The following is a 209467-nucleotide window of genomic DNA, read 5'->3' as shown; positions in this document are numbered from 1 at the left end:
GTATTCGAATAACATTAAACGTTTGTTTCACATTACATTACATTTAGATAGGAACATTGTTTCCAGACATTAAGTATAGGAGAATCAAATATATTTAATGGATATGGTCAGATAACTCGATAAAGAAAAATTAAAAATGGCGGATAAAGCTGAAATAGTTGCTTTGAAAGAAGAAGGGAGACTATTGGAATTAGAAGGAGCAGAGCTGAGAAAATATGTACAAGAAAGATTAATAGAAAGAGAGAAACTAGTCAAGGAAAAGGAAATAGAGAAAGAGAAGTTAGCCATGGAAAAGGAAATAGAGAAAGAGAAGTTAGCCATGGAAAAAGAAAGAGAGAAAGAGAAGTTAGTCATGGAAAAGGAAATAGAGAAAGAGAAGTTAGCCATGGATAAAGAAATAGAGAAAGAGAAGTTGGCTATCAGTAAAGAGAAATTAGTTACGGATAAAGAAATTGAGAAAGAGAAGCTAGCTATGGAGAAAGAAAGGTTAGCCATAGAGAAAGAAAAGTTGGAAATAAAAAAAGGAAAAGCTAAAGATGAAGGTACTGGAAAGAAAAATGACGTGTCTGGAAACAAATTGGCAAAATATAAAGGTACAATGTTTGATGAGAATAAAATAGACATAGATATTTTCTTAAAGAAGTTTGAAATTGAAATGAAAGAATTGGCTTTTCCTGAAGATAAATGGACATTTTTGTTATCGAAGTCATTTGCAGCGGAGGTACCGTCAAAGATCTGCATGAATCAGAATAATTACCAAATAGTAAAGGAGCAATTACTACGAACATTTGGAAAAACTGAGGCGTTTTATCGTCAACAATATGTTAATTGCACCATTGAAACCAACGAGGATCCCCAAACATTTTTAGACAAGATGAATAGCTACTTTGACAATTGGACAGAGTCATCAAAAATAGAGAAGACGTTTGATGGACTAAAGGTATTTCTTATGCTGGATAAAGTCATTTATGAGAGTCAGGACGAACTAAAAATATTCCTGCTGGAGAGAAAGCCAAAATCTGTAGATGAGATTGTAAAATTAATAAGGGCTTACAAAGTGGCGCATCCTGAAAAAAAGTTAAACAGAGGTAGCGATATTGAAGAAATAGTAGCATTTAATAGAGCTAGAGAAACACAAGACAGTTATAGCAACAATAGAAAATTTAGATATGAAGGACAGAATAGGTTTAGAGGACAAGGAATGAGCCAAATAGATAGTAGACAAGGCCAGTATAATAGCTACAGATATCAAGGAAGATATCAAGGAAACAGACAGGGAAGATATGACGGTAGAAGAAATGGAAGAGATCAAAGTTTGTCGTTATTGTCGAGTTCGGGAAGTCTAGATTGTTTTCAAACATTTGTAGGAAATAAGGCTGCAAGAACGATAAGGGACACTGGGAGCACTATTGTTGGAATAAACCGAAAATTGGTTGAAGATCATGAATATACTGGAAAAAACAAAGCATGTATTATGTTTGATGGTAAAACAGTTCGATTACCCGTGGCCCGAGTGAACATTAAAACACCGTATTATACGGGGATCGTAGAGGCATGTGTTATAGACCATGATCAAATTGATTTGATTATTGGCAATATACCAAACATAAAGAAGTGCACGGAAAATGAGATAGCAGTTTGGAAAAATTGTTGTGGAATGGCCACTACTCGATCCTGTAGTAAAGATGTGGATGAAGGAGATTTGGCAAAGTTGTTCGAGTTATCAACTAAGGAAAAAGAGCAAGATGAAGAACAACATGAAAACACAGAAACAATTGAAATCAAAGACATAGGATTTAACAAAGAAAAATTTATCACAAAACAAAAAAATTATCCAGAGTTACGCCAACTAGCAAAGAAAGGAGGTAGAGGAGGAAGATTCTATGTAGAAAGAGGAACTCTTGTTAGAGAGATTGAATGGCATGGAAAAAAAGTAATCCAGTTTGTGGTACCCAGAGAATTCAGGCAACTTGTAATGGAAAATGGACACGATATAGCACACACAGGACATCTGGGACTACACAAAATGAAACTAAGAATATTTCAGAATTTTTATTGGCCATCAATTAATAAGGACATAAAAAGTTATGTGACTTCGTGCCAACTATGTTCTAGAAAAGGAGCAAGAAACATAAAAGCACCATTCCAAAGGGTGGATGTACCAGATAGACCATTTAGTAAAATAGCGATTGATTTAATCGGTCCAATGCCAGTGGTATCAAATAGGGGTCACCGTTATATCCTAACTGTGATAGACGTGTGCTCCAGATGGCCGGAAGCTATCCCACTCAAACAAATTGAAGCCAGAGATATAGTACAAGCATTATATACGTTGTTTACAAGATTTGGATTTCCTAGAGAAATATTGTCGGATAGGGGGACTCAATTCAACTGTCAATTGGCTACAACATTCTTGAACATGTTTGGGATCCAGCAAAGGTTTACAACCTCGTATTATCCACAGAGCACTTGTGAACGTTTTAATGTCAATCTAAAGAAATCATTATATAAAGTAATGGATGATAAACCCAAAGAGTGGGATATGGCAATACCGTCAATACTATTTGCATACAGGGAGAGTCGTAATGAAACAACAGGGTTTTCACCATTTCAAATGATTTATGGAGGAAATCCACGAGGTCCAATGACAATATTGAAAGATTTGATAATCCCACATGATCATATAGTAACTAATGACAGTTATGATATTGTGACAGAAACTAGAAATCAGATTATAAAGGCATGTGAAGAAGCGGATAGACAGATGCTAGAGAGAAATGAATTAACACATTCCAGAGTGAATGAACATAGAAAAATGACGGAATTAGAGGTAGGACAAGATGTTTTGGTCTTACATAAGGATAACAATAATGCTTCGGGCACAAATTGGCTGGGACCATACAAAGTAGCAAGGAAAATTAGCGATATGGATTATGAAATAGACATTGATTCGATGTTAAAAATATTTCATGTGGATTTGTTAAAAGAATTTACACCAAGACAAAGAAGTGAAGAAAGGAGTAAGGATGAGTCAATGACAATGAGTGCCTGTGTGACGGAAGAAACGGAGACAGAGGAAAGGTTTAGACCAATAGAGACAGTGGCAACAGAAAGTAGGCAAACATGGAAGGATGTCATGGTGGATGGAGTTTCTCTTGATAGAGCTAAAGAAATCAAGGCACTAATTGAGGATTATAAGAATATTTTTACGGATTTACCTGGGAAAACAAGTATTATAGAACATGATATCAAGTTAACCGGCAAAGTACCGAATAAACTGCCACAATATACGATCCCATTACACCATAGAGAAACATTACAGAAGGAAATTGACGAGCTACTAACACTTGGAGTGATAGAACCATCTAGTTCACCATGGGCTGCACCAGTCGTGCTTGTTAAAAAAAAGTGTGGCAACTTAAGATTGTGTGTGGATTATCGACAGTTGAATAAAGTCACAGAATTTGACCCATTTCCAATGCCACAAGCAGAAGAAATGTTTACTAATCTAAAAAATGCAAAGATTTTTAGCACGTTGGATCTGTCAAGAGGATACTGGCAAGTACCTCTAAAACAAGAAGCTAAACCATTATCGGCATTTAAGACACCTTCGGGCATATATCAATGGAATGTGATGAGCTTTGGCTTGGTAAATGCTCCAGCTACGTTTAACAGAATGATGGCCAAATTATTCAGCCATAGAAGAGACACAATTTGTTATTTAGATGATATATGCATTTTTAGTGAGCAATGGGATGAGCATATACAAAGCCTTGGGGAGGTTTTTAAAATTATCAAAGAAAACAATTTAACATTGAAACCAACAAAAATAAAAATTGGCCTAAGTGAAATTTCATTTTTGGGGTATAAGATTAAAAATGAGTACATTACACCATTAGAAGAAACTGTATCAAAAATATTGGACATTAAGGTACCAAAGACAAAGAAGCAAATTAGAAGCCTTTTGGGTCTATGCAACTTTTATAGAAAATTTATCTCAAATTTTTCAGAAATAATTGAACCCTTAACAAATTTAACAAAGAAAGGAAAACCTAACAATATAGTGTGGACGGAGGAATGTCAAGAAGCACTGGACATAATTAAAACTTTCTTTTCTGGGGCACCGATTTTGAAATTACCTGACAATACTAAGGAATTTATTTTGGCTACTGATGCATCAGCCATTGCAATAGGAGGCTGTCTAATGCAAAAATGGAATGGTGTCCCACATCCTGTTTTATATGTGAGTAGAAAACTGACCGCAGCTGAGTTGAAATATGCCACCATTGAAAAGGAAGGACTAGCCATTGTATGGTGTATAACAAAATTAGGGTTCTACCTAATGGGAGCTAAATTTGAACTATGGACGGATCACGCTCCCTTGGCCTTCATTAATAGAAATAAACTAGGGAACAACAGAATAGCCAGGTGGGCATTGCAAATTATGGATTACAACTTTGAGGTCAGGACAATACCAGGGAAAGACAATGTGATAGCTGACACATTATCACGTTGTACCTAAGGAGGAAAAGAAATGGAAGTAAGGAAAGGAGCTAGGCCACGTCAATTTTGTTTCTGTTGGTTGGTCAAAAGAATAATGTCAGTAAAATCATTTTGGTGAGAACACAATGAATAGCAGTGTAATGAATAGACATCTATAACAGATTGGAACATTTTGTAAATATACACATACTACATGTATATGTAATCGAAGACTGTATGGATTGACGAAGCTTTGTTACATGTGTGAGGTGTCGAGATATTAATATATGGTGTTATATTGAGAATTTGATGAAACCATTGTTAGAAATGTAAAATATAGTATTACAGTTACATAGTTAATTATAGTTTATAATTGTGAATTATGAGATTTACTCTGATTGGTTCGTTGGGGAAGTCTGGACATTATACATTGGGATGGATGTAAGTAATTTTGAACCTAAAATAATAATGTAGAGAATGGTGATATGTAATGTTGCTGTTGGAGGTTGTTGTTGTTTTTTGTTGTTGGCTTTTACCTGGTTTAAAGAATGAGAATTAATGAAGATAATATAATTATATTGAACAGTGATTTATAATTTTATTTGATATTTAAAAGACGTTCGATGTACATCGAACTTGGCAAACAAGGGGGGTGTTACGGTCGTAGCGCAGCACGGTGTGCATGAATAATGGTGCGAATTTGTGTAATGAATGGAAGTGATGTTGAAAAAGGGAAGCCGGCAGAAATTGACAGGAAGAGAAATGAAATGTTCGTATTTACATAACTTGTTGTAATATTAAAGTATTTATAGAGTAATAACCTGAGAGTCTATTATTATTTCGAAGAGTCTTGTGTCGTAACACAAATAAACCCGTAATATAAAGATTCATTATTCATTATTTACACCCACACATATATAGTTTTTTTGTGCCGGAGGGGGGGGGGAGGAACGTAAAGCATTTAATTGTAATTTTTTTAAGGACAGAATTTATATTGCGCTACCACGTGACCTCATGAGTTCTATTCAGTAACCACGTGACCTCATGAGTTCTATTCAGTAACCACGTGACCTCATGAGTTCTATTCAGTAACCACGTGACCTCATGAGTTCTATTCAGTAACCAACGTGACCTCATGAGTTCTATTCAGTAACCACGTGACCTCATGAGTTCTATTCAGTAACCAACGTGACCTCATGAGTTCTATTCAGTAACCACGTGACCTCATGAGTTCTATTCAGTAACCACGTGACCTCATGAGTTCTATTCAGTAACCACGTGACCTCATGAGTTCTATTCAGTAACCACGTGACCTCATGAGTTCTATTCAGTAACCAACGTGACCTCATGAGTTCTATTCAGTAACCACGTGACCTCATGAGTTCTATTCAGTAACCAACGTGACCTCATGAGTTCTATTCAGTAACCACGTGACCTCATGAGTTCTATTCAGTAACCACGTGACCTCATGAGTTCTATTCAGTAACCACGTGACCTCATGAGTTCTATTCAGTAACCACGTGACCTCATGAGTTCTATTCAGTAACCAACAATCTGAAAATTACTCCCTTAGACAACGTGAAAGAATGCGGCCAATTAGTTTTTAGGTCATGTTGTCCTCGGTAATTAAATAGCTTCGTTGCCGAACATGGACAAGCTCTCTCTCTCTCTCTCTCTCTCTCTCTGTCTCTCTGTCTGTCTGTCTCTCTCTCTCTCTTTTTTAATACGATGTGTATTTAGATTTTATTTAGAGGTTGTTAATGATGGTATAACAAAATAATGTTGGCAACGGATCTCCACTATTCCAGGCACTCTTCAAACTGCACCAAACGACACAACAAACTTAAAGAACCTAATAAGTCAAGGCTCCAAAGTATCAGTAACAGTTTAATTTCAAATTCATCCCAACTTTGACTGTACAAAAAAAAACTAGCCTTGCTGGCTCTGACTTCGCCTCGAACTGGTCACCTTGCGAGGTAACGTGAAGTGAAGTCTTGATTCTGACACACTCGCTCTTATATAGCGTCTCGACTGGCCTTTTCGATCCTTCTTCACTACTCCAGTTGATCACTTTCGCCGTGACTTGCGTGCGTAATATTTACGACACAGGCCCTTGCCGAACTAGCGTGTACTGTCACTGGTAACGGTTTAGCAGTGGTCCTGCGCTAGACTAATGCGGTTGTCGTAGTCTAAAAACACACAGCACTAGCTCCATCTGTCTGGCCACCAGGTTGTTTAAAACAGTAGAACTATATTGTGATCAATAAAGATCGTCACAAACGATTCATATCTTACTGCTTAAGATTCCAATCCTACTACGAATCTAGGACTAGTCAGTATCCGTCGTCATCTAAATTTGGCTCCCAGTAACACAACATTGGCACCCTACAAGAAATAAACTCAAAACTCGTCCTCTACTCTGAGACTAAAAATAGTAACTACAACCTCATAAATATATATATAGTTCGTCCATCGTGGTTCCATGATGACCACTTTGTCATCCAGGGGGCTGAGGGCTTTGCACTGGGGTTTTATGCCTCCTCATGTGGCTGGTGAGACCTATGTGAGCCCGGAATGTTCGGCCGCACACTTGGGAGGTTATTCCAGCTGGAGTTAATGTCATTGGCCTTGCTTTTCTTCTCTGGCGTTTTTCTTCTAACAGCGTTGTTTTTTTTTCCTCAGCAACCTGTGCGCCATTTTTCACAGCGCGACGCCACGATGCTCTGTCATGTGCCTCTGTCTCCCAGGTGGTTGGGTCTATGCTGAAAGCCTTCAGAGAAGCGGTACAACAAACAAAGTAACTCATTCTAACTAGGGCTCCAAACAAATACATCCAATAAAATGTAACTAAGTTTAAACAAAGAATCTTTTACGGACCTAACACGCGGTCATTTAAGTTAACTTCCAGGGCGGACTGGGTATCGAAATCGGTCCGGGCATTACCATCTTAACCAGCTCACAAATAGCATGATATATATGTTGTGGTCAGGATTTTTTCGGGGGTGGTAGTGAATTTTTTCTCCTCCTCACCCAAAAAAAAAAATATTAAAAAGTAGAAAGTAAGGCGTATGTATGTATGTATGTATGTATGTATGTATGTATGTATGTATGTATGTATGTATGTATGTATGTATGTATGTTATGAAACATACTCAGCCCCAAAGATCACAATAAACGTACAGCCCCTTAACGTGGTAGAACACTTCACATATCTAGGTAGTATAGTGTCAAATGAAAGGGAAGTTGATAACCGGCTAGCCAGGGCTAGAAGCGCTTTTGGAAGCCTTCAGGCGAGAGTCTGGAATAACAAATATCTCCGCTTGCCTACAAAATCAATGTCTACAAGGCGGTGGTTCTCTCAACGCTTCTATATGGCTCTGAGACATGGACACTATATAAAAAACAACTAAGACTTCTTGAGCGCTTTCACCAAAGATACTTGCGCTCCATCATGGACATACGGTGGCAGGACCGCAATACAAACAGCGATGTCCTTGCGAACGCCGGTATGACAGTACAGAGGGACTTCTTGTGGTCCAAAATATGATGGGTACAGTGCAATTCAACGGCTCCGGTTCCAAAAGTTTCAATATAAACAGCGGAGTCAAACAAGGATGTGTCCTGGCCCCAACACTCTTTGGAATACTCTTTTCAATGCTAATCCACCACGCGTTTGACAAATCCACCGAAGACATATATCTTCATTCCAGATTCGAGCGCAAACTTCTAAATATTGCCAGACTGAGGGCTAAAACTAAAACCAGAACCACCCTCATAAGAGACACAGACTTAAAACGCAAAATACCTAGGTGTTATAATAAATGAAAAACTGACATGGAATCCACATATTGATGAAACTATAAAAAAAAAATCAAACAAAGCAGTAGGGTTTATTAAAAGAAATTTCTATAAATCAAATAAGAACATAAAACTAAAATGTTATTTAACCTTGGTTAGGCTCATAATTGAATATGCATCCTCCGTTTGGGACCCCTCAACTCAAGAAAACATTAAGAAACTGGAACAGACACAAAATAGAGCAGTGAGATTCATAACAAACGAATATTCACATTTAACCAGAGTAACACCTTTAGTAAAATCACTAAATTTAGAAAGCCTTCAGGACACAAGACTCAAAAGTAAAGTAGCAATTATACATAAAACACTGAACCATAATCTTCAAATACAAAAACAAAATTTAATAAAATACTCTGAAAGACACAAAGATAAAGGTACATTCCTCGTCCCATATACTAGGACAAATTTGTACAAATACTCCTTCTTCCCTAGTGCTATTAGAGCATGGAATGGGTTGCCTGAGCTAGCCAGGAAACCTGTGACTTGGAAGAATTTAAGTCATTGGTTAATATGCATGACTAAATGCATGAGGCGTAGGACGTAATCATCATCTTTTTTTAAAGTAACGTCTGTATTATATAAGATAAGATAAGAGATATGCTCTTCGCGGACGACGCAGCGGTAGTAACACACTCACAAGAAAAGCTTCAGTGATTAATGAGCTACTTCTCTAAGGCTTGCAAAGAGTACGGCCTAACCATTAGCACAAAGAAAACTAATGTTATGGGACCATCTGCAACAGCACCACCAAATGTACTCATAGACGATAACAAGCTAGATGCCGTAAACGAATTATGCTACCTTGGGTCTACAATTCAAGGTGACCTGTCACTAGAAGAGGAGATCAAAAAACGCATTGGAAAAGCCGCATCAACCTTCGCTAGACTCCAATCAAGAGTTTGGGAAAACCAGAAGCTCACAACAGCGACCGAAATAGAGTTCTACTGGGCATACGTTCTTAGCACACTACTGTATGGCAGTAAGTCGTGGACAACCTACACAAAACAAGAGACGAAACTAAATTCATTCCACTTGATCTGCCTTCGAAGGATCTTAAAATAACATGGAAAGAACAAGTGTGTAATACTGAGATCCTCGCAAGAACGGTGTGACAGGTTTTCGCGTGTGACGTGTGTTTGGCTTGTTTAATGTCTAGGTGATGATTATTTTTGAAGCTATCACACACCGACCCGTCAGCATATAAATCGGGAGAAGGCACGCAACGAGACAAGCAATGAAAGACAGATACAAAGTTAAAATTGAAGAATATTTATTTACATAAATATTTACATAGAAGAATAAAAAGGGGAAGGGTTTGCATCTATCTCTAATCAATACTATATTTAATCATTACTCTTGCACTTATTAAGAGAGTATGTCACTTTGTCTTCTGAACTTAGCTGGTTGTCCTATTGATGTCGCAGCTGGCTGTGTCCTAGCTTGAGGTTCTGCAGCTGGAGGTGGCGCTCTAGCGGACAGAAGGACGCCGGTGATTCAGTTCTTGTGGAGTCTCAATCCAAAGTTCTGATATCTGTAGTGGACACAGTAGGGAGGGTGGCCGGCTTCCGTGGGCACAAGTGTACTGCGGGCAGAGCGGGGCAGCGTAGTTAACAGGATAAGTCAAGTGAGTTGCGGAGATCTGGCCGAGCTATGAAGTTGTGACAAGTCAAAGGCTTGATGTCAGATTCACTCATACTTATCACAGCATTAATTATATTTTATTATTATTTATTTATTTATTTTATTTTAATTCTTTCCCCGTTCTATCCCCAATTTCTCCACCCGCCCCACCTTTGCCTCTTCAGGCTAGACTTGGTCCACCACCTTGGCGTCCTTTCATTTATCTGCCCTTGATCGGGAAAAGGTAAACACACAATCTCTTTTATCTTACCCGCCGGATGTCTGACAGTCGCAGTTGACACCACCTTTGGTGGAATGCAAGTCGATCTTTCTTCCCCCCCCCTTCCTCCCACATCTCTCTTTGATCAAAGTGATTACTCGAGTCAACACGCCTCTCGACTCTCCAAGGTGCGACTCCAATCTAAAGTCTAATTCAACCACGTGTAAGATAATTCTTAGCCTAGGACATTTCCTGTTTCCGCCCACATTTCCCAGGCCTTTATAAGGTAAATTAAATCAAGCCAGACCCTCTCATTTTCTCGTTCGAGCTGAGCTATCGAGTCTGGACTGCTTCATTTATTCTTTCTCTTAGAACAATACCTGGTGGTAAGCCGAACTTAATCACAAGTTCCATCTTAATTACTTTGTGAATATTCCTCACTGGATATTATCATATGCATTTTATTATTTCATTTATATTTAATTAGTGCATTGTGTATTTCTCACTGTCGTAAGTAAGAAACATAAACATGGCATATGTATATATTTATGTATTTCATTAATCTATTAATGCTACGTTGCTCGATTGATCGTTGATGCAACCATGTATATATTTTTACATCTTATTTTATTTCATTTATCTCGTCTGACCGCCTTGATAATTTTACTAGCGCACTAATACTGCGTCTAGAAAAGAGATATGAATTATCTCCCCTGTAGTGAATTATCTCCCCTGTAGTCATTTTACTAAAACGAGAGTTGCGCCCCTTGAACGGACACCCTCTCCATTCAAGCGCGCTCCATTGTTCTCGGCCGACGGTCGTATGTAAACAAACCGTAGTGGTCGCTGACTATCGCGAATTCCCCCACCCTTTTTTTCTCTTCCTACTTGTGTTCATTGTAGTCATTTCACTCTAACGAGAGTTGCGCCGCTTAAACGGACACCTTCTCCATTCAAGCGCGCTCCATTGTTCTCGACGGTCATATGTAAACAAACCTTCTTGGTCGCTGACCACCGCCCAATTCACCGCCCCCCCATCTCGTTCTCTATCCACCTGTGTTATTTATTTGAGATTATTATTTCCCCTTGTATGTACATTTTTTATATTATTATTTCCCCTTTTATGTACGTTTTGTATTGCTACTATCACCCATATGTTTTCCATATCCGTTTTGTCATCATATACCCATTGTGCTCTAAAGCAACTTCACCTATCTGACGAATGCACCTCAGTCGAGGGCATCGATAAGATGCATGGGAGACATGTCCTAACTTGTCTGTATTTATCCGCAGCCTCCCTCAGGTGTCTGCCTATTTACATGCCTATTCATTTGGCATTGTCTGCCTAGTCAACTGCCTATTAGCTGTTGAGTATCTTCTACTATCTACGTGGATCTACTCAACTCTACTACTTGTTTCTATCGGCTCTACTTGCCCGCCTATTCGACAGCCCACCTGTCAACTTATTAGGTTCGACGTCCCTATAGACCCAGATCTGTGCGAGACGTCATAGCTACGCTAAACCCTCCGCAACTCACTGGACATATCCTGCTAACTACGCTGCCCACGGCAGATCCGCTCTGCCCGCAGTACACTTGTGCCCACGGAAGCCGGCCACCCTCCCTACTGTGCCCACTACAGATATCAGAACTTTGGATTGAGACTCCACAAGAACTGAATCACCGGCGTCCCTCTGTCCGCTAGAGCGCCACCTCCAGCTGCAGAACCTCAAGCTAGGACACAGCCAGCTGCGACATCAATAGGACAACCAGCTAAGTTCAGAAGACAAAGTGACATACTCTCTTATTAAGTGCAAGAGTGATGATTAAATATAGTATTGAATAGAGATAGATGCAAACCCTCCCCCTTTTTATTCATATATGTAAATATTTATGTAAATAAATATTTTCCACTTTTAACTTTGTATCTTTCTTTCATTGCTTGTCTCGTTGCGTGCCTGCTCCCGATTTATATGCTGACGGGTTGGTGTGTGATAATTTTAAAAATAATCATCCCCTAGACATTAAACGCGCGAAACACACATCAGATTCCCCAACCTGTCACAGACGTCTTGCACAGACGCGTAGTCTATAGGGACGTCATACCTAATAGGTTGACAGGTGGGCTGTCGAACAGGCAGGCAAGTAGAGCCGATAGCGCCAAGTAGTAGATCGCAGTGCTGGATAGCACCAAATAAAGAAGTTGATTGATGGGAAATAAGTAGGCAAGTGATCCGATAAATAGTTGAGTAAATCCCAGTAGGCAGGAGATGATACTCAATAACAAATAGGCAGGTGATCCAAACAAATAGCAACTTGGCGATGCTCAATAGGCAGTCGATATTAGAAAGGCAAATAGGCAGACACCTGAGGGAGGCTGCGAATAAACAACGACAAGTTAGGACATGTCTCTCATGCATCTTATCGATGCCCTCGACTGAGGTGCATTCGTCAGATTGGTAAAATTGCTTTAGAGCACAATGGGGAGATGATGACAAATGGGATTTGGAAAAAAACTGGCTGATTGTAGCAATATAAAAAGGTACATAAAAGGGAAAGTAATAATATAAAAATGTACATAAAAAGGGGAAATAATAATCTCAAATAAATAACACAGGTGGATAGAGAAAGAGAGGAGGGGGTGAATTGGGCGGTGGTCAGCGACCAAGACGGTTTGTTTACATATGACCGTGGGTCGAGAACAATGGAGCGCGCTTGAATGGAGAAGGTGTCCGTTCAAGCGGCGCAACTCTCGTTAGAGTGAAATGACTACAGGGGAGATAATTCAATACAGGGGAGATAACTCATATCTCTTTTCTAGACGCAGTATTATTGCGCTAGTAAAATTATCAAGGCGGCCAACCGAGATAAGGGAAATAAAATACGATGTACAAATATATACATGGTTGCATCAAAGATCAATTGAGCAACTTAGCATTAATAGATTAATGCAATACATAAATAAATACATAGGACATGTTTATGTTTTCTACTTACGCCAGTGAGAAATACACAATGAACTAATTAAATATAAATGAACTGAGCAAAATACACATGATAATTTCCAATGGAAATAGCACAAAAGTAATTAAAATGGAACTTGTGATTAAGTTCGGCTTACCACCAGGTATTCCTCTAGGAGTGAGAGTAAATGAAGTAGTCCAGACTCGATTGCTCAGATATAATGAGAAAGGAGATAGAGTCTGACTTGATTAATTTACCTTATATACAGGCCTGGAGAATGTGGGCGGAAACAGGAAATGTCCTAGGCTAAGGATTATCTCACACGTGTGTGACTTAGACTTGAGATGGGAGTCGCACATTGGGAAGGTCAATGGGCGTGTTTGTCCTCGTGGTCTCCTAGATTAAAGAGAGACGTAGGAGAAAGGGGGGGGGGAGGAGTGACTTGCATTCCACACAAGGTGGTGTCCACTGCGGCTGTCAGACATCCTGCCGATAAGATCAAAGAGTCTGTGTGTATCTTTGCCCCGGTCAAGGGAAGATAAATGAAAGGACGCGCCTTAACTATCTCCAATGTGGTCAACTAAGTCTAGCCTGGAGCGGAAAAGGTGTGGCGGGTGAATAATTTAGGGGTAGGATGGGGAAATAATTAAAATAAAATAAATAAATAATGAAAAATAATAATTAATGCTGTGATAAATTTGAGTGACTCTGACAGCGAGTTTTTGACTTGTCACAAGCACAATGAGGAGATGATGACAAATGGGATTGGGAAAATAGATGGCTGATAGTAGCAATATAAAAATGTACATAAAAGGGGAAATAATAATCTCAAATAAACAACACAAGTTGGAAGAGAAAAGGGGGGGGGGAGAAATGGGCGGTGGTCAGCGACCATGACGCTTTGTTAACATACGACCGTCGGCCGAGAACAATGGAGTGCGCTTGAATGGAGAGTGTCCGTCCAAGGGGCGCAATTCTCGTCAAAGTAAAATGAGTAAAGGGGGAGATGATTCACATCTCTTTTCTAAGCGCAGTATTAGTGCGCTAGTAAGATTATCAAGGTGGTCAGCCGAGATAAAGGAAATAAAATAAGATGTACAAATATATACATGGTTGCATCTACGATCAATTGAGCAACGTAGCATTAATAGATTAATGCAATACATAAATATATACATATGCCATGTTTATGTTTTCTGCTTACGACTGTGAGAAATACATATAAATGAAATCATAAAATACACATGATAATATCCAGTTAGAAATATACACATAGTAATTAAGATGGAACTGTGATTAAGTTCGGCTTACCACAAGGTATTCTTCTAAGAGTAAGAATAAATGAAATAGTCCAGACTCGATTGCCATCGAGAGAGAAATGAGAGGGTCTGGTTTGACTGAGTCTAACTTATAAAGGTCCGGGAGAGGTAGACGGAAACAGGAAATGTCCTAGGCTAAAGATTATCTCTCACGTGGGTGAATTTGACTCGAGATAAGAGTTGGACCTTGGAGTGTCGAGGGGCGTGTTGATCCGAGTGATTTCTTTGTTCAACGAGAGACGTGTGAGAGGGGGTGGGGGTAAGAAAGAGTGGTTTGTATTCCACCCAAGGTGGAGTCAACTGCGACCGTCAGACATCCGGCGGGTAAGAAAAAGAGGCTGTGCGTTTATCTTTCCCCGATCAAGGGGAGATAAGTGAAAGCCGTGGCCTAGTTATCTCCAAGGTGGTGGACAAAGTCTAGCGGGTAGAGGAAAAGGTTAGGGTTGGTAGGGAAAAAGGGACTAAAATGAGAAATGATTAAAATAAAGTAAAAAAATAATAAATAATAATAATTAATGCTGTGATAAAATTGAGTGACTTTGACAGCAAGCTTTTGACTTGTCACAAACGGGCCTTCACAGCATCTTACGGTCCTCAGACAACGCCACCAGCTCTGGCTCGGACATGTTCTCCGGATGAAGGACAATCGCATCCCAAAAATCATTCTTTAAGGACAACTTGCGGCTGGCTCTAGAAAAACTGGTCGCCACCACCTCTGTTACATTAATGTGATAAAAAGGGATTTAAAATCAGTAAACATTGATACTGACCTTTGGGCTTAGACCGCACTAGTTGGAGAGAGACGATGACCAAGAAAGCTATAGAAAGCGAGGAAACATCGCCCTCGATTCTAGAAGAAAAGCGTGCCACACGGAAAATGGCCAGCTCCTCTACCACAATGCGAAATCAACCTTGACATGCAATATATGTGGACGAGAGTGTCTCTCCAAAATAGGGTTCCACAGCCATATGAAAAAGAAATGATACATAGTCGTTTCACGACTGAAGGAGGCCAATGAGTGATACTTTCAGAGATATGTACATTTTTTTTTGAGGGTCTTAAGTTTGTTTCAGGGCTACTATACATATGTCACGGTTCCAGTTAATACCCAAGGAACATTTATGCCAAGTTTTATTAAGATTGGTCAAACGGTTTGATTTTTTATTCGTAACATACATACATACGCCTTACTTTCTACTTTATAGTATAGACTAGCCATATGTTACCCGCGGGTCTTAATTTGCGTATCACTTTTGATATAGTCACTGAGAGTGTTTTGTAATAATTTTATAAGTACAGCGAATGAGGAATGCGGGAATGTAAAAATAGTAGCCTATAAATGGAGCTATCAAAATAGCTAATCGACTTAAATCCATTTTTTCAAATGAAAATATTTGCTTGTAGGCCCAGATATATTTAATTAAAATTTGAAATGAACTTAAGGCTTAATTTTGTATGTTTATGTGTTAAAGTATAAAGTAGATCTATCATCTTTGAATTATATCTAGATCTTGAGTTAGAGATAGATCTAGATCTAGACTAATCTAGAGTTAAATATTGTTCGTCTCTGCGCGTGCGTGTCCTTTATTTATAAGATTTACGCGACTCATAAATGGAATGATTGTTAACACGGCATTGCAGCTACAGCGAAAGAATGTATGAAAAATAGTTAATAAAAAAATTTCAATGTTAATTTGACAAACATATGAAATGAATGGACTATAATTAGTATGTCCATGTGTTAAAGTATAATACTATTTTTGCGAAGAGAAGTTCTATCATCTTAGAGATGAATTAGAGTTATAGACCTAGGAAAAGAGAGATGTGTAACGTTTCGGGTAATGTCTAATGAAAGAATGTACGTCAGAAATTCTAAATTCACAGATATAAAGAACGAATATTTGTAAAAATGCTTTTGAATTACAAATTTCAACGTTAATTTTATTAAATAAAGAAATCAATAGACTTTATTTTTGTATTTTCATGTGTGTAAGTAAAAAACTGTCTGCACAGTTGTAACGTAGTTTTAAAAATCTAGATATAGATCCTTTCAATGTATACATTGTAAACATGGCCTAGATCGATGAAATTATAATGAATTTCATAGAATTGGTCAACTTTATTTTTTTGAGGGTCTTAAGTTTGTTTTAGGATTACAATACATACACTAAGTCCCAGTTAGTACCCAAGGAACATTTATTCTAAGTTTTATTAAGACTGATCATACGGTTTTGATTTCTATTCGTAACATACATACATATGCCTGACTTTCTACTATATTATAGAGATAACTACTTAACAAAACAACGCATTGTTTCATTTTTTTTTCATTTTTTCATATTTTTTTGGAATGTCCAATCTGGGTATAATATATCCATGGATGCATATTTTCGACTAAACTTTGTGTTTTGAAAAATAGGTCGTTGGAATCATATAATTGTACATAGTATCACCATAGACATAAATAAATATAGGCTGGAAGTAGGAAGTTATTTTTATTTGGGGGAAGTCAAATATGTTTTATGTACTATATCTATGTGAGAATTGAGCTATAAATTCTAGGACTAACATTTCAGCCAATATATAACTTTGATCTTTAGTTTTGAAAAGTACAAAACTGCCACATTCCCATTATTTTGCCTTTGTTTCATAATCATAGACATAGGCAAATATATATAGGTTTGTGATGTGGATCTATGTTTGTTGACATGGCTTCTTTATTAATGTATGGCGGTCGTCTTATCGATTCAAATTGTTTGAATTAGTTTTTAGTCAAAAAAAGTCAAAGAAAATGAGCAGAACGTGCTCTAATGTTCATAGTACGATAGGCCAAGGCAAGGGATAAATTCTAAAGGTTGAAAAATCATTTTCACCTTTGCTTCAATAAATTGAATATTATACACAGTAACTTTCAGTTTCAGTAAGTGAAGTCCACCAAGTGAGTAAGTCAGAATAATTCATTTAATTCTGTATAGTTGTATGTATTCACTAGTAATTGTCACTAATATTGATAGATCTAATATGACTAATATTTGTAATAACTAGGTCTAATACTTTTCATACTTTTACTACTATTAAACTAGTCAGTCTATCATCTATGCATGCTGTCTATACTGTCTATACTTCTATACTAGTCATAGGCGTAGCCAGGATTTTTTTTTCGGCTCTCCCCCCCCCCCCCCCCGCGAAAAAAAAAATATATGTGCGTGTGTACATAATTAATCTTTGTTACATTCTGACCCTTTCGGAAGACGTTTATTGTTTATTGTAGACTCCCCTCCCTTGCTGGCAAGGGGGCCTGGGGAGAGTTCGCAGCTCTCCCCCAGCGCGGGGCGAAGCCCCGCCGCCGAGCACTATTTCTGGTATTGAAAGCCAACAAAATGCATATTCTGAGGTATCTACAGTCATGGGCGTAGCCAGGGGGGGGGTTTGGGGTTCAAACCCCCCCCCCCGAAATGAAATCCCCCCCCTCGGAGACGGACATTAGTGACTGATTTTTTGCTTTGATTTTCTTTATTTTAGGTGAGATTTTAATACTAAACCATCACTTGCCCCAGCGCAGCCAAAGGAGTTTTGAGTTTAAAACCCCTACAATGGGGTTTTGAGTTTGAAACCCCTTACCACGGGGGGGGGGGGGAAGACGGACTTTAGTGACATGTTTTTTGCTTTGATTTTGTTAATTTTAGGTGAGATTTTAATACTAAACTATCACTTGCCCCAGCACAGCTAAAGGGGTTTTGAGTTTAAAACCACTACCTGGGGGTTTAGAGTTTAATACCCCTACCAGGGGGTTTTGAGTTTAAAACCCCTAACAGGGGGTTTTGAGTTTGAAACCCCTCTACCAGGGGTTTTTGCAGTTAAATCCCCCTCTTCTATAAAACAAACACTCAAAAAATGCAAACGATAATCCCCAAATTCCAAGTGCACAGTTAAGGAAGATTTTGATTTTAAAACCCCCTCCAAAATTTACGATAGACCCCCTCTTCAATATGAAAAAAAATCAAATTATGCACTCAAAATGATATTAGCGTAGCTAAATGGGTTCTGACTCAGTTTTAAGTTTAAACTCCCCTCCAGTGGAGTTTGAAGCTAAAAAATACAGCTTCAATAAAAAAAACCCAACAAATTACACGCTCTAAAATCTAAGAGCGTAGCCATATGGGTTTTGAGTTTAAACCCCGCTAGCGGGGTTTAAAGTTAAAAAATACATCATCAATGTAAAAAAAAAAAGCAAATTACGCACTCAAAATGCTATGAGGGTTGCCAAAAGGGGTTTTGAGTTCATATCCCCCTTCACAAGGGTTTGATGCTAAAAAATACCTCTTCAATATAAAAAAAAAAAGCAAATTACACTCTAAAATTATTTGAGCGTAACCAAACGAATTGGGGGTTTTGAGTTTAAACTCCTTTCCTCCTGATAGTTTTGAGTTTAAAATCCCCCTACAGAGCGTTTTGAGGTAGAAAACCTCTATCTTCAATATTACTCTAAAGCGTTGACCCCTTAGTAAAATTGTGACAGAGCGTCGAATGAGGTTTGCGGGACATGTTCTCCGACAAAATAAATTACGCATAATAAGAGTTGCGATGACATCCTAGTACAACTTGGCGCCACACATTCATGGAGGTCCTCGGAGCAGGTGGGAGGAGACTTCAGAAATTACCAGTGACAGATTTTTATGGAAACAGCTTGACGGCAAATGCGCCGAACGGCGCGGCAGGGTCTTAGTCAGTAAAAATAGCACATAAATTTTTGAAATAAGACTTTTTAATAGCAGGAATATGCATTGTAGATACCTCAGAATATGCATTTTGTTGACATTCTATGCCAGAAATAGTGCTTGGCTCCGCCCCGCTCTAGGGTGAGCTCCAAGAGCTCCCCCAGAGCCCCTTGCTGGCAATGGCGGGGAGTCAACAATTTTTTCACTAACTCCAGGAAGAACCTATTCTAGGGCACAATAAACGTGTTCCAAAAGAATGAAGGGTCAGAATGTAATAAAGATTATGAACACACACACACATACATATATACAAATATTTTTTTTCGCGAGGGGGGGCAGGGGGGGGGGAGAAAAAAATCCCCCCCCCCCCCGAAACAAAATCCTGGCTACGCCCATGTCTACAGTGCATTATCTTGCTATTAAAATTTTTTTTTCAAAAACCTAATGTGCTATTCTTACTGACTTAGACCGTTCGGCGCATTTTCCGGCAAGCTGTTTCCGCAACTCTTATTTTGCGTAATTCATTTTGTCGGAAAACATGTCCCGCAAAACCTCATGCGACGCTCTGTCACAACCTTACTAAGGATTCGACAGTTCGGCATATGATTTCTTTGATTTAGACCCGATCTCTATGACTGACTCCTAAAATCTGTCTTAGCCATCTTTGTTGAGACACATTTAATGATTTTCAATTTCGGCAGAAGACTATTCACACTTAATTAATGGAGCCCAAGCCACTGGTAGAAATTTGTAACCTTTCTTGACTACGCTCTTGGAATTACATGCCTGTATTTCGCTTTAGATTTTATATCGAAAAGGAAAGTTTTTTCGTCAAATCATTTTTTGAGGGGTTTTAAACTAAAAAATCTCTGTTTTTTTTTTGTTTTTTTTTAATTCAAAACTCCATATAGCTATGATCATAGAATTTGGTGACTGTAGTTTGCTTTAAAATAATATTGAAGAGAGAGGTTTTCAACTCTAAACGCTCTTTAGGGGAATTTTAAACTCAAAACCATCTGGAGGGGTTTTAAACTTTAAAGAAAAAGCCATCTGGAGGAGGGGGATTTAAACTCAAAACCCCTTTGGCTACACTCATAGATTTTATAGTGTGTAACTTGCTTTTTTTTTATATTGAAGAGGTACTTTTTAGCTTCAAACCCCAACTGGAAGGGGGAGGGGGGTTAAACTCAAAACCCCTTTGGCTACGCTCATAGAATTTTGAGTGTGTAATTTGCTTTTTTATATTGAAGATGGGGTTATCGTAAATTTTGGAGGGGGTTTTAAAATCAAAATCTTCCTCAACTGTGCTGTTGGAATTTGGGGATTGTTGTTTGCATTTTTTTTGTTTTGTTTTATAGAAGAGGGGGATTTAACTGCAAAAACCTCTGGTAGGGAGTTTAAAATTCAAAACCTTCTGTAGGGCGATTAAACTCAAAGCCCCCTGGTAGAGGGATTTGTATCTCAAAACCCCCTGATAGGGGTTTTTAAAATCTCAAAACACCCTGGTAGAGGGATTTAAACTTAAAACCCCCTGGTAGAGGGTTTTTAACTCAAAACTGCCTCGGCTGTGCTGTGGTAAGTGATGATTTAGTATTAAAATCTCACCTAAAATAAACAAAATGAAAGCAAAAATCACTCACTTAATTCCGTCCCCACCCCCTGCGGGGGGGGGGGATTTCATTTCGGGGGGGGGGGGTTGAACCCCAAGAACCCCTCCCCTGGCTACGCCCATGATACTAGTAGTATTACTACTATAGACTATAGACTAGAACTAGATTTGACTAGATCTAGTATCAGTATAGAAATAATAGTATAGATCTAGAATCTAGATTATAGATCTAGTCCTAGACTATTTATACTATATTAAAATTATATTATAGTTTATAGTAGTATTATTAGTATAGTAGTAGTAAAAGTAGTAGTAGTAAGTAGATCACTTAACACTCTTTTTAAACAATAGTGAAACAATTTAAAAGAAACGCCATATTTCGTTTCATCATCAATTTAGTGTCGTGATTTTAAACTTTGAATATTTAGAACATCCATCCAATGTTTTTGTTGACTACCAAAGAGTCTCAAAGACGCTTTTCTTAGTTATTTAAAAAATACTTCAAGAACGAAATGAATCCGTTACTTTTACTTACCTGTGTTACATGGGCTAATGGTAAACTATGTTATAGGTGTTCTAAATGAATGAAATTATATGAATAAGTCCAAGTATATCAGAAATACGACCAACAGTCTAACTAGATCTAGATAATAAATACTAGATCTATATCATAATACATATTACAGTTACAATTAACAGTCATAGTGTAGAATCCATGTTTTTTTTTATTAAAAAGTATTATCGGAAAATATGTTTAACCTAGACATTTTTTCCGTAAATAGAAATAAATAACTATACAAAATAAATATTGAAAGTAAAAATTATAGATCTTTTTATTTGTAAAATTTGACAATCTATATGTCAATAAAATGTACATAAACTCATTTTTCTATTCGGATATGAATGATAACATTAAATAACAATTTTTATATAGATCTAATTATACTCTAACTATATTTCCCAAAATCTTAATGTTATAGACTTATCCTCCCACGCAGTTCGGCACATTGGGCTGTCTTCATAAAGATTTGTCACTGCCTACGTCTGCAGCCTCTTCTCAGCGACTGTTATTGGTCTTGAGGTATTTCAAGACGGTGTGGCGCCAAAATATAGAAGGACGTCCCTGTATTATAGTCTAAATAACTTCGATGTAGATGATACTATGTGTTGTAAATCATTGTCATGTAAATAACGTAGATCTAGTTTTGATGTCGTCTAGACTAGATTGTGGATATGTCTTAGCTTATATTATATAATACAGACGTTAATTCGAAAAAGAAGATGATTACGTCCTACGCGTCATGCATTTAGTCATGCATATTAACCAATGACCTAAATTCTGCCAAGTCACTGGTTTTCCTGGCTAGCTCAGGCAACTATTCCATGCTTTAATAGCACTAGGAAAGAAGGAGTGTTTGTACACATTTGTCCTAGCATATGGGACGAGGATTGTGCCTTTATCTTTGTGTCTTTTAGAGTATTTTATAAAATTGTGTTTTTGTCTAGATGGGGTTATCAGATCTTTGTAGATCTACACCATATATTATAATCCACTTTATTTAGATTACATATAGTAGCATTCTCGAACTAAGTCTAATATGGATTTTAGATTTAGGAAAGATTTCCAGTATGATAGACATTATTGAGATTAAGATGTAGATTAGGTCCAGCTTTTGCATTTAAATACACAAAATTGAAAAGAGCAACAAGCTTTGAAACTTGAAAAACTAGTCACACACTATCGTTATATAGAAATCATCATCTATATCTAGACTTTCGTCGTAGGGATGCGAATCCAAATCCCTCAACTTTTCCAGTCAAGCAGCCAGCATTTCTTTGGACCACGCTTTCTTCTTGTTCCCACCACTAAACTTTAAAGAATGATTTTTGATTAGTGATGAGAACTAAACTAAACTAATTTAACTAAAACTAAGTATCAAATAGTTAAACTAAACGTTTATCATGAATTTCATAATAGAGTTAAACTAAATTATTAAGAAAAAGTAATTAAACTATACAAACTTTTCATATTTTTTAGGGGGGGGGGCGATCTAGACCTAGCTAATCATCTGACTTTATGCGTAAGTACATTTTATCTAATTCTTTTAACATTGCAGAAATATTTCTCATCAGTAATAAGAAAGATGTTTCTTACATAAAAATTTTGACAAAAATATGTCTAAATAAATATATGTGTGATTGTATTTTAGCTTTGAGTTAAACCTTTAGAAAATAAGGATACTTTAATTTTTTAAAAGTAGATTAAATTATTATATATCGGGAATTTACTTATACCGGTAATGTTTAAAATCTTATTAGATAAAATACATTTAGAATTTTACAATGACATGAAGTAAACAGAGAATATATAAAAACGAAATTGCTAGAGTTTTATGAAACATTTGACCTGTGTAACTATTTTAGTGTAAATACATGCTTGACTAACCAAGCCAATGTATTATTTTCTTGCTTGACTAACCAAGCCAATGTATTATTTTCTTGCTTGACTAACCAAGCCAATGTATTATTTTCTTGCTTGACTAACCAAGCCAATGTATTATTTTCTTGCTTGACTAACCAAGCCAATGTATTATTTTCTTGCTTGACTAACCAAGCCAATGTATTATTTTCTTGCTTGACTAACCAAGCCAATGTATTATTTTCTTGCTTGACTAACCAAGCCAATGTATTATTTTCTTGCTTGACTAACCAAGCCAATGTATTATTTTCTTGCTTGACTAACCAAGCCAATGTATTATTTTCTTGCTTGACTACCCACCATACAACTAACACAATTGCATAACCGATAAACGCGCTAGGAAAAAAATGCGGAATAGTTTTATTCTTATAGACTGCACACAATACACTAGGCCTACATGTGTATGTTTATCTAACTAGGTTGGTAAAATCGGTCGGACACATGTACAGTTGATTTACTTTTTTTAGTTACAAAAATAGATCTACGTACATGCTTAACTAACCATCCAAGTGTGTTATTTTTTTTTTCTGGCCACTCAACATTGAGCGAACACTATTGCATTATACGCAATTAAAAAACAACAACACAGTCATCGACTACACATCTACTGTACACTAGGCCTACACGTGGTCGTCTATCTGACCATGTTGTTAAACTCAGTCGGACAGTCTATTTACTTTATAAGCAGGGAGTGTGTGGATTTAGATGTTTTTTTTTTACTAGAGTTAGTTATTGTGACAGGTGGGGAAATGTGATGTGTGTTTGGCGCGTTTTATGTCTAGGGGATGATTATTTTTAAAGCTATCACACACCAACCTATCAGCATATGAATCGGGAGCAGACACGCAACGAGACAAGCAATAAAAGATAGATACAAAAGTTAAAAAGAAGAATATTTATTTACATAAATATTTACAGATAATAATAAAAAGGGGGAGGGTTTGCATCTATCTCTGGTGAATTCTATGTTTAATCATCACTCTTGCACCTAATAAGAGAGTATGTCACTTTGTCCTCTGACTTAGCTGGTTTTCCTGTTGATGTCGCAGCTGGCTCTGTCCTGGCTTGAGGTTCTGCAGCTGGAGGTGGCGCTCTAGCGGATAGAGGGACGCCGGTGATATAGTTCTTGTGGAGTCTCAATCCCAAGCTCTAGTATCTGTAGTGGGCACAGTAGGGCGGGTGGCCGGCTACCGTGGGCACAAGTGTACTGCGGGCAGAGCTGATCTGCCGTGGGCAGCGTAGTTGACAGGATATGTCCAGTGAGTTGCAGAGGGTTGGCGTAGCTATGACGTCTCACACAGATCTGAATCTATAGGGACGTCGCACCTAATAGCTTGACAGGTGGGCTGTCGAATAGGCGGGCAATGCCGATAGCGCCAAGTGGTAGAGTTGAGTAGATCTCAGTAGGCAAGTGCAGTGCTGAATAGCAATAAGCACATAAATAGGCAGGTAAATAGATCGTTGATCCAATAAATAAATAGGCAGTAGGTGATTCTCGATAGCAAATAAATAGGCAGACACCTGATGGAGGCTGCGGATAAATAAAGACAAGTTAGGACATGTCTCTCATGCATCTTATCGATGCCCTCGACTGAGGTGCATTCGTCTGATTGGTAAAATTGCTTTTGAGCACAAAAGGGGAGGTGATGACAAATGGGATTTGGAAAAATAGATGGCTGATAGTAGCAATATACAAACGTACATAAAAGGGAAAGTAATAATACAGAATGTACATAGAAGGGGAAATAATAATCTCAAATAAACAACACAAGTTGGAAGAGAGAAAAAGGGGGGGGGGGAATGGGCGGTGGTCAGCGACCACGAGAACAATGGAGCCGAGAACAATGGAGCGCGCTTGAATGGAGAGGGTGTCCGTTCAAGGGGCGCAACTCTCACTATAGTAAAATGAGTAAAGGGGAAATAATTCATAACTCCTTTCTAAGCGCAGTATTAGTGCGATAGTAAAATCATCAAGGCGATCAGCCGAGATAAAGGAAATAAAATGGATGTACAAATATATACATTGTTGCATCAACGATCAATTGAGCAACGTAGCATTAATAGATTAATGCAATACATAAATAAATACATAGGGCATGTTTATGTTTCCTACTTACGCCAGTGAGAAATACACAATGCACTAATTAAATATAAATGAACTAAGCAAAATACACATGATAATATTCAATGGAAATAGCACAAAAGTAATTAAGATGGAACTTGTGATTAAGTTCGGCTTACCACCAGGTATTCCTCTAGGAGGGAGAATAAATGAAGTAGTCCAGACTCGATTGCTCAGCGATAGAGAAATAAGAGGGTCTGATTTGATTTGGATCTACTTTATATAGGCCTGGAAAATGCGGGCGGAAACAGGAAATGTCCTAGGCTAAAAATTATCTTACACGTGGGTGAAGTCCGACAAGAGTCGCACCTTGGAGTATCACGCGGTGTGTTGACCCGAGTAATCGCTTAGATCAAAGAGAGACTTAGGAGAAGGGGGGTGGAGGAGTGACTTGCATTCCACACAAGGTGGTGTCATCTGCCCCGTCAGACATCCGGCCGGTACGATCAAAGAGAATGTGCCTATCTTTGCCCCGGTCAAGGGAAGATAAGTCGAAAGACGCGGCCTAGCTATCCCCAATGTGGTCAACTAAGTCTAGCCTGGAGGGGAAAAGGTGGTGCGGGTGGAGAATTTAGGGGTAGGATGGGGAAATAATTAAAATAAAATAAATAAATAATGAAAAATAATAATTAATGCTGTGATAAATTTGAGTGACTCTGACAGCGAGTTTTTGACTTGTCACAGTTATCCTAACGTTTTTAGATCATATATACTGTAGATTTAGACCTAGATCTTTATAAATAACTAGAGTCTATTACTTGATGTTCCTGCAGTTAAAAAATTATTGTTTGCTGCACATAAAAATCACTCAATTTTGACCCAACACGCTTATCAGATTCTCACTATAAATAAAAATAGACATCAAACACTACCACTTGACTAGTTCATTAAAAAAAAATTAGACTTGGTGCGCACAGTTGTTCAGTCCTGTGTATTTATATGATATAACACATAAAATACTCAAGTATTATTTTTTCCTGTATAGTTCTATATATTTTTCTTTTCTAGAACAATAATGAAAATTGTGTCTATTTTTACACATAATTATTTTAATTATGTAGTAATATAAAATATGCATTTAATTAACACGATTCGTCAATCATAATGAAGCTAAGCGATTTTTTATTCATCCATATATAATATTTAGTATTATTTTTGACCAATGTCTCACAAAGGCTGCTATAAGAAATCAGGTATAAACATTAGGAGAAAACATGACCCTTTAATTCAAGAAAACATTAAGAAAATAGAACAAACAGAATCTAGGGCTGTGAGATTTAAAAAAAAACGAAAATGCACGGGTCCAATTTTACAGGTGGTAAAATAAACACATTTTAAAACATAATTTAAAAATTATTTTAGAAATTTAAAAAATCAATACAATGTTTATTTCTTCATTTATTTTTTTGTGTGAAATTGTGTATCGAAAAAAATGCCGGGTATTGAAATTAGTTACACTTGAAAAAAATACAAATAAGGCAGTAAGATTCATAACAAACTATTATACCTGCATTTAATTAGAGTAACATCTTTAAAAAAAAAATCATTAAATTTAGAGACCCTTCAAAAGTAAAGTGGCAATTATAAATAAAACACTGAACCATAATCTTAAAATGCTAAAACGAAACCTAATTTAATACTCAGAAAGACAAAGGCCCATTTCTTGTTCCATATGTTAGGACGAATTTGTACAAATACTCCTTTTTTTCTAGTGTCATTAGAGAATATGTGTTTCCTGAAAAAGCCAGAATAACATGGATGACTAGATTGAGCTAGGACACGTGTAAGACGTATTATAACATGCATGACTAGATTGACCTTGGACACGTGTAAGACGTATTATAACATGCATGGCTAGATTGAGCCAGGACACGTGTAAGACGTATTATAACATGCATGACTAGATTGAGCTAGGACACGTGTAAGACGTATTATAACATGCATGACTAGATTGAGCTAGGACACGTGTAAGACGTATTATAACATGCATGACTAGATTGAGCTAGGACACGTGTAAGACGTATTATAACATGCATGACTAGATTGAGCTAGGACACGTGTAAGACGTATTATAACATGAATGACTAGATTGAGCTAGGACACGTGTAAGACGTATTATAACATGGATGACTAGATTGACCTTGGAGACGTGTAAGACGTATTATAACATGGATGACTAGATTGACCTTGGACACGTGTAAGACGTATTATAACATGCATGACTAGATTGAGCTAGGACACGTGTAAGACGTATTTAGGATCTTTTCCTTTTGAACTAGTTCGTGTGTTTGATAACATAAGGAAGGACATGGTGGAAAGGAAGAAATGCCATAAAGAATTAGCTGGTAGTGTCATAGAGGATGCCATGATAAATAATACTTTTGTTTAGGTCTTAGTTATATAGTTTAACTATACGAATGTGTGTGAACTTGTGTATCAGAAAATGGCTGTTACTTGGAATAGCTAGTCCTAAAAAAATACAAGTTTGGGTGAAAAATGTGTCAAATAAAGTACAGTAAATGTTTCACACGCCTGTTTCAGGTCTTTACTTTTTACGGCTCGGGTTTGACCACTACCCTTATATGTGCATTATATTTCTTCAATATACAGTTTGAATGTGCCACTAATGTATATACATTTAATTTGTTTATTTTCTAAGTGCACTACGTATGTCTGTAGGACTCCATCTTCTAGTATCTTCTTTTCTTGTATCTTTACAATTGGGCTGATATCTTCTATGTTAGTTTTTCTTTGTTCGTTACATTTTAGCGGCACCCAAAAGAGGAAAAAAACGCTATTAGTTTTGTGTGGTATGTCTGTCAGTCCGTTCGTTTAGATCACGTAAACTAGAAAAGATTGACTCTTTGCAAAACAATTAGATCAATTTGATAATTATTTTATACATTTAGATCAATTAGATAATCATTATATGAAATTAGTTAGGCCAGGTTTACATTTAGCTTGACCTTCAATTTCAACTATCCTTTGGTCTGCTGGACCGTTGGGGCACGACACAGGATCTGTCAAATTTCTTTGTTCATTCTGTCTTAAGCTTTTGATAGAATAAAATTCTTATATTCTTTCTAAAATATTGAAACCTGCCATTTAACCTGACTGGGTGGACTAATTCGGGGGTCCATTTTGAGTTTGTGTTTCCACAGACACTGTCATTGTAACTCTGTTTTAGATTTAAAGTTGATTTCTTTTGAGTTATTCTTAAATGATTTTGAATCAACGAAAGATTTTATTTTTAAATTTATTTCAGCTCAAAATACGCTGCAAGCTTTCCTTTCTAAATCAGTTGTCATGGAAGGTGATCCCGTCACTATTATCTGTGGTACAAGGCACTTTGAATCTCCTTCGACAACACTTATATGTACATTAGAGATTGCACTTTTCAAACTGAATGCAACGTCAGGGAAATTTGTTGAGCTGTTTTTCTATAATAGCATAGGACCCTCAGAGAGTCAAAAAAATATTGTAAGTTGATCTCCAATATTGAGTTTTTCCGTTTGTCCATCGGTCACTATGACATGTAGAAGTAGTGCAAAACTTGGTTTACCTGCGTCTGTTTCTTTCTTTCATTACTTGCCACTGATCCTTGAGTCGGACTTTTCAATCCATAACTTTTATTTGTTTAAAGTCAATACGCAATTTCGTTTATTATACAAACATAAACGTCATCTCATATACTTTCCCTCAAAACGTTCTATCGGAGGGATTATTTTCTCGTGCTTGTTAATTAGAAATTTAAATTGAGCCAAGTGATCGTTTTTCCTTACTAATTCAGGCAACCATTCGAGGCTCTAATTAATTAAGGATGGATCACCTGTTTTAAGTTTTTCAAGGATATGGAAAAAGACAGAAGTGGCAGTTGGCAGAATGTATGTGACCCTTTACCTTAATGCACTTAGCCGGCCTGAAAAAAAAGGGGGGGGGGATGTTCTTCCATGAGATAGCTAACGTGACAGATACCGTTTGCAGGGTTTAAGGCTAATGGCGAATTGTACAAGGTCTCTAGCATCGTGTATCGTTATTTAGAGAACAGTAAATGAAATAATTGGATAATAGGATACCTTTATCATATTTTATTTTATAGACTACAGACGTTATTTCAAAAGAAAATATGATCACATCCAACGCATTTTATGTGTCAATCAAGTAAAGTATCTTAATCATTGACGTAAACATTGGTTAGTCCTTGATTTTCCTGGCTATTTACGAAAGCCCATTCCACGCACTAAAGAAGAAAAAGCACTTGTACGAATTCGTCGTACCATATAGGATAACAATTGTGCCTTTATCTTTGCGTTTAGATTTTATTTGTAAATTATGTTTTTTTGCTATTCTTGCTATTACTTTAGTTTTATGTTTCTGCTTTATTTGTAAATTTTTCTTCTAACTAAATGTTTGTTTAATTTCTTCGATATAGTTATTCCAAGATAACTTTACATTTACTCCAATAATAGTACTCCATGTGTCCCTAATGGTCTTGGCTGTCCACAAATGTCTGAAAAACCTCCAATGTTCTAGTATCAGATGACAATGATATTCCACCATTCCCCCAGTCCTTTTTTTTTTTGCTGCTTGTTTCCTTAATATCGACCGTTGCGGTTATCATATTGTCTTTCATATGTACCTCGTCTATAATGTCTATCTTGTGTCTTCCTTGTTCTGTGAGAGTTATTCTGTGTCTCACATGATCTGTTAAAGGCAACTATTTCTTCTATATCACTGCCTCTAGATAATTATTTCTAGGGATGTAGCACTTTATACGCCCTTAGCAGTCTTACTATGTTTTCTATGGATTTCGGTTTCCTCTTCAACAGAAATATCTTTAATTCCTCCTGACACTCGTAAATGATTTTGTCCAGCATGAGAAATGTTTTAAGACTGTCAAAGGTTTTTTCTATTTTAGCAGTTTCTATCCAGTTATCGAAATGGCTGCTCATTCTGTCTAGGAATGTCTGCGGGTCATCCTCTGGTTCTAATTCACAATGGACAAACTGTTGGCGATAGAAAGCCTCTGTTTTCCCAAAAGTTCGAAGCAGTTACTCTTTCACAACATTGTAGTTATCCAGGTTCAAAATATTTTAGAATGAACCTCTACTGTAAATGATCTAGACAATAAGAATGTCCATTTGTCTTCAGGGTATTCCAATTTTCTTACTTCTATTTCGAACTTCTTTAGAAAAATGTCAATGTCCATTTTGTCTTCGTTGAATATCACACCTTTATATTTTGCCAGTTTATTCCCTGTAGTGTCACTCTTTCTTTTATCACTTTCTTTTTCTTGGTCTGTTTTTAACTTTTTCTCTGCTGTCTCTTTTTCAAACGCCAATCTCTCTCTTTCAATGGCAACTAGTTGATTTTTCTTTTCCCTTTCAATGACAATCAATTCATTTTTTTTTCCTTATCAATTGCAATCTTTTCATTTTTCTTTTTTTTTTCCTCCCTGGCTAATCTCTCCTTTTCTTTTTCTCTTTCCATGGCAATTAATTCGTTTTTCTTTTCCCTTTCAATTGCTATCTTTTCCTTCTCTATTGCCAATCTCCCCCTCTCCATCAACATTTCTTGAACGAATTTTCTGAGTTCCGATCCTTCTATATAAAGGGAGAGTAATTCTAGAAGGACATGGCCTAAATTGTGCCGATGTGCCAAAACTCAAATTGTACCTGAAATCTCCAGGAAAATGAAGCCCCCCGTATTTGATGGTTCAGTGTCTTGGTTCGTGTACAAGAAGCAATTCAATACTGCAGATAGAGTGAATAAATGGAACTGCGAGAAAGATAAAGCTACTGCTCTTGTGTTAAGAGGAAAGGCCTCCGAATTGCTTCCGTCCCTAACAAACCATCAAAACTACGCCTCTCTCATACAAACTATGGAACATTTGCAAACAGTTCTTCGCGTGCAACTAAAGACCCGACAACAGGAGCTAGAGACAGACATCGAAAGCCTTACTTATTTGGCCTACCCAACAGCTGTACAAGGTTTTCTCTCAGTTTCCTTATACCCTTAGGGATAAGACAGAGCCTATTCCGGTATTGCTGGCATCTGTGTCAAGTATAAAAGTCTCACTTGGTATCGGGTAGGCCTAAATGTGTGATTTTAAGTCTCTAAAAGGCTTCTTGACATTCCGGTGACCAAATAAACAATTGCTTTGGCTGTCAATTTATGAAGGGTACAACAGAAGCTAGAGAAGTTGGACCAATCGTCTGAATACGTGCAGAGGCCCAGAAACTTCTCAACACATGAATGTTGGCGAGAATACAGCTTGTCTGTGCTGACTCCCTCTCTTGATACAATGTGTCCAAGGTACTTGACGCTCCTTCTAAAAAACGCACTTCTTTGGATTCCATTTCACTCTAGCGTTTTGGATCCGTTCAAACACTTCCCTTAGATTTGCAAGATGTTTCTCAAAGGTTTTGCTTATGACGATAACGTCATCTAGGTAGACAAGACACTTGATCCAGTTGAGTCCTCTTAGCACATATTCCATCAGACTTTCAAAGGTGGCTGGGCGTTGCAAAGACCAAAGGCACCACGGTAACTCGCCAGAGGTCATTTACACGAGAGTAGGCCGTTTTATCTTTGTCCTTGGGGTGCACTCCCACTAGCCAAAAACCGTTCTTCGGGTCAAGGGTGGAAAATATCTGTGTCTAATGTGTAGTCAATTTTAGGAAGCGGATAATTGTCTTTGTGCGTGGCTTCATTTAATAATCTATAGTCAACACAAAATCTTTTTTCTTTAACACGACAATGGGTGAAAACCATGGTTTAATAACCCCTTGGTGCCTCATTAGTTTTATCATGTCCATAGCTTCTTGATGTTTTTTTAGCTTCAGGCGACGTGGTTGCTGCCGTATAGGCCTTGTATTTCCTGTGTCTATTCGATGCTGATTTGTCCGCCCACAATCCTTTTCATCAGTTGGCAAATTGTCAGAAAACTCTCTGAGGAATTGTTTTGCTTTGATGAACTGTTCTTTTGATAAGATTGTTTCGATTTCTGCCAGGTGTTTAGTAATTTGTGGTTCACTAGGTTTGAGTATTCCGTCAGTTTTCATCAGTTTTACATCATTTCAAGAGAATGGTAACCAGCAATGATTGGATTTGTAAAATTGTGAACATATAATATTTATAAATATTTTTATTAAATTATTAAATTTTTACTATCCTTACTATTTTAACTGTGAATAGACCTTGTTTTTTAATGACTTAACTAAATAAAATTTAGCTCTTGTGATATGAAGGGAGAATTACCCTTTAAGGATTACGGGCACGACATGGCCTAAAGTGTGCCGATGTGCCAAAAACTCAAAACTAAATTTCAAGAGCACTGCATTGCAAAGTGCCTTCGCCGATGTTCAACAAAAAGCCAAATTTCAACATAAGGTCGACCCCTAATATGGAATCATTGGTGATATCAGCGATAAGGACTTCGTGTTTTAATGACTGATTTCCAAGCTCCACTGTTATGTTAATCAAGCCTTTTATGGATGCCAGTTCTTCACTGGCTGTTTTCAACGAGTAGGCCCTTAACTAGAGTTGCCTTGCTATTGTCCACCTTATCTGACTGAATGACTTGTCATGAAGCACCAGTATCTAGGAGGAAGTGGTAGCTCTGACATCCGATTTTCCCGTTGACTTTCAGACTCTTACTTTGCCCTAGCACGGCGACATGAATGACTTTTGCAGGAGCTCTCTTTCTCTGTGTCGCAAGTTTCCACCACTGAAGCCGGCGATTGCTAGTTTCCCTGGTAGTTCCGGTAACCCGATCGTGCATAGATTTCTGGTCTGTGATGGGCTCCGGTTTGTTGATATCTTCTAGAGCAGCTTCTTTTTTATATGGCACAGTTCGCCACAATTCCAACATCGTACAGGGGCCTTAGATTGATCTTCTGGTATTTATGTCGCTCGCCATTCGTCCAGTACCTGTGTCACCTTTCTGACATGTTGTGCAAATTTTTTACTACCTTTATTACTTTAAATGCTTTAATGATTTAATTGTATGGAGTCTAGCTCTGGTAGTAAAAAGGGAGAGTAATCCTTGAGGGATTGCGGGTACAAAATGGCCTAAATTGTGCCGATGTGCCAAAAAGTCAAAACTCAACTCTTTCTCTTTGACATCTTGCCTTCGGCCTTGATGAGCGCTCCCAGGTGTGTCTTTAGTGGCTTAGTTTGAGACAGCGTAAACTAGGGCTTCGCTGGCGTTTACCACTAAATCTGGTGACTTTCTTCAACTCAGGGTTTTGAAGCACATCAATGAAAGCGTCTGTGATGATGGTCATGTTGATAAGATCTAGGTTCACAGTCAGCAATAAGCAAAAACTGTCATTAGTGTCATGGCGGAGAACTACATTTATAATCCTGAACGAATGCACATATTGTACATATCAGGTAGATGCTATGCCGTAACGTGTAATATCTATTTATCAATAACAGGCTCTTAGTTTGTAACCAGTTTGTTATTAAAAAGAGAGCAATGCCTAATCGTGCGTTGATTATCTCGGCAGTTCCTTTTTGTTTGTTTGTTTTACATGTTTCGGATGTTCCTTCAGAGTTAAAGATAGTTTACTCTGAGTTTGTGTAATAACACATACTCTCTTTGTTATCTTATTTTAAAATATAGAAATATGCATATAGAGATTTAGATTTAACAAAAAAGATATATACAAAATATCAATTAAAGATAAAGATATATATATATATATATATATATATATATATATATATATATATATATATATATATATAATGTCTATCAAAGATGAAAATATATACAAAACATCACTAAAGATTTCAAATGTATTTTCTTTCTTTGTTTTCATTGTTAGCTGGTTAATAATAATCACTGGGAAATTCAAATGAAAGGGTTTCCTGAGTACTATGAAATAGACCTTGATGAGTGTATCAATAGAGGTCTCATAGATGGCAATATAACAATCAAGATAGAAAAAGTAAAGCTTCAGGATGCCGGAATGTATCAATGCGCCTTGCATGAACAAAATGACCCCAAAGAGAGACGTTACAGCCAGAAATCTACTGCAAACCTTACCGTGAAATGTAAGTATAAGTTTACCTTAAAACCCTTTTGTTCCCCTGGTAATCAAATCATAAAATAGAAACCCATGCATGTTAACCAATGACTTAAATTCTGACAAGTCATTGGTTTTTCCTGGCTAGCTCAGGCAACCCATTCCATGGTCTAATAAGTAGCACTAGTGATGAAGAAACGTTTGTACAAGTTTGTCCTAGTATATGTGTGAGCAGGTCAAGCAGGCGGGAGTGGGTGAGGCCTATTCTCTTCTGCTGCTCAACATTAACTTATTTATAACAGTAGGCAGGTGGTAGCTCTACTGGGTGGGCCCAATCTGTGCACCTCGGTCTGCGACCAAGGGGCTAGAGTCGCCTAAGCAACCAGACAGCACAATTAAACTAAACTACACTAATCTAGCTTACTAAAGGAACAAACTAAACTAAATTTATAAAACAAAATATAAATACACTTTATTTACAACAAACTTACAAAGCCATAAAAATATAGATGAATACAAAAAAATAAACTTAGAAATAAACAACTAATCCACCTGACTATACCACTACCAACACTAACAAACTAACCAAACCAGCTATCTAACTAAATCACTACAATTACTACCCTAGACCTATATCTACACAATTCTACACTAACTGAACACACTACAATAAACTAGTCTACATATAACAAAAAAAAAAGGTACAAGGAGGCGATGGCAGACTAATGGCAGTAGTACACGTAACAGCAGCATACAGTAGATGTAAGGACAGCAGGAATTATAGCCTGCAATTACAAATATAAACAATATTCAGATAAGAAAAATAAAATAATAATGAACTACTTGAATTAGACTGGTCTAGACCTAGTCTAGCGCATACTCCCAATACAAGCATGAGGTAATTTCAATTACCTACATGTAGCTAATAAAAGCAATACATGAGTTTCTAAGCCACAACCAACACAGGTCAGGCTAGACTACCATAAATAAGCTAGATTTGGCTCTACAAAAGCCGCCATGACAGCGATGCTTAGGGCGCAGCCATCTTCTACATTTAAAAAGTAGGACAAATTGCCAACTTAATAGAGCGGCTATCCTAACAATAAAATATTAATAAAAATACATAAGAAACATAAGATAATAAAATATTTACAAATAGACATAGTATAGAAAAACAATAAGGGGATTATTAGGGATAGCTGGGGGGGGGAAGGAAGGGGTAACGCTATCCAGCTTAATGGACCTTCCGGTTCCATCATAGACAATGGCTAACTAAGTAATTAGCCTGAGATGCACGGCACTAATCCGTTTACATCTAAACAATCTAACAGCAATCTAACAGCAATCTATCCTAATTAAAATATATTAAGTAAAAATAAAACAATTTCTCAACTTACAGGCGGTCCCAGCTGAATATAAGCACAACAATTAAATACTTATTTCTTCTACATGGTTGCACTGACCAACGGTCAACACCGGAAAAAGAAAGAACTGACCGCACCCGTTCTATTTATAGAGCCAGGTCATGACTCGTACAAACTAACTTCTAAAGTAAAAGAGCTGGCGGGAGACATGCATGCGCTCAGCAATAGCCTAGATAGTTTACAAAACTTAAAATACAGATAAAAATAGATAACAAATAGACCTGGGGTCGCACGCTCACATATGGAACGAGGAATTTTCTTTCTCAGTATTTTATTTGGTTTTGTATTTGAATGTTATGGTTCAATGTTTTATATATAATTGCTTCTTTACTTTTAAGTCTTCAATCACAAAGGCTTTCTAATATTTAGTGATTTTACTAAAGATATTACTTTTGTAAAATTTGAATATTCCTTTGTAATGAATGTCACTTCTTTATATTGTTTCTGTTTCAGTTTGTTTCTGTTTACCTAATAGGTCCCAAACACAGGATGCATAGTCTATAATTGCCCAACCATAGTTAAATTTAATCTATCTATTTATTTATCTATTTATCTATCTATCCATCTTTCCATCCATCCATCCACCCATCTATCTATCTTACATATCTGGGGAGTATAGGGCACTGGAAAGAGTAGTACCTTTGATTTTCCGGTAGCTGCACCTTTGGGTGGACGGCCTCAACGGTCCCCCTTCCAACCCCTGAATGCCTTACATGGGGTACTAGAGCCATGCATTGGTCAGCTGGCGGACTAAACCATGTAAGGGGGTAGTGATAACATGACACCACTGGGCAAAAGGTATTGACGACTAAAGCCACCGCCTTTTTTATTTATTATGGCTATTTGTTACCTTCGTTTAGACTTATTTTGCACATGACACAGTGCGAAGACGCCTAAGAAAATATATGTAAATGCAGGAAGGAAAAGAATACCCCCGCTCCCGAAAAAATTGGCTACGCCAACGGCAGGTATTTACGGTATTACACACTAAAAACATTTCTTTAGAGCAGGGTTGGGCAAATTACTATACATGCGGACCATCATGGTGTTTTATGCGGTCCGTGGATATCTACAGACATAAAATGTGGCCACAGATTACACTTGTATATATAAAAAAAGGAAAAAACCCAAAATATCTATATAAATTTAAGAAACTTCTTATTACATATGATGAAGAGGCTAAGGACAATTTGTCCATGTCATTTCAAAACGTGAAAGTGAACGAAGATTATTCTTATAGGCCATATTTTTAAACTGAACGTCAAAAACGCAAACTCAGACGACTGTTTAGTCAATGCTATGAAGAACTGTTTCGAAAGTGTTGGGCTGGACAAAGATTGAAAGTGTAACAACTGATGGAGCCTGTGCTCTGACTGAGAAAAACAATAGTTTTAGAATTAAAGAAAAAAATCAAAAAACAAAAACCCTTAATGGGATATTTTGTTTAATGCTGCACAGAGTAACAAACTCAATAATGGCCCAATTATATGTTAAAACTTATCAGAGCGTAACCACTGCCATTTTTCAAGACGTACTTGAAGACTAGGAAACAAAACATTTTGATCATCAGAACAAACAGTAGTATCCTCTGGCTTAACAGTAGTATCCTCTGGCTTAACATGGGCAATATGTTGAGAAGATTATGGAAAATCAAGGGGAAAAAAATGTTTCTTGAAGGACATTCACAGTGACTTTGTAAAAAAAAATTTGTAATGAAGATTTGCAGACCGACGTGATATTTTTAACTGGAAGTATCGCAATAAGTTATTGGCACATGAAATGTATGTGCATGAAACACTAGTGGATCAACAAACATTTGAGTGGGATGGTGTTTCCCAACCCTACCTCTAACGCCCTGTAAACCCTAATCATATGCATAAGCGCACATCTGGCATTTATAAAAATGAAAGCAGTGTTTCTCAACCTCCGGCGAAAAAAATGTTATGTTCAGGACTTTCTCTTGACAGCAATGGGGTCTAGGAGAGAGCTACAAGCTCCCACAGTAGGGTTCATGGCGAAGCATCGACGCCAAAAGAGTTTTTAATGATTTAACTGCATAGAAATTAGCCCTTGTTATATAAAGAGAGAGTGATGTTTAAAGGATTACGGACACGACATAGCCTAAATTGTGCCAATGTGCCTAAACTCAAAATTCAAACTCAAACTGCTGACATCTACAGCTCATTTTTAATCCTATCAGAAAAAAACTGTTTTTGAATAATGTTTTACTTGAAAAATATTCTAAATTGAATTTAAAGGCCCTCATTACATTGCAAATACAACCAATTTGTTCCTTGAAAAGATAAGATACCCCACAGATTTAGATTAAGGCTTTAAGGATCACCGCCTAAAAAAATTATTCGAAAAATAATATTTAAAAAAAAAGGTTAATTTGTTCAATAGTCATGTTTGTAACTTTGTGTTGTTACAAAGTTATAATTCAAAGCTTTAAAAAAAAATTTCGGAAGCGAGAGGAAAAATTATTTAGACCAATTAGATTTTACTGTAATTATTTTTTTCATATTTAGGATTTAAGCATAAATTGTGTGAAATAGTCCCAAATCTATTTAACTAGAAAATCACCAGATGGAGTTAAGGTTGGAAAAAATGCGAGTAGGAAAAGAATATTTGGGTTCAAAACTCATCTCAATTGTAACTCATACTGAAAAATTTCCTTTGAATTCTAAATTTTCCTAAACAAAGTCCTTCCTAAGAAATTATGATAAATTCATGAACAGTTACATAAACACTTTCTACATATTTTAACAATAACTATTTTAAAACGTCATGTTTTCTCTCCGGAAATGGGATTGGGTGGTAGAGTGGAAGCCATTAATCTACGTTCCGTTTGAAAAATCTGCTACTGATTGTATTTGGTATTTAAGAATAGGTGAAGGGGCGTCTCAATGTGTAGAATTTAATTTATAGCATAAATAAATTATATCAGTTACAGATTTTTCTTAATTTAGTAATTTCTTAACTAAAATACAAAAGAAGAAAGTATTGGTTTGTCTGATGGGTGGAAAGCAAATGTATGTATCGCCCATCACACCTCGTACAACCCTCTTTCATTTTATATTTCCTAATCATAAAATTTGAGATCTGAGTTTGTGGGCGATATAATATACAATTGGGTTAAAACATCAAAATGTAGATACTATTATATGGATATGTGACAATAAGTTTCAGCTCACTCAAGGTATCACTCAGATCCAAGCATTTAATTATTTTAATTCAATATTTTAATCATCAATTTTTCTTAAACTTAGCCCATCGAGCGCTATAAACACCACAACCACTCCTCCAATCCAACCCCAAATCGGGCACTGATTTTACCTTGACATTTCCCTCTTGACACATGTCATACTAGGCTCTTGACGGGAATACCATCCCCTCAACCAATATGCTTGACCGTCCCTGACTTTTATGGCTAAATGTTCAAAGTCATCCCCTCTCTCTGGACTAGAATATATGTTGCTGATTCTCACATTTAGCTCCGTAGCTGATAAATTATCGCTCAATACGAGCCCTTAAAATATTATCATTGATTAATTCCTGGCAGGGAATTACCATAATATTCCTGTAGCATGTCATGTTAAAAGATTTTGCATAGTCGCGCCGTAAAAAGTATCTAGGATCTTCTTGTTTAGTTTAAAGCTATTGAGTTTGTATAGAAAAAAAAAGTCGCTGGGCTGTTTTCTTTGTCAGACATGAAAGTTTGTTATTAATGATAACAGTGGGAAGCGTGGTCGAGAGGCTAAGTGCGCTTGAACTTGGCCTGGCTTGGCTACCTAGAAGGGGGCTCGAGGTTTGACACCCGACTCGGGCAGAGTTGTGTTTACTAATCGTCTAAAGGCAGCACAGAAAACCAACTAGATACCCCCTCCCCCCCTCCCCACAAATGAGATTGGACCAAAGCGCTCTGAGTATGCTTTAAGCATGAAAGTAGCGCTATATAAAAGCTATAAATATAATGATAACGCCTAGATATTTATATGCCTTTACTTGTGCTATAGATGTTGTGTTTACTTGCAGTTCACGTATAGTTTGTTTTTTCTTTCTGAAATCTATAATAAGTTCTTTAGTTTTTGTGACATTCAGTTCTAGAAAGTTGTCGGTGCACCAGTTTGTCTTTGATAGTGAGTTTCGTCTCCTGAAATAAAACCGACTATGGCAGTATCATCAGCAAATTTAATGAATTTAACTAAGTCATAGATGCGTCTTATGTCATTAGTGTAAAGAGCGTACAGTACAGGAGAAAATACACAACCTTGTGGAGCACCCGTACATAGTACTCGAGTATCGGCAAAGATACAAGAAAGGGAGCGACATAATATAAAAATTATATAGTAATTTTACTAAATTTGTTCACAAACTTTGATTCTCCATAAAACTGGGACCGCTCCCCCCCCCCCAATCTAAGGGTATAGGTGGAAAAAGCAATAGATGTATTAACACCAACCCACCCAATCGGCCAACAGGGGAACGACTACTATAAAAATTGGTTAAAATATCAATAACAAGTTTTAATCATATAAATATTTAATTGATTCTGTTAACAAGCTGTGATTTCTACAAATAAATTGAACCCCTCCCCCCTCAATTGGAAGTTTAGTTGGGGCGTGATTTTAAGATGTCAAGAATGTTGTTATGTAAAAATACAATAACAAAAAAAAATATTTGTAAAATTAGTTCAGAAAGTGCTAACTCTTTAACTCTTGGTGTAATTCTTCATTTGGGAGTGTTAAAAAAGGAATGTAAGTGTATAATACAATACACAGGCAATTTAAAAGACAGCGAATTTAAATACCATTTTACTTTAGAACTAGCGGTAGGTTTAAAGTAAGGATATTGAGGTTTATAGTTAACAATAACAATACGGTTAAATGTTGACAGCTGAGATAGAGGAACTTAGAAGATCAAGACAAAAGCAGGCATTGCCAAACTTGAACTGTGATAAACTTGACAGTCATAAATGGTACTAGACTTTTGAGGAACCACCATTGGGAAGAAAACATACAGAGTACAGGTCAGAGAAATACAGTTGTTCTCACGACTACAAGGACTGCAAGGAAAACGAACGTTTTCAAGCTTCCATGAAGGAAAACTTGAGGCTAGAACTTCAACCACTTGTCTAGTTGTTCTACAAGGGAATACTTATTGCTAACGATAAACGATTCTCTAAACTATTGGCTTTACTTTGTAATGGATACATGTTTTTCAGTCTTTCGACTAAACATTGTAAATTAGAAACAAGAGAAGCGATGCTCTTTAAAGAATGCAAGTAGTGAACTGATTACAACAACTGTGCTTTTGAATAAGTTAATATACTAGAGTATCTAGTCACTAACTTACATAGTGAGGGTTTAGTTTTATGTAGACACTTTTAATTTTTCTTTAGCATCAGTGGAGGCACGTTTAAATTTTATGACGTGGAAACTTAATAAATGATGAAAAGCTGGAATGTATCACAAGAATAGAGGAAAAACCACTTTTCTACAGTCAGAATCTCTATATATTTACCTTGATGCAGTTGAAAAAAGACCAGCTACCTAATAATGATTGATGGAAATTGTTTTGCAGAGTCTTTATTGAACCATGTGCCTTGTCTACTCGATTGATGTTATCGTCATCGGTAAGACATTTGAGAAACATCTTAGAAATCTAAATATGTTCATCCAACAAAAGAACTATTTTATACAGTAAGAACGGTAAGCACCTTAGTTACCATATAGCGAAGAATGGAGTCGACTTTGATCCAAATAAAGTTGGGTTACTAAACAATTCAAGCTTATCTCCACGACTAGAGAGGTTTTCCATGACTACAAGTAAGTCCTTTCTAATGGAAACCTCAATGACAAAAGCTTTCAACAGACTAAAAGACTCTCTCGACTCATTACACATTTCTCTTGCATGACCTTCATACTCGACACATATGCAAGAAAATCATTTATGGATAAAGAACTATCACAAATGATGGATGAAATTTAACGAGTCATCACAATTTTCAAAAGCTGAGAGAATCTAAATCTATTTGTAACTGTGTTAGAACTGCTGTTCACTGTGAATGCAACTTAGTTCAATTATTTCCACAAACACTTCAATACAAAGATCGTCCTGAAGATCAAACTTAGTTCAATTATTTCCACAAACACTTCAATACAAAGATCGTCCTGAAGATCAAACTTAGTTCAATTATTTCCACAAACACTTCAATACAAAGATCGTCCTGAAGATCAAACTTATTTCAATTATTTCCACAAACACTTCAATACAAAGATCGTCCTGAAGATCAAACTTAGTTCAATTATTTCCACAAACACTTCAATACAAAGATCGTCCTGAAGATCAAACTTAGTTCAATTATTTCCACAAACACTTCAATACAAAGATCGTCCTGAAGATCAAACTTATTTCAATTATTTCCACAAACACTTCAATACAAAGATCGTCCTGAAGATCAAACTTATTTCAATTATTTCCACAAACACTTCAATACAAAGATCGTCCTAAAGATCAAACTTAGTTCAATTATTTCCACAAACACTTCAATACAAAGATCGTCCTAAAGATCATTGTTGGTCATAAGGAACTCTCTGTGTCATGGTTGCTAAACTCTATTGGCTGCATCTTGTGCTTTTAAAATGTCTACCTTTAATAAGGCATTAGGCAAAAGTCTTACACGTAACTAACAATACCCTTCGCGGCTTTATTTCTCGTAATTGTTTGAACGATAAAACTTTTATTAATTGTTAGAAATTAACGCGAACTAAGGTGTGTTTTTTTTGTGTTCTAGCAACTAGTCACCAAGGAACTAAAAATAGCTCGATTAGAATTCCTCAGGAAACTAAAGGGGAGAATGCAGTAGGAAGTTGTTGTTAAGATTTGAAATTTGAGACGTTACAATCTTTATACTAAATGATAATGACGAAGAGCATTGTTGAATTAGCAGAATTCTGTTGACAGAAGAAAATGAGTTTAGGAACTCAGCTTCAGTCAATAATTTGGATTGGTTTAGACGAGACACACATTTAACTAAGAGAATCGTAAACATAAGAGTAAACCATCTACAAGGAGACAACACTATCAACGTATACAACACTATCAACGTATACAACACTATCAACGTATTCTCTATGACTGACCAGACCCGTAAATGTAACACTAAAGTTTATATGCCGATATTGTCACAAACCGCTTTGAGCCCACACCCGTTTGTGTGTGTGTAGCAGAACAACCGCAGTCCACTACCATGGCCTTAGTTATTGTGGAAAGTTTTACGTTTGTTTACTGTTATTTATATTTTAGATCTAATGCAATTATTTATGTTTTTAATATATTTTAATTAGTTGAATTAGATTTATTTTATTATTGGAAGGGGAAATAAGTATTTTTTTTTGTGCTTTTATGTTTATTTTGTTGTCACGTGACCAGGGGACCTAGGTTACAACGAGGGCGGGGTGACCTGGGAAATTTGGGGAAAAAGGGGCAGTTGGCGCCTTGGAGATACAAAGCCTTGGCTCTGACCAGATCGCGGCCTACGTCATCACTGGTCAGCGGCCAAGCTTATGAGTCACTGATGATGCATGGGAACGTAACGAGTGTGTTGCTGTGTAGTCCACATTGGAGGGATTTTGCTCTTGAAATGAACGGACAGTTAGCGTGGGTTTTGTAGAGCGGACGGTCGCATTTCCCGCTTCTGCTTGTCTTCCTAATATTGTACGAGAAAACTATATTGAAATCTAACGTTCATAGTCATAAGAGATCTGAGTTTAGTCGTCAGTTTTAGTGATGTACCTGTATGTAAATGTTTTATCTGGAAGATTCTATATTGTGTGTAAATAAAGTGATATGCCTACGTTTTTCTAACTATATTCCGGTGTTTAGTTTTATATGTTAATTATATAGACAAACACCAAAATCGTGACAGGGCTAAAGCCACCAAAGTTCCAGCGTCAACAGTCGGGCCTCCAGAATCATCCTAGACTACGACCAGTTCAAGCAGGCGCCAGCACACTGCTAGCGTCTTGTGACAGATATATTGCCAAGACACTACTAACAGATTAAACATAATTAACCTTTTGAGATGGATATTTATTGATATTGTGTGTGAATATCTTTGTTGTGAGACAATGCGGTTGGACAATATTGTAAGACATCAAATATACACAAAAACATCAGAACAATCTGACATCCCACACATTACCTGTCACTAGCAAAATACGAATATGAATGAACACGAATAATGCTAACTGTAAATGAGAGAAACTACATGTGGTGTCACTATAACTACACATAAGACTGGTCACTATAAGTCTGTCGTGAATGCTGGGTTCATGCTTCCTAAAGTCACACTTGACACGTGACAAACATAGATATTACAGATTGACATATATGGTTCGTCCATCGTGGTACGATGATGACCACTTTGTCATCCAGGGGGCTGAGGGCTTTACACTGGGGTTTTGTGCCTCCTCATGTGGCTGGTCAGACCTATGTGAGCCCGGAATGTTCGGCTGCACACTGGGCAGGTTATTCCAGCTGGAGCTAGTGTCATGGGCCTTGCTTTTCTTCTCTGGCGTTTTTGTTCTACATGCGTTGTTGTCTTTTCCTCAGCAACCTGTGCGCCATTTTTCACAGCGCTACGCCATGATGCTGTGTCACGTCCCTCTGCCCTTCCCCCCCCCCAGGTGGCTGGGTCTATGCTGAACGCCTTCAGAGAAGCTTTGAGGGTGTCCCTGAAGCGCTTTCTTTGACCACCTTGCGAGCGCTTTCCTTCGCTTAGTTGGCAATACAAGAGTCGTTTAGGGATGCGGTGGTCTTTAATTCCGCACACTTGTCCCGCCCATCGCAGCTGGGACTGCGTCAGGATTGTTTGGATGCTTTGCAGACCCACTCTTCGAAGGACTTCAGTATCTGGTATTTTGTCTTGCCATTTGATATTCAGTATTTTTCTTAAACATGTCATGTGGAAGTGGTTCAGTTTCTTTGCATGTTTTCTGTACACTGTCCACGTTTCCATTAAATCTGTATGTTATATTTATCCCGATGTTTTCTCTATTTGTGAATGCATCTGTCAGCATAGCGGAGAACATGATACTGAACAATGTAGGTGCTAGGACACAGCCTTGTTTTACCCCGTTTGATACTTCGAAGTGCTCTAATGGTTATCCATTTTCTTGAACACGAGCCTTTATGCCATCATGAAATAATCTCACCATGTTTATGAATTTTTGTGGACAACCAAAATTTTTTGGTGGTGCACTTGCAATCCCATGGAGACTAAATCTACGTCTACGTGATAAAAGAAAAACAGATCTTCAAGATGCATTTCATTATAAAATATAGAAGAAAAAAGATAAAACGTGGCTACTCAGAATTAGAAAGGGGCGCACTTACATTGTTGGTCATCCATTTCATGCGCCTAGGCTAAACTACTACTACATTAACCAGTGGAAGCATTACTTTGTTCAGATGCTACTTAGAAGAAATTATTTAATGATGCGAAAAAATGGCTAGGATTTGGCTACTCAGAATCCAGGGGGGTGCATGTGCACCCCTTGCACCCCCCTGCTGGCGCCCATGTGAATAGAAGCCAAAATGGGGATAAATTTAAACAAGACATTACCTATTTTAGTAGAAGCTTTTGAAAAGCTGAGAGAATATACTTTGTAATTCTAGTAGAACTGCCGTTCATCGTGAAAGCTTTAAATTCAAATATTTTATTACAAAGATCACGAGCTAAAAAAACAATTAAGACATTAAATTTCTTCAATCAAAACCTTTTTTTTTTCCAAAATGAAGAGTGACTTATAATTTTGTTACGTTCTATTCCACCATTGTGTCATGGTTGTTAGACTGAAGACTTCATTGGCTGTATGCTGCCCTTAAAAACAAACACTACTCATTAAAGTTCATACCTTCAATAACGTTTTCAAGGCAATAGTCAACAGTCTGACACATGCCCTTCAGGGCTTCCTTATCGGTAAAGTTGGAACATGAAAACTGAATTAATTGTTTAAGTCGTACTAATGATACTCGATTTTTTTCAGCGCCTGGTCCAGAGTAAAATACGACTGGACAATGGCAAGACAGGAATTCCTCAAGAAATTCAAGAACAAGAAAAGTACATGTATTGATCAACACTCTCTGTGTATTTATTTCTGTCCTAATTATTTGCTTTATCTCTGTAGAACATTTCCAATTCATGATGTTCAATTAGTTTATTATATAATCCTTTCTGTAGAAAGCGATGAATCTTAAGCATTTAACTAGTTTTGAAAAACAATTACGACAATTGTCGGGGACCTTTTGGGATAAAGACTTGCTATGGGTTTAATTAAACGATGATATCAAGAGACTTCATTATGAACAGAACAATAATTTAGAATAACTTTATTGTTACTTTTTGGGTGACTATGACAAGCCGCCCAGTAACTGATGGGGTAGTTGTTGTTATGATTTGAAATGTCCTTTTTTATCAAGACAATATTGATTCTAATCCAGTCTTACAAATTAACGCTACGAATAGCAATAATTGTGCCACTGAAGGAGAAATAAAGTAATTGGGAATCTCTTAAAAGAAATGTTTTTACGCTTCAACAAGTTTTTGCGTATCGGGTGTTCTTATCAACGAAGGCAAATCTATAAATAAGGTAAAACATAATTATTATATATTTTTTTTAAATGTTCAAAGATGTTTTTCCTCTGTTTAATACCGTAGCATCAAATGTCTATCTAATTACGTTTGAACACATCGCAAGTTCTATATATTTGAAGTAATGTTTTTGGCCTGATAAGCAGGAATTTCATTATCTAGATTTTGTGTATATTCTACATTTCATGTTTTCACTATCTCAACTTGTTAATACATAACAAAGATAGCCAGTCCCGATACTTTTTTCTGTGAAAAATTTCCATTTCTTCGTTGTGCTAGTCTGGGATTGTGTAGCTGCATATATTGGATATATTAACAATAGTAGAACGAGCGGTATCTTTGTCATTAAACAAACCCAATGGTTGTATCATAAATAAAACACAAAATAGCAAGCACTTGTTGAACGTAGAATGAATGTAAATAATTTTAATTATCTAGACTTACAATAACAAAAAATTGATTGGAAAAGTTAATTAATTGTTTTTTATTGAGCATATCTTTCATGCTTCTTATAGTATCTTCACAGTGATAAGGTCCATTCACTTTTGTTGATCGTTTTGGAGGAAGGGACTATCTGAGAAGTTTCCAATCATTTGAATTTACGTTTTAGGTATTGACATGCTAACCACTAACTACTCATGTAATTATTAAGGTTTTATAAACTAGTGTTACTTTAAATTTTTGTGTGAACGATATATTTATCTACACATTACATTTCTCTAAATATAAAAATAATAAACTACTTCTAAGTGATTATCAAGTTGATTACTTTTATTGATTCATGTGTTGGCTTAAATAATGGAAATAAAATTCAAAATGGAAATAAAATTCAACAAAACAAAAATGCAGACTGAAGTTTTAGGCAGACAGACAGACAGATTTATATTACCTACATCTTCACGTAACCATTAGTCTGTTCAACCACTGGGGCACCACACAAGATCTGTTGACAGCCTTTTTTATTTATCTCTCAGTCTTTTGACGTGGCTAAAATGTCATTCCATTACCGGCCTTTCCAATCTTTTCTTCCAATGCGTTTTCTTTCTGCGTCTTCTTCTTTTTCTTTAGCTCACCAAAAAAAGACTGCCTTCTGCATAAGTTCGTCCCCATACGGGATACGTGCCATGTAGAAGCGTAAATATCAGACCATTAGAAGTCCCTCTATACCTTCCATACCGGTGTTCGAAGGGACATTGCAGTTAGTAGTGCGGTCTTGCCACCGTATGGCCACGATGAAGCGCAAGCATCTTTGGTGAAAGTGATCAAGTAGTCTTTTTTTTTTTCTGTATCCATGTCTCAGATCCATATTAGAAGGTTTAGAGAACCACCACCTGGTAGACATTGATTTGTGTAGGCAGGCGGAGCGATTTGTTCCGCCAAACTCTCGCTTGAAGGCGTCCAAAAGCATTACTGGCCACGGCCAGACAGTAATCAACTTCCCTTGAAAGTAAGGCGTCATTTGTTACTATACAACCCAGATACGTGAAGTGGTCTACGACGTGATGTTTGGGGCTAACTAGGTTTTATGGAGTGACTTCTAGAATATTACTTCTGTTTTCCCGAGGTCACTAGATAAACCAAAAGAGGCGGAAGAGTATGCAAATTCGTTGACCTTATTCTGGAGATCATGTTCATTGAGTGCTAGCAGGGCGCAATCATTGGCATAGAGAAACTTCATTCTGACCATCTCCTTTGTTTTTGTATGGACTTGTAGACGTCGAAGATTAAACACATTTCCGTCCGTACGAAACCTGATGTCGATGTTTTCGTGCAATCGCTGCCTCATTTGACCCAGAAGTACGCAAATGAAGATAGCGAATAGAGAGGAGCAAGTAGACAGCCCTGCTTCGCGCCATTTGTAATTAGGAAGTGATCCGATAGGTGTAATATCTGGCCTATTTGTTCCACGTGAAACTGCTTGAGAAGGATAGTAACGTAGGTGGGCATCCCAGCCTGGCCAAATCCTCCAAAAACCATCGCATCTGACCGTGTCGAAGGCCGCGTTGAGGTCCACAAAAGCAGCGTTTAAGTTTAGGTTCTGGTCTTTGCATTTTTCTTATAGTAGACTCAGAACAAATATCATGCCAGATGTACCTCTACCGGCTCTCTCGTCCACTAAAATGTGGGTTAGTCGGTCGAGCAATACTCGAGCAAAGATCTTTCATGCTACTGACAGAAGTGTAATGCCTCGATAGTTGGAGCAGTTAGACTTGTCACCCTTTTTGTATAGGGATATGATTACGAAATCTCGAAGTTCAGGTAGGACCACGCACTTTTCCCAGCATAGAGCGAACAGGTCGGTTAGCCTCTCAGTTATGGAAAACCTCCCATTTTAAATATTTCATCCGGAAGTCCATCATGTTTTTTTAGTTAAAAAATTGCTGTTTCTACTTCCTCAATTATTGGTGAGTCACCGAGCTCCTCTCTCATAATTTTCTTAAAAATATTGGTTATCCTTCTATGCATACCTATAGCAGACTATAGTGTTCTGTCCAGGGTTTAGTATATCGCCTTGCTAGTTTATAGGTTGGAATTATAGGAGGATATTAGCGGCGTTGTAGTCTGGTAAGTTGGGCCATAACCACATCGACCTTTGTCTGCAGAATGTGACAAGACTTAATTTTAACAAAATATAGATCTAGAATGTGTGAAGTAATATTTTCGACAAACAATATGTTTGAAAAAAAAATTCTTCGGAATTGTATATTATATAGTAGTAATTAACAATATCTTAAAATAAACAAGAGTGAATCATCTCTCTATATATATATAATTCTCTTCTTCCCTCAACAGTTTAAACGAGTAGTAAGGATAGTCCACGAGAAAACAAGAGGGGGGGGGGAGAACACGTAGTCACAACATAGCAGGGGAGGACCGTTGCAATAGCACTCTTTTTGTTTTCATTTCTACCTCACGTTAAAAAAGAGGGGGGGGGGAGTAATCTACTTTGTAGTAACTATCGAAGCGACAGAACTCGCTCAACAAGAGTTTGGACACAATGGAAAAATCACTCTTTTATTTTTGCAACTTGGACGGAGGGAGTTATCCTAGGTAATTTAAATTAAGAGTGAAAAAAAAAGACAATTTTCGTCAAGGAACATTCCTGCCAAGTTTTATCAAGATTGGTCAAGCGGTTTTGATTTCTATAAGTCACATACATACATACGCCTTACTTTATACTTTACTAGCCGGACATTACCCGCGGCCTGCGGGCCTTAGTTTGTGTATTGCTGATGTAATCACTGATATAGTGCATTTGAAACGATTAAAGACAATAATAATGCTATAAGTAAAGTGAATGCATGAATGGAGCTAAAAATAGCTAATTTTTTAATAAAAGCATTGGATTGTGTAAAGATCTATATTTAGAAGCACGCGATATCAAGATTAGAGTTGCACTAATGACGAACGAATGTATGTAAAAATGCTTTAGAAAAAAATTAAATGTTAATTTGATTAAAATATGAAATGAATGAACTGTAATTAGTATGTTCATTTGTTTAATTATAAAACTATCTTTGCTAAGAGAAGTTCTATCACCTTAGAGCTGAAATAGTTTTTTAGAGCTAGGAAAAGAGAGTTTCATAACCTTTTCTATTAGATTACGCGAATGAAAGAGAGTGTAACCTTTCGGTAATGTCTAATGAAAGAATGTGCGTCAGGAGATCTAAATTCGCAGATATAAAGAACGAATTTGTGTAAAAATGTTTTTCAAACACAAATTTGAAGGTTAATTTTATTAAATAATGTAATCAATAGACTATATTTTGTATATTCATGTGTCAAAGTAAAAAACTATATGTGCAAAGTGTACTTCTTAAAATTAGATCTATATCAAAATCCTTTCGATTTTTTCTCATGTCAACATTGTAAACAAAGCCTAGATCCATAAAATACTTATAGCTTTAATAGAGTTAGTCAACGTTTTTTTTTGAGGGTCTTAAGTTTGTTATAGGGCTACAATACATACACTACGGTCTAAGTTAGTACCCAAGGAACATTTCTGCCAAGTTTTATCAAGATTGGTCAAGCGGTTTTGATGTCTATAAGTCACATACCTACGCCTCACATTCTACTTGATAATATAAGATAGTATAGATAACTTTAATGCTTATTATGGAATACTCAGAGTGGTTTGGTTCATTCACTTTGTGGATCATTGGGGGGCGGGGGGAAGCAATTATCTGCGAGGTTTCCGTGCATTTGAATTTATGTATTAACCTGCTAACCACTACTTATTAAAGTATTTATAAAGGTTTTAGAAACAATTGTGATTTTTAATTTCTATGACAACTATATATTTACCTACACATTTCATTCTCTAAATAAAAAACTTCATAGATTACTAAAAATAAAAGGCAGGAAAAATGTTATAATAATTTCGGCCAATGACAAGGCAAGCTTTTGGACCTCAGAAAAAAAATACAACTACTTAAGACAATCGTCATCCCAACTGCTACATATGCATGCGAGACATGGAAGTCATCTTTCGAAATTGAAAAAAAAAAGACTAAATGTGGCACAACAAAAATGGATAACACAGAATTAAGAAGTCAGTTACAGATATCGTGTCTTAAACAAGGTAATCGTATTTCGAAGTGGAAGTCGAACTCATATTGAGGTTGTCACATATTGAGGTTGTCACATATTGAGGTTGTCACATATTGAGGTTGTCAAAGAGCGTCACATTAAGTTTGCCGGATATATCCTCCAACGGAGGGAATGTCGCGTACCAAGAGTTAAGATGATACGGAGTCCAGTACGAGGAAAGCACACAAAAAGTACGTTCTCTTATAACTTGGCGCAAACTTTCATGGACAACCTCAGAATAGTGGACACCAGGTGGGAAGAGGTTTCAGACATTGCCAGTGAAAGATCTTTGTGGAGACAGCTTGCCGTCCAATGAGTCGAACGGCGCGGAAGCATCTAAGTACTTAGTAGCAATGTCCAAATCTATGGTGTAAAGTATATCATTTTACAAAATGTTTCTCTACATGAACGTTACAGATGTGAGACTTCAATATGGTAGACCAAACTGGTAGAAATGTTTACGTTTATAATAGTTATATTCACTACTACTAAAGCATCTTAGAAATGTCATTGAAACATTCAATAATCAGTTTAATCTAGCAGCATAATTTTAAAATGAATTTGTTCATCTTCTGGCAACTATAATTTATATTGAACAAATTGTAATATCAAACGAATAAATATAAATAAATATTTCATATCCGTTATATCTTTCAGAGAACAAATGTTGAAAGTCGTTAGGTATATAGCATACAATTATATATTATATCTACACTACATTATCTACATTATACCTATAAATAAAATTTAAAGAAACTAAGGAAGAAAGAGTTTACAAAAAGTATATAAAAATTAAACACCTAATTCAAAAAAATAAGCAGACAGCTTCAGAGTAAATACATAAGCAATGTAATATCTAAAGATAACAACAAAAGTCTATGGACATACATTAAGTCAAAGAAAATGAAAACAACAGGCATAGCGCCATTAAAAGATGAACATAACATAATACATAATGATAATGAAACTAAAGCAAACATCCTAAACAAATACTTTGCATCAACATTCTCAGACAGGAGACAAAGACATATTACTTAATTTGAACCAAGTAGACAACATAGAAGTTATAGTAGTACAGGAAAATGGAATTCAAAAACTATTAGCCAACACCAAACCAGATAAAGCTTCTGGACCTGATGGTATTCCAGCTAAATTACTCAAAGAACTAAGCAATGAGCTAGCCCCAGTGTTTAAAATACTCTTTCAGGCATCGCTTAACCAGGGCAGAGTACCAAAGGACTGGAAAGAAGCTTATGTCACCACCCTATTTAAAAAAGGAGATAAATCTGACCCAGGAAACTATAGACCAGTATCACTTACCAGCATCACATGTAAAATCCTAGAACACATAATATGTAGCAACATCATAAACCACTTAGACAGACATAATGTCCTCACACCATACCAACATGGCTTTAGGGAATATAAATCATGTGAAACACAACTAATAGGACTAATTGATGATTTTTCAAAAGGTTTAGATAATAGTGAACAAATAGATGCTATCTTACTAGATTTTTCCAAGGCTTTTGACAAAGTTCACCACCATAGTTTGCTTAAAAAAATTAAAATATTTCGGCATTAATGGTCCATTGCATCAGTGGATTAAAGATTTTCTGATAGGGAGAGAACAAACTGTAATAATAAATGGCTCTAAATCAACACCGATAACAGTAAACTCAGGTGTACATCAAGGAACAGTCTTAGGTCCACTACTATTTTTAATTTACATAAATGATTTACCAAATTGCATTACTTCAGAAACAAAAGTCAGATTATTTGCAGACGATTGAATAATATATAGAACAGTAAAAACAACACAAGACACAGATATTTTACAAAGAGAATTAGATGAATTACAGAAATGGGAATCAAATTGGAGCATGTCTTTCCACCCAGAAAAATGTCAGTTGTTAAGAGTAACAAAAAAACTAAAACAAATTAATTCCACTTATCTTATTCATGGCAAACCAGTAACACAGACTAAAAACGCAAAATACCTAGGTGTTATAATAAATGAAGAACTCTCATGGAATCCCTATATTGATGAAACTATTTAAAAAATCAAACAAAGCATTAGGGTTTATTACAAGAAATTTCTATAAATCAAATAAGAACATAAAACTAAAAAGTTATTTAACCTCTGTTAGGCCAATAATAGAATATGCATCCTCCGTTAGGGACCCCTCATCTCAAGAAAACCTTAAGAAACTGGAACAGACACAAAATAGAGCAGTGAGATTCATAACAAACGAATATTTACATTTGACTAGAGTAACACCTTTAGTAAAATCACTAAATTTAGAAAGCCTTCAGGACAGAAGGCTCAAAAGTAAAGTAGCAATTATACATAAAACACTGAACCATAATCTTCAAATACAAAAACACAATTTTATAAAATACTCTGAAAGACACAAAGATAAAGGCACATTCCACGTTCCATATGCTAGGACAAATTTGTACAAACACTCCTTCTTCCCTAGTGCTATTAGAGCATGGAATGGGTTGCCTGAGCTAGCCAGGAAAACCAGTGACTTGATTAATATGCATGACTAACTGCATGACGCGTAGGAAGTAATCATCTTCTTTTTTGAAGTAACGTCTGTATTATATAAGATAAAATAAGATATTACAAATACGATCGAATCCAAAATAATAATAATAAATATACAATAAGAAAGTACAACTCATCCTAAACAGGGGTCAAGATAATTCTTTAGAATATATCCAAGGCAAATGATAAGGCTATCCAGTAACATAAGTACAAGGAGTAATTCAAGAGCTCTCAAAACATGTCTTGACTTTATATAGTACAAAATGGAGCGAGTGCAGCAGCCGATCTATGACGAAAGTCACACACACACTCTCGCTACGTCACCCAAATGCCGTGACAAGCAACAAGGGGAGATCATTCCCCTATACCACACAAAAATTAATTATCGCAAATGACGTCATCACCTAGTGATGAACGCTGCGCTATTAATTAGATAGAGAAATAATTCCACTATACAACTACATAGATAACTGCGACACATATAACCGATATATATATATATATGCGATAGTAGAATTAGCGGTACCTTTGTCATTAATCAAACCCACTGGCATAATTAAAAAACGAAATAGCAATCACTTGTTGAACGTAGAATAAATGTAAATAATTTTAATTATCTAGAGTAACTATTACAAAAATTGTTTGATTGGAATGTTCATTAATTATTCTTATTAAGCACTAGCCCTATGTTACCAACAGCCCGCGGGCCTTAATTTGCGTATCAATGTCGATATAGTCACTGTGAGTGTTTTGGAAACAATTAAACGAAATAATAATGTTATAAGTAAAGCGAATGCTTGAATGTAAAAATAGTAGAAATGGAGCTATCAAAGTAGCAAATCGACCTAAGTAGATTTTTTTTCTTCAAATAAAAACATTTGCTTGCAGGCTTAAATATATTTGATCTTTGAATTAGATCTAGGATTACTAGAATTAGAGATAAATCTAGAGTTAAATATTGGTTTGGATAGATTTCGTTCTGTGCGTGCGTGGAGCCAACGCTCAGCGCATGTGTGACCTATCTGTCTTCTCTAATGAAGGAATGAATGAAATGGTTGTTAGACTATTATACATACGTCACGGCTCCAGTTAGTACCTAAGGAACATTTCTGCCAAGTTTTATCAAGATTGTTCAAACGGTTTTGATTTCTCTGCGTAACTTCTCTGCGTAACTTCTCTGCGTAACTTCTATGCTGTAACTCCAGTGGCGGCCTGTCCATTATTTTTATGTTTTCTTCCAACGCGTTTTATTTCTGCGTCTTTTTCTTTTTCCTGGTACTGTTTCTTAGAGGACGGTCTTTGCAAGTACTATGGACATTGTAATGTGGCCATACAGTTTGCTTTTTTTTTACATTGTTAACAGGTCTTTGTGGGGTCCGATGTCTATAATTTCCTATTTCTAATCTCTTTATTTGGGATGCTGTTCCTATAAGTGATACCTAGGATTTTTATATAGCATCTTAGTTTCATGTTAGGATCTTCTTCTCTGGATCTGACGTCAGTCTCCAAGATATGCAAGCCTAAAAGAAGGTTAATCAAAAATGATTTTAATGGTATAATTACTTACAATCCAATATTGTCTTTGCAAGATTTTTTTTTTTGCACTATATGCTTTTTATATTTTTGTTGTTGTTGTTGCAAGATATAACGTAGAATCTTTATTTCCTGATGTGATTACTGCATCTCACATATTAATTGTTACTTTATAAGAATAATAGAATTCTGTAAATATAAAACACAGTAAAAATATTACTTTAACATGCGTGAGATACCGTATCAGAAAGACAGGTGGGAAATAGGGCTGCAGCTTGCTTCCCTTCTCACTAGCCATCAACTACATAATAAAAGCTATGAATCAGACTGCCTTCAGAATTTCATGGCGTGAACAGAATCTAATGACGGACTTGGACTTCAACGAAGACCCTAAACTACTCGAATCTACAAGCAATGAGGGGAGAGCCTAGATACAAAGCTATCAAACATTGGACATCTGCACTAACTTTGATAAAACCAAAATTGTGCTAGTGGGATATAAGGCTAATGATGCCCCGTCAGACTTAGCAAGTCGGAACTTCAAAGAGTTGGAAAGGTTCACATACCGAGTGTAACGGATGCATGTGTAACAACATGTACTGGAAGTATTTCTAACTAGTCTTGATTATACTAGATGCGTGCGTACCTTGTAGGATGCATTACAATTGCAAGCTCGCCACATAACATCACGTCACATATATTGAACAGGTACCAACAGGTTCAATAACCAAGTTCACTCAAGATGAAAACTTCAAACAATGTTTAATACAGAATGAACCACAGTCTAGTCCGTCACTAACACGATGTTAACCCCTTGGAAGTCTAGCAGTAACTGATTTTAAATGTCTATCCTAACCTCTAACCCCAAAGTCTATGTCGTCACTATAAAATGTATGTTCACTGTCAGTCTAATAAAGTGCATAACTAAATTAACTAAACTAGTTATCTAACACTAGGCAGCATCATAGCAAACTGGGATTCTTATCAGGACGTAACTTGCCGAATAGAAAAGGCAGGGGGGGGGCATTTTCTAAAGACCGAGGCATATTTAAACAAGGCAAGCTCTTAGACCTGAGGCAAAAAAAAAACACACCTACTTAACACAATCTTTATCTCAACAGCGACTTTTGCATGCGAGAAAATTGAGAAAAGACTTGTGGCACAACAAAAAATGGCTGAGAGAATAAAATAATCAGTAGCAGGTACAAGGAAATCCTATGCTGAAGTGGAAGTCGACCACATATAAATTTGTGACAGACCGTCGCATGAGGTTGTCAGGACATGTCCTCCGACACAGTGAATTACGCATTTAAAGAGTAGCGATGACATTGAGGCTAGTACTAGGAAAGCGCAATTATCCGGAATCAAGCCAGCTTGTAGGTGATATATTAATAGTATAAGCAAGCTATAAACTGCTTACTATCACCTTAGCCAGAATTTTGACAGCAATGCGTAGGAGGGCTATACCACGGTGGTTATCGCATATCTGTCTTTTTCCCTTCTTGTTGTAGAGCTTAAAAAAAATGGAGGTATCTTTTTTTGTTGTTCTCACATTATCTAGTAGGTCTCTTTCAATTTAGCTGTCACCTTAAACTGACCAATTTGTATACTTCAGTAGGGATGGAAACTTATTCCTGTCCAATACTAGTTGAAAGGCTAGATATTTTTCAGTCTATGGTTTTGGGCGCTATAGCTTGAAGGGCAGTTGAGATCGATGCTGAAGTGTTCAGCCCTACCCCTAAGAACGTCTATTTTCAAGTTATTTGAAAGAAGTTTGTTTCCCTCGGCGCAAAATATTGGACATGAGTGTCGTGCGCATCTAAAGCTGCTTCTTGTGTGATGTTTCTCGTTTGTGCACAATAATGATTTGTGCGCTTTAGTTTCTAAGGACGCGCTTTGTTATGTCATTGCTTTCCTTGCCTCTGGTTGTGCTGATGGCGAATCTTTTGTTGGAGTTTTCTTTGGTGTTTTCTTCCCCACTGTTGGGTAGGTTAGTTGATTTTACGGTATTCTTCGCGGGGTAGTTTTGAAAACGTTATTAATGTAATACTGTAATGGCGGTCTCAGGAATGCGTATTTTCCTTGTTTACGGACGCAGGCTTGCGGCTCTGTTGGAGTCAAGCCTGATGGTATGGTTTGGTTCTTGCATTCATGTCGTGGTGAATGATTGTGTGTGGGCTTCGCGAGCACAGATCAAATTGTGGCCTCGAGTTTAAGGTGTGCTATATTTCATTTGTATAATATGTCTAGCTTGTAGTTGCTTTATAAATACTATTGATCTTCATTCATCATTATGTCATAATGTTCATACATTCATTCAATTGTTGAACCTGCATTCTTGTTGTTAACTCATGTAAGTTAACTGAGCGTTATGTTCAACCATTGTTTTTCAGTTGAATAACATCTATTCAATGTTCAGTAAGCCATGGTTCTAAATGATGTTACTCTTTGCTAGGGTTTAAACTGTCGAGGTGGGGGAACCTGGGAGTTCAAGGAACTTATGTCTACCCCTAAATCAACGAGCTGAAAAACCCACCTGACAATTAGCACATTGAGATAATAGTGAACAAATAGATGCTCTTGTTTGATTTTTCCAAGGCTTTTGACAAAGTTTACCACCATAGTTTGCTTAAAAAATTTTAATATTTTGGCATTCATGGTCCATTGCATCAGTGGATTAAGGATTTTCTGATAGGGAGAGAAAAAATGGTAAAAAAAAGCTCTAAATCAACATCAATAAAGTAAACTGAGATGTACCTCAAGGAACAGTCTAGGTCCACTACTAGTTTAAGATGCATAATGATTTACCAAAATGCATTAGTTCAGATTATTTGCAGACGATTGCATAACAAAACAGACATTTTACAAAGAGAATTAGATGAATGACAGAAATGGAAATCAAATTGGAATATGTCTTTTAACCAAGAAAAATGTCAGTTATTAAGATTACCAAAAAATTAAACAACTAAAAACAAATAAATTCCACATTCAATATTCATGGTAAATCAGTATAACAGTCTAAAAACACAAAATACTAGGTCTTATAATAAATGAAAAAACTGTCATGGAATCCACATATTGATGAAATTATAACAAAATCAAAGCATTAGGGTTTATTAAAAGAAATTTCTATAAATCAAAAAAGAACATAAGACTAAAATGTTATTTAAACTTGGTTATGCCTATTATAGAATATGCGACCTCTGTTTGGGAACACTGAACTCGAGAAAGCATTAGGAGGCTAGAATAGAGCAATGAGATTCATAACAAACGAATATTCACATTCAACTAGAGTAACATCTTTATTAAAATCACTAAATTTAGAAAGCCATAGGGGGAGAAGACTCAAAAGTAAAGTAGCAATTATACATAAATAATTGAATTACAAACTTTAAATACAAAAACCAAAGCTATTAAAATACTCAGTAAGAAACAAAGATAAAGTCACATTCCTCGTTCCATATGCAAGGAAAAATGTGTACAAATTAAATGCTTTTTCTTCCCTAGTGCTATTAGAGCATGGAAAGGGTTGCCTAAGCCAGCCTGGAAAACTAGTGGTTTGGCAGAATTTAAGTCATTGGTAAACATGCATGACTAGATGCATGAGGCGTAGGACGTAATCATCTTTTTAAAGTAACGTCTCTATTCTATAAAATAAGATAAAGAACTTGATTGGAACATATTTGAAGAAAGTTAAATAGAGAGGAGTGACACAATGGGCTAACGCACCAGGTGACAGCGACAAGAGTGACGCCACTGTCTGGGAGGTTTCCATGCTGTACTTAGGTGACCAGTTAACGCTACTCTTCTTATTCCAGAAGAGTTAAAAGGATCTTATCAAAGACGACGTGTCGTCCTGTTTGCTTTTGTGTGAAAAAATAACGCCAAATGATTTAAAAAATTGTATTACTTTAAATGATTAAAACAAGATTATGGCTGGAATATTTCTGGTCCATTGGTGACTTCGATGGGGTCGCCTCTCTTCGTGATCTTGTTTAAAATTAAATTTTTTAATAGTTTTTTGTACCTCACAGTTTGATGTTTTTGGCATCAGTCTTTTACTATGTAGAAACTTTTATTTAAACAAAACATTCCAGTTAAAGTTGGCAAGAAATGTAATTATTTATAAAGAATGAATAATTAGCATGCCAATTATGCTGGTTTTTTCAGGCAGTAGTGAAAGTAGTAAGTTGTTTATCGAATGTGGACAAATTGAAATGTGTGTATCTGTTTTTAAATAAACATCAACTTCCTTCCTGTTTCACTTTTCTTGTTTTTTTTCCCTTAGTTTTTTAGGTAAAGGATTTTTTTCAGGGGCATGGATTGAGTGATAGACTCTATACCGACACCTCGATCAGAAGATCACTCATCTATGATCATTCGATCATTTTATTTCTGTGGCCAGGCTGGAGAGAGAATCCCACAAGGAAGTCCTTCGTATTCCTACAAGGTACACACACAGCAACCATGAGAAAGGCACCACTACAGCGTACACAACGAGAAACGATGTCTATAAAGGACAGGACAGGCGTTAAAGAAACTTTCTTTCCTTCTTATCGAATGTTTGAAATAATTCAATGAAGAGACAATATCGACGTAAGAGTAAATGTTTTGTTTTTTTAATTTGTTTATTTTACACGTTATTGACATCGCGATCATTTAATGAGTTTCAATGACATCATGCTGACATTGGTTGTTTCCATATATGACATTTCTTTTCCGGGTTCATGCAGGAGCCAACTGGACACAAAAAGACATTTGCAAACCTCTCCAAGTTCCGCAGTGGCCCAATTACTCTAAAAAATTGCCAAGAAATCGAAAATTTGATTTTTAACGTCATTTTTAAATAGAGAAATGAACGTATGCAAGAAAAAGTCAAATATTTAACAATTTAATTGACACAAGGTTTGAATGAAGGCAAGTTTCATCCCAGGCACCTACTTCCCCCCACCCACACCGCTACTTCTCTTCATATCAGTTTGTTTTACTTTACAACAATAGTTTCCCTAGAGGCTTACCACTTATAGAATGACGTAATCGAATATATTTTTTTTATATAGGCTAAAGGATATGATTTATATATAATAAAGGCATTGTCTTCCATTCCGAATATTTAGGATGAAGGCATTGTTTCATATGACTATGCAAACCTAGTAGATTTATCATGCTCACATCTGCAATACTTTAAGTTTTAATATCACTGCCCCTTGTATGGCAATCTGAACACTAAAAAAAACCCTTCATGTTGCTGGTAAAGTCATTAGCAAAAAAAAAAAAACATTTTGGCAGCTGTTTGAGAAAAACATTAATAAAAAGCTAAAGAGATTCACCCTTTGAGCATGGGCGCCAGCAGGGGAATTGAGACCCACTTATCTTGGAGTTGAGACCCTCTTATCTTGGAGTTGAGACCCACTTATCTTGGAGTTGAGACCCACTTATCTTGAAGTTGAGACCCACTTATCGTGGAGTTGAGATCGACTTATGGTGGAGTTGAGACCCACTTACCAGGCACCTGTACAACAATGCGAGGACATAAAAGAAAGACAAAGCCTTTTAACAGAGAAAATACTACAAGACATAAAAAGAGTAGATTGAATTTTAAAGAAATATGAGGTTTTAAACTAGATCGAATTGAATACAATTTGCCTATGCCTATTTGATTTGAAGTATGCACATTTTTTTAAGTAACCCGAGTCCCTATAATATCCTGACCACTGCATCTAGTTTTATCCTAATTTAATCCGCTCAGCAAATCAAACAAATTTTCAGAAGAAAAAAAATCTTTATAAAACCAAAGAATAACGTTATATCAACTAATGCTACTGTTTTCTCGCGTGCACTCCATTGGCTTACTGTGAATACAAGAATCACCTACCCGCCACACTCAGTGATCAGGTCATCTTCAATAAAGAAATACCCCTGTGAAGCAAACATTCTGTACAGCGCTCTAAGGATTCTTTTAGTTGTGCTACGTTTCTCCCTCAAAAGGTTTTCGGACTTTTTCAGTGCATAGACCTAAACACGCTCCATATGAGCTCGGTCTGACAGCATGCTTCATTATATTCAAGAACATTTAGACCTAGAATTATCTGCTTTAAACTTTGTTTAGATCATTTTGTCTTTTTACTCTCATGTAATATACTCAAATACCATCGTAGCATGTCAATGCGACATTATGTTAACAGCGCCATATAAATAAAATTAGTATTATTATTATTAGCGACTTAACTCTTTCTCTCCGTAATTATTTTTCCACGTTTTGAAGGAATTCTTCATTATGCTCATTACTATTTCACTCCCCTGTTATAATTAATTAAGCTTTAATTGTTTTGTTGTTTGTTATCATAAAATGTTGTATTTGGTATAGAATTAAAGGGAAATGAATTCTCTTTTTATATAACACAAAGTAAAGTTTAAGAAATGAAACATTTAATTTAATCGGGTCAATTCAACGATGGTATCGTCGATTAGGAGAGAAAGACTTAAGTACTGGAAATAAAGTACAGAAAATAGCGATGTTTCAACCATAACAAAAAACTTACCATCATTATGAAAACCATGCACCATCTCATGTTCCATCAGAAAACCAATGGCGCCGTAATTCATTCAGCTAACAGAAATATTGAGAAATGACTAGAATTTGTTTTTCTTAAAAAAATATCCTTATAATAATAGACCTGTTGTTTGCAATAGAGACCCATATTCTATAGCTTTAACAGTTTTTCTAGTGACGCCCCATGCTTTAAAAATAAATTCTCACCACCCCCTCCTCACACAGCTAGAGGTCTTGAGTTTTCACCCAACGCGACCTGGAGAGAAGCAAAGATTCAAGCGTTTGTTTAGCACTCCTAACTTTAGAATTTCTTTCAAGTTGCGTTTTTAACGCACTTTTTGTTGTAGTAAGAAGAAACAGTTGTTCTTTTTTTTTTTTAATTTTACCCCTTCCCCGCCCCGACAACCCCACTAAAAAATCATGGTTAGGCGAATGTATAGATCTACTGTACTTTCTAATATTGGGAGGCGCGGTGTCTGAGCGGTAAAGCGCTTGGCTTCTGAACCGAGGGTCCCGGGTTCGCATCCTGGTGAAGACTGGGATTTTTATTTCGGGATCCTTGGGCGCCTCTGAGTCCATCCAGCTCTAATGGGTACCTGACATTAGTTTGGGGAAAAGTAAAGGCTGTGTGTCGTTGTGCTGGCCACATGACACCCTTGTTAACCGTAGGCCACAGAATCAGATGACCTTTACATCATCTGCCCTATAGACCACAAAGTCTGAAAGGGGAATTTTACTTTTTACTTTCTAAAATTCCAACTTTTAGCCTTTAGATCTAGACTTCAAAGACGTGGCTCAAAATATGTTTCCCAGAACCTACGTCAAAACTTTCCGGGGGTCTGTTTCATAGAAGCTTTGCAGTCAGCTTACTTTCCTCAATGCCAGTGAGAGCGAAATGGCGGCTGAGTTGATCTTTGTAGCGCTTCTGAGACACCTCTTTACGTGGTTCAACTTTAAGCTCGCCAAACAAATCGCACGCGATAGTCTCACTTATGGGATAGGTGTCTGACTAAACGAAGCTGTCAAATGGTCAATTGTTTACGCCAGCCTCCAGCGGAAGACGGTTTTGGGTAAGACAGTCTTACCAGCGCATGCACATTATGGAGCGAAGGCACCTTTAATGGAAGCGTTTGTAGATCCCTAGATATATATAGAGCAACAAAGTCTCAGAGCCTGACCAAAAGTTTGTGAGAACCACTACTTCATACTTAATTAGTTATTGGTAATAAATTATTTTGTTTAGTATCTCTAACAATGGATATTGTACTTGACTGAAGTGGTGGTATAAGTTAAATTAGCCCCCTTTATAAATCGCCGTCTGAGGAATACAATCAGGAAATAGAAATAATAGATAACTTTACAATCTTTCATGGTTAATCTTTTCGCTATCAGAGTTGTTTACCACGTTGGCTTGAGAAGCCTGAGATAACTTTAGCCCACAAGTTCAAATTCAGGTATATAAAAAAAAAAGATATTAAAAGCGATCATCCAGATACCCTGTTTCTTTTTCCTCCTACCCCTTTTAAACTGGTCCAGACAATTGATAGGATCATATCGTGTTGAGAAAGCTAAAAGCATCTAATTGCGCTTAACAGAAACAGTAAAGAAATATTTGTAATCGCACAGATTTAGTATTTGTAGTCTAGTTCTATTGCAATTCAAATTTCATTACATGACTGATCCAAACTAATTGATACGGTGACACGACAAAATAGCGTGGACAAAATAGTGCCGACAAAATAGCGTAGACAAAATAGTGCCGACAAAATAGCGTGGACAAAATAGTGTCGACAAAATAGCGTGGACAAAATAGTTCCGACAAAATAGCGTGGACAAAATAGTGCTGACAAAATAGCGTGGACAAAATAGTGCTGACAAAATAGCGTGGACAAAATAGTGCTGACAAAAAAACGTGGACAAAATAGTGCCGACAAAATAGCGTGGACAAAAGAGTGCCGACAAAATAGTGCCGACAAAATAGCGTGGACAAAATAGGCCGACAAAATTGCGAGAAATTTCCCAACAAAATAGTGCAAGCCAAAATAGAGCTAATATATATATATTGTAGAGACGCACACCTATCATGACATTAATCCAAAGCGAGACTGTAGATTTGATAGATAAACGGACTGTTGAAGGCTAGACTTTCGTAAAGGTACCATCGTCTATTAAAGTGACTAAGACTAGGCTGTTTCCGTTATGAATTCAACAGTTATATTCTAACATACACCTGTTGATTGACTTTATTGTAGAGTGTCTTGATCTGAACTTCTGTGGTCATGAACTCAATAGTAATACAACGCGTACATCAACAAGCAATTTATCTTCTGATCAGTGCAAATTTGACAAACCCAGATTAGATATCTCCTCTACCACATGATGTGTCTAAAAGTACTGGATTCTTGTCAGAGAAGGTCCTGATTGCATATTTTCTTGAGGCACCTATCTTCTTCCATATTAATAGATCTAAAAGTATGCCAGTCTCAGCAGCTGTTTGACAACTCTATTGGTAGCGAGAGAAGAAACTAAGAGTGACTGCAACATTTCTGATAGCATTGTGGAATGTTTAGAGATCGAGTACAGGACAATCTACAGCAAACAAACAATTCAGTGGAGAGATGGCAGTATGCATTTCAGCTGTCTATTGACTGTCATAACCCCAATGTCCCTAACCCTAATCCCCAATGTCTACAAGAACACTGAGAACAAGATTCTGAGGTACAATGCTGGAGAACGAAGTAAAGCTGCAAGCAAGACAAAGTAACTCCAAATTAACGTTTTTTGTGTTTTTCAAATGCACTTTTGGAATGAAAATAAATGATATTTGATATATGTTGAAATTATTAATTAAGATTATCATTCGTGCAAAAAAATTCTTAATTTTAATTTAAGATGTGTAAAGTATTCCTGCAAAATGACTGAAAAATATTGATAACATTAAAATAAAAAAAAAATGTATTGTTTCGATTCATATTTTGCGATATCTAAAGTATTTCCTGTAAAATGATTGAAAAATATTTTTTCCACGCCATTTTGTCGGCGCTATTTTATTCGCGCTATTTTGTCGGCGCTATTGTATTCGCGCTATTTTGTCGGCGCTATTGTATTCGCGCTATTTTGTCGGCGCTATTTTGTCGTAGAACCAATTGATACACTATAAGCTTGTTCATTATAAAATTATTTTTGTTGTATTTTGTTTCTGAGTTTCAACTTCAACTGACGACCTCGGCAGCTCACTGACTGGAGACTCAGTACCCGTAATTACGTTTCTTTCAGTCCATTTTCCCCCCATGTTGTATCCGTGAGTTAGGAGCAGACGTTGGATCCATTCTTACACGGCTAGTAGGCAATGCGCAGCTGCAGGATAGGGCTTGTCTACATCTCCAGGTCTTCATGTTCCATCTGTTGGTATTCTTTCAATTCTCCCTCTTTTAGAGCCGAGAGATAAATGTCGTAATGACACTTTTTATCCCTCTTATATTTACAAAATAATCTCCAGTAGATCTAGACAACAGTTTGAGAGAGTCTTTCCATCTCTCTCTCTATATATATATGATCTTTCAGGGTTTTCGGCACATCGGCACAGCTTAGGCCATATTGTGCCCATAATCCAGGAGATTTGTAAGAAAAGGAAGCAGAGTGATGGGTAATGTAGGCAGAGTGATGGGTAATGTAGGCAGAGTGATGGGTAATGTAGGCAGAGTGATGGGTAATGTAGACAGACTGATGGGTAATGTAGGCAGAGTGATGGGTAATGTAGGCAGAGTGATGGGTAATGTAGGCAGAGTGATGGGTAATGTAGGCAGAGTGATGGGTAATGTAGGCAGAGTGATGGGTAATCTAGGCAGAGTGATGGGTAATGTAGGCAGAGTGATGGGTAATGTAGGCAGAGTGATGGGTAATGTAGGCAGAGTGATGGGTAATGTAGGCAGACTGAGGTAAAGAGCAGACGTAATGATAGAAAGGATATTGAGCTCCTAAAGTGCTTAGCAAAGAGGAGCGCAGTTTAACGTCTTCTCTCTCTCTCTCTCTCTCTCTCTCTCTCTCTCTCTCAAATCTTGTAGTACTACATGCTAAGTTAAGACTGTTCATAAGGTCTAAATATATTTGAATTAAAATATATAGGCCTACTAAGTTAGATTTTACATCTAACATATATTCTAAAATTCGTAATTATAGATCTATCTGTGTAATTTGTAATGTAGATCTAGAATCTAGATTCTATAGTTGGCAATTATCTACATACTTGTTTCTTGCATTACGGAGGACTTGGTGGTATTTCCAGCTTCAGTCACTGATTTAAAAAGAAAATATACATAATTAATTACTACAGATGAAAAAAATATTATATTAAAAAAACGTTTACTTTTGAGAATCAAAGGAATGTATGTTTGGTAAAGTATTGCATACACTATATGTAGCATGTGAACTGCTTGTGAACTTGTGACGACACATGATAGAAAACAATTACTTTGAATAAAGTTTCAGCTTTATTCACAATTATTATTTTAATGACTATTAATTTAATTTGAACTCTCTTCAAATGGGGTCTGTAGAGTCATAACATGTTCTCACGATCCGAATTAAAAAGTTGCCAGAAATTTTGTTTTCAACAGCTCTTTAGATTATTTACACAATACAATCTTCATTTGATCTTTCAATACATCCAGTTGTTAATCCCAACAATACAATCTTCATTTGATCTTTCAATACATCCAGTTGTTAATCCCAACAATACAATCTTCATTTGATCTTTCAATACATCCAGTTGTTAATCCCAACAATACAATCTTCATTTGATCTTTCAATACATCCAGTTGTTAATCCCAACAATACAATCTTCATTTGATCTTTCAATACATCCAGTTGTTAATCCCAACAACACAATCTTCATTTGATCTTTCAATACATCCAGTTGTTAATCCCAACAATACAATCTTCATTTGATCTTTCAATACATCCAGTTGTTAATCCCAACAATACAATCTTCATTTGATCTTTCAATACATCCAGTTGTTAATCCCAACAATACAATCTTCATTTGATCTTTCAATACATCCAGTTGTTAATCCCAACAATACAATCTTCATTTGATCTTTCAATACATCCAGTTGTTAATCCCAACAATACAATCTTCATTTGATCTTTCAATACATCCAGTTGTTAATCCCAACAATACAATCTTCATTTGATCTTTCAATACATCCAGTTGTTAATCCCAACAATACAATCTTCATTTGATCTTTCAATACATCCAGTTGTTAATCCCAACAATACAATCTTCATTTGATCTTTCAATACATCCAGTTGTTAATCCCAACAATACAATCTTCATTTGATCTTTCAATACATCCAGTTGTTAATCCCAACAATACAATCTTCATTTGATCTTTCAATACATCCAGTTGTTAATCCCAACAATACAATCTTCATTTGATCTTTCAATACATCCAGTTGTTAATCCCAACAATACAATCTTCATTTGATCTTTCAATACATCCAGTTGTTAATCCCAACAATACAATCTTCATTTGATCTTTCAATACATCCAGTTGTTAATCCCAACAATACAATCTTCATTTGATCTTTCAATACATCCAGTTGTTAATACCGACAATACAATCTTCATTTGATCTTTCAATACATCCAGTTGTTAATCCCAACAATACAATCTTCATTTGATCTTTCAATACATCCAGTTGTTAATCCCAACAATACAATCTTCATTTGATCTTTCAATACATCCAGTTGTTAATCCCAACAATACAATCTTCATTTAATCTTTCAATACATCCAGTTGTTAATCCCAACAACACAATCTTCATTTGATCTTTCAATACATCCAGTTGTTAATCCCAACAACACAATCTTCATTTGATCTTTCAATACATCCAGTTGTTAATCCCAACAATACAATCTTCATTTGATCTTTCAATACATCCAGTTGTTAATCCCAACAATACAATCTTCATTTGATCTTTCAATACATCCAGTTGTTAATCCCAACAATACAATCTTCATTTGATCTTTCAATACATCCAGTTGTTAATCCCAACAATACAATCTTCATTTGATCTTTCAATACATCCAGTTGTTAATCCCAACAATACAATCTTCATTTGATCTTTCAATACATCCAGTTGTTAATCCCAACAATACAATCTTCATTTGATCTTTCAATACATCCAGTTGTTAATCCCAACAATACAATCTTCATTTGATCTTTCAATACATCCAGTTGTTAATACCGACAATACAATCTTCATTTGATCTTTCAATACATCCAGTTGTTAATCCCAACAATACAATCTTCATTTGATCTTTCAATACATCCAGTTGTTAATCCCAACAATACAATCTTCATTTGATCTTTCAATACATCCAGTTGTTAATCCCAACAATACAATCTTCATTTAATCTTTCAATACATCCAGTTGTTAATCCCAACAACACAATCTTCATTTGATCTTTCAATACATCCAGTTGTTAATCCCAACAACACAATCTTCATTTGATCTTTCAATACATCCAGTTGTTAATCCCAACAATACAATCTTCATTTGATCTTTCAATAAATCCAACTGTGAAGTAGTAAGATTGACGCCAATGAAGATTGTACGTCACTTGAGAAAAAATTTTTACCGCACTGATGGATGTGTGATTTTGTAGATAAATGCTTGGCTAGCTATGTTTAGGAACCTCGAGGTCGAATCCTAACTCTAAAGAGAGTTTCTAAACTTTCTTTTATATAACCACTCTCTTCACATAAAAAAGAAATTGGTCCAGAGCGCAGAGAACGTACTATAAACATAAGCTTCTAAAAAATACGTATTTTAACGTTCCAGATGACACTTCAAGTGAGTTGTGCTGTAGAAATCTACAAGACTACGTCATCTTTTTACATTTCATGATATGACGCAGTATGTGACTGCTTTTTTTATATTTGCGCAGAAGTAACAATACTAATAGTAGTACTCATTTTTTGTTGTGCTAGATGAAATTGGTCTAACAAATGTGCATAGACATAACCAAACATCGTCCATCGTGGTTCAATGATGACCTCTTTTGTCATCCAGTGGCCAGAGAGCTTTGCACTCGGTTCTTGTGCCTCCTCATGTGAGCCCGAAATGTTTAACTGCACACTACATACATACATACATACATACATAGATACATATATACATACATACATACATACATAGATACACACACACTACATTCATACAAAAAATGCTTCTGTTTTGAGATCTTCGTTTAGTATAGTTACATGTTGTTTTTTTGTTTACTAGATCTGGGCTTATTTTCTGATTCTTACTATTGTTCCTAGATATTAGATTATATCCATAGAGACTGGCATTCTCATCTCTCATTGGGTTACGTCATACGTGCATGCATACAATCATACACACATACATACATAGATACATACATAGATACACACACACATACATACTTACATACATACATGCATACATTCATCCATACACATTACAAACAAACATACAGACATCATTTATATACACTCACACACATACAAACATGCATTTAAACATACACACACATAAATAAATACAATCAAGCATACATGCAAACGTAGACACACACAATTTACATACATATATACATTACATAAACATACACACAAACATACATACACACACATACATACATACATCCACACATATCCATACATACTTAAGTGCATACACACACAAACATGTATGCATACACACATACATACATACATGCAAACATACATACATACATACATACAGGCACAATACATACATGCATACATACATACATACATACATACATACATACATACATACATACATACAGGCACAATACATACATGCATAAATACATACATACATACATGCATACATACATACATACAGGCAAAATACATACATGCATACATACATACATACATACATTCATACATACATACATACAGGCACAATACATACATGCATACATACATACATACATACATACATACATTCATACATACATACATACAGGCACAATACATACATACATACATACATACATACATACATACATACAGGCACAATACCTACATGCATACATACGTACATACATGCATGCATACATACATGCATACATACATACATACATACATACATACATACATACATACATACATACATACATACAGGCACAATACATACATGCATACATACATACATACATACATACATACATACATACATACATACAGGCACAATACATACATGCATACATACATACATACATACATACATACAGGCACAATACATACATGCATACATACATACATACATACATACATACAGGCACAATACATACATGCATACATACATACATACATGCATGCATCCATACATGCATACATACATACATACATACATACATACATACATACAGGCACAATACATACATGCATACATACATACATACATACATACATACATACATACATACATACATACAGGCACAATACATACATGCATACGTACATACATACAGGCACAATACATACATGCATACGTACGGGCATACATACATACATGCATAATACACATATGTAAACATACATACATACTATTTTGAACACCTGGCCTATGACTTTGACATGAACACACAACGTATGTAACAGTTCAAGAAACACCAGGGATGCATTAGAAATAAGATATATTTAATAAAGCAATAGGAATAATTGTTACTGTAGATAACGCCTGGTAGTCTCTCGGGGCCTCTGGTAGTCTCTCGGGGCCTCTGATAGTCTCTCGGGGCCTCTGTTAGTCTCCCGGGGCCTCTGGTAGTCTCTCGGGGCCTCTGGTAGTCTGTTTTAATGTTGTCTTTTTTTTATTCAGATCTATCAAAGGTTTAAAGCATTTCTGAACAATTAGGGATGACTTGGCTGTAGAAATTAACTGAACTAATTACTCTTAATGTATTCATGTTCTTTGTAGTTCATTTCGTTGTGCTGTGTTTTTAACTTATTGTTGACTGCCCATATCTTATGTTGTCACCTAGAAGTTCGATTGTATCTGTACTCACTTCTAGCCTACTAGTTCGAACATTTAAATCATTTATTGTGCTCAAGATTGATTCTAAAATGTTCCTGTTAGTTTTCACTGTACATCCATGGGTATTCAAAACATAAATAAGTCGGTCAGTTTCGCTTGTTTCTGTTCTAAAGTTCTTTTTTGTTTTGTTTCTCCTCTTTGCGTTTGACAACTGTAGAAAGTTGAGGATGTCATTGCTTACTTCAGTTCTTGGCGTCTGACGTCATCGTCGTTTCTTCCTTTTCCACGTCCATAATCAGCTCGAACAAATTCTCAAATTCCATGGACTGCCCCATCCGTCGCGGAAGCCATAGTATCTGTTGACTGGTGTGCTGCCATAGTTGCGTCTGTAACAAGGTCTACGTCATTGATAGCCTTGGTATCTTTGAGGTTGAAATTCTCCTTGGCCCTCTGGATGCTGCCACCTTCCTTCATTGCCATTTCCTCTGTACCATAGATACCATCCACTAAAGCTACTTCGGTCAGCAGCATCTCTACTGCCCCGCACATTAGAACCACCTGGACCAGTTCCGTTTGCTGTTTCCTTTCTCTACTTCGACGATGCCAAATTTCTTTTTTCCGCCTTCTCTTACATTCATACATACATACATACATACATACATACATACATACATACATACATACATACATACATACTCTTGCAGAGTATTTTCTTATAGCCGTCTGGTGCACAAAGAAATCTTACTTACTTCCGTTACTGACGACATGATCATCACTTTCTTGTTCTGGTGTTAGTTTTTGTTGTCTATCTTTGACTTGTTGTATCGTTTCTTAAACCCAAGATTCTCTCAAGTGTTGTTTACATACATACATACATACATACATACATACATACATACATACATACATACATACATACATACATTCGTACATACATGCATGCATACATATACGCATGTACATACTCACTCTATACCATCAGTTTTATATATTTGATAGATGTTCATACCAGGCGCGCCGTTCAAACTTTAAACCCATAGGATTTGAACCTTTGGTTCTTAATGAGAATCGCTATAAGCTCTCTTTCTCTCTCTCTCTCTCTCTCTCTCTCTCTCTCTCTATATATATATATATATATATATATATATATATATATATATATATATATAGTTCGTCCATCGTGGTTCGATGATGACCACTTTATCATCCAGGGGGCTGAGGGCTTTGCACTGGGGTTTTGTGCCTCCTCATGTGGTTGGTGAGATCTATGTGAGCCCGGAATGTTCGGCCGCACACTGGGCAGGTTATTCCAGCTGGAGCTAGTGTCGTTTGCCTTGCTTTTCTTTTCTGGCGTTTTTCTTCTGCCAGCGTTGTTCTTTTTTCCTCAGCAACCTGTGCGCTATGCTTCTCTCTATCTATCTATCAATCAATCTATATCTATATAGCTAACAACGGGCTCTCTCTCTCTCTCTATCTATCAATCTATATCTATATAGCTATGCTAACAACGGGCGTGGTGTCTGAGTGGTGAAGCGCTTGTCCCCCAAATCGAAGGGTCTCGAATCGACGGGTCTCGTGCTAAGCCTTTTGAGTCCACCCAACTGGCATTAGTTATCGCTGGCTGCATGACACCCTGCTCCTTAACCCTTGACCCCAGAAACAGATGCCACCATAGATCTCAAAGTCTAAGGGCGAGTACTTGGCAATATCTAGTATCCAAAGCAATAGCTAACTATAATCTCCTTACTTTCATGTGCCTGGGCAGTCGTATTCTCAACAGAAGGATTGTACGCATTTCCTTGCATGGCAGTCATCTCCTCAGAAAAAGGCTTGGCCGTATCTGGTTGCTTGAAAGTGATCTCCGCTACCGAAGGCATGTGTGTTTCCTCTTGACCCATACTTGTCTCATACATAAAAGGCCTGGGCGTTCCTGTTGTCCCCATTTCATCTTCACCTGGGTCAAACATTTTGAAAAGACTAAGTCCAGTGTATAAAACAGAAAAAAAAAACAAACACACCTACACCTATCAATAAACAAATTTTAACAAGTTAAAAATAAAACAGCAAAAAAAAAAAACACTGATATCACAGTCACATAATAGGACTGGGAATGTGATCTAGATAATTCTGTAGAATCAATTGATCAACCATTTCAGTTTTCCTATTACTAACCTGTAACGTGGAAGATTTAGCTATGTGAGGATTATTTGTCCATGTTATGGAAGGCGTGTGCGTGCTTATTTAGGTTGACTAATTCGAATATAACCCCCTTGTAAGACTATCACAGTGAGATTATATATAAGGTAGAAGACACATAATTGATAGAGGGAGTCTTAAATCAGAGGTTGGGAGATATACGATCAATTGTTTTGTGTAGATTTAGAGTGATTTGTATTTTTATTAAAATTGTTAAATATCCTCTGTTTCTAGATAAATCTATCCTGAAGCTTAAAGTTGTATATATACTGTCCATTTTTTTAGCAGTCAAATACCTCAAAGCAGTTTCTCTGTACTAAGGTGCTAATATATAAAACCCAATAACAGTTTCTTTGGACTAGATGTCTGTGTGTAAAACATAATAATAGTTTCTTTGGACGATGTCTGTATGTAAAATATAATAACAGTTTCTTTGGACTAGATATCTATATGTAAAACATAATAACAGTTTCTTTGGACTAGATGTCTATATGTAAAACATAATAACAGTTTCTTTGGACTAGATGTCTATATGTAAAACATAATAACAGTTTCTTTGGACTAGATGTCTGTATGTAAAACATAATAACAGTTTCTTTGGACTAGATGTCTATATGTAAAACATAATAACAGTTTCTTTGGACGTCTGTATGTAAAACATACTAACAGTTTCTTTGGACTAGATATCTGTATGTAAAACATAATAACAGTTTCTTTGGACTAGATGTCTATATGTAAAACATAATAACAGTTTCTTTGGACTAGATGGATCTGGATTAAAAACCCCAATAACTGTTTCCCATCGAGAAGATCTCAAGTTATGGATCCGCCCCTGGTTAGGACCAGCTTGTGGTTGGGAGAACTAGACTTCTACATCTAGTTATCTCTCGCTTACCTTGGCCATGAGCTTTAGTACTGTTTGGAGTGGAAGACAGCATGTACTTTTTATCATCCATAGGAGTCGTGCTCTTGGTCTGTTCTTTAGTAGTCGCTGCAGTTGTAGCACTTGTGGTACCTTCTTCGCTCTTTGGTAGTTTGAAAACCAGAAGCAGGACAGCGTTCTCCACCGCAACAAGGGCGATAATGACAAGAATAATGCACAGTTTTTTACCGACACTAGATTTTCTGGAAACAATGGGTTTTAGGTTAGTATTTTTAGCGGTCCCCCGAGAGGGGAAAAGACACTATTAGTTTTGTGTGCCCTTTGCTTTAGTTATAAGTTTTAAAATAACGAAATACTTTTACAGCGCGCATTTTCGACATATCCTTATTAGGGTCCTACACTTGACAGTCTAATTAAGTCTAAATATAGCCCAGATCCAGATATATTCATAATATATATTTATTATAAATGTATTGATAATTTGAACAAAATTTTAATTATTAAGGCAATAACTTATTTTCTGACAGCTTAGAGGTGCAGATTTATTTGTTATATAAACAATAGTATCGCATTAAGGAATGAATCGGACACGAACAGCATAGTACAGCATTAGCCGGTAACAAAATGCCTACTATCCATGATCATAACATTGGCCTATGTTTAGTAATTTCAAGATTTAACGTGTAAATTCATACGAGTTCTAGTCTAGATATAATTCTATATTAAGATTCTATATCTAGTTCTAGATATAGTTCTAGACTTAGATCTAGATATAGACTTAGGTCTAACTCTAGATCTAGATCTAAAACTAGGGCTAGTTCTATGTCTAAAATGTATGACAAATAACAACGGAAATATTAATGTGTCTTTGCGAAGGGGAAAGTCTTGTAAAGTCATTTGTACACACTTGTTGCTTAAAGAAGGTCAACACATTTTTTTCGTGTTGCCAATTAATCTAACTTTGGAAGAAAAATAAATATGTTTTAGTTTCTTATTATTACATGTAATATGTTATTAATTTTGAATTTATGGATAAGGTTAATAATTAATTTTTTTAATATATATATATATATATATATATATATATATATATATATATATATATATATATATATATATATATATATATATTTCGTCCATCGTGGTTCGCTGATGACCACTGTCATCCAGGGGCTGAGGGCTTTGCACTGGGGTTTTATGCCTCCTCATGTGGCTGGTGAGACCTATGTGAGCCCGGAATGTTCGGCCGCACACTGGGCAGGTTATTCCAGCTGGAGCTATTGTCATTGGCCTTGCTTTTCTTCTCTGGCGTTTTTCTTCTGCCAGCGTTGTTCTCTTTTCCTCAGCCACCTGTGCGCCAGTTTTCACAGCGCGACGCCATGATGCTCTGTCATGTGCCTTTGTCTCCCAGGTGGCTGAGTTTATGCTGAACGCCTTCTGAGAAGTTTGAGGGTGTCCCTGAAGCGCTTTCTTTGATCACCTTGCGAGAGTTTTCTTTCGCTTTTTGGCCATACAAGAGTCGTTTAGGGATGCGGTGGTCTTCCATTCTGAAGACGTGTCTCGCCCATCGCAGCTGGGACTATATCAGAATTGTATGTATAATTTGGACACCCGCTCTTCGAAGGACTTCAGTATCTGGTATTTTGTCTTGCCATTTGACATTCAGTATTTTTCTTAGACATGTCATGGGAAAGTGTTTCAGTTTCTTTGCATGTTTTCTGTACACTGTCCACGTTTCTGAATCATAGAGCAATGTAGGGAGGATGACGGCTCTATAGATCCCTAGCTATGTATTTGTGGTGATACCACGTCTGTTTTTAGACTGTCTGTCATAGGATGCGATACGCAGATCGATTTCATTATCAATCTTTCCGTTTCAGGAGATTGTGCTGCCAAGATATATGAATCTGACCACTGCGTTTACATCATGTCCATTTATCTTGATGCTTGGATCCGAGTAGGCTTTCCAAGGAGAAGGTAAATATAAGCTTCAGTCTTATTAGTGTTAATGGTAAGGCCAAAGTCTGAGCATGCTCTTGAGAAGTTACTGACGATGCTCTGCAGATCATTTGCAGGCATTTAGGGCACAGTCTTCGGCAAATAACAAGTCCCTGATTACTGCTGAATTTGTTTTTGATTTTGTATGTTACATTTATTCCGATGTTTTCTCTATCTGAAAATGCATCTGTCAGCATAGCAGAGAACATGATACTGAACAGTGTAGGTGCTAGGACACAGCCTTGTTTTCCCCCGTTTGATACTTCAAAGGGCTCTGATGGTTCTCCGCTTTCTCAGACACGAGCCTTCATGTCATCATGAAATAGTCTCACCATGGTTATAAATTTTCGTGGACAGACATACTTTGACATAATCTTCCAGAGTCCTTTTCTGCTAACAGTGTCGAATGGGGGTGTATGGGGTATCTAGAAGGGGTATAACCTCTAGTGGACAGGCAGTCGTACCCTCTTTCTGAGGGTAGCTTGGCTCACTCTTGGTCCCCACTTGGTACCCAATGCTCACCTGTGGCTCCCAGAAGCTGTAGCATGCGCAGCGGCTACACCCCGGAAATGGCTATGACTGGCCGGCTAAACCAGGTATAGAGTATCTGACGTGTCCATGGCATTCAGTACACTGAGGATCTGTCGAACCTAGTATGTGAAGTCTGGACTTGGCGGCCTGTGCGTAACGTCACAAAACTAGACAAATCGGACAGAAAGGCAAGTACCAGCACAGTGCTGTGGAGCACTCAAGAGCAGGACGAGACACACACAAAGTCTCTGGTCATCCACTGCACCCAAACTTGTCCCCGGACGTCTTGACCTAATCTTGCTTCCGGAAAAGGATGGGCTTTAGGGCGAGAGAGTGAGGTCGACGTGTTGCGCGAATCCTCCTCACTTTAATCCAAATTCAGCGCAAGTCACTTGTCATCCTCCCCCCCCCCCAATACAAACCAAAGCATTGTTGCGACAGGCAAGCAGCGAAGTGGTAGGAATGGGCACACTGGAAGCCGTAGCTGCAGTCCTGCACACAAGCGGCTCAGGCCATATGGTCGTTCACCACTGACACAGAGCAGCAGTGAAGTCCGTCAGACACCTGAGTGGCTAAGCAGCCCTATTTAGGAGTGCACTGCTCACCTCCATAGCATGAAAATAGGGCTAGAAAAGTTGCCCCAAAAACTTGCCTGCTCTAAACTACCCCTAGCCAGCCTACCGCAGTTGGCGGGAACCCTACTCAAGCAGTCGAAATTCAAAGAAAAAGACGAGGATAGTTCCTCTTACCATTGGCGCATGGAATGTGCTACACTATATATGGAGATACTGTGGCTGAGGAGTAAAGCACTTGGAACCGGAAGTCCCGTATTTGAATCCTGGTGAAGACTCTAGGTGGACCACTTCGGGGGCCGATTTTGTGTTTGTGTAACCCTGTTTAATATTTAATTTTCATCAGAGGTTCTAAAATCTTTAATACAACACTTCACATAATTATATAAAGAAAATTCTCCTATAAGGCATTGTACCAGGCAGAAGTAGAAGAAGACGCGAAAGTTTCTTTGGAATATCTTCGAGAAATAACAAGTCAATAATGATTTTTTTTATAGTGTCCATGATCATTGAAACATCCAAGCATATGAATATGACCTTAAATATCTACAGCATACGGACATGATCTTTGAATATCTACAGCATACGGACATGATCTTTGAATATCTACAGCATACGGACATGATCTTTGAATATCTACAGCATATAGACATGATCTTTGAACATCTACAGCATACGGACATGATCTTTGAATATCTAAAGCATACGGACATGATCTTTGAATATCTACAGCATATGGACATGATCCCTGAATATCTACATCATACGGACATTATCCCTAAATATCTACAGCATAAGGACATGATCCCTGAATATCTACAGCATACGGACATGATCCCTGAATATCTACAGCATATGGACATGATCCCTGAATATCTACAGCTACGGATATGATCCCTGAATATCTACAGCATACGGACATTATCCCTGAATATCTACAGCATACGGATATGATCCCTGAATATCTACGCCATATGAGATTAAGTTTTATTGTAATCGTAGAATAACATTGTTCATATTTAGCGCTACTCCTGTAAGCACCAAGTGAATATAGTTTCCAACCATGGATATACATTGTATTCATTATTGGAAATGTCTATATGTTTCTATTTTTATTTTTACAAATCTTTTGTTAACTAATTCTGTCTGGCTGTCTGTCTGTCTGGTAAAATTAGGTTTACGTTATTTCCACCACATCCATTCTTGGATTGAATCTTCGCACAACTATTCATTGTCAAAAAACCATACATGAATCAATTTTAAAAAAAACAACAGTTTGTTTGGAAACACAAACTCAAACTCGAACCCCGAAGTGGTCCACCCAGGCAGGTAGTAAGGCAGGTTTCAATATTTTTAGAAAGAACATCAGAATGAAATTCTATCAAAGATAAATGACAGTGAAGAATGGAGAAAGAAGGTTGACAGATCTTGTGTGGTGCCCCAGCGGTCCAGCAGATTAAAGGATAGTTAAAATGTGATGTTAGATGTGAACCTGGACTAACTAATGTCTTATAATGTATATCTAATTGATCTAATTGTTTTGTAAAGGGTCAATCTCGTAATCAAATCCTCAAGAAAAAAAAAAACATTTTCATAAAAAAAATCCTTTAGTTAGGTGTAGTATAGTTGTGGAACAGTGCTGCAGTTTACGCGATAATAGGAAAAACTAATTATTAATTGTTGTTTTAAATTATGACCAAGCAAAACTAATAGCGTCTTTCCCCCTTTTGGGGGCCGCGCAAAATGAATAGTCAATTAATTACTGGCAATTAATTACTTTTTGTTGCTACTAACAAGGGAGTTTTATCTTTCAGTATGCGCATAAACGGCTAAATATTTAGTGTTTTGTCCCACTTAATAATTGTACACTGGTACCTATGGCTAGTCAATGACCTGATTATTCTTTTAACTTTTAGTTTCTTAAAAAGTAAAAAAAAATTCTCATTTCAGACCTTGTGGTCTATAGAGTAGATGGTGTAAAGGTCATCTGTTTCTTTGGCCTACAATTAACAAAGATGTCATGTGGCCAGCACACCGATCAACCGCTTTTACCTTTTTTTCCAACTAATGTAAGGTAGCCATTAGAGCTGGGTGGACTCAGGGGCGCTCGAATGCCCTGAAATTAAAAATCCCCGTCTTCACCTGGATTCGAACCCGGAAGCCAAGCACTTTACAGCACAGTCACCGCGCCTTCTTTTTTAGTTTCTTGATAGATAGATAGATAGATAGATAGATAGATAGATAGATAGATAGATAGGTAGTAGGTAGGTAGGTAGGTAGATAGATAGATAGATAGATAGATAGATAGATAGATAGATAGATAGATAGATAGATAGATAGATAGATAGATAGGTAGGTATGTATGTAGATAGATAGATAGATAGATAGATAGATAGATAGATAGATAGATAGATAGATAGATAGATAGATAGATAGATAGATAGATAGGTAGGTAGGTAGGTAGGTAGGTAGATAGATAGATAGATAGATAGATAGATAGATAGATAGATAGATAGATAGATAGATAGATAGATAGATAGATAGATAGATAGATAGTCACTGCATATTCGTTTAATTATATGTGATTGTGTCTTATACTAATACAAAGACAGAACGATTTCAGATTTCTTACCCAGCGGGAGGTTTTTGTAGGTTTTCAGACTTTGTTTCTCTTGGCATCTGGGGGGAGGCGACCTGCTTGCTGGGGACGATTTGTAGTTGTTTGTAGAACTTAATCTAAGTGACACCATTCAACACTGACCTGCCACGTCACAACCTGTGGGAGTGGAGACCAATAGCTCGTTGCCACGTCGTACAGGCCTGTGACGTAGTAACAAGCTATTGGTCTCCAATCCCACACGTTGTGACGTTGCAGGTTAGTGTGCAGGCCTTCTATAACAATTGGTCTCGACCTACATTATTTCTGATCAGAATAAAAAGTCCGAATCGTAATTCCAAACGCCTTTTCTTGGTCACATTTTAGTTCACACATTAGTTCTAACATGTTACTTCTGACATGCTATGTCCTACATTGTACGTCTGGCACGATAGTTCTGACACACGCAATCTAAAAAGTAACTTTTGACAAGTTACTTCTAACGGGTTACTTCTCATAGTTTATATCTCAAACGTTACTTGAAAAAGGTTATTTGTGCTGACAAATTATTACTACTACTATTATTATTAATATACATTATTTCTGGTAGATTACTTCTGACAGATTATATAAAACAGTTTACTTCTAAAAAAGTAATTTCTGAAAGGTTACTTTTGACACAATATTTCTGACCACTTTTAAAAGGTTACTTTATACAGGTCAATTCTGACACTAGTTAATTCTGACAGGTTCATTCTGACACTGGCTACGTCTGACAGGTTTCTTCTGACACAGGTTGCTTCTGACAGGCTCCTTCTGACACAACTTACTTCTAACAGGCTCCTTCTATCGTAGGTTGCTTCTGACAAGCTCCTTCCAACAGTTTGCTTCTGACAGGCTCCTTCTAACACAGGTTACTTCCGACAAATTTCTTCTGGTAGTTTTCTTCTTAATGTACTAAATTGTTCACTGAATTTCTTTTTAATTATATACGCCAAAGAAAAAAATATAATTAAATCAAACATTCTTGAAAAAAAAAACATCGTAGAAAAAAACAACATTGCTAGAAACATCGTGGAATAAAACAGCCTAGGTTGATAAAATGTGGAATAAAACATCATTATTTGAAACATCATGGTTAAAAACATCATTGCTTTAAACATCTTGGAACGAAACATTATAGAAAGAAACACCATAGAATGGGACATTGGAAAATGAAAATTATCACTATACATATATTTCTAAAAAAAAAACTTTAATTGTTTCACTTACGCATTTCGTTTGTTTTTTGCTTCCACTATTTCAGCGGCCATATCAAGATCAGAAGGCAGGGGTGGACTTACTATAGCAGACTCCATGACCATCGGGTAGTGGCTGAGACAAATGTGTCAGATTCTGAGCGAAATAATGCGTACTGAGCTGTCACAGAATTACACTGACTTAAATCAATGTCGATCAAGGTTTAGATGTAGATCTAAGTTCAGGCGTAGATCGAGATCTAGATCTAGTCTGCGGTAGAGTTTTACGACTCTCTATTCGACTATTCGGCTGTATTTACTATTTTTAATACGGTAGATTCAGGTAACACAAAATACTAAGCCTAGACCGACTCTCAGATATCCAGATCGGACCAGACTTAACCAGTGTTTAATTATATTGCAAGCTTTGATGGAAAAGGCTTACAGATGGTAAAGTCTTTTGGTCTGTTGTTTTGTGACGTTCAAAATAGCTTACATTTGGATCAAATGTGGAATGTGCAAAATTAGATGTGCAAATGTGATTTCACGCTTCTTTGTTTTAAACCTTTTTGTTGGGCTAAAAGGTGTTTGACGTAACAGAGGTGCCCCACAGAAACGCTTCAAAGACCAGCTTAGGCGCCAACTTGCCTTAGCTGACATAAAAGAAAGCACCTGGTTGCATGCGGCCTCAGGACGAAACAGGTGGAGGTCACTCACAAAAGCCGCTGCACAGACATTTAAGACCAAAAGAAATTCAGCTGCCGAGGACAGACACAGACGGCGAAAAGAAAATCTTAATAGACAAACCGATGGACAAAGGTTATGCTTGCCCTGGATTTGAAAAAAATATGTAGGTCACAGCTGGGGCTGCGTAGCCACGGGAAATACTGCATTCCTCATTAATCTTTGGACTCGAAGACAAGCCTTATGTTATAAACCATAGACCTACTTAGACTTAGATACTCTCGAGCCGTTCGGCGTTTTGGGTGGCAAGCTGTCTCTACAAAGATCTGTCACTGGCAATGTCTAAAGCCTTTTCCCACCTTGTGTCCTCCATGAAAGTGTGGCGCCAAGTTCTACGAGGACGTCCCTGTTTGCGCTTTCCTCGTATTGACCTCCATGTCATCGCAACTCTTGGTATGCGTAGTTCCTTTTGTAAGAGAACATATCCCGCAAACGTCACGTGACGCTTTGTCACAACCTAGATAAAATACTTATTAGCTAATACTTTAAATGAATTCTGCTTTGATGGAAGTGTATGTATGGTACATTTTCAAAGATTTTAAATGTCTATCTGTTCTATCTGATTACCCCATGTTCAAAGTATGTCAGATATGTTTGCTTAGGTAAAGAGATAATAAATATTCTTTTTAGGAAATAAAACATTTTCAAATAAAAAAACAAGAAAAATAAATAGAAAAAAACTTTAAAAAAAAATAAAGTTTATCAAAGGGGAAGAACTCCACGCGTACAATTATATCACTCGAGAATGAAAAAGTAATTTCTCTTCTTCGATTTCAAACCATAGACATAAATAAATATAGACTGGCCGATTAAAGAGTTTTATGAAACGAAAATGTGTGACTTGCAATTGTGTGTACTTTATTATACAGCATTTACGAGCAGTATAAAAGTTAAGTATTAATATCTATTTCAGCCATAACCTATATAAGTATTACAATAGTTTTGTTTAATCTCTAAGAATGAAGATCATGCAGCTTTTCATAATTCGGAAATCCGAATACAATAGATATAGAGTAGAGTCACTATTGCGGAACAGTTTGCAGCTACTTTTAGTTTCATTTTTTTGCTCCGTAATGGTTAGACCTATGGAAAAACTAAAAGTATCTAGGCATTGCCCATCCATTTTCCGATAAAAATAGACGCTTTGTTTAGTTTTTCAACAGATATTTAAATTTTACATTCAATTCGACTGAGATATGGGTAGTCACAATTACGGAACACGGAAAAATGTCGGAACAAAGCCTATATAAAGCATATATTTTATTAGTCTAATACTTGAACTCCTTATCCTTTACATTAATTTTATTTTATTAAAGCTTAAGACAACACAATGTCACTTTTAGACTCTCTACCTCTTCTTTAATTGTATTTGACGTCACACTACCCTGATTTTCCTTACAAGGTTTTTTTTCCACTATTCTTTTATTATTTTTTGTTATATTAATATTATATATATATATATATGTATATATATATATATATATATATATATGGTATTATGATTTGTCTTCTTTTTGCTGGACGTATGGTAATCATAAATTATATATTATATGTAATATTATTCTCTAAATGTTTTTAAATTTAAATATACTAATATAAACTCATATTTAAATTCCGATATCTAAATCACTAATTAATATTAAGCTAAATGCGCAGGTCAAATAAATAACATCTATAGTGTTCCACAATTGTGACTATCTTTAAAAAGGTAAAAACTGGGTAAATACCTTCTAATTTTTTTAAAATTGAATTTCTGGTAGATAGCTATGAAATGAAGTTTTCCCTCATCCATTTATAAACCGAAAAATATGTGTATCATGCAGGTGATTTGTCATTATCATTTTTAAAAAGCCTTAAACCATGGCCTATGCGGTTCTCCTGGTACGTGAAAAATAATGGACGATTCCACACCTGTCAACTTTAACCTGGAGTCAAAATTAATTTTCTGCTGTGAAAGGAAAACCCTTATATTGGAAATGTAGAGAAATGGACCATGCGCAGTACCGTTACAGTAGTTTAGCAGAAAATTTCAAAATAAAGTAGATTTTAACTAATTTCGACGAGCTGTTCCGCAAACATGCCTGCTCCGCAATAGTGACTCTACTATACATGTTTTCAAGTTACATGAAGTTACTTCCTTCGGCCAGTCTATATTTATTTATGTCTATGTTTCAAACATAATAATTGATTACTGTCACAGGTCACTAATGGTGTCAGATGTCACGATGTCTAAGATGGCGCCACTGTCACAATCAGACTTGAACTATATTGCACCATCAATGATCGTGATTGCCGAGGATCTTGAAATGATCCTTCGATAAGATGATCGTATAGAAGTAGACAGATCTATGTTGATGATACGATCATACAGAATGTTGCCAATTGATAAGAGGATCATCTAGGTCTAGGAGTTACAACTTGACAAATATGATCTAAGTACGATCTAAATTCAATGAAGAAACTTCTCTCCGTTCAAAAACAATTACTTTAATTAATAACTTGAAAACACTATACACCAGCGATGCCCAAACTACGGCCCGCGGGCCAGATCCGGCCCGCGACGTGCTTCTATCCGGCCCGCCAAAGCATTGGAACAAAATGTAAAAAAAAAAAAAAGAAATTAAAAAATTAGAATGTTGAAAAAAAAATTCTATTTAAGTTAGGATTCTCAGTCATTCTTTGATGAATTCCATCTTTAGGTTTGGTATTCTAATATTCATAGAAAATATTTTTTTTTATTGTAAGAACACAAGTGCTTTTTTTTTCAATAGCGATAAAACTTGACAGCTATTTTTAAATCTAGGAATATTCCGCTACTGTCTTGAGCTAGCCGTGTCCTTGACACATTGTGTGTGCAACACAGAGCATCATTGATGATTCGTTTTTGGTCGTGTTCTTTTGATATCATAGCGATTGGTACCGTAGTGTTTAACGTTTGTGATTTAATAAAGTGGGAGAGCCTAAGAAACGAAAAGTAGACTCTGAATGTAGAAACTTTCAGGAAAAGTGGATAGTTCTTTGATTTGTAAAGAAAGTGGGGGATCGACAAGAATATTAGACAACAAGAGACAAGAAAATGAGTCTGCGATAAGGGCCAGCTACAGAGTTGCTCACAATTTAAGTAGAGCAATGAAGACTTTTTCCGATGGCGAATGTGTAAAAAAGTGCTTGCTAGCAGTGATGGAAGAAATGTGTCCTGAAAAGAAAAATACAGTAGAAGCTGTCAGACTTTCTCGCATGACAATTACAAGCGAGTGGAAGATATGGGGGTAAATCTTCATTCACAATTAAAAGACAGAGCAGCACAATTCTAAATGTTTTCTATTGCAGCTGACGAGTCCACTGACATAACTGATACCGCGCAACTCTTGGTATTTATTCGCGGTACAAACAGCAATTTTGATATAACAGAGGAGTTAGCAGCTATGAGGAGCATGCATGGGACTACAACTGGAGACGACCTGATCAAAGAAGTGTCAACCATCATAGAGGGCCTTGCTCTTCCTTGGAATAAATTAGTTGGAGTGGCTACTGATGGCGCTAGAAATATGGTTGGATGTCACCTCGGAATGGCAGCAAGAGTTATTTAAAAAGTTGTTGAGTCAAATGGAACTGAATCCTTGCGACTTCACTGCATCATTCACCAACAAAATCTCTGATGAAAGGTTTTGAATCTGGACAATGTGATGATGATTGTGCTCAAAACTATAAATTTAATGAAATCACAAGAGCGTTGAATCACAGAACTTTCAAAGACACAAATAGAGTTTCAATATGCAGACGTTGTATTTCACAGTAAAGTGGGGGGGGGGGGGCTGGATAAACCGAGGACAGGTGTTAAAACGTTGTTTTTTTTAAATTTGAGACACGAAATTGAAATATTTATGACCGATAAATCAAAACAAGTGCCACAACTGAACGACCCCTCATGGATGTGGGATTAGGCTATTTTAAGCGATATCACATCTAAATGAACTGAACACCAAACTACAAGGGAAAGACAAATTGATTTCGCAAGTGTATGCAGACATATGTGCTTTCCAAACAAAATTGCAACTCTTCAGTCAACAGGCGGAAAAGGTGCATCTTGTCCACTTTCCAACCTGTACCACTCTACAAAATGATAAGCAGCTAAATATGTCTCTCCCAAAAGAAAGAATGATCCAACTTCTGAGGCTCTTGATAGATAATTTCAGTGAAAGATTTGTGGATTTTCATAATTTAAAAAATGAAATCCGTCTTTTTGAAAATCCGTTTACTGCCGATGTGTCAAGTGCCCCGACAGATCTGCAACTGGAACTGATTGACTTACAAAGCCAGACATCCCTGCTTGACAAATTTCAAGTGATGCAGACCATTGACTTCTACTCCATCATACCTGAGGAAGCGTTTCCAAATCATCGAAAACAAGCGCTAAGGATGATCACAATGTTTTTAAGCACTTATTTGTGTGAACAAACTTTCTTCTCAATGTTGAAACGGGCGAAAACCATGCTTCGTAATCGCCTCACTGATGAACATCTAGATTCAGTGCTCCACTTGGTGTTTCCTTTATGCAGCCAGATATTCAGAAGATGGTTTTGGATAAACTTCATGCATCACATTAATTTATGAAAGTAGGTCAACAAATAAAACTATTAAAAATAGCTCATTGTATGTTTAATTTTTTTTTCTTTTTGGTGATATGGCCCGCGACACGAATGCTGAAAAATAAAATGGCCCGCAGACCAAATAAGGTTGGGCATCACTGCTATACACAAATAGTTACAATGCTTAAATGTACTTGAATAACTGATCTATTCAATAATATATCTGAGTCTTCATACGAATAAAATATATATTCTTAACTACATACAAGTTAGATCTTATCTCTACAAATATTTACGTTCAATAGTGGAGTATCTAGTTTCGGCTGGTGAGAGTTTCCTGCTGATAAAAAACACAGGATGTAAAGTCCCTTGGTAAACCTGCATTAAACATGCTCCAATGGCTGATGAAGATGCGTCAGTGGCGAGATGAAAAGGCTTTTCTCGGTTCGGAAGTTTGAGTATACTGTCTCTGGAAAAAGTTGCTTTGATATTCTCAATTGTGTCCTGTAGTTCCGTAGACCATGGAATCTTGATAGGTTGACCCTTCTTGGTGAGGTTGGTCAATGGTGGTGTGAGTGCTGTGTAATTAGGAATAAATGTTCTGTAAAAATTACACAGTCCCAGAATGCTTCTAACTTGTTTCTTAGTTGTGGGAACTTTGATGTCTAAAATGCGTTTGATGATATCTTTTTGTGGTCTAAGTGAGTTGTAGCTAACTCTATGACCTAGGAAAGATACTTCAGTCATGGCTAATTCTACCTTCGTAGGTTTTATCGTGAAGCCGTATTGTTGTATTATGTTGAATACTTCATGTAATCCTTTCATGTGTTCATTCCATGTTTTATGGAATATGCAAATGTCATCTATGTAAGATACTGTGTCTTTTCGTTGGTTCAGTATTCTATGTATAGCTCTGTTAAAAGTGCTGCTGGCGTTGACCAATCCGAATGACATGTAGTTGAACTGGAATAGTCCGAATGCTGTTGTGAAGGCTGTAAATGGTTTTGATTCTTCCTTTACAGGAATCTGGTAATAACCTCTAGATAAATCTAGTTTGGTGAAGAATCTTGCCTCTGAAAATTGTGTCATAAGATCTTCAGGGTTAGGCATGGGGTATGAATCGAGGCGAGTTATTTTGTTTAATTGTCTGAAGTCGACACATATTCATGGAGTTGATGCTTGTTTACGTTTGACAAGTACAATTGGTGCGGCATATGGTGAGTTAGAATGTTCTATGATGCCTTGTTCTAAAAGTTGGTTAATTTCTTGTTGAAGGAAATCTCTGTAGTGTATTGGTAAAGGATAAGGTCTTGATTTTGTAGGCTTGGAATCTGTAAGTATGATTTCATGTTCAACAATAGAAGTTTTTCCTGGAATATCTGTGAATATTTCTGAATGTTCTTTTAGAATGTTTGTTAATTCTTGTTTTCTCTGATGTGATAATTTATCAATTTTGATATCATGCCAAAATTCTGTTTGCTTCGGTGGTGTATCTGGCATTATGAAATCGTTGAAATCATTCATATCATTTTCTTCTTCTTCAGGTATGACTGCTAAACATGACATAACTGTTTCTGTCTGTTCTGTACTCGTATCATCATCTGTTTCAGTGTTGTACTTTTGTAGCATGTTGATATGGTATATTTTCTTCTTGTTATGAATGTCAATTTCATAGTCAACATCTGTGATTTTTCTTTGTACTGGGAATGGACCTTGCCATTTGATAAATAGCTTGTTGTTCTTGTCTGGTAACAATAAACATACTTTGTCTCCTGGTTCAAACTATCTGAGTTTTCTGGTTTTGTTGACTCTAGCTTGAGTATTTATGTTTGCTTTAGCTGTGGCTTCTTTAGCTTGCTCACATATGACAAAGTTTCTGATATCTATAACATGCTGGCATGCTGTTTTTGATTCTGGTGAATTGGAATCTGGTGGTATTAGAGATTCTTTGAGTATTGACATGGGTCCTCGTGGGTTGGCGCCATATGTCATCTCAAAAGCAGAAAACCCTGTAGTTTCCTGTTGACATTCTCTATAAGCGAATACAACTTACAACTTCTTTTTTCCCCCGTAGATTGACCTTAGATTTTTAGATAAAAATTTTTCCCCCAAAGTCAAGGATTTAAGGTTAGACTCTATACCGACCCCTGGGTCAGAAGGTCATACATACATAACCATTTGATGAGTCCATTTCCGTGGCGAGGCTAGATAGCGAATCCCAAAAGAAAGCCCTCCGTCTTTCTACAATGTACATACATAGTAACCACGAGAAGGCCGCCACGTATACAGTGAGAGGCCATGTCGAGATAGAAAATGGCAGGCGTTAGGGAAACTTTCTTTCTTTCTCATCGAATGTTTGCAATAATTAAATGAAGAGACAAATGAGGAGGTGTACATTGTGTACATGTTTATTTAACATTTTATTGATATTGTAACAATCCATTTGATTACTTTAAATCAGATCATTTTGACATTTGCCATCACCATATGTGACATTTCTTTTCCGGGTTCATGTAGGAGCCAACTGGACACGAAAAGACTTCTGAAAACTCCTCAAAGTTCTGAAGTGGCCCGATGACTCTATAAATGCACAAAAGTGATACGTTGAATTATTTATAACTTTTTTAAACAAACAATTATATGTATTCAACTATATAGTCAACTATTTAACAATTTTATTTAAACAGGTTTTAAATGAATTCAGTTTTTATGTTCTGAAATCAAGGCCGGCTCTAACAATTGCGGGGCTCTATGCGAAATGGATTGCACGGGGCCCAATCTTATTTAAGTTATTTAATAATTTACACCTTTTAATTAAACAAAAAGTAAAGCAAACGATAATCAACGAATTCCATGAGCGTAGCCAATGGGTGAGTGGTTGAGCTTTAAACCCCCCTCTAGATTTTTTTTATTTTACTGAAAATTCTTCTTCAATATAAAACTAAAGCTAACAAAATTCACCGAATTATATAAGCTTAGCCAAGCAAGGGTTTTGAGTTTAGAACCAGCCTACAGAGAGTTTTAAGGCTAAAAAAAACAGCTTCAATATTAAACTAAAGCAAACTATAGTCACCAAACTCTATGAGTTAACAGGAGAGCCGCTGGTCGCCCACTTTTACGGTTTACTGATGAATGCAAACACGACATGAAGCTCTTCAAAATCGACAATACAGCTGGGAAAAAGTGGCACTGGATAGATCCACATGGAGAGAGAGCATACTGGAAGGGTCTCGGATTGCAGATGCCATACGCAACAGTAGTAGAAAGAAGGGTGAAAAATACTACTGCGTCTGGTGATTACAGATGTCCAACCTGTGACCGCATCTGTGTATCAAGGATTGGCCTCTTTAGTCACACAAGAAGTTGCAAAGGGAAAAGATCGTCTCTCGAGATGTTCTTCAGTGCACCTCCTGCAGACATATTTCTTTTTTTCTTTACCCCTTCCTTAAACTAGCTAAACCTACCTAAACCTAGCTAAACCTACCTAAACCAACATAAACCTACCTAAACCTAGCTGGACTGTGTGTGCTGAAACTTATAAACCATTGTGATAGGTCTTTATCTAATAAGTCTTTATCCATGACGTGACACCAACTCTGTCAAATGATAAAAAATTAAATATTTGTAGTCTCACTATTGAAGACATAGTACATAAACGGAAAAAAAAAGGAAATAAAACAGACATGGCTAATTATTTAACAAGAAATTTTTAATAAGAATGGATTTTAAACTGTAGCTCTAATAGCATTACCAACTGGCTACGCCCATTGATGTGTTTCCAAGCTCTATAGTGTTTATTTCGCCATGTACCCCATCTTTTTTTTATTTATAACTTGGACAAGTCCCCCTCCCAACTCTTCGTTTTAACAAATTGTCTTCTTTACACTATCAGACAAATTGTCTTCTTACACTATCAGACAAATGTCTATTTTACACAATCAGACAAATTGTCTTCTTTACACTTTCAGACAAATTATCTTCTTTACACTTTCAGACAAATTGTCTTCTTTACACTTTCAGACAAATAGTCTTCTTTACACTTTCAGACAAATTGTCCTCTTGACACTATCAGACTAATTGTCTTCTTTACACTATCAGACTAATTGTCTTCTTTACACTATCAGACTAATTGTCTTCTTTACACTCTCAGACAAATTATCTTCTTTACATTATCAAACATCGGCTTTTAAATTCTTGTTTCGAAATACTTTATAGGCTCTATGATATTTTCGTCCTTGGCCCTATTTACTTAAAAATAAAAATCGTAATGCCGACGTTGGACCCATATTCCATAATTTTCGTGCACCCTCTTTTAGGCCAGTGTATTCTACGTTTAATTGGCAATGCCCTCCTAAACACCCTAATTTCTGTGAATTCCCTTTTCTCTATCTAACGATTTCACTTCGCCAACGACCAACCCCCTTCCCTTACAAACTTGCATTTTGCATGGTTCAATCTAATTGGTACAGCCCACTTTATAACGGCAACCCTCCCTCCCAAACAGTGAATTCGATGACCCCATAACTTTCGCTTTAGGAAATAGTCCCTCCTATGGAAATACGCTTTATCTTAAAACTATTTATGAACAAGACTTACACATTAGCATTATGTAAGGATAACGTCCAGACCGTAAGATACTTCAATAATGCTCAATGTCAGGTCTCTGTCCGTAACAAGATGTTTGTCACCTTGAATTCCTAACACCAACTGACTACCAATAATAGGAATAAGCACTAATATCTGTGACGTCACTAAATGTCGCGTACAAAGACTGTCAACTATGGTGCGTCTCTAACAGTATTCTATGACTTTTTAACTCTCTGTCGAAATATTTTGAAAGGATTTCTGAGCCCTCTTTTCTTATTGTATCCTGCGCATTGAACGCTCACGTAATACTTGGGCAGAAACCCCACACACACACCTTTTTTTAACGCTTCTTTAATAAAAGTTTGTTACGTTGAATTGGAACGGCGCGTCTATATCGACATACTTCTGGTCTGAGAATTCTAGTATCACTTTCCTAACTTTGATCATCTGATTCTGTGGCATACGGTTATCGAGGGTGTCATGTGGCCAGCACAACGACCAACCACTTTTACTTTTCCCCAATAATGTCAGGTACCCATTAGAGCTGTGTGGACTCAGAGGCGCCAGCAATTAAATATCCCAGTCTTCACCAGGATTCGAACCCCGGACCTCGGTTCGGAAGCCAAGCGCTTTACCACTCAGCCACCTTTACAGACCTTTACATCATCTGCCCTATAGACCACAAGGTCTGAAGGAGGAACCTTTTCCTAAATTTGCCCTGTCACCACCCCCCTAAAAAATATTTCACATAAAATTAATCTCTTTTATTCATCTTCTTAGTTCAATCTTGAAGTATTTCATAAGTTTTATGTTGCTTTTGGTCGGACTCCTTTATTTGCTATCACTCTGTCTGTCACCCAAGAATTCTATGATCTTTTATTACCTCCTTCACCCCAAGCAATCAAAATAATAAAGTTGTACCAACATTTCATTCTGTTCTGTATGTATCTTTACTTACATACCAACATTTCATTCTGTTCTTTATGTATCTTTACTCACATACAAAAACACATATTCAAGTAAGTTTTGGCTTATTATGACGAAGAAAAAATTATGCAAAATTTACAAAGCAAGTTTTGTAGCAAGGAGTAAATTATGCACACAAAAAGTTTAAATAGTGGAAGGAAGTTCAAACTTTAACTGTTAGATAAGTCGGCCTTATAAAACATATTGGGTCTAAAATGCAAGAAAAAAATTGTTTTGATACATATAACCGCTTCGGTTTCAATCATGAAAGGTGCTTAGTTGTACTAGGCACATGGAAATTTATAACAGGTTAACTCTTTCTCTCCGTAATTATGTTTCCACATTTTGAAAGAATTCTTCATTTTTCTCATTACTATTTCACTACCTTGTTATGATTGGGCTTCAATAGCTTCGTTGTTTGTTATCAGAAAATGTTGTATTTGGTATAGACTTAAAGTGGAATGCATGCTCTTTTTATATAATTCACAAAGTCAAGTTTAAAAAATTAAACATTAATTTAATTTAATGAGGTAAAAATCAACGATGGTATCGTCGATTAGGAGAGATTGAGTTAAATGTTTTTTGGAGAAAGAATTAGTGATGATTGAATCAAGGCTATTGCATTCATAATATAGATTAATTAAATAATATATTACGCAGCAAAAATTAATAAAAAAGAAAGTGATATTTAAAAAAAAATTGACAAAGACTCACATGTGCAAAACTCAAGAAAAATATCTGGTTGTGTGTGAAACTCAAAGATTGTAATGGAGTCTCTTCTTTTCCTTCTGATTCTACCCACAATCTATAAGCCTGAACAATTACAGTGTAGAGTTAGCATTGAATTTGTCTAACAGACTTGGACAGTTTTAGTATAGAGTTAACATTGAATATCCTGTGGCGTCCTCTACATTTAGAATAAAGTATAATATGTTTATAATATAATTATAATATAATATTGTAACTTTTTAAGTCATGTGAATATGGATAATAGTGTGTGTTTAGCCAGCTGACAAAACGTACACAGATTAGCGCTAGACAAGCGGTCCGATGTGATGAGTGACGACTCGCCTACGTTTCTGGAAAGATCTGCCACGTCATATATATTTATACAGAGAGAGAGAAAGGTCGAGCGATGTTCTCTAGGGTTCTTGAAAGGGGGAGGGGATCTTAGGTGTCATCGACACGTTTGGCCGACAAAACGGCTCGGCTCAATGCAGTGTGGTTGCGCATTACGACGGTTCGGTTTGAGTAAAGTCAAGACACCTTGTGAGTACGAGTGAAAGTGACGATGTACAATCAAGTCTGGTACAGCGAGTCCAGTGTGTGAAGTCAAGACACCTTGTGAGTACGAGTGAAAGTGACGATGTACAATCAAGTCTGGTACAGCGAGTCCAGTGTGTGAAGTCAAGACACCTTGTGAGTACGAGTGAAAGTGACGATGTACAATCAAGTCTGGTACAGCGAGTCCAGTGTGTGAAGTCAAGACACCTTGTGAGTACGAGTGAAAGTGACGATGTACAATCAAGTCTGGTACAGCGAGTCCAGTGTGTGAAGTCAAGACACCTTGTGAGTACGAGTGAAAGTGACGATGTACAATCAAGTCCGGTACAGCGAGTCCAGTGTGTGAAGTCAAGACACCTTGTGAGTACGAGTGAAAGTGACGATGTACAATCAAGTCCGGTACAGCGAGTTCAGTGTGTGAAGTCAAGACACCTTGTGAGTACGAGTGAAAGTGACGATGTACAATCAAGTCCGGTACAGCGAGTTCAGTGTGTGAAGTCAAGACACCTTGTGAGTACGAGTGAAAGTGACGATGTACAATCAAGTCCGGTACAGCGAGTCCAGTGTGTGAAGTCAAGACACCTTGTGAGTACGAGTGAAAGTGACGATGTACAATCAAGTCCGGTACAGCGAGTCCAGTGTGTGAAGTCAAGACACCTTGTGAGTACGAGTGAAAGTGACGATGTACAATCAAGTCCGGTACAGCGAGTCCAGTGTGTGAAGTCAAGACACCTTGTGAGTACGAGTGAAAGTGACGATGTACAATCAAGTCCGGTACAGCTAGTCCAGTGTGTGAAGTCAAGACACCTTGTGAGTACGAGTGAAAGTGACGATGTACAATCAAGTCCGGTACAGCGAGTCCAGTGTGTGAAGTCAAGACACCTTGTGAGTACGAGTGAAAGTGACGATGTACAATCAAGTCCGGTACAGCTAGTCCAGTGTGTGAAGTCAAGACACCTTGTGAGTACGAGTGAAAGTGACGATGTACAATCAAGTCCGGTACAGCGAGTCCAGTGTGTGAAGTCAAGACACCTTGTGAGTACGAGTGAAAGTGACGATGTACAATCAAGTCCGGTACAGCGAGTTCAGTGTGTGAAGTCAAGACACCTTGTGAGTACGAGTGAAAGTGACGATGTACAATCAAGTCCGGTACAGCGAGTCCAGTGTGTGAAGTCAAGACACCTTGTGAGTACGAGTGAAAGTGACGATGTACAATCAAGTCCGGTACAGCGAGTTCAGTGTGTGAAGTCAAGACACCTTGTGAGTGCGAGTGAAAGTGACGATGTACAATCAAGTCCGGTACAGCGAGTCCAGTGTGTGAAGTCAAGACACCTTGTGAGTACGAGTGAAAGTGACGATGTACAATCAAGTCCGGTACAGCGAGTCCAGTGTGTGAAGTCAAGACACCTTGTGAGTGCGAGTGAAAGTGACGATGTACAATCAAGTCCGGTACAGCGAGTCCAGTGTGTGAAGTCAAGACACCTTGTGAGTACGAGTGAAAGTGACGATGTACAATCAAGTCCGGTACAGCGAGTCCAGTGTGTGAAGTCAAGACACCTTGTGAGTACGAGTGAAAGTGACGATGTACAATCAAGTCCGGTACAGCGAGTCCAGTGTGTGAAGTCAAGACACCTTGTGAGTGCGAGTGAAAGTGACGATGTACAATCAAGTCCGGTACAGCGAGTCCAGTGTGTGAAGTCAAGACACCTTGTGAGTGCGAGTGAAAGTGACGATGTACAATCAAGTCCGGTACAGCGAGTCCAGTGTGTGAAGTCAAGACACCTTGTGAGTACGAGTGAAAGTGACGATGTACAATCAAGTCCGGTACAGCGAGTCCAGTGTGTGAAGTCAAGACACCTTGTGAGTACGAGTGAAAGTGACGATGTACAATCAAGTCCGGTACAGCGAGTCCAGTGTGTGAAGTCAAGACACCTTGTGAGTACGAGTGAAAGTGACGATGTACAATCAAGTCCGGTACAGCGAGTACAGTGTGTGAAGTCAAGACACCTTGTGAGTACGAGTGAAAGTGACGATGTACAATCAAGTCCGGTACAGCGAGTCCAGTGTGTGAAGTCAAGACACCTTGTGAGTACGAGTGAAAGTGACGATGTACAATCAAGTCCGGTACAGCGAGTTCAGTGTGTGAAGTCAAGACACCTTGTGAGTACGAGTGAAAGTGACGATGTACAATCAAGTCCGGTACAGCGAGTCCAGTGTGTGAAGTCAAGACACCTTGTGAGTACGAGTGAAAGTGACGATGTACAATCAAGTCCGGTACAGCGAGTCCAGTGTGTGAAGTCAAGACACCTTGTGAGTACGAGTGAAAGTGACGATGTACAATCAAGTCCGGTACAGCGAGTCCAGTGTGTGAAGTCAAGACACCTTGTGAGTACGAGTGAAAGTGACGATTTACAATCAAGTCCGGTACAGCGAGTCCAGTGTGTGAAGTCAAGACACCTTGTGAGTACGAGTGAAAGTGACGATGTACAATCAAGTCCGGTACAGCGAGTTCAGTGTGTGAAGTCAAGACACCTTGTGAGTACGAGTGAAAGTGACGATGTACAATCAAGTCCGGTACAGCGAGTCCAGTGTGTGAAGTCAAGACACCTTGTGAGTACGAGTGAAAGTGACGATGTACAATCAAGTCCGGTACAGCGAGTTCAGTGTGTGAAGTCAAGACACCTTGTGAGTGCGAGTGAAAGTGACGATGTACAATCAAGTCCGGTACAGCGAGTCCAGTGTGTGAAGTCAAGACACCTTGTGAGTACGAGTGAAAGTGACGATGTACAATCAAGTCCGGTACAGCGAGTTCAGTGTGTGAAGTCAAGACACCTTGTGAGTGCGAGTGAAAGTGACGATGTACAATCAAGTCCGGTACAGCGAGTCCAGTGTGTGAAGTCAAGACACCTTGTGAGTACGAGTGAAAGTGACGATGTACAATCAAGTCCGGTACAGCGAGTTCAGTGTGTGAAGTCAAGACACCTTGTGAGTACGAGTGAAAGTGACGATGTACAATCAAGTCCGGTACAGCGAGTTCAGTGTGTGAAGTCAAGACACCTTGTGAGTACGAGTGAAAGTGACGATGTACAATCAAGTCCGGTACAGCGAGTTCAGTGTGTGAAGTCAAGACACCTTGTGAGTACGAGTGAAAGTGACGATGTACAATCAAGTCCGGTACAGCGAGTTCAGTGTGTGAAGTCAAGACACCTTGTGAGTACGAGTGAAAGTGACGATGTACAATCAAGTCCGGTACAGCGAGTTCAGTGTGTGAAGTCAAGACACCTTGTGAGTACGAGTGAAAGTGACGATGTACAATCAAGTCCGGTACAGCGAGTTCAGTGTGTGAAGTCAAGACACCTTGTGAGTACGAGTGAAAGTGACGATGTACAATCAAGTCCGGTACAGCGAGTTCAGTGTGTGAAGTCAAGACACCTTGTGAGTACGAGTGAAAGTGACGATGTACAATCAAGTCCGGTACAGCGAGTTCAGTGTGTGAAGTCAAGACACCTTGTGAGTACGAGTGAAAGTGACGATGTACAATCAAGTCCGGTACAGCGAGTTCAGTGTGTGAAGTCAAGACACCTTGTGAGTACGAGTGAAAGTGACGATGTACAATCAAGTCCGGTACAGCGAGTTCAGTGTGTGAAGTCAAGACACCTTGTGAGTACGAGTGAAAGTGACGATGTACAATCAAGTCCGGTACAGCGAGTCCAGTGTGTGAAGTCAAGACACCTTGTGAGTACGAGTGAAAGTGACGATGTACAATCAAGTCCGGTACAGCGAGTCCAGTGTGTGAAGTCAAGACACCTTGTGAATACGAGTGAAAGTGACGATGTACAATCAAGTCCGGTACAGCGAGTCCAGTGTGTGAAGTGACGATGTACAATCAAGTCCGGTACAGCGAGTCCAGTGTGTGAAGTGACGATGTACAATCAAGTCCGGTACAGCGAGTCCAGTGTGTGAAGTGACGATGTACAATCAAGTCCGGTACAGCGAGTCCAGTGTGTGAAGTGACGATGTACAATCAAGTCCGGTACAGCGAGTTCAGTGTGTGAAGTCAAGACACCTTGTGAGTACGAGTGAAAGTGACGATGTACAATCAAGTCCGGTACAGCGAGTTCAGTGTGTGAAGTCAAGACACCTTGTGAGTACGAGTGAAAGTGACGATGTACAATCAAGTCCGGTACAGCGAGTTCAGTGTGTGAAGTCAAGACACCTTGTGAGTGCGAGTGAAAGTGACGATGTACAATCAAGTCCGGTACAGCGAGTCCAGTGTGTGAAGTCAAGACACCTTGTGAGTACGAGTGAAAGTGACGATGTACAATCAAGTCCGGTACAGCGAGTTCAGTGTGTGAAGTCAAGACACCTTGTGAGTGCGAGTGAAAGTGACGATGTACAATCAAGTCCGGTACAGCGAGTCCAGTGTGTGAAGTCAAGACACCTTGTGAGTACGAGTGAAAGTGACGATGTACAATCAAGTCCGGTACAGCGAGTTCAGTGTGTGAAGTCAAGACACCTTGTGAGTACGAGTGAAAGTGACGATGTACAATCAAGTCCGGTACAGCGAGTTCAGTTGATGAAGTCAAGACACCTTGTGAGTACGAGTGAAAGTGACGATGTACAATCAAGTCCGGTACAGCGAGTTCAGTGTGTGAAGTCAAGACACCTTGTGAGTACGAGTGAAAGTGACGATGTACAATCAAGTCCGGTACAGCGAGTTCAGTGTGTGAAGTCAAGACACCTTGTGAGTACGAGTGAAAGTGACGATGTACAATCAAGTCCGGTACAGCGAGTTCAGTGTGTGAAGTCAAGACACCTTGTGAGTACGAGTGAAAGTGACGATGTACAATCAAGTCCGGTACAGCGAGTTCAGTGTGTGAAGTCAAGACACCTTGTGAGTACGAGTGAAAGTGACGATGTACAATCAAGTCCGGTACAGCGAGTTCAGTGTGTGAAGTCAAGACACCTTGTGAGTACGAGTGAAAGTGACGATGTACAATCAAGTCCGGTACAGCGAGTTCAGTGTGTGAAGTCAAGACACCTTGTGAGTACGAGTGAAAGTGACGATGTACAATCAAGTCCGGTACAGCGAGTTCAGTGTGTGAAGTCAAGACACCTTGTGAGTACGAGTGAAAGTGACGATGTACAATCAAGTCCGGTACAGCGAGTTCAGTGTGTGAAGTCAAGACACCTTGTGAGTACGAGTGAAAGTGACGATGTACAATCAAGTCCGGTACAGCGAGTTCAGTGTGTGAAGTCAAGACACCTTGTGAGTACGAGTGAAAGTGACGATGTACAATCAAGTCCGGTACAGCGAGTCCAGTGTGTGAAGTCAAGACACCTTGTGAGTACGAGTGAAAGTGACGATGTACAATCAAGTCCGGTACAGCGAGTCCAGTGTGTGAAGTCAAGACACCTTGTGAATACGAGTGAAAGTGACGATGTACAATCAAGTCCGGTACAGCGAGTCCAGTGTGTGAAGTGACGATGTACAATCAAGTCCGGTACAGCGAGTCCAGTGTGTGAAGTGACGATGTACAATCAAGTCCGGTACAGCGAGTCCAGTGTGTGAAGTGACGATGTACAATCAAGTCCGGTACAGCGAGTCCAGTGTGTGAAGTGACGATGTACAATCAAGTCCGGTACAGCGAGTTCAGTGTGTGAAGTCAAGACACCTTGTGAGTACGAGTGAAAGTGACGATGTACAATCAAGTCCGGTACAGCGAGTTCAGTGTGTGAAGTCAAGACACCTTGTGAGTACGAGTGAAAGTGACGATGTACAATCAAGTCCGGTACAGCGAGTTCAGTGTGTGAAGTCAAGACACCTTGTGAGTACGAGTGAAAGTGACGATGTACAATCAAGTCCGGTACAGCGAGTTCAGTGTGTGAAGTCAAGACACCTTGTGAGTACGAGTGAAAGTGACGATGTACAATCAAGTCCGGTACAGCGAGTTCAGTGTGTGAAGTCAAGACACCTTGTGAGTACGAGTGAAAGTGACGATGTACAATCATGTCCGGTACAGCGAGTTCAGTGTGTGAAGTCAAGACACCTTGTGAGTACGAGTGAAAGTGACGATGTACAATCAAGTCCGGTACAGCGAGTTCAGTGTGTGAAGTCAAGACACCTTGTGAGTACGAGTGAAAGTGACGATGTACAATCAAGTCCGGTACAGCGAGTCCAGTGTGTGAAGTCAAGACACCTTGTGAGTACGAGTGAAAGTGACGATGTACAATCAAGTCCGGTACAGCGAGTTCAGTGTGTGAAGTCAAGACACCTTGTGAGTACGAGTGAAAGTGACGATGTACAATCAAGTCCGGTACAGCGAGTCCAGTGTGTGAAGTCAAGACACCTTGTGAGTACGAGTGAAAGTGACGATGTACAATCAAGTCCGGTACAGCGAGTCCAGTGTGTGAAGTCAAGACACCTTGTGAGTACGAGTGAAAGTGACGATGTACAATCAAGTCCGGTACAGCGAGTCCAGTGTGTGAAGTGACGATGTACAATCAAGTCCGGTACAGCGAGTCCAGTGTGTGAAGTCAAGACACCTTGTGAGTACGAGTGAAAGTGACGATGTACAATCAAGTCCGGTACAGCGAGTCCAGTGTGTGAAGTCAAGACACCTTGTGAGTACGAGTGAAAGTGACGATGTACAATCAAGTCCGGTACAGCGAGTTCAGTGTGTGAAGTCAAGACACCTTGTGAGTACGAGTGAAAGTGACGATGTACAATCAAGTCCGGTACAGCGAGTCCAGTGTGTGAAGTCAAGACACCTTGTGAGTACGAGTGAAAGTGACGATGTACAATCAAGTCCGGTACAGCTAGTTCAGTGTGTGAAGTCAAGGCACCTTGTGAGTACGAGTGAAAGTGACGATGTACAATCAAGTCCGGTACAGCGAGTTCAGTGTGTGAAGTCAAGACACCTTGTGAGTACGAGTGAAAGTGACGATGTACAATCAAGTCCGGTACAGCGAGTTCAGTGTGTGAAGTCAAGACACCTTGTGAGTACGAGTGAAAGTGACGATGTACAATCAAGTCCGGTACAGCGAGTTCAGTGTGTGAAGTCAAGACACCATGTGAGTACGAGTGAAAGTGACGATGTACAATCAAGTCCGGTACAGCGAGTTCAGTGTGTGAAGTCAAGACACCTTGTGAGTACGAGTTAAAGTGACGATGTACAATCAAGTCCGGTACAGCGAGTCCAGTGTGTGAAGTCAAGACACCTTGTGAGTACGAGTGAAAGTGACGATGTACAATCAAGTCCGGTACAGCGAGTTCAGTGTGTGAAGTCAAGACACCTTGTGAGTACGAGTGAAAGTGACGATGTACAATCAAGTCCGGTACAGCGAGTTCAGTGTGTGAAGTCAAGACACCTTGTGAGTACGAGTGAAAGTGACGATGTACAATCAAGTCCGGTACAGCGAGTTCAGTGTGTGAAGTCAAGACACCTTGTGAGTACGAGTGAAAGTGACGATGTACAATCAAGTCCGGTACAGCGAGTCCAGTGTGTGAAGTCAAGACACCTTGTGAGTACGAGTGAAAGTGACGATGTACAATCAAGTCCGGTACAGCGAGTCCAGTGTGTGAAGTCAAGACACCTTGTGAGTACGAGTGAAAGTGACGATGTACAATCAAGTCCGGTACAGCGAGTTCAGTGTGTGAAGTCAAGACACCTTGTGAGTACGAGTGAAAGTGACGATGTACAATCAAGTCCGGTACAGCGAGTCCAGTGTGTGAAGTCAAGACACCTTGTGAGTACGAGTGAAAGTGACGATGTACAATCAAGTCCGGTACAGCGAGTCCAGTGTGTGAAGTCAAGACACCTTGTGAGTACGAGTGAAAGTGACGATGTACAATCAAGTCCGGTACAGCGAGTCCAGTGTGTGAAGTCAAGACACCTTGTGAGTACGAGTGAAAGTGACGATGTACAATCAAGTCCGGTACAGCGAGTCCAGTGTGTGAAGTCAAGACACCTTGTGAGTACGAGTGAAAGTGACGATGTACAATCAATCAAGTCCGGTACAGCGAGTCCAGTGTGTGAAGTCAAGACACCTTGTGAGTACGAGTGAAAGTGACGATGTACAATCAAGTCCGGTACAGCGAGTCCAGTGTGTGAAGTCAAGACACCTTGTGAGTACGAGTGAAAGTGACGATGTACAATCAATCAAGTCCGGTACAGCGAGTCCAGTGTGTGAAGTCAAGACACCTTGTGAGTACGAGTGAAAGTGACGATGTACAATCAAGTCCGGTACAGCGAGTCCAGTGTGTGAAGTCAAGACACCTTGTGAGTACGAGTGAAAGTGACGATGTACAATCAAGTCCGGTACAGCGAGTCCAGTGTGTGAAGTCAAGACACCTTGTGAGTACGAGTGAAAGTGACGATGTACAATCAATCAAGTCCGGTACAGCGAGTCCAGTGTGTGAAGTCAAGACACCTTGTGAGTACGAGTGAAAGTGACGATGTACAATCAAGTCCGGTACAGCGAGTCCAGTGTGTGAAGTCAAGACACCTTGTGAGTACGAGTGAAAGTGACGATGTACAATCAAGTCCGGTACAGCGAGTCCAGTGTGTGAAGTCAAGACACCTTGTGAGTACGAGTGAAAGTGACGATGTACAATCAAGTCCGGTACAGCGAGTCCAGTGTGTGAAGTCAAGACACCTTGTGAGTACGAGTGAAAGTGACGATGTACAATCAATCAAGTCCGGTACAGCGAGTCCAGTGTGTGAAGTCAAGACACCTTGTGAGTACGAGTGAAAGTGACGATGTACAATCAAGTCCGGTACAGCGAGTCCAGTGTGTGAAGTCAAGACACCTTGTGAGTACGAGTGAAAGTGACGATGTACAATCAAGTCCGGTACAGCGAGTCCAGTGTGTGAAGTCAAGACACCTTGTGAGTACGAGTGAAAGTGACGATGTACAATCAAGTCCGGTACAGCGAGTCCAGTGTGTGAAGTCAAGACACCTTGTGAGTACGAGTGAAAGTGACGATGTACAATCAAGTCCGGTACAGCGAGTCCAGTGTGTGAAGTCAAGACACCTTGTGAGTACGAGTGAAAGTGACGATGTACAATCAAGTCCGGTACAGCGAGTCCAGTGTGTGAAGTCAAGACACCTTGTGAGTACGAGTGAAAGTGACGATGTGCAATCAAGTCCGGTACAGCGAGTCCAGTGTGTGAAGTCAAGACACCTTGTGAGTACGAGTGAAAGTGACGATGTACAATCAAGTCCGGTACAGCGAGTCCAGTGTGTGAAGTCAAGACACCTTGTGAGTACGAGTGAAAGTGACGATGTACAATCAAGTCCGGTACAGCGAGTCCAGTGTGTGAAGTCAAGACACCTTGTGAGTACGAGTGAAAGTGACGATGTACAATCAAGTCCGGTACAGCGAGTCCAGTGTGTGAAGTCAAGACACCTTGTGAGTACGAGTGAAAGTGACGATGTACAATCAAGTCCGGTACAGCGAGTCCAGTGTGTGAAGTCAGGTCGGACTAGTTGAACCAAGTGCAAGTCCGGGGAGAGGCAGAGAGGCCAGTAGAGTTTGATACAGTGATACAAGATTGATACAGTGATACAAGATTGATACAGTGATACAAGATTGATACAGTGATAAAAGATTGATACGGCGGCACTTTTGTCAACGATGAAACATGTGTACAGTCAGTGTTACATTTTGCTAATGGCACAGTTTTGGTTTTGATTTATTGGACATTAAGGTGTTACGTTACTTTGGAGCCCTGAGTTCTCAAATTCTTTGAGTTAGTAGTGTCGAGAGGTGCAATTTGCAGAGATCCTGGTTAGAGAGTCGTTACAATATATAATATGTATTTGACAATCTAATGAACAGCTGCAGTCTAAATTGCAAACTTTGACCCTCATTTTGTGATGGTTCGTATGCACGTTCCTTGTGGCCCTAACTTAGCTTTCAGCCCTTTATGTTTAAGTAACCATAGATGTCTATTTCACTACGCTTAAGCTCCAGTTCCTTTAGACCATTTTTTTCTCACTCCATAACAAACTAAAAATCTCCCGAATTGCATGTACCATCGCTTTGTTCTTTTACGTGACCAAATCTGGCAAAATAGGACGCATAGGGCGGCAAGCTGTCTCCATAAAGATCTCTCATTGGCAATGTCTGAAGCCTCCTCCCACCTGGTGTCCACTGTTCTTAGGTCCTCCATGAAAATGTGACGTCAAGTTATACGAGGACGTCCTTTTATGAGCTTTCATCGTATTGGCCTCTATGTCATCGCAACTCTTGGTATGCGTAGTAATAAAAATTCTGACAAAAATTGTAAAACAATCCAACACTTTTGGAAGTTAATAAGCATCAGTTTTGTCGTATCTGGTTCATATTCTTTTAATTTACGTGGCAACAGTGATATTATAGTGACATCACTTTATCGTGAAACTACATCTGAGTGACTGACCAAGACATCACTTTATCGTGACATCACTTTATCGTGAAACTACATCTGAGTGACTGACCAAGACATCACTTTATCGTGAAACTACATCTGAGTGACTGACCAAGACATCACTCTATCGTGAAACTACATCTGAGTGACTGACCAAGACATCACTCTATCGTGACATCACTTTATCGTGAAACTACATCTGAGTGACTGACCAAGACATTACTTTATCGTGAAACTACATCTGAGTGACTGACCAAGACATCACTCTATCGTGAAACTACATCTGAGTGACTGACCAAGACATCACTCTATCGTGACATCACTGTATCGTGAAACTACATCTGAGTGACTGACCAAGACATCACTTTATCGTGAAACTACATCTGAGTGACTGACCAAGACATCACTTTATCGTGAAACTATATCTGAGTGACTGACCAAGACATCACTTAATCGTGAAACTACATCTGAGTGACTGACCAAGACATTACTTTATCGTGAAACTATATCTGAGTGACTGACCAAGACATGACTTTATCGTGAAACTACATCTGAGTGACTGACCAAGACATTACTTTATCGTGAAACTATATCTGAGTGACTGACCAAGACATTACTTTATCGTGAAACTACATCTGAGTGACTGACCAAGACATTACTTTATCGTGAAACTATATCTGAGTGACTGACCAAGACATTACTTTATCTTAAAACTACATCTGAGTGACTGACCAAGACATCACTTTATCGTGAAACTACATCTGAGTGACTGACCAAGACATCACTTTATCGTGAAACTATATCTGAGTGACTGACCAAGACATCACTTTATCGTTAAACTGTATCTGAGTGACTGACCAAGACATCACTTAATTGTGAAACTATAACTAACTAATTGACTAATTGACCAAGACTTGATGTTATTACCTTGTAAGCGAGCTTGATTCCTCCATTGTCAGCAATATTTTCTAGCTCATTGTTAACGCCTTCAATCTAAAAATAGAAAGTTACGCTAAATGAAGAGATCTACTAATATTTATGTTCCTGTTTTAGTAAGTGTAGAAAAGTTATAAGTCTCAACATGTTTTTGGTCAGACTTAAATCAGAATTTATATTGAATTTTAATTCCACGTGCATCTGCTGATCAATCCCAGAATGCTGAGTCAACAGATGTTGTAGAAATTCGGAAAATGTAGCATCTCTAGTGAATGTCAGACTCTATATTTGTGTTTTAGCATCTAATACTAACTAACTCCAAGTCTAAACTGACCATATACTGGGTCTAAAACAGCATCCAAACGGGGGTTCTAAGAAAAACTAAGTCAAGCTATTATGTATTGGGCGAATCAAAGGGATTATACATAGTTATAATTATGGTCGTATGCATTATGGACCAACAATTAAATGGATTCGAACTACTCTGGGTTGAACCAGTCCAGAAACCACAAAGTAAGCATTAAATAACTTAAATGTTAACAGATCTTTTAACAGAGTTGTGACTCTGCAAGCATCTCACAATGTTGGGTTTCTTTCTTGTGACAGTAGTTCACATCTGGTTTTGTTTTGAGTTCCACATAGACCTATTTATTGTTCCGTTTTAAAAACGTTTTATTTCAAGTTCTACAATTAGACCAAGATTTTGCAAGGCATCCAGTCAACAGAGTCATTGTACATTTGGAAAGTAAAGCACACTTTTTCTTTTGTTTTGGTCTCTATATTAACGTTAAGGAGAGTCAAAGCACTTACTGTCGCGTTCATCTCTTTAATCCAGAAATGACTAAACTCGTCATTGAGGCATTGCACTTTTTCGATTAAATTGTCTCTAGAAGAATTGGTCCACCAGTTGGCCAGGTGTCCTTCCTTGTCATACCTACTGCCTGCCACAGTAAGTACAAGGTAATATACAGTATACAACCTTTGAAACATTTATATAGGACGAAGATGGCAAATAGAGAAATGTTCATTAAAGTCTGTTGGGGTGGTTTATTAGATAAGCAGTCTTGATGGTGCCTAGTCAATGGGATTAGCAACAACAATAACAAGGAAGGTCAGACAATAAACAGGGCATCGCCTCAAAATAAAACTTTGGTCAACTGAAGACTGAGAAAACAGTGAGAACACGCTCCAAGGACATTGTTGTTACCACCGACTGACCCCCACATGCAATGAACAGAAGTGTGTGATTATTCTGTTTTTAGGACGAACTGCTTGAAGAATGGAACAATGTTGTAACTGAGTTTGAGTTTCAGTTTTGTGTTTTTGGCACATCGGCACAATTTAGGCCATGTCATACCCGTAGTCCTTCAAGGATTACTCTCCCTTTATATCACAAGGGCTAAATTCCGTACAGTCAAATTATAAAAAGCAAGGTCTATTCACAGTTAAAATAGTAAAGCTAGTAACAATGTAATAATTTTGTAAAAATCTTGTGTAACTCTATTAAATGTGTGTGTATGTTTCGCACCAGCGCACGACTTAGCACCAGACCCAGACATGATGGTTGTGAGAGACTTTATTCTAAAGTCAAAGGAAAGAACGGTACTTCTTGCTCCCCTTTTGATTGAGACCCACTGACCAAGCACCTAGACAACAATAGAAGGAACAACAGGAGGACAAAGTCAGAGAACTACTTCAGAACAAGAAAAACATTATCAATAGTTGTTGTTGTTTAAAACTATAGAGTGCTTAATTCTAATTACTAGTTAGTGAATTTTAGATTTTAAAACAAGGAACATATTTTACCCTGTATCTCTTTTATAAAAATTAAGATCTAATTTTAATCAACAATGTTTTATCACGTGATCGTTCGTTTTGGTGAATGAGGTGCATTGAATGTATAGATCTGCTAGACTTTAGAACATTCCAATGATGAGCCTTTAGATTAGATTTAGAAGTGGATGAGCCAAAGGTTCCTAAACATTAATTCATTTAAACTTTTGAAAGCATGCGGAAATACCCGAAGACGTTGGAATATTAAGAAATGTTTGTTTTTAAATCATTCATTAGTTATCAAGAGAGCAAGAAGAACATTAAAAATACAATTTCAAAAAAAAAATCTATACCTCCCATGTATCAACTTATACTAAGACTAAGACTAAGACTAAGACTAAGACTGCTTTATTGATCCTTACGGAAATTTGTTGTGATTACAAGGACTCTTTTCTCATATAAAGACAACACAACAGAAACATACACATAAATACAACAGACAACATAAAGAGTTCATTCAGCGACTACACACAGCGATACAGCGATTGTTTTCTCTTAATAAATAAAAGTATTATTATTGTTATTATTAACTATTGGTATTGGAAATAGAGTACAGAAAGTAGCGATGTTTCTATGGTAACACAAAAACTTACCATCACTGTCAAAACCATGCACCATCTCATGACCCATCAGAAAACCAATGGCGCCGTAATTCATTGACCTAACAGAAATATTGAGCAATGACCAGAATTGTTTCCCTTTCATACTATACTTGAATAAGAGATTTGATTGGTTGATCTCAACGTATCTTTTGTCATTTAAAACAATAACAACAACGAAAGACAACCTCGAGCCCCACCTCTTTGAGTTTGAGAACTTTGGAATATTGTTTACATTGCATCTTAAATGAATTTATAGTAAAAATCATTATAACTATGTTTATGCAACAAACAATGTTTACCTTGGAAAGTTTTTGTGAAAAATTGGTGGTCTCAAAACACCAGCAGGTATAACTGAATGGACATGAAAAATGCTATTGAAAATCAATTTGACAACGTTAATTATTTAGTAGCAATCGTTACTTCATGGAATAGTAACATTTGTGAAGATGCAAACTATTTGACCGCTCTCTATCTATTCTCGAGACACATTTTGATGACATGCTATATAATAAAGCAAAATGATGTAAAGTTTATCTGTTTGTGTGTGGCCCACGGTTGTACGAGGGTGTCATGTGGCCAGCAAAACGACTATCCGCATTTTCTTACCCTAACTAATGTCAGGTACCCATTAACCCGGGTTTCGCTGCCCTGCCTCATCGTGGCGCCCGGGTGGAAACGGTCGTATAGAGGGGACGACTAGGCCAAATGGGCGGCGACAAAAGGCTCCCGTGGGAGTGCCTAAGGTGGTGTGAGAACATCATCATTGCACTGAGTGGGGATGAAAGAAAGCTCCCGCAAAAGACCTGTCAATATCCAGGCGCCGTCCCTCAAGGGTCCGTTTCATAAATGGCGTGACCCGCACGGTAAACCTGGTATAGCATACGAATACGACTGGGGAATCCAGTGGGGTGGCCTTCGGCCGCATCTCTAGTCCTCTAGTCCGGAGTGTCCGTGTCCATTGGAAGTGAACGCATAAACAAACTCAAAGTTTAACCCCCGAGTGTTATCCACCGTCGGACAGGGTGGGTGGAAAGGGGAACCCGCAATCACCCAATTCAGGCTGGTGAAAGGGAGCTTTTGTTCGCTTTTGCTGGCTTTGGTGTTCCAAGTACAATGTACAACACCAGTAGGACTCTTTAAGATGGTACCCATTAAAGCTGGGTGGACTCAAAGACACCCAAGCCCCGGAATTAAATATCCCAGTCTTTAGCAAGATTCAAATCCGGGACCTCGGTTAGAAAGCCAAGCGCTTTACCGCTCAGCCACCGCGCCTCCGACTTGCTATATATGTCAAATATGAATATGTCAAACTTTTACATTGGGATTCTAAGAATAAGTTGTAACTTTGTTGCAATCAGTTTTCTAGTTACATTGGAAATGAAAACCTCTTCTTTTAAATTTTTATTTTAAAAAATTACAAGAAAAAAAAAGACCTCAAATGTATTTAAATGTGTATAAAAAGTAGAAGCTACAATCACATTTATACTAGAGATAAAGAAAAGCCTCAATAGAGGTGCATTCGGAATCGGCCTCCAATAAAGCCTCGATAAACCCAAAATTGTGCGTATTGATAGAAATGTTAACTAATGTAGACAGAGCCATTTACAAACTAAGCGAGACCTAAAAGTCATCCGTAATGGTCGAAATAAGGCTCGCAGCGATAGATGCGAAACACCCTAGAGACTTTTTCTCCAAAGTCAACCATAACATAGAAGCAAAAAAGAGGAAAACTAAAATAGGGTCTTCTCTCAATAACATTGTGTAGCACTAGTTGGGAAGAGAATGTAGATGTCGCTAGAGATTGATCTCTGTGGATATAGATTGCCAAATTATGCAGCGAACGGCGCGGGAGGAACTAAGTCCTTAGCATTAAGTGAGGATTTCAATTGCAATGAAATTTCGATCATACTACACTTACTGATTTGGTTTTTTGTCTGTAAATTTAAAGCGTTGGCTTCTGTTATAGACAGCGGCCAGCTGAAAAGACATGCAACAACAATAACAGTGAAAGAAATGTTTCTTTTTCTTAAAATAAACATATACGTATATAAAACTGTGTTTTTCAAACTTTATTAAACAGGTACCGCTCGGTGAGGATCTTTTAATTGATGAACCACTGACAATGAATCGTTCAGTTTGTGTCCGCGTTCTTTTAAAAAGGAAACCATTATAATTACTTAAATGAAGATTTGAAGAGATATTGAGCATACTATGCTTTAAGGTGTGTAAATATGTCTAATTATGTGTAAATGTGTGTGACTATGTGTAAATATGTGCCAATATAAAATGTAAATGTTGATGAATATGTGTAATTATGTGTAAATATGAGTGTAATATGCGTAAATATATGTAAATATGTGTAAATGTATATGAATATGTGTAAATGTGTGTAAATATGTGTAAATGTGTGTAAATATGTGTAAATGTGTGTGAATATGTGTAAATGTGTGTAAATATGTGTAAATGTGTGTGAATATCAAACGACTGACGTCATGATGGCTTTACGTGCAGATGTGAGTGGAGATAAAACACACAGTCAGTCTACGGGTGTCTCTTTTAATGCACTAAGAACTCCAGTTCAAATAGTTTTCATTATACCTGCGATACGGTCCGGCAGTCAATTTCTTTATCTGTGTTTTCCACATAGTTTATATCAACTCACTATGTCTGTCTGTCTGTCTGTCTGTCTGGTAAAAAGTTTGAACATGTTTTTTCTCCCATTTTCCATTTCCGGATCAAGTGAAAACTTTGAACATTCCTTGAACCTAACAAGACAGGAATCTATTTTTTTTTAAATTAAAAAATTAGTTAATTAACTGCTTGTGGTTAATTATTTTCTAGGATTTCGAAATAAGGGGAATACATGCTACTTAATGAGATATGTGGGAAAATATATATGGATCTAGCCCCTTATTATGTTTTGTCCCTTTTTTTTCTCCCACTTCCCAGTCTCGGGTCAGGTAGAAATTTTTCGTTTTTATTCATAGTCGATAACAATACACGAATCAATCAAATAGTTTTGAAGTCTATTTACTAATTCTACAAATGCTGTGTTATGCATTTCAGAGTATCAGCATTCATTTTAGTAGCCGAAATTGTTATAAACTCATGAAGAGAGGGAAATTATTCTACTTCTCCATTACCAACTCTCTATTGCCAAAAATTTAGTTTTAAGATGGAAGCGTTTACTTTATAATGAATATACACGCATAAAATGAAATCTCTTTGTCTTGTAACGATAAGTTGAGGCAATTTCAAACAGAGAATATATATGCAAGTTTGAAAATCCCTTTTCAGTCATTCAAATAATTTCTCAACCCAAATCTTTCATTAAAAAAACATTGTATTACTCATAAAAGGCCAAACAAATCGATTCAGAATTTGTCCTCCAGATAGCCAATGACTACTTTCCATTTCTTCACATTTTTGCGAAATGTCGAGCATATTTTTAAAAAGTCATCATAGTTAATAAGCTGCAACACGTACCCTTAGGGGTACGCATAACCCAGTTTAAGAAACACTGATGTAAAGAAACGATGTAAGAAAATGAAACAGAAAGTTCTTTAACAGTTTGTATATTCATAACTAAATGTCAGTATATGGCCATATTATTATTATTAATGACACTCCATTGACAAGAATGTTATGCCAATTACCATTGGTCATCTTTACTTACCATTGGTCATCTTTACTTACCATTGGTCATCTTTACTTACCATTGGTCATCTTTACTGCCATTTGTCATCTTTATCTACCGTTGGTCATCTTTACTTACCATTGGTAATCTTTATCTACTATTGGTCATCTTTACTTACCATTGGTCATCTTTATTAACCACTGGTCATCTTTACTTACTATTGGTCATCTTTACTTACCATTAGTCATCTTTATTTAACATTGGTCATCTTTACTTACCATTGGTCATCTTTATCTACCGTTGGTCATCTTTACTTACCATTGGTAATCTTTATCTACTATTGGTCATCTTTACTTAGCGTTGGTCATCTTTACTTACCATTGGTCATCTTTACTTACCATTAGTCATCTTTATTTAACATTGGTCATCTTTATTTACCATTGGTCATCTTTATTTACCATTGGTCATCTTTACTTACCATTGGTCATCTTTACTTACCATTGGTCATCTTTATTTATCATTGGAAATCTTTACTTACCATTGGTCCTCTTTACTTACCATTGGTCCTCTTTACTTACCATTGGTCATCTTTATTTACCATTGGTCATCTTTATTTATCATTGATCATCTTTACTTACCATTGGTCATCTTTATTTATCATTGATCATCTTTACTTACCATTGGTCATCTGTATTTACCATTGGTCATATTTATTTACCATTGGTCATCTTTATCTACCATTGGTCATCTTAACTTACTTTTGGTCATCTGGCTTCTTCCTTAAAGAACGTAATTTACTATATAAAAGTTCCTTTTGCACCTCCAAAAATGAGAACAGGAAAAGGTCGTTTGTGAAAGTAAACTGCAATCGAAAACAAGCAAAATAAAAAAACAATCTTTTTTGAAACAAAGTTTATCTAAGGGATAGAAACGCAAAATTACTACCATGTATCTCAATAATGTAGGAATTAGCTCCTTTTTTCATTGTAAATAAAATTAATTAATTTCCACTAATTAAAAAACGTGTAAGAACGTACTAAAGGTACTAACTCCATATATACAGCTACATCTTTCAATATATACTATTTATTTTCTTTTTTGAAACCAAACAAAAAATAATGTTTAATAATTAATTAACTAATTGGTTAGGAGTTTGATTGAGACATGATTTGTGAGGTAAAACTAATAACAGTTTTAGGTTTCAACGTGATCTGAAAATGGGTGTGGGAGAAATGTGCAAACAATGTGCATCCACTGTGAGGTGATCTAAGCTTTGTAGCCAAAATACTCCTAGAATAAATACTTTTTTTTTACATTAACTGAACTACAGACTGAGGTAAACATTAAACAAAACGATAGGGAGTTCTTTTATTTTTCAGGACATAGATTTGTATTTTCTAAAAAAGATTCAACTCTACACATTTATAAGGATATATTTACATTATATGTATTTATGTATGTATTTATTTTATTATTCTTTTAATTACCTTTTATACGATCCTGTAATGATTTATAGTATAGGCCAACATGCATAGGTACCTAAAACTTTGTATGTATCTTAGACGGAGTTTCTGTTTTACACAACTTTTATCAGACAGACAGACAGACAGACAGGGTGAGTTGATATAAACTTTGTAAAAAGAAATACCTACATTCACATATATCTGTTCAAGATAGTTGTCGTTACCGAGCGCCTCCGGGTAACCAACTTGAAAATCTGTACGTTTGTTCTGAATGGAAAACAAGACCTCATTTCAGATGTATTCCAAGTCAAGTCATATTTGGCAAAGATTAAAGAAGATTAATTTTTATTTAATTAGCTTCGCAGATCTTCACAAATCTGGTTGAGAGCTACACAGTCTGTGACATCTGAAGAGTTGTACATTCGTTGGTTAGTTAGTTCATTTCAGTTTATAATACAAGTTTGGCAGAAACGAAATGAAATGCCATCTGATCATGCTTACAGCATACAAAAGTAATTATTACAATTACAAAAGTTTAAAAACATCAAATCGTTAGTTTTTGTGAATATTTTGTGGTGAATTCCACAGAAAAGAATTCCATTCATTTCCACGTTAAATGCTAACATTTTTAAAATGGAAAAACGGCTTTTAGTTTCATGTAGTCTGTCACATCTTATAAACTAAAGCTCTATGTAAAGGCTGACTTCAACATATTTTGTGGCTCGCTAGGGGTGCAACAGCTGCTATTTGTTTGTCTTCATTTAACAAACCGAATCAGAAACCCCATTAGTAACGAACCATGCTGAGAATTACTCCCTTAGAGCACGGAAGAGGAAGCGGGCAGTGAGCTGTAAGGTCGCCTTATCCCTGTACAAAGATAGACCTTTTGCAACACATAAACCAGTATTCTCTCTCTCTCAATTCCTTGTCCCAAACGTCCCTCATGCAGAGCTCGGCATTTATAAAGAATGTGCTCTATTGTCTCGTCGTCCTCGACGCAGTGGCGGCACCGTGTGTCGTAGTTCTCCTTCCACCGTCCAAAGTACGCGCCTATTGTACAGTGCCCGACTCGGAACTGGGCTAGGACGGCCTGTTCCGCACGGTAGAGCTGCCACCATGCGTCCTTTCGGTCTGGTCTACTCATTTGCTTATGTAGCTCTCGGCCCTTGTCGGAAGCATCCCAACTGTTGAACCAATGTACCGACAAACGGGTGTCGGCTAGGGATCGTACACTCGCAAGGGTGCACGGTTCATTATCTTTGGTGCACGTCGCCGCCTTAGCTAACAAGTCAGCCCTCCGATGACTGACCAGACCACAATGGGATGGAACCAACTTTATAAAACTATGTACATTGAACTATAGAAGACGTACCACCTCCGCGAGGAACACTTCTACCCTCCCGACACATGCACTCTGCCCTTTGAGGGCATCGAGGGCAGAGATTGAGTCGATGAAAATGACCACGTCCGCTGGGGCCGTGGATCCATTTCCAACTCTTTCCGCTACCCACTTCAATGCTACGAGCATTGCTTCCAGCTCAGCTTCCGTGCTGCTTTTCCCATGGCAGGGTCCACTCAGCTCCACACTTTCGGGATTGCCAGAGAGTCGAACCACTGCCCCACACCCATCTCTCACAGTGCCCTGGTCGATAACTGGGAGGGCAAGAGACGTCTCAAAAACCGGCCCTGCTTCATGCATGTGGCGCGTGGGCAGGTTAGAGAGATGAATCTACCGGCAGAGCTGGCTGCTCTTTCCCCGTCCGGTTCCTTCCCCCCTGACAAAGCTTTCGGCATGCCGACGGTACAGAAGAGCCAACTTGACCCGGAGGTGACAAAGCGTTGCGATCCTGCACGGCTACTACATGCAGCCATAGAGAATATCGCTTCGTATCCGGCTGGAGTGTCCACTATCTACACGAACGGTTCTGAGCAGACGCTCGAGGGCACTGTGAGAGCTGGTTATGGGTCTGTGGTTCGACTCTCTTCAAATAAACCAATTTGCTGTTAAAAGTAATTTAAAAAGTAGTTCGGTTTTTTCCCATAAAAACACACTATTATTACAACAATAAATTATTGTCGGATAGAGAAAGAGAAAAAAAAAGAGAGAGAAAAGTTAGAGATCGAGTGTGTGTAAGAGAGAGAGAGAGAGTGAGAGAGAGAGGGTAGAGGAAAAAATTGGAGATTAAACAAAAGAAAATGAATTCAAATTTTACTTTTCATCTTAAAATTTCCTGTTCAATACCTTGTCCTGTGCAGCCATCTTTGTCTTTGTGTCCATCCAATCATTAGCGTCCAAACGTAAATCCATAACCGTTTGCAGTTGTCTCAGCATGTTTAGTATCTGACATCATAATAGTATACATCTATAGGCTTTCATATATATATATATATTTAGTTCACAGTGGACAGTACTTTCTGTCCCTAAGAGAGGTTAACTAAGCAGGTTAAGAAGGGAAATAGATATTCAAGCTATAGAAGACCAAAACCTTCACTATCTGGTTGTGATAAAAATCTTCTTGAAAGAAACGATCTCAAATTTAATTCTAATCTAAACTAAGCTTATATCAAGGTCTCTGTCAGTTCTATAGTGAACAGACCTGTGACGCGGTAACGAGCTGAAGGTCTCCACTACCTAAAGTTGCGATGTCGCAGTCTTGAGGTTTACTATCACGACTGGTCTCGTTTCAAATGAGTTCTAACAGTCAGTTGAGTTCCATTGCTGTCAGATGATTAAACGAATCTATACAAGCTTGCCAGAAAATTAATATAGCCTTTGACATATGGTCATCCCCCACACATGTTAGGTGCGTTTTCTAGATCATCTATCGTGTAATAGCCAATGACGGTTACTATTGGAGAGCAATAAAAAGAAACTAAAACGCAAAAGTAAAATAATTGCTTGAAGACTTGCTAAACGCATTGAGTGTCAAGTTGTCTCACTAGAGATCTGTCTCTGGCAACGTCTGAAGCTACTTCCCACCTGATTTCCACCGCTCTGAGATCCTCCATGAAAGTGTGGCTCTAAGATATACGACGACATCCTTGTTTGTGCTTTCTTCGTCTAGGCTTCAAAGTCATGGCAACTTTTCGTATGCGTAATTCATTCTGTCGGAGGACATGCCCCGCAAACTTCAAGCAACGCTCGGTCACAGCCTTGTTAAGTGGTCGAGTCCCAGTTTGGCAAAGGATTTCTGACTCCAACAAACCCGTCTTAGCCATTTCTGCTGAGCCACATTTTTTTTTCTCGATTTTGGCAGATGACATCCACGTCGCTTTTGGGATGATGTCGCTGTTGGGATGACGTCGCTGTTGGGATGACGTCGCTGTTGGGATGACGTCGCTGTTGGGATGATGTCGCTGTTGGGTTGACGTCGCTGTTGGGATGACGTCGCTGTTGGGATGACGTCGCTGTTGGGATGACGTCGCTGTTGGGATGACGTCGCTGTTGGGATGACGTCGCTGTTGGGATGACGTCGCTGTTGGGATGATGGTATCTTGAAGAGCTCTCCTTATTTCAATGCTAGCAAAATGTTTGTAAACTTCAATATCGACATTCAAAGAGCCACTCACCACAACTTTAGAGTCCTGGTGGAAATACTCTTTGGCGTACATCATGTCCACAGCATACTTCATCGCCGCCTTCGTGGCGTCAAAACAAACTTCCGAACGCTGAGTACTTTCATTCATGTAACTCAAGTGTGTCTGAAGTCAAACACATTTCTTGAGTAGGTTAAGTAGTTACACGTATTTCAAACTTAAGTAGAATTTATGAAAATAAGTTCGAACTAAATCAAATAACATTTAATAAGGAAATTTATTATATAATTATAAGAAAGCGTACAACGGTAAACATCAGAAAGTACAAACTCTCACCATGTAACTTTCTAAGGTTGTAGCATAGGTTTTTAAAGTTTGAAAGCTCAATGAGAACTATGTCAAGTATTATTTCTTAAATAAAGTTGGCAATTATTGCAAGATGTCTTACAAAGTCTAGAACATAAATATAATGTTTACACTTGACATTCTATTGAGCTTCCAGTCACACGTGTCCACCCAACTCGGTTTTAATCAGCCTTCTACCTCTGACATTATTATTTTTGGAGGGAATTGTTTAAAAAAGCAGTCTACGTTACCAACCTATAGATCTTCATCTAGACTAGACCTATTTATTATATATAATACCGTTGCACGGTCGTGTAGTATATGCACTGGACTGTGGTCCTAATGGTCAAACGTTTGAATCCTGACAGAAATCAAGACAGAAAGAGAGAAAGAGAGAGCAAGAGAGAGAGAGATTTAACGAGTCAGAAAACATAAGTTAAATATAATAAGAAAGAGATGAGTATATATACAATATAATATAAGCGCAATGGGCCCTGATTGATTCACTGACTGACTTATCACTAATTCTCACTCTTGCGTGAACGAAAAATTTCGAAAAATTGAACCAATTACTACTTTCTGTGTGCCTGTATCAACTCAAAACATTTCACGATCAAAACCGCAGCCGTTAATTTTACCGACAACGTCTTTTTATTCCCAATTTCGACCCAACCTTTGTTTTTGTAAATCCGACAGTTTAAACAAATTACAAGATTATACTTCCGATTACTTTTTGTGCGTAATTTCCACTGATTTTAATAACGTCTGGTTAGCTCAATCGGTTAAGTATCAGACTCTAGATCAGTGGTTCAAATCTCAAATTTAAAAAAAAAACATATATCCCCCTTTGTATAGCCTTGCATTGCGTGTAAGTATTCTATTAAAATTGATGTTCCTTTATGAATAAAACGGATTAATTAATTTATTAATTAAATTTAAGTTCTCTAACCGAAATAAAAAATAACCGCTGCTCCAGAACCTTGCAAGTTGCAAAATATCAATGAAACGGATTTTATAATAACTTTGACTGACCGACAGTTTGACAATACATAAGTAAATGCGGCTTAACACTTTTCAGTGGTCACTAATTAGGCATTTAAATGTGTTAATCTTACCAGATAAAGGTCCAAGTATTTCCTGGGCAGCGTCATCTGTTTTATACAGTTCAAAATAAATTTCCAAACTAAATAATTGGCAACTGTTCTGATGGATTAAAACAAAGTAAATATATATATATATCTATATGGGAAGAAGACTGTTCTTGACAGCAAAGCCCACACCATGTATTCGAGTCTCATCCTGTGCTTTCCCTTTCCAAAAGAAAGTGTAGTCAGTCTCGCGGAGCATGCCGTTTTCGGCCAGTCGGGTTTCTTGCAAGGCTGCAATGTCAATATGTAGCCTTTTTAGCTCGTTGTTTATAACTGCCGTCTTCCTTGCGTCGTCGATCTGCCTAAGATCATCGGTGACATTCCATGTGGCCAGTCGCATGACAGGGATTTTCTTTTTCAGTTTAATTTTTCTTCTTTTATTGCTTGGTGCAAGTTTCCAGCCTACTTGTCGTTTTAAACTAAACTCTAAGCACCCATTAGAGCAGGCAGGCTGTGGCGGATCAGCACCTAACTGACTGGGGGCTGCCCAGGTTGAGGCGGGCGTTAGCTGATCAGTGAGGCGCGAAGACCTCTCCCACCGTCAGAGACAACCCCTACGCCAATCAAGTTGGACTTATAACCCGTAACTGTTGTCTCCCGTGTTGTTTTAGCCACTTTGCAGCAGCACCAGCGTTTCCTCTCCGGGGCGCATTCCTGGGCCTTGGATAAAGGGGTCATGGGTGGCCCATGCGTCATGATCCCTCTCTCGACCTTGCTGATGTGATCCAAAGGAACGCATCGCGTTACATTTGGCACCAACTCAGTTGCAGAAGCTGCCGGAGGGAATTTCATAGCTGATACTTCCAACACCTAAGGGGCTTCACTCCTGATTTCTCCTCGAGGTTGTCTCCTGAAGCCTCAGTACCGCAAGGCAGCGGGGGTTTGAAGTCAGAGTACCCCTCTCCTAGATGAACTGCCTTACTAGACTGACGAGCTCCATGTGCCCGAAGCTCCCGGTATTGTGGCGCCAGGTATCCGCCTTCACCCCTTCACCTGTTAGTAAGAGCAGTTTCGCCGGGCTTAATATCTAAGCCACAGGAGCAGGCCAGGTGCACGACTTAGTTGTTAGAGGCTATTTGAGACGCATGCCCTTAGGAGTATTGTATAGACAGTTGAAACTTAACCCCATTGACACCCCTGGCCATGACAACCTTTGAAACCATATCTATATAACTTGTTTGTGTACATCAGGTTCAATACACTGACCGATGTGTGTTTGTGTGTTTGTGAATGTGTGCATATATATATATATATATATAGATATATATAGAGAGAGAGCATTCAATAAATAGAAAATACTAAAACTAAAGAAGATAATTTTTGGGTTTAACTTCTTGTCCTTTGAACTGTAATTAAACGTTGTCTCATCTCATGGTGTTAGAGAGTTGGTGGATGACAAATGAAACGTAAACAAATGAATAAAATGAAAGTAAACATTTTTGTCCCGATCAGTTCAGTGACATTCTAGCATCACTTCAGGGTCTTTATACACAGCTTTAACTCTTGCGTGTTTAAGTCTTGAACACTTTCAAATGACGTTTCTCCAGGTTCGAGGCGAGCTCTTCCGAGTAACATAAGATGTCTCATGAGGAATTAAGGCGTTGTTCTGAACACGAGTCAGATGTTAAGACTATCAAACACTCAAGTGCCTATCCCACTTCCGTATCAGCCCATCCTATGCTTTAATTTTCTTTTCAACCTTCACTTTTTCGTTGTATACCCCAATAGAATGAATTTCTGAAGCTCAGAAGTCAAGAAAACATGAGGTGCCTGGGGGCTCCGTGGAACTCCTAACTGGCAAAGTTTGGAACATAACTTTGTTTTATATTTGGAAGGTTTTAGCTGTAAAAGTTTAAGCAACACTGTCTAACATATGTTTATAAAATATGTATATATTTTTTAAAAATATGTATTTAGTAATAATTTGTTTGTAGAGGAAGCAAGCTTGCAACTTTTGTCTTGGATTGACTTATACTACCCTCGGACTTCAAGTTAGAAAGAGCAACGTTTTTGGTGTTCAACCTACACTTTTATTAACATACGACTATAATATACACTCTTGAAAACGCTGGTATGGAAAGTATAGAGGGACTTCTTATGGTCCGACAGTTACGCGTGCAGGGCACGTATCCCATATGGGGGACAAACGAATGCCAAAAGCAGTCTTTTGTTTTTTTTTGTTGTTGTTTTTTTTTTTTTTGGTGAGAAGAGAATCTAAATCGACCACCGGCGGACAATGGTTATTGCCTTCTCTGGATGTGTCAACTTGGGCTGCGAAGTCTGCGAAATACTGCACTCGTCATTAATCTTCAGACCCGAAGGCACGCCTTATTATACTTATCCATTTTGAATATCAAGTAAATTAGAAATTCTTTTTAATGTGGTTTAAAAAATGTTTTCTAGACAAGGTAGAAGTTTATGTTTTCTAGAAAAGGCGTGAAATGCATTGCAACATATTTGATTAAGTTCTTTGCACACACACACACACACACAAAGGACACTACACAATTGTATCGATGTATAGATAGCATTACCTGTGAGAAGACTTAGCTATCACATTTGCCATCTTTTTGAAATACTCAGGATAAAAACAATAAATTTCCTCATTTTCCGTGACGTCATTCACTCCTATTTCCGGCGACGTCATTACCAGCGTGATAAACTTCATCCAATCAAATGCCTTTCAATTGTTAAATAGTTGTCAAATGTTTACACATATACCAAACAAGAGTATAAAATAAAATGTACTCTTCAAATAACTCGTCACTTGACTGATGCTTGCTACATTAAATCCATAATAGCTCCGGTTCCTCTTCGCTTTAAGTAGTACTCTTTTTTTTCTGCCGGTGAATGGTGATTTTTGCTTCGAAAGTCTACAACATTTGACGAATAGGTTTGAGACTATTTTCTATTTTGACTTTGATTTTGTTTTTATTACCACACGGCACTGGCGGATCCAGGGGGGGGGGGGCGGTAGGGGCGATCGCCCCCCCCCCACTCGGTCGACCCCCCCCCCGGGGGTGGGGGCGGACGAATTATAGTATAGAATTCACACAATTTGTATGCGAATTTATTACTTATGTTAATAATATATACTAATTATTTATATTTCAACCTATTTTTAGATTATTTCGCCCCCCCCCTTTCTAGTATTTTGGCCGATTTGGTAGGGTCGGGAGGGGGCGATGGCATCAATCCGCCCCCCCCACCTTAAACTTTCGAGTGGGGGGGGCGGTCCTATTTATTTGTAGAAATCACAGCTTGCTAACAGAATCAATTAAATATCTATATGATTAAAACTTGTTATTGGTATTTTAACCGGTCTTTATATAATTTCGTTCACATGTTGGCCGATTGGAAGGGGAAGAGCGAATACCTCCACCACCCTTCCCATCTAAACCTTTTGAGTGGGGGGGGCGGTCCTACTTTTATGGAGAATAGTATGTGAACAAAATTAGTCGAATATATATATAATATAAACAGGTGGAAGTGCGATACATGCAATCCCCTTCCCCCCATCGGGCAAACGAATACTTTTTCTTTTTGTATTATAGTAAGAAATTACAAAATTTAAAAAATCTGTCACTAATATAATTTATATATGCTATAAAGTAATTTCTTATATCGAGTCGCCCAACCCCTAATCTTTAATGCAAAATGCAATCAATAGCAGAAATTATAAAAAGGAGCGAGAATTAATAGTTTTCATTTTACAGCCCTTGCCCTTTCCAGACAGAGTTTGTGTAATTTGACATGAATTTATCATAACTATTTTAAGAAAGACTTTGCTTTGGAAAAGTTATAATTCAAACGAAATTTTTCAATATAACAGTCACGGTTGAGATGAGTTCAAAAGCCAGATAATCTTTTCCTAGTCAACTTTTTCCAACCTTTACTCTATCTCATATTTTTCTAGTTAAATAAATTTAGGACTATAACTCACAATGTATACTAGAATTTCATTGAATATTATTAATCAAATTTTTTTTTTTCGGCGGCGATCCTCAAAACCTTAATCTAAATATGTGGGGTATCTAATCTTTTCAAAGAACAAATCGGTTTTATTTGCAATGTATTAAGGGACTATAAATTCATATTAGAATATTTTTCTCATTATTCAAAAGGCACTTTATAATAGAATGAATAATAAGCTGTAGGGCACGAGAATGCGTTACTGCAGTGAAGAATGCCAGAAAACGCTTTTAGCGTCGAGGCTTCGCCCCGAACCTCACTGATGAATAATAAGCTGTAGATGTCAGGAGAATGCGTTTCTGCAGTGAGAAATGCTAGAAAAAGCTTTTGGCGTCGGGGCTTCGCCCCGAACACCACTAACAAGTAATCAGCTGTAGATGTCAGGAGAAGGCGTTTCAGCCGTGAAAAATGCAAGAAAACGCTTTTGGCTGTACGCACGTTTATGCATAGGGTTAGGGTTTACTGGGCGTTAGGGTTAGGGTTTGGAAAAAAATCGCCCCCCCCCACTCCAAAATTCTGGATCCGCCAGTGCCATACGGAGACATTTTTAACCATCTTCTGAAGTTCTTTGTCTTCTAAACAAGAAAACTCAGCACAAACAAAAAATGGTGATGCTTTTAAAAGTTGTCTCCCTAGATTTTGTTTCATTTTTGCTCTTTTGTGTTTCAACCTTGTTTTTTTATTCTTACAATGCATATAACTGAATTTAAGATAATAACTGAAGTAAAGTCTATAGTCTAAATATAGGCTGTTACTTAATACATTTAACTTAAATATTTTCTATAATTTAATTTTAATTTAACTAAACATAAAACGTAAACAACAATCATTGAATATTGGTCCAATTAATGACTCTTTCAACATTGTCAAACACATCACATGTACGACCTTTTCGCGAGGTCCACAGGGCTCACACAGACATCTTTAGATGGGGCAGTTCCAAGCAAGACAAGAAAAGGCAGAAGATAAAAACCGATGAGAAGGAATGGACGGGTCTAAAAGAAGACTCTTATCCTGGCAATAGACAGTCAGGAATGCAGAGAGAGGCTTGACACATCATGTGTGGTACCCCAACGGTCCGACTGATTACAGGACAGAACAGAACAGCTTAATTAATTCTTACAAAATACTTATCTAGTGCAACTTACGTAACCAGTCATGTCTTGTAAGTATTTAATCGTGTAATAGTTATTATTCTCACCAACATTCTAGAAAACAGATAACATATTCATGGCATATTCATTAGACATCTTTTTTTCTTAAATAGAATCAGTTCAATGAGCTGAATATAATAGACTCTACACTTAAGTTTAGATCAATGAGCTGAATATAATAGACTCTACACTTAAGTTCAGATCAATAAGCTGAATATAATAGACTCTACACTTAAGTTCAGATCAATGAGCTGAATATAATAGACTCTACACTTAAGTTCAGATCAATGAGCTGAATATAATAGACTCTACACTTAAGTTCAGATCAATGAGCTTAATATAATAGACTCTACACTTAAGTTCAGATCAATGAGCTGAATGTAATAGACTCTACACATATGTTCAGTTCAATGAGCTGAATATAATAGACTCTACACTTAAGTTCAGATCAATGAGCTGAATGTAATAGACTCTACACTTAAGTTAAGATCAATGAGCCGAATGTAATAGACTCTACACTTAAGTTCAGATCAATGAGCCGAATATAATAGACTCTACACTTAAGTTCAGATCAATGAGTCGAACGTAATAGACTACACATATGTTCAGATCAACGAGCTGAATATAATAGACTCTACACTTAAGTTCAGATCAATGAGCTGAATGTAATAGACTCTACACTTAAGTTCAGATCAATGAGCCGAATATAATAGACTCTACACTTAAGTTCAGATCAATGATCCGAACGTAATAGACTACACATATGTTCAGATCAATGAGCTGAATATAATAGACTACACTTAAGTTCAGATCAATGAGCTTAATATAATAGACTCTACACTTAAGTTCAGATCAATGAGCTTAATATAATAGACTCTACACTTAAGTTCAGATCAATGAGCTGAATGTAATAGACTCTACACATATGTTCAGTTCAATGAGCTGAATATAATAGACTCTACACTTAAGTTCAGATCAATGAGCTGAATGTAATAGACTCTACACTTAAGTTCAGATCAATGAGCCGAATGTAATAGACTCTACACTTAAGTTCAGATCAATGAGCCGAATATAATAGACTCTACACTTAAGTTCAGATCAATGAGTCGAACGTAATAGACTACACATATGTTCAGATCAACGAGCTGAATATAATAGACTCTACACTTAAGTTCAGATCAATGAGCTGAATGTAATAGACTCTACACTTAAGTTCAGATCAATGAGCCGAATATAATAGACTCTACACTTAAGTTCAGATCAATGAGTCGAACGTAATAGACTCTACACTTAAGTTCAGATCAATAAGCTGAATATAATAGACTCTACACTTAAGTTCAGATCAATGAGCTGAATATAATAGACTCTACACTTAAGTTCAGATCAATGAGCTGAATATAATAGACTCTACACTTAAGTTCAGTTCAATGGGCTGAATGTTATAGACTCTACACTTAAGTTCAGATCAATGAGCCGAATATAATAGACTCTACACTTAAGTTCAGATCAATGAGCCGAATGTAATAGACTCTACACTTAAGTTCAGATCAATAAGCTGAATATAATAGACTCTACACTTAAGTTCAGATCAATGAGCTGAATATAATAGACTCTACACTTAAGTTCAGATCAATGAGCTGAATATAATAGACTCTACACTTAAGTTCAGTTCAATGGGCTGAATGTTATAGACTCTACACTTAAGTTCAGATCAATGAGCTGAATATAATAGACTCTACACTTAAGTTCAGATCAATGAGCCGAATGTAATAGACTCTACACTTAAGTTCAGTTCAATGGGCTGAATATAATAGACTCTACACTTAAGTTCAGATCAATGAGCTGAATATAATAGACTCTACACTTAAGTTCAGATCAATGAGCCGAATGTTATAGACTCTACACTTAAGTTCAGTTCAATGGGCTGAATGTTATAGATTACACTTAAGTTCAGTTCAATGAGCCGAATGTTACAGACTACACTTAAGTTCAGTTCAATGAGCTGAATGTTATAGACTACACTTAAGTTCAGATCAATGAGCTGAATGTTATAGACTACACTTATGTTCAGTTCAATGAGCTGAATGTTACAGACTACACTTATGTTCAGTTCAATGAGCTGAATGTTATAGACTACACTTATGTTCAGTTCAATGAGCTGAATGTTACAGACTACACTTAAGTTCAGTTCAATGAGCTGAATGTTATAGACTACACTTAAGTTCAGATCAATGAGCTGAATGTTATAGACTACACTTATGTTCAGTTCAATGAGCTGAATGTTATAGACTACACTTAAGTTCAGTTCAATGAGCTGAATGTTACAGACTACACTTATGTTCAGTTCAATGAGCTGAATGTTATAGACTACACTTAAGTTCAGTTCAATGAGCTGAATGTTATAGACTACACTTATGTTCAGTTCAATGAGCTGAATGTTACAGACTACACTTATGTTCAGTTCAATGAGCTGAATGTTACAGACTACACTTATGTTCAGTTCAATGAGCTGAATGTTATAGACTACACTTAAGTTCAGTTCAATGAGCTGAATGTTATAGACTACACTTAAGTTCAGATCAATGAGCTGAATGTTACAGACTACACTTAAGTTCAGTTCAATGAGCTGAATGTTATAGACTACACTTAAGTTCAGATCAATGGGCTGAATGTTATAGACTCTACACTTATGTTCAGATCAATGAGCTGAATGTTACAGACTACACTTATGTTCAGTTCACGTGTCGAGCGGGTAGTTCTAATTCACCTAACATCTGCGCTACATAACATACACAATGCGCAGGGTGAGATCAAAACAAACCAAAAAAAAATAAAACAAGAAGATTCCAGAAAAGTAGATAGAGAAAGAGAGAAGAAAAAAGAGAAAGAGTGGAGGAGAGAGAAAAAGGAGAGTAGGCCGTTCAAATTCAATGTATATATATATAGAGAGAGAGAGATAGTCTGAGAAAAATGAGTGGGAGTAGACGGTGTATTGCTAGTAAATAGATTCTTCCAAAAATTGTAATTCTCTGTTTCTCTCATTAGTTTAATGTCACAATATAGTTGGAAAAGAATTGTAATCGTTTTGTTTATGCATATGTGGAGTACATACACACCCTGATTGCCTTCTTAATAAATAATTCTTAAAACACACAACAGAATTTGAGTTTTTGACTTCGTACATACATGCGTAAGATTCTCATCAAATTCTTCCGTTTCTTGAAAAGAAAAATTGTTTTTGTTTTGGTCTTGAATCTGGAAGAAATTCACTTTTTTTTTTAAATTTACAATTTAAAAATTTAAAATAGAGATACGTTAAAATTCACAGCTTCTACTGATATCTTTTATAAAGTTTGTGACGATCCATCTACTTAGCAAAAACAATGAATGTCAATAAATTAGGCAGAAATGTATTTTATTTGCGACATATTTAAAGTCGTAAAAACATGTGTATGCCAAGACTTCCCCCCCCCCCACCTCTCCCCTTCTTTTACCCCAGACATCTTCCTACACCACAACATCGTTACAACACCAAGGCAGACAGATGAGAAGACAACCCCTAAACGCATGGACATTAGCGCCATGTGTATAAAACAATAGGGCAATCACATATTCGTACAATCAGCAGTCAATATGATGATTTCATTCATTCACTTATCTGTATTCTTGTTCTCCACACCATTGTTACCCCTTCTCTTTTATCTTTTGTTACATTAAACTTTTCGTATTTTTTTAACGAAAGTAATTCTTTCATTATTGTACGCTTCCCGTGTTCTGCATCCTGACTTCTAACGCACGCTGGTCTATTGTGTCGCTAGAAACTCCTATACCTAACGTCACCAAAAGTAAGTTATTTTAATAATTAATTGATTTTACTCTCCCGAGAGGTGCATATGAATGGGGGCTTTTCCCAGTGGCGCATCACAAAGCTACAAGTATTTACATTATCATTAATTGCATCTAGATGTAGCTTAAATATGTTTGAAGTACGAATAAAGAAATAACATTCACCGACAGACTTTAAAGAAATAACATTCAACGACAAACTTTAAAGAAATAACATTCAACGACAGACTTTAAAGAAATAACATTCAATGACAGATTTTAAAGAAATAACATTCAACGACAGACTTTGAAGAAATAACTTTCACCAACAGACTTGACAGAAATAACTTTCACCAACAGACTTTAACGAAATAACTTTCACCAACAGACTTTAACGAAATAACATTCACCGACAGACTTTAAATGCTAATATATTTTAAAAAATGAAAAAAATAATCTATACGTAATGCAGATAAACTATCAATAGACAGCCCTTAGAACATTTTATTGACTTTAATAATGTACTTATGTATGCAGTTCTGAACTACAGATCCAATATTTCATAAAGTACAATTCAACATTGGACTCTAGAGAACGTCGTGTAGTCTACTTACTTCCGCTAACTCTAATTCAAACGCCACCATTTGTTGAATCTCATTCATGACCACAGTTTCCCTGTCCGTATACAAGCCCAGCAGTTTCCCAACTTCAAAGATAAAGAGTTCATAACTGTCCAACTGTCCATCTAGGTTGGACACATTCATGGAATCTAGAGCTGAAAAATCTCCGCGCTCAAGCTAAGGAATAATGAGAACAAACCAAATAGACTTGTAGACAGATACATAGACATGTAGAACTTCAAAATGTTTTTATTATGTATGATATTTTTTTTTACCCTGTGCTACATGGCAAACAAAATTCTTTAGTTTTAGTCCTAACGCATGACATTTAGAGAAACAAGAGCCCTAGACTTCTACTAAACTACTAAATGCTTATATTAAAGAACTAAATATCTATAATAATATGGAATATGGAATATTTCCTTCTTGAGTTGACTGCTAGATAACTTTCATCATTTTCATAGCAACCTTTTCTCTATTGTTAATAAATGAAAATTTGTTAATTTTCTACAACAATAACCGAAAAAGTAAATAGATCTATGTACAAGTCAATTAATTCTTTAAATAATAATATAGTTGTTTAATAAGTGATTTTATTAAAGTGCACTAAATATTAGTAAATCATTTTTGGCAAGGTCTTACTACACAGTTAGTTCAAAAATTGGTTGTAAATTTCCCTTTAACTCACATCAACACATCCAACGCTTTGCTTTTTCCCTACCAACAAAAGTGTGCTAAATGTGTAATGAGACATAACCAAAAATTTCGTTTTAAAATACGCGTTGTTAGTAAATTATATGTCATTACTACTTCTTATTTTGGCCTTTTAAATCTTAAAAATCTTAAATCTTAAAACTTCAACAATCATTTTCTCCCACTAATGTGATATTGTTCTCTTCTGTTTTCCAATTGTCTAATTCTTTACACAAAGCTTATCTCCACATAGTTTAGTACCTTTTCAATATAACAAAAAAAAAAAGATAAATTACGCCTAATTGATTAATTATGCGATGGATTGATAATGTGGAAGCATATCTGCATTAGGTTAGGTTAGGGCGTGGAGAAGAAGGGCCCAGGAGAGATCTGAATGGAAGGATGTGTTGAAGCAGGCCAGAGCCCTCCATGGGCTGTAGCGCCACTGGGATGGATTTGATTAATTTAGTTGATAATGCTTCCACTGATTTGTATTTTGCCAACCAGCGTAAAGATTGTATGCAAAATTTGATAACATTAGGATGGGTAGAAACGGTAAAGAATTCAATCGCAACAAATCGAAGCATATCAAAAAGATACAGAGCGATTTAATGTTAGCGTTGTAAAAAACAACAACTCGTTTCACTCTTCCCAAATGTTTTTTTTTCTTTACTTACAAACAAGACATACTTTGTGTTGTCCTCTAGTCTTTCAAGGGCGAAGAACTTAAATAAAGCTTCAACACCACTGGCACTCAAGTTTTTGACTGTGGCCTCAAGATTAAATTGGCTCTCATTCCACAGTCTGTAAGTCAGAGGCCAGCCACCAAACAGCTGGATGAGAATCTCATTGATTGCACTTCCTTCCATAGTATTGATTAAATCTATACTAACATTGAGATACAAAGTTCTCTTTTATAACACATACCAACAAGAAGATTCTTTACATTTTAAAACATTCGCTGATTTTTATTTATAGAAATGTGTACAAAAATCTGAGTAACCGTTTTGATAAGAAAAAAAATGGCAGAATACATTTCTAGACCTGCGCTGTACTGACCGTCAGGACCTGCACATTAGCCCCTGTTTAGACCTCAACAGTACCACCCATCTTTACTTGCACAGTACCAATCATCTAGACTCGCACAGTACCAACCATTTAGACTTGCACAGTACCAACCATCTAGACTTGCACAGTAATATCCATCTAGAACTCAACAGTACCACCCACCTAGGCATGCACAGTATAAGCAATCAAGAACTAGAGAAGAGCCATGGTCATCTTACGACTGAAGTCGACCAACAAATGTTGTAAAAAACAAAAAAAAAAGGAAAAAAAAACATTGATATAATTTTTTAGTATCGTATTCAGACCCAACAAAGTATTTCCTAACAAAATTGTTCTTAAACTGAAATCTTTTAAAGAAAAAAGAAAACGCCCATTGAGTTTCCAGTTTGTTTGTTTGTTTTTTATTTATATCTAAATATTGTTTCATCTGATTAGCCCAAACTTTTGCAACTTTGAAAAGTAGAACCTGGATTCGACCTTTAAAGTTGTCATCATAATATCTATTATATTTTATTGAGACTTAAAACGAGGCTTGGAGTCGTTTCAATGCCACTTCTCTGTGACCAAACAGAAACAAATATCAAGCCTTCACAAATTTACCTTCATTCATGCAAGAGCTGTAGTAGAACTTGGCATTCCTTATACTGGGATGTTCTTCTTCTTTCGCTGGGGCTTTCAGCAATGCTAAATAGAATGTAAGCATGTTACACACATTTTGGTTGAGATGTTCAGTAGACTTAAAATATTTTACTAGACTACTCATTAGAATCCTAGTTTTATTGTTGTGCTATTTATAAAATTTCAAACAATAATTCTCCAAATGAACATTTGATAAGCACAGCTTATTTTTTTTAAATACCAGCTTTATTTTGTACAAATTGTGGGACAAAGTGTTTGTGTGATTCTAGTTTTATTTACCACAAAGTGTTTAAAATACCAGCTTCATTACCACATAGTGTTTGAAATACCAGCTTCATTACCACATAGTGTTTGAAATACCAGCTTTATTACCACAACGTATTTACCAGCTTCATTACCACAAAGTGGTTAACATTCATTGGTAAAAGCTTGTAGAATACAAGCTATATTTACACAAGGTGTGTTAAGTACCAGCTTCATTTGCACAAAAAAGTTTGAAATACCAGCTTCATTACCACAAAGTGGTTAACATTCATTGGTAAAAGCTTGTAGAATACAAGCTATATTTACACAAGGTGTGTTAAGTACCAGCTTCATTTGCACAAAAAAGTTTGAAATACCAGCTTAATTAGAAGACATTTGTCAGCACAAAGTGTGTTATATACCAATTTTTTACAGCGCAAAAGTGTAAAATATTAGACTTACCGTTACAATGTGTTTTTATTTTGATCGATATCTAAACAATGTGTATTAAATACCATATTTATTAGCACAAACTGTGTGAAATAAAAGGTGTAACAGCACTTGATTAAAAGTATAAAACATTAACTAGGTTAGTTAAAAGTATGGGAAATACTAAGTAAAATAGCTGGAACCTTTGACTATGCTGTTAGTTTCCTCGCTTAATATTTCATATTGATTGGTTTGAAATTTTCCACTCGGTATCTTCTGTCTCTTCATCCAACTTCCACAAGCAAACTGGTAGAAGTCATCACACGGATTCACGCTGTAGTCAATACTGTCATTGACGAGAGCAGCCATAGAAGAGTAGTCGTCATCTATGTCAATTGTGAGAGAAGAATAGTTGTCATTTACATTTGTTTATAGAGTCTAGGGGTATGTATGGAGAGATTGAATGTATTGTTTAGTTGTTGTAACTTGGGTATGAAAGAGTTGAATCCCTTTGTTTATGTACTCCCATTTCATAAATGTGAACAGTCTACGTCTGGTGTGAACTGAATGGTTTTAGATTTTCCTTGTATGTGAGAGAGGCTTTGTTTAGTCAGTGGGGTCTTGGTTTCCGGTGTTTGTGTGCTGTCATGGGGTTGTTTTTTTTTGTTTGTTATAGTCATTAAACTTGTTATTTTCTGCTAGATGTTCGGATTTTTTTTGTTCATTAAGTATATATTTTCGTATGTTAAGTTTGTAAACAAACAAGCTTGATACCCGACTCGAGCAGAGTTGTGTTTACTGAGCGCCTAAAGGCAGCACGGAAACCTTTCTCCCTGACATTCTTCCACGTTGGTCTTCAAGATTCGATTTATTCTCCCTGACATTCTTCCACGTTGGTCTTCAAGATTCGATTTATTCTCCCTGACATTCTTCCACGTTGGTCTTCAAGATTCGATTTATTCTCCCTGACATTCTTCCACGTTGGTCTTCAAGATTCGATTTATTCTCCCTGACATTCTTCCACGTTGGTCTTCAAGATTCGATTTATTCTCCCAAACATTCTTCCACGTTGGTCTTCAAGATTCGATTTATTCTCCCTGACATTCTTCCACGTTGGTCTTCAAGATTCGATTTATTCTCCCTGACATTCTTCCACGTTGGTCTTCAAGATTCGATTTATTCTCCCTGACATTCTTCCACGTTGGTCTTCAAGATTCGATTTATTCTGCCTGACATTCTTCCACGTTGGTCTTCAAGATTCGATTTATTCTCCCAAACATTCTTCCACGTTTGTCTTCAAGATTCAATTTATTCTCCCAAACATTCTTCCACGTTTGTCTTCAAGATTCGATTTATTCTCCCTGACATTCTTCCACGTTTGTCTTCAAGATTCGATTTATTCTCCCTGACATTCTTCCACGTTTGTCTTCAAGATTCGATTTATTCTCCTAGACATTCTTCCACGTTGGTCTTCAACATTCGAGTTATTCTTATTGCTGTTTTTTAGATAATGAAATAAATATGATATCGAGTATTGAATTTCGATGGGGATTTAATGGAACCCAGTGAAAAAAGAAAATGAAAAGAAGTTTTAGATTATTTGACACATTAGCAATGATGTGTCCTTTAACTTTTCAAGGATTCTCTTTCTCTGTGCAGTCAATACAAACAAGATGTTGAAATATTTATAATTGAAATATATTAAATTCTAGATCTAGTTTATAAACAAATAATGAAAATTCGTTGTAAAAAAATACCCAGAGCAACATTTAAAAAAAAATCATTTTTAAACACAATACCTTCATTACATGATTGAAAATATAATACAATATTTTTAAAACATTACATAAAAAATGTACATTTTAAACCGGGTACTGAACCCATCATTTTGATATCGTCAGACACTTGAAGGAGCGATGCTACCGATTCGGCCAGTGGCGATGCAGACTTGTGGCATTTTCGAGTGGTATTTTCATTATGTGTACATCTAGATCTAACACTAGACCTAGACCTCTGAATGGGAAAATCGTTTAGATCTAGAATCTAGATGTAATCAATAATAGATTTATTTAAAAATATAAGCAAAACTTAGATAATCTTTGAATAAACTTCAAACAAATTTAATGTTATTAAGTTATCCCATAATATCGATACACTACGGTTGTCTACGCCATGTTTGTTTTTATTATTATTGAGTAACTTCAATGATGGACCTTTCTATCTAGACTTAAAGACGATGCGCAAAACTTTCCTGAACATCAAGCTATTAAACTCTTGAATCAATAATACCTTACATTCTGAAATTCCTGAACGCGATAGCCCTTTCAAGAACGCGATAGTCCATTCAAAACCGATGTTGGCTCTACATCTAAGTCTAGTATGCGAGCTAAATTTGCATTTATTTATTTTTAGTTTAAAAAATTATAACGTTCAAACTGCACGGACCACTGAGGACTAATTTTATGACACTCTACTAGTCCTACAATGATACATTTGGTGCGATTGATAATACGTTTCAACATCCTTTAACAATGTAAGTTATATTAGTGTATTATCAGTTTGAAACATGTATCAAATAACCTAATTCTGCTATAGACCTAGGACAGGAGTCGGCAACCTTTTGAGTCAGAAGAGCCAAAAATAACAATTAACAACGTTTCTAAAGAGCCACAAGATTGTTTTCTTCCGAACATTTCGTTAAGAATTCTTTAAACTGACGATGGTAGAGCGCTTATAACAAGATGCTGTTAAAAATCTTGATTAACAAATTCATAATTTCAACTATTTCGTCCGGAAATGTTAGGACACAAAGCGCTTCTTGGTATATTTTGCAGTGAAACGTAAGAATTTCATGATTTAATTGCACCAAAGAATCGTAGTTGCCCCTTTAATTTTCCTGTCATACTTCTGGCTCCATCAGTTACTATTGAAACGATTTATTTATATCGATTTTATTGTCTTCAATGTATTTTCGCACGACATTAGCTCTATCTTTTCCTCTGGTTTGTCACGAGAGCGGTAGCAATCCTAGAAGTTCTTCATTTGGAACTTGAGAAGACATATACCTGATAAAAAGGCCAACTTGTGCCGTGTCTTTTATGTCGTAAGACTCATCCATATCAAGTTGATGGCTGCCTGGTCGTGCGGTTTGCACGCTAGACTGTCGTTCGGATATATCGACGGTCGAGGGTTCAAACCCTGCCCGCTCCCATCCCCCGTCGTCCTGCGGGAGGTTTGGACTAGGAAGTAAACTATCTTCAACTCTGAAGGAACATCCGAATTATGTAAAAGAGAAAAAAAAAAGTGATAAGGCAGAAGAAAATTGAATAGCTTCCACCTGCAAATATGTTACATTTCAAGACATGGAGAGAGGTGCGCTAAAAAGCGAGTACAACTGGCTGTGAGTTAAAATCAAATCAGAACATTTTTAAAGTTTGTTTTTTTTTTTCAATAAAATAAATAATATCTGCGCATGGAACTAAAGAGCCGCAGCTTAACATTGAAGGAGCCGCATGTGGCTTGCGAGCCACAGGTTGCCAACCCCTGCTAGTATAATTCATCCCTGTACGTTTAAATTATTCAATATTACTGTTTTTGTATTTATTTTTTTTTAGTTGTATTTTAGCTTTGCTTATATTTCTGCATAGATTTGGATCTAATCTAGATTATATTCTGGATCGTGGTGGAGAAATCCTTTACTAGTCGGATTGACTTTGGAAGATGAAAGAACACGACCGAATAGATTGATATAATAATAACAACATTTCGCGTCTCTGCCGCGCTGTATCTTAGGATTATTTTAATGTTTATTGTTTTATAATTACTAAATTGTTTTCGAATTATTAGTGAACTTAGATTTGGGATCCATTTAGATTGGTGCCAGGTACATATTAACATGCAAGGACTGCGCGGTAAAAAGAAGAAAAAAAAGGTTATCCCCTTTAAAGAACTCCACATTTACAACTATATCTCTAAAAAATGTAGAGCTTATTTCAGTTTTTCGATATCAAGCAAAATAAATAATTATAAATAAAGAAATTAGTTAAGTTTGAACTTGTTTAGTGCATTGTAAGGTACAATTAAAAAATTGTTTAAAGTTTAAAATTTATCTGAGAATGGGTATGGGAAAAAATAAACAAAACTGTTCATTTACGAAAGGAAAAGAAATGGAGCCATGGCACCAGAGCAAGATATAAACTATCATCATATCTGATTTTCAATGTCTTTTCAAGTATTGGCGATCTAAACGCGACGGCCACACAAAACTAATAGCATCTTTTTTTCACTTTCGGAGATCGCTAAGAAGTAGTGAAAACCATTTTCTTTAATGTATTCACGATTTGTGAAATAGTTCACTCTCACCTACAAATGTGTTGGACTCAGCTGTTGTTGATGGTACGGGAAACATTGAGGCTGTTATTTGATAAACAGCAAACATTACACTGACGGCAGTTGTCGAGAGAATAATAACTGCCAAGATAGTTCTGGAATATTTTTCTGAATGAGACTTCTGCCTTATAGAAAGAAATAAACAATAGTCAGGTAATGATGGTTTGTAGGCTTAAAATGAAATATTTGTTTTTAAATTTCTCGTGGTTGTTTGAAGTATCCAGCATTTAATTTATACCATTCAATGAATACTCGAAATTAAATATATAACTATTGTTTTTTTTTTCATTGCTTTTATAAAGCGTATCTTTTATGCACAGATCGATTTTATGGATCAGTGTGTGTGTGTGGGGGGGGGTGAAGGGATATCTGGGAGAAGATGTCCATGCTAAAAAAAATAATAAAAAAATTGAGCTATAATTTCAAACCATGTGTTAAAGAGTGACAGTTGATTTTCATATCACATTTCTCCTTTATCACCTCTAGTTCCCCCCCCTTTTTATTTTTGGCAGGTTCCAACTAATAGAGTGAAAGTTTAATCATTCTTACATATTTAAATAATTTTGTTCTAAAAACAGAAGCGCTAAGAAATTGCTTAAAAGTACACAAAAATTGTCATAAACTTTTAAAAAAAAGAGACTACAATGTAATCTATCTAGAACACGGCCTATAGGGATATCGATCTATTCAAATTTAGATCTATAGATTTGATTGATAACATTTAAATATTTTATCGCGTCATTAACTCGAATAGTATTTAAATTACCCAATGTCTATTGATCGTATCGATCGTATTTTTAAAATCAAGACTTCATAATCAATATTCTATTGTCATTGGCTACTATTTCATTGAGCCACTACGAGTCAAATTTCTGTCATCTTACCCCTCACTCCGATTGACACCTTCCTTCTCACTGTCGTCGACACCTTCTGTGACACGCTCCTGTTTCTCCATTTGGCTTTTATTTAAGTTCATCGCTGACGCCGCTCCTGTAGTTTCTTTCTGGACTGAAATGTTCCTAAAGTAAACAGAACAGAATACAAGTTAGAAGAGAAGGGGGCAAGCTAAGGTAAACAGAACAGAATACAAGTTAGAAGAGAAGTGGGTAAGCTAAGGTAAACAGAACAGAATACAAGTTAGAAGAGAAGGGGGTAAGCTAAGGTAAACAGAACAGAATACAAATTAGAAGAGAAGGGGGTAAGCTAAGGTAAACAGAACAGAATACAAGTTAGAAGAGAAGGGGGTAAGCTAAGGTAAACAGAACAGAATACAAGTTAGAAGAGAAGGGGGTAAGCTAAGGTAAACAGAACAGAATACAAATTAGAAGAGAAGGGGGTAAGCTAAGGTAAACAGAACAGAATACAAGTTAGAGGAGAAGGGTAATGGCAAGCTAAGATTTCTGAGTGACCTAAGCAATGGGTAATATGGCATCACGATGACTTTCTGGTCATTGCCCAAAAAATGCAAGCCAAGACTCTACAGCCATATCACAAGATCTTAGTTTGAATTTGTGTCTGAGTGCTTTCATTAGTAACTGTTTGTGTCTGTGCTTTTTTTTTTAAATAGCTTTTATCTCTCTGTGGCATTTTACGTCTCGAGAGACGATCTTTTCCCTTTGCAACTTCTTGTGTGACTAAAGAGCCAATCTTTGATACACAGCTGCAGTCACAGGTTGGGCATATGTAATCACCAGGCGCAATTGCATTTTCACTTTTTTTTCTTTTACGGTTGTGTATGGCATCTGCAATCCGGGACCTTTCCTTTATGCTCGTTCTTCATGTGGATATCTTTTATATGGCTCAACTTTCATGCTAATGGTGTGCTTAACCAGTGGTGGCAGGGGTTATCTGGGAGAAGGTTTTCCGTGCTGTCTTTAGGTGCTCAGTAACCACAAATCTGCCCGAGTTGGGTGTCGAACCTCAAGCCAAGCAAAGCTCAAGCGCACTTAGCCTCTCGCCCAAACATCCAATGTGTAAGTGTTTTGTGTCCGTGTGTTTCAATGATTAAGTGTTTGGGTCTTTGTGTTTCAATGATTAAGTGTTTGTGTCTGTTTGTTTCAAAGACTAAGTGTTTGTGCTTTTGTGCGTGTTGGGTTTTTATTTGAACTAGTCTCAGCAGTTTGTGTATGTGTTTGCAGTTGTGCTTTTCTAGGTAGTCTTTTATACACTCTGATGATAAATAGTAATTTATTGTGTAAGCAATGTTTTGGAAACTGCACAGTGCAGTGGGAAACTACAACGAGTTTGTTTCTTTTGGGTTCTTTTTTTTTTTTTGTTGTTTTTTTTTGGTACACAATTTAGAAATCATTTAATCATTTTTACCACTGGAATATTACATTCGTAAGCACCTGTTGAGATAGTAATTTGTATTATTTGATTGTTAACGTGAATCCTTTTATTTGGTTCATTTAGTTAGTCCTTCATTTTGTAATGTCCCCAACATTTATTATTTCTTCCTTTTTCTTGATGTTTCATTACAATGGCTCTAGGGTTGTCAATAGTGCACTCTTTTTTAATGTATTTTATTGTGGATGTAAGCCTGTTATCAAATATCCTAATGCAAACAATATGACGTTTATTGTGCTTATAATTTATCATGTACATCTTCAATTAAGTTACACATTTTTATTAACAGACTTTAAACAACGTTTAATGTTAATGCAGACAAAAAGACAGATTTTCTAACTCTAATACCAAGGGGACTTAATACAAGATTACGATTTAAAGTGCTTTGCGTGATTGTCGTTCCTCTTAAAGGCACTGTTAGGGTGTATGTGTGTGTGTATGTCTGCGTACTGGGTTTGACTTTTATTATTGCAGTGAATTCAAATATTCTGACATCTATTTAGTGATGGGAACTAAACTAAATTTTTTTAGTTAAACTAAAACTAAGTTTGAACTAAAAAAAAGTAATTAAACTTTTAGTTAATCACAAATTGAAAAAATTAGTTAAACTAAACTAAGAAACTTTAGTTAAACTTTTACTAACTATTTTGACCTTTTTTAAGGACGAAACAGCCAAACATGAAAAATATAAAGCACAACCAATCTCTTTAGCAAAATGTAATAAACATTTATTTGTGCACATGAAAAAAGATGTGTTTATGGGATAGATGTAGATCTTAATAGAATCACTAGAATGATACTATTATAGAAAGAGATTAGAAGTAACTGTCCAAGTTCTAATAAAAGTTACCTTTAGAAGTAATGATAAAACTGCATGTTGACTCTCTAACTAACTCTAGATTCTAGAATATTCTGGATCTAATATCTTGTACAAACGAAATGATCAGAAATATAATCTGGATCTAGAATTAGATCTAGCTACTAGACCTAGATCAAAAATTAATATTTTACTCTAAAAATAATCTAAGAAATACTAAGTACTAGATCTAAAATCTAGATAGAGTCTAGTAGATATCTTAGAAACTGTAGATCTAATGATTTTAGATTATTATAATTATGATTATAACTAGATATGGGTATTTAGATCTATATTTTTTTTTTTTACTATATACTCTATTACTACTAAATAATACTAGATCTAGATCTAATAGATCTAGATAGTAGATTTAAGTAGATATAGACTATAGATCTAAGATTAAGATTCTAACTATAAGATAAGTACAATTATAATAGAAGTAGGCCTAGATGTAGATCTAGTCTAGATTTAGTTAATTTAGTATTAGATTATTAGATCTAGTATAGTGACGACTATTATTAGTATTATAGTCATTATAGATCTATCATCTATGCATCTTAGGTTTTAGTAGCCTATAATAACTTAAATAAGTAATCTAGATCTAATCTAGACTCTAATTCTAGAATAGTAGAATCTCTAAACTAATAGATCTAGTATCTAGTCTAATAAAGTAAAGTAATATAGACGATTTCAATTAATAGATCTAGATCTAGATTATTGACTTATAATTTTAAATTGACATCTAGATCTAAGAGTAAGACTACTAAGAGTTCTTCTATTGCTGTATGTGTGCGGGGGTGGGGGTCGCAGCAAAGTGGTGGATTGCAAAAAGAGGTCGCTGAACTTAAAAGGTTAAGAACCGCTGCTCTAGATCTATCTAGATCTAGTAAAAAAAATTAAAATTAAAAGAGTCGACATTTCTTTTAGATCTATAGTTAAGCAAAATTCTTTGCAAGAACACACTGGTGTTTAATAAAAAGCAGCAAAATGTAGATCTATAGAAGCAAGGAATTATCAGGATTTATCAAGCAGCGAAACTTGCTAGAAATATAATGAACACGTTTATTTTTCTCGCCTTTCAAATACCTTGAATTGGCGGGAATAGCGACCATTATAGGGTAATGGTCAAAAGGCTTTCTAGTGACCTGTGCACCCTCTAGCTTATTCTCCTCTCTATTATTCACCATATATATTCTCCAAATTACATAGATCTAAATATTTATTGGTATGTATATTTAAAAAGTTTGTAAAATTTGTTATTAAACTTTTTAGTTTGTAACTAAAAAAAAATAATTAAACTAGGATTTTAACTAAACTTTTTTTTTTAATTAAACTTTGGCCTTAACTAATTTTTTTTAGTTAAACTAAAAGTTAGCAACTTTTTAGTTAACTTTTGCCCATCACTACATCTATTAATATATTTTTTAGAACGTCTAATGATTAATAATTAAAAATTGCTCAACATTTAGTTTTAGAAGAAACCATTCACATAAGCAACATTTGTTTTGTACAGATAACCAAATTTCTGAATAATATAATAGATTTAAATATTGGCCTCATTCAATCGCGAAGTGTCTGTGGATAATCTTAAGGTAATGAGATGAATGCCTGGGCATCAGCTGTGGTCGAAATGATAAAGCCCACACAAAAGTTACCCCTGTCCACGCAGCTGGTGTGTCCAATGGAACGGCAAATGCCATACAGTTTAGGGTCAGCGGCATAGCAGGCTCTGTCAGAGTGCAGCACTGAGTGATACAAACAGCCTAAGGGTCGCCGCTCGTGATTTAATCAAATCTATGTTATAAATATATTCCTTCTAATTTAATCATTTAAAATAAAAATTGCTTTCGATATTGATTAAAGAGTATATTTTTATTTCAATGTGTAATGCAACTTGCTGTTCATATAAATCAAAGATCTATGTCACAATCACGTTATCACATTATAGATCTTGATCGAGACACGGATTAAATTAATGCGTGTATGTCAAGATACAGATAAAATTTAATAATCATAGTAAAATTAAATAATATAGAAACCGTATGAAAGCCTTACCCTTTTGCTTTGATATATTAAAAACTATGATCAATTGTGTCAGACAAAAAAATTACAAAATGCAAGAAAACTTAAGTTGAGGACATTGTTTTAAACAGTGCAATGCTAAGATTAACGAGAGAATGTGAACATGTTTGCTGTGAAAATTAATGAATGGCGAAGAAATTATAACACGCTAGAGTTTCAGTGTACCAGTTTTAGAGAATAAAGACATGGTTGCTAAGTAATATTTTTTTTAAAGTATATATTTTTTTTTTGCTCTTTTTAGCACAGCAGATTTTTGTTAGTTCTTGCGTTTGTAAAACAAAATAGTTTCAGACTTGAGCACAGGGTCGTCATGGCTCCCAAAGACCTTCTTACAGGGAACAGTGTCTGACAAAAGTAGGAGAGGCAGACAAAGTGATGGGGGAGTCAACGTTAAAGAATGGATGTGCCTGCGTTGTCCTTTCAACAACAAAATAGAAAGTGAGAAGGGACAAAGACGGCCGACAGATCATGTTTTGCGTCATGCATTTAGTCATGCATATTTACCAATGACCTAAATTCTGCCAAGTCAATGGTTTTCCTGGCTAGCTCAGGCAACCCATCCATGCTCTAATAGCACTAGGGAAGATGGAGCACTTGTGCAAATTTGTTCTAGCATATGGAAAGAGGAGTGTGCTTTTATCTCTGTGACTGAATCCCCAAGATAGAATCTGGTCTCACCTTATGCCAGTTTGTGTAGACCGCTTCCTTTCCACGGAACTTCACTGGGACCTACAACCTTGAGTTGAAATCTTCTTCTTGTATTTTCCACTCCTTTTACTCTGTCACTTTGTTTACTCTGTCACTTTGTTTACTCTGCCACTTTGTTTACTCTGCCACTTTGTTTATTCTGCAACTTTGTTTACTCTGCCACTTTGTTTACTCTGCCACTTGGTTTACTCTGCCACTTTGTTTACTCTTCCACTTTGTTTACTCTTAGACTTATATAGAGATGTATGTCTAAATCTACAGTAGACCTATCATGGGCGTAGCCAGGGGGGGGGTTGTGGTTCAACCCCCCCCCCCCCCCCAAATTAACTCCCTCCGCCGGAATTGGAATTTAGTGACTGATTTTTTGCTTTGATTTTGTTTATTTTAGGTGAGATTTTAATACTAAACCATCACTTGTCCCAGCACAACCAAGGCGGTTTTGAATTTAAAACCCCGTACAGGGGATTTGAGTTTAAAACCCCGTACAGGGGGATTTGAGTTTAAAACCCACTAACGGGGGGGGGGGGGTCGAGTTTAAAACCCCTACCAGGGGGGTTCGAGTTTAAAACCCCCTACCAGGGGGGTTTGAGTTTAAAACCCCCTACCAGGAGTTTTTACAGTTAAATCCCCCTCTTCTATAAAACAAAACAAAAAAATGCAAACGACAATCCCAAAATTCCAAGAGCACAGTTAAGGAAGATTTTGATTTTAAACCCCCCTCCAAAATTTACGATAAACCCCCTCTTCAATATCAAAAGCAAATTACACACTCAAAATTCTATGAGCGTAGCCAAAGGGGTTTTGAGTTTACCCCCCCCCTCTCTCTTCAGTAGGGTTTGAAGCTAAAAAATACCTCTTCAATATAAAAAAGCTAATTACGCACTCAAAATGTTATGAGCGTAGCTAAATGGGTTTTGACTCAGTTTTGAGTTTAAGTTTAAACCCCCTTCAGCGGGGTTTGAAGGTAAAAAATACATCTTTGAAAATAAAAACAAAGCAAATTATACGCTCAAAATGTTATGAGTAAAGTCAAAGGGGTTTTGAGTTTAAACCCCCTTTCAGTGGGGTTTGATGCTAAAAAAATACCACTTCAATATAAACAAGATTACAAAGAGAGTTTGTGTTACACAAACTCAGAGGCGGCCCCCGTCGAAGTCGGATCCCTGTCGGATCTGCATATTCGCAAATAATATTCAAGAGGTGATTTAATTTTGATGTAAAATGTTTTACACGTTTCGGATGTTCCTTCAGAGTTGAAGATAATTAGTTCCTAGTCCAAACCTCCCGCAGGACGACGGGGGATGGGAGCGGGCAGGGTTTGAACCCTGGGCCATCCATAAATCTGAACGACAGTCCAGCGCGCAAACCGCACGACCAGGCAGCCATCCGATGGTCAAAAGTAATAATGTTTCAAAGATTCATTTGCCGTAAATTTAAATTTAAATTTAATAAAAAAATAGTAGATTAGTTTTAGTATATTAAAACATTACAATATTGATCAAAACGTTTGGAAATGAAAATCTACACTTTTTTTTTACACTTTAAGTTTAGAAATTGAAGTTCTACATCTTAATCTAGTCTATTTTAGTCTAAACTAGATCTAGAAATTCTAGATCTAGACTCTAAAATAATTTTAATTAGAATATAAATCCAGATCTAGATATACTGTAATAAAAATCTAGATCTAGTTTAAAAAATCTAGATTAGATCTAAATCAAGATATCATTCCTTTTTTAAACGCGAGTCACATAACGAGGCTTAATAAACATTACTATACCGAGTTCTTTTTTCATTTCATTTGAAGAATTAATTCCATATAACGTCAGAGGGAAAAAAAACACTACGTCACACGGCCTAGCTAGACTAAAAATCGCCTTCATCTATAAGAGCCATTTATCGAGTGTTCATAGACTTTGGTGCACCGAGTGCGTTCTTTAAGCATTTCATTTAAAGAATTCATTCCATATGACGTCAAAGGAAAAAAAAACACTACGTCACACGGCCTAGCTAGAATAAAAATCGCCTTCATCATTACGAGCCTTTTATCGAGTGTTCATAGACATTGGTGCACCGAGTGCGTTCTTTTAGCATTTCATTTAAAGAATTAATTCCATATGACGTCAAAGGAAAAAAAACACTACGTCACACGGCCTAGCTAGAATAAAAATCGCCTTCATCATTACGAGCCTTTTATCGAGTGTTCATAGACATTGGTGCACCGAGTGCGTTCTTTTAGCATTTCATTTAAAGAATTAATTCCATATGACGTCAAAGGAAAAAAAAACACTACGTCACAAGGCCTAGCTAGACTAAAAATCACCTTTATCAACACGAGCCATTTCTCGAGTGTTCATAGACATTGGTGCACCGAGTGCGTTCTTTTAGCATTTCATTTAAAGAATTCATTCCATGTGACGTCAAAGGAAAAAAAAACACTACGTCACACGACTTAGTTAGACTAAAATATGTTTTCATTAATACAAGCAATTTTTTCGAGGGTTAATAGACATTGGTGCACCGAGTGCGTTCTTTTAACATTACATTTAAAGAGTCCATTCATATGACGTCAAAGAAAAAAAATTTCATTACCTCACAATAGGCTAGTACCGGTACCATAAAAAAATGTCTTTATTTACACGAGATATTTAACGAGGGTTCATAGACATTGGTGCACTGAGTTCTAATAGATATTATTTAAAAAGGATCAAAGCCACATTGTTTTTGCGTTTTGTCTGTCAGTCGGTCTGTCCGTTATCTTGATATAAAAAAAACAACTAAAAGTTATTAAAAATTGATTAATTTTTATTTTACGTTTCAAAACATCGCAATAATTTTTAGGTATGAACACAATTGAAAAGTTTATATAATAGATTGTTCCGGATGTTTGTATAAATAGTAAAAGAAAAAGAGAATTTCAGATAAATGTAATACCGTTAATTAAATTTTTTGGATGGTCTCGTATAAAAATTAGATGTACTACAGCCACGTGGAGAGATTTTCATACCTTACTTTGGTGTTTGGATTCTGTTTTCCTTAAAAATCGGAACATAATATTAACGATAATTAGATTTTTTAATGTTTTAGGTAGAAAGTTAAATGTACTGTAAGAGAGTAGTGAGTTAAAATATTTTTCATAAAAATCCGTAAAAACATTATTTCGTAAATGAGAAGATTATTTGTTTATTAATTAGAAGAGGGAGTTCAAACAATTATTTGGCGTTAGTAGATTTTTAAATAAATTCGGAAATTTCTGGCGACGATTTGTAAGAAACAAAATCCGGAACTTTCTTTATCGATTACAAAACTTCTATGTTATGTTTTACAAGAAAATTAAATGTCTAAAAAGTAATTTTCAGTAATCAATTCTAGTAAATTACTTTTTTTAAAAGCCTTATGCGATTTCAAACAATCATTAGACATAATTCATGTTTTATAAAACAATATCCGGAACATTTTTACAATTAATGAAATATAAGTCAGTATAGAGATTATGATTTAGCATTAATATGCTATTTACATAAAAAACGGAACAACATATTATTGATAATGTGTTTTTGCAACGTTTAAGCATGGAAATTGAATGTAATATAAGTTAGAAGAGCAAACAAACATTTGTTGGCGTTGATTAGTTTTGCACAAAAAAATCCGGAACAATCAATTTTAGATACTTAAAACTATTGAGATGTTATGGGAGGAACATTAAAGGGTAAATCAGATTTTCAATAGCTTTTAGAGTTCTAGTTTTTTTAAATCTAATCGTGACGGACAGACCGACCAACAGACAAAACGCACAAAAATAAGCTTCTTTTATTCGGATGGGGGCACTAAACAAAAAATAAATAAAATCTGATTTTTAAAAAAAGTTTAAGGAATTGGTTTAGCACCTGATCATGTTGCGACGTTACGCTACTGCACGAAAATCGCTGCATAAAAAGTCCATTTAAAAAAATGTGCGTGATATTTACATACAAAGTGCATTATTAGCCTTTATAAACAAACAGAAATGTTTTCTTTTAATTTTAGCAGCTAGTTGACCAGAAAAAACGTCTTTAACTATTATTTGTATTTGTTGTAAACATTTCCTGTACATTTTAAAAATATATTTGACTTAGTGATACTGAAAATACACAAAATTTGTCCATCTTTGTTAGCATATTGTAACATTGCCTCCCTTACATTTACGTAATTGTTTTAGAATTGGTGTATTTTTATGAAAAAATCGCTTGCATAATTAATTTTATAAATTAAACGGTTTGCTTTTAGAAAACCAAAAGTAGCCGTTGCACCTAAACTTTTCAAGCCGGATTTAATGATGAAATAATATTTTTCATATCTCTTCTAGTTTTCGAGATCTGAGTGTGACAGACGGACAGACGGACAGACGGACAGACGGACATTTTGAACAAACCTAATAGCGGCTTTTTCCCCTTACGGGGGCCGCTAAAAAAGCAAAGTACACACCAAAATTATTTGAGCGTAGCCAATCCTATTGGGGTTTTTGAGTTTAAACCCCTCTCATACAGATGGCTTTTTTTTTAACTTTAAAACCTCTCCAGATGGTTTTGAGTTTAAAATTCCCCTACAGAGTGTTTTGAGGTGGAAAACCTCTATCTTCAATATTATTCTAAAGCAAACTACAGTTATTAAGTTCTATTACGGTAGCTAAATGGGGTTTTGAATTTAAAAAACAACTCCAGAGATTTTTTAGTTTAAAACCCCAAAAGATGATTTTGACGATAAACCTTCCCTTTTCGATATAAAATCTAAAGCAAACTACAGTCACTTAATTTCAAGAGCGTATTCTGGATAGGTTACACATTTGTAACAGTGACGGGGCTCCATCAATAAAGTGAAGTGTATAGTCATCTGCCGAAATTGAAAAGCACTAAATGTGTCTCAACAAACATGGCTAAGACATATTTTAGGAGTTAGTTATAGAGATCGGGTCTAAATCAAGGAAATCTTATGCCGAACTGGGAGTCGACCCCTTAGTAAGATTGTGACAGAGCGTCGCAAGAGGTTTGCGGGACATGTTCTCCGTTAAAATGAATCACGAATAAGAAGAGTTGCGATGACATTCTATGAAGTACAACTTGGCGCCACACATTCATGGAGGTCCTCAGAGCAGGTGGGAAGAGGCTTCAGACATTACCAGTGACAGATTTTTATGGAAACAGCTTGACGGCAAATTCGCCGAACGGCGCGGGAGGGTCTAAGTCAGTAAGAAAAGCACATTAGGTTTTTGAAAATAAACTTGTTAATAGCAGGAAAATGCACTGTAGATACCTCAGAATATGCATTTTGTTGGCTTTCAATACCAGAAATAGTGCTTGGTGGCGGGGCGCCGCCCCGCGATGGGGGAGCTCCTAGCGCTCCCCCAGACCCCCTTGCTAACAATGGCATGGAATCTACAGTTTTTCCACTAACTCCAAGAAGAACCTATTTTAGGGCACAATAAATGTCTTCCGAAAGAATGAATGGTCAGAATGTAATAAAGATTATATACACACACACACATAAATACATATTAAAAAAAAATTTCGGCGGGGGGTATCGGGGGGGGGGGGAGAACATCTTAATCCACACCCTCCCTGCCCACTAAGTAAATAGACTTTGTCCGACTGATTTTAACAACCTGGTCAGATAGACGTCCACGTGTAGGCCTAGTTTAATGTACATGTGTAGTCGATGATACAAGACTAATCTGTGTTTTTTTGTTGCGCGTTATGCAATAGTGTTTGCTCAACATTGAGTGGTCTGACAAGAAAATAGCACACTGGCATGGCTAGCCAAGCACATTTACACTATAATAGTTACATTGTTACACAGGTCAAATGTTTCATAAAACACCAACGCTCTGTCACGATCTGACAAAGAGGTCGACTCCCAGTTCGGCATAGGATTTTCTGTGAGTGAGTAAGAAATATAATTATTTCATGTGTACATATTTATTTATTGCATTAACTCATGTCCACCATTATTACTGCCATATTGCGCAATTGATCCTTGTCGCAAACTTGTGTATATTTGTATCTTATTTTAGTTCTTTTATATTGACTTGATGATTCTTCTAACACTCTGAGACTTAGAAGAAAGTTGTAAATTATCTCCCCTTATCCATTTTACTTTGATTAGAGTTGCGACCCTGGAACGGGCACTATTGACACTTCAGTTTCATTCCATTGTTCATGGCCGTATGTAAACAATGGTGTCATGGTCGCAGACCACTACCCATTTATCTTGCTTATTAAGGCTGCTATAGTACTGTTAATAGTGTGGTGTGGTGTATGTGTTTACATATTTTTCCAGTGATTCGAGTATTGATCAAGAGTTGGGTGCACAAAATGAGAGATTTGATCAGTTTTTACGTAAGATGGTTTCATTTAAATATTCCCATTTTTCAATTTTTTCTGAATTCTGAAATGATTTTCAGACAAATAGTTCGTTTAAAAAAATGAAATCCTGAAATATAATGTTTTTTTTCTATGAAAATATTTTCTTTTACTTTTGTTTGATGTAAAATGCAAAGGTATTCCTTTTTTTAAATAGATGTGCACATGTTTAGTTTTCCTTGATTTAAGTTGTTAAATGAAGCTTGTCACCTGAACAAGAACTAAGATTTCCTTCCACAGGAGTAGCACAATTAAAAAGAAGAAAATAACTTAAATGGAAATTCAGATGGTTTTTCAAATTTGAGTTACTGACATTTTTAAATTATGTGTAAAAAGTTGTAATAGTAAACATCTATATTTAAAAAATAACAATAACTTCTTGACATCTAAAAAAATGATTTTTGTTTTTGAGATTTTGATTTTAGGTTAGGCATACGTAATTGCCTTTAAAATACTAAAAGTGAATTTTAACCAATTTTTAACCATGGTCATGGTTATCCCACCCATCTACAAATTATTAATGTAACTAAGGTAAACTCGGCAAGTTCCATTTGATATTTCTTTATTGCATGTGAAAAGAAGATAGCCCTGCTCTCTCCTATAACTTTATTTAATGTCTAGAGGTCTACCTATTTTATCTCTTTATATTTATTAGCATTTTGAAATATATTTCTAAATTTATTATTATACATAAATACAAATTAAAGTATAGTATTCTAAATTATTTTCTTTTAAGCGTTTTATTATGATCTCTATATTCGAGGCGCAGTGGCTGAGCGATAAAGCACTTGCCATCTGAACCAAGGTCCCGGGTTCGAATCCAGGGGTAGATTGGGATTTTTTAACTTCTGTATCTTTAGGCGCCACTGAGTCAACCCAGCTCTAATGGATACTTGACATAAGTTGGGTAAAATTAAAAGTAAAGGTAGTTGGTAGTCTTGCTAGCTACATGACACCATCGTTAACCCTAGGCCACTGAAACAAATGACAATGAAATCATCTGCCCCATAGATCAAATGATCTGAAAGGGGAACTTTACTCTATTTATGGTTATTTAATTAATTTTATTTGTATATTTTTTTACATTTATTACTCAGTCATGACATTTGCCTTCCCACCCAAATGATCAGATCCTTAACGCCGCTACAAAATGTTTGTTGCACCAAATCAACTGGACACGGTTCACTGAAAGACTTGGAGAGCTTCTCTATCAAAGACCTGCCACAAAGTTATCAACATGTTGAAATGTTCAACTTGATCAAAGCTGTAGCTGATCTCACCGTCATGGTTCAATTACCTTATGCTCTAAAGGAAGGTTCATTTCTTCAAGGGACTGGCAAAGTGGAGGATGTGTTTAGTAACACTCATCAGACTCGACCGTGCACCTGCCCAGGGTGTAAAAACTCTAAAACTCCAAGTATTCAGTGGGGCATGGTTAGAATAGTCACTTCTGCAAACTTGCTCAGTGGTAACAAAGATGTATCCAAGTATAAATGTACTTTATTTTTCAACAACCTATCGGTGAACAGTAACACATTTATATGGTGATTGTATCATTAGCCAAAATAAAGAACAAGATATTTGTAAATTTACCTGCATATCCTGCAATATGCAGGTTCTAAAACAGCAGGATGACTATGTTGATGTTTTTGATGATAGCTGGTCTGCAGCTTTTTCAAAGTATTACTCAGCAGTGAAAAGTGAAAAGTGAAAAAGATAGATTGTTAGTGATGGTGGCACATCCCCATTCTGGTCCTAAACATATTTCACTGGGACAATGGAACAAATTAAGACCACGTGTTGAGTATGTGGCAGCCACATGTCCAAGGTCATCAGAATCCTATCTACTGATCCCCAACTTTGATGTGAATGATGATGATTTTATGTAATTTCATCAATTTTTTTTCTGTTGTTGATAATTTCAGTTAGTTTAGGGTTAGGGTTAATTTAATTTGAATTTTTATAACCTACTGGTACCTATTGCGGCAGGATGTGTATTTAGGTTTTACTGCAGTGGAACACATTGGGATGCTATTATTGATAAAACCTTCCTTCAAGAAGTGTCCAGCATGTCTCTATGAGTACGAGAGCATGGAGAATCCTTTTTTTTTTAGTGAAAACCAAATGTTTAGTCTTTTTTAAAATAAAAATTGGGATAACTTTTCATTTCGTATAACACTAATAGCTTAGATTTTTTAAAAAAAATTGCATTCGAAGCACATGTCATAAAACCAGTTAGCCAGTACAAAGGAAAACAAATACCTACAATATATATATATATATATATATATATATATATGCTTAGTTCCGCTTTTATCGCCTGGATAAAGTATTATATTTATGTTTCTAATATAAAATGTATGTCTGTAAAAGTCCGCATTGAATCGCATCTGAAGCGAACCAGAAAGATCGTGGTATCGGTGATAGTACCGTATAGGTGAGACATCATGCGTTCAACATCTGGCGCTTCCCTGATCACATCCTTGAGATAACATGTTACTTCATGTGAAAAGAAATAAATGAGTTGTAACACTACGGAGCTATATATGTATTTACATTTCTTGTAGCTCTGTTAATTAGCATTGACACCAACTTGACTAATCAAATGTCAACCTTTAATTGTCACGATTGAGAACAAGCAGGTGACACATAAGTTGTAAAGGAATTAACATTTTTGTCTAACTACACCACTCACCACCCCCTCGTACACACACATGCCAGAGAAAAAAAAAGAGATATGAATCATTGGAATAAAACATTGGATATTAGGTGGATATAAACTCTTTCATGTTTGTTTGTAGTAGACACTGGCGTTGGACTACATTAGACCCATTCGCCGTAATCTATATGCAAGGTATTGTTACAACATTCTGAATGTATTCGTTAAAACTGGTTGTTTATTTTTTTTTTATATCTGCAAACCAACGGGTAGGCTAGTTTTTATTATATTCTTACTAAAGTAATTTTATTATATAAATGATTTGATGTGTCTTAACAAAGTATGAGTAACTGTTTCTTTAAAATGAATCTCTAAAGTCACAAGTTCTCTCTATGAAATAAGTCAATGTCATTCTGCGACAAAAATAATATTTCTACAGGGCGGGGCGGGGCATAAAGATCTCCAACATTTTGAATGTATCTAATAAAAGAGCCCAACTATGTAGAAAAAAATTGCTTACAAGAAAAACATTAAAATGTTATGACATGATTAGAATTTAGTATTTGTTTCGGAAATAAGGGGAAAGTTTGACTTAGCGACAAGTGACGTGACAGATCTTTAAAAACAAGAACGCTCTAAGTGACGCTACAAACAAGACGCTTTGTGTAGAACAGTAGGAATAACAAGTAATAGATATACGGCTTTACTGAAAGACATTTGATGGATCCCTTCTTAAGTATTAAAGTGTTTATTATTGTTTAATACTAGCGTCGACTACTTATATTGATTGTTTAATACTAGCGTCGACTACTTATATTAATTGTTTTGGCATTTCGGCGGTGTTCCTGATTTGGTTGAAGGTTACTTCCTGTTTATTTCATTGATTGGATTCGACACCGCGGAAGAGCCATTAAAAAAAATACGTTTATAATAAGACAATACCTCCTTTATACAGCATATAGAGCACTTGTTTTTCTCTTACTAACAAATGAATGTTAAATTAGCAAGATTTAAAAAAAAACATCGCGCGGAAACACAAACTAAAAATTGGCCTCCGATGTGGTCCGCTATGGTAGGTAAAAATAGACTGGTATATAATATGTATAATATGAAACACTACTTATTAATTTATGTTCTGTTTATCGGTATACTAAATGTATAATTTTTAAATCTTTTTAAAGAGTGATGATGAGTGAGTGGGTCAAGGGCTTACCAAATCTTGTTGAAAATCTTAAAAAGAGGTTTTATAATTGTTTTCTCCACCAGTCGTCTGTAGTTTACCAGGAATGGGTTCAACTCAGATTTTCCCCTTTTTAGAGCTTTCGCTGCTGATGCTACTTCCGAGCGAAGAATAGGATATTGGTCGATGTTGGATACTGCTAAGACACTTAGTATCTCTGTATCTCCTGAGATTTCAAAGTTATACAACTCTGAACAGTATTCCGTCCATCTTCGTATCACGTCTTTTTCCTCAGTTCAGCATCTATTGTTTTTATCTTGTATTGTGTTGGTTCTTCCATGCTTTGAGGTAGTGAGGTCCTTCACTAGTTGGTACCGGTACGCTTTTTTTACTGTCATTCCTGTTAAGTCCCTGCTCAATTTCTTGACACGTATTCTCTATCCACTTCATCTTCACTTTTTTTCAATTCTTTTTAACCCGTATGTTGATACGTTTATATTTGTGGACAAATTTTGGTCGGACAACATTTGTTCCCTTTGAGCTCCCGCCGCTTGTAACATATTTGGAGTATATCCTCGGTTACCCAAGCTTTTTGTTTGGGGGGTGGGGGGAGCTTTACTAGTACTTCCAAGGCTGTATCTGTGACTGATGTGTTTGGCATAGTCATTGGAGTCCAAGATATTGAGGGCTGCAAAGCATTAAGTTTCGACGATTTGATTGTTATGAAGACATAGTTCAGTGATCTGATTGTTATGACGATGTGGTTCTGTGATCTAATTGTTATTAAGATATGAGTGAACTGATTGTTATAAAGATATAGGTTCAGTGATCTGATTTAAGGTATAATGATTTATAAAAACGCGACATGAACCTTTTCAAAATCGACACAAACAGCTGGGGCAAAGTGGCACTAGATAGATCCTTATAGAGAGCGCGCATACAGGAATGGACCTATCTTACTATCTTCAATGCGGACCTTTGGACTTCGGTGGGAGCTTGAGTTTCGGTGATAACATAATCTCTCCTTGCACTCTTGCTATTATTATGATGACGAAAGAGATGATGAGAAAGGTAAAAACAACCGGTTTAACAAAGAGGTTCCTGCATTTTGTCATATTCTTAACATAACAGTTCTACTAGACTTAATTTATATTTTGGCTCTAGTAAAATGAAATCACTTTATAAAAGAAATAATATGTTACTGTTGCAGATACGTACAAATGTTAACGCTGGTCACACTTGTCTGTATCTACTGTTCATCATTAGAAGTTACTGGTAGGTCTCTATGATATCTAGATGAACACATACACTTTGGAGTGATACTAAATTGTGACGTTGATTCTATTTAGGAAACTACATTAAGTATTAATAAAATGCAGAAATGTTAAATTACGAAAATTTTAATGATACCGTACTAGAGTATTTTCTTATTGAATACCTATGTGACGGGAAAAATCGTGTATATATATATATATATATATATATATATATATATATATATATATATATATATATATATATATATATATATACACACAAGCCATATATTACCCGCGGGTCTTAATTTGCGTATTACTGTCAATATGTTCACTGAGAGTGTTTTGGAAACAATTAAATGAAATAATGAAACAATAAGTAAAGCGAATGTGAAAATAGTATAAATGTAGCTATCAAAATAAATAGCTTATCGACCTAGACCTAAATCCATTTTAAAAAAAATATCTTCTTCTGAGCTCATTAACAAATACATTCAAACTTATCTTATCTTATATAATACACGTTACTTCAAACAAATATATTAATTCTACAACTGACAATATATGCGACTTGTCTCTAAGTTCCGTCTGAAAACTGCTAATACCAATCCCACAATTCTCAGACAAAATCACGCTCCAATCACGTGTTCAGATGACGTCAGAGCTCTTACGGCTTTAAATATTTTAGAAAAAAAAAAGTGTAACTAATTACTAAGTTCAATTTAGATGCAGCCAGACTGGTACGTGACAAGTGGATATTTATTTGTAAAGCACATTTTTGCGCCGTGATCTCTGTGGAGACACTTGCCACCCTATGCGACGAACGGCGCGTGAGTATTTAAGTACTAAGTACATTTTTGCGTTGAGTAAAAGTGAAGGTCACACTATTTGTTTCGACTTTGTAGAAAATTGTTCTCCATTCTTTTTTCTTTCTCATATTTTATCATTACCTTTTTTTTAAATGCTAAAAAATTATTTTACTTTTTTTTTTTAAGGAAATGGTCTAAAACTGGATGTTCAACCAGGTCACATTGAGCCAGGTAGCACAAGAAACTTGGCCATCAACTGTTCCATGTCTTCACTCCAACAGTCCGCTATGTTGTATCTCAACTCTCTGAGTGTGTTCAAAGTGACCAATGAGTCTCAAGCCGTAGAGATAGCCTCTATAAGTGTCTTTGGCGGATACATTGACGCGAACAACAGTGACGGTTTTGGCAGTGGCGTTATCGACAACAACGGTGGGTAATACGTTAGCTTCAACTGGTTGTTTCCAAACTGGCACATGACAGGGGAGTATCTGTGTGAGGCTATCGGGGTGGGTCAGTCTAGGAAACCCTCAACCCTCTCTGTTAGGGCCAATGTTGTTGGGGGTGAGGTTTCCTTCCTTGCTCTTAGCGATATTTTGAGAAGTTATCAAATCGAAAACCTTAAAAAAGATGAAAAATTAAATTCTGTTTTACAAACCTTATCCAAGAAAAGTGAAGATTGGAGAATCTTCAAAGAAAATATAACAAAACAGACATCAGAAAACTCGCAGAAACTTGCGTACATTCAGTCTGCTTCAACTAATCTAACAAACAGTTTTCATGAGGCGAAATCTCGGGCGCTAGAAACTTTATTTTTTCAATCTTCTCCCTACCAGGGGCGCCGTTACTTTTTGACCAAACAACTCATTCTCTTCACCTTAACATCCGCACAGGCATCCTGCCAGGAGTATGGCGGCTACTTGGCGGAGATAGACGATGAAGATGAGCTCGATTTTCTTAGAAGATTTCTAAGTAGCTACAAGTATTTAATTGGAGTCTGGATCTCGGGCTCGGATGAACAAGTTGAAGGTCACTGGGTCAGTTCTAGAAATAATAACGCCCTAAAATATTTAAAATGGGGTGCTTCTGAGCCGGACCAAGGACGATCTCAAAATTGTCTAAATCTTTGGGCGGATTATAATTGGTTCATGGGATCCTATTTTTGTAGCTACGTACGGCCAGAATTAGATACTGCCTATCTGTGTGAAATAGAAGACACATTATGACATATTACTTAGGACTGCAGTCAACAAATCTTTCCGTAGCATTATCTTTTGTGTATCCATTTAATTGTATTTAATATCAACAGTTTTCTATATGTGTATGTATATGTTATAAATGTATTAATTAAATTTTGGTATGGAAAGGACATAATGAGGGGCTTAAGGCTCAATCAAATCATATTTTATAATTCTAAAAAAGACTCCACTTAATGAGAAGGGTATCATGTGGGCAGCACAACGACCAACCAACTTTACTTACCCCAACTTAAGTCAGGTACCCATTAGGGTTGGATAGACTCAGGGGCGAACTAAAAATCCCAGAAATTCAAAATCCCAGTCTTCACCACTCAGCCACCGTGCCCCCTTCTATCATCTTTGTTTTACATTAAATGCATTCCTACTTTAAATAAAGCTTGTATACAGTTGATTGCGTCACTTAGTTGATAAGTCTTGAACATAACCGAGATTAAGAAATTAGAACAACTATTTCTAATGTTGAATAAGAAAGACCTGCAGGGGCCACCGACAAGTTTGTGTGCAACTTAAACCTAATGTGTGAGTACAATGAATCTTTAGAATAATAGGAACTGCTTTTTTTTAAACATAAATATTAATTAGTAAACTTTTCATGGGTTCAAGAAACAAATTCATGGAAAGTCGAACCTGTACACTGGACTTGTATTTCTGAAATTTGGACCAAAAAAAAAATGAATAGATAATTGAGCACAAAGTAAAAAACTCAGATTTGAAAGTTATCTTTTTTTTTATTGATCTTACAATTAAATGTAGCTTAGGTTTATTCTTTGGAAAACACTTCAGTTTGAAGTCGACGAAGCAGTTTCGTTTTGTTCAACAAACAATGCAACAAATAAATGAACTGTTTGCATTGTTCTCCATTTCTCAAAGCTCGATATTGAAACAAAAAAACTTTTTTTTTAAATGTTATTAGACAACTACAACTTCAAATAAAATATATATTTTAAAATATTTTTTTTAGAATTTCTAGCTCAAATGAATATCAAACTAGTGATTTTGGCAGAGTCAGCGGGCAATGTATAATCTAGTAATAATTTATTGGTATTTTCATTCTATAGACAACTAGATCTAGACTTCTGATTTAGAACTCTTAAGATCTAGTTGTTCCCAAGTATGTGAATTTTTGCACCATATATTAATATATATATATATAACCTATAAATAGATAGATAGATAGATAGATAGATAGATGGATAGATAGATAGATAGATAGATAGATAGATAGATAGATAGATAGATAGATAGATGATAGATAGATAGATAGATAGATAGATAGATAGATAGATAGATAGATAGATAGATAGATAAATAGAAAGATAGATAGATAGATAGATAGATAGATAGATAGATAGATAGATAGATGGATAGATAGATAGATAGATAGATAGATAGATAGATAGATAGATAGATAGATAGATAGATGGATAGATAGATAGATAGATAGATAGATAGATGGATGGATAGATGGATAGATAGATAGATAGATAGATAGATAGATGGATAGATAGATAGATAGATAGATAGATAGATAGATAGATAGATAGATAGATAGATAGATAGATGGATAGATAGATAGATAGATAGATGGATGGATAGATGGATAGATAGATAGATAGATAGATAGATAGATAGATAGATAGATAGATAGATAGATGGATGGATAGATGGATAGATAGATAGATAGATAGATAGATTGTTATGTACGTAACTCTTTTTCAAGCTGTAACGGAAGTAGCCCGAATATACGAAAATCTTTTCTGTCTTAGAAAAAAAATAGATCTTTAGTTTTCAAAGTTTAGAAATAATTCAATGCCATTTTCGAATTGAAAATAGAATGGGCTATTAATCACAGAACTATATATTCAAATGTATGAGATAAAACCATTTCATATTAGTTTTTATTGAGATAATGTTTCTAAAATCCTAGATCGAAATATTTCTAGTCTGTTGATTTTAATCATGTTCTTTACATTTAAATAGACTGATTTTCTAAATCTTTCTAGATCTGGATTATGTATCTAAAAATTGCAAAATAATAACTATGAGAAAAAGTGCTTTTTTTTTTTTACGATTTTCAATTACTAGATCTAAACATTAAATTATATTATGCATAGGTTACAAAACAACACCTTGTTTCAGCTTTTTTTGGAATTTTTCACGGCATTTTTGTATATGTGTTTGAGTTTTCCATATTTGAGATTTCCATTTTTAGTCTATGTATAATATATGTCTGTGGTAAAGATATGTTTTAATATTAAGTAGATCTTTATAAAGTGTAAGAGATCACATTGACAAGACAGTTTGCAAAATGAAAAGATTTATGTCGATTGCACTACACAGAATTTTGTTTTAGAGACATGTCAACAAAATACAAATTTGTCAGCAGATTTGCTCTCGTTTTATTAATATTTTAAAATGCTAAACTTCTTCTCAAATGTGAATGCATGCCATCTTAGTGCAAATAGTTAATTGTCCATTTTGACACAAGCAAGTGTTGCAGCCATCAGCCTTTGGTACACTGGTTCCACTTTCATACCACTGTTGGTACAAAGAAATAAATGCACTTAATTGGTGTAGATTTACATATTTCAAAGAGAAAGTCTCCAAAAAAATTACAGTTATAGATATATAAAAATCACGACAGATAAGATGAAAAGAGAGTAAGAGAGAGTAAGAGTGAGAAAGAGAGAGAGAGAGAAAGATCCAGGTGGTCTTAGCGGTGCGCAAGGTCCTGGCCAGTGTTATATGTGGGTATACGTGTACCAGACCACATTAAGCTAACGGGATCGTTCGCCTCTAACAGCCGTGCCTTTATTTGATTACAAACCATAGCACCATACGTAGGCACTGTACTATTGGCTCTATTTTAATTGTCATAATACAAACTACAGAAGAGCTAAATCTAAACTCATAAGTCTCCAATTAAAACCCCAATCTGTAAGAAGTAGAGCGCAGAGCTCAAACCAGTTTCAGAGTCGGCCGATATGATTTGTGGCTTGTTGAAGGACAAGTCGTCCTTACCAGTGACATAACATGTGACCAGCTTTATGATAAGTATTTAGCAGACACCAGGTACGCAATAAAAAAAAAAGTAAAGTTCCCCTTTCAGACCTTGTGGTCTATAGGGCAGATGATGTAAAGGTCATCTGTTTCTGTGGCCTACGGTTAACGGGGGTGTCATGTGGCCAGCACAACGACCAACCGCCTTTACTTTTCCCTAACTTACGTCAGGTACCCATCAGAGCTGGGTGGACTCAGAGACGCCCGAAGATCCTGAAATAAAAAATCCCAGTCTTCACCAGGATTCGAACCCCGGACCCCGGTTCAGTAGCCAAGCGCTTTACCGCTCAGCCACCACGCCTCAGGTACGCAATAGATGCCAAGTAGCCAAGTATTTGTCAGAAAACAGGTACTCTACAGATGTCCGGCCCTCACTAGATGTCAGATGACCTTGGAAGCAAGGGAAAGTCTGCAACTCTCAAATAAATCGACACGATTCCTTCTAGTCTACAACGCAAGGCATCGCACCGTGCAGCAAGTTTTTCCACAGTCAAACCTGCCATGTTTATATTATTTATTTATTAATACAAGAAACTTCCGAAATAGACATAGATGAATGAATAACTCATCAATTATTGAAGAACGGTATTAAAAAAAACAGGGCATTAGTTATTAATTACTGACATGACAACATTTTATTATAATTATTCAAATGGATTGGTATGAACGAATCAAAAAGCTGTTAGCATTCTATTAGTTCCAATAAAATGAGCCTTGTGAGTTGTCAACATGTGTTATAGCTGACTCTTTCGTATAAACGAATTGAAGAAGCACTAAGATGACTCAGTGACTTTAACCAATTGGATGTTTGCCTAAGCAGTGAAATTAAAGTAATAGATACTTCTAATCAGATAGAGCCTACGATGACCAACTACAGGACTTGATGAAAGCAATAAATAATAATAAAATCTCCTCTGTTTGCCATTTCCCGACATTTCACAATGCAAAGCCCAAAGCTCTGCAGATGAACAAAGTGGTCCACAGTCTATGTGTCACATAGAACACGTTTAGTTTGGGGAAGAAGTGCTTTCCTTTAAAGACAAGTTTAGGTTTCAAATAGACATGTTCCTATTAGAAGTCAAGTCTTAACGTTTAAAAACAACAAACAAAAACATGTCCTTACCTTTCCATTAACATAACATCTGCCCGAGTTATCAGGGCATGCCATCAGTGTACACATGATACCATAGACACCACATTTACAGATGTTACAGCTGTCATAGGGGATTATTTCTCCAATTTCATATGTCTGAAGCACATCATTTTCAAAAGTGTATAGCGCCCCTTGACAACGAATGTTACCAAACAATGAACTTTAAAATATGCCCTGTTCTCATTAACTACTCTCAAACACTGGAGTTTACAATATCCCCTCACATTGCCCTGTTCTCATTAACTACTCTCAAACACTGGAGTTTACAATATACCCTCACATTGCCCTGTTCTCATTAACTACTCCCAAACACTAGAGTTTACAATATCCCCTCACACTGCCCTGTTCTCATTAACTACTCTCAAACACTAGAGTTTACAATATCCCCTCACATTGCCCTGTTCTCATTAACTACTCTCAAACACTGGAGTTTACAATATACCCTCACATTGCCCTGTTCTCATTAACTACTCCCAAACACTAGAGTTTACAATATCCCCTCACACTGCCCTGTTCTCATTAACTACTCTCAAACACTAGAGTTTACAATATCCCCTCACATTGCCCTGTTCTCATTAACTACTCTCAAACACTGGAGTTTACAATATACCCTCACATTGCCCTGTTCTCATTAACTACTCTCAAACACTGGAGTTTACAATATCCCCTCACACTGCCCTGTTCTCATTAACTACTCTCAAACACTGGAGTTTACAATATCCCCTCACACTGCCCTGTTCTCATTAACTACTCTCAAACACTGGAGTTTACAATATCCCCTCACACTGCCCTGTTCTCATTAACTACTCTAAAACACTAAAGTTTACAATATCCCCTCACACTGCCCTGTTCTCATTAACTACTCTCAAACACTGTACTAGTCAGTATGTAGCTAGTCAGTTTGTACTAGTCAGTTTGTAGCTAGTCAGTTTGTAGCTAGTCAGTTTGTAGCTAGTCAGTTTGTAGCTAGTCAGTTTGTACTAGTCAGTTAGTAGCTAGTCAGTTTGTACTAGTCAGTTTGTACTAGTCAGTTTGTAGCTAGTCAGTTTGTAGCTATTCAGTTTGTACTAGTCAGTTTGTACTAGTCAGTTTGTAGCTAGTCAGTTTGTACTAGTCAGTTTGTAGCTAGTTAGTTTGTAGCTAGTCAGTTTGTAGCTAGTCAGTTTGTACTAGTCAGTTTGTACTAGTCAGTTTGTAGCTAGTCAGTTTGTAGCTATTCAGTTTGTACTAGTCAGTTTGTACTAGTCAGTTTGTAGCTAGTCAGTTTGTACTAGTCAGTTTGTAGCTAGTTAGTTTGTAGCTAGTCAGTTTGTAGCTAGTCAGTTTGTACTAGTCAGTTTGTAGCTAGTCAGTTTGTAGCTAGTCTGTTTGTACTAGTCAGTTTGTAGTTAGTCAGTTTGTACTAGTCAGTTTGTAGCTAGTCAGTTTGAACTAGTCAGTTTGTACTAGTCAGTTTGTACTAGTCAGTTTGTAGCTAGTCAGTTTGAACTAGTCAGTTTGTACTAGTCAGTTTGTACTAGTCAGTTTGTAGCTAGTCAGTTTGTAGCTAGTCAGTTTGTACTAGTCAGTTTGTAGCTAGTCAGTTTGTAGCTAGTCAGTTTGTAGCTAGTCAGTTTGTACTAGTCCGTTTGTACTAGTCAGTTTGTAGCTAGTCAGTTTGTAGTTAGTCAGTTTGTAGCTAGTCAGTTGATACTAATGTCCTTTAATTGCTAACCCCGTTATTAATAAAGTCTTACCCTTGACATAATATTTTTCATTTTATATTCATTTCAGCTTGACCATTTGAATGACTTTGAGTAGTTCTCACTTTTGAGAATAAACGGTTCGATTGTTAGAAAAAAAAAAATCTTCCTCAGTTTTTAAGTTGATTGAAATTGTTATTTTAAGTTATTTGAAATATAAAGTTAATGGAAATTATTATAAGTTGCAATCTACACTGGAAAACAATGTACCCAACTTACACGATTTAATTATGTAAGTTATAATTTTCAAGAATTAGAAAGTATTATATTGTATAGTGCTTTGAATGCACTGATAATTATGAGATAAGTTTGTTAATGTCTCAGCAGAATTGCTAATTGGTGCGTAACCTTGATCAAAAAGAAAATTGTTGTAGGAGTGTTTGACGTAATGGCCATTTCATTCCGTGACAATTTTCGGGAAGCAACCACCTAAATCCGGAAAGTTGTTTTCAGCGCTCATCCCACCAGTATCAAGCACTAAATATGAACTATAAGCTATAAGGCATGAGGTCCACCACCGATCCCCTAAGGCTGATCTTTGAAATAAGGTGGCAAGATAAAATAACCAATGAGAAGATGCTGCGAAGAGCAGGTTGCCAGGACATCCGCTCTCTTACCAGCAGCAGACGCTTTGGTTGGCTTGGTCACGTTCACAGAATGTCACAAGGTCGACTTTCGCAAGACATTCTGTGTGGCGATCTAACAGAAGCAAGAGATCCGCTGGTCATTCACTTTTAAGGTAGACTGATGTATATTGATGTAGACTGATGTAGACTGCTTTATTGATCCTAATGGAATTTGTTGTGATTACAAGGACTCTTTTCTTATATACAGACAACACAACAGAAACATACACATAAATAGAACAGACACAACATAAAGAGTTCATTCAGCGACTACGCACAGGCATCTTTGTCCTTGTCATGTTTCCTGATCAACGAGTGGCGGTGATATAGTCTGGCCGAGTAAGGTACCAACGAGAATTTGGTCCTCTCTGTTCTTGTCTTGATTGACAGAAGTTGCCCACTTCGCGACGACTTGACGTAGTTATGATGGAGCGGGTGGCTGTTGTTTTCCAAGATTTTTTTTCAATTTTTCTTAGACATTTCTGTTCAAAAAGTTCCTTCAAATATGATAATGTTGTGCGTGTGATTTTTTATGCCCTTTTTATAATGTTTTCAATGCGCGCAACAGTTAGATGAAGCGTTGCCTTGTTATTCCATATGTTAGCAGATTTTGTATAGTCGCGCGTAAAAATTATCTAGGATCTTCTTATTTAGTTTAAAGCTATAGAAATGGTCCCTTGAGTTGCTCAGTCCCGGAGGGACATTGATCGGTGGATAATATTTCTACATATAGCGTTACTCTAACCAAGTGTAGTATCGACCATGTCAGAATGTCATGACAACACTGAAGACGAATATTCGTTGCTTTATACCTGAGCTCTGTAAGAATATTTGCTAATGGGTTTTAATGGGTCTTACTTTAGCTGACTTGATCCAGGTAATTAGTCTAATCAAGAGACAGTTTCATTTTTTAAGAAACCAATATTTTACAAATATGTATTTAAAATTAAATACGTAAATAACTTGGTTATTGAGAGATATGAATCTATTTAGTCGAACCGTGAAACATTTTCACAGTTTTAATGTTCTGACTGACTTGATCTGTTTAATCAGACATCTAGATTGAGCAGGATTGAAAGCTCTGTTAGCTTTTTAATTGTATTGATATAAAGAACCTACCTGTCCATTGTGTTTACAAGATGAAACTGGTTCAGGCAAGCCTTGGGCAACAAAACAGTGAAGACTGGCTACTGCCACTAATACAATCACTGCTTTCATTTTCCTGGGAAAATCTATTTTGTCATGAAATTGTCATATTTTAGTTAGCTTTTAAATTTAAAATGATTTTTTAAAACGTTTTTGGTATGTGTTATGTTATGTATTCAGATGTAGTGTTTACAATATATAGCTATATATTACAGAAAATAAGGTTGCTTTTCTATACAAATTAATATTGTGTCGCTGTCTGTTAGCCAGATTAGGAAGTTACTTTTTTTTCGTATTTTACGACATTACATTTTACGTCTACAGATTATGTTTGAATGTAAACAAACGAATGGAACTAAAAAAAATAGGTGGCTATTGAAATGTTCAAGAAACAAAATGTGCTTACCAGACAGAAACACAAACTAACTAAACAGCAAGCCAAGCCAAGCTGGAGTTTAGCAGATTTTTTTAGCTCTGACTGGTTTTATAGATACAAGTTTGAAGCATGTGACCTTGAACACATTCACCCCACTTTTTGCTCCGATCATTAAAGTAATTTAAAACAACAATACTGCTGAGCGGCCAATTAGTCTGCTAAAGATGTAGACTTTGTTTAAATTGACAACGTATCCTAGCTTTGTACTTTCTCACATAAACACACACACAACAAAATTAAGGAAAGTTAAGTTGTTACTTTCGTGTCTACTTACCGAATGCTGTACCATGCTCAGTGAGCCATGTCCCAAACACTTTGTTGAAGGCAAGGGAAAATGTATCCGTGCTGCCTTTATGTATTGTTAGACACTTGGTTAGTCACTTAGTTAGTATTGTTAGACATTTAGTTAGTATTGTTAGACAGTTAGTTAATATTGTTAGACATTTAGTTAGTATTGTTAGACACTTAGTTAATATTGTTAGACATTTAGTTAATATTGTTAGACATTTAGTTAGTATTGTTAGACAATTTGTTAGTATTGTTAGTCACTTAATTAGTATTGCTAGACATTTAGTTAGTATTGCTAGACACTTAGTATTGTTAGACATTTAATTAGTATTTCTAGACACTTAGTATAGAGACGCACCATAGTTGATAGACTTTGGACGCGACATTTTGTAACGTCAAGACTTAGTGGATATTGTCCTTATTGATGGTATTACTAGTCCGTTAGTGTTGGAATTCAAGGGGATAACTTCGTATTACGGCCAGAGACTCGACTGTGGCCATTACAGTATTAAACTTCACTAGTATATAACGGTTTGGACTTAGTCTGTCTACGTGCTACATGTGTAGGCTCTGCTCTGTTGTAGGTGAAGTGCATCTAATACACCCGTACAAGAAAGCCAGACATGTTCAGAGTCATCTGTCGAATTCGGTCAGCCATCAACAAGTACAACTCACATGCGCTAAGCTAACACACAATTTAGTTTGATTGGGGATTTGAACTTGTGCTACCTCTATAGGTAGCCCAGTGGCTTATGTCCCTCAGCCACGCGACCTACATCAGGTTAGAGAGATGATATCAATACTAGCTATTGTGCCCGTCAAAAACAAATAAAAAAAAACAAAAGGATTTGCCAAAGTTTGAATCTGTTCCCAATAACAGAATGGCAATGTTTTCCTCACGATATGTCTCTATAGACTTCACTTCTTAGAGGTAACAAAAGAGAAAAGCAAATACTTTAAAGTCATAAATGAAAAAAAAAATTTGAGGTCTCTAGTACACACCGAGAAACACACCGTTCTATTAATTTGTTATTTAACAAGCTTATATTAACTAGTTGTTATTTTACCTAGCATATATTAACTAGTTGTTATTTTACCTAGCTTATATTAACTAGTTGTTATTTTACCAAGCTTTTATTAACTAGTTGTTATTTTACCTAGCATATATTAACTAGTTGTTATTTTACCAAGCTTATATTAACTTGTTATTTTACCAAGCTTATATTAACTAATTGTTATTTTACCAAGCTTATATTAACTAATTGTTATTTTACCAAGCATATATTAACTAATTGTTATTTTACCAAGCATATATTAACTAATTGTTATTTTACCAAGCATATATTAACTAGTTGTTATTTTACCAAGCATATATTAACTAATTGTTATTTTACCAAGCATATATTAACTAGTTGTTATTTTACCAAGCTTATATAAACTCACTCAATGATTTTTTTTCCAAGCTTATATGATCCCACTCAGTCTGTCTGGTAAAAAGTTTGTACACGTTATTTCTCCCACACCCTTTCAGGGATTAAGCTGAAATTTAGCACATTCTTTTACCTGACAACAAAAGAATCAATTTTAAAAAAAGCAATTATTTAAATATTGGTAATTAATTTTTTTGTTTGGTATCTTGAACAAGGGAAAGAAATCGTTGTAGACGAGAAGTTGAACCAGTCCCCTTAAGGACTCTTGAACCCATGGTGAACATATTTTTTAAATGCATTTAAAAAACAGTCATGTAAACATTCGACAAGATACTCACTTCTTCCTTCCCTAACTGAATCAGACAAGTGCTAGCGCATTGAGAAAGCTAAAAGCTAAACAAAGCAATTGGTAAAAATATTTTTAATCACACAGATTTATTTTGTATTAGTCCGATTGAAGTGTGACTACATGACTGATCCAAACTAATTGAAACATGTACACTTAATATAAGTATTGTTTTTTTTATCGGCCCCCGAAAGGGGAAAAGACGCTATTAGTTTTGTGCGAAATGTCTGTCCGTCTGTCCGTTCGTCCCGTTTAGATCTCGTAAACTAGAAAAGATATTAAAAATCCGACATCACAATATTTTAGACCATTCAAAGTTCTGATGCAACGGCTACTTTTTTTTTCCTGAAAGCGAAAAATCTAATTTTTAAAATCAGTTATGCAAGCAGGTTTTTTAAAGAGAAAAAGCTAATTAGTATGCATTATAAGAATCTAAGGCCCAAGGATTCCTATGATGATAAAGCGAAAACTGAATAGCGCAAATTCTGAGGTTCCTTTTTTTTTTTTTTTTTTTTTTTTTTTTTTTTTTTTAAATAAAAAAAAATAAGCCTATTCTAAACAATTACATTATGAAAAGACCAGGAGAGGCTCGGTAAAGCGCTTAGCTTCCGAACCGATGGTCCCGGGTTCGAATCCTGGTGAAGACTGGGATTTTCAACGTCGGAATCCTTGGGCGTCTCTGAGTCTGCCCAGCTCTAATGGGTACCTGACATTAGTTGGGGAAAAGTAAAGGCGGTTGGTCGTTGTGCTGGCTACATGACACACTTGTTAACCGTAAGCCACAAAAACAGATGAACTTTATATCATCTGCCCTATAGACCACAAGGTCTAAAAGGAGAACTAATTAGGCCAGGTTCACATCTTACTTTGCATTCACTTGCACCTATCCTTTGATCTGCAGCACCATTGGGGCACTACACAAGATCTGTCAACCTTCTTTCTCCATTCTTATCTCTCTTTTGTCTTTGATATAATTTCATTTGGATGTTCTTTCTGAAAATATTGAAGCCTGCCTGGGTGGACCACTTCGGGGACCGATTTTAAGTTTGTGTTTCCACACAAACTGTCTTTGTAACCTTGTTAAAGTATCTCTATATGTTTTTCATGTTTAGAGTTTACTTTTGTAGCAGTCTCCGAATGTTCAAGAGTCGCTGTTAGTATTGTTTTATCTGTTTGTAAAGTCTGGGTCTACGAAACTAGAAAAACTATTAAAAATTCAATTACACTATAGTTTTAGCTTGCGTTATAATATTGAGATAATTATTATTTATACTTGAGTGTACAACACGCAAATAGGTTGACATTTTGGTGTTTTAATTATGCAAATGAAATTATTAGGTATCGAATTGAATTTTTCTGTGTTAGGATTGCAAAAAAAATAGCATTGACGGGGTGACCACTGAAGATCAGTCCTAACATTGACGGGGTGACCACTGAAGATCAAATGACCACTGAAGATCAGTTCTAACTTTGACGGGGTGACAACTGAAGATCAGTTCTAACATTGAAGGGGTGACCACCAAGATCAATCCTAACATTGACGGGGTGACCACTGAAGATCAGTCCTAACATTGACGACTGAAGACCAGTCCTTCTTGCTCATTGTTTCACAAACACACACACATTGGTAAAGTATTTATTAGTACTATTGGTGCCCTTGAATCTACTATCTTCGACACCTTACTATCACACAGTGGCGTATCTAGGGTAGATGATAACTTGAGCGGCAGCTCCTCATGATTTGATAAAAAAAGAAAAAAGAAGTTTTGTTGTTGTTGCTTTCAAAATAATGTTTTATTTATTGTTCAAGTATTGCTTAGTCGACAACAAAAAATAAATACATTTTACAAATTTAAAATACTACGAATTATTGTTGAGTGTTTTCTTGCTGCCAAAACTATAATTAATCTTTTGAACTCATTTTTTTCACCAGCTCTTGTTCAATTGAGAAAATTGCCGAATGAGTGAGTCGTAAGTTTCTCGTTGATGATAGCACTTGATTCTTGGTGATTTTTAAATTTGAAAAAATTCGCTAGAGTGTAGGCTTGTGAAGTAACGTCGACAAACTGTTAAAGAGCTGTTGATTGTGGCAAGTTATCATTCCATAATTATCAATTATAGTTTTTACATTACTTGATTTATTTTTAATATCAGGTGACCGAGCCTCGCTCGGATGAATAATTTGTGAAGGAAGGATATATACCCGAAGTAATTTTGGGAATATTGTTGTAATTACGGAAATGAACGATCGGGTAAAGACTATCAATCCGAAGAGTTGCTTTTTCGTTCTGTCAGTTCTCAATGTAATTGTACATGGCGATTTGAATAGAAAGTCCCCCCAACAGTAGGCCTATAGAAAACCACAGCTTACGTCTTAACGTTTTACATTGCTTCTTTCGCGTAAAACTATTGGGCTATTGTTGTAAATAAGGAAAATGAACGATCAGATAAAGACTACTAATCTGAAGAGTTGTTCTGTTAGTTCTAAATGTAATTCCACATGGCGATTAAATATAAAGTCTCTTAAGTCCTCCTATAGTCTAGACCAACCACATCTCACATCCGTCTTATAGTTTTACAATCCATCTTTTGCGTAAAACTATTGTAGGCCTACTATTATTGGCTTGGAAGAAAGTCTTTGCAGTGTTACTTCTCAGATGGTAACGTTCAGACATTTAATTATGGAATTAGTATATATTCATTATGGCTTTAGTACGAAACATCAAGTGACGCAAATCTCTACGTTATAGGGTAAAACAGGCACTTTGTGACAATGTAAAATGGCAAATTTTTTCTTAATAGACTTAAATCATTGCATTAGTTTTCTAAAGAAACGTTTCCGTGGGGCACCTCTGTTACGCCGAAAAATATGTTCGTCCCCCATACGGGATACGTACCCTGCCCAGCCTGACTGTCGGACTATAAGAAGTTCATAACGGCTTTTGTCATCCATCCATCCATCCCAGTGGTGCTACAGCCCGTGGAGGGATATGGCCTGCTTTTACAGATCTCTCCATTCAGATCTCTCCTGGGCCTTCCGTCAACACGCCCTAACTCCAAGCTTTTTACCGAGGTTTATAATTAAATCAAAAGAGGCTGCAGCGTACGCAAACTCGTTGACCACTAGATGGATATCATGTTTAGTGTGAGCAAGTAAGGCGCAGAGAAGCTGTGTTATGACCATTTCCTTTGTTTTGGTACAGGACAGTAGACACCGAAGCATGAACACATGGTAATAACTCACCAGCAAAATAATAATAAGGCTTGTCTTCGAGTCCGAAAATCAATGAGGATTGCAGTGTTTCCCGTGGGTACGCAGCCCCAGCTGTGACCTACATATTTTGCCACAGACAGGGCAAGCATAACCATTGTCCGCGGTGATCGATTAAGATTTTCTTTTAGCGTCTGCGTCTGTCCTCGGCAGCAGATTTTAGTTTGGTCTCAAATGTGTATCCGCGTCCTTTGTATAGATGGAATTCTTTAAGTCCGACAGTTACACAGGACAGAGCAGTATCCTGTATGGGAGACGAATCTCAGACGAACGCATGCCAAAGGCAGTCTTTTTTGGTGAGCTAAAAAGTGGTCGACGTAACACCGTAACGCTTAAAAGACCAGTTTAGGCGCCAACTTGCCTTAGCTGACATAGAAGATAGCACAGAACGAGACAGCTGGAGGTCACCAGCAAAATAAACAACAATGTAAAAGGTATCTACACCACTCTACACAATTAAAGAGTAAACAACTTATTAAGCACTTAAAACACAAAATAACTAATCATACGTCGGCACATTTAATTTCATTACTTTTCTTTCATAGTTCTTTAATAAATCAATCTACAGTAAGATGGTGCGCAAATGTTTAATTAGGTCTAATGGTTCTTTAAAACTCGTTCTTGTTTGCAAAGAAATATTTTAGTGTACTGCGATAAGCCTAGTGACGTAAGCAGCGTTTTTCCCGTTTACGTCATGGAAAATTTTCATTCATAAAACATTCTAGCCAAAATTAATTTTTCGATAATGAGGCATTTTCAAACCGATATAACGGTCGACCTCGAGTTTTCCCGATGTGGCCAATGAGTTGAGAATTTTTTTCTCACTAATATGCACATACCTTGAAATTTTAAAGAAAATCGTTAGAGCCGTTTTTGAAATAAAATTTATATATATATATATATATATATACATACATACATACATACAAGAATTGCTCGCTTAAGAGTATAGGATACAGAGATATCACTCTGACAAGACATTTTGCGAAAAATGAAAAGGTTGTGTAGATTACAGTAAATAGGATTGTCAACAAAACACAAAATAGCAGATTAATTTTCGTTTCGTTTAATTTGTTCCAATGTGTTTTTTTATGAAACAAAATTCGAAACTCAAATGCATGCCATCTTTGTACAAGAAACCTTTTCTCCATTTTCACACAAGCAAGTGTTGCAGCCATCTGGAGCTGGTATGTAGGTCCCACTGTAATACCACTGTTTGAATAAACACATAAATGCACTTAGGTTTAATAATTTAATTTTTGAAAAAAAAACAAAGTATAAAAAAAATATATTAAAGTTACAAAAATATAGACATGGCTGATTTTATTAAATAATAATAGCAGTAGTTCAGGTTTGGTTCCATCCTCTGAGACAATAGCTCCAAGGTATTTAAACCTCCTGACATATTTAGGTTGGGATTGATGAGATGTCTTTTATAGACATATTTAGGTTGGGATTGATGAGATGTCTTTTATAGACATATTTAGGTTGGGATTGATGAGATGTCTTTTATAGACATATTTAGGTTGGGATTGATGAGATGTCTTTTATAGACATATTTAGGTTGGGATTGATGATTTGTCTTTTATACACATATTTAGGTTGGGATAGATGAGATGTCTTTTATACACATATTTAGGTTGGGATAGATGAGATGTCTTTTATAGACATATTTAGGTTGGGATAGATGAGATGTCTTTTATAGACATATTTAGGTTGGGATAGATGAGTTGTCTTTTATAGATATATTTAGGTTGGGATAGATGAGTTGTCTTTTATACACGTATTTAGGTTGGGATAGATGAGATGTCTTTTATACACATATTTAGGTTGGGATAGATGAGATGTCTTTTATAGACATATTTAGGTTGGGATAGATGAGATGTCTTTTATAGACATATTTAGGTTGGGATAGATGAGATGTCTTTTATAGACATATTTAGGTTGGGATAGATGAGATGTCTTTTATAGATATATTTAGGTTGGGATTGATGAGATGTCTTTTATAGACATATTTAGGTTGGGATAGATGAGATGTCTTTTATAGACATATTTAGGTTGGGATTGATGAGATGTCTTTTATAGACATATTTAGGTTGGGATTGATGAGATGTCTTTTATAGACATATTTAGGTTGGGATAGATGAGATGTCTTTTATAGACATATTTAGGTTGGGATTGATGAGATGTCTTTTATAGACATATTTAGATTGGGATAGATGAGATGTCTTTTATAGACATATTTAGGTTGGGATTGATGAGATGTCTTTTATAGACATATTTAGGTTGGGATAGATGAGATGTCTTTTATAGACATATTTAGGTTGGGATAGATGAGATGTCTTTTATAGACATATTTAGGTTGGGATAGATGAGATGTCTTTTATAGACATATTTAGGTTGGGATAGATGAGATGTCTTTTATACACATATTTAGATTGGGATAGATGAGATGTCTTTTATAGACATATTTAGGTTGGGATTGATGAGATGTCTTTTATAGACATATTTAGGTTGGGATAGATGAGATGTCTTTTATAGACATATTTAGGTTGGGATTGATGAGATGTCTTTTATAGACATATTTAGGTTGGGATTGATGAGATGTCTTTTATAGACATATTTAGGTTGGGATAGATGAGATGTCTTTTATACACATATTTAGGTTGGGAAGTAATACAAGTAATACACGTCACAAAGTTTAAAAACAAAAATATTTGTTTACCTTTCCATGAACCAAACATCCGCCCAAGTGTTCTGGACAAGCACGCAGTGTACACATTATACCATACTGACCACAAGAACAAGTGTTACAACTGTCATAGGGGACACTTTCACCACTGGCATAAGTCTGAAGCACATCATTGAAACAATGTCTAGCTGTCTAGAAAAGTCTGAAGCACATCATTGAAACAATGTCTAGCTGTCTAGAAAAGTCTGCTACCTAATTCTCGACTTATAAAATATTGTTTTTGTATGACTCCTACATGCCACTACATAGGGCGATGAGCCTAGCAGCTCTATGTGTACATTGTGATTCATAATTTAACCTCTATGTTATACTTGATAAAGCTTGCTTTATATCTCATCCATTTCTTTAAGTCACTGGGATTACAAACAATGTCTAAAACACAAGTTGAACCCCTGCAAACAAACTATTCATTTTCCGTTCAACTTAACTCTTTCTCTCAGTAATTTTTGTCAACGTTCCGACGGAATTATTCATTTTTCTAATTGTATTTCACGAGCCTGTTATTAGTAGGCTTCCATAACGTGTTCGTTTGTTCACAGAAAATATTTTAAAATTCTAGTTTAACTAAAAAAAATTAATTAAGGCCATTGTTTAACTATTTTTAAAAAGTTTAGTTAAAATCGTAGTTTAATTATTTGTTTTAGTTACTATTTTAAAAGTTTAATTGAAATTCGTACAACTTTTCAACATGTGGTCAGTGTTTAAACACACATCCCTGTTTTCTGTTCACGTGATATCAATAACTTTGATTATCAAAAACAAATGATGCAGTTAACAACTCTCTAGTCAGTCTGCATTTGAAGAGGGTATAGTAAGATGCTGGTAGAAGTTATGGGAGTCTCGAAAGTAGCAGTATTATAAAATGTTAAACATTTGATGTCAAAAGCTTCTATGCAATATTATAAATGGGCTTGTTCCGAATCTTTTGTAAGCCACGTGGAGGTGTTTCATTTCTGTTTCCAGTGGGAATCTGATAAGTGAGTTAGATCAATATTTAGTGGTTTTAATCAATTGATTTGCGGCAAACAGTCATATTTCTAACTGCAGGAACATCAAGGACACCCTTTTTATAGTCTTAAGACTTATTATTGAGTTCTAAGTCTAAATCGACAGCTAGGCCTATATAGATCTAAAAGCATTAGAATAACCAACACTAGAAAAAAAAATCTGTATCCACACCCTCTCTGACCAAAAAAATAAATAGACTGTGTCCAACTGATTTTGCCAACTTGGTCAGCTAGACTTACACATGTAGGCCTAGTGTACTGTACGTGTGTAGTCGCTTATACTACAAGACTACCCTGCATTTTTTTCGCGTTATGCAATAGTGTTTAATGTGGAGCGGTCAGACAAGAAAATAACACACTGGCGTGGCTAGTCAAGCATGTTCGTAGATATATCTTTACACTAAAATAGTTATGCTCCCTCCCTGCCCATAAAGTAAATAGACAGTGTGTCCGACTGGTTTTAACAACCTGTCCAGATAGACGTACACGTGTAGTTCCATGGGCGTAGCCAGGATTTTTTTTCGGGGATGGTTTTGGGGGGGGGGGCCCCCTTGCGGAATTAATTTTTATTACATATGACCCTTTAGGAAGACGTTTATTATTCATTATAGAATCCCCGTCCTTGCTAGCAAGAGGGTCTGGGGGAGTTCGCAGCGCTCACACAGCGCGGGGCGAAGCCCCGCCGCCGAGCACTATTTCTGGTATTGAAAGCCAACAAAATGCATATTCTGAGGTATCTACAGTGCATTATCTTGCTATTAAAAAGTTTTATTTTAAGAACCTAATGTGCTATTCAGCAGAAATGCTAAAATATGGGGGACAGTGCATTGTTAACAGAATGACTGATCTCTTAAATCTCTGTTGGCGAACTTCAAAAGTCCCAGAGGACTGGCAAAAGGGAGTGATTGTAAAGCTTCCAAAAAAAGGGCAACTTGGCAGATTGCAACAACTGGAGGGGCATTACTCTCCTCTCTGTCCCAGGCAAAGTTTTCAGCACTGTTTTGTTGAGACGGCTTCAACAGTCTGTAGATGAAAGGCTCAGAGAAGAACAAGCAGGCTTCCGAAGAGGCAGATCATGTACAGAGCAGATTTTCGTTTTACGAAATATCATAGAACAAAGTCTTGAGTACCAACAACGGCTAATGATCAGTTTTGTGGACTTCAAAAAAGCGTTTGATAGTGTCCACCGAGAATCACTATGGAAAATAGTTAGAGAATACGGTATCCCAGAAAAATTCGTCCAGATCCTACGACGCCTTTACAGTCAGTCTAGTTGCTGCATTAAAACAGAAGAGGGAACAACAGAGTTTTTTACAATCGAGACAGGTGTGAGACAGGGGTGCATCTTATCTCCCTTCCTTTTCCTCCTAGCCATCGACTACATAATGAGGAGAGCAATGAACCAGACTGCCTTTGGTATTCCATGGCATGAACAACTCCGATTGATGGACTTGGACTTTGCTGATGATGTTGCACTACTCGGGGCTACAAATAAATGCATTCAAGAAATGACGGAGAGCCTAGACAGAGAGGCACCCAAAATTGGCCTCCGCATAAACTTGGATAAGACTAAAATTATGCGAGTGGGATATAAGGCAAAGGGTGTCCCCATCAGACTTGGCGAGTCAAAGCTTGAAGAGCTGGACAAGTTCACGTACCTTGGCAGCATCATAACAAATGATGGAGATGCTTACCATGATGTAGCATGTCGAATAGGAAAGGCAGGGAGCATTTTCCAAAGGCTGCAGCCTATTTGGACTAGCCAAGCCATTGGACTCGAGACAAAAATACACCTTCTCAACACAATCGTCATTCCAACTGCTACATATGCATGTGAGACGTGGAAGTCATCTGTCAAAATTGAGAAAAGACTAAATGTGGCTCAACAGAGATGGCTGAGACGGATTTTGGGAGTCAGTTACACAGACCGGATCTCAAACAAGGAAATCCTATGCCGAACTGGGAGTCGAACACTTAGTGAGGTTGTGACTGAGCGTCGCATGAGGTTTGCGGGACATGTTCTACGTCAAAATGAATTACGCACACCAAGAGTTGCGATAACCTGGAAGCCAAAACGAGGAAAGCGCAAACAGGGACGTCCTCGTATTACCTGGCGACACACCTTCATGGAGGACCTCAGAACAGTGGACACCAGATGGGAGGAGGCTCCAGACATTGCCAGTGACAGATCATTATGGAGACAGCTTGCCGCCCAATGCGCCGAACGGCGCGGGAGGACCTAAGTCTAAGTCTAAGTAAGTAATGTGCTATTCTTACTGACTTAGACCCTCTCGCGCCGTTCGGCGCATTTTCCGGCAAGCTGTTTCCGCACCTCTTATTTTGCGTAATTCATTTTGTGTGAGAACATGTCCCGCAAAACCTCATGCGACGCTCTGTCACAACCTTACTAAGGATTCGACTCCCAGTTTGGCATATGATTTCTTTGATTTAGACCCGATCTCTATGACTGACTCCTAAAATCTGTCTTAGCCATCTTTGTTGAGATATATTTAATGATTTTTTAATTTCGGCAGAAGACTATTCACACTTTATTAATGGAGCCCAAGCCACTGGTAGAAATGTGTATCCTTTCTTGACTACGCTCTTGGAATTACATGCCTGTATTTCGCTTTAGATTTTATATCGAAAAGGAAAGTTTTTTCGTCAAATCATCTGTTGAGGGGTTTTAAACTAAGAAATCTCTGGAGTTTTTTTTTTGTTTTGTTTTTAATTCAAAACCCCATTTAGCTACGATCATAGAATTTGGTGACTATAGTTTGCTTTAAAATAATATTGAAGAGAGAGGTTTTCAACTCTAAACGCTCTGTAGGGGAATTTTAAACTCAAAACCATCTGGAGGGGTTTTAAACTTTAAAGAAAAAGCCATCTGGAGGAGGGGGATTTACACTCAAAACCCCTTTGGCTACGCTCATAGATTTTATAGTGTGTAATTTGCTTTTTTTTTATATTGAAGAGGTACTTTTTAGCTTCAAACCCCAACTGGAGGGGGAGGGGGGTTGAAACTCAAAACCCCTTTGGCTACGCTCATAGAATTTTGAGTGTGTAATTTGCTTTTTTTATTTTGACGATGGCGTTTATCGTAAATTTTGGAGGGGGTTTTAAAATCAAAATCTTCCTCAACTGTGCAGTTGGAATTTGGGGATTGTTGTTTCCTTTTTTTTTTTTTTGTTTTGTTTTATAGAAGAGGGGGATTTAACTGCAAAAACCTCTGGTAGGGGGTTTAAAATTCAAAACCCCCTGTTACAGGGGGTTTTAAACTCAAAGCCTCCTGGTAGAGGGATTTGTATCTCAAAACCCCCTGATAGGGGTTTTTTAAATCTCGAAACCCCCTGGTAGGGGGATTTAAACTCAAAACCCCCTGGTAGAGGGTTTTTAACACAAAACTGCCTCGGCTGTGCTGTGGTAAGTGATGATTTAGTATTAAAATCTCACCTAAAATAAACAAAATGAAAGCAAAAATCAGTCACTTAATTCCGTTCCCCCCCCCCCTGCCGGGGGGGGGATTTCATTTCGGGGGGGGTTTGAACCCCAAGAACCCCCCCCCCGGCCACGCCCATGTGTAGTTCTATATAGTGTACTGAGTGTGCAATCCATAATGACAAGATCACCCAGTTTTTTTCCCTTGCGCGTTTAACGGTTATGCAATAGTGTTAGTTGTATTTGTAGTGGTCAGACAGTAAAATAGCACATTTGCATGGTTAGTTAAGCATGTATTTTACACAATAAAATAATTATACAGGTTAAAAGTTTCTTAAAACTCCAACAATTTCGTTTTTATTTCTTTGGTTACTAGATCTAAATTTGAAATTCTGTATCCATGTTATTTAATGACATTTTAAACTTTACCAGTATAAGTAAGATTTTCCGTTATATAATAAGTTAGTATAATTTTTAAAAAAGAATACTATTCTTTTCTAAAGGTTTTAATTCAAGGCAAAAATACAAGCACATATATTTACTAAGACATCTTTTTTTTTATTTTATTGTGCATTAACGTTTATGTAAGAAACATATTTCTTATGACTGATTTTATTAGCGGCCCCCGAAAGGGGAAAAGACGCTATTAGTTTTGTGCGAAATGTCTGTCCGTCTGTCCGTCCGTCCCGTTTAGATCTCGTAAACTACAAAAGATATTAAAAATCCGACATCACAATATTTTAGACCATTCAAAGTTCTGATGCAACGGCTACTTTTTTTTTCTGAAAGCGAAAAATCTAATTTTTAAAATCAGTTATGCAAGCAGGTTTTTTAAAGAGAAAAAGCTAATTAGTATGCATTATAAGTTAGACCTAAGGCCCAAGGATTCCTATGATGATAAAGCGAAAACTGAATAGCGCAAATTCTGAGGTTTCCTTTTTTTAAAAAAAAAAATAAAAAATAAGCCTATTCTAAACAATTACATTATGAAAAGACCAGGAGAGGCTCGGTAAATCGCTTAGCTTCCGAACCGATGGTCCCGGGTTCGAATCCTGGTGAAGACTGGGATTTTCAACGTCGGAATCCTTGGGCGCCTCTGAGTCTGCCCAGCTCTAATGGGTACCTGACATTAGTTGGGGAAAATTAAAGGCGGTTGGTCGTTGTGCTGGCTACATGACACCCTTGTTAACCGTAAGCCAAAAAAACAGATGAACTTTATATCATCTGCCCTATAGACCACAAGGTCTGAAAGGAGAACTAATTAGGCCAGGTTCACATCTAACTTTGCATTCACTTGCACCTATCCTTTGATCTTCTGTACCGTTGGGGCACTACACAAGATCTGTCAACCTTCTTTCTCCATTCTTATCTCTCATTTGTCTTTGATATAATTTCATTTGGATGTTCTTTCTGAAAATATTGAAGCCTGCCTGGGTGGACCACTTCGGGGGCCGATTTTGAGTTTGTGTTTCCACACAAACTGTCTTTGTAATCTTGTTATGGATAAATATTTTTACAATGTTAAAAGAATAAAATCGAACCGCAGGCATACAGTCGGATGATTATACCTATATAGGTCTAGTTAACCCCCCTCCCCAAAAGAAATTATGAAAAGTTTAATTAATTTTCTTTAGTTTAGTTTAACTATATTTTGATATTCATGATAAACCTTTAGTTTAACTACTTTATTTTAGTTGAAAACTAGTTTTAGTTTAACTTTTAAAAGTTAGCTTAGTTCCCATCACTAGATATATTTAGGTTATTTCCAGAAGACTAAAATTCATGCGTTAATTTTCTTACGTCAGAACGACAAAATGTCTTCTGAGTGGCGTACCAAAGTGGCGTACCAACGTGGCGTACCAATGTGGCGTACCAACGTGGCGTACCAATGTGGCGTACCAACGTGGCGTACCAACGTGGCGTACCAATGTGGCGTACCAATGTGGCGTACCAACGTGGCGTACCAATGTGGCGTACCAACGTGGCGTACCAACGTGGCGTACCAAAGTGGCTTACCAAAGTGGCGTACCAATGTTCAGCTTTTTTTGGATAAGCCTGATACAAACAACTGCCTCGAATGTATCTCACAATTCAGTATCAAACTTTATCAAGCGTTCTAAATTAAACTTTATTTCTTACTAAGAGAAATAGTGTGTGGTATTTGTGACAAGTCGGATTAAGATATTGGCCGTTTTGGGTGTCTAGGGGATTTTATAGTTTGAGAATCCTTACTTGCACATATAAACTATAAGCACAGCGTTATAATGCAGGCAACAAATACTATATTTAGATGTAAACTTATGTACAGTTTATTATACAACATAAGATAATGAAAGGTGAAATGCTGTACAGATGCTAGAATGGGATCTAGCGTATTTACATTAGGAGACTATCATCATCAGATATTAGAACCAAGTGGTCTGAGTGTCATTAGGCTGGTTGCTTAGCTTTTGGTCCGGTGCTGCACTGGTGAGACTGGTGTGGCTGATACTGATGCTGTCTGCTGGTGGGCTGGCGTAGTGGATCCAGGCTCCGTGTGCAGTCCAACTTGTATGGTTGCAGAGCTAGGCTGCGTCTACCAATCAGTTAAGCCAGTGACGAGTCTGTGGCTAGCGTTGTTGCTTGGACTCTTGAATGATGAGTAGGTCTGATGTCTACAGATCTGGTGCCAGCAAATCTGCTATCAGCTTTAGGTTGCTAAGATTTCAGGCGGGTGTAGCCTATAGATAAAAGCTGCAACGATATGATGTATGCGTCGGTTTAGCCATAACGATAACACTGGGAGGTAGATGCCTTTCCGTGAAGGACATCTTCAGACTGATGTATAGAAACCATAAGCTAGTTTCATATTTATCAAAGGGACCTAACAAATGAATAGTGTCCCATCAAGGGAGATAACAATAATAATGGGGACTCCCATAAAGGGAAATAACAAACAGTAATAAGTGATATATGATAAGTAATACAAGTGTCGTTCACCAATCACGGTGAGTAGCAAGTACCTATATCGCTTAGATAAATGAGATGAAAGGGGAAGGGGAGATCAACGTCTGATACTCGCCCATGCTCTCATATAAGTAAACATAGAGCATAAGTAAATACATACTCAGTAATAAGACATGTTTACATAAATGTTTGGATAATTCCCTGCCAAGGAATTAATCAATGATACTACGTTGAAGGCTCGTGCTGAGCGCTAATATATCAGAGTTAAAACAATAATAGTTAAAGAGCTAAATACATCTGGTAAGAATTGTTAATAAACTCTAGTCCAGCTGGTTTGAACATTTAGCCACAAAAGTCATGATATAAAATATAAGTATACAGTAATCTACTTACATTATCCATGATAAGAATGCACAAATAGGTACACAAATAATGTAGTAATAAATGCACAAATATATATATACATTACTAAGTAAAATGGTTCTCAAGCACTTTACAAAGTTACATACCACCAATCCAAAGTGAAATAAGGGAATGAAAATAGTCTAGAGCTCAAGCAAGAGTTAGATGTGCTCCCTGTGGGCTTTCCAGCGTGAATGAGATCGGACGATGAAGTTTGTCCATATACACGTGGATAAAAGGGGGGGGGGGTGAGTGGCGGGAGATAGGTGCAAAGGTGGTCTAGACTATCTGACGTCTTTGACAATGGGGGTCCACGCTTGACCGTGACGAGAGTTTCCGGGAGATAGACATTGCGCGAAGGCGCGAGTTGAAAGTCCAGGAAATCAGCCCAGGTGGCCAGGTGGATTATGAAGGGGAGATTATCGGAGCTCGGCCAAAATCAAGGGAGATTATACCTTGATAATGGCTAGTGCTAGACGAACAGCGTTGCCCGAGGCGTTAAGTTGAATGGGTACTTTGAAGTGACCAGCCGCTCCCGGAAGGGGGGGGGGTCAACGGATGTTTGCCACGATAGATGGAGGGAGTGTACTCTTGTCGAGGGTCTAGTGTGACACGTGTCAAGGCGGGGATAGTAACATGTGACATCGATGCCAATGGGGTGGGGTTGGATTGGAGGGGTGGGGATTGTGTTTTTAGCGCTTGATTGGCTAAATTAATAAAATAGATGATTAATAGCGAGTAAATAAATTAATTAAATGCTTAGACCTGAGTGATACCTCGAGTGAGCTAAAACGGTTCGTCACAACCCTCCCTGCGTAAGATAGGTCTTTGCTAAAAGATCTATAAAGTGCTCACGTTGGTATCGCTCAAGTTTCGTCTATTGTCGGTCGTAGCATTTAAGAAAATTTTCCCAGTAGTTAAGAGGTTGCCCAGGTCCAGAGGGGTGTCCGTCCTAAGAGTCCGCTGTCGCCTATGTTCTGTCCGCAGGCGGATTGCCACGTGGAAGGGGCAATTCTGGAAACCTGGGGAAATAGGCCGGGTGGATAGGATTGGGTACATCTCCTTCTTGGGGCAGACCAGTAAGTGGGATGGACGTTATGGCGGAGGGCCCAATGCGCGTATGTTGGACGGGGCTTATCTCTAAATCCATAGTGAGGCGTTTCTTCGTGAGTGCGATTTATCGGCTTACCTCTAATTTTCCAGACACGGTCAATGTCAGGGAAGAGTGGCCTTATAGTGTGGGTGGAGCCGTGATGAGGCCCACTTTCACGAGAGTGCAAGTTCACTTTCCTCTGTGACTTCCTGGCAGGATCAGTGCCAGGCATTAGTGGTTTGATAGCTGAAGAGCGGGAGTTACAAGAACTCTCACGAGTGTAGGTATTTCGCTTACCTCGTGACTTCCTAGCAGTGCCAGTGCCAGGGTTGAGCGGTTTGATTGCTGAGGAGCAAGGGTTAAACGAACCCTCACGAGTGTAGTTATTATGCTTACCTCGTGATTTCCTGGCAGTGTCAGTGCCTGGGTGGAGCGGCTTGAGCTTGGCTGAGGAGCCAGTGAAGGGTTGGTTAGAGTGGCGACCAGGGCTTCCCACCGGCTGGTAGCTGCCACGTTTCTGCTTTGTCATTCTACCGACAGGCAGAGAGAAGTATGGTTTATTGACAACTCCTAGAGGTATGTACCTGGAGCCTAGAACAAAGTCGTATACTGGCGAGTCCATGACTACTGCATCAATGGTGCCATGTACATACTTGCATTCTACGTGGACCCGAGCGATAGGATACACCTTCGGAGGAATGCCACGGTCTAGAGATTGAACCGTCACTGATCCACCAGTGAGATCCGATGGGTCGACCAGTGCTTTGCTGATGACAGAGCTCACCTCACATCCGGAATCGAATAGTGCCTGAACAGGAGATCCGTTAATCAGAATAATCTCTACCCCAGGGGGTGATACGATGGGGTGAGGCGGTATCGGTTGGGTAAGGCCACATGCATTGGGTTCAGGGGCCACGGTCAGCGCTGATATGACGTAATAGTCCTCCTCTTCCTCATCAAGAGGCGATGGCTGATTATGCAAAGAGGGTTCAGGGAGCTCAGTCATGGCTGACACAGTACGTGGGGCCTGATGCTGTCGATTGGGCCTGTGATCACTCGTGCTGTTCCGGTCACGGTGATGGTTATTGGTCTGGCCATGTCGAGGCGGGTGGCTTCGTCTGTCGTAGCTAGTAGGCGTGGCTGGTCGTTGGATTGGTGCTTTTTGGTGATGAGGTTTAGTAAAAGGAGAGGGTTGGCTAGAAGGAGCGTGTTTGTTGGAAGAAGTGGGCTGGTCCTCTGGTTTGTCCGAGGCTGAGGTCTTTCTTTTGATGTCCTTAACGTCTTTGCGGGCAGTCGCGTACCGGTCTGCAGCTGACGCTATGTCAGCGGGTGTATTGGCTTGCTGCTCCTTAACAAAGATTTTGACTTCGTTCGGCAGGCACTCTAGCAACTGCTCTGCGAGTATGAGGCTCATTAGGCCGTCCAAGGTCTCTGGCAGTTCGCTGAGAGTGTGCCACCTCTTCAGGTATTTGTCCAACCTGTCGCAGAGATTACCGTAGGTCTCTCGGCGCTCTAGGCGGGATGTCCTGAATTTCTTTTGGTAAGCCTCGGCAGTCAGCTCGAATTGGACGAGTAGCGCCTGTTTGAGGGCTGCGTAGTCTTCTCGCTGGCCGGAGTGGAGTTTAGAGTATACTTCGTAGGCTTTGCCTCGGAGGCATTGGGATAGCCGGAAGCACCATTTCTCCTCTGGCAGACCGTAGTAGCTCGCAACTTCTTCGAAACGGACAAGATAAACTTCGATGTTCTCTGTCTTGTCGTCGAAGTGCTCCATTGGCATGTGGGGTAGGCCGTTTGAGGAACTTTGCTGGGAGGCAGGGCTAGCCGGGCGAGATCCGGAGGAAGCTTGACTGGCGGTTCCGTTCTCTTTCTCCGCGGCTATCCTTTCTCTCTCAGTTATTTGTTTTTCTTTTTCCCTTTCTCGCTCCGTGATTTCCTTTTCTTTAGCTATAGCTATAGCTACTTCAGCTTCCCTTTTCTCTCTTTCCATAGCTATTTCATGTTCCCTTTTCTTCTCCTTCTCCAATTCTGCCCTCACATATTCTTTCTGCTTTGCCTCATCGTCATATATGACGGCCGCGAGTTCTCTGAGTTCAGCTATTTTTTGTTTCATGTCAGAGTCCGCTTTAGAGCGTGTGCCACTTGCCATGGTGGTGAGGGGTGCTAGGATGGTGAGGGGTGGGTAATGAAGGGGAAAAGCGGAAGGTAGAGTAAGAGGTGGAGATGATGATGGAGATGCTGAAAGCAATTACTTAAGAGTTACAGGAAAGGTGGTATTAACCTTTGTTTGGTGCTTAAGAACCTGTAAAAGAAGTACAATTACAGCAATACAAATTTAGAAAATTAAATAGCTCTAAATGACACTCGATAGACTTGTACTCTAACAATGATGATAGTTAAAATACTGGGGAGTTGCCTGCTGTGCTTGCAGTATTAGTTGGGTAAATCCCGGACGAGGCTCGCCATTGTGACAAGTCGGATTAAGATATTGGCCGTTTTGGGTGTCTAGGGGATTTTATAGTTTGAGAATCCTTACTTGCACATATAAACTATAAGCACAGCGTTATAATGCAGGCAACAAATACTATATTTAGATGTAAACTTATGTACAGTTTATTATACAACATAAGATAATGAAAGGTGAAATGCTGTACAGATGCTAGAATGGGATCTAGCGTATTTACATTAGGAGACTATCATCATCAGATATTAGAACCAAGTGGTCTGAGTGTCATTAGGCTGGTTGCTTAGCTTTTGGTCCGGTGCTGCACTGGTGAGACTGGTGTGGCTGATACTGATGCTGTCTGCTGGTGGGCTGGCGTAGTGGATCCAGGCTCCGTGTGCAGTCCAACTTGTATGGTTGCAGAGCTAGGCTGCGTCTACCAATCAGTTAAGCCAGTGACGAGTCTGTGGCTAGCGTTGTTGCTTGGACTCTTGAATGATGAGTAGGTCTGATGTCTACAGATCTGGTGCCAGCAAATCTGCTATCAGCTTTAGGTTGCTAAGATTTCAGGCGGGTGTAGCCTATAGATAAAAGCTGCAACGATATGATGTATGCGTCGGTTTAGCCATAACGATAACACTGGGAGGTAGATGCCTTTCCGTGAAGGACATCTTCAGACTGATGTATAGAAACCATAAGCTAGTTTCATATTTATCAAAGGGACCTAACAAATGAATAGTGTCCCATCAAGGGAGATAACAATAATAATGGGGACTCCCATAAAGGGAAATAACAAACAGTAATAAGTGATATATGATAAGTAATACAAGTGTCGTTCACCAATCACGGTGAGTAGCAAGTACCTATATCGCTTAGATAAATGAGATGAAAGGGGAAGGGGAGATCAACGTCTGATACTCGCCCATGCTCTCATATAAGTAAACATAGAGCATAAGTAAATACATACTCAGTAATAAGACATGTTTACATAAATGTTTGGATAATTCCCTGCCAAGGAATTAATCAATGATACTACGTTGAAGGCTCGTGCTGAGCGCTAATATATCAGAGTTAAAACAATAATAGTTAAAGAGCTAAATACATCTGGTAAGAATTGTTAATAAACTCTAGTCCAGCTGGTTTGAACATTTAGCCACAAAAGTCATGATATAAAATATAAGTATACAGTAATCTACTTACATTATCCATGATAAGAATGCACAAATAGGTACACAAATAATGTAGTAATAAATGCACAAATATATATATACATTACTAAGTAAAATGGTTCTCAAGCACTTTACAAAGTTACATACCACCAATCCAAAGTGAAATAAGGGAATGAAAATAGTCTAGAGCTCAAGCAAGAGTTAGATGTGCTCCCTGTGGGCTTTCCAGCGTGAATGAGATCGGACGATGAAGTTTGTCCATGTACACGTGGATAAAAGGGGGGGGGGGGTGAGTGGCGGGAGATAGGTGCAAAGGTGGTCTAGACTATCTGACGTCTTTGACAATGGGGGTCCACGCTTGACCGTGACGAGAGTTTCCGGGAGATAGACATTGCGCGAAGGCGCGAGTTGAAAGTCCAGGAAATCAGCCCAGGTGGCCAGGTGGATTATGAAGGGGAGATTATCGGAGCTCGGCCAAAATCAAGGGAGATTATACCTTGATAATGGCTAGTGCTAGACGAACAGCGTTGCCCGAGGCGTTAAGTTGAATGGGTACTTTGAAGTGACCAGCCGCTCCCGGAAGGGGGGGGGGGTCAACGGATGTTTGCCACGATAGATGGAGGGAGTGTACTCTTGTCGAGGGTCTAGTGTGACACGTGTCAAGGCGGGGATAGTAACATGTGACATCGATGCCAATGGGGTGGGGTTGGATTGGAGGGGTGGGGATTGTGTTTTTAGCGCTTGATTGGCTAAATTAATAAAATAGATGATTAATAGCGAGTAAATAAATTAATTAAATGCTTAGACCTGAGTGATACCTCGAGTGAGCTAAAACGGTTCGTCACAGTATTAACCAAAGAATAAGTTTTGGATGCTTGCAATGCAGGAAAACGCTTTACCCTGAAGCTTACTGCGCCTCCCCTCCCCCCGACTCATTAGCATCCTAGCTCTATTATGGGGGGGGGGGAGCAAACGTTATTTAGGAAATAATAACTTCTAGGTGTGGGGGAAAGCCACATAAACAAAGTTTAGAGAACAATTCCTTTAGGCCTGCACTTTACTTATTTGAAGAAATAGTGCTTTATACACATCAACCTTGATGTTGAACTTGAGAAAAAGAGATTTATGTTTTCGAACAAATAACTAAAACAAAATGTTACAAAGATTGAAACAGCTAATTTAGCAGACATTTTACACAAATTATAAACAATGCTTTATTATTTTTTTCGAACTTTTGTAAATAATTTTCGTTGAACGCCAGATATGTCATTTGACATCAGCGCAGTATCATTATCATGGGCGTAGCCAGAGGGGGTTCTTGGGATTCAATCCCCCCCCCCCCCCGAAATGAAATCCCCGGGATTAAGTGACTAATTTTTGCTTTCATTTTGTTTATTTTAGGTGAGATTTTAATACTAAATCTTCACTTACCACAGCACAGCCGAGGGGGTTTTGAGTTAAAAACCCTCTACCAGGGGGTTTTGAGTTTAAAACCCCCTACCAGGGGGTTTTGAGATTTAAAAAAAACCCTAACAGGGGGTTTTGAGATACAAATTTCTCTACCAGGGGGTTTTGAGTTTAAAACCCCCTACCAGGGGATTTGAGTTTAAAACCCCCTACAGGGGATTTTGAGTTTTAAACCCCCTACCAGAGGTTTTTGCAGTTAAATCCCCCTCTTCTATAAAACAAAACAAAAAAAAATGCAAACAACAATCCCCAAATTCCAACAGCACAGTTAAGGAAGATTTTGATTTTAAAACCCCCTCCAAAATTTACGATAAACGCCATCGTAAAATAAAAAAAGCAAATTACACACTCAAAATTCTATGAGCGTAGCCAATGGTTTTGAGTTTAAATCCCCCCCCCCCTCTTCAGTTGGGGTTTGAAGCTAAAAAGTACCTCTTTAATATAAAAAAAGCAAATTACACACTATAAAATCTATGAAAGTAGCCAAAGGGGTTTTGAGTTGATGGCTTTTTCTTTAAAGTTTAAAACCCCTCCAGATGATTTTGAGTTTAAAATTCCCATACAGAGCGTTTAGAGATGAAAACCTCTCTCTTCAATATTATTTTAAAGCAAACTACAGTCACCAAATTCTATGATCGTAGCTAAATGGGGTTTTGAATTAAAAAAACAACAAAAAAAAAACTACAGAGATTTATTGGTTTAAAACCCCTCAACAGATGATTTGACGAAAAAACTTTCCTTTTCGATATAAAATCTAAAGCGAAATATAGGCATGTAATTCCAAGAGCGTAGTCAAGAAAGGTTACAAATTTCTACCAGTGGCTTGGGCTCCATTAATAGGCCTAAAGTGTGAATAGTCTTCTGCCGAAATTGAAAAACATTAAATGTGGCTCAACAAAGATGGCTAAGACAGATTTTAGGAGTCAGTCATAGAGATCGGGTCTAAATCAAAGAAATCATATGCCGAACTGGGAGTCGAATCCTTAGTAAGGTTGTGACAGAGCGTCGCGTGAGGTTTTGCGGGACATGTTTTCCGACAAAATGAATTACGCAAAATAAGAGTTGCGGAAACAGCTTGCCGGAAAATGCGCCGAACGGCGCGAGAGGGTCTAAGTCATTAAGAATAGCACATTAGGTTTTTGAAATAAAACTTTTCAATAGCAAGATAATGCACTGTAGATACCTCAGAATATGCATTTTGTTGGCTTTCAATACCAGAAATAGTGCTCGGCGGCGGGGCTAAGCCCCGCGCTGGGGGAGCGCTGCGAGCTCCCCCAGACCCCCTTGCTGGCAAGGTCGGGGAGTCTACAATAAACAATGAACGTCTTCCGAAGGGTCAGAATGTAATAAAGATTAATTATGTACACACACACACATATATATTTTTTTTTCCGCCGGGGGGGGGGGGGAATCCCCCCAGACCCCCCCCCCCCCCCGAAAAAAATCCTGGCTACGCCCATGATCATTATAATAATGATATGAAATATAATCGGAATTTTGGTGAAAACAAAATTAGTGTTTAATTCATTACATTCCCCCTCCCTCGAAAACAAAATTTCTTGGATCAAAATATTTCTGTTGATAAAAGCAATATCTACAGTTTATTACAGAAATATGCTCGGAATTTCTCATATGAAATTGATAAATTTTTCTTTAGTATGTATTTCAATAAATCCCCAAAACTATACTTTGAAAACATTTCTCTTAGTTAAAACAATTCCTAATGACTTTACAACAATAGTTTCCGATGGGAGGTAATAGAAGTCAAATCAAATCAAAGTTCCTAATATGTATTCGATGGATGTTACTTGTTAGTGGAGTTCCAAAGGCGGATCCCAGAATAGAAATACATGGAGTTTAAAATTCGTTTCCATGAGGTTTAAAAAAAAGTGATGGATCCAATTCAGTTTTCCTCCTGTGTAGCCCTACCACCTCTTTTAACGCCCATGCAGAGAAATGGATTCTATAGTAATATGCTTCATGCAAGTTCATATTCGTTGCAATAGATTTAGGCACCGTATGAAGAATGAATTTTTAGAATCGATTTAAACAAAGCTTTAAACATGAATCTGAAACACGGAGCACCAGTGTCCCAATTTAGCCTGTGAAACAAAGCTAGGTTGTGGCTAATCGTAATACAAGTTAGGACTATATTGTAGGCCTATTACATTCTTAACTAGCCGGATATGACTCGCGGCTTGCGGGCCTTAGTCTACTTTGGGTATTGAGTTTGGATTGAATTTAGATCTATATCAAACATGGAAAATGTTCCCATCACATTTTTAAATATTTTGTCACGAAAATAACATGAAAATGGGTTTACCCGTTCAGCCCACATATTTATATACAATATAAATTACTGTGAAAATGGATTGTCTAGTTTTAGGGCCTTCCGGTTGTGAGAGAGACAGTAAACATACACTACCGTCTCCGCCATGATCTAAGGAACTTTTATGCCACGTTTGATAAAAATTGGTCAAACTGTTATGATTTGTATTCGGAACATAAAAACATACATACATACGCCTTACTTTCTGCTTTATATATTAGATATAAATACTTTATCTATGTATTAGCCTAGATAACTAAGTCTGTTTCTGAAAAGGGTGTGCCGAAAAAATTGACGTACACCGTGGCCAGTTAATGCTCACTACGCCACCAAAATTCGAACAGTTGCTTCGAGCAATCTTTTTGGCATGAATCTGTCAAGAACTGAATAAGATGTTAAGTATTAGGTCCTGTAATGAGGCACAGAAATAAGATGTTAAGTATTAGGTCCTGTAATGAGGCACAGAAATAAGATTTTAAGTATTAGGTCCTGTAATGAGGCACAGAAATAAGAACAATTCTGGTGCCATTGTCTGATCTTGTACATAGAGCACTGAAAGAAACGAGTTTGTGTTCAATAGAATTTTGAAGAAATCCCACGGGAAGCTTAGTGTCCAGGAGCGATATGGATCGATGGGTGACACCTCAACAGATTGTGTAACCCAAACCCAGACAGGTGTCGACCATCTAGAAATTCAGAGGAGGAGTCGAACATGCTCTGATTCTTTCTGAAAGAAATCATCATCAAAAGCCAAATATTTTCACTCTGTTTTACGATAGCACCAAGTCTTACCAGACTTTATCAAGCTAACTGTTCTAACCGAAAGACAAAGTTTTTAAAGCAACACATTTTAAATATGTGCTTATAAATACCACAATCTTGATTATATATTTTTTAGTCCAGCCTTGCAGTGTTTTTACAGAGCTATTAGCTCTTTAATTGTAGTAACAGTAAGAACTTACCACGCCTTTGTGTACACAAGATGTAACTGGTTCATGCAATACTTTGGCAACTAAACAGTGAGGACTGACTAGAGCCATTAAAACAATCACTGCTTTCATTTTCCTGGGAAAATAAATGTCTTTATGAACTCATCTATAATTTACATTGAAAAAATGTTTTGGTGTGTTCCGATGTAATGTTTACAATATTTAAAACAATACATAATAATAATATTAAGGCTTGTCTTCGAGTCCGAAGATTAGTGACGGATGCAGTATTTCCCGTGGCTGCGCAGCCCCAGCTGTGACCTACATATATACATCCAGGGCAAGCATAACCATTGTCCGCAGTTGGTTGATGTAGATTTTCTTTTCGCCTTCTGCGTTTGTCCTCGGCAGCGAATTTCCTGTTGGTCTCAAATGTGTATCCCTCGACCTTCGTGAGTGACCTCCAGCTGTCTCGTTCTGATGCCGCATGTAACCAGGTGCTCTCTTCTATGTCAACCAAGGAAAGTTGGCGCCTAAGCTGGTCTTTGAAGCGTTTCCATGGCGCCTTTGTTACGTCGACCACCTTTGAGCGCACAAAAAATAATACAGGAAAAAAGGGTACTTTTGAATACTCATTAAATGTGTCTGAGCTTGTGTAACTGTTTGTTATACATATTAGAAAGCTGATTGTTACTATTTCTACAACAATATATTACATCTATAGATTGTGTTTTAAGTTCAACAAAAGAATATAATTTAAAAAGTAGGGACTGTAGAACTTTGGAAAACCTCACACAATAAGCAAAAAAAAAAGAAAGATTTTGCCAGCAGCTGAAGACTATTTTGTACACAAACGTGTATCTGATATTATTAAAGAATTAACCAAAGCAACAAAACAACGGAAAGGCCAATTGTTGACATTTATTGTGCCATTGAAAGTTTCTTACGTAATTATTTGCAAATGACTTTATTTCTTGATGCAAGTGGACGAATCAAACGTAATGAAGTATTGTTATTGGCATAGTCACGTTTTATTAACGATCACGATATCCAAGAAAAACATCTTTGTGTGAAAACTGATGATTGACAATAAAGGTATATCAATTTTTAATGTTTGAAGGCCTACGTTAAAGAGACATCAATCAAATATAATATCAATAGCAATGAATGGAGCACCTTTCATGGTTGAGTCCTGTTGTGGGTAGTGTACCTGGAGTGTTAGAAATACCATGAGTAATCCTTCGACAGCTAAAAATCTGAGTGTTGGATAGCATAAATATCTTTAATTTATGAGCACTGCAGTTAACACGTTGAATACACTATTCTTGCTCCAATGTGTTCAGAAAAGGGCAATAACTTTCACCAGTTGATCCTTCACACTGAAGTTCGATGGTTGTCATAAAGCTTATGTCTGAATTATTATTTTTTTTGACACTATATCTGAGTTCTTGAATACTAAAGATCTCATTTGAAAACAAAATTTAATCAAAAGGAAATTGAACATTGCTTATATAACAGACTTCTAACAAAGCTTATATTAAGCGTACTTGTGTCAATTAGTTTTGATCAGTCATGTACTAAAATTTGTAATAGATCTAATCTTCACATTATTAAGCTAGAAATCTGTCAAAATTACATTTGAAGTTGATGAATCAGCGATTTGCAATATTAGCTAAACAGTGGTCAACCAAATATTGGTAACCATTGCAAGGGGAACCACTGGTTTAGGATTGTTACGCGCACAGCATAGTCTGAATGTAGAATGCTGCGAATGCGTGTTTAAAGGGGTAAATAGTGAAGATTTCAAAAATGAAATAAAAGAAGCTATTATTGATATATTATTAGTTGTTAATAAAGATTAGTATTCTGGATCTACTATATATGAATCTGTTGGTGTATGATTAAAAGTCTCGTCTGCTCGTAACAAGGATATAGGTTTTATTTAAATTTACAACAAATTCAAACTTTGTACTTTTAAACACACACACACACATACAAGAAAAACAAAGTGTTTCTCCCATCTTCTACAACTAGAACCTGCTCTATGATCTAATCTTTTTTATGAACGGAGAAGGTTTCCTTGCTGCCTTTATGCGCTCTGCTAACACATCTCAGCTCGGGATTCAAGTTTAAGACAGTCACCTATCAAACTGTTGTCTAGTTACACAGCCAAGTTGTGGACAAAGTACTTATTGATAGTGTTGTAACTAAACTGCTGGTCAGTGTAGTCCTATGGGTCATCTGCCGACACATGCCACACTGGCCTGTGTACTTAAAAAGAATTGATGTAAACATTCTCTGTGTAGGTCAATGGTGTTTTGGTTATCTGACTATGGACTGTGTGTTGTTTGCAAGAAGGGTTAAATCAGTTGGACTCAGAGACGTTTAATGCGTGTAAAGTATTTGATAGTTTTCTATTCATTATTTATTATTAACCCTAACCCTATTCATTATTTATTACACTCATTAAAGTGTCTCTTTATATCAGAGCCCAAGTTGTCTGGTTCTTGACTTAGCCACATTGTTTTGTCAAGGGTTGATAGATAAAAGGGACTATACGTATTACTAAAGTACATATGTATCAGCTGCTTCACATTTTCTGTTCTACTCTTAGTCCACTAACTAATTAACGAATCAATGACTTTCTACCTAAACCTCGGAACTATTTCATCAGTTTCGTAATTGAACACAAGAATCAATAAAGTAACGAGTTTTATACAGTGATATTGAAAGTCTTTGCGAACGCCGGTATGGACAGGATAGAGGGACTTCTTATGGTCCGACAGTTACGCTAGGCAGGGCACGTATCCCGTATGGGAGACGAACGTATGCCAATGGCAGTCTTTTTTGGTGAGCTAAAACGTGGTCGACGTAACAGAGGTGCCCCACGGAAACGATTTAAAAAGCAGTTTAGGCGCCAACTTGCCTTAGCCGACATAGAAGAGAGCACCTGGTTGCATGCGGCTTCAGAACGAGACAGCTGGAGATCACTCACAAAGGCCGAGGTTACACATTGAGACCAATAGGAAATCCGCTGCCTTGGACAGACGCAGACGGCAAAAAGAAAATCTTAATCGAAAACCTGTGAAATTCCCGAACGCGATAGTCTTTTTAAGAACGCAATAGTCCTTTCTAAACCGATGTTGGCTCTAGATCTAAGTCTAGAACTCAAGCCAAATTTACAATTTTTTTTTTGTACTTTGAGAAATCATAACGGTCAAACTAAAGGTTTCCCCATGTGACCAACGAGCTAGTAATTCTTTTCTCAGCGATATATATTAACTATTAAATTTCTAGAAAAATCGTTAGAGCCGTTATTGAGATCAGTGTCCAGGTTCCTCCGCCCACCCACCCTCCATGAAGTTCTCTATGAAGTTCTGACTTAAAAAGATGTATAGTAAAATGTAAGATGTAAGAGAAGCTAATTCTAGTAGCATATTATAAGAATTGGAATCGATAGTTTATAGTCTACTTTTGTAAATCTACTATTGAAATTTAGTTATAATGTGAATGTTTAGAGTATGAACATGAAAGATTGTTTAGTTTTCTATTGTTTCTATTTCATGTTTGTGTTCACTAAGCTTCAGACAATGACCTACAAAGGAAACTTATTCAGCTTATACCACTGCTTCAGTCAAGTACACTTTCTTTCCCTTGTTCGAGATACAAAAGAAAATAATTACCAATAGTTAATTTAATTAACTAATTATCTAAAATGGATTCTTGTGTTGTCAGGTAAAAAAAATAATGGTGCGAAAGTTCAGCTTGATCCGAGATTAGGTGTGGGAGAAATAACGTGTACAAACTTTTTCACCAGTCAGACAGAGTGAGTTAATAGAAGCTTTGTAAAAAATAAAAAAATAACTAATACGGGGAAAAATTGTTCTCTTTTTTATTTAAATTTAACATTCATTAGTTATTAATGGCAAAATACTCCCTCTGTAAGTTGTATAAACTAAGAATAGTGGGGTTTTTTTGTTTCTTTTCTGTCCCCTTTTCTTGTGTTTATATACAAAGTCATGTCTTACACTTACATTGGTAGTAAGAAAGAAGAGCCTGGACAAAGAACTTGTCCATCCCCCAAGCACTTTGCCTCTAATGGTGGCTGGCCAAGGTGCTGCTATGGCGAGCCTGTTTGACAGCCTCAGGCTAACATTAGACCAAGAGAGCCTTTGCAGAGGAACTATCAAGGACACAGCTTGGCTACTCGGACAAGTGGCTCGAAAAAAAGTCTGAAAACACCCCCCCCCCCCCCCAACTTCTTCACGTTCTCCAACTTAAGTATGAGAATGATCCAAGGGCATACACAATCCCCGTGACCTTTCCGGGACGTAGGTAAAGGTGATGGCGCTGCGAACAAGAGTAGCATGTGTCCATTCAATACCCTAATAGGGAAACCAAAGATGCATTAAAATCTCGTGATGCCAATTGAGGCAATGGTCCTTAAAGGTAATGAAAAAAAACACCACCTACGGTTTGAATCTAGTGTGAAACAAGAACAAAAAGAAAAAACCACCACCTACGGTTTGAATCTAGTGTGAATCAAGAACAAAAAGAAAAAACCCACCACCTACGGTTTGAATCTAGTGTGAAACAAGAACAAAAAGAAAAACAAAGTATACGTACGTACATTCTAGTGAACTTAAACGCCCAGAGTAGAGACAAAAATGAGTTTTTTTCCAAGCTCTGACCGACACACTACACAATCAATACGAAAGAGTAAATTTAATAACAGGTTTGATTTAAACTACACTGACTCTTAAACAAATACAACACATACACGGGGATTCTTTGCCTCTCAGCTAGCAATTAAAGCGCATGACTACTTGGAGGGGAGCCATGAGTGTATCTCAACTTGTAGGTGCATAGCTACTTGGAGGGGAGCCATGAGTGTATCTCAACTTGTAGGTGCATAGCTACTTGGAGTGGAGCCATGAGTGTATCTCAACCTGTAGGTGCATAGCTACTTGGAGCGGAGCCATGAGTGTATCTCGACTTGTAGGTGCATAGCTACTTGGAGCGGAGCCATGAGTGTATCTCAACCTGTAGGTGCATAGCTACTTGGAGGGGAGCCATGAGTGTATCTCAACCTGTAGGTGCATAGCTACTTGGAGGGGAGCCATGAGTGTATCTCAACCTGTAGGTGCATAGCTACTTGGAGGGGAGCCATGAGTGTATCTCAACCTGTAGGTGCATAGCTACTTGGAGCGGAGCCATGAGTGTATCTCAACCTGTAGGTGCATAGCTACTTGGAGCGGAGCCATGAGTGTATCTCGACTTGTAGGTGCATAGCTACTTGGAGCGGAGCCATGAGTGTATCTCGACTTGTAGGTGCATAGCTACTTGGAGCGGAGCCATGAGTGTATCTCGACTTGTAGGTGCATAGCTACTTGGAGCGGAGCCATGAGTGTATCTCGTCTTGTAGGTGCATCACTACTTGGAGGGGAGCCATGAGTGTATCTCAACTTGTAGGTGCATAGCTACTTGGAGCGGAGCCATGAGTGTATCTCGACTTGTAGGTGCATAGCTACTTGGAGCGGAGCCATGAGTGTATCTCAACTTGTAGGTGCATAGCTACTTGGAGCGGAGCCATGAGTGTATCTCGACTTGTAGGTGCATAGCTACTTGGAGCGGAGCCATGAGTGTATCTCAACTTGTAGGTACATAGCTACTTGGAGCGGAGCCATGAGTGTATCTCAACCTGTAGGTGCATCACTACTTGGAGGGGAGCCATGAGTGTATCTCAACTTGTAGGTGCATAGCTACTTGGAGCGGAGCCATGAGTGTATCTCGACTTGTAGGTGCATAGCTACTTGGAGCGGAGCCATGAGTGTATCTCAACTTGTAGGTGCATAGCTACTTGGAGCGGAGCCATGAGTGTATCTCGACTTGTAGGTGCATAGCTACTTGGAGCGGAGCCATGAGTGTATCTCAACTTGTAGGTACATAGCTACTTGGAGCGGAGCCATGAGTGTATCTCAACCTGTAGGTGCATAGCTACTTGGAGCGGAGCCATGAGTTATCTCAACCTGTAGGTGCATAGCTACTTCGAGGGGAGCCATGAGTGTATCTCGACTTGTAGGTGCATAGCTACTTGGAGCGGAGCCATGAGTGTATCTCGACTTGTAGGTGCATAGCTACTTGGAGCGGAGCCATGAGTGTATCTCGACTTGTAGGTGCATAGCTACTTGGAGCGGAGCCATGAGTGTATCTCGTCTTGTAGGTGCATAGCTACTTGGAGCGGAGCCATGAGTGTATCTCGACTTGTAGGTACATAGCTACTTGGAGCGGAGCCATGAGTGTATCTCAACTTGTAGGTGCATAGCTACTTGGAGCGGAGCCATGAGTGTATCTCGACTTGTAGGTGCATCACTACTTGGAGGGGAGCCATGAGTGTATCTCAACTTGTAGGTGCATAGCTACTTGGAGCGAAGCCATGAGTGTATCTCGACTTGTAGGTGCATAGCTACTTGGAGCGGAGCCATGAGTGTATCTCAACTTGTAGGTGCATAGCTACTTGGAGCGGAGCCATGAGTGTATCTCGACTTGTAGGTACATAGCTACTTGGAGGGGAGCCATGAGTGTATCTCGTCTTGCAGGTGCATAGCTACTTGGAGCGGAGCCATGAGTGTATCTCGACTTGTAGGTGCATAGCTACTTGGAGGGGATGCATGAGTGTATCTCGACTTGTAGGTGCATAGCTACTTGGAGCGGAGCCATGAGTGTATCTCGTCTTGCAGGTGCATACAGTGAGGCAGGACAGTGGGCGGTCAGACCACGCTCGTGGACAGAGCTCAACAATTAGAAACACGGAAAGATAGAAGTTAAATTACACTGATAAACAAGCAAGAGAAAAAGATTTTTTAGAACAAAATTTTTTAAGGAAAAGAACCGCTAATTACTGCCATATATCTGGAAAAATACAAGATTAGCTTCGTTTCTACTATATAAAACAAAATAAATAAGTACTAAATGATTAATTAATAGGTTAATTTCTGGATTGATTCGTGTATTATCATCAACTATAAATAATTATGCAAAATTTCAACTTGATCCAAGAATGGGAAGTAATAGAAAACTGTGTCACAACATAATAAAGGGACTAAATCCATACATACATCCACATCATTTATTATATAACATGTATTCCCCTTATTTTAATATCAAACAAAGTAATTAATCACCAACAATTGATTGACTAATTGGTTAATGCTTTTATTGATTCATGTCTTGTCAGGTATTATTAATAATTTTCTCAACGTAATTCTGTTCTCAATGTACTTCTCTTCTCAGTGTTCTTCTGTTCTCATAGTACTCCTGTTCTCAGTGTACTTCTGTTCTCAGTCTACACTGAGAACAAGAGTACACTGAGAACTGTTGGCCTCCTTCAGTCGTAGAACGACTATGGTTCATCTCGAACATTTTTTCATATGGCTGTGAAGCCCTGTTTTGGAGAGACACTCTCTTCCACATATATTGCATGTCCAGGTGGCTTTCGCTTTGGTGGTAGAGGAGCTGGCCATTTTTTTGCATGGTACGCGTTTCTTCCAGAGCTGACGCCCATTTTTTTTTCGCTCTCCATAGGTTTCTTGGTCACTGTCACTCTCTATCTAGTGCGGTCAAGGGCTATGTCTTCCCAATGGTCAGTATTGATGTTCACTGATTTGAGGTCCCGTTTTATTACATCCATATAACGTAGGTGGGGGCGACCAGTTTTTCATGAGCCAGTCGCGAGTTGTCCGTAGAGAATGACTTTCGGGATGCGATTGTCCTCCATCCGGCGAACATGTCCAAGCCATCGCAGGCGGCGTTATCTGAGGACTGTAAAAATGCTGGGAATACCTGTTCGCGCAAGGAGCCCAGTATTGCACACTTTTTCTTTCCATGTGATTTTCTAGAACTTCGAAGACATCGTAAATGGAATGAATTCAGTTTTCTCTCTTGTTTTGTGTAGGTAGTCCACCATTCACTGCCATACAGTAGCGTACCCATAACGCATGCCTTGCAGACTTACATTTCGGTCACTGTAGGGAGCTTATAATTTTCCCAACCTCTTGACCTGAGTCTAGCGAAGATCGAGGCAGCCTTCCCTATGCATTTTTGTTGGGTTCTCTTCTATAAACAGGTTATCTTGAATTGTAGATCCGAGATAGCTGAATTCATTTACAGCATCCAGCTTGTTATTGAAAATACAAACAAAAAAATAAAAAGAGACAATATATTGTAGGTGGTGTGGTTTTTTTTTATCAATTTTTTAAATGTTTACATGAAATTATTCGTTTCATTATAATTTTATTTTTCATTTAAGGGCATCTCATCAGTGTTCAGACATCCCATCAAAGTACAGACAGTTAATTCTCCATTATAACACAGGCAAGTGTTGCAGCCATCAGGAGCTGGTACTCTGGTTCCGCTTTCATACCACTTTAAGAACAAATATATATATATGTATAAGATTTCTTTATTTAAAAAAGCAATAGCAAAAGTAATAATATAACAGACTAACACAGCAAAACATCCCAATCTATCATTAATAACTTGAATAAGAATAATTGTTGAAATTGTTATTTAGACCCAATGCTGTTCCGTTTAAAGATACGAACAGCAGAGAAAACAAGTAGATCTAGATCTAAACTATAAACATTTTTTTTCAATAAATTGCCACTTATGTTGATGGCGGTATATTCTATCTCTTTATATCAACTTCTTGTAAGACCTGTATTGGCAAGGAGTCTTTGAAGTGATCTATTAGAGCATTCTACAATTGTATATTTCAAAACATTCTCGGGAATTACAAATACATCAGATTTGTAGGGTCATTTTAGACCTGGGTGAATTAAGAAATAACTACAAAATCTTGAGTTAGGATTTAACTCAGGACATCTAGCTGGGTAACCCTGGCATTCACCTTGAAGAACGCCATGCATTTCGTCTGTGTTACTTATTAATATATATATATATATATATAAACCTTCTCTTAAACATTAGACTTTAATGAGATCCTAATAGAAGTATTAAGATAACTTGAAATGACTTGCTCTCTAAATTGCGATTTCTTTTCGAAATTTGTGCTTCTCTATACAAATGCCGAAAACCTAATCATATGGGTTGTCCTGTTGCTAGTCTTAACTGTTGCAATGTCTAAAAAACTAAACGCTAAATAGTGGTATATTCTTTCGTCCAGGGACGGATTTCGGGAAGGGTAGTCAGGTCTACTGCCCCGTGGGAACCATTGTAAATGGGCCACCACAACAGATTTTTAAAAATACCCTAATTGCGACGTGTCAGCAACGTATTTTTATCAACAATACTTTAAATCTTAAAATTGACAACACTCTCTTGGGTAAAAAGTGTCCGCTTGTAACGGAATCCCCAAATTTTTATTAGATTTCGAAGCCACCTTTCCGAACATTGCAATGACTCGAAGAATGTACTAGGACGTGGTTTGAAAGTTCTCTAATTACACCGGAGAGCTGCTTGTTTTCAAAAATGAAAATTACATATAAAAAGAATAGGCTCCTGGCGACGATGGTACAAAACATGCACTCGAAGTTAGCCTCCATACTTAGTCGAGTTAGTATTGGGTAATATCGTCATCGGTAAAAACGTACAAGGTACAAACCATATATTTATAGGAGATAATTCCATTCAATGAAAATCAAGATTAACGACACGACCTGCTTAAGTTACATCTACTAGCGTGGATCCCATTTAGATCCCATGGACCCCATCTCCTTTTATTCACATAGACCCTTGTAAGTCGTGGTCGAGCCTTGGGAGTCTATCTAGACCACTTTGGGAATCACTGGTCTAAAACAAAAAAAAAGAATACTTACCTGCCCTTGAACAGAACATCTACCATATATTTATAGGAGATATTTCCATTAATTCAAAATCAAGATTAACGACACGACTTGTGTAAGTTAGATCTACTATCGTGGATCCCATTTAGATCCCATGGACCCCATGTAAGTCGTGGTCGAGCCTTGGGAGTCTATCTAGACCACTTTGGGAATCACTGGTCTAAAACAAAAAAAAAGAATACTTACCTGCCCTTGAACAGAACATCTACCATATATTTATAGGAGATATTTCCATTAATTCAAAATCAAGATTAACGACACGACTTGTGTAAGTTAGATCTACTATCGTGGATCCCATTTAGATCCCATGGACCCCATGTAAGTCGTCGTCGACCCTTGGGAGTCTATCTAGACCACTTTGGGAATTACTAGTCTATAAAAAAATACTTACCTGCCCTCGAACATAACATCTACCATAGTCTTCTGGACATAACATCATTGTGCATATCAAACCATATGGAGAGCATCTACAGTTGTTACAGCTGTCATAGGGAACACTTTCTCCGATGGCATAAGTCTAGAGCAAGGACGTATTGAAATGTCTTTAACTACATAATAAAGTGTAGACTACCAGAGGCTATACATTAAAATGTTCTATCACACTAGTGTTGTATCAATAGCAAGTTTATGGTATATTTTGTTTAACACTCAAATAATATTTAAAACTTGGAGTCTTATAATGCTAAAGGCTTATTACAAGGCTTATATAAAAAAAAGTAAAGTTCCCCTTTCAGACCATGTGGTCTATAGGGCAGATGATGTATAGGTCATCTGATTCTGTGGCCTACGGTTAAAGAGGGTGTCATGTAGCCAGCACAACGACCAACCGCCTTTACGCTCCCCAACTAATGTCAGGTACCCATTGGAGCTGGGTGGACTCAGAGGCGCCTAGGGATTCCGAAATAAAAATCCCAGTCTTCACCAGGATTTGAACCCGGGACCCCCGGCCAAGCGCTTTACCGCTCAGCCACCGCGCCTTCTCAAGGCTTATATAAACTCACTCTGTTTGTCTGTCTGTGTGTCTGTCTGGTGTATGTCTGTCTCGTCACGTTATTTCTATGACATCTAATCTCGAATCAAGCTGACATAGTGCACACTTATTTCTCTTACCTGACAACACAAGAATTAATAAAGAAAATTAAACAATTAGTTAATTTACTTTTGGTATTTAATTACTTTGTTTCATATCCTAAAATAAGGAAAAGAATTAAATGTTTCGCTTTCAGAAAAGAAAAAAGTAGCCGTTGCATCAAAACTTTGAAAAGCCTTACATATAATGATGTCGAATTTTCAATATCTTTTCTAGTTTACGAGATCTAAACGGAACAGGCGAAAGGACAGACGAACGGACGGACAGACCACACAAAACTAATAACGCTATTAACCTTTCGGGGGACGCTAAAATCATTAAGGATACCATATTAAAAGATCATTGTGGCCAAGTAGATAATACAAATTATAAGTGTCAGCTTTCGTAAATAAAAAGAAGTAGAAAAGGGAAAAAAATACTGAAAAAAACAAAGTTGTACAAGGGAAAGAAACGCATAATTACTACAATATTTCTAAATACTGCATGCTTAATCTCACAACGAATTTGTTACTTTTTTTTTTATTTTGTTGTCATCAACAATTTATAATTGTGCAAAGTTTGAACTTTATCGAAGATTGGAAATGGTGAGAAATAACGTGTACAAGAGTTGTAGCAGGCAGACAGAGCGAGTAGTGAGTATAGTATAAGCTTTGTAATAAAAACACATGGCCTTTACATCGTACAAATAGAAAATGGCTTCGATAAAGTGTTTGTAATTGTATGTCAACCAAATTAAATAAAAATCATCTCTTGTTTTTAAAGTCAGAACTTATTCTAGGAACAAGTGTTATTTAGTCAGACAATTGGATCAAACAATGTGACAATTAAGTGAAGATATTAGTCAGACAATTCAGTCAGACAATTTAGTCAAAAAATTAATCAGACAATTTAGACAGACACTTCAGACAGACAATTTAGTCAAAAAATTAGTCAGGCACTTTAGACAGCCATTTTTAATTTAGTCAGACAATTTAGTCAGACAATTTAGTCAGACAATTTAGTCAGACAATTCAGACAGACAATTTTTTTAACTAGTCAGACACTTTAGACAGACAATTTAGTCAGACGATTTAGTCAGACAATTTAGACAGACAATTTAGTCTACCAACGTTTCATCAGGTTTAGAAGTTACGTTCGACTTCAAAAGTTTTCACAGAGAAAACACATTGACCAAGCATCAGACCAAGACACATGTTCGCTGTTAACCAATTCTGGACTTACTACTGAGACCAAGCATCAGACCAAGACACATGTTCGCTGTTAACCAATTCTGGACTTACTACTGAGACCAAGCATCAGACCAAGACACATGTTCGCTGTTAACCAATTCTGGACTTACCACTGAGATCAAGTACCAGACCAAGACACATGTTCGCTGTTAACCAATTCTGGACTTACCACTGAGACCAAGCATCAGACCAAGACACATGTTCGCTGTTAACCAATTCTGGACTTACCACTGAGACCAAGCATCAGACCAAGACACATGTTCGCTGTTAACCAATTCTGGACTTACCACTGAGACCAAGTATCAGACCAAGACACATGTTCGCTGTTAACCAATTCTGGACTTACCACTGAGACCAAGTATCAGACCAAGACACATGTTCGCTGTTAACCAATTCTGGACTTACCACTGAGACCAAGCATCAGACCAAGACACATGTTCGCTGTTAACCAATTCTGGACTTACAACTGAGACCAAGCATCAGACCAAGACACATGTTCGCTGTTAACCAATTCTGGACTTACCACTGAGACCAAGTATCAGACCAAGACACATGTTCGCTGTGAACCAATTCTGGACTTACCACTGAAACCAAGTATCAGACCAAGACACATTTTCGCTGTTAACCAATTCTGGACTTACCACTGAGACCAAGTATCAGACCAAGACACATTTTCGCTGTTAACCAATTCTGGACTTACAACTGAGACCAAGCATCAGACCAAGACACATGTTCGCTGTTAACCAATTCTGGACTTACCACTGAGACCAAGTATCAGACCAAGACACATGTTCGCTGTGAACCAATTCTGGACTTACCACTGAGACCAAGTATCAGACCAAGACACATTTTGCTGTTAACCAATTCTGGACTTACCACTGAGACCAAGTATCAGACCAAGACACATTTTCGCTGTTAACCAATTCTGGACTTACCACGCCGTTGTGTTCACACGATGTAGCTGGTGTGGGCAAGTCTTGGGCCACAACACAGCCAAGACTGACCAGAGCCACTAATGCAATCACAGCTTTCATTTTTCTGTAGAAACCAAATTAAATCATTTAGCTATATAAGGCTTGTCTTTGAGTCCGAAGATTATTGTGGAGTGCAGACTTTTACATGGCTACGCAGCCGTAGCTGCGACCTACATATTTTGCCAAACCCAACACTTAAATAAACATTGTCCGCAGGTGGTCGATGAAATATTGTATTGCCTCCAGCCTGCGTTTATTTTTAAAGTGATAATTGGCTTGCCCATGCCATAAGAATCTTTACAGTAAATGCAGTCCACGATGGCACAGAAGTCTGAGACGGCTGTGAACAACAGATAGCTGTAGGATTTAATTCGAAGTTTCTATCTTCTAGACTAGCTGTCGGCCAAGGATATAGAGCCCAGTCTGCCCAAAGGTCATTTTAACTTTATTTATGTTATTTTATTCTATAAAAACAGAAAGAAGATGTGTTTTTTATCCACATTAGTTATGTTTTGTGCTTAGTTATGTGTTGTGTTTAGTTATGTGTTGTGTGTAGTTGAGTGTTTAGTAGATAAGAAACTACTTGTTTCCTTTTTTTTTTAACTTAACTCTTAAGATTTTGTTGTTGTTGTTAGCAATTAGTAAAAAAACAAAAATATAACTATAAACAAAAGGCGTACATTTTCAAAAGTACCACGTGACCAAGCCTCGGTTGAGTGATTTGAGAAAGATATTTACCCAAGCTCAGTTGGAAAACATTTTTGTAATGACGACAATGATCGAGCGATCGGGAAACATCTAGCCATTGGAAGAGCTGCTATTAGGTTATGTCAGTTCTAAATGTCACTATACATCACGATTTGGATAGAAATAAAGTTCCTTTCTCTCCAGTAGAAAGTGTAGCGGTTGTATCATAACGCTCTGAGTAAACAATAAGCATAAAAATTGCGCTTTAAAATGGGTATTCACAATTTAAGAACAGGTATTAAAGTGCATTTAAGAAATATTAGTTGTTTTTAATTTGTACTTTGGCAATTTCTAAAAAATTAGATTTCAATTTCTCTTCCAAAAATCTACTAGTTAATGTTTTTCTACCTTTTATTTTATTTTCGCTCTTTGAAATATTTTGGAACATTGGAATTTCGCTTCTGTTTATCACTCGTACAAAGGCTCATGTCAGTTGATTTATTATGGAAGGAAAAAAAAATACTTATTGTATTTTGCGTGATTTCTAAATTTTTTACACTTTAATTGTGGAGAGCCGTGAAGATGGCTTTTACTTTGCAAAGAAATGTTTTAGTATACTACTGTAAGCCTAGTGACGTAAGTGGTGTTTTGTGTTTTTTTTCCTTTGACCTTACTGGAAACCCTTTCATTCATAAAAAAGATGTCAAGCCAAAATAAATTTTACTATAATGAAACATGTTTCAACCAATATAACGGTCGACTGCGAGTTTTCGCGATGTGGGCAATGAGTTGACAATTTTTGTCTCATTGATATACATATCAGTTGAAATTATAAAGTAAATCGTTTGAGTCGTTCACGAAATAAAATGTATATACAAATATATATTTATATGCAAGAATTGCTCATTTCAGAGTATAGGATTTTATATATAAAAAAACTAAAAAAGAAAAACATTTTTAAAACTTTTAAAAAAGAAAACATCTCCTTTGTGCAACTTATCGAGCGATTTTTATTTTTTTTGTAAATAATAAATTTTAGATTTAAATACATTTTTTACCCCGCCCCCTTCCCCCTTCTCCTGGTTAAGTGAACATTTAGATCTAGTACACTTTTTAATAGTCCAATGATAAGCATTTAGACTTAGACTTCGAAGACGAATCGCTAAATTCTCCTGAACATTACTTTATTAAATCTTGAATGGGCTATGTTGGACTAGTCCGTTTCGTTTCTTTGATTAAAAAGTTGAATTACAAATTGGGCCGGAAGTTGCTTTTTTCCTTACATTTTTCAGTTCTCTTTTTAAATTAAACTGACATTATTAGGCTATAATTTTAAGTGTGCCTGATATACGCCTACATATATTTTTGTGACGGTATTACACACCGGTACGGGGTACCGGCACCTTTTTTCAATGTCGGGAAAAATTATTACTTTTCTTGTATTTCAACGTTAATTGTTAATTTATTAGGAGTTGAAAGTTAGGCAATCTATCACTACATCATCATTTTTTTTATTTAAAAAAATCACTTTATATATGTATACTTTGTATACAGCTTACTTTCAGCCGACATGCCGTATTATTAACAACATCTATATGTGAAAGTCTCAATCATCTAGAATCTTAGACAGTCATTATTTTAGACTAAATTTAAGTTGAGTCTAGACCTAGATATAGTAGGCCTATAACTATAAAAAAAAAAAAATAATCAGTCTTAGACATATCATTAGCAATTTTATTATTAGGTCTAGGCAGTGAAAAGTAAATCTATTAATAAACTATAATAGATCTAAGTCTAAGTACTAACTTATTAAATAAGTAGAAGTATTAGAATGAATATTGTATAGATCTAGATGGACTAGATAATAGATAGATCTATAGATAGGCCTAGATCTCTAGTTTAGTAGATTAAGTATAGAGTATAGTAAATGTATTACAGTATTATTAGATCTATGTCCTATGTCTATATCTAATAATCTAAGAATTAATAAACTTTAGTCTTTAGTCATATCTAGACTTTATTCTAATAAAAACTGACTATATGCATAGCATAGGCTAGACTCGCAATCTAGTCTCAAGATAGAATCTATACTATTACTAGATCTATTCGATTTTTTTATATAGATCTAGTCATCTAGACTAGAATTAGATTATAGATCTAAATATACTAATAGAGAGATGATATGAGGTGTTAGCTAATAGCGTTGCACAAGAAACAAACCTGGGTTTTTCTAAACTCTAATACTTGGTATGTAATAATAAAACAGCACCTACCTAAATAAATCGTAACTAGAAATAAGCTATATTTATTGTAGTATATATAGGTCTGTGGTTGTATATTATATAGCCTTCGTAACTTCTTCTATAGAGAAATGCCTTTTGTAATTTCTTTTACTGAAAATTGGGCTATTCGCGTCTGACACATATATAATTTTTATGCTCAGCAACAAAGCCCATTAATAGGGCCTAATGCTTACATTCGGAAATTCCCAAACGCGATAAACCTTTCAAGAAAGCGATAGTCTTTTCAAAACCAATGTAGGATCTAGACCCAGATTTAGTCTCTAGCCAAATTTAAATTTTGTTATTTTTACTTTTAAAAAAATTTAACGGTCAAACTAGAGTTTTCCACATGTAGCCAACGAGCCAGTAATTCTTTTCTCAGCGATATACATCAACTGTTAAATTTCTAGGCAAGTCGTTAGAGCCATTTTTTGAGATCAGCGTCCGCCCACCCTCCACGAAGTAGTAACTTGAATAGAGGTATTGTAAAAAAAAAATAATAATTTACTTCACAGACTTGAACTGGCAGGTTAGACTTCGTTCTGGCACAGAGGATAACAGAGAGTTGTGTCCTCAAAACGAATGATTATATAGCTGACAACATAAGCAGTTGACCTTTGCATTCACTCATCTCACATGTGACCCCAACAATTAGAATCATTTTGTAAACCAGGATGATGGCTGAGAGAGCAGTCTGTTTCAATAGATGAACATTTGCTATGATTTATGGAAATTTTTTTTTTTTTTTTGTTATTTAGAACTCACACTTTGTAAACAAACAAACAAAACTCTGTTTGACCAGCTAAATAGTACTATTATTACTATTATTATGTGAGAAAACTAGCACTGCCAGGGTAGAGGGAATACATTTTATTTTAGTCCTTTTAACAATGTCCACTGAGAATTTTTTCTGGTGATGTGGCAGGACTGCAGCTGTACCGCTCTCTGACAGGCAACGAGAATCGTCTTAGGGATGTTGAGGGTCTAGAAAATAACTGTGAGGTCAGTTGTCATTATCCCCTCAGTTGATATAACAACTGGATACATTGTTATTTTAGACAACTTCCATAACCGCTTTATCCCAAAGCTTAGGTTCCCATATATTCTTTGCGTTTCCAGTTCGGTTTTCCTCGTAATATGAGATAGTGATACGGCGATGGCCAATATTGAATTTTTTTCTTTTTTTTTTTTACAATAAACAGCAGATGAGTGTGAGTCAAAATAGGCCTATCTCTGTACAATAAGTATCAGTTGACCCAAGAACCTCTTGTGGCAAGTATTTGTAACAAGTATGAGAATTCTTATTAATCTAATGTGTCAAAGGCAGATATTGGTGTATTAATTTAGCAACTTAATTATGGCGAACTAGGTATTATAATTAATATTATTATTATGTTAAAAACGAATGAGTGCACTGCCAGGGTCGAGTTTCATTAAAGAGAAACACAATTCATCGTAGTTCCTTTATCAGTTTCCAATGAGGAATTTCCTGACGATGTGGCAGGTCTGCAGCAGTACCGTCCTCTTAATTATTATTATAATTATCTTTATTAATATTGTGTATAACATTGTCCTGTCCTCTGTAGCATGTAACGCTCTGGTCCCATTGATTTCATAAGAGAACCAAGTTGATTACGACATTGAACATTAACTTGATACTTGTTTTCGTTTTGTCGTCGTTGTTTCTTGTTAATCTCTTCAATGAATTTAAAAAAATAAATAAATAAATAAAAAAGGGACATGAAAAGTACAGCAGAGGTTCTCAAACAGACCCCATTACAAGTATTACTATATTAGCGAAGCCCCGACGCAGCGCGATATATAATAGCCTAGCCACAGGTGTCAACTTCTTTATCCGTAACAAAATAAATCATTTTTTGTTAATCATTTCATAACAGCATTAACAGCCAATAGCGCAGGGTCATACAACAGTAACAGGACTGAAGTTTGCTTGTCAAAAAAGAAAGCATGCCATTGTCATCTTTCTGCGGACCCTTCACTGTCCTCTCGCGGATCTACTGTCTCAGGTTCTTATGACTAAGCCAAACCTTTTGTATAGAAACAAACTACAAATTTCATCATTTGCAATAAGATACTATTGGTTTGTGGACGTGTTGGTCTTGTAGTATAACGCTTGGCTACCGAACTGAAGGTTCTAGGGTTAAAATCTCGGTATAGACTGGGATTGTAAATTTCGGGACTTTTAGGGCGCCCCTAGGTCCGCCAACTCTAATGGATACTAAACATTACTTGGGGAACCTAAGGGTGCTTCTTGTGCTGGCAACAAAAAATAGATGACCTTTACATCCTCTGCCATAGATAGCAGGGTCTCGTGGGGGTACTTTACTTTTTTTTCATTAGAGTTTAAAGTCAAAGATTCTTTGAAACATATTTGCTACCTGCATAATGCAAAATTCAGGCTTTGTATAAAATCCCTAAATATTTTATAGGAAGTATAACGTTTTTGAGACCTTAATTGACCGCACAATAGTAAGCGAATTGATTAACTGACAACAAAATACTTGTATTAGGTTTTAGTAGGTTGATATTCATCATCATCATCTATCTCCATTTGAGTGAGGGCTTGAGAGGCTTAAATCCTCTCTTGCAAAAGCCCTGAACAGAAACCCTGCTGTCTTGCGTAGTGCGTACATGTCATCATACAGGTCGAGAATGTTTGGTTTCTCCGACCTGTCGAGGTGGAGATCAGCAAGTCTGGGCAGTCAAACAGAATATGAGGCACGGTTTCTTCTTCCCCTCAGCGGGAACACCGTGAATCGAAATTTGGCCGTTGCCGTGAGAAATATGAGCCAACAGGACTGTGGCCTGTCCTGCACTGTGCTGTGATAGCTTGATCAGGCCTGGACAGCCTCCACCACGGAGAAGTGCGGTCAAGGCGCCTCATGCGCTACAGACTCCGCGAGTCCAAGCACTCAAACCACTTTTCAATTACTATTATTTTAGATTGTAGCCAGATCATAATTTAGGTTGGTATTAGGTTGTATCGTAGAGTATCAATATAAATGGAAATGTTAACTATTTTATATTTAGTATTTTTAATAGTTCCTTGAAATCGAAACGTGACAGTCAGAGACAGTGGAACAAACGGGCAGACAACGCAAAACAAATGTTGTTTTGGCCACTAAAAACTTCCATCTGTTGTCGTAATTATGGTTTCATTGTTATTTATCAAGCTTGACCTTTCATTAGCACAGGGGAGGCTGTTTGAATAGGGCAACAGCTGGTACAAATTCTTAAAGCAATCTACTCATCTCATGTAGGCCAAGGCCTGCACAATGGTTTTAAAACATTACCTTACAGTTTTTCAAAGATTTAAGGACAAGTAGACAGAGACAGACAAACTTAGAGACACAGACACGTATACATAGTCATTGACAGATAGATGCAGACAAAGGAGAACAAACAGAGAAAGGCAAAGACAGGTACAGACAGATACAGAGATAAAGAGACAAAGAGATTGACAGAGATAGTCAGTTAAACACAGACAGTGGCATAGAAATTGACTGACAAAGATATACAGAAACATAAAAGAGACAGCATCAAACAAACAGCTCCCCTCTACACATAGAGACACACAAATGAAATCCTTCTGTAAAAAATGTCTTCTTGTGCTTTTGAAAAGAACCAGTGGCGTAGCAAGGTGATATTTGGCCCGGGTTCAAGAATATGATATTAGCCCCCTCACTAAGATTATGATAAAAATAAAGGGGGCCTGGGAGGACGCTCTCCAAGCTGGATCCAGGGCCGAGTTCCAACGCTTCACGTTTTCCTGCGTTCTATTCCACAAAGACTCGTGCCATCGACATGATCATTTTTGCGAAGACCGAAAACTGAAAGTTTGTTGCATCTTTACTCATGAGATTTACATTGATTTGTTGTTTCCTATTTCTGTTCTATTTTTGGTTAGAGGTTAGGCCTATTTAGGAATGGGAAGAAACAGATATTTGAATGTAATAGATTTGAATTATTACATTCGACACATTTTGTTTTCGATTTTTTAAAGTGCCCTTATGGGCCCATGCTGGTCATGGGCACGGGTTCATTGAACCCCTTCGAGCCATAGATGCTACGCCACTGAAAAGAACTAACACTTTGATTACGTCATCACTACCACAAGTGAACTTGCTGGTTGTCAATACCTTGTTTCGTCAAGAGTTTGTGGTTGATACCATACATCATTCTGACTGAAAGTTCCAGATACTATTATAATCTTAAACACAAGTTTGTCCGAATGTAATGGTACAACCCTAATGAAAATGTATTCTATGTTACTGAGAAATTTATAACATGTATAAATCTAGTTTTAGGCCATATTTAGAATGTCACGGTAACTAGTCGTGATATGTTCTTATGTCAATAATTGACATTGTGTTCAGCTTAATTAACGATTATCTAAGATATTTAAGGATGTCACAGACATCGAATCTGCAACTCTATTTATAAAAAAATTATTTGACCGTCGATGAGGGAACATTTATTTTAAACTAAATTAGAAAAAAAAATACTGCAGTGGATAAAGTAACATCTTTTCACAAAGTACATCTAATTGAGATACAACAAAGATTTAAAAATGTTTGGTATTACATTTTCAACAAAACGGATTCACAGCTTCATTAGGATAGACATCTCAAGTCTGTAAACATTTCTTCAACTCATAGAGTTATCAGCACAAACACAGAGAGAAGGAAAGAGAGCAAGTCGTCAAGTTCTATTGTAACAGATACACTAATTCACGGGCTGAACAAGAAAATATAACAGACGACAATTTTTAAAGGGGTCTAATTCATCTTATACCATTAAAATGTGGTCCGTTTATTAAAATTCAAAATAAGAAAAGAAAGTGGGTGTTCTGGTCATAATAAACAGTGTAGGCGTAAGCAAAGTCTTGCATCGCCAAAATCCACCTGAAAAGTTGTATCAATTGAAGGACATTGCTTCACATGACGTTCTAGTTCAAGTCTGCAGTAAGAGATAGAACGTGACCAGGCGTAATGAAAGGCCTGAACACTGACCTGCAACGTCACAACCTGTGGGCAGTTTAGACCAATAGCTCGTTGCACCAGATCTGTACAGATCTGTGACCAGGCAAGGAGCTATAGTTCTAAACTGCCCACAAGTTGTGACGTTGCAGGTCAGTGTTCAGGCCTTCTGTAACGCTTGGTTTTGGATGGAAGCTGCTCGACTTCAAACTCTGGACTCTTGAGACCACAATCCAAAGTGCACACCACAAGGCCATGCATTCACTCCATGTATTAACTATTTTTACAATGTGTGCTAATTTAATCAATGTATGTCAGATAAACACAAAATGTATTAAATATTTATGTTTTACAGAATGCATTGAATGTATGCCTATATTTGTATGACAGTAATCGTAGTGTATTAAATACTGTTTGATAAAAAGAAGAAAAAAATTTTCAAGTGCATATTAGTCAATTAAAATGTATTGAATACTTGAATGACAATACATTACAGTATTTACTACGAGTAAGTTTATAGATTAGTATGATTTCTTTTGAAGGAAACAAAGTAAAAGTTATTTTGATAACAGCTCTGGTCAGTCTTTATGGTGTTGGGGCCAGAGACTTGGTTCCATCACGTACATCGTGTCAACACAATGGCGTTGTAAGTTGATCCTCTTGTTCGAGGGCTGTCAATGCCTGGTGTGAAAGTTTTTTCCAAAACCAAAAAAAAAAAAATGGTAAGGCTTGAGTTACTTCAAATGTACGTACTTTAGTATTGATACATGAATACCTCTGGTAATAAGATAATTGTATTAATCACAATGGGTTGGTCAGATTTAAATTGAAAACTGTATATCGCAAGATTTTTAAAAAAAGAAACAAATATTGTTTTATACTTATTGGATGTACTTTAGACATGCCATTGAAGAGAGCGTCACAGTGGGCAGTTGCAACAATTGTAGATGTTCCAACTTTGGAAGAGTGCACTCCCATGTTATGTCTAGAACATGTCGGTCAGTGTCATGTCAATGGTCGGGTAAGGAAACGCTAACAAAAGTGTACCAATTCTATACAATTTTAAGTATGTGACATAACTGAATATTAGTTCCAACTGCCTTGTCTTTGTAACATGGGTCAATATTTATATCTTCTTTGATTTCTCTTTATACAGAGTTTATATCAGCTCTGTCTGTCTATCTGATTCTTCTTCTTCTTAAACTGTCAGGTAGAGTTGAGCCTTCGGCTCTTGGATTTCTAGGCCAGCAAAAGTGAACAAGAGCTCCCTCTCACTGGCCTGTATGAAAACAGTGTACAGTGTTTTGTTTGGCGGGTGGGTCAGACTCGCGGCAAGAGGCCGCGTATAGATCTACTAAGACCCCCGCCATTTTTCTTTTCCATACCAGGCTAACCGTGCGGGACACGCCATTCATTATGTG

General features: G+C 37.2%; 8 protein-coding genes across 14 annotated transcripts; 2 read left to right on the top strand and 6 right to left on the bottom strand.

Annotated features, from left to right (window-relative positions):
• Positions 1-21214: 21214 nt before the first annotated feature.
• Positions 21215-47260, top strand: LOC106070076 (uncharacterized). The gene is made up of 4 exons (XM_013229905.2): positions 21215-21345; positions 28657-28871; positions 34226-34454; positions 45903-47260. The coding sequence occupies exons 1-4, from the start codon at positions 21303-21305 to the stop codon at positions 45917-45919; spliced, it is 504 nt and encodes a 167-aa protein (XP_013085359.2). The 5' UTR covers positions 21215-21302; the 3' UTR covers positions 45920-47260.
• A 12521-nt stretch (positions 47261-59781) lies between these two features.
• On the bottom strand, positions 59782-81275 carry LOC106070075 (uncharacterized). 3 transcript variants are annotated; one of them, XM_056009139.1, is made up of 8 exons: positions 80824-81275; positions 80382-80528; positions 79588-79656; positions 73867-74096; positions 72523-72729; positions 65984-66031; positions 61727-61794; positions 59782-59980 (listed from the first exon to the last, which is right to left on the bottom strand). In XM_056009139.1, the coding sequence occupies exons 3-7, from the start codon at positions 79632-79634 to the stop codon at positions 61787-61789; spliced, it is 540 nt and encodes a 179-aa protein (XP_055865114.1). In that variant the 5' UTR covers positions 79635-79656; positions 80382-80528; positions 80824-81275; the 3' UTR covers positions 59782-59980; positions 61727-61786. The 3 variants fall into 3 exon arrangements, with proteins under 3 accessions (XP_055865114.1, XP_055865112.1, XP_055865113.1); XM_056009137.1 differs by lacking the exon at positions 80382-80528; XM_056009138.1 differs by lacking the exons at positions 59782-59980; positions 80382-80528 and adding an exon at positions 60563-60696.
• A 7239-nt stretch (positions 81276-88514) lies between these two features.
• Positions 88515-139235, bottom strand: LOC106053821 (endothelin-converting enzyme homolog). The gene is made up of 23 exons (XM_056009296.1): positions 139165-139235; positions 134792-134926; positions 133881-134032; positions 129722-129904; positions 128808-128891; positions 127817-128022; positions 126441-126623; positions 125188-125256; positions 121996-122055; positions 119410-119555; positions 116843-116930; positions 115416-115547; positions 114088-114186; positions 112035-112112; positions 111141-111244; positions 108664-108722; positions 107045-107096; positions 106737-106804; positions 105121-105251; positions 104302-104367; positions 92390-92488; positions 89627-89718; positions 88515-88702 (listed from the first exon to the last, which is right to left on the bottom strand). The coding sequence occupies exons 2-23, from the start codon at positions 134881-134883 to the stop codon at positions 88603-88605; spliced, it is 2343 nt and encodes a 780-aa protein (XP_055865271.1). The 5' UTR covers positions 134884-134926; positions 139165-139235; the 3' UTR covers positions 88515-88602.
• A 9799-nt stretch (positions 139236-149034) lies between these two features.
• On the top strand, positions 149035-157641 carry LOC129922481 (uncharacterized). 2 transcript variants are annotated; one of them, XR_008774472.1, is made up of 4 exons: positions 149035-149145; positions 151341-151405; positions 152382-152624; positions 156683-157641. XR_008774472.1 is itself a non-coding variant. In XM_056008813.1 (3 exons), exons 2-3 carry the CDS (start codon positions 151351-151353, stop codon positions 152630-152632), a joined length of 306 nt encoding a protein of 101 aa, XP_055864788.1. In that variant the 5' UTR covers positions 149036-149145; positions 151341-151350; the 3' UTR covers positions 152633-152667. The 2 variants fall into 2 exon arrangements, 1 of the variants encoding a protein (XP_055864788.1); XM_056008813.1 differs by lacking the exon at positions 156683-157641 and having other exon boundaries at positions 149036-149145; positions 152382-152667.
• On the bottom strand, positions 155825-161717 carry LOC106062982 (von Willebrand factor C and EGF domain-containing protein-like). Of its 2 annotated transcripts, none has more exons than XR_008774471.1 (4): positions 161585-161717; positions 161152-161254; positions 157635-157760; positions 155825-155989 (listed from the first exon to the last, which is right to left on the bottom strand). XR_008774471.1 is itself a non-coding variant. In XM_056008812.1 (4 exons), the coding sequence occupies exons 2-4, from the start codon at positions 161248-161250 to the stop codon at positions 155882-155884; spliced, it is 333 nt and encodes a 110-aa protein (XP_055864787.1). In that variant the 5' UTR covers positions 161251-161264; positions 161585-161717; the 3' UTR covers positions 155825-155881. The 2 variants fall into 2 exon arrangements, 1 of the variants encoding a protein (XP_055864787.1); XM_056008812.1 differs by having other exon boundaries at positions 161152-161264.
• A 6185-nt stretch (positions 161718-167902) lies between these two features.
• On the bottom strand, positions 167903-191723 carry LOC106053041 (kielin/chordin-like protein). The gene is made up of 4 exons (XM_056008788.1): positions 191552-191723; positions 186955-187057; positions 169675-169800; positions 167903-168161 (listed from the first exon to the last, which is right to left on the bottom strand). Coding segments are annotated over exons 1-4 (333 nt in total). The 5' UTR covers positions 191554-191723; the 3' UTR covers positions 167903-168059.
• Positions 176293-182934, bottom strand: LOC129922477 (uncharacterized). 2 transcript variants are annotated; one of them, XR_008774469.1, is made up of 2 exons: positions 177602-182934; positions 176293-176879 (listed from the first exon to the last, which is right to left on the bottom strand). XR_008774469.1 is itself a non-coding variant. In XM_056008785.1 (2 exons), exon 2 carries the CDS (start codon positions 180731-180733, stop codon positions 178412-178414), a length of 2322 nt encoding a protein of 773 aa, XP_055864760.1. In that variant the 5' UTR covers positions 180734-181621; positions 182344-182438; the 3' UTR covers positions 176293-178411. The 2 variants fall into 2 exon arrangements, 1 of the variants encoding a protein (XP_055864760.1); XM_056008785.1 differs by having other exon boundaries at positions 176293-181621; positions 182344-182438.
• A 3406-nt stretch (positions 191724-195129) lies between the features above and the next one.
• LOC129922478 (von Willebrand factor C and EGF domain-containing protein-like) lies at positions 195130-203708 on the bottom strand. Of its 2 annotated transcripts, none has more exons than XM_056008786.1 (4): positions 200816-200898; positions 200039-200141; positions 197176-197301; positions 195130-195345 (listed from the first exon to the last, which is right to left on the bottom strand). In XM_056008786.1, exons 1-4 carry the CDS (start codon positions 200881-200883, stop codon positions 195214-195216), a joined length of 429 nt encoding a protein of 142 aa, XP_055864761.1. In that variant the 5' UTR covers positions 200884-200898; the 3' UTR covers positions 195130-195213. The 2 variants fall into 2 exon arrangements, with proteins under 2 accessions (XP_055864761.1, XP_055864762.1); XM_056008787.1 differs by lacking the exon at positions 200816-200898 and adding an exon at positions 203555-203708 and having other exon boundaries at positions 195131-195345.
• Between the last annotated feature and the right edge of the window lie 5759 nt (positions 203709-209467).

The sequence above is a fragment of the Biomphalaria glabrata genome, chromosome 13 (assembly GCF_947242115.1).
Source record: "Biomphalaria glabrata chromosome 13, xgBioGlab47.1, whole genome shotgun sequence".
NCBI classification, from domain to species: Eukaryota; Metazoa; Mollusca; class Gastropoda; family Planorbidae; genus Biomphalaria; species Biomphalaria glabrata.
The sequence above is the reverse complement of the archived record's forward strand: the minus strand, read 5'-3'. Positions and strand labels throughout refer to the sequence as shown.

Excerpts from the sequence above, each read along its gene's own strand:
- LOC106053041 (XM_056008788.1), bottom strand. Across the intron at positions 169,801-186,954 it reads CTTGTGTACACAAAGGCGTG|ACTTATGCCAGTGGTGAAAG; the intron begins GTAAGTTCTTAC and ends GATGTGCTTCAG. Across the intron at positions 168,162-169,674 it reads GATGTTTGGTTCATGGAAAG|TGGTATTACAGTGGGACCTA; the intron begins GTAAACAAATAT and ends TTATTCAAACAG.
- LOC106070076 (XM_013229905.2), top strand. The coding sequence starts at position 21,303 with ATGAATCCGTTACTTTTACTTACCTGTGTTACATGGGCTAATG. Across the intron at positions 21,346-28,656 it reads CTGTGTTACATGGGCTAATG|CTCAAAATACGCTGCAAGCT; the intron begins GTAAACTATGTT and ends AATTTATTTCAG. Across the intron at positions 28,872-34,225 it reads CAGAGAGTCAAAAAAATATT|CTGGTTAATAATAATCACTG; the intron begins GTAAGTTGATCT and ends TTTCATTGTTAG.
- LOC129922477 (XM_056008785.1), bottom strand. The coding sequence starts at position 180,733 with ATGGCAAGTGGCACACGCTCTAAAGCGGACTCTGACATGAAACAAAAA.
- LOC106053821 (XM_056009296.1), bottom strand. The coding sequence starts at position 134,883 with ATGAACTTAAATAAAAGCCAAATGGAGAAACAGGAGCGTGTCACAGAA. Across the intron at positions 119,556-121,995 it reads TACAAGACATGACTGGTTAC|GCATTTGATTGGATGAAGTT; the intron begins GTAAGTTGCACT and ends AACAATTGAAAG. Across the intron at positions 114,187-115,415 it reads ACCAGGACTCTAAAGTTGTG|ATACTAAACATGCTGAGACA; the intron begins GTGAGTGGCTCT and ends TTATGATGTCAG.
- LOC106070075 (XM_056009137.1), bottom strand. The coding sequence starts at position 80,915 with ATGGTCATGGAGTCTGCTATAGTAAGTCCACCCCTGCCTTCTGATCTT. Across the intron at positions 79,657-80,823 it reads GCAAAAAACAAACGAAATGC|CAAGCAGGTCGCCTCCCCCC; the intron begins GTAAGTGAAACA and ends AATCGTCCCCAG. Across the intron at positions 74,097-79,587 it reads CTACAAAAACCTCCCGCTGG|AAAATCTAGTGTCGGTAAAA; the intron begins GTAAGAAATCTG and ends CATTGTTTCCAG.
- LOC106062982 (XM_056008812.1), bottom strand. The coding sequence starts at position 161,250 with ATGAAAGCAGTGATTGTATTAGTGGCAGTAGCCAGTCTTCACTGTTTT. Across the intron at positions 157,761-161,151 it reads CTTGTAAACACAATGGACAG|ACATATGAAATTGGAGAAAT; the intron begins GTAGGTTCTTTA and ends GATGTGCTTCAG. Across the intron at positions 155,990-157,634 it reads GATGTTATGTTAATGGAAAG|TGGTATGAAAGTGGAACCAG; the intron begins GTAAGGACATGT and ends TTGTACCAACAG.
- LOC129922481 (XM_056008813.1), top strand. The coding sequence starts at position 151,351 with ATGTTAACGCTGGTCACACTTGTCTGTATCTACTGTTCATCATTAGAA. Across the intron at positions 151,406-152,381 it reads TTCATCATTAGAAGTTACTG|GAAATGGTCTAAAACTGGAT; the intron begins GTAGGTCTCTAT and ends TTTTTTTTTAAG.
- LOC129922478 (XM_056008786.1), bottom strand. The coding sequence starts at position 200,883 with ATGGCTAGATGTTTCCCGATCGCTCGATCATTGTCGTCATTACAAAAA. Across the intron at positions 200,142-200,815 it reads TGTTTTCCAACTGAGCTTGG|AAAAATGAAAGCTGTGATTG; the intron begins GTAAATATCTTT and ends TGGTTTCTACAG. Across the intron at positions 195,346-197,175 it reads GATGTTATGTTCGAGGGCAG|TGGTATGAAAGCGGAACCAG; the intron begins GTAAGTATTTTT and ends TTGTTCTTAAAG.